This window comes from Dreissena polymorpha, chromosome 15 (assembly GCF_020536995.1).
Source record: "Dreissena polymorpha isolate Duluth1 chromosome 15, UMN_Dpol_1.0, whole genome shotgun sequence".
Taxonomy (NCBI): Eukaryota; Metazoa; Mollusca; class Bivalvia; order Myida; family Dreissenidae; genus Dreissena; species Dreissena polymorpha.
In genome coordinates, this window is record NC_068369.1 from 4,954 (window position 1) to 256,266 (window position 251,313).

The window sequence follows — 251,313 nt, forward strand, 5'->3', positions numbered from 1 at the left end:
ACCTTTCCCATTTGATCATTCTTAGTATTGGTCTTGTAATGCCTGCGACTGCTTCTGCTAACTGCTACTGCTACTACTACTACTACTACTACTACTACTTCTACTACTACTACTACTACGACTACTACGACGACTACTACTACTACTACTACTACTACTTACTACTACTACTACTACTATACGACTACTACTACTTCTACTACTACTACCACTATTACTACTACTACTTCTACTACTACTACTTCGACTAATACTACTTAACTACTACATACTACTACTACTACTAGACTACTACACTACTACTACTAGCTACTTCGACTACTACTACTAGTACTACTACTACTACTTGCTACTACTACTACTACTACTACGACTACTTCGACTACTACTACTACTACTACTTCTACTACTACTACTACTACTACTACTACTACTACTGCTACGTACTACAACTACTATTACGACTACTACTACTACTTACTACTACTCGACTACTACTACTACTACTACGACTACTACGAACTACACTACTACCCACCACCACCACAACCACCACCACCACCACCACCACCATTCACATGATGACAAAAAAAACGTATTCAACACATGGCCTGCTTACTACAACTTATTGCCCATATAGGGGGGTGCATGCCATGTTTTACAAACACCCTTTTTCTATGGGATTTTAACCACAACTGTTCATGTTTATCTCCGACACATATTTTTAGGTCACCTGTCATGAAGTGACACAGTGAGCTTATGTGATCATGTGATGTCTGGCGTCCGTTGTGCGTGCCTGCGTGTGTCCGTGCGTCCGTCCGTCAATAATTTGTTTGTGTAGACAGTCGAGGTCACAGTTTGCATCCAATCTTGATGAAATTTGGTCAAAATGTTTATCTTGATGAAATCTGGTTTGGGATTGTATTTGGGTCATCTGCGGTCAAAAACAAGGTCGCTAGGTCAAATAATAGAACAACCTTCTGTAGACAATATAGGTCACAGTTTTCATCCAATCTTTATGAAATTTGGTCAGAATGTTTATCTTGATAAAATCTGGGTTGGGATTTTATTTTGGTCATCTGGGGTCAAAAACTAGGTCACTAGGTCAAATAATAGAAAAACCTTGTGTAGACATTAGAGATCACAGTTTTCATCCAACCTTTATGAAATATGGTCAAAGTTCTTGATGAAATCTGGGTGGGATTGTATTTGGGTCATCTGGGGTAAAAATCTAGGTCAAATAAATAGAAAAACCTTGTGTTGACAATAGAGGTCACAGTTTTCATCCAATATTTATGAACTGTGGTCAGAATGTTTATCTTGATGAAATCTGGATTGGGATTGTATTTGGGTCATCTAGAGTCAGGAACTAGGTCACTAGGTCAAATCATAGAAAAACATTGTGTAGACAATAGAGGTCATAGTTTTCATCTGATCTTAATGAGTCAGGCGAGCGATTCAGGGCCATCATGACCCTCTTGTTTATGATCTACATTATAATTTACATAGATTTTCTACTGCAAAAATGTGTGTCTTCTGCAAATATTTCAGCAAATATTAATTAGAATCTCAAGACATGGTTTTTATACAACAGCAAAAGCAAAAATAAAAATTAATGTCGAATATGGTGCAGACAAAGTTATCTGCCAGGTATTTTAAGCATGTCAAAAAAATAGGAAACAAATTCAAGTGATCATTTAAAGATATATATTTACATTTCGCAAGTAATCAGACAACATCTGAATGTTTTGTCTGTCAGCAAATTTTTTATTGACTTCTAGAACATGTTGTACAGAAAAATGTAAGTATACAAACAAAATTTAACTTTTTTGTAATATTGACATACTTGAATTTGAAAGCTAACTTCTCCAGTGAGAAAAACAACAGCACTTACAGGGGTTTCGCTGTCGATCGCCATTGGCGCCAAATGACGCTAAATTTTTAAAAGTGGCTCCAATTTTTTTAAAGTGGCGAATAAAAAAAAAATCGGTAAAATCCTATCTGAAAATGTATACTGCGCATCGAAAGCACGCGACCGAGCATTAGCGGCCGGCGTCTGTCATTTGTAAATATTGATTTACGACGATGTAAGCGACCTACAGTGCAGAGTATAGATTAAAATCACTAAAGCGTGTAAGTGTTACAGTGTTTTTACTGCTATTGTCTAGTCTTATGGGGGTTATTATCGGATTAACGTCCCCTTTATGATATTGAGCAATAAATTAAGTAACATGGGGACAAACTGTCACGACGATCAATAATGATTATTAGGGCCGCTATTTCTTTCAGCAAAACCATGGAATGGGGCTGGCAAATTAAAGCATTTAATTTTTCAAAAAAAAACAAAAAAACTTGTTACAACAGGTATTTGAGAGCAATTCTGTTTAATAGTTTCATTATTTTACTGTTCTGGGAAGGATATAATTTGATTAAGATACCAACAATTTCTGAAATAAAAAGTATATCGTTCACTCGATGTACTATATTTCGGATATGTTAACATTCGGACATTTAGAGATAGGGACATGTATACGTTGGTTTGTTGTTGATAGTTTGTAAAAATATTTTTTTATGTTATTTCAGGCAACTAGAATGGGTGGTGGCAATTATCTGGGCCTTTCTCTCAGGAAAAAGGCGTGAAAAACATTCATTTAATTGAACCTGGAAATCATCCACCACTAACAGAAAACGTTTAAACAACAGAAGCAGATGTATATTATGTCCAAAGGACCAAATATAACTGTTTAACAATTTGAAATGAGATGATTTATTTTCTGATGTTTTATTTTTCTTTTTCCCTTTCAAATGATGTATATTGGTGTGATTCTATGTTTAAATAATTAATTTTGAAACATTTATGCAGCATAATGTTTAAAGCATTGATGTAAACATTATTACTCAGTATATTTTATTTTGGTTATCTGTGTTGTTATCAAGTTGAAAAATATTTTTTATATACAAATAAAGCTTATTAAGACTTATGAAGGTATGACTTACGAACGTACTTATTGTTTTTTTATGTAATAACATACTTTTAAAGCGGGTATATACGATTTTTTATATGTGTTTAATTGTAATATATTGATAAAATATGTTACAATAACACAAAAAAGGCAAGAAAAATTATACATTAAAGCTGAATTTCATTAAATGCAGAAAAGACAAATTAGCGCCCCGAGCCGATAGTGACGTACATATTTTCCTACAATAACCGAAGCATTCGTCTTTGTATTATAAACCGTTTAGATGCACATCGTACATGTATGGTATACATGCTGGCGAATTCGGCCCTACAGCCGTTTTCAATTTCAGAATTAAATATCTGGCTTATTTCGCATTTTTCGACACATGTTCTTCTTAACTTTTATTTTAATTTATATTGAAATATATATATAAAAAGTATTTTACACAGTTTATATAAATTCATAAATATTTGACAAAATCGTATGTATCCGCTTTAAAGTGATAACATAGTCAATGACATTAATGTAGTAAGGTTTCTTTAAATGACTGTTCTTATTAATAAGGTTGATGACTGTTCTTATTAATACGGTTGGAATAACCAACAGTTTTCACGCCGCGAAAAAGTGTTGTTATTGTATATTTGTGAGTGCACTGAGGTACAAACAGGCAACTAAATGACAGCAGTTGTAAAAATTTATTCAATCAGCTTATAAATATATTCTATGTTGTTTTCATAATATGTGCAACAGAATCATCATAAATCAAAACACTCAAACTTTAAATGAATTCATAAACATTTTCCAATAATTATTTTTAATTTTTTTGAAAAATGAGCGTTTGACTATGTTGTGGTGAGAACTTACTTGCTGTGATTATGTAATATTAATCCATCTATGCCTAGCGACTAGAAATAAGGCTTTGGCAAACAGCGTAGACCCAGATGAGACGCCACATCATGCGGCGTCTCATCAGGGTCTGGGCTGTTTGCTTAAAGGAATTTCTGTAAGAAATATTCTTAATATTGAAATTAATATACATGCACTAGACATCCCTAATTTTGGAAATAAATTGATCCAATTTAGAAGGATGGGATAGTCCACTTAAGGCTTAAATAAGTCAGAAAAACATGATTGTTTTTATTAATGTTTAAGTTATAATTTAGGTATGCAAATTTCACAATTAATTTTAACCACAAGAGTTATTATTCGGAAAAAAAAAGAACAAGATCGCTGTTACTATTATATTTGTGATGATTGCATGAACTTTTGTGTAGTAAAGTACTTTAACTCTGCTTAACACATTGTGATTCTTCTGGATCTGTTAATTGCATGCTCTTCTTGCATCTCTTCACATAAAAAAACACATATTGTTTGTGTTTATTGCTCTGCATGGTTGGTGAATATGCACTCAAGTTTATAATTGGCTGGAATATCATATGAAGTCCTCTGCATGCATTTCCGGCTTATGTTACCCGTGTGCAGCATAATGTTGGACTTTTACATTTGTTTGCTCTTTTATATGACGCCATTCCACTTACCTGCAAGAACAACAAAGTAATATACATCATAGGATGCTATTTGCAGTCAGTGAGATTTCTGCAATGAAAATAAAGGCTTTAACATGAAACAGAAAGTTTAACAGTTTTCTATTCTGTTGATAATGGACCCGATCTCAAAGCAAAGAGACCCGATCCCAAACTGAAATTGTATTATTTTTCCCATTTGACAAAGAAATTTGGAAAGAAGTGTCAAATGATAATTATATCAAAATTTTATTTCATAAACATCTAACAAAGTATATAACTATAATTGATAAGATTTTATCACAAAATAGTGAGGAAAAGGCCTGATGTGTCAATATTTGTTGATAAAAAATTTGTCATTTGAAAAAAAAGGAACACATTGATAATGGAGTGTTGCGCAAGATTTGGTTGCATTTTTTGTAATATTTCATATTATTAATCATATATCTTTAGATACAGACAGAAATACAAAAGAAGAATGTACATGATATTGAAACATATAAGTCAATGGGACATTCACAAATTATCCATACATATTTGAAATATTTATACACACCTTCTTCGAACTGAGGTGTTTTAGTGGTTTGTTGGAGATTGTTATTTGATCGATTATTTAAAGTTTTGGGAATCATTGGGGTCATCCTGAATTTGTCCATATGGTGGAATAATTCTTATTTAATTAATAAAAAATAGTATTTATTATGGAATTTTTGAAAACACATTAAGAATCTACAATTGACGTACCAATATTATGTCACAGAATATCTTTATTTGAAGGTATTTCTGGGCAAAGTAAAATTCAACTTCACTTAGTTAACTCGATGGCTTTTATGTATCCTTTCTTTTACTTGCCAAAAAGCTTTGCCGCCGTGTTTTTGACAGAAGGATACGGTGCTCTTGTCAGAAGTATAAAATTTTGACGGTGAGTGGAAAAGTTGTGGTAATCGCCCTTTCACCGTGAAATTATTTCATGCTAAACATGCAGTTAACAGGGGTTAGCATAGAAGTAATCCCTTTTCATATCCTTATATACTTTACTAAATAGAAAGTCAATTAAATTACATATCAAAGTAACATTACTACTCAAAATCAACAAACATTTCGTACAATTGTTCATAAAATAAACTTAACCAAATACACATCAGTGTTCCTTGTGGCAATTGCCGAAATTTCAACGCCAGATGTGGTCTGGTAAAATAGATGTTTGTAGATACAAAATGCTAGTTTTTAGTGTGAGCGTTAGCTCACGCTAATGTTACAGACCATATTTTGCAAATCAGTATTCTGTGCTTAGAAGCCTTAACTACGGTATGTTAAGATAGCCACTGCCTGTTGCAGCAGACGACAAATGCCATTCTCCTAGCAGAGTTGTCGTTCTTGCCTCAACATACATGTGAATGTTATGAACCGCAGTGTATTTGCCTTTTTAGTTCACCACTGGCACACTGCTGAGGGTTTATATGACTAATAGTGTTTAACAGCTTGTAAAGACGAGTTTGGCCAGTCTGGTGTTTATCATTGAAATCTGTACATAATGGCTGCTTTCAGGGAAAATGGGGCTTAATGCATGTCAAATAAGATTAGCCTGTGCATACTGATTAGCCTGTGCAATGCGTATTAGCTAATCAAGGACGACATTTTACAACAGCGAACATCTACAGTGCCTTCAGCGATTTGATTATTATTGTTGTGCATATTTTATTCCATTTTAATTTTTTGCAACGATATCTATTCATGTAACGACACATGAACACTAACAGGGTGTTTGTGTGTCGTATGAATAGATATATTCGCGGGAAATTAAAATGGAATTAATTGTGTCACAAATAAATAAAAATGAGCATTTATAGAGGCTTTAATGTAAATGTAATAATTATCAAATGTAGATTTTCTATTTTGAAAAGTGTTTGGCCTACTGACAAGAAATTTGATTCAAATTTAATTGGATGCTTACAAAGGTCAGCTTAGGTGTAAGCATGGGTTAAACAGCCTCACCAAATTACTAAAATAATCATTACTGAAACCACAAGACCCTGAGGCTTTCAAGGTATTTGGTTTACAATATTAGATAGAGGTGTAATGTACAAAGTTTGGTTAAATGATTCCTCTGTAGGGGTCAAACTGGCAATGCCAAAGTGGTCACATGGTTTAAATACTTATTTGAAGTAAATACATTACAAAATCTTGTCCTTTGAAACACCTCAAAGCTCAGAGGTTTAATATTTGGTATGTAATAAGTGGTCCTCTACAAAGATTGATAAAATCATGTTCCTTGGGTCAAAACGGGCTATGCCCAAGGGGTCACATTAATGGAAAAGCAATAAAAATACTGAGCAATACTTAATTCTGTCTATTGACATTACTCATGTTTTATGTGTTGGAGGAAAGAAAACTATCAAGAAACAAGTGAGGCAATTGTAAGAGAGTTTTTTCCCTTTGAGCTTCATCAGCAGGTCCTCATGTCAAATATGCAAATCAGTCGTTTAATAGAAATAGGCAAATTTGATTTTACACTGTAATTAATTTAAATCAAATTCGCTTAGCATTTCTCAAAGTATTTTGATTCACAGATTTCAAAGGCAGTTGGCATTGATGAAATTTTCATATTCACTTAAATCTAAGGGCAGAATAGGTAACAGAAGATTTGTAGTTATGCAAAAAATAAGATGGATATGGTTTCATCTTGTAATGAAATCTCTGCCAACTATTCTGAAACACTTTTTTTGCATTCAAATTGATGTTCTAAAGACTTTAAATGAAGGAGAAGAAAAGATAAAAAGAAACTCTTTATTGTGCTAATTTTATGCTTGGATATGAGGTCGAACTTCCGATTGAATGAAAGGCAGCATATCTTACGGTATGGGCTTCTAAATTATGGATGTTTTTTCCTCAGGTAACTTTATGTAACAGAATATATTATAATGCAACATTTTCATTCGGATTTATTTAATTATGAAATTTTGATACCATAGTTACAAACCTCTACCAATTAAAACACCTACTGGATGTTTACAAGATGCATTGCCACTTACATGTTCAGAAAGATAAAAAAAGATCAGTGAAGTAAAAATGGATCATTTATAGAAATAAACTTTGTTAAATTTATCTCAACTTTTTCTTCATAATGTATGCTGCTTTTTTGAAACAATTGAATGAAGAAGATAGGCAAAATATGTCGGCCAGTAAACGCCACGTTGGATTTGATGAAGATTTGCCTCATTACAAACATGAAATTTATGGTAACCATGGTAACCGTGGAAGTTCGCTTGGCCGTGACCGAAAAATGGTGTCGCAAAGACACTCGGTGCCAATCATAAGGTACCGACAATATTCTGATATGCAAAGGTATGTGTGTTTTGTCATAAGCAGTCTATCTTTCAACTGTGTGTTGTTGATTTGTAATTGTAGTGAGTCAGAGATGTTTTTATCTAGATTCTTGTCTTATTCAAGTAGCAAAATGTTTACAGTAAACACAGTAGAAGAAAAAAAAAGATGAATCAGCACATTTGGGATAAGAATGCTGTTTCAAACATACTAAATGTATAAATAAAATGTGTTAAAATTTCATACAATTATTTGATTGATTGTTTCTTTAATTGATGAGATGGATTTGTTCACAGATGAATATATTTTTATGTGTTCATTAATAAAACATACTGCACTTTAAAACTAGATTAACTTCATTAATACTTAAAAGTGTTTTTTAATGAAACATATTTTGATTGGAAAATGGTGCCAAAATATCAATAATTTATAACGTATAAAGATTTGTTTTCTTATATAACCAATGCCAGATTCTGTTAAGAGATATCTTGTTTGAACAGTCCTAGTTAATTTGATTTAAATTATAATATTTATTTTTTTGGCACACATACTTTCTTCATGTCCACAATATATCATGTCCTCCAATAAAAACATCAATGCCAACCGTACTTTTCACAAAAATAAGGACCAGTAACTCTTCTCAAACTAATTTTTTAATCTGAGTGATTTATTTCCCTTGAACACAGCATTTTACAGAAACCGGCAAATTCATGCACAACTTTTTCATTGGCTTATTATTTTTGGTCTGAAATAAAATAATAGTCATTAAGATATTTAACTGAATTACCTAATTAGAGTAGTCATTAAGATATTTAATTGAATTACCTAATTAAAGTTTAGTGACAACATAATGTATGTTGATGCTTAGTTTTGTTACTGATTAGTCCCTTTTAATGCTTGCAAAGGAATGCTGTTGTATGGCTTGGTACCTTCTTACTTTAATTTGTCAACTTCATATACTTATTGTGATTCAGTGATTTGTTGTTTGTTTTGCATTTGAATCCTGTGATTCAGTGATTTGTTTTTTGTTTTGCATTTGAATCCAGAAATGTAACCATTTAGGACAAATTTAAAATTAATGTTTAGGGATGAATGAGAGTGATTTTTTTTATTTAAAATGTACTACAGTATTTCAATTAATATTCAAAGTATATCAATTTTAAATAATCTGTAATTCTCAGGCTATTTTAAGGGTGTGTTTTTTTTAATTTTTTTTTTAGCACGTTTCCATGCATTTGATGCATAAATCTCAAGACAAAAACTTAATTATCAAACCACTCCATTGATATCTGCCTGTTATAAAAGGGCCTGATACAATGTTTTATACTAGGTCAATGTTTGGATGTAGGTCATTTTACTAGGGATCAACGGTTTAGTCATTATTTTTGGGAAAATAGACTTGGATTCAACAAAACAAACAATTTAATACCAAAATGGAATATATTTCAGACAAATAAAGCAACAAGCTTTTTTTACCAATAGTTATAAGCTCAAGCGCTCACAACATTATAACCAACACTTCAAATGGCATACAACATATTCATTCACGCTAATACGTGGCTGGTACCAAGACAGTTTATCCGGTGACGCTTAGAAAAAGAAATTAGGGCGAGCTTTAGCGAGCCCTATTTTCCTTTTTCGGGCCAAAGCGGATGAACTTTCTCCATCTCTGCAACAGTTATTTATTCGTTTTATCCGGCTTTGATCATTTTAAATTATGCCGTTAACACATTTGATAAAAAAAACAAATGATTAATTGACATAACACAATAAATTCTGGTCGGGCCTCCTACATGTACACAACTTTCTTGACAACCAAATTACTACCTTTTGTGTCACATAGAAAAATTTTCCACACTAAACTGTTCCTTTTAATACTTTCCCAGGGCTCAACATTAACCTAAAAACCAACTTGCCCTGCTGGGCAAGTACTTAGAAAATTTACTTGCCCTGAACGTAAAGCCACTTGCCCAAACATGAAATATCACATTAACTGTAAACCATTAACTGTAAACCTCATATGTTTTAATAAAGATCAAAATGATACACCACAAAACCTTTTTTTTATTTTTGCACATTTAACAAAATTATTACAGTAATTAAAGTCTAATTAAAGTCTAAATGTAGATTTGTGCCACTATTTGATTATTAAACATTGCTCCTAACGATTCATCATATCTCAACCATTCAAACTCACTTTTCCATTATGGTAAAAAGTTGCGCTTTCGTTTCAATTCAAACTTTTTGGCACTTTCAGATGATTTTTCTGTGCATTTTTCATTGGATTTTGCAGACTTAAAGTTACTTGTAAAGCCGAAGCTAAATAAACTAGACATTTCTTGTCTGCTTACAGTACTGTGAACAACATTGAACATGTGAACAGTAACAAAAATGTCAATTGACGTAAAGTAAAAGATTGTTGAAAATGTTTGTCGCAAAATATGAAATATGTATATACCAGAGCTATTTGTTTTTTTTTTATAAAGTTATAATTTTAGTCATTTTCTTCGTGACTGAAAAAACCAACGATGTTATTTGTAACTGAATAGTAATAAAAAAGATAAACACAATAACATTTGAAAGCCGATGTTTGGAATCCCAAGCCATTTACGGTGTTTCTAAAAATAAGTTTGGAAATGCAAGCCCACCATGCTTTAAGTTAGTTCGGACTTCCGCAAACAACAATCGCTGAGGTAAATTCGTGCATTAGGCAAATCGTTTGTGATTATTTGTACTATTAAACCACAGAAACACACGTTTTTCTTTGTTCTTTTTTGCGCTTGCCCGGGCGGACAACTAGATTATAAAATAACTTGACTGGACCCAACTTTTACTTGCCAGAGGCAATCGGACAACCGTTAATGTTGAGCCCTGTTTCCTATTGAAAATATAAAAAGAAATAACAAACGAACCAAGAATGTGATATTTGTTTTGTTCGAAAATGAAAACAAAATGCAAAAGCAACAGAAAACCTCAATTTTATTACCTCAATGACAACGTTAATCCAATGCAAGTATCACAATAAAGTTACAACGTTAACAATATGCACTTCTATTTTCTGTTCTTCCATCCCTTAAACGAGTTCAATTTTCTGTATTTCCATCCCTTTATCGAAACATATTTTAAACCACACTATTTATTTTATAGCGTTTGTAGCAATTGCTTAAACCACTCTGACCCAAAACACAATTTACGAAATCGAAATCGTAATCCTGTTGGAGCGAATTATTTTATTCCTATCCAAGTTAATAATTATGCATCACAAAAACACAATCTGAAATACGTTTTTGATTCGTTCAATGCTTTTAAAATATTACATATTTTACTGCATGGAAAAAAAAACAACAGATTCAAATTGATGTCCCTTAAATTTAGAGTCTTGCTAACAATAGTATGTTTCGTCTCAGAAATGATGAGATACATGATAAATTGCGTAATTATGCCCCCCTTCGAAGAAGAGGGGGTATATTGCTTTGCACATGTCGGTCTGTCGGTCGGTCCGTCCGTCCACCAGGTGGTTCCCGGATGATAACTCAAGAACGCTTGGGCCTAGGATCATGAAACTTCATAGGTACATTGATCATGACTCGCAGATGACCCCTATTGATTATGAGGTCACTAGGTCAAAGGTCAAGGTCACGGTGACCCGAAATAGTAAAATGGTTTCCGGATGATAACTCAAGAATGCTTAGGCCTAGGATCATGAAACTTGATAGGTAGATTGATCATGACTCGCAGATGACCCCTATTGATTTTCAGGTCACTAGGTCAAGGTCACGGTGACTCGAAATAGTAAAATAGTTTTCAGATGATAACTCAAGAACGCTTATGCCTAGGATCATGAAACTTGATAGGTAGATTGATCATGACTTGCAGATGACACCTATTGATTTTCAGGTCACTAGGTCAAAGGTCAAGGTCACGGTGACCCGAAATAGTAAAATGGTTTCCGGATGATAACTCAAGAACGCTTATGCCTAGGATCATGAAACTTCATAGGTACATTGATCATGACTCGCAGATGCCCCTATTGATTTTCAGGTCACTAGGTCAAAGGTCAAGGTCATGGTGACCCGAAATAGTAAAATGGTTTCCGGATGATAACTCAAGAACGCTTATGGCTAGGATCATGAAACTTCATAGGCACATTGATCATGACTGGCAGATGACCCTTATCGATTTTCAGGTCACTAGGTCAAAGGTCAAGGTCACGGTGACCCGAAATAGTAAAATGGTTTCCGGATGATAACTCAAGAACGCTTAGGCGATCATGAAACTTGATAGGTAGATTGATCATGACTCACAGATGACCCCTATTGATTTTCAGGTCACTAGGTCAAAGGTCAAGGTCACTGTGACAAAAAACATATTCACACAATGGCTGTCACTACAACTGAGAGCCGGTATGGGGGGCATGCATGCTTTACAAACAGCCCTTGTTAAGTGAATAAAAATAAAAAATACCAAAAGCTGGTTTTATAATATAATTAAAGAAGAAACAAAATATATACATAAGCATTGTGATTCGTCTAAATAAATTTCAAAGTCAAATATTAAAACATGTTAATCAGCGGATAGGAATGCATACTGACTGTAGATCCAGGTCACTTGACCTACTGCCATAATGAACTAGTTAATTCGGTCACTGCTTTATTTGGTCACTGTTTGCAACAGAGGCAGGATAAAAAAAATATCATAACAATTGTAATCTATGATCAACAGAAATACAGGATACTGTCCTATTTTGTAATAATTCAGATGCAAAACAAATAAAACAACAGCTGGACATGAGCCTTGCCTGTTTTTATTCCAAGCCTCACCTGACATATTACACAATGAAAAGGCAGTAACCTGTCTCTATATATTTTGGTGCCTATAGGAAATTGATTGAATTTTCCACCTGCTTTCATGTATTTCTGTGCATTTCTAACTCTGCTGGAGACATATAAATTATATCAACTCATCTCATGGCACTCCCAAAAGGCGCCTTTGTTTTAAAGCAAGAATGAGTATGATAACGCTCACATATTTTTTTAAAGGCTCATGTTTTATGCGTGCAAAGAGTGCTTCAATGTCATAATTAGGGGCTTATAGTTTGATTTTTTTCCTTAAAAATGCTGAAGGCTTATTAAGATGCTCTCCAGGCTGTTTTCTGGGAAGAACCAGTACTGAAAGTACAAATTAAGTTGGGAAAAAAAGTTCTTTTAAGAAGGAGTGCGGTCTCAGAAGAAGAAGAATTACTTGTGTGGAGATTGATAATGACAAAATTAAAATACATTGTATGTGGCAGTTTTCCCATGATTATGCTAGAAGGGAATCGTCAGGTACTGGTATTTGCACTTCGTAATAGTAAATATATATAAATAACTGTGATTGCATTGCTGGCTCAAGGGCATTCATGACCACAGATTATGTGACAGTAATTATGATGAGTTGTTTTCTCTGTCCCAAATTTTTAGCACATCTGAGCATAAACCTGCTCATGGTGAGCTTTTGTGAGTGCCTTTTGTCCAGTTGTTGATTGTCTGTCATATATCATGCGTCCTCTGATGTCCATTGCTAACCTTTGCCTTGTCAACATGTGACAGGTCACCTTTATTGCTTAAAACTGGTGAAAATTTGGAATTACAAGTGTTCTAATTATTTTTCTTCTGTGAGATATGATTCCTATTCATAGAAAAAAATGGCCACAATAAGGCCTGGGCATTTTGCTCTACCGGTATAATGCTTATCATAAAATCCTTTGAACATTCTAGAAGTCGCATTTTTTATCCATTTATTGTGAATGTTGCTCAGAACATTAAACAATTATGTTGTAATATTATCTAAGCTGATTTATAAAAGTAGATTCCATTTTGGTTCGTTCAAAAACATGGCTACCAGGTGTTATGCAATTAATTAATTACCGTACATTCGCGGCCATAAGTCTGTAACCTCGGCCATAAGTTGAGGGGTATAATGTGGCTAAAAAAACTTGGTTTTTTGCCTTGACTCTGCCATAAGTCGGGGGGTAAATTTCCTCAATATCTCAGACATGTTTAAGTGACGTTTTAGTCATGGTTCTGAGGGCTTTTGCACTGGCAGTTGACATTTTTTGGGATATTAATAATAAGAATATATTTAAAACGAAACATTCAACGTTTCAATTATTTATTATCACGAAAAATATATTTTATTGTTCAAAATCATAATAACATATCATTGATTATTTCGAACTTAATATATATTTCACAAATCAAAATTAGTTTCCCATTTAACGTAATAACTTTCAGCGTTTATTTTATGAGCAGATATTTTTGTATTCAAATGTTAGTGCTATTGATGTGAAAATTCGTTAAAATCTTGAACGCAGAAATTCATTATATGGTCAAAATAATTGTAACTTGCTCTCAAATAATCAAAAACGCTTTCGCCATTATGCATGAAACACGTGAATTTACCAACACTCACATGGCTCGCTATTCGACTGTTATATACATATTCGAAAATCACGAGATACCCGAGGAATATTTTCTGCATTCTGGAAAAACGTCTTATCTAATAATACTAAGCAGCTAATCGAAAGTAATTGTGTATTTAATATGTCCAATTACACTTTTTAATAATCCAGGGTGAATGCGTAATATTATTATAATCAAACAATGAATGAAATCTTCACTCAGATAAGATCTATTTATTTACGAAACGATTATGCATAAATTGTGGGACACTTGTAAATAAATCAACGAAACTACACCTTCATCCAATAAAAAAATATACCATGTGAAGTTGAACAATAGCGATTGGTTAAAGGCGTATCCAACGATAGAGTAATTATTTTTGATTGGTCAGAAGTAGTTTGTAGCAGAACCGTTGCGCATATCATTAACGGATAACTATTTTAGGCGTGACGCAATAAAGACAAATGATCAAAAGGATGCCAACACTACAGTTTACACTTTGATATTAGTCAAAGGCCGAGAAGCGATAATTGGTGGCATAAAGACACCTGCACCTGTTGACAGTTTGTATTTACACGGATTAACTTTAAATGGGTACAAGTGTCAGCAGTCGATTTTCTATTGTTCTTAGCAGACAACGGACGATGTATCAATAGACAAATTGCTATGTATAAATTTCGCCACTTTACCGTACGTCACAAATGTTTAATATTTTCGAAGTTATTTTTACATGTTTTTATTTGGACTTATTACGAAGATTAATGAATTAAAAACCAATGTAAACATGCAGTATTTTGTTATCGGCGGACATTTAAGTAAAAGACGAGTCAGCCTTACCGTAAACAGTCATCATTCCTCCGCTTCGGAGATATATTACTTTAAAAAAAACGGCACAGAAATATGTTTTTTTTTAAATTTTTATTTAGTACCTCATCCATAAGTCGAGTTGACTTTTAAAGTCAATTTTGGGAGCGTTTTTAGGTCGACTTATGGCCGCAAATTTACGGTAGTCTATTGTGAAACTTAGTGAATAGAATCTGATCAGAACATTTTAGAGCGCCTTAGGGTCTCAGGCCCTCTTGATAAATATGGCATAGGACAATTTTAAAAAAACATCGTCATGTAGAAATACTAGATAAATATAACTAATGAGCAAATAAAATAAAATGAGAGGTCAAATTAGGAATGTATAATTTATACTGTTAATGCACAATGTTTGCAGATGCTGAAGTGGGTCATCAGATAATTTTTTAAAATTCTCTGCCAAAAAACAGGTAGGGGATTATTATTCTAGGAATGCCTTTGCTCCATCCATCCTTGCCTCAGTATGTCTGTAATACTTTTGTGTGAGCCACGCATTTCCTATACTATTTGATGGATAATTTCATGAAACTCAAATGACAAGGGCATGGAGAGGATGTGCAGAAGGAATGAGCCATTCTAGCTGGCTTCAGGTAAAGGTCATAGACCAAGGTCAATGTTTGAGCCTCTACCTTCACAGTCTATCTTCTACACCCACTGAAAGATTAACATCAAACTAAATTTTTATGGCTGATCAAAATGATTGCCCTTTGATTCATGAAATTAGCTGCAATTCAAAACGTCTTAGATACATTGTGCCATAGGCATAAGTCAGTCAGGCTTGCTCAAGTTCTAAGTCGCACTTTAAGGTCAATAGTATAGCCTTTATTGTTTTAGTGTCTACTTAAAATTTTCTATACCCTAAAAAGGATTTTTGTGAAATGAGTGATAGAATTCATAAGATAGAAGTCATGAGCCCTTTATTCTGGTCTACTAATAACCAAGTTTAACAGCTCAAGGTCAAACCACTGGTGTTGGGCGCGTGGCCAAGTCACTTTATCACTATCAATTTGTCATAAAATAACATTTTTTATCACTTTGAAAAAAAAAAATTTTTTTTTTTCAAAATAATAATAAATGTTATTTTATGACAAATTGATAGTGTTAAAGTGACTTAGCCACTCACCCAACACCTGTGGGTCATACAAATCTTTGAAGGGGGGGGGATATAGTTGTATTGCAGACTGATTGTAATCAGGTTTAGTCAACTGCACAAGTTCACCCCAATTAGTCTGGTTTTGATAAAGATTTTGATTTATAATATATACTCTATCAACAGATCTTTTATGTTAAATCTTTTTTTTTTAAATTCCGTACAGTAGTATATTTCTCAAAAAGACATGCTTACAATTGGACTGTTGTATATCAGAAATATTCACAGTGAAGCTCTTTCTTTTTCAAAAGTAAAATCTGTTTATTAAAAAAACAAATCTACATGAAATGTGATATTCTCTTCGTGCAGGGAAAAAGAAATTGTAAAATTAACCTTCAAAGTTGCAATTGTTTCCATAGTTAACCTTGAATAAATGTGCCTGCAAGTAGCTAATGGGTAGCTATATGAATGCTGTATGATTCAATGTGTTAGCTTGACACATAAACTACCCATTAAATGTGAGGATTAACTGGCAAGATTGTATGAAGTTAGAGACAGAAGCATTTGTTTACTGATTTTCCTCAGGAAAATACCAAGCATTCAGTAAATTGTATATTTGGTTTCCTAGAGACCACATTTTTAGCTCAATTGAGCACAACATGCTTATGGTGAGCTTTTGGGATCGCCTTTTGTCCGTCATCCGTCAGTCGTGCGTCGTCAACATTTTACCTTGTGAACTCTCAAGAGGCCACATTTCTTATCCGATCTTCATGAAACTTGGTCAGAACATTTGTCCCAATGATACCTGGACTGAGTTCGAAACTGGGTCATGCTGGGTCAAAAACTAGGTCACTAGGTACAAAGATAGAAAAACCTTGTGAACACTGTAGAAGTCACATTTGATGCCCAATCTTCATGTAAATTTTGACAAAATGTTTGTCTTAATGATATGTTGGTTGAGTTCAAAAATTGTTCCGGTCCGTTGAAAAACATTGGCCCCCAGGGGGCGGGGCAGTATTCCTTACATGGCTATATAGAAACCTTGTGAACACTCTAGAAGTCACAATTTTTGCCCAATCATCATGAAACTTGGTCAAAACATTGGGTTTTTTTGATATCTCGGATGAGTTTGAAAATGGTCCAGATCGGTGAAAAAACATGGCCACCAGGGGGCGAGGCAGTTTTCTCTATATGTATATAGTGAAAACATTTGAACTCTCTAGAAGTCACATTTTTGGTCCAATCTTCATGAAATTTGGTCAGAACATTTATGTTTCCTGCATACAACGGTTGAGTTTTAAAATGGTTCAGATCGGTAAAAAAACATGGCTGCCAGGGGGGGGGGTCTTTTTCCTTATATTTAGATAGTAAAAAACTTGTGAACATCTAGAAGTCACATTTTTTGCCTAATCATCATGAAATTTGGTCAAAACATTGGTTATGTGGATACCTCGGACGAGTTTGAAAATAGTCGTGAACATTTGAAAACATGGCCACCAGGGGGTGGGGCAGTTTTCTCTATATGTATATAGTGAAAACATGTGAACAGTCTATAAGACACATTGTTTTCCCAATCTTTATGAAATTGGGTCAGAACATTTGTTTCCTTGCTATGACAGTTGAGTTCAAAAATGGTTCGGATCAGTAAAAAAAACATGGCGGCCAGAGGGGGGGTCTTTTTCCTAATATTTGTATAGTAAAAAAAGTTTGTGAACACTCTAGAAGTCAAATTTTTTATCCAATCATCATGAAACTTGGTCAAAACATTGGTTTTATGGATATCTTGTTATGATATCTAGGCGGAGTTCCATCCTTAATGGTTGCGGTCTGTTGAAAAACATGGCTTTAAATGGCTTTATAGTGTAACCTTGTTTACACTTTACTATGAAATTAACAATGTACATGTTGAATGAAATTTATGCATATTATGATATTCATGATCTCCATGCAGTCATCTGAATATTAATTCTGCTGATAAGATATACAGTTAAATTGCCATTTTTTTTTATATTTATTTTTGTTCCTTTCTGAAGAGGATTATTTATGTTTATGATTGGTTGGGGATGAAGTGCAACAAACATATTTTTGCCATCTGAAAACCCTTTATTAAATATTCTCAAAATTTTAAGTATTTATATTGATTTCACAGAAAATTACTAAGGGGAGAAACAATTGTATATAACTTGAATTCTGTTTGACCTCCAATCATGAATGCATGGCTTGTCAGGAATGCACTCTTATTTCTTCATTGATCCCATTCATCCACCTGCTTATCAGCAACTAATTAATTCTCTATTGACTGTGTCTGCATTGTTAATGTGATGTAACAGGCTTGCAACTTAAAAGCCCTTAGTCCCTAGAAAAGGGCCCCAGCTGGGAACTCACATCAAAGACCTTCAGACTGATAAGAGTGGAACACAAATTGTTATGGCAGTAATGGCACACAGTTTATTGATGTCAGGTCGGTAGTTTTGGTGTGATTATCCAAGATTTGTGTTTTAAATAGGGTTGATTGTTGTTTTAATTGGAAATATCTTTGCAAGGTGAGTCTGAAAATAGTTCCAGTTTGTTTAAAAGCAAGGCCCTGAGGTGGGTGGCAGATTTCTTTTTATTGCTATAGTGAACCATTGTGAACTCTCTTTAAGTCACATTTTAGTTCAATCTTAATGAGACATGTTGAGAACATATGTTCCTATAATATCTTGATTTACTTTGAAAATAGCTCCGGTGCTCTGAAGAGCATGATTTCCAGGGGCGAGCGAATTTCTTCTTGTGAACCTTATGATGATATTTATGTTTCATGAAGTACTTTAATTATTTTGAACTCCACCTTCCTAGAATAGTTTAGTTCCTTTGGGTCTCAGGTGAGCGCCTTAGGGCCCATGGCCCTCTTGTTTTATACTATGAGAGAACATAACTTTCACATTTATATGATGTTGTTTGGATAGATTGGCCATTAATTAATGTGTATGCAGCAATCACAGAGGCATTCATGTTGCATGATTTGGGAATGCTCAACTCAAGATGGTTTGGTGCAATATAAAGGTTTCTTGAACATAATTTATGCTTCTTAAAATAAGTAAATCAAAGTTATTTTATTTAACTAAGATGGAGATATGGTTCCAGTTTTTGTTAAAACTCATCTTAAGAGATATTTAAGTCAGGACAATTTTTGGAAAAAGCATTAATGTTAAGCATCTGAATCTCAATGAATGATGTTAAAAGTCAATCCTCACTTAAGTTTTTCATATCATTTTCAATAAAGTTAAGGTCCTAGAATGACATTGCAGAAAAACTTGAATACAAAACTATCGTTGGACTGATATTTGAACATGAGACTTTTAGAAGCAAAAACTTTAATGCTACCACCAGACAATGTTGGCTTTCTTTATTGGATTCATATATTACTAATTATATGAAACTTTTATGTAAGTTGTGTATTTTTTAAATGATCAAATAAAAGCATTTCAAATGGGGTATTATGTTTTCAATTTCAAATGATGATTATTGTTAATAAAACAATATTTAAAAAACAATCTTATTCCCTGTATTTATTTTTAATATAATGAATACATTATGTTTTAATTCTTGTTTACATCTTTTGTTGTTGTCATTTTTGAGAAACTGTGAACAAGTCCTTTTTCATAAATTATGACTTCACCAACATAAAGCTTATGATTCTCTCTGTCAAAATAGCAAAACTGTTACTGGTGCACATATATCATTTTTCATGTACAAAAGGGGGGTAATTATGACGCAAACACTGCAATGCATTTGCCAGCCAGTATTTGGCACAGTTGTGGTTGACGCACTATGCAGAAAGATAAACAAGCAATGATATAAATATTTATTAAACAAAACATGACATGACTATTGCAGAATCAGTATACATTGTACATGATACATTATGTATGCATTCATACTTTTATTATGAAATTTGATCACACTGTTAAATTATACATTTATTTAATATGATGTATGTGAATTGGTGTGATGGTAATGTTAAGCTATTACCTATGAATTTGTAATATTTTTAGTTTTTTAAATTGTGCTGTAAGATTATTTTGCATTGATTTTATTTTTAACGAAATGCATAAATAATTGTTTGTATTTCTCTGGTGGTGATTTTATGGGTTAAGATTCAACCCTTTAGGCACGCTTTTATTTATCTGCATGTGCCACTCAGGGCCTGTGGGGCAAGTCAAGGTCTCATAACCCACCTGCCCGTCAGTTAAATATGCTTGCCCTGCATTTTTTTACACAATAAAAACATTATATCTGATTAAAAGAAACCAGGACCTTTTATTACATCGTTTGCGTGATTGACAAATGGTGTTTGTAAATCTTGGCTACTCTGTCAATCATGAAAAAATATATCAACTAAGATTGTAACAATCTAATTGCATGATTGATTCAAACATACCCAAATTAAATTTGTCACATAAAGACCTTTTTAACTTTGTTTCACTGCATAAATACTGTATTAAAATCAATTAGAATAAATTAGAAACTAAATTCCACAAACAGAGCAATATTTTGTGCAGCAGAATGTTTTGCCATGTCCATGACGTAATTGAAAGTGTCTAAAAGAAAGTGCCCTTTTTTGTGCATACATGTATTGTTTTGTTCTTTTAAAGTCAACTTTTAACACTTTGGGTTGGTATAGCAGAAGTTTTTTTCATTTGAGTTTTATTTCTTAAACTGAAAAAGCACTGGTCTGGTCAGTTGAGTTAAAAAAAAATAAATTAACAAGCCCTTCAACTCTCCTCTCATTTTTCAGCTGATAATTGGATTGGCTAATGCCTGATATGTATAATGTAATAAGAATTAGTGCTGCACCGAATTCAAAATTTCAATCGGATCCGAATTCGAATCCAACGGCTTGGATATCGAATATCAGTTTGAATTCTTATTTGAAAGTAAAAATACGCAAAATAAATTATATTTATATTGTTATAACCAAAATTAAGTTTTGAAACACCAGAACGTATATATGTATTAAAGTAATTAACTTTTATTAGCCGGATTTTTTTCGAAAAAATCTCGGCTTATAGATTGATGTTGTCGGGCGGGCGGGGGGGGCGGGCGGGCGGGCGGGGTGGCGGCGTGCTCGAAAATGTTAAAGTTCTTATTTCATAGTATAACTTTGGTATGCTTGGACCTAGAGTCTTCAAACTTGACATGAAGGTTGGCCAGGATTAACAGATGACCACTGGTCATTTCAAGGTCATTCATTTGAAGGTCAAGGTCACTGTGACCTTCAATATAAAAAATGTTAAAGTTCTTATAACTTTGGTATGCTTGGACCTAGAGTCTTGAAACTTGATATGAAGGTTGGCCATAACTAGTTAGTAACCACTGGTCATTTCAAGGTCATTCATTTGAAGGTCAAGGTCACTGTGACCTTGAATGTAAAAATGTTAAAGTTCTTATTTCATGGTATAACTTTGGTATGCTTGGACCTAGAGTCTTCAAACTTGACATGAAGGTTGGCCAGGATTAACAGATGACCACTGGTCATTTCAAGGTCATTCATTTGAAGGTGAAGGTCACTGTGACCTTCAATATAAAAATGTTAAAGTTGTTATAACTTTGGTATGCTTGGACCTAGAGTCTTGAAACTTGACATGAAGGTTGGCCAGAACTAGTAAGTAACCACTGGACATTTCAAGGTCATTCATTTGAAGGTCAAGGTCACTGTGACCTTGAATGTAAAAATGTTAAAGTTGTTATAACTTTGGTATGCTTGGACCTAGAGTCTTGAAACTTGACATGAAGGTTGGCCAGAACTAGTAAGTAACCACTGGACATTTCAAGGTCATTCATTTGAAGGTCAAGGTCACTGTGACCTTGAATGTAAAAATGTTAAAGTTCTTATTTCATGTTATAACTTTGGTATGCTTGTACCTAGAGTCTTCAAATTTGAAATAAAGATTGGCCAGTACTAGAAGATGACCACTGGTCATTTCAATGTCATTCATTTGAAGGTCAAGGTCACTGTGACCTTAAATGTTAAAATGTTAAAATTGTTATAACTTTGGTATGCTTGGACATAGAGTCTTCAAACTTGACATGAAGGTTTGCAAGCACACTTAGATGACCACTGGTCATTTCAAGGTCATTCATTCTAAGGTCAAGGTCACTGTGACCTTGAATGTAAAAATGTTAAAGTTCTTATAACTTTGGTAGGTAAAAATGTTAAAGTTCTTATTCCATGTTATAACTTTGGTATGCTTGTACCTAGAGTCTTCAAACTTGACATAAAGGTTGGCCAGTACTAGAAGATCACCACTGCTCATTTCAATGTCATTCATTTGAAGGTCAAGGTCACTGTGACCTTCAATGTTAAAATGTTAAAATTGTTATAACTTTGGTATGCTTGGACCTAGAATCTCAAACTTGACGTAAAGGTTTGCAAGCACACTTAGATGACCACTGGTCATTTCAAGGTCATTCATTTCAATGTTGTTCATGTATATGCATGCATTCAAAACATAACACAAGGTTTGCTCATGCCTTGAAAAGTACTTACATTTCATTTTGACCTTTGAACAATATTTCAGTAATTTAAGTATTGCATTGACAAAAACACGAAAGGTACTTTCCTGTCATTTAAATAAAAAATCCGGCTTCAATGCGGTCATCTCCGACCTCGGAACTCTTGTTATTATTATAAACTTTACAGCTACTAATATTTATACTACTTAAGCAGCATTGGTAGATGCAGCTGCAGCTGCAGCCGCAACAGCAGTAGTGGAAGCAGAAATAACAACATCAAAAACAAAAACAAATACTAAGTAGATGACAAAATTGACTTACGTTGTTAAAAAAAAATAATTATACCCGGGTCCAGATTCCGCAAATTTATCAAAATCGCACATACATGAAAAAGTGTAAGCATTTTAACGACAAACATTAATAATAATATCTCATATTAAACACAATTATGTCAGTCAGATATAATATGAATAATGCTGTATTTTAACAAGCAATAAACGCATCACACGCAATCTGCAATAAGTATCAATAAAATACTTTGTAACGACCACTTATAAGCCAGAATTAGTATGCTGATAAAACCCTAAATGCTTCCACACCGAGGATTTTAATTGTTTATGTGCATTGCAATTTTTCTTCTGCGCCATTTTGCACCATCGAAAACGAAACTGTGTAGTACCATGTTTTTGTCGAAAAAGTAGCGATAATTGTGACAAATTAACTTCATACCAGTCAGCCTTTCAAACAGAAAGATACAATTTAACAAAACATAATAGGGCGAAAGAAACAATTAACGCAAACGAAAGGTTAAACTCAAATAAGATCCGGATTCGAAACCGATTTTAGCAATCATGGTTCGATCCGCAAATCCTCGATTGGATCTGCGAATCTCGGATATTTCGGATATTTGGTGCAGCCCTAATAAGAATAGTGTTTTTCCCAGGAGGGCAAAGGGGCATGGCGCATTACTTTCAAAAATGGCATTTTTGCGCTCAGTTTAGGCAAAAAAGGGCAAAAACATTCCGTGAATACATGAATGAGGAAGAAACATGTAATCGCATCAGAGGCAATTGTGGAACAACATAAACTATAAACAAGCACATTTAATTGTATATAGTAATTGATGTATTTTACTTACTTTGATTTATATTAATATATTTACCTTGCAATGTACATTTAAGTTCTATGCTGTTTCAATACACTGTACAGCACGACAAACATAATAAAGCAATATATGCATATGAATCTGATTATACACAGATCCTGGACTAACATATAAATGAAACCTGATGTTTGTCTTATCCCATTTCTAACGATAATCTTGTCAGATGTTTAATATTGCGAGTAAACTGATCGCTAACAATATGCTAGCACTCGTTTCCATAAAATATCGTGATACACCCACTGAGTAGATTACAAATAAGTATGTTGTTGCTATCTAAAACATTTTTATGCATCGTTGATTATCACAGACATTTCTTTAAATTCCTTCTGCATGTATAATCTCCATTGTTAATTTGATCGTTTACGACGTTATTTTCCATGTTTGCCGAGTCACAATTTAATTCTGTATGTCCGCAATGTTGTCAAAATGTCAAATGATGTAAACGACAGGTGTGCATAGCAACGTAAAATCGTCTTATATCTCTGCCTAATGCACGATTCGCATTTTGTTCAGTTAGTATACATCTCAGTAATTAATTCAATAATTAATTATCTTAAAGACGATATTGATAAATAATTATTTTTTTTGTGTTTTTAAATGTAATTATGGGTAAAAATATATGTTTTGATATAACTGAATTATGTATGAAATGCACAATTGCCACGAGGATAACATAGAGCTTTTCATTAAAAGTCTCCGAAGTAACAGTCCACAATTTTATCGTGGAGGATTACACATTACCGACCGATTAGTGGTATAACATATCGATTGATACTGACATGGGGTTATTCACGCATGACTAATTCACAAATGTTCTGCCTCGAAGGTCATAATCTGATACTAGTCAGCTTAGAAATTTGGTCAAGGGGCAATTAAGATGTTATCAATAAGAGCAGAAAACAGCGGGTGCTCATGAAAGGGCAGGGCGGTGGCCTTTGGAAAGGGCAGCATGGCGCTAAATGGCTTTGAAAGGGGCAGCGTGGCGCTACAAAAAAGGGGCATGGCAATTTGCCACGCTAAAACGGCGTGGAAAAACAACTAAAAATCATTTGCATTCTTTTGTGAATACTTTGAATAAAACCAAAAAAAACAAAAGGAAATGAAGTATCACACTATACTTAACAAAAAGTCTCTAAACGTCATACTATAATACTTTGTTTTATAGTGCAAGCAAAAAATATGTAAATGATGGCTCTTTGGGCTATGATGGCTGGAAATATCAGTCAGTATACTGAGGGACATATTGTTTTTGTCCTGTCTGTTTGTTGGTTTGTTTGTTTGTTGTGTTTGCGTGAAACTTTAACATTGGCCATAACTTTTGCAATATTGAAAATAGCAACTTGATATTTGGCATGCATGTGTATGTCATGGAGCTGCACATTTTGAGTGGTGAAAGGTCAAGGTAAAGCTAGGTCATCCTTCAAGATCAAAGGGCAAATATAGGGGGAGGGGGGCATAGTGGTTCACAAACACATCTTGTTATATCATGTATTTCCACTGTTGGGGGTTATATTGGCAAATTATACGGAAATAAAATAGTCATGACAACAGACTAATGATGCCATTTTACAGTGAAACATCCAATTTTATTTGTGGTCACCCTATGTCAAGCAACAGTTGTTGTTTGTATTCTGTGTCTTGCTTCTGGAACTTTTAGCTTGTTGACACTTTAGAGGCCATATTTTTTATCAAATATTGAATCTGGGTCACATGTGTTTTTAAACTATATAGGCCACCAGTTCAAATCTAAGAAATTTTTTTTTAACACTCTAGACGCAGCATTTATGAATTTACAATAGATGAAAATTGGTCAGAATGTTTTTTGACAATGTCTAGGCCAAATACTGTGGGTTGTGTGGGTTCAAAATCAAAGTCACCAGATGAAGTCTTTGACAATTGATTGATGTCACTAATGAACACAGGTGAGCGCTTAAGGGCCATCATGCTTTATTCCTTGTTGGAAATAGTGAATTGCAATATCTATATCACTTATATTCCATCAAATGAAGTGCATGCATTAATACTGCATTCACCTTTTAATATTCACAAAGTTAATACTTCACAAAGGTATTTCCTTCAGATGTCTTGGGCAATTAACTCAAACACTGAATTAACTTTTTCAAATATGATTGAACTACACAATTTATATACTCATGATTTTACATTTGTTCCAAGTTTTACTAAAATGGTCTGTTACGGATTTCAGCAAGTTTCTATCTGCCCAAATCATCAATATGTCTTTTTATATTCTAACCATAATCTTAACATGGTTTTACTTGTTTTGCAACTGTTAACAACAATGTCAATAATGTCAAGAACAGCGTAATCAACACAAAGGGCATGGATCATAACTGCACAATTAACCATTTATATTAATCCGACAAACTGTTAACATGCACACTTATTAAATTGTATGAATTTGATGTTACAGAGATTTCAATTCTGCCAATTTATCAAATCTTTTGCAGTTATTTTAAACATAACCGGTACAAATTTGTCCTTGTGACAACTTGAAGTTTTGTTGTGGCATGAAATATTTATGGCCATCATAAGGGAGGTCAATTGAATGTGACCTACAACCATAGAAACGTTCATACATAATCAGCTTAGCTGTAACTGCATTCACTTGACACATTATTTATTTATGTAAACAATACTGCTGCTTCATAACTTGATTCATTTTTTGCCATACAATGTCGCAATCAGTGTCTTTTCAACATCTTGGTGCTAACTGCAATGGACATTTACTACTAAGAAGGACAAACACATGGCAACATCCAAAACGAAGGTCAGTCTATTTGAAAAAATATGGAAAAATTAATGTTTTCCTTTAAAGGGCATTGAATAAGAAAACTTTGCACATTAAGTCAAGAAGCTGCCTAATAACTGAGATTACACTTCCTGCATTGATGTGATTGCAAATTATTTGTCAAGGATGTCATGCAGGCTCCAAATAGAGTACACTTTCTCGAACATTAATAGCTTTTCTCTCGAAAACAGGGCTTAATGAATGTGTGTTAATTGTTTTTCCAAATTAAAAATTACTTGTTACTGTTATGCATATGTTTCACATACATGTTTTACAAGGTGATATTATATGAAGTAATTTCATGACAATTCATGACATTTTGCTTTAATAAACTTTTCAGTGTGTACATCATGTTTATTTATGAAAAAATCAGTTTTTGATCATGATTTCCAATGTTACTATTCTTGAATCATGAAATACGAAGTATCATAAAACCTTGTCTAAACTTAAACTATTTAGGTTTTCTTCCTCATTACACTTGCTACTTTATTACCTCAACAGTTTTGTTAACAACACATAATACATGTATAATAGACAATATTCTTAAAGGGTTTTAGAAACAATAGTGAGAATACATATGAGCTGTGCTCTGTGAAAAGGGTGTTTATATATAAATGTGCGTAGTGTTGTTCCAGAATAGCCTGTGCACTCAGGCTAATCAGGGACGACACTTTCCGCCTAAAAATGATTTTTGCTAAGAAGAGACTCGCTAAACGAAAAATATCATAAAACAGAAAGTATTGTCCCTGATTAGCCTGTGCGGAATGCACAGGCTAAATGGGACAACACTTTACATACATTTATTAAACCCCATTTTCACAGCCCATATACATTTGTATGCACATAATATAAGCCCAGTTTACCCAGAGTGAGGCTTGTATGAATATGTAGGACAAAGCTTGGCCCCTGGCACATATAATCCTTGGGATGACTTTCTGGTTCCCAAAGTATGACAATTTATATTGTTTTCCATGACAATCTTAGAGGGCGTCACAGCAATATAATTTTCCTGTGCCTACTTTGTCACTGAATCTGGTTCATTAACGCCCAGGTATCGAATAACAGGATAACTATACATATGTGCAAATGAACTATAGGGTTTCTTGAAAAGAGAAAGGGAGCCGGATACACAAACCCAGCTCTTCAAAGGTCATACACGTGTGTGTTGTTGTTGTCATCTGAAAAATCTCTGCAATACTTGGAAAGTTATAATGGGTGTGAATCAAAAGTGTTTTTTACTAAGGTATTTTTCAATAATGAACCAGGATATGGTAAAATAAAAATAAGTATCGAAAGATGGTTATGCTTAAAAGAATTGTTAAAAATTTATAATCAATTTCTGGTGTTGGTTAGCGCCAACCAATTACTTTATTTTGTAAGCCACTATTTATCCACAAAGTAACATTATAATAATAAGCCAATTTTAATTTCTTCCACCTGACTTGTATCCTGGTAACTGAAAAGCTGACACCTTTTGCGAAAAAGTCAGGTCATGTAGGGCCCATTCATGTTGACAAGGGTCATCATGCACGCAGGTTAATTTAGGCTGGCTATTTCTTTTGTTAATGTGATTTTAATTCAAACCTGTTTATTTAAGCTTGATTGCATGAAGACCAAGGCTTAGTATTAATAGACCCTTGATACTTTTTCCTGGGAATAATCAGTACTTTGTGTCTTAAAAAAATATCTTTAGAACGCTCCATGAATCAAGGGTTTAGTTGAGGTCCAACCTGTTGGAACATGATAAGGACAATGTAAAATGCTGGGAGGATGCTGTATAAGATAAAATAGCATAAAATACCAATGTTCATATTTTTTTACGTATTTTGGGGCAATCAGTAACGGCCCCCTGAGCAATTTTAAAATACTGTGCAAGAGCTTTTGCACCTCTGTCTAGTGTGACCTTTATTATTGTCTTTAAAACATTTTTAACAGTGTATTTACAGTTTTCTCTAGATGCTCAAGTAGTTGCTGCAGTGCGTACAATTGCCATACATATGCTGCCCAGATGGACAGCCTTCGTATAACATCCCAACAGCATTTCCTCGGCGTTCTCACATAGCTCTAGAAGACCCAACAGCGTTGCTACTTTAATATGACATTGGCCTCTGCAGCGTTGTGCACACACTGAATTGCAAAGATGTCATGAGATCATGTTGAACTAGAAATGGCGCGGCAGAGGCCGACGCGTATCCCCACGCCGCATGTTTTACCCAGGGGCGCCCCAGAAATGAAGAAATTATAGTAAAAGGCAATTTTGGGTGGGCGTGGTCTATGTGGGCGGGGCGCCCCAGGGTTTATAATGGGGCCATGCATAGTTGAGACTGACCGTATTGTCATAAGAGATGTTCAGTATCAAATGAAGTAAATCCGTGTAGAAATGAAGAAGTTAATGTAAAATAACCTAAAAAAATAAATGAAAATCTCTGACCTGGCCCCACCCCAACTCCCATAACTTTTGACCCAGGGGTCAGATCATAATTCCAAATAGTGCAGGGTCGCACTTATATGCTTATAGCTACCATGTGTGTAAGTTACAAGGTTTTAGTGCTTATAGTGTAGGAGGAGATAGTGGCCAGGACGAACAGACGGACGGACAGACGGGGAGATAACCACAATATCCCCAAGCTTTTCAAAAAGCGTGTGGATAAAAAAACACTGCAACATGTTGTACTAGGCCATGGCTGATGACCCTATAGCGATGCCATAACGTTTTGCAATTGAACAGCAACCTTGGTGTTCTGCTTATTTTGTAATGCCGTGCAAGTTACTTATTAAACTGATTGCTCACTAAATTGTTTGCTAGACCCTGTAGAGAATCAAGTGAAGACATGGTTAATTCTGTTTTTATCTTTAATTGAGAAAACATTATTGAGATAAACATACAAAGAGATCTGAACAATTTCTCTTGTAAAGGATTTGATATTTCATAATGATCAAAGCAAGCCTTTCAGCTGAAAGAAATACCATACTAATTGCTTTGTGATATAAAAGACTGGATGATGTATTTAGTGCTGAATGTGTCTTCAGCAGAATGGTGGGAGATATGTTACAGGGATAGGTTACACTTCACTCTTCTGTGAGAGTAGATCCAGGGCTGGAAGGCATGAAGGATATGTTGCACTACACTCTATAGGTGAACCCTATGATTCCTTCCTATAATAACTATCTGATGAATGCCATCATCATCATGTACAGTTGAAAGATATGAGATTTAATGGTTTATTATGAGAAAAACAGGTGCAATCTTTTAGAATCATAAAGGTTTGATTTCTTTCTTCAGCAAGGCGTAGTTAATGCATAAAAATAATTTGGGTCAGTAAATTGATATTTCTGTGCCGTTTTCAAACAACATATTTAATTAAGTGGATCTACTGTACAAATTGGTTCAATGCAGTTGTATATAATAATAATTATAATATAACCATCTATTTAAAACATACAGTTTTCTCAAGTATATTGAGAATGTTTCCTCAGATACTTAGTTTCTGATACCATCTTGCTGTTTTTATTCGCATGTTTGGAAGAAAAAACAGCAGTAATATGTACACTTCTTCTGCAGGACAGCAGGTTTGCAAGTGGCAGTACATATTTGTCAGAAGCATTGTTTTTCATCATGGATGGATTTTCAAATAACTTAAGGTCCCTATGTCCAAAGTCACGGTCACACAGCAAGGTCAATAATCAAATAAAATAGGATAATTTTACTTTACACCATTGTCCAAGAATAGCTTTGTCCAACATGGAAAAAAAATTATAACTTGTTTTAACCCTTTCAGTGCGGGAACCGAATTTTAAAGGCCTTTGCAAACAGTTTGGATCCAGATGAGACGCCACAGAATGTGGCGTCTCATCAGGATCCAAACTGTTTGCTATTCTGATAGTGTTCTTTGAAAAAAAATAGAAGAACATGCGAATTTTAGAAATTCTGCAGACGAAATTTTAGCAGACGACAAATTTCTCAGCATGCAAAGGGTTAAGCAATCAGCATGATTATACCAAGTGTCGTGAAAGAACCACGGAACTGGTTCTTTGGAATCAGTTCCCTTGATCCAAGTTCAAGGTCTAAAACAAGGTCAAAGGACAAACTAAAGATAATACTTGGACACTTTGTGTGGAGCATACAAACTTTATCCAGCTTGATTGGATTTTTTAATTACTTGGAAAGGGTTTAATTTAGAAAATTAGACATCCCTAATTTTGAAAATAAATTGATCCAATTTAGAAGGATGTGTCCACTAGGCATAAATGGGTTATGCATACTGAGTTAGATGCTTGCTGACAAAGTATTATGATAGGTTTGTAGGTGCAAGGCATACATGCCAGACGTCCCGATCTCGGCCCTTTGTCCCGGCGTCCCGATATGAGACGATTTGTCCCGACATTCGTAAAAAACGATGTACGGTCTATAGGTTCCCAATAAAATTCGCCATTCAAGCTCTGTTTCGCTAACACTTACCACCGCTAATCCCTTTATTGCCCCCAATTAACAATCCGATTCTACTTCTCATGTGTACCAGTGTTGTTTATGACACCTTATCAGCAATTTATTGGCTAATTATTGATTTTATTAGGCATTCACACCACGGTGGTCTTCAAGATAGTGGTCGCTGATTGATATCGATAGTTGTATTATAATGAAATAAATGTTGAAAATGTGTTTGTTTTTGTCTTTGTTTGAAACGGTTTACAAAACAATTGTTTTGTAAAATTAATTCTACGTCATTAATGAGTCTTTTACATTCAATGTTTAGTTCCAAAATAGCGGGATAATCCGAATGTGCAATATACCAAAATCGCAACAAAAAGTCCAATAAGTGATACCCTTCCTGTCTAGTGTAATCTGGGCCATAGAACGGTTGAGGCCTTGTTGGCAGTTAAAATGAACACAAAGACGGTTTGCTTCCACCAAATACCTACCTCGGAAATCTGTACGGCCGCGCATTCCGTGTCAAGCTAATGTAACTGTTCGGTAGATAGTTTACTGTAACCCGTACTTTCAGTGTACTGGATAGCCTCCCCTGCGTTAATGTTTGCCATTCAAAGTAATATAATGAGTATTGTTGTCGTAATGTTCCAGATTTTGTACTCTAAAAAGATGAATATTATCTTCGTTGTTTACTATTGTCTTATTTAATAAAACTGTTATTGTTATGTTTTAGATTTCATGCTTCATATCAGATGTTTTATGTCTTGAATAAAAGTATCAAGAGTTTTTGTTAGTACTATACTGACTACAGTAAAGGTGGATTTTTTATTGAATGTCTCGCTTTGGACCTAAAAAATTCTGGCATGTATGGTGCAAGGGCAAAATCACAATTTAAATAAGTTCAAAGGTAAAATAAGAGATTTTTTTTACTGACACTGGGAAATCTTTGTGACAATCCCTTTGAGATTTATGACATGAAAACGCTGTTCTGACCATTTATTAAAAGTTCTGACATGGGGTAATGGCAGTCATATTTCAATGGGAACGTGTGACCCTGTTTAATTCAATCCTTACCTAGCGTTAGAGAGAAAATATTGGCTTAACAAAATATGTTCACATTAGAATAAGTAAATATTAGATTTACAAATAATTTACCAATTAATTCTAAAAGCTTTCATCCACCTTTGACAGATCATAGTTTAAGCACGTTTGTAGATATGTGTGGAAATAGTATCACGATTGATCTCATTCTTTTAACAATTATCGTTCGATATTTAACACTATCACACATATGTACTGGTAGATTACATGGTGCAATTGACGTAAAGCCTTGCAATGTGATGTAAAGGCGTGAAACACAAAACAATTGTCAGTGCAGTATTGTGTTATTGTGTCCATGGCACGTGTCTCCACGTTTCAGTCTGGCTGTGATCTAGTAAAAGCCTTAACAGGGCATTGATATCTGTATATCCCCCCCCCCCCATAAGTTTTAAAATGTTCTGTGTTTGAGTATCAGAAAGTAATGAGTAACGGAATTGAGTTTTTGCATTTGACACTCGGACTGCGAATGATGACTTTTTTCATGCAGGGAGAAATCAGTTTCCTAGGGACAAATGAATTATTTAGCAGCTTAAGATTGGACTGTAAAGCGCCTGTGCAGGCTGTTTATTGCAGATTTATTTGTTCCATGTATGAAAAAAATGAACATGTTGAGGAATTAAAGTTCATGATATTCATGAAAGGCTTAATGTGGAAACTACAGTTATAAAGTATTCTGATATTTAAATGGTCTTAAATTACAATAGAGGGAATTGAAAAAACTGTATTATAATTATGACACAGATGACATTAAGAGAAGTAATATGAAATGAAAGCTATATAAGAAGGCTGGCCTTTTTGTTCTAACTTTATATACTGTTCAAAACAGAATTGTATTAGCAAACAAAAATATCAAGAAGAAAATTAATTTTGCAGTATTCATAATTTTACTTTAACTTGATAACATGCTTTTACAAAAAATAGACTCAAATTAAAAATTATCATGTAATGATTGTAATAATTAAAAATGAAATAATGTTGAATTTAAAGAATGTAATCGAGTGTAGTGATTTTATTTAGTTGATTAAATTTTATGATTATGGATGAAATCAAAGTAAAGCAGAATTTTAAAATCTCCTGTGTTGTTTTCTTCTACACACAGGTATTTTGTGTACATTGAAATCCTGTTGTTATATGATCAATATAATTATCTTGGTATTAATGCATCTCTGTGGTAATTTTATGGTATTTAACAGGTCATTAATATCTCAGTACATGTCTGAGTAAACAACTTCAAACATTTTATATTATAAAACAGAGCTTGCTAATTGATGCACAGAAGGCTGATAAAGCATTAATTATCTTCAAACTAAAGCATTCAAGATCCATTATTGTCTCACAGAATAAGCAAATATTGAATCATATGGTGGATATTTATTTTGGAGTTTACCTCAATGTCTTGTAAGAAGATATTGGAAGATGCCAGTAGGGTGGTTAATGTTTATAAAGGTGAGGGGAGAGACAAACAACACACATAAAAAATGTACATAGTGTTTAACGTCAGAGCGAACATATGGTTGGTTTGTATCAGCTGGTCTGTGTCTACTAGTGCAACAAAGTGTTTTCAAAATAGTGAATTAAGTATTCACTTCAGATGTGTGATGTTAATCAGGTTGATGTGAAGAGTTCTTAATATTCAAAAGTAAATAAAAGAGATTGAAGAGCTGAGGAGGTGTTACATATTTCTTGATTTTTGAAGTTTAAATTTAAATAGTATTTTTTTAAATATTAGTATGTGTGACTTAAACAAAAAGACGAATTTGTAAAACTGGTGAGTTGTAATATATTTATGTATGCTTCGATTCAGAGGTGAAATGATGAATCGTTTTCAAGGATTTAAATCTTGGCTTCAACCGCTGAAAATGGATTATGATGATGAGGAAGTATTTGTTGATCAGAACATGTCGTTCTCAAACCAAACCTCAGCCTCGTACCAGTGTAACTCCAGCCAGATTCTGGTCTCCAGGGGAAACAAAGCTGGAGTCGAGGTTGAGGGTCAAATGAAATTGAGTGAAGGTCACTTGCAAGGCTTTCAGGGTCAGATTGAAGGTCATTTTGATGGTGAAGGTCACATACAAGGTGAAGGTCAAGTGGGTAAAACACACAAGGAGTATGATAGCGATACTGTCGGAATAATTCTTAATCGTCAGGCATCAATTAATTTGCATCGTAAGAGGTCAAAGAAAGGAAACAAACGGTTCAGGTATACATTTCTTATTGGTTATAAACTTTAAATGATTTTTTTTGTGTTCTGAGACTTTGGGCAAAAGAGTGTTACAATCTTTGACCATTTGTTTGTTCAGTAAATCATTTCTTCCTACAAGTACTTGAATTAAGCAAGTGGTTTTTTAACCTGTGGTATGCGGTTGAATAACATTCAATTTGGTTTTATATGTAAATAAGCTGTTGTTTGTTAAGTCTGTAAGTCTTGTTTTCAAGATAAAACTGGTTTTTATGTATCATGGATGGAGGTCATGAATATTATTACTGTTTAATGAAGCATTTATGATAAATGTATCAAAACATGTATTTATTCAAATAATAAAGAGAACACACACATCTTCAATTGATGTTTTATGTCTTAATCTTACTTCACAGAATAATTATAATATTTATTATTCTTTTATATTGCTTTATTTATATATTTTATAAAAGGGAAAAAAAGTAGATAATAGAATGATAGGGTAAAATTGTTTATGAAGCAAATACTGAAAATGTGTTTTTGAGAACAATCTATTAAACAATTTATAGGCAAATCTTACCAACTGTTATATCTGCCAATCTCCTTTTTACAAGTTCGTTGAACATCAGATTACCTGTACGTTGCCTCGATGAGAGTTTGCGATAAGTATCATCATTCTGGCAAATGTGTTCTTCACCATTTGATGACTAAAAATTATTAAACCCTCATTCATTAGTCATATGTTCCAAATATACAACTGTTTTTATGAGTATTTTACAGTGTAAGGAACATATCTTTGGGGATGAATTGGGAACATGAAAACAACAGCCAATTATCACTTATTTCACTACAATAAACAGATAATAATCTCAAAAGTGTATTAAATGCTCATTTTATGTACACTTACTAAGCGCCTGTATTGTCACTTGTTTTATCTTTGTTTAATTCAGATTAAATGCGCATTTAATGCACTTGAAAATAAACAAGAAAAAAACAACATGTCAGTGAACAAATATATTGTTTCTGCCTTTTACCTGCATGAATCAACCTTATTGTGTCAGTAACAGTTTTTCGTGCAAAATGGACAATAACTGTTCATGAACATTAAAAGTTCATGAACTCTAGAACATTCATGAACCACAAAGTTCATGAACATTCATAATGCAGTCCTTGAATTATTCATGAATGATTCTTGAACTGAAAATGAAACAATTATAATCTCTTCATTACATGAATTATTCATTTAAACATGAAACGTTAATGAACTTAAGAAAATGAATGAACTATGAAGTTCATGAATAATTCATGAACAGTTCATGAACAAAATTCATGAAAAGTAATCAAATAGTTCTTGAATTATTCATGAATAATTATTGAACTGAAAATGATACTATTCATGATCTTTTCATTACTTGAATTATTCATACACATGGAAAGTTCATGAATCACAAAGTTCATGAACATTTCATGAAAAAAATCATGAAAAGTAATCTTTCAGTTCTTGATTTATTCATGAATGATTCTTGAATGGAAAATGAGACTTAAATTCATGATATTTTCATTACATGAATTATTCATGAACTTAAAAAGTTTATTAACTTAAAAACGTTCAAGAATTGTGTTCATAAATGTTCTTAAGTTCATGAACTTGTCATCATCATAGCAACTTCATATTTGGCATGCATTTTGAGTGGTGAAAGGTTAAGGTCATCCTTCAAGGTCAAAGGTCAAATATATGGGTCAAAATCATCAAACTTTAACATTTGCCATATCTTTTACAATAATGAATAAAGCATATTATTCATGTTTGGCATTCATGTGTATCTCTTGGAGCTGCACATTTTGAGTGGTGAAGGTCAAGCTCATCCTTCAAGGTCAATAGTCAAATATATGGGGGACATAGTGTTCCACAAACACATCTTGTCCTTTTTATGGGGGACATATTGTTTTTGCCCTGTCTGTTTGTTGGTTTGTTTGCATCAAACTTTAACATTGGCCATAACTTTTGCAATATTGAAGATAGCAACTTGATATACTGGCATGCATTTGTCATAATCTTATGGAGCAGCACATTTTGAGTGGTGAAAGGTCAAGGTCATCCTTCAATTCAGTCTTACATGTTTTACTACAGATTGGTAGCCATAGTTGTACATAATACATGTATTGACATGCGCAGAGTCTGTATTAGTCAAGTGTTGAGTAACGTGTATACATGTACATCATATATGGTTGCACCATAGCTGTCAAATCAGTGCAATTTACTTATGCCAAGTATCTAATTTACAAAATAAAACAACACCTTAGAAATAGTTGATAATCTGAATGTATTCTAAGGAGTACAAGATGCAAGATTTTGAATTGATTATTTCATTTTTTAAAGAATAATTAGCAATGTAATAATTAATCAAGTTAATTGCTCAATTAATCACGTTACACACTGTTCTGTACCTAGCTATGAAATCTTAAAAACATAGCACACTTAAGTTGTTTTTACAACAGAAACCACTTAGAAGGGTTGTACATAGTATTTAAAACCATCAGTAAATTCATCATGTCTGTTGATCATATGGAGCATAAACAGGGTTTTAATGTGCAAAAAACGTCATATTAAATGGCATAAATTATGTTTAAATAATGAACAAATATGTCAACTAAATTTATATACCAATATCTACAAGGTTTAAAAAGAAAGTGCAAAGCATTCTGCGCTTTACTTTATTAAATATTTAATTTATCACCATGCTTCAACCATTGACATGGACATTGCTCATGCGCAGTGGACCAATTTCCTTATAAAAGTACAATTGTCCAGTGGCATCTATACCGGATGGCTCAATCCAAGTAGGAAACCTTTCAAACAGTTTGCTCTAGCACCTTAAATCATTCTTTCTAAGTTAACAACATTTTCTTGAAGAAATACTGCCCTTGGATCCAAAGAACTCATCCTGAAGTAACCTTCTTCTTGATGATGTGGAATGGCCTTAGGAAGCTGCTTCCAGTATTTTGACCATTCATGAAATGCAACCTGGTTTGCTTGTTCCCCAATCAGTGGCGGGTTGCTATGGCCATTGGTTGATCAATGTTTCACTGTATATCCTATGTTCTCCATGCTTTCAAGAGATTTTGTCCCCAACCTACTTAAATAATACTGAAGTCAAAAGGTTACTGAAGTTAAAAGGTTAATGTCATTAGTGCATGAATATAATTGTCATGACATTTTTTGTATGCTCCTTCAGATGCATGATTGTGGACAAGAAAGTAACATATCACTATCAATGTTTCATGGATACCAATTCATTTACATTTGGGCCGTGAGTTGTGAAAAGGGGTTTAATGCATGTTGTTTCCATGGAAGGTCCATAACTCCTATGATACTACAAGTTCAGGCAATTGCCAGTCCCAGATTACCCATTAGGCAGATTAGGCAACTGCCTATGGCCCCGTGACTTTTAAGGGCCCCATGTGACAATGAAGAAGGACTTTTTTACTACATTGATTATTTCTTAAATTCTTAATATAATAGTTATAATTTTCTATCGACATTTCGGTATTATAATGACATTTTATACCAATAAATAACATTGTAACATTTTATGTCTTGCCAGCCATGGCAGTGGTAAGGTAATTAAAGCGACTGAAATTGTCCAAAGATCTATTTATGTTAATGATAGATCTTTGAATTGATTGGACAGTCTGGCGTTCTATTAAGAACTAGGGTCTAGGTGTGGGCCTATGGGCATCAACCTTCTTAACAGGCACTGGCTATTTCACTGAAAAAAAAAAGATTTATTTCATGGATAAGAATATGAAATGAAAAAGTAAGCAATTTGTGGCAAGGTCTGCATTAATTGGTGGAAAAGTAGGTTATGTTATTGTTCCACTTTGAATTTTGTGACTAATAAATGTACCAATAAAAAGGGGAAAAATATTGTTTCTTAAAAGCTCCTTGTGAAGGAATGTTTTTTATTTTTACATTTTAGGTCTTCATTTAAGACATATTATTAGTATTGTTTTGTGCGCGATGTATAATTTGAACATTACCTTGGCATACACAAAATACCATCTGTATCAACTCAATTGGTATTTATCTTTGTTGTATATAAATAACCCTATTATGTATCTTGCCTATATATCGTGGTGGTGGAATATAAGTTGCCAAATTATGTATCTGGCCTGTATATCTGGACGTTTTATAACACTGTATTATGTGAATTGGGAATAAGACATCAATTTGGGAATAAATTGTGTTTTATCAAAAGTGCATAATATGCAGTTTTATATGTTGCATTTATCTAGTTTTACAAATTATAATTAAAACATATACTTGCATATATAATAGCATCATTTAAATTGATTTTACTTAAAAACTGGATTTTTTATTAATAAAAAAAAAATCCTCATGAAATGAAACTGTGTCCATGCCGCGCATGTACACGGTTTAAAAATACACTTTAAATGATACAAATTCAATCACTGTTAATGAAAAAGTCATGGAAAATTTCTTATTAGGCTTAAATTAAAGATAATATATTACAAAAATATATGTAGATCATGAAATGAATAGTTTTGTTTGAGAAAATCACCAAAATGATGTCCATTCCCAGTTTGATGTCTTATTCCCAATTCACATAATACAGTGTTTTATTTAATTTACAAAAAAATAAGAAGCTTAAGCAAATACTGGGATCATGATACACACACACACACACACACACACACACATATTTATATTGATAAAACAAGCCTGATTACAATCATGTGTATATCAGTGGTGCAAGGTAGCTGTGTTGGTAAAGAGACTTTGGAAATATGAGAATTGCATGTTGGATTACTGTCCTGGATCATTACAAACCTTATGTAGTTTTTGTTTTGTTTATACAGCCATTCTCTCCCTATACCTGATTTAAGTAGGGCAGTTGTAAGTTACTGGGTCGAATATGTGCAGTTAAGTACTGATAAACCAAACAACTCGGGACAAATATGAAAACTGACAACCGTGACTATATAGGTATGACTGAAATACTGTTGAAAACAGCTCAAAATAAATAAAAAGCAAATGGGCCATTAAAAAAACACCCAATGTGCTACCAGTCCTTGTGGTGAGGTATTTGTATCTGACTTTAAAAGAGGCCCAAGGTTGGAACCTTGCCCCAGGCTGAAAGTTCTTTTTTGTTGAAGCAATGCATAATTATGACACAGCAGCTGGTTAAATGGTCAGGCACAGTTTGTCTTTCTGTAGTATAGTAGTGGGGGACATATTGTTTTTGCCCTGTCTGTTGGTCTGTTGGTCTGTACGTTGGTCTGTTGGTCTGTACGTTGGTCTGTTTGCGCCAACTTTAACATTTTGCAATAACTTTTGCTATATTGAAGATAGCAACTTCATATTTGGCATGCATGTGTATCTCATGATGCTGCACATTTTGAGTGGTGAAAGGTCAAGGTCATCCTTCAAGGTCAGAGGTCAAATATATGTGGCCAAAATCGCTCATTTTATGAATAATTTTGCAATATTGAAGATAGCAACTTGATATTTGGCATGCATGTGTATCTCATGGAGCTGCACATTTTGAGTGGTAAAAGGTCAAGGTCAAGGTCATCCTTCAAGGTCAGCGGTCAAATATATGTGGCCCAAATCGCTTATTTTATAAATACTTTTGCAATATTGAAGATAGCAACTTGATATTTGGCATGCATGTGCATCTCATGGAGCTGCACATTTTGAGTGGTGAAAGGTCAAGGTCATCCTTCAAGGTCAGAGGTCAAATATATGTGGCCCAAACCGCTTATTTTATGAATACTTTTGCAGTATTGAAGATAGCAACTTGATATTTGGCATGCATGTGTTTCTCATGGAGTGGTGAAAGGTCAAGGTCAAGGTCATCCTTCACAAGGTCAAGGTCATCCTACAAGGTCAAACATCATATAGGGGGACATTGTGTTTCACAAACACATCTTGTTTAAAGTTTAATTCGTATTGAAAACTTAGAACCCAAAGTCTTTGTCAAATAGTACAGTGAATTATAAGATAATCATTTTGTAACATTGTGGTAGATTTTTTCATACAAGATATATAAACATATTTTTTTCTGCAATTTATACGAGTAAACATATAGCTTTTTGTTCTGCAATTAATACAAGTAAACTCATACAGCTAACGGCTTTGGGCTAAAAATTACTTACAGTAATATCATCCAAATGTCAGCATTGGAGTCTTGTTTTGTTATACTGTCAGTTTGCAATTTGTTTTTTTAAAGGTTTTCAAACAAATGAATTAAATGCAAAATATTTATTTGAAAATTAAAATCCAGATTTGAAATAAGGCAAAATGCAACAACGACCCTATAACGCTGATGTATTATGTTGATCAGTCAACAAGTTCAAAAATGAGAACGTGTTGAGTTGCTGAATCTATTTTTGATTAATATATGTATAAATGACAAACAATGTGAAACACAACATTTTTTTCCCAAAGCTTGTTGTCACAAATACTAGTTATTTTGGGGTGTTATTATTCTCGGAATATTGTCAACCCTGTTAGTACTGATTTAAATGTATAGGGATCTAATGCTGCTAAGCATTGTTCAGACAAATATCTGTGTCAGAACATTTGGAATTTATTGCAAAATTGATTACAAAAATCAATTAACATCAACATCATTTTATCTTTTTTAAAGATAGATATTTATCTCCACGCTTTTTAAAAAGCGTGGGGATATTGTGGTTATCTCCGGCGTCTGTCCGTCCTGGCCACTATCTTCTCCTACACTATAAGCACTAGAACTTTGAAACGCACACACATGATAGCTATGAACATATGTGCTACCCTGCACTATTTGGAATTTTGATCTGACCCTTGGGTCCAAAGTTATGAGGGGCGGGGCAGTTTTCCATATATGGTTATAGGAGCAGGTTTCCTTATATGGCTATTGTAAAACCTTGTTAACAGTCTAGTTTAGGTTATTTTACAATAACTCATTCATTTCTACACCCATTGACTTCAAATTGATACTGAACATCTCTTATGACAATAAGGTCAATCTCAGCTAGAAATGGCGCGGCAGAGGCCGACGCGTATCCCCAGGCGGCATGTTTGACATAGGGTGTGCCTCAGGGTTGATAATGGGGCCATGCATAGTTGAGATTGACCGTATGTCATGAGATATGTTCAGTATCAATAGAAATGAAGAATTCATAGTATAAGGCAATTTTGGGTCGGCGTGGTCTATGTGGGCGAGGGGCCGCACCAGGGTTGGTAATGGGGCCATTCATAATTGAGATTGACCGTATTGTCATAAGAGATGTTCAGTATCAATTTGAAGTAAATCGGTGTAGAAATGAAGAAGTTATAGTAAAAGGTAATTTTGGGTGGACGTGGTCTATGTGGGCGGGGGCGCCCCAGGGTTGTTAATGGGGCCATTATACATAGTTGAGATTGACCGTATTGTCATAAGAGATGTTCAGTATCAATTTGAAGTAAATCGGTAAAGAAATGAAGAAGTATTAGTAAAAGGCAATTTTGGGTGGGCGTGGTCTATGTTTCCAGGGCGCCCCAGGGTTGGTAATGGAGCCATGCATAGTGGTATTGTCAAAAGAGATGTTCAGTATCAATTTGAAGTAAATAGATGTAGAAATGAAGAAGTTATAGTAAAAGGCAATTTTGGGTGGACGTGGTCTATGTGGGCAGGGGCGCCCCAGGGTTGGTTATGGGGCCATACATTGTTGAGATTGAACGTATTGTCATAAGAGATGTTCAGTATCAATTTTAAGTAAATCAGTGTAGAAATGAAGAAGTTATAGTAAAAGGCAATTTTGGGTGGGCGGGGCGCCCCAGGGTTGGTAATGGGGCCATGCATAGTTGAGATTGACCGTATTGTCATAAGAGATGTTCAGCATACATGCCAGAAATTTTCAGGTCCAAACCGGGACATTCCATTAAAAAGGTCGGTACATTTGATAAAAAAGCAGGACACCTAAAACGATCAATCTTGCCACCTTTACTGTAGTCAGTAATCAGTATATTACTTACGCAATGTCATTATTTCTGCCAAATATTGGCGATAAATGTGTTTACGAATTTCATGAACACAGACGTTCTCCATTTTCCGGAAGTAAACACACACGTGCACTAAGTGGATGAATCCATAAGGTGAAATTTAGGGCATGCCTGTATTTGACTTCAATTTGGGACAGAGACATGCGTAATTGTTCAATGCGAGGTGCGCGCATCCAGCACTGTTTTTATTCAACCAATCATCAATTAACTCTAAATATAGATTGATGCAATTATGGTACAAATTATTTTCTGAAAATAAGTCAAAAACGAAAGTAAATTTATATCAAACTTCAATGTGTATCGGTCAGCGCCCAATTTGTTTGATACACAAAACTGGTGTTTTGACAGATTTTTTAGCTGGTAAACCGGTAATACACAGAATACCGCGTAATAGAATCTTTGGACTTGATTTGGGCCATGAAATACAAATGCAGTCAGCTTTTAATTCACTATGATGCATCTCTCGCTAGCTGTTAGCGACACCTATCATATAAACACCATGGTGTGAATACACGATACAATCAATAATTTGCCGATAGAGCACTGATAAGGTGTCAAAAACAACACTGGATCACTCGACTAGTAGATATGGTTTGTTAACTAGGGGGCAATAAAGGGATAAGCAATGGTAATTTAAGCCAGACAGCGCTTAAATAGCGAATTTTATCGTGACCTTATAGAACATTATGTCGTTTCGTACAAATGTCGGGACAAATTGTGTCACATCGGGACATCGGGACAAACAACCAAAAAACAGGACCGTCCCGCCAAGATCGGGACGTCTGGCATGTATGTGTTCAGTATCAATTTGAAGTAAATGGGTGTAGAAATTAAGAAATTAATGTAAAATAACATAAAAAAATGAGTGAACATCTCTGACCTGGCCCCACCCCAACCCCAATAACTTTTGACTTAGGGATCAGGTCAAAATTCCAAATAGTGCAGGGTCGCACATATGCTCATAGCTACAATGTGTGTAAGTGTCAAGGTTCTAGTGCTTATAGTGTAGGAGGAGATAGTGGCCAGGACGGACAGACAGACGGCAGAGATAACCACAATATCCCCACGCTTTTCAAAAAGCGTGGGGATAACTATGCATGGCCCCATTACCTTAGAACCTTGAAACTTAAACACATGTTAGCTTGCGGCGTAGGTATACGTGTTGGCCTCTGCCGCGTCATTTCTAGTTGAATGTTGTAATTGCAAGCTCACAAAGAATATAACTGATCAGACTGATATTACGCTGGAAACTAAAATTATTTTTTAATTCATTTTGGTATTTGAGTTTCTTTTGAAGAAGAAGTATATTAATAGATTAAAGATAAAGATAATAGAATGAATCTATTAACATTAAGTGGAGATCTATTATAGATGAAATGGTTTAATGTTTTGTATTAGAATGAACTGTTTGAAAAGCATTTATGTGTTTTGAAGGCAATACAAAATGGTGTTTGAAATAAAACTTATTTTAGACTTTAAAGAAGCAGTGTGTGAGACAATTTTAAAGAATGCTGATTGCATGCTTTTTGTTGTGGGCAAGACAGACTTAAGGCACTTCGTGTAGATGTATTAGATAAAAGATAGGAAGGACTTCAAATTGTTATTATACTGTTATTATACTTTCTCGCTATATGTCATTCGGTGTTTCATCTACACATGTACACCATTTTAATTTTATAACGCGTCATCTGGTTGGTTGTTCTCATTGTGTTGGCCAATGATATGGCGTTTTAGAACCGAGCATTCAATCGACAAAATATGACAGCAAAACACAGACATGTAGCGAGAAAGTGGAATTAAATTAAATGTTAAAGTTATTAGCAGAGCAGGAGATCGGTTAGTAGTGTAATCTCGTTGCTTTTACTGTCTTCTAACGAATCCAGTTGCATTTTGTCGGCAACTGCATGGGAACATGTGAGTTTTTGATGAAAAAGGTCACATCCAGTGTTCCACTATCTTTCAGAAATAGGCATATAGTGCGTTTAATACCTTGTGTATATAATACCTATACGAGGGTTATTGGGTTATTTTTTCAAACTATGTATTTTTGTCAATATTCGTTGTTGACAAGTCAATAATTATAATGTCTGGTGTTGGTATTAGTGTGCTACTTACCTGCCACCTAAGCGCACTTGAGATATTTATAGACGCATGTCGAATTATCCAAACCAGTATAAAAAAACATGATCCAGGACTTCATAGATACACACATTTATTACACAACTCATTGTAATGAATGGGAATTAAAAGTGTAATTTCTCCTCAAAGCTATTTCCAGTTTTTTCCATTTTCATGAATAGTTTTCAGATATGATGTTTTGTTATGTTTTCTTCCAGCTAGATAAATAGGATTCAAAAACTACATATATGAAAAAGCAAATTATCTTTTTATGTAAAAAATAGATGGAGAATTATTTGCACTGCTTTAACCAGTGGAACATCATTCAATTTGCAATGCAGTACATCGGAACCATTTCAGGGTTAAATGGGTTTATTGTCTCATCAATTTAACTTAACCTTCTTCTATTCGTCCAATATACCTCCTTTTGGCAATTTTGGTACAACTGAGTGCCTTCATTTTAGGCATCACTGAATATGAACTGTTTTGAGCAAACGAGAGCTAGTTCATGTGCGTAAATTGTCATCCCCAATCAGCCTGTTCAGTCTGTACTATTATAAATTTTGTTGATCAATTTGTGAAAATGTGTATGAATAATTATGATGTATATTTATATTGTTTTTTCCTTCTACTATTTAACCTCACCCAGTATGGTTCTTATCTATGGTGAAACAGAAATCTTTGGAACTTAATGGTAAATATTGTTTTTGCGTTTTTAGCTCACCTGTCACAAAGTGACATGGTGAGCTTATGTGACCATGTGATGTCTGGCATCCGTATTTGTGTGCGTGCGTCCGTCAACAATTTGTTTGTGTAGACAGTAGAGGTCACATTTTTTATCCAATCTTTATGAAATTTGGCCAGAATGTTTATCTTGATGGAATATGGGTTAGGATTGTATTTGGGTCATCTGGGGTCAAAAACTAGGTCACTAGGTCAATAACTAGGTCACATAATAGGTCAAATAATAGAAAACCTTGTGGAGACAATACAGGCAGTTTTCATCCAATCTTTATGAAATTTGGTCAGAATGTTTATCTTGATGAAATCTGGGTTGGGATTGTATTTGGGTCATCTGGGGTCAAAAACTAGGTCACTAGGTCAAAAACTAGATCAAATAATAGAAAAACCTTGTGTAGACAGTAGAGATCACAGTTTTCATCCAATCTTTATGAAATTTGGTCAGAATGTTTATCTTGATAAAATCTGGGTTTGGATTGTATTTGAGTCATCTGGGGTCAAAAACTAGGTCACTAGGTCAAAAACTAGGTCAAATAATAGAAAAACCTTGTGCAGACAGTAGAGGTCACAGTTTTCACTAATCTTTATGAAATTTGGTCAGATTTATTATCTTGATAAAATCTGGGTTGGGATTGTATTTTGGTCATCTGGGGTCAAAAACTAGGTCACTAGGTCAAAAACTAGATCAAATAATAGAAAAACCTTGTGTAGACAATAACGGTCGCAGTTTTCATCAAATCTTTATGAAATTTGGTCAGAATGTTTATCTTGAAAAAAATCTGGGTTGGGATTGTATTTGGGTCATCTGAGGTGAAAAACAAGGTCACTAGGTCAAATAATAGAAAAACCGTCAACAATTTGTTTGTGTAGACAGTAGAGGTCACAGTTTTCATCCAATCTTTATGAAATTTGGTCAGAATGTTTATCTTGATGAAATCTGGGTTGGGATTCTATTTGGGTCATCTGGGGTCAAAAACAAGGTCACTAGGGCAAAAACTAGGTCACTAGGTCAAATAATAGAAAAACTTTATATAGACAATAGAGGTCACAGTTTTCATCCAATCTTTATGAAATTTGGTCTGAATGTTTATCTTGATGAAATCTTGGTTGGGATTGTACTTGGGTCATCTTGGGTCAAAAACTAGGTCACTAGGTCAAATAATAGAAAAATCTTGTGTAGACAATAGAGGTCACAGTTTTCATCCAATTTTTATAAAATTTGATCAGAATGTTTATCTTGATGAAATCTGGGTTGGGATTGTATTTGGGTCACCTGGGGTCGAAAACTAGGTCATTAGGTCAAATAATAGAAAAACCTTGTGTAAACAATAGAGGTCACAGTTGTCAACTTATCTTTATGAAATTTGGTCAGAATGTTTATCAAGATGAAATCTGGGTTGGGATTGTATTTGGTTAGTCAGGTGAGCAATTCAGGGCCATCATGGCCCTCTTGTTTCATGTAATGCCACTATGGTTCAACGCCAGTATCTTTGCTGAAAGTATTTAAATACACTGTAACTCCAATATAACGTGGATGACGGGGTCCAAGCCACGCAACAGCGTTATAAACGGACAGCGTTATAAGTCTTGAACTAATTTATTGCAGGGGGCTATAAAAACAGGTTAAGTATAGCCTTTAATATGTGTATTGCCATGCTGTGTTGTTGTCATGCGATAATATTTGCGTATAAACTGAATCGAACGAGAAGAGTATACATACCGCTTTTCTAATGTGCACATGTATCCGATAATATAATATGATTACAACATCACTTACGAAAAAATGATCGTTAACATTTACGACGAGAAATATGTATATGAATTTCATAAACACATCCATATGCCGACGCCATTTTTCAGAAAGAGTACAGTGCATTATGGGACAGAGCTTTCATTGGACGAGCGAATTTAAATTGAGATTGAATGCAATACGATACATGTACACAGAAATGTTTAATTGCGTCATACGCGTCATGTAAAAAACATGCTTCCTGTGGACTTTCTGATAACGGTCAAAAATTAAAGTGAATCTCTGTTAACAAGTATACTGCGTAAGCATGTAAATAAATCGTCAGGATTATTTAATTTATTATTCGTACACGAACGGAAACAATAAACATACACAAAGATCTTTTTATTTATCAAGCATGTATAGCATATAATGAATGATAACACATCCATAGTTTATACAATGAACCGCTCTGATAGAGAATACATGTAATAAACACTGACTTGCAAGTTTGTCACGCCTTTATTGACATTACACAACAGATTAACCCCAATTAGCTGTTGAGTGTCGTTTAACCTCTAATCAATTAAAATCAGTTAAACCGACCGATAAAGAAATCAAGCTGTGATCGTCGCCATCTTTGAATTTTCTGAAAATACATGAAGTTGCATAACATTGATTTAAATCAGAAATTGAAGGTTGGAGATAAAACGGGATCCAAGCACCCCTGCGTTATATTGGACACAGCGTTATAATGGACCGCACTATATTGGAGTTACAGTGTAGCATGTTGAGGCATAGTACATTTATTTCCTGTATCACAGAACCAGTGCTTAGTGTTTTAAAACACTCCAAGATATGATATAACTCATACTGAGCAATGAAATTATTACTACAACCATTCTTCCACTGCTGCTTATTAAAATATTTCAATTTTTATTAACTTGCATAGGTATGTGCACTATAGACTGGTAATTATACAAATGTAATACTTTACCCTCAGAAGCAAAGCGAAAATATACCAGGCTGTTCAGATTTTATCCTGTTCCTTCTCGTCTGTATATAATTTTAGAGTTGGAAATGAAGCCAATAAAATTTTAATCTATTAAGAAAGGTTTTTAATATCATTTGATTTTTTAATTGAATACATTAAAACGTATCTGTAAAGTGCAAAGAAGGCTATGCTGAAAACCCAGAAAGCTGATGGTGGATGAAAGAGACTTTTTTCGCAGGTTTTGACGTGTATTGAAGTTTGTCACTTAAAATGCTTTAAATTGATAAATGTAAACATCAAAACTGTATTTCACCAGCAAAAAAAAAAGAATAAAATTAAAGAAAGAAAAATAGTAATCGTCAAATGGGCTCAAACCTGACTGACCCTTTGAGTAAAAGTCAACTACATTAACCACTCAGTCATGCATACTCGCATAGTAAGAGGTGTATTTCATATTTATATAAGCAATCCTTAATTGTAATATCACAAAATGACCCCTCATCCAAGCTTTAGTGATGGATGAAGGGGCATTATTGGAAATAAAGCCTGAGGCTGAGCATGTATAATTTAGCATATCGTTCCGACGATATTTCTAATCGATCGCGATTTAAAGCATAAAAACAAATCGAGTATACCTCACTCCAACCGGAAGCGCTCTTCAATGGGAAGTCATAATTTACAGTAAAAAGAATGTTTTGTTGCATTACTTCATAAAGGGTGGGAAATCCATTGATTCCTTTTTAAACAAAATATAAAATGTTCAAATGGGATGGGAATATACATGCTCAGCCTCAGGCTTTATTTCCAATAATGCCCCTTCATCCATCACTAAAGCTTGGATGAGGGGTCATTATTTTCCATAAAGCCTTCTGGCTTTCACATGTATAATTTAGCATCTTTAAAAAGCAACAAAAACATTCTTTCCATAGAATGATATATAATACAACACAAAAAATAAAAAGTGTAACAAATATCAATTCCAAATAAGTATTGTCTTCCACTCTTATATAAATGCACCATATCTGTTATAAAATGTATAACAAATTCAAAAGCATTATGTATCAAACATATTTGATATTTGAACAACACAAAAGACCATGTCCATAAGAAATATTGTGTCTAATCAACATGAGAATTGAAAACAGCTTGGGAGAATGAGACATTTTCATTTGTTAAAGCCTTTCGAAGATAAAATTTTCGAAAGTTTTTATCCGACTTCCAGTCTGCAGTGTCCAATATATTTTTTAAACTACATCCTCTACTAAATGCAGCCGAGGTGGATGCACTTCTATACGAATGTGCCTTAAAGATTTCAGAATTGACACCCGACATAGTCAACACATCTTTCAACCATCTAGCAATGGTGCTAGAGGAAACTGGCTGAAAAGTTTTATATGATATAAAAAACTGTGACGATTTCCTAATCGTTTTTGTAACTCTAAGATAATGTAAAACAGTATGCATAACACATAATTCTTCTTTGTCATAATGATCTATTTTAAGCACAAATGCATCACCCATTTTAGTCGTTTTCAATAGTTTAGGAAATGTAAACACAACTGCCTGTTGTTCCTTATACAAGTTATTAACATTCATAGAAACTAAAGTCTGTGCTCTTGGAGCTGTAGCCAGTGCAATCAGTGCTACCAATTTCAATGTCAATATTTTCAATGTCAGATTATTCAAAGGATAAAGAGACATTAAATATTTTAAAACAACTGATACATCCCACGTGAATCTATAACGCGGTACAGGTGGCTTACTATGAAAACAACCTTTAAGGTATCGTTTCACTAAGAAACAATTCTGACACCAAGAATTTCCGAAAAAAGGTAATGTCTGTAGAAGCATTGATTTGTGTGTGTTAAGAACTGAGTAAGATTTATTATTATACTTTAAATAATAAAGATAATCAACTACTTTAATTTCAGTCGTAATAAGGGGATTAACTTTCCTTCGTAAACACCAAAAATACCATCGTTTCCACGCCAGGTCATATTGCTTCCTAGTTCCAGGTCTCCATGACTGGATGATAGTGTTTGCAGTTTCTGGTAAAAGTCCTTGACTCTCAAGTGATTTCCGGATAAGACTGCTGCGCCCATGATGATCTTCTTTGCTAACGGATGCTCCTGTCCGTTGTGTGGCAGGGTGAGCAAGTCCCTGTGTTTTGGTAGCCTGACAGGAAAATCAGATAGAATAGTCATCATCATAGAAAACCATGTTTGAGACCTCCATATAGGAAAAACTACTATAGCTTTCTCTACCTTATCAGTTTTAATTTTATTGATTACTTTCCCCATAAGATTAAATGGGGGGAAAATATATGGAACTTCAGTTTTCCAACAAATACTAAATGCATTAGTATATGTTGATCCAGGTTCTGGAAACCAAGAGACAAATCTATCTATCTGCTTGTTAATTCTGGATGCAAAAAGATCTATTTTAGGTACAAAAAACTGAGAAGTAATTCTACAAAAAATATCTGCTTTTAACATCCATTCTGTTGCATCAGAAAAATTTCTTGAATAAAAATCAGCTGTATTTAAAACACCTGGGACATGAATAGCAGACAAATATATTTTCCTTTCAATACACCATTGCCAAATATCTTTGGCTAACAAATCCATAGAAATTGATGTCATGCCACCCATGTCATTAATATATTTTATTGCTGATATGTTATCAGATTGTATTTCTATGTGAACATTACAATGATGAACATACAATGATTGTAAAGCATAGAAAATTGCAAGTAATTCTAAATAATTAATTGACAGAGCAGATTCTTCAGGATTCCATCTGCCGTTAGAATATCTTTCAGTGTCTAACTCTTCACAACCCCATCCTTGCTTAGATGCGTCAGTCCGACATCTCGACTGAATCGAAAAAGGACGAATCCGTTTTCCATTTTTTAATCTTATATTTTCTATCCACCACAAAAGTTCCATTTTACTTTCATCAGATAAAATCATCTTTTGATTAAAATCTGTACTAGAATTCAAACCGAGAATTTTGTTTCTTTCCAAAGTCCTATAATGTAGGGGTGCCTCAAAAACTGCATAAAATGCATTAATAATCAATCCTATAAATGACGCCAATTCTCGTACAATAATTGTATTTTTACTATAAATATTTCGAGCGTACAAAATAATCTTTTGTAACTTTTCTTCTGTGAGGAAAACCATGAATTGAACACTGTCAATAATAAATCCAAAAAAGACCATCCTTTGTGTAGGGATCAGAACCGATTTTGAATGGTTAATGGTATAACCTAATTTCTGCAAAGTGTCAATCATTGTTAGTGTGTTAGCCTTACAAACAGCTTGATTCAGGTTCATATTCAACGAATCATCAATGTAGTATGAACAGCGTATGCCTAACTGTCGAAAATAGGAATACACTGGTTTTAAAATTTTTGTAAAAATATATGGGGCAGATGCCAATCCGAACGGAAGACAACTGAACGAGTACAACACTTCGTTCCAATAAAATTTAAGATATTTCTGGCTTTCTTTATGAATTGGTATAGAATAATATGCTTGTTCCATGTCTACTGATGTCATGAAATCATTTTCTTGTAATAAATCCAAAACAACATTAAATGTTTCTTGTTTGAAATGATGGTATGTTACAAACTCATTCAAGGCTTTAAGATTAATTACTGGTCTAAATTTACCACCAGGTTTTGGTACAATGAATATATTTGATATGAACTCATTTGGTTCTGATATGGATACCTTTATGGCACCTATTTCCAATAATTTTTTAATTTCAGTATCTATTATAATTCGCTGTTCATTATTAAATTTAATACTATTTGGAAGTTTTTTCTGAACAGGCTGTTTGTAAAATTCAATGGAATAACCATTGACAACATCTAGTATCCATGTGTCAGTGGTTAGTTTTTCCCAACTTTCAAAACAATTTTTAAGTTTACCGACCGAGGAATCTACTTGTCGTTTGGGTAAGCTGAAGTAGCTCCTACCCGGCCTGCTCTGGCCCTGAAAGGTCTTGAGAAATTTCCTCTCTGTACAGGATATGGCTGGAATCTATAATTCCCAGAATATCCTCTGCGAAATGGTCTGTTGGTTCCACGTCCCCCGCCATGGTTTGTAGGACCCATACTGGGAATCCTTAGCAATATATGCCATCGAGTCACATGATTTAATTTCCTTGGACACATCATCGCCAAACAGATTCTTTGTAATAGGCATTGATATATTACACAGTCCAAAGTATTTCTTTTTCAAATGAGGACGAATGCTGTAGCGCCTCTTTACTGAAATATTGTACTGTACTTGACCAAGCAATGTAAGTGTGTCCGACAAAAGGGTTTTTGTTCCCTGATTTAATGCAGCCGATTTCAGATTTTCAGCTAATTTGATTACCGGTACCATGGCTGTGGCAACAATATTCTGAATTTCAGCCAAACCTCTGTCTTGTGTGTGCACTCTTTTATCTAATATTTTCCAGATTTCAGGATTAACAAGTGGTGGTCCAGCCATATCAACATTTTCAGGAATCTTATATTTCTTTGCAATTTCCTCTATATCGCACTGAGAAGTGCATGCCACATTAATCAATTTTGCTAAAGATTTAGCAATGGGTTTATCCGTTTCTAAAGCCTTCAATTTAGGAGGCTGCCAATTTTCATCCTCAGAAGTAACTGAGCCAAACAGTTCTTCTTCAATATTCTTAGACCTAGAAGGTCCTGGAGTTTCAGTGTCTGAAACATCCTCTGAATTTATTTGCACATGTAAATTTGGCCGATCCACCTCTTGATAAGAATATTCATCAAATGTATCATAATAGTGGGGGTCAACATCTGGAATACCCAGTTTCTGTCTTAATTTTACAATATCTTCCTTTGAGAGCTGATTTATGTCAATAGAAGATAATGGCAACTTTTTTGACTTGTTTGTAGGTGTCTGATTACGACTAACTGGTTTTGAGGCCTTTTTGACAACGGACTTAACTTTCTTTTTTCCCTTAACGGGACTTTTTCCACGTTTCTCTTTAGTAGTCACGGTGGAAACCTCAACCATAGAAGCAACATATGGTGTATCAACGATATCACCAGATTCGAAACCGGAAAACTCAGAGTCTCCGTTCACATCCGATAAGTCGAGAACATCGTTCTCAACAGAGCTCATTTTTACCAATTATGAACAAATATAAGAATACTTGCCTATAAATAAATATTTATAAACAAGGACAGCGTCCTTGTGAGCCCTTTTCTGTATACTAAACACAAAATATTCTAAGTTAAAACACGTGTGTGAAAAAAGCACTAAAAAATCGTGCCTACCTTGTCGATCGCCAAAACAATTATGACTTCCCATTGAAGAGCGCTTCCGGTTGGAGTGAGGTATACTCGATTTGTTTTTATGCTTTAAATCGCGATCGATTAGAAATATCGTCGGAACGATATGCTAAATTATACATGTGAAAGCCAGAAGGCTTTATGGAAAATAATGGAATGATAACAACAGAACTCTCCAAATTTTTCAATTGTTTTGCGTTTGTCATGTTATATAGTTTTCAGGTGTTAAAATTGTCAAAAGATGCATATCATGGATATTTTCGAGCATAGTAAAATTTATGTTCAGTATTACCGTTTCCTTGGAAATATCATAACTACCACATTTCACAAATTTGTTTTCAATTTGTCAATTTAACAAAACGTGAAAAGGTCCCTTTAAATGGCCCAATGTTGTCATATGATTGAAATATCATACAATAAAGTGCAAAGCAGATTCCATTATCATCAGGCAAAAAAGTGTTTGTTTGCACTTACATAAAATACACATTTTAGCGTTAGCCTAACAAATGATGGTTTGTCAGGTAAGATTGGGAACAACTTGATTACACTGTACTCTACTGTGACTGTGGATATAATCAGTGTAGGTTAAAGCATGGTTGGTAAAATAGCAGTAGCTTCCATGAATTATAAACCCAAGATGAATTTGGAACATAATTATGGTAAGTGACATGGCAACTACATGTTCATGCCAGAGGCAGCTTGTGTTCAGCAGTTAATGGCTGTCTCTAATTGCTGTGATTGCTTCTGCAGACTTACCTATATTCTGCTGAAACTCAGCCACTGATTTCTTGTGGCAGAAATTATCAAACAAAATGAAGTGGGCATTTTCAGAAATGTATCTGGTACTTTTAGTTGGATGTCAACATATGTTTTTGGTTGGAGCTATGATTTGAGTGGAACATGCTGTTTGGTTGAATATTTTTGTATTATTGTTTTTGCAACATGCTCATGGTGAGCTTTTGTGATCACCTTTTGTCCGTCGTGCGTTGTGCGGCGTCAACATTTGACTTGTTAACTCTCTAGAGGCCACATTTATTGTCCAATCTTCATGAAATTTGGTCAGAAGATTGGTCTCAATGATTTCTTGGATGAGTTCGAAAATGGTTACGTTTGCTTGAAAAACATGGCTGCCAAGGGGCGAGGCATTTTTCCTAATATGGCTATATATAGCAGGCTTTTTCCGCTCCATTTTGGGAATACGCCACACTGGAATTTTGGGAATTTCGCGTCGTGAAAACCCCCATTTTGGGAAAAAAATTATTCGCAAAATTGGCTCAATTGGGAAAAATTATCGCATGTAAATAGTGTTTCTTATATTTTAAAGAAGCCGTTAACTGGTAAATAACGACTATTTTGATAACTTATTATTAAAATTTTACAAAGTATTATGAACATGTGAGATAAGTGCAGGTTTTTTAATCTGAATTTGGGGAAAAGGCCTGGCCTTTTTTGAGGTGAAAAAAATCGTGCGAAGCGCTGGATTTTGAGGAAAATAAAGAAAGTCTTAAATAATCATTAACATATTTTACAGTTTTTAAAATAAATTCAAGGCAACAAATAATTTAATTATGCAACACTTTCTATTTTCTACACCGGATCAGGTTAACTTATATATTTTAAGGTAAAAAAAATAAAAAAAACAAAATTTTGTTTTTTTTTTAATTGGGAAAAAAAACAACCAGATTTGCATTGGGAATGGGGCCCAATTTCAGACCCGTGGCATAGGGCGGAAAAAGCCTGTATAGCTATAGTAAAATCTTGTTAACACTCTAGAGGCCACATTTATAGTCCAATCTTCATGAAACTCGGTCAGAAGATTCATCCCAATTATATCTTGGACGAGTTCAAAAATGATGCCGGTTGTTTGAAAAACATGGCCACCACAAGGGCGGGGCTATTTTCCTTATATGGCTTTAGAAAAAAACCTTGTTAACACTCTAGAGGTCACATTTATTTTCCGATCATCATGAAACTAAATGGTCAGAAGATTTGTCCCAATGATATCTTGGATGAGTTCAAAAATGGTTTTGGTTGCTTTAAAAAACATGGCCACCAGGGGCGGGGCATTTTTCCTTATATGGCTATATATGGCTAAAGTAAAACCTTTTTAACACTCTAGAGGTCACATTTATTGTCCAATCTTCATGAAATTTGGTCAGAAGATTGGTCTCAATGATATCTTGGATGATTTCGAAAATAATTATGTTTGCTTGAAAAAAAAGGCTTCCAAGGGGCGGGGCATTTTTCAATATATGGCTATAGTAAAATCTTATTAACCCTTTCCTTGACAGGTACGCGTTTCTACGACCCTATCGATTCCCTGTCAAATACGCTTATCTACGCCTGTATCGATTCCCTGTTATCTACGCATTTCTACTACCCAATCTATTACCTGATATATACGCGTTTTTACGCGTCACGATTTAATTTGCTATTTAAATGCTTAAAATGACGTTTTAAGTGTAACAGAAATGCATATACACCTGCGTTCATCATTTTTCTAAACTGTCGAGTAAACATCCGGTAATGTTGCTATTTAAAGTTATGATGCAATTGGCGACCAATCAAGACGAGGGTTTACCATTTGACATGCGTAAATCACGTTCCGGGATGTGCGCGCTTCAGGCATTTCTTTATGTCCTAAAATAACTGCTATTCTCGAACCATATTTAATTTGGACATTTTCCGAAAACGTATTAATAACTCGTTAAAAATGTCGCAAAAATAAACACGTCCCATAGGGATATAATATCATTTGGGTGTAAATCTATTTCATTCTTATTGTTGTTTGATTCCATTATATCGTAAATGTTTGTTTCCGAGATCATATACGACTATTACATCGATATGTTAAATGGCATGTACACTAAAATGTTTTTACAAACGACACGTGCTTATCTAAAGTTTGTGTTTCGTAATACACAGGATATTGGATTATCGGTGCTTGATTGGGCAATAAAACAAAGACGCAGTCGGCGGTCTTCAATATGCCTTTGAACTGACCAATAATAATTAATAGCGCACATGCTAATCTAACATTTAGGGATAAGAAACACGGGTTCTAGACACTTTGAATAAACATGTTTACCGGACGCAGCAGTAGTCTTCAGATGACATTGGCGCGCGTGCCATGTTACCTCGGCGTTTTGTAATTTGGTACACAAATACACGGGTTTGTTGGCGACTTCTGGGTTATAAAGTTATATGTCGGCGATCAGATAAACTGGAGTATTTGATAATAAACTTGGAATTTTGCAAATAAATACACAAATTGAAGACTTATTGAAGACGCCGACATTGCCGGATTTCGATCAGTAATAAAATGCAAAATGCAAATTAATTATATGAATATTCATGGCACATTATGCAACATCCAATTAAATTGTTACCGGTATCTATAAATGTTTATAAATCATTAGGTGAATTAATGTAATATAAAATACCAAGTATCGTACGAATTTTATAAGAAATAATACAATTTATTTTGAAAATGCATGAAGTTGTTTGAGAAACTCTGTGTTTTTCTATAGTTATTTATAAGAATTTACATGAATTTTGAGGCTTGCAGAATGAATTTATAAAATAAAAAAATCTTCAAGAAAGAAGAATTGTAGTTTGGAAAGTAAGAAAAAAAAATTAATATTCCAAAATATAATTATTTGTATTTGATTCAACACACCAACTTCGCAAAGTTTCTATATGAGCTGGAAAGAGATTTGCATTTAAATGCAGTAAAACACACAACGGTCAACTTTGCATGACTATAACTGACCAATAAATTAAGGTATAAACATACAGTTTACACCACAGGAAAGGAAATTTTATTAGCTTAAACTTTCATATTGTGTATTTTTCAATTATATTTCAATTTTTATGAGAATATCAGGTTTAAAAGCAATGAGGGTCATAAAACAGCGTTTTTCCAATAATGCCTGTAAAGATGGGGTATTGATATTGATAAGATGGCTATCAGCCACTGGTCAGCAGGCAGCTAGGTCTTGTGGTAACTGGAGAGGCTTATATTGGCTAAATGGCTGTCAAGGAAAGGGTTAACACTCTTGAGGCCACATTTACTGTCCGATCTTCATGAAACTTGGTCAGAAGATTCATCCCGATAATATATTGGATGAGTTCAAAAATGATGCCAGTTGGTTGAAAAACATGGCTGCCAGGGGGCGGGGCATTTTTCCTTATATGGCTATAGTAAAACCTTGTTAACACTCTAGAGGCCACATTTATTTTCCGATCTTCGTGAAACTTGGTCAGAAGATTTGTCCCAATAATATCTTGTTATCTCAGGTGAGTGACTTTGGGCCTTTCAGGCCCTCTTGTTTATGCAACTTTGGTGACCTTATATCATTGTTTCATATTTGAAACTGTATTGATGTGCTTGGAATTGAAGCAATTGCAACATTTAAGTGCTACTGATGAACTGTTTCGATCAATACAAATTGGTATATCAAAATAAAGGGACTTGATCTCTCTTTGGTTAACAATTTAAATTAAAAAAAAAAGAGTCGTAGAATCAATAACGATATACTGATACAAGCAAAAAACCAGTCCAGACAAACAAAAACATTAACAACTTTTGTTTGAATATTGATATGCATCATTCAAAACCAGAAATATAATAATGAGTTTGTGATGCTTTGATAATTAGTAAAAAGGTGTATCACCAAAGCCTACTGGGTGAAGAATTAGCGCATATCATTTTTGCTTCTCGAAGGTCCAGTATCAAAACTGAGGGCAGACAATTTTTATTGCATTTTATATTTTTCCTTTTTTTAAAATAAAATCAAAAAGTCATGCAAAATATAACTATTTCATTCATTGATACAAAAGAAAAAAAGTTGGGCATTGACATTTAAAATCTGTTGTTGTGAAAAGACATTTTAATTTAATAGTATGTTCAGATTGGATTACATCCCTTGCAAAAAGTTAACCCACTTTCATACCAAAACACACTTAAACCAACATAAAACTGTGTTTTTTCTAAGTTTTTCTGAGGGGAAGTTGGTTTTTGCTAATAAAAGCGAGTTTTATGTGAGCTAAACTGTGCTTAACTGAGTTTAAAGTTGGTTTTTTAAAGTAGATGTGTGTTAAAGCGAGTTTTTTTGCTGTAAGAAGTTGGTTTTTTATGTGTCAAAAGTGAGTCTTTTTATTTATGAGTTGGTTTATGTGTGTTTAAGTGTGTCTTTTTGTTTCATAAGCGAGTCTTTTACAACAGAAGTGGGTCTTTTTATAAACAGAAGTGGGTTAAAGCGAGTTTAAGTTGGTCTTTTTATAAATAATTTGAAAGCCGCAACAAGGCTAAAAGACTCACTTTAACACACTTATCAATAAGTTGGTCTTTTGTTTATTAACATAACTCAACAATAAAACAATAATTCTTCAACTAGGTCTTTGTTTCATGTTTATAGCCATATATTATCAAGGTGAATTGTAAAGGGGCTTTTTTACAGCTTGTTTGCCATTGCACCTTTTGTACATTTATGGGCTCCCCATAATTTTAAGGAAACATTGGATAAAAATTGCTCTTTCAGAACATCACAGGTTCACAGATACTATAAAAATGTTAAAATGTTCAAACTTAGTTTTATACCTGAATATGAAATTGTTTGTCTTTCACTTTGAATCAATACATAAATATTAAATATATTATAAGAACAATCACACATCTATAAAAATGTGAATACTTCCATTTAATTCATGTTCTTTGGAGAATTCAATAGACTTACAGTGTGTTTTTTATTCATTTTTTGAGGGGGAGAGTGACACTGTTTCTATAATAAATAAAACTAGTTTCAGTGTGAAAGTGTTGATTTATATATGGAAACTTATGTGGGCTTGCCAGCATCAATTATATCTCCTCAACATAAAAACAATAACTATTTTAACTTTCTTATACTGATATTTAACCCCAATACAATTAATGCCTACCACATTGACCTTTAACATACAATTTAAAAGGCAATAAAAATAAATAATATTTATACTATTAATATTATTTGCTAACACCATTCAGCATGTTTTTTTTAAATATTCACAATTAAATATAATATGCTAAGGGTGCTGTGTATTATTCAATAAATACATATATGTTGGTGTTGAAATCAGTAGATATTTCTCAGATTTAGTAATTGGCTGACACACATAAGAGATTAGCCCCCCCCCCCCCCCCCCCCAATTAAATCATAAACATTAATTCTTATCACAGTATCAGTGCTCCATCTATAGGCCTAACCAAGGGGTGTTGATAGACCTTTGATTGGCTGAGCCACCATCTATTTGAAAACAAGCGACTTTGATTGGCTGGAGACAGGAAGTTATGTTTTGAAAACAAAGGGGGTTTTCATCAACTGACTTTGAGCTTTAAGGTATAATTGAGTAACATTAAGACTTATAATTCTAGTTTAAAATGTCTTGAATAACTTTCAGCATGAAGTATTGTGTGGTGAAAACAATGTGTATGTACTACAATGTGTAAATCAACAATAAGTTTGTTGCAAAGGAGATTCAAAGTGGATGGTTAAAGTGATATGGTCTCATAATTCATCAACTGCCTGTTATCTTGGAATACTGAAGAACAGTTGTTTTAGGTTTGTATTTTCATTTTTACATCACTTTTTTATTTAGTTTTATATTGAATTAATTATGATCATTATCATATTTATGTATTGTCACTGGGAATGTAAATGGATAAGTATAAATGTAATGCAATTATAAGGAAAAACAACACCATTTGAATAATTATGGCTGTATTTTATGATTATTGTCATCTTAAATGTTATTTATACCTATTTCTGGTCATTAATGAACAGTTTTCTTACCCACATATTCAATGAAAACTTTTATATTTTAAATTTGAAGGTTAAACTCCCAAGGTGAAATTTACATTGATTGGAATATTCTTTGGATAGAATATTCCTGCCAAAAGACAGCAGAAGGGGGACTAACTGATGTATGGATTTTGACACCAGATTTTACCCTGCACGAGCAGCCCAACTTGAGTAGATCAGGAGTGGGAAAACCGAGCCCTGTCCTTGACCAAGGAAAGTTGGATTTGTTGAGAGGTAAAACTATACAGGTTTTAGCATTTGAAAGGCGTCACATTTCCGACCAGTCCACACAGCCAAATGAGACCACATATCTTGGTACATTTTCAAACAGTATTTTCTACCACACGTAATTTCTTTTAATTATTTATGACAAGCGTTAAGTCACATGTGATCACAGGATTTAAATTGCAAAAATAAACAAGCAAACAAACTTGTTTTGATTTAAATTAATAATATTTATAGTAACAAGATATACCATAACAGCAATATTTATCACTTACATTATAAAATATCTTTCAGGACCTGATCTCAAATGAGATCATGCACAAGACGCACCTCGCAAAGGCCATGACAGTATAGTTTTCAGACCTGATCAGCTGGTGACTGCTCTATGAAGTGCTGTTCAACCTCCCCTAAGGGGGAGATTCGAGAGGGTCTCCTGATTGCTGAACACTACGCCATGGTTGGTATGATTCTTTTTTATAGGGAAAAAGGGGATTTAAATATATAGGTGTTCTACTGCCTCCATATTCATTTTGAAACAAACATAATGCAAGTGATTCAAATTTGACTCCAGCACACAATCTGTCTTGCGTTAATTTAATACTACTGCTAAAATTTAAGAGTTACTAAAAATTGTGTTTGTGTATTAAAGTTTTGAGAATTTAACACATAGGCAGACAAAAATAACCTCAGTATAAAGTTAACGATCAAGCTCTAATTTTGAACGATATAAAAAATTCAAGCAACAGTAATTTGCCTCCTTGTTTCAAAAACCTCTTTTGAAATCCTTCTAATGTAGATGATGTTAAAATGGGATATCTGAACTGATGATATTGATGTAAAAGTTTATTCCACCAAAATCAAGTCATTCAGATCAGACTTGATTTGGGTGGAATAAACTTCTACATGTTTTTTTAATACTGTAATGTACAGTAAAATCCTGCATTGATTGTTCATATACATTTCAGTTGTCATCTCCAAAAAGTTTGCCCTGCCCATATCAACAGTGGAAGAGAACATGAGATGGGCCTTGAGGAGGCTTCGTGTCATGTACTGTGGGGAGAATATATAAACTGTTTAGTGCTGAGCAATATGTTCCTTTGTTCATAGGTGTAAATATGTGTAAAGGGCTATTCCAGGAAAAGATAGGATGAAGGATTCCTTAATGTTGTCATTTTATAAATCCGGTACCACCAACACAGTTAAAAACAATTATTATTAATTTTATCCTTTGTATCACCCCTCACTAACTGAAACTGTATATAATCATGGTTCATACCCTTCCTCCCATTTTTACCTGTGGTAGCCCAAAGAGGAGAATGTTATTTATTTTAATTTAATATGTTAAATGTGCTCGCATATTGTGATAATGTATCTTGGGTAGATGTTTTCCTGGTTTTGTTAAAAATGCACTGTAAAAATGTTCACATTATTTTTATTTTTTTTAATATAAACATTGTTTTTTGCAAATTGTGTGTGTCTTTTATTTATAATCACATGGGGCTTGTAATGATCTGTTGTGATTTTATCTCATATAACCTTTTTACCATTAAGGTGTAAATATTTTTTTTACAAAGGTTACAGGTAAAACAAGCAAAATTTTATGATCCCTTAAGCGAACAAAAGACTCACAAAAACCAACTTAAACACACTATTGTAGACAGAAGTGTGTTTAAGTTGGTTTTTTGTGAGTTTTGGTATGTTGGTTTTTTGTGAGTTTTGGTATGTTGGTTTTTTTGTGGGTTTTGGTATGTTGGTTTTTTGTGAGTTTTGGTATGTTGGTTTTTGTGAGTTTTTTCTGTGTTTAACTCAGTTTTAACCAAGTTGGTAAAAAAACCCACTTTAAACACAGAAAAAACCAACATACCAAAACTCACAAAAAACCAACATACCGAAACTCACAAAAAACCAACTTACCAAAACTCACAAAAAACCAACTTACCAAAGCCCACATTTATGTAACAAGTGAGTTTTTTCTGTGTTTAACTCAGTTTTAACCAAGTTGGTATAAAATACCCACTTTAAACACAGAAAAAACCAACTTACCAAAACTCACAAAAACCAACATACCAAAACCCACTAAAAACCAACTGCCAATACCGCTTGGTTTAACACGGATAAAACTCGTGTTTAACTCGAGTTTTACACACTAGTTAAATTGATTGCATGATAGAATTTAAATAATTATCAGATCTTAAGAGACGTTATAAACAGTCATTGATAGCAGTGATTCAAATGAGCAACAAAGAAAGAATATAATAAAAGGTATTCTGTTTCCTCTGATCTTCAGGTTTCTGAAAGATTTTTTCCTGGAATGGTTTCCTCACAAATGGAATATTACTTTGTAAATGTCACAACAGAAGGACAAAAATGCTTTTTTCACATAAATCACTTGTGTCACCATGTACTTTAGGTCTGGTAATTCAATTAGTTCCATGTGACTGAAAAGAACCCAAGATTTTTTCTGGTTTACAACTCTGCATTCTATTTTTTTCCTGGCCTTTATGACATTTGAATTGTATAATTTTCTCAGTAAATGGACCCCCATGGGTTCTACCTTTTGTCATATTAATGTCATGGAGGAAATTTCTTGAACTCATATTAGATGATTTCGATCTTAGAACTTGCAAATTTCTGTCGCAGACATTTGGCTTAAATTGAATATAGCTAGCTATGTATATAATGCGACTAATGAAAAACTTATTAATGATCCAATGAATTATGTGGCATATTTAATACGTTTTGTTTTTAAGTTTCTGTCTAGCCATAAATTATCCTGTTAGTAGAGTGTTTGCCTATTTATTACAGTTCAATTGTATAGAAAAACTTAAGCTCATACTAATTGATATAAAAATAACGTACGTTATTAATACAATAAAAAAGGACTCAATATCTTGGAATTGCAGGATTGTGACAGTAAAATAAGTTTTTCAACCTCTGAAATTTCCTGGCCGTTCATATATATTGGCATGTATTGTTCACAAAATTATGAACTACAGGCTTTCTAAAAATGCTGAGTCACTTGAGACCGATTTCAATGTATTTGTATAAGGTGCAAAATTCTCTGTTGAGTTTTTTGCTGTCATTTTGAATCCTGCATGATGTGCTTTTGTGCATAAAACATCAAGAATCTTGGTAAAAGGCTTTCTGAAGATATTGAGTTAATAGCAATTGATTCCAAATGGAATCCAGAATGTTCTGAATGGTTGAGTGGCTGAAGCCTAAATTAACCATCTCGAGTTGTCAACACTCAGTGTAGATATTTTTTAAATTTTACCACTGGTGGATTAAAGGCTTCATAACAGTTTGTGATTTGCGATTGCGACCAGTCATCAAAGGTTAAATATGGATTGAGAAGAAGTACAATCAGACAAGGGATAGTCCTGTCGCCTTAGACTTTCTGAAACAGCCTGATTTAACAAATTTGGCTTAAGGAGTCTTTTGGAAAATAGTATTATAAAGGTCAAATCCAAATTATTAACTATTAGTGTATAATTGTGGTTTGTCTGTGACCTCAGAGGGTGTAGCCCTGGGGAAACAGGTTCATGAACTTCATGAATTTATTAATGAAATTATTCATGACCATGATATTCATGAAATGCAAAATTTATGTTTCACAACGTTTTAGAATTCATTAACTTATTCATGAAAAAACTCATGAACTATGAAACAAACGTGTTCATGAATTTTGTAAAAATAACTAAATATTCATGAATCAATTCATGAACAAGATATTCATGAAAAGCAAAATTATGGTTCATGAACTTTATGAATTCATTAACAAATTCATGAACTCTGAAACAAAAAGGTTCATTAACTTTATGAATTTGTTCATGAACAGGTTTCACAAAGATAAATATAACACTGTTAAAAGACAAGTTGAGAAATATTTTAACACGACAATGAATGGAAATATGATAACAGAAAAATATACTGACACTTCATCTGCATGTTGGCGAACAGTTAATGAGTATGAAATGATTGGTTATGCTTCTAATTCTGTTGATGACAAAAACATTCATAAAGCAGAGGAAAGAGTGATACAATGTAGCAAAAATTAGGAAACATATATAAGTGAACACAGTGCCAAAGAAGTTGAAATGGAACCAATGGCTGATCAGTTTAGCTGGTAATTTATTAAAGACTTACATTTCCAAATAAAATAAACCATGTGGCTTCATTCAGCTTGCTTACTTTTCAACTTCTTGTGTGCACACAATATTTTTCCTGTGTAAAAACAGCAATATTCTGTTTATGAACCAGTTCATTAAGTGTATTGAGTTCATGAATATGTTTTAAGTTCATGAACTTGGAGGTATTGAATATGTGTGTTATTCATGAATATTTTTTCCATTCTTAAACTGAATTGTTCATGAAGTTTATGACATAAGTTCATTAATAAAGTCATGAAGTTCACGAACCTGTTTCAAGTTCATAAACTTAGAATCCATGAATACTTATGTGTTATTCATGAATATTTTGTCAATTCATTAACTGGTTCATGAAGTTCATGGAGTGAATTCAAGAAGTTCATGGATAAATTTATGAAGTTCATGGACCTGTTTCGCCGGGGAGAAGAAGCCAACTCCTTTTTGTGATTTTTTAATCATAAGAGAAAATTGATTCGATACTGTTTCAATGCTTAAAGGCCTTGCCTCCTCAAACTTATGCCAATTCATTTCATGCATAATGGCTAACTAGGTTTATTTGTCAAATTCAACATTTCTACCAAAATTGTTATTGAATCATTTAAAATTTAATGAGATGGGCCATTCTTCTTTGTGTGAGTGATTAAAAGCTCAAATATGGGAACTTAAACTGAATGTAGCACATTCTGTAAAAGCTGTGTTAAGAATTTTGCAAGAGTTCTATGATTAAAAATTATCAAGATTTACACATGCCCCGATTGACAATCCTGGATTGGCCCCAGTATACAGTCATTCATTAACTCTTTCAGTGCTGGAACCAAATTTTGAAGGCCTTTGCAAAAAGTTTGGATCCTGATGAGACGCCACAAAACGTGGCGTCTCATCAGGATCCAAACAGTTTGCTATTCTGATAGTATTCTTTGAAAAAAAATTGAAGAAAATGCTAGTTTTTGAAATAAAGCAGACGACATTTTAGCAGACGACAAATTTCCCAGCATGCAAAGTGTTAACATCACAGTCAGTAATTTTCTCTTTTTTTAACGAAATGTCCTGCCATTTCACCTTTCACACTATTGAAGATCAACTTGCCACCTGAATTCCCTGTTACACACGACATTATCTCATTGCAGTTTTGACGTTGAGAATGGGGCGGGTGGTGGAAGATCCGGACTGGAGGGCAGCAGTCCGTCTGGCGGCCTCATCCTGCAGAATCTGCCCCAGCGCCGGGAGTCCTTCCTGTACAGGTCTGACAGCGACTATGACATCTCGCCCAAGTCTATGTCTCGGCACTCCTCGGTTCAAAGCGAGCAGCCTCAGTAAGTGGACCATGTCGTTTGTAAATCTGTGTTTTTCTTGCAGTTTGATCACTTCCACTTAAAAAAATCAGCTGATTTTGTTATGGGGAATACTAAAATGTTATCGTATGCATTTCTAAAAAAAAATCCAATGTATTTGTATCTACTGTATTACATAGGAAATAAGGTATAATAGCTTATATACTACTATTTTTGTTCTGTTTTGTAATGTTTGGTTTGTTTATAAGTTGTGTTTGTTTTAACATAAAAATTGTCAACAATGTTATAAAAGGCATTTATCATCAATATTTGTTTAATGCATTCATGAACACATCTGTTTGAGTATTGTTCAGCATGGATTCTATAGCTCTTCAGGCCCAGATTTCGTGGAAATTCTTTTGCCTTTTATTTTACATGTTTTTATTAAACATTTAAGTTGAACCATATACAAAGTAGACATTATTTTGTAAAATTAACATCAACTTTAAAATAGAATTATGAGAAAATGAAATGACTTAAGCCAGTTATTTGTAAACAAGGTTCACTTTTTTTAAAAGAAATTTGGGCCTGGAGGCTTATTATAGCAACATAATGACTTTTTTGTTATATATTTGTTATTTAGTTTTCTTATAAGTTTCACTTGAGTGGACTTTGTATTCCTGGGCTTCAGTTGTATACCATAACTATAGTATCAGACTTCAATTGTACTCCCAATCCCCATATATGATCAGCGTTTTCTCACAAAGTATTTCAGCTATGTTGATGAAATTCAATATGTGGATAGAGGGCCATATATGGTTATAAATGCAGGTTATTTAAGCTTTTATTGTCAAGTATTTTGTTGGTTGCTATGTTAACAGAAATTGGTGAAAATCTTAGAAAAATGTGCTACATGCAACTAATAAAAAATGCTTACCCTTTCATGATGAAACTGAGAATGTAGATTGAGGGCCACATGGGATAAGTATGATTATTATTTAATTCATATTGGTTGAACCATAATTATAGTCGCTATAGTTACAGAAACAAGTGAAAACCACTATCTGGTACCTTAAAAGGGTTATGTGGAGAAGTTATTATATAGTTATGTTTTTTTTTCTCCAGACACAAATTTTGGTTACTATAATTACAATAAGAACATAGGCTGGGTTGATTAAACTATCAATGACACTGTTTTTACTGAAACAGCATTATTAACCTTGTTGGAGACTTCTGTTTTGTATTTGACACACCTTTTGTGTACATGTTAAAGGGACCTGTCACAGAATGATGTTTTAATCACTGATTAACAAATTAATAAGAAAAACACTGGAGTAAATACGTAACAATCTACAGATATAAACATTTACTCAAAAAAGTACCTGTTTTGTCCATTTAGTATTTATTATTTAAATGAAACTCAATTCATGTAAGCACAAAACGATTGTATAATTTAGATCTTGTATTCTGTCTGCATGTGGAGTGCTGATATGAAATAAAAAATACATGATGTATTATAAGATATAGTTATAAAAGTGGAGATGGCTGAGCTAATAAGGCAAGGTTCTTTTAATCCATAGGATTCCAGGTTATTATACTTCAGCTCTTCAATTCTAATGTAAAATCTAATAAATTTAATAGCAAACGTGACAAAATTCAAAAACTCTGTGAAGTCCCTTTAATATTAAAACTCTTTTTATGCATTTGATATCATATCATGTTATGTGCCTCTGATCCAAGCCAATTAAAAATCCTGTAAAAAAAAGAAAAAATGAAAATTAGAGTTACAAGTTAATGAGCCAACCCCAAGAATCTTCGCTGAACCATGAACAGCAGCCAATAGACAGGACAAGGGAAGCAACTCCAGATGACTTAAATAGGTAAGGTGTTTTATGAAGGTTAGAGTTGCCTACCTTAAATATTGTATTTCTGAATTGTATTCCATTAGTAATTTTAATAAGTCTGTTTTACATACAGTTATTTGTCTCTCTCAGTATTTTGACTTGCCTCTTTACCTATTATTTGTTCTTTCAAATTATGGAAGTCTTAACTATGGCTGTTCTAAAACAGCATGATATGCACTATACATTACACTTATGGGTTATAAATGTCAAAACTTGTTAGGAATGAGCATAGCGTGGCATGAAATGGATAAAAAAGATGATATTTAATGGTAGAAGATGTGTATTCTGATTATGTAATCTTTTAGAAAGAATTATAGGGATCTGTTCACAGATTGTTTAATTGATAGAGATGCCAAAACTGAAAGAATATTGTATAAAAATTAGGAAAATAATTGTAGGGACAAAGACATCATAGTTTCATACTTGTAATTGCATAATCATTATACCCCCACAAACGAAGTTTAGGGGGATATATAGGAGTGAGCTTGTCTGTCAATTGGTCTGTCTTTTTAAACATCGAGCATGGTGTCCGCTCTCTAATTCTAGTAGTTTTCATCCGAGCTTCACCAAACTTGGTCAGAAGTTGTATCTTGATGATGTCTAGGCCAAGTTCGAACATGGGTCATGGCAGGTCAAAAACTAGGTCACAGGGTCACTTAGTGCGTTTTAAACATTGAGCATGGTGTCCGCTCTCTAATTCAAGTAGTTTTCATCCCATCTTCATCAAACTTGGTCAGAAGTTGTATCTAGATGATGTCTATATATGGGTCAAGTTTGAATATGGGTCATGCCGGGTTGAAAACTAGGTCACGAGGTCTCTTAGTGCGTTTTAAACATTGAGCATGGTGTCCGCTGTTTTTTGTGAAGACAACATGCAAAATATTCTGTGTCCATGCGGCATGTGGAGGTTACAAATTCGTCACGTATGTGACAAAGCTCTAGTTTGAAATTGATAACATGTAAAAAAACTTTGAGTGTGTAAGGACTAATGCTGGACTGATATGGGATGTTTCAGTTGTTGTTGTCTTTGTAATTGCTGACGACTGATGGCCTATGTCTTTGTGGAAAGCCTCCATGAAGAAAAGTGCCAGTGGCAAAGGTATTAGCAGAAATGTCTGATTGAATGGCATACTTCAAATAAAATATATGCAAAGCTGTGACCATCTCCATATAAGTCTATTGAAAATTTAATAAACTTCAATAACTTCATTGAGCTTTGCATCCTTATTTCCCAACTTTCATTATGTCAACCTGTTATAAAACATTTTAAACATTATCAACATGCAAGACCATGATATCATAATTTTTATGCTCCCCCAAAATTTATTTTTGGGGGAGCATATAGTCGCCCCTTCATCTGTCCGTCAGTGTGTCCGTCCGTGCACAATTTTTGTCCGGGCTATTTCTTAGCAACTAACGACTGGAATTCAATGAAACTTTATGGGAAGCTTCACTACCAAGAGGAGATGTGCATATTATCAGCGGGTTCTGGTCGGATGATTTTTCACAGAGTTATGGTCCTTTGAAATTTTCTATAAAAAAATTATTGTACCCCCAACTACTGTGCCCTCACGAAGTTTCTTTTTATCTGAATATATAGTGCAAATTTTGTGACCAAAAAAACGTTTTCTTGTTTCTTCTGCAAGCAATATACATATATATAAGCCATTCTATTCAAAAGTGTAATTGTGAAGATTTTTTCCAAATAAATCATTGACTTCAAATTGTGTGAAAGGAGCACTTTTTCTTTCAATAAGCTACCCTTCTCGAAAAAGTGCACTAAATGCGCATTTAATGCGCATTAAATGCACATTAAATGCGCATTTAATGCGCATGTTATTGGCACCGTATTTTTTGCTTAACAAGTGCATTTTAATCTGTTAAAAAAAAAACACTTTTTACTAGTGAGTTTATACATTTAAGTGTATTTTTTTTCCACGAAATAATACACTTAAGTGCGTTTATTATGATAATAAGTGCGCTTAAGTTTATTTTTAAGTGTATTTTAAGACATACAAATAATACACTTCATGGTCAAAGTAAATTTTTTAAAGCGCATTAATACACTTGAGTGCATTTCCAGTCATTCAAATAATACACATTACAGAATTAAAAGCAAATTATTTAAGCGCATTAATACACTTGAGTGCATTTCCAGTCATACAAATAATACACTTATCAGTAACTAAAGTAATCTTTCAAGTGCATCAATACACTTGAGTGTATTTTAACTCATACAAATAATACACTTCATGGAGTATTCAAAGTGAATTTTTTAAGCGCATTAATACACTTGAGTGCATTTCCAGACTTACAAATAAAACACTTCATTGAGTATTCAAAGTGAATTTTTGTAAGCGCATTAATACACTTGAGTGCATTTCCACTGATACAAATAATACACCTTACAAAATTGAAAGTGAATTTTTTTAAGCGCATTAATACACTTGAGTGCATTCCCAGTCATACAAATAATACACCTTACAATATTAAAAGTGAATTTTTAAGCGCATTAATACACTTGAGTGCATTTTCAGTCATACAAATGATACACTTTTTGAAGTGTTGGAAGTGAATTTTTTAAGCGCATTATACGCTCAAGTGTACTTTTCATCACTTCAAATTAATATGCTTAAAAATTAACCAAATTTAAAAAAATTCCCAGCATTTTGAAGTCAGCATTCATTCTTTAAATGAAAGGTTAGTGTAAACACATACATAAAAAACAAAAAGTACAATTCAATAGATAAATACACACTTTTATTAGAATGTTAAACCTTAAAAAACAAAAACAAATGTTACATATCTACATAAAAGAGAGGATTCAAACGGGCTATTGCCTATCTGGAATTAACAATTGAAAATATCAAGCTCATACCAGTGATTTTTCTCCCCTGTGATTACCAGTAACTGATTAACAGCCAAATACAGATGGTTTCCACTTCAAAAATATTAAAGTTTTCCCCTCCTTAAGCTGAAATGTTTTCCCACCATTTACTAGATTTTTATATATTACATTAATTCCAAATCCCTTTTTGATATGGACAAAAGCAGCACATTTAATTCAATCATATTATGGATCCTAATATATGATAAATGAACAGTATTCATGAAATTTATATAAATCTATACCTTATTTTTAAGATCTTCATTTTTTTGTTCATTATTGCGCTAAAACATGCCCTTCTGAGAGCCAGTACGTACAGGTGGTTTGAATTTCCAAAGAAAATCACTGCATACATGCTGACAATATTTAGCAGCTTAGCCCCTGTCACTATATTTGTTGTTATACACTGTTCCTTACAAAGAATGCATTCATAAACAACCCTTTATAGAGCACTTCACCAGCTGATCAGGTCTGAATACTACTGTCATGGTCTGTGAGGCACTTCTCGTGCATGATCTCATTTGAGATCAGGTCCTGAAAGATATTTTATAATGTAAGTGTTAAATATTGCTGTTATGGTAATCTTGTTCAACAGTTGCTATAAATATCATAAATTTAAATCAAAACAAGTTTGTTGGCTTGTTGTTTTTGTTTGTTTAATTTTGCAATTTTAATCTCGTGATCACATGTGACTTTACGCTTTTCATAAATAATTTAAAGAAATTACGTTTGATAGAAAATACTGTTAATAAATGTACTAATATATGTGGTCTCCTTTGGCTGTGTGGACTGGTCGGAAGTGTGACGTCTTTGAATTGCAATAACCTTTATTATATAGTTTTACCTCTCAACAAATCCATCTTTTCTTGGTCAAGGACAAGCTACAGGGCACGGTTTCCCACTCCTGTTCCCCTCAAGTTGGCCTGCTCGTGCAGGGTAAAACCTGGTATACATGTCCATACATCAGGTTGTCCCCTTTTTGCTCCCTTTTTTGGCAGGCGATGATGCACATTCTGTCCAATGGATCTTCCGATCAATGTAAATTTCACCTTGGGGTTTAACCTTCAAATATAAAATATTAAAGTTCTGATTAAATATGGGGGAAAGAAATCTGTTCATTAATGACAAGAAATAGGTATAAATAAATTTTAAGATGACAATAACCCTAAAATACAGCCATAATAATTCAAATGGTGTTTTTTTCCTTAAAATTGCATTACATTTACTCATCCAGTTACATTTCCCAGTGACAATACATAAATATGATAATGATCATAATTAATTTAATTAAAAAGAGATGCAGAAATGAAAATACAAACCTGTTACAGCTGTTCCTCAGCATTCCAAAAAAACAAAAACGGCAGTTGTTGATCACTTTAACCACCCACTATGAATCTTCTTTGCAACAAACTTATTGTTGATTTACACATTGTAGTAAATACACATTGTTTTCCTCACACAATAGTTCATGTGCTGAAAGAATTTCAAGACATTTGACACTAGAATTAATGTTGCTGAATTATACCTAAAAATTTAGCTCAATTAAAGTTGCTGAAACCAAATTGTTTACAAAAATAACTTCCTGTCCTCCAAATAACTTGCTGTGCTCCAGCCAATCAAAAGTGGTTTGTTTTCAAATAGATGGTCCCAGAACCAATCAAAATTCTATAAACACCACTTTGTTTTGGCTAGATGGAGCACTGATAGGGATTAGTGTTTATGATGCTAATTGATCTCTTATCTGATCCTGATCTTATCTGATATTTATTGAATAATACACAGCACACTTAGCATATTATATTTAATTGTGAATATTTCAATATAACATACTGAATGGTGTTAGGAAATAAATATAATATTATAAATATTATTTAAATTGTCTTTTATAATGTATGTTAATAGTCAATGTGGTAGACATTAATTGAATTGGAGTTAAATATCAGTGTAAGAAAGTTCAAATACTTGTTTTTTATGTTGTGGAGATATAATTGATTCTGGCAAGCCCACATAATTTTTTTGACACTTTCAATTTTTTTAATTATTTACCCACAGCCTGATTTAGTTGTACTTTTCCCTTTAAAAGCTGCTCTACTGATTCACATATTTTATATTGAGCAGACAAATTGCAATAATAAGACCATAAACATTATGTGAAGATAAAAAAGAATTCAGTACAATCCTCCTATTAAACACTATATCTCTGTCCTTTAACTTCAGTTATTTGCTATAGTGTTGCTCTTTTTTATGAAGATGCTCTAAAACTACACTTGTACAGAAAGAATATTTTTTTTGCAAATCAGAAGATACACTAATATGCACAAAAAAAGCACTTCTTTAAAAAAAATGCACTTATTGCATAAAAAGATGCACTTTGTCTACAGAAGATACACTTAAAGTACAGTAAAATACACTTAAAGATAATGAAAATACAGAAAAAATGCACTTTAGTGCACTTAATTATGAAAAAAATGCAGAAAAAATACACTTTTCAGTAAAAATGCAGAAAAAATACACTTTATAAAGCGTATTTTGTCAAAAAGTGTATTTTATTTTGAGAAGGGTAATATGCAATAATATTCCATACAGTAAATGTAAGATTGGTAATTATTTATTATGTGATAATACAATTAATTTATTTAAAAATAGATTTTTAGACGCAAATACACATTTTGACATAGAATTTCTCATATATATTTCAAGACATAAAGGGAAATAAAGTAATTGCATATTTATGGATATTTCAACAATATAAATAATTTGGTATGGCAACACAGTTTTAAGTAGTAAAATTGAATATAATTGATTGGATATTTAATTGATATGAGTATACCAGTAACTATATGAACTTATTGCTGAAGGCATGGCGATGAAATAATAGGGTTGGGTTCAAATGTAACAATTTTTGGACTACCATGTCGTAAAAAAGATAATGTTCCCGGTAAAAAAAGATAATGTTCAATATTTGTGAAATGTGTCCCTTGAAAGCTATTATAAGGACCAATAAGTCTTCTTTATATATCTGTTGATAACATCTTCTGGTGTCAAAGGATTAATAGTGAGAGTTTAGAGTGATAACCTATTGTTACTTATCTAGCACTTTAACACATATATTGTACTTATGCACTGATTTTAAAACTTCAATTAATTGTTATTTTTTTGGTCGTAATTCCACAATGTCAAATTTCTTCTGGATAAATTTTTTTTTTAATGAAAGAAAAAAATCTCAATTCTCTAGTATTTATAGTTACTTTAATAATGTCAGAGTTAACAACAAATAAATTTAAGCATTTTATTTGCAAAAGAAATAAAATTGTAAAGAGCCTTGAAAGTCAAATCTGCGGTTCAATAAACTCGCAGGAATTACCCATATGCCTCTCTGCAGTATGCAGTGAGTATATAATTATATATATGTATATATTGTTTATGTATTTTATATATTTATTTATGTATGTATTATTTATTTATGTATTTAAGTTAAATCAGTTATGCATCTATGCATGCAATAAGGTAAAAAAACTAAAAACCTCAAAATAAGGTAAACTTGAGGTCTGTATTTGACTATTAACATGTTGATAGCTTCATAATACACGAGTCATGACGTTTAAATTATTACAGTAACCAGCAGTAATATAATAAGATTTTCAGTTTCTGTCAAATGGTATTGTGATTTTTGGAAAGGATATATGAAGCCTTGAATCCACCAGTGATTAAGATTAAGTTAAATGGGACACACATTTTGTGAGTTTATTAATTACTCCTGAAATTAGTGTGAAGGAATGTTTTTTTAGTTCATGGGGCCACGACTTTTTTTTTTATTGGTTTACAAAAATTATTTTGAAAATGGTCCATCGGGCGGTCGAAAAAAAAAAAAAAAAAAAACATCATTGGAAAAATAAGTTAATACTAATAACATCAGAACAAAGACATCATATCTTTTATAACCTTAACACAGAGACGAAAAATCTAATTATGCAATGAAACACACTTATATCTTCAAATGAAATGAGTCACCTAAAAGCACCTTTTGTAACATCAGGCAATTTTAAACACTCCATTAAATGACATGCGTTCTTCTCCCATTAAAACGAAAAACTGCGCTTCATTTCCGTAATTCGATGCGCACCATTACGCAATGCGATGCCCGTTGCATAAATCTTATATAAGATAAACTACTCATACACAAAGTTTGTGTTTGCTCTTATTGGACTTATGACATCGTCCATGAAAAAAAATCGAGGTAGATCGATCCCCGCGTCGTCGCGGTAATGTTTGTTAAAGTTGTTGTTATCCTGAAAACTCGTTGATTTACAACGCAACACGTCTTTTTTAAACTGACGCGAATTAATACAATCATATTTGTCAACTTGGCTTTTGCTTTATTTTGATAATTTAATCCAAAGTTTAATGTTAGCAAGTGTTTTTACTGGAATTGTAAACAAGGAGCTAGTTAAAGTCTTCTGAAAATGTGCAGTCTGTGTGAATTGACAGTTTGACGTCATCAAAGGAAAGCCGCTTGCTGTCTGAAGCAATAAAGCGACAAATTTCGCGCCGACAAAATTGGCTTCCTTTGTCTAGCAATCAACATGCCGAACCAATCGTGCGTTTGTTTCTCAATTGCAATCCTCCAATTTAATAATAGCACGTGCATAGCTCCGCCTTCGAATCTTTTGCAGAGAACGGAGGCGGAGTTTAACGGTTAATTGAGCTAGTATTTTTAATACGCAAGTTGAGTTCCGATTTGCCGAAATTACTCGGCCCTAAGCATTTAAACGACAAATACATTTATCAATGATTTTCCGAGATATACCGATTTGTTCCGATTTCCAAACTTTCTGTACAGTTCCTATAAACTATGGCGGACGTGTTTACAAAATTCCTAAACACATATATCGTAAATAATGGCAGTGTTTTATTGGATTATTTATACTAATTATCAAAGTGCAAGGTAATACTTTTTTATCTACTATAATATCGGGTATGTTTAATATAATAAACATGTTAAACAATATAGTTGCGTCTCAGACTCGGAAATAAATTTTGATGCGGTCGACATTTTACTGACGCTGATTTTCCTATTGTCTGTAATTAAATAAATTTTGAGAAGTGCCCATAAAAGGACTGGTACATACTGTGTCACATTGAAAAATATCCCGATCTCTGTAATATATGTGAACCAATCGTTGATTGTACTTACTTGATTTTATTCGCAACCGTACTCAAACCGGATCGTTTTTTTTTTCTCGTTTCGCTCGTTTTTCAGTGCGGTCGGGAATAAAATATATAAAAAAAAGACGATTTTCCGATTTTATTTTTTTTCCCATTTTCCAAAAATTAGGGTCGGCGGTTTTGTAAACCAAGAAATATAAAAGTCGTGGCCTGGTGAGTTAATGCAGATTGGTTTAAGGCAGCTGAATTGAAATCAAAATTGTAATGTTAACATAGTTCAACTATTGATGAATGGTTCATGAACTGTTTCTAATATACAGTTTAAAATCCAGGAACATTTAAAAAATTAATTCATGAACACTTCATGTGTTATATTAGGTATTCCTGTTTGTCATTATAGAATGCTTCAAGGATCCTTGCACTTTATGACAGTATTATATGCATAATGCATCTTTTCCTAAGTATATAATCTTATTTTATGATGCAATTTTAGATCAATAACGGTTTTCGGTCACTTAAATTAACCCAGATTTGTAGTTGAATGTAAAGTAAGTATGAGCTCTGCACAATTTACATATAAGGTTGAAAAAGAACACCTGGGACAATCAAAACATCTTGTAACTATCATTTCTCTTCAACGTCAGAAGATTACATCTGCCAATGTGCAAGGAAGGAAGATAAATCCTTGTGGTGTTTCAGTTGACAGTATGTTGCCAAAATCAACTATAACCTGATGTATAACTTAAGCAGGTCATCATTAATTTGAAACTTAATACATTTGCTTTTCACACCGTGCAATCGACTAACGCATCGTCTGCGGTTCATCCATCGGCTGCGGAAGTGTATACATGTCAGGTAAAAGCGGAGTGTAAGTATTTCCCTATTCTTTATATTTTACTTATTGAATTGAGCAGATTTGCGTGTGTTCTTTGAGAGCCTAAGTTAGAATGACGTTGTGAACGTAATCCTTACCTTCCTAGCTCAGCTTACTTTTAAAGAAATCCGTAAGAATGTGGTCAAAAATTAAACAAAATTCACCACTCTCTCTGTCAAACTCTACTAACACAGGATTTAGACCAAAGATAAACATGAACAACATTTTATTGAAATATTTAATAATTTCTCTTCGGTTTTTCCAAATTACAGCATCCCACATGAACACACAACATTTTTATCAACATTTAAATTCGAGTGGGGTTGGAAAAACGGCTCAAGACATCGGCCGTGGCTACTTATTATGTGGGATGCTGTAATTTGGAATAACAAAGTAATTCTAACTGAGGCTCTTAAAGAACACACGCAAATCTGCTCACTTCAATGCGTAAAATATAAAGAAAAGGGAAATACTTACACTATGCTTTTACCCGACATGTATACACTTCCGCAGCCGATGGATGAACCGCAGACGATGCGTTAGTCGATTGCACGGTGTGCTTTTGTATAGGGCGGACAATTTAGATTCTAGCATCTGTATATAACATAGTTTCAGATAGATACCCAAGGTATTTTCTTTAACTTGAATGTTGGTCTCTATTTCAGATCCTTATCCTATTATTAAGCTTTAAATTTCCATAAGCAAATTTAATAAAAGCATCTTCTGACAATCCTGCATAATTTTTTGGGATGCCAGAACAATTTTATGTAAAATATTTAAATGAGAAAAATAGGTGAAAATACTCGTGAGAACCAAGATAATTTATAGCAAAAAAAAAGAAGATATAATTTGACATACCAGATGAATAATCAATGTTTGCATTGGAACTTTCCTATAATTTATATTAATAGCTTTTGTATTTATGTGACAAAGTCCGAAACATTTTATTTATCGTTTCACCTCTTATCATTGATTAAATTGCAAAATCTTAACATGAAGTTAATAAGGGCACAAAAGGTATCAGGATAAGAACACTGATAGCTTATAAAGACTTCTACAGTGTATGCACGAAAAGAAATTTACATTAAGCTACAAAGAGGGAATTTTGCTTGTTACGAAATATTTGTTTGAATTTAAGATTCAATCCAGTTGTTCATCAATATTATTTTCCACTAATAAAGAGACCACAACATCAATATTACGTACATTCTTCTTTTGAAAAATTTGGTTTGAATAAGTTGTAGACAAACATCTAAAGATGGAAATGCTTGCCATCCTGCAGACCAGTGTGTGAAAGCTTTTGCAAATTTTTATTTTATAATGTATATAGCATTATGGTTCTTATCCAATAATGCGTTTTTTAAATATATTAGTACACATTTTTTTCACATACGAAAACAATTTTTATAAGAGAATATATTAAATAATAACAGTAATCCACAATTGCTTTTGACCATGAAGTACTTTTATTGGCCCAACTGGGAATAATAAGCGCAAAAAAATAGAGAATTGGGAATTATATTTGTGTTGTGAAATCTTAAAAATGGAAAATGTCGTTATTTTTAATAATGCTTGGGACATAAAATGACTGAGTTTGAGATTTTTAAAGAATTTTCTTGAACAAAGTTTGATCATGATCTTTATAATTGAGCATTTCTATCGAAGCGTTCGATAAACGTTTTCTAACAGTAGAGAAATGTCTTGAATGCTGTCTGAAAATTAAAATCCCCATTTGTTATAAAAGTACCCATCCAAAAGGCAACCTTTCTGTCAAAGTATAAAATTATATGTATATTTTTTTATTTTTAACCCTCATCCCCATAAACAGAACATTGATATAATCTAGGAAAATGCTTGATTAATAGATTGTTTTTATCGGAAAATCAAAGCTGTAAAAAGATATTTCCTGCTTAAATTACAACTTTTGTTTCCATGGCAACCAGATTTGAACTTGTCATCTTGCTTTATCCTCGGTACCATATTTTCATAACAACCGCTAATTGAACTGTTTATGTGAAGAAAGTGCTACTGATTTAGTGTCTTAATTGGAAGAGTTCCAGGTTACTGGTTTGTAAGAAATATTGGCAAAATTATGATCAAATTGCAAATGTGTTATTATTTTGTAGTGTGGATAACAACAAAATTGATGTTAACTAGCCTTATAACTTGGTGATTGAGATAATATTTATTCTAAAAACAGCCTTGGAATTCTGATGCCCACCATTGGATTCTTTTTCTTTCATCACCACATGTACTTTGGCATAAGCAGTTATTTACAAAATACAATGGTTTGGCAACTTCTTGTTTGTGAAGAGAATCATCTGACAGATTTTTTTCTGAAAGCAGGTTCTTTGATATTTGTGTGTTATTGTCAAATAATGCTAGTTAGTATGTTGTATTCATTGTATTTTAATGTTCTAATGTCTCTGATTGTTTTATTACTTACACAGTATTGTGTGGAGTAAGACATCAATTTGGAATTGTTTTATTACTTACACAGTATTGTGTGGAGTAAGACATCAATTTGGTATTAATTGGGGGGTTTTTAACGATGCATTATATGCTGCTATAATACATGTTGTTTGTATAAAGTTTGATATATAATTAAATAAAACAGGCACCTGCCTAAACAATCACATAATTTTATTTTATTTTACTACATGACTGGATAGATAATTGGATATTAAACTACCGTAAAACGTTGTGTATAACGCGCATTTATGTATAACGCGCATCTACTTTTTAAAGCTAAAAAATCGGGAAAAAAAGTTTTTGAAGCAAAAAAATCGGGGGAAAAATTCCGTACCGCAGGCTAACTGAAAATCGTTATATTTACATTGCCGATCTTACTTATTCTTTTATTGCTTCAATTATAAATTATTTTTAAGACGATAACGATACAACTAGTTGGTGTTTTTTTTAAATCATATTATGCGTAAAAATAAATGTTTGGATTTAAATGAATTATGCATGAAATGCACACTTTCCACGAGGATACCATCAAGGTTTTCATCATATGTCTCCGAAGTAACTGTCCACGATTTTATCGTGGAGTACACATAACGGATGGATTAGTTATAACTAAGAAACTGACATTATTGATTGGTATTGTCACCTGGTTATTCATGCATGACTAATTCACAACCGCGCGTTTTATTTACAATGCCGATATCATGCGTTCTTTTCGAGTGTCTAAAATTGACAGGAGACTTTAACGACTCAAACTTCTCAACACCATCACGACATTACCGGCGATAAACAAACAATGGAGGTGTGAAGCCGTTTGCAGGTTCGCATGTTTTGATAATAGCCCAGCTACACAAAACTTGACAGGTGACGCAAATTGCTCAATAATCACATCCTCAATCTTGACAAGACGTATGAAAACGTGTAAACAAACACAGCATCAATTTTATTAACACATTTGAAAAGCAAGAAAAATAATCTTAAATATATCGGGAAATACCTTGCCGACATACTATTGTAAATCGACAAGTGCCCCCAAATAAATTGTGTAACCCTAGTACAGTAGGGTATAATATTGTGGGAAAAGTAAACAATAACATTTAAATAAAAATGGCTTCCTCGTTTTTCATTCTCTTCTTCAAATTTATTTGATTTCAATGCTCTGTACGTACCTGAAAAAGATAGAAAATATATATGTTAACTTTATAATGTTTGTTCATCTTATTCAGATCGTCAATATAACACTATTATTATCATAGTTACAGTTAAAACACCGGAAAACAGAATGATGCGAATTACCGCTACTGGGTAACTGACAGCGAAAAAATGTCTTGGCATGGCTGTTGTTGTGCATAACGCGCATCAAGTTTTTAAAATGAAATTTTGGGGTAAAAAAGTGCGCCTTATACACAACTTTTTACGGTACATAACTTGATAGATAATGGGATATTTAACTACATAACTTGATAGATAATGGGATATTTTGCTACATAACTTGATAGATAATTGGATATTTAACTACATAACTTGATAGATAATGGGATATTTTACTACATAACTTGATAGATAACTGGATATTTTATTACATGACTGGATAGATAACTTGATATTTTACTACATGACTGGATAGATAACTGGATATTTTATTACATGACTGGATAGATAACTGGATATTTTACTTCATGACTGGATAGATAACTGGATATTTTTCTACATGACTGGATAGATAACTGGATATTTTACTACATGACTGGATAGATAACTGGATATTTTACAACATAAATTGATAGATAATTGGATATTTTACAACATAACTGGATGGATAACTGGATATTTCAGTACATAACTTGATGGATAACTGGATATTTTACTACATCATCATACTGGATGTTTAATTATATATTAACAACGTTATTTCAAAGTCGTCGGGATCGTTAAAAAACGTCAGATAAACATAAGACAGAAGACTTCTTTGATTCTGTAAAAATAAAACGTTGTGGAATTCGCTGGGTACTGGGCCCTTCTCCAGATTGCCCGACATTTGGTTGGGAAAAAAGTTATGTGGTTGACTTGTTTGTATCAGACATTTTGTAATGATTTTTAGCTCACCTGATTGCTCATGTGAGCTTTTGTGACCGGTCTTTGTCCGTCGTATGTCCGTATGTCCGTATGTCCATCCATCCGTTAACATTTGCTCGTAAACACTCTAGAGGCCACATTTCTTGTCCCATCTTCATGAAACTTGGTCAGAAGCTTTTTCCCAATAAAATCTCAGCTGAGTTTGAAACTGGGTTATGCAAGGTCAAAAACTAGGTCACTAGGTCAAAAAAAAGAAAAGCCTTGTAAACACTGTAGAAGTCACATTTCATGCCCAATCTTCATGTAACTTAGTCAAAATGTTTGTCTTAATGATATCTTGGTTGAATTTAAATGTGGTTCCGATCCGTTGAAAAACATGGCCGCCAGACGTGGGCGGGGCAGTTTTCCTTATTTGGCTATAGAGAAACCTTGTAAACACTCTAGAAGTCAAAATTTTTTGCCCAATCATCATGAAAGTTGGTCAAAACATTGGTTTAATTGATGTCTCGGACGAGTTTGAAATCGGTGAAAAAACATGGCTGCCAGTGGGCGGGGCATTTTTCTCTGTATGTATATAGTGGCAGTTTTTCCTATTTGGCTATTGAGAAACCTTGTAAACACTATAGAAGACACAATTTTTGGCCAATCATCATGAAAATTGGTCTAAACATTGGTTTTATTGATATCTCGGACGAGTTTGAAAATGGTCTGGATCAGTGAAAAAACATGGCCGCCAGTGGGCGGGGCATTTTTCTCTATATGTATATAGTGAAAACATGTGAACACAGTAGAAGTCACATTTTTGACCAAATTTTCATGAAATTTGCTCAGAACATTTGTTTTCTTGATATGAGAGTTGAGTTCAAAAATGGTTCCGGTCAATTGAATAACATGGCTGCTGGGATTGGGGCAGTTTTCTCATTATGCCCCCCCCCCCCCTTTTCGAAGAAGAGGGGGTATATAATGTTTTGCTCATGTCGGTCCGTCCGTCCACCAGATGGTTCCCGGATGATAACTCAAGAGCGCTTATGCCAAGGATCATAAAACTTAATAGGTACATTGATCATGACTCGCAGATGACCCCCTATTGATTTTCAAGTCAATAGGTCAAAGGTCAAGGTCACAATGACCTGAAATAGTAAAATGGTTTCGGGATGATAACTCAAGAATGCTTATGGGATCATGAAACTTCATAGATACATTGATCATGACTCGCAGATGACACCTATTGATTTTCAGGTCACTAGGTCAAAGGTCAAGGTCACGCTGACCCAAAGAAGTAAAATGGTTTCTGGATGATAACTCAAGAACGCTTATGCCTAGGATCATGAAACTTGATAGATACATTGATTATGACTCGCAGATAACCCCTATTAATTTTCAGGTCACTAGGTCAAAGGTCAAGGTCACAATGACTCGAAATAGTAAAATGGTTTCCGGATGATAACTCAAGAACGCTTAGGCCTAGGATCATGAAACTTCATAGGTACATTGATCATGACTTGTAGATGACCCCCTATTGATTTTCAGGTCACTAGGTCAAAGGTCAAGGTCACGGTGATCCAAAATAGTAAAATGGATTCCAGATGATAACTCAAGAACGCTTATGCCTAGGATCATGAAACTTCATAGGTACATTGATCATGACTAGAAGATGACCCCTATTGATTTTAAGGTCACTAGGTCAAGGTCAAGGTCACGATGACCTGAAATAGTAAAATGGTTTCTGGATGATAACTCAAGAACGCTTATGCCTAGGATCATGAAACTTCATAGGTACAATGATCATGACTTGCAGATGACAACTATTGATTTTCAGGTCAGTAGGTCAAAGGTCAAGGTCACGGTGACATGAAATAGTAAAATTGTTTCTGGATGATTATTCAAGAACGCTTATGCCTAGGCTCATGAAACTTCATAGGTATATTGATCATGACTCGCAGATGACCCCTATTGATTATCAGGTCACTAGGTCAAAGGTCAATGTCACAGTGCCAAAAAACGTATTCACACAATGGCTGTCAAGGTCACCGTGACTCAACTTAGAAAAATGGTTTCTGGATGATAGCTCAAGAATGCTTACGCGATCATGAAACTTCATAGGTACATTCATCATGACTCGCAGATGAAATAATGATGAAACTTGACCAGGATGTTTATCTGGACAATATATAGGTCAAGTTTGACATTTGGTAAAGATCAAATGAACCGACTCCTCTCAGGTGAGCGAACTAGGGCCATCTTGGCCCTCTTGTTGTTAGAAAGGTAGAGTTTATATATGATGCATTTCATTTGACCACATTTACTCAGACCTAACGTGACACATTTGTTTTTTACTAAAGAATACAAAACTACATAAATAGTAATTATCGGCTTTTGACAACATTATAAAATTAACACGCTACGCGCAGACGACCAAGGTGTAATTATTGGCTTTTGACGCGCCACGCGCAGACGACAAAAAGTGTGAAATTACGCTCGGTGTTTTGCAGTTTTGTCTTCGGATTAAAGATTGATAATTATTATAAAGCAAATAATAGTGTTGGGACCGACAGAATCACTTCAAATTAACGATTTCTTTATTTTTAACAAAGTTCGGATTAACAAGGACATTTTACATAAAACAAAGAGGAACCAAAATCGGGACCCGAAAAATACTTTGAAATAACGGTGACTTTAATCGGATTATTGGTGTTCGAAATGACGGTTTTGAAGTGTAGATGTGTGCATGAACAGAGTTTAAAAATACAGTTAAAATGATACATACTCTTAAACAAAATAAAACACAGAAAAGGTCATGGAAAAGTGCTTATTATACTTGAAGTGTAGCACACATATAACATTTAAATATTTAGAATATGTAGTAAATAGTTTTGTTTAAAAAAAACCCATCAAAATGATGCCCAATCCCAGTTTGCAATATCTTAGCTGTATTTTTGTTAAACAATTTAAATGTAGAGATGAATATTTTGAAATATTTTGTCTTCCTTAACCTGATGTTAAAATTACTTGGCACGTCATTGTATTTTTTTCTAACAATGATTAGCGTTGTGTCAATCTTTTTTGTCTTCAATTTCGGGTTTTATGTATGGGTTACAAACAACTACAAAGGTTGCTGTTATTTATTAGATATGCAGCCTGCCTAGTGATCAGCAGGTGTTGGTATCGATCCCCAATCTGAGAATGTTCTCAAGATTGAGAAACTAGGAAATGGTTTTACCCGGGAAGAAGACTTTTCAGCAAGAATATATAAGCCTGAGGTGCTTGATGCAATTAAGCTAAAAGAAAAAGGTTTCAAATAATTAACCTAATGCAGTTGCATACTGTCATGTGTAACTATTGTGTATTTGTACAATGATGGATTAATCAATGCAAAAGGAATCCATTATTCAGTATTGAGTACACACCAGTCAATAATTGCATGGCGTTTAATTACATTTGCCTTAATTTCAGTCCATATTGTCACATTCAGCAGTGCACCACTATTGCCTTTTTATTGCATCTAAAATCCACTCCAAAAATGGTAATTTTCATCTTTATTGGTCATAAGTTACCAGAGTCATAATATTACTGAGATTGAAATTGCCTCATTGTATAATGTACATTTTTTTCTTGCATATTGATCTATTTAATTTTTGATATGGTTCAAATGGTTTAGTGTGAATTTTCCTTACATCTGTGTTAAGATCAAAATAATGTTAAAGTTTCAGATGGGAAATTCCAGTGTTGATGCAAAACAACAATGCAACAACAGGGAGGTATATAATTTAGGAAGGATGGGTTCTGTAAAAAAAATGTGGGTTTTATAATGTTTTGTTTGCTATGGAGACTGGCGGATGCACTGGCGCCAAATAACCAGGTCAAATTCTTGTGTACCCTGAATTGATGTGCTATTTTCTATCCAAATGCAAGATCATTTTTCTGGTAACAAAGAACAAAATAATTAAGAACTAATAATTAAAGTAACTGTGTTGTAAATTGCAGTAACTGATTAAATTGTCAGTCATGTCATTTTTCATCTATATGCAAATACCACAATTTTTTATTCATTTTTTGTCAACTGATTGCTAAAAAACAAGAATTGGCAGTAATTATGTACTTGAAGTACCAAAAGTGTATGCTTCTTTTTTTGTTCATATTTCTTTTGAAAAATGAATATGACCGGTGCTCTGTGAAAAGGGGGTTTAATGCATGTGCTTAAAGTGTACATGTTGTCCCAGAATAGCTAATGTGCAGTCCACACAGGCAAAACAGGGACATTACACTTTCCGCTTTTATTGTAATTTTCAAAGAAAGACCTTGATGAAAATCCAGTTTAGATGTAAAGTGTTGTCCCTGTTTAACCTGTGCAGACTGCACTGTAAGACTTAAATAAGACTTAAAGGCTTATCTGGGACATCAATTAACACACATGCATTAAACCCCCTTTTCACAGAACGCGACTCATCACTTTTCTCAGACAACCATAGTGGCATGCACTGTAATCTAGTTGGAAAATGTTGGGCTTCTGAAGCCATGATTCACAAATGGACAAGAAATCGTTATTTATTGAAGGCTGTTGAGGATAATGATGGTTGCCAAGAATAAATTCTAGAAAAATGGGTCGGAAATTGACTGTTTTTACTTGGAACTTCATGCAAGTCTAGGAACCATTGTGTAAATATTGCAAAATCTCAATGAATTGTTTCATTTGAAAGATAGACACAAATCTTCTGGAGTAAAAGCCTCAAAAACCTCATACTTGATCAAGAACCTCTCACTTTTTCAATTTCTCAATCTCACACTTTGTCAAGAATATCACACTTGATCAAGAACCTCACACTTTGTCAAGAATATCACACTATGTCAAAAGAATATAACAATAATTTCACACTTGATCAAGAACCTCACACTTTGTCAATAGTCTCACACTTGATATCACACTTTGTCAAGAATATCACACTTGATCAAGAACCTCACACTTTGTCAAGAATATAACACTTGATCAAGAACCTCACACTTTGTCAAGAATCTCACACTTTTTCAAGAATCTCACACTTTGTCAAGAATATCACACTTTGTCAAGAATATCACACTTGGTCAAGAACCTCGCACTTGGCCAACAAGCTCACACTCTGCATTAATAATAAAATGATCTTGTGTAAAAAAAACACACTAAACCTACAAGAATTGCAATTCAAATTAAAGAGCAATACAAAAGAATATAAATTCAATTGTGAATTGAATAGAATATAAATTCAATTGTGAATTTACAATTGTTTTAAATTCACCAATGCAACATAACTGCAATTTTTAAGAAACATTAAATTAAAAAGATTTAAGCTTTCAGCTTGTTCATGGCACACGTAAGTTTCATATAAATGGCTTACATTGTAAGTTTATGTAGTACAGAATTATAGTAACGTATATACCAAGACATAAAGAATGAATTACAATGATAAACAAAGACCTTGACAGTTGACACTGTGGCAATCTCATTTTTTAAGAGTAATTTTTATCTCAGGCTGGAAGTATTTTTACCTTTTCAAAATGTACTTTTATTTACATTGGTGTCCCATTTAGACAAGAAACATTAATTAACATCTTATCTTTGAATGAATGCACTAACAGTTGTTTTGTCTGTAATCCATTTGATTAAATTCCAATCTGAATAGAAATGCTTCAATACAGATTTAAACTGGATTATGTTTTAAAAATCATATCAGTTTTATCAAAAATATGAGATTGTCAAATCGAAATGTTACATAAACTTAAACTACTCGGCTATCGGTGCTGACATGGGAGATAATGTATTTTATACTTTATATTATCAATCATTGTAATGTAACAAAATATGACAATAACAACAAAACTTTTCAAAGTATACTATCGTTTGTAACGCTTTATAATTTTCCCTGGTTAAATTTGTCAAAAGATGCATAATAATGGAAATTATACAGAATGTCTTTTGCACACACAAAAAAGTATTGCAAAAAAACTAACTTCAACGAAAATTTGCAAATCTGAAACAATTTCAATTTTGTCAATTCATCAAAATGTGAATTGGTCCCTTTAACCCTAATCCCCCATAAGAAGCAAAGTGAAAATGGCTTTTTCAACCAGCATAAAACCAGAACAGCCTGCGAGTAACTCACAGTACAGCATTCAAGTAACTCGCAGTCAGTTCACGTTTAATGCTGTTTGCTGCTCATCAGTAACTGAGGGTTGAAAATGAAGCCTTTAAAACTTGAATTTAGTAAGAAAGGTATTGAATTAAATGTAACTTTCTAAGGGACTACAAATGCATCAAAATATTATCTAACTGCTTAAAGTGTTAAAAGCTCATAGGATCTGTAGACAGCTAACAGGTTGTATAAGTTGTGGAAGCCAGAAATGATGATCAATTAAGAATGTATGTTGGCTTTTAGTGGATCCTAATCAATCAGCATTTTAATTGTGTATGGATATCACTTTGTCAAACAGGAAAGATGAAGGCAGGACTGGGAGTTACTTAGTATTGTTTTACTTCTTTAATGGAACTGAACATGTAACAGATGGGTGGGTAACATGAGGAAGTAGTGATGTTTATGATGGCTGATTTCTGCCAGAGATTTATTGTTTGGGGAAAAGTGTTAAAAGTCAAGGTTTTCAGTTAATATTTACATAAAAAACCTGTCCAGAAATTCATGCCGGAAAATATAAACAATGTGATGGATAAGTTCCTTAGTTGGCAACAAATGGGTATGTGTTCTAAAGCTGTCAGAAAATCTAGAAATGTTCATAATTTATTGAAATCTTTTGAAAAAATGAAGTAACAGTCATATACATATAGAGATCTGTCTGGCTTGTTTCTGTTGCTATTATATTTGTTTATTGAAGATTTCTTTTCCTCTTGTAAGTAAATTGCTAAACTCAGTGTTTTGAAAAGATATTTTAAATATGTGGCAGGTCATTTGTAAATATGTAGAGGTTATATGGTTTGAAAAATAGATGTATTGTTTGCATGGCATAATGAAAAATATGCTCTAAATAGTAATGTGCAAGTATATTTTATAGAAAGTATAATATTCATTTTAAGCTCGGCTGTTTTCGGAAAGTATTGTCATAGCCAGCTCGTCGTCTGCAGTTCCGCCGTCCACGTTGTGCTAAAACCTTTAATCATTGGCTCAAAAATCAAAGTGCTTCCACCTACAACTTTGAAACTTCATATGAAGCTGCACCTTGACGACTTCTACAAGACACACCCATTTTTGGGTCACTAGGTCAAAGGTCAAGGTCACTGTGACCTCTAATATAATACAAGTTTTCATTTATTCAAAACTGCACCCAAAGCCGAGCGTTGGCACCCGCTATGTGATGCTCTTGTTATTTCTAAATATAAATGTGATCGTTACACATCATGAATGTATCTTTCAATCATCCAATTTATGCATAATACTGCAGTGAAGATGTTATCTTTTGACACAGTTATAAATTATGTCGTCTTGAAATAAATTCTATGAAATTTCACAACTTAACAATTTTAAATTATTGCAAGTAAAGTTAACAAATGTTTATCTCTTTAGTTTGGTAAATATTTAGGATTTACCATAATTCATGATCTAGAAACTGACAGGCTTGTTACACGGACCATTAACGAATCTTTGCATAAAAGGACTGCATTTGCATATAAACATGTTTTAACCATGTTAAGCCATGGCCAAACATGATTCAGAGTTCTATGCTCATATTGGTTCAAACCAAAAAAACTTTGCCTATGGTATTTTGTATTTGGTATGTCAACTTTGTTTCTGATCAACTGAATATCTTAAACTGAACACAATCATTGCATGATCAAACTAAATTGAGACTAATATTATTAAAGAATGAATCAGACTGTCATGTTTATAGAATATCACATCAAAATATAACATAAATTGATTGTGGCATGCCATCAAATGAGATTGATTTAATAATGACTCTTGATTCAACGATATGCAAACTGTATTATTTACGGCTAACATTATGACTGGTTGCTACAGCTATGACACAGTCCAACGAGCAAGAGCAACAGTACATTTCTGCCGTTCAATGATATCTGTGATCTAGTTGCTTGTAACTGTTTGTTCCATTTGTTCGTGGCCTGCAGTCTTCTTCCATAAAAACAAACTGTATAATAATTAACCCACCGGTGTACAATACAATATCCAATAGTTTTGTTGTAAGTTGAAGGGTATAACAAGGCAACTAGTGTGTTAATTACTTATTTTATGGTTAGTGCAATGCCAAACAGATTGACTTGGTGCCAGTGACTGTGTTGTCAGAGGTAGTATTTTGGAACTGCTACCAATGGTTTGCTTGTTAACTGGAATCTATTCAGAATTATAACAATACACTGTGGGTTGGATGTGTAGGTTGAGGAATTAAGCACCTTTTAAAATAGATTTTTGCAATACAGTGGCAAAGAAAAAAAGAGCAGCAAAATTCTGGATTGTACCAAAGGTTTACTTGGTAAGTTGCTTTTTTTTCATGTATGATACTCATGGTAACCAGACCACTTTCACGCTTTAACCATAACTTCCTTGCAAACATTTAAGTTTCAAGTTTTTTTTGTCAGCTGGCATTTTGTTATATACTGACAAAATACACAAAGTTCACAATCAATTTTGTTTTGCTTCCCCCAAACCATGCCTAAAACCATTATAATTATAATGACCACAATGTCTTCAGTGACAAAATGTATTTCATGATAATTATATCAGTAATATGACAAGGTATAAAGCAGAATGTCCTATGCCTATTGATTGCATGATTTATTAAAACGGTTATGATTACATCTGCTTTGATAAAAGCTAATTGAGGACTTGAATGTTATTTTGCAGTTCTGCAGGACTGAAATATTAATTTTGCATTTCAGTAGTTTGTTAACAACATCAAGTGACAGGTTTTTAAAGGGACCTTTTTAAAGATTTTGGCATGTATTGAAGTTTGTCATTGAATGATTTCAATTGATTAATGTTAACATTGGAACTAAATTGCTCCATTCAAAAATAAAAGAATAAATTTAAAGAAACAAAAAAGTAATCCTCAACTGGGCTCAAACCACTGACCCTTGGAGATAAAACCAAGCACTTAAATCCCTCGGCCATCTGTGCTCATGTGAGTGTGGCGTATTTATACTTTATATACCGTATTTTACCATGTATAACGCGCTACCATGTATAACGCGCATGCGATTTTTTAAAGCCAAAATGGAGAAAAAAAAGAATTCAAGACCAAAAACCCGAAAATTTGGCCGAAAATGGCCGCCATTCTTATATTGCGCAATCATTTAATCGGAGTTTTTCGGGCGCTTAATTTTTTGTTTTAAAGTAGGGAGCGTTTTTCAATCAGGAGCATGGGTTGCATAGCACTATATTTTTTGATAATTTTTAAGATTATTCTCTCGTGAACACCGATATGTCCTTATTGCTGCGCACTGCGCGTGTTTTTTCAAGACCCCTGCGCGTTAAATTCGAACCACCATTACCTATTACTCACATTTGAACAGTGTAACATTTTCATTACCTGCCGCTCACAACATCGTATGACATCTTCTGCAGACCCGCAACATCGCAATGTCCAATTTTACGCAAATCGTCCGTGGATCCCATTTTATTTTTCATCGACTTAAATAAAAGTTCCCCATTAAGAGATGCTCCCCATTAAATCCAGTTTGACCCGGTATTTCGCGCCTTCACTGCGTCTAGTTGATATTATAGTGAGACAAACAATACACCCGAACGCTCAATTCCATACAGTTGGCGTTATTGGCGTAAAGCCATTTGACAAATATCATTTGTTTGTCTCTATTGAAAGAAAATAAAACGAGTCTATATCTCTATTGTTGGTTTGTAACCTACGTAGTATACTCGCACAGTAGCATATGTATGCAGAGATCGGAAAATGATTGATAAACGTATTCGTCGTTTCAATGCTTAGGGCCGAGTAATTTCGGCAAATCGGAACTCAACCTACGTAATACACTTGCTCAATTAACCCTTGAACTCCACCTCCGTTCTCTTCAAAAGGTTCGAAGGCGGAGCTTTGCACGTGCTATTATTTAATTGGACGATTGCCATTGAGGAACAAACACACAATTGGTTCGGCATGTTGATTGCTAGACAAAGGAAGCCAATTTTGTCGGCGAGAAACTTGTCGCTTTATTGCTTCAGACAGGAAGTGGCTTTCCTTTGATGACGTCAAACTGTCTATTCACATAGAGTGCAAATTTTCGGAATTGCTAACATTAAACTTTGGATTAAATTATCAAAATAAAGCAAAAGCGAAGTTGAAAAATATGATTGAAATAATTAGCCTCAGTTCAAATAAGACGTTTTGCGTTGTAAATCAACGAGTTTTCATGACAACAAAAACTTTAACAAACAATACCGCGACGCACGGGGATCGATATAGCTCGATTTTTTTTAATGAACAATCAATGAAGAAGTGTGAAAACACCAACAAAGACATTTTTTTCATCTTTTAATTTTTGTCAAAACTGTTACTACCCCGTTCATTCCTAACCTTTCCCGCTATATGTTGTTTCGACAACGGCCCTTTCAGTCTATAACATTATAGGGTGTAGTTTTCTGCAATAACAAAAATGGCGGCAATTGTGAAGATTTACGATTACGAAATGGATTTTTTGCAATTTAGCAACCAGGAAAGCGTTGTGTCAATGTATTACGCGCACTGAATTTTTATTTTGAAATTTGAAGGTAAAAAACCGCGCGCTATGCATGGTAAAATACGGTAAGCAATCCTCGTTATATGTCACAAAATATAATGATAACAACAGAAATCTCCTAATTATTCAATGGTGTCGCTGTTTCCTTGTAAACATAATAACTGCAATTAACATTGCAATTTAGAATCATATTTTTCCATTTTGTCAATTTACTGAAACCTAAAAATTTCACTCAATGGCTTAACCTGAAAGAATTCCATGCTGATTAAGATGTCTTTTTTAACATTGGGTTTTATTGGATTGCAATTAGAAATTATGTATTATCTTTAGGAATACCAATGTATTGTCTTCTTTGTATGATTGTATGAAGATTCTGTACACATGTATTGATACTATTGACTTTTAAAATGTTCATGAACTTTTCATGAACATGTTTTCGATCCATTAACTCATTAATTTCTTTGAGGGATAGACATTTCATCTATTGAAAATGAAAATTTTAATAAAAGACACAATATGAGTCTCGCTCTGTGAAAAAAGGCTTTCATGCATCAGCATGACGTGTCATGGAATGACACTTTTCGCTTCTATGTTTTTAACCAGGTTTTCCGAAGGAAAAAACTGGTTATTAAATTGGCGAATGCTGGCGGGCGGGCGGAACAATCTTGTCCGGGCCATAACTATGTCGTTCATTGTCATATTTTAAAATCATTTGGCACATTTGTTCACCATCATTGGACGGTGTGTCGCGCGAAATAATTACGTCGATATCTCCAAGGTCAAGGTCACACTTTGAGTTCAAAGGTCAAAATTGGCAATAAATGAGCTTGTCTGGGCCATAACTATGTCATTCATTGTGAGATTTTACAATTATTTGGCACATTTGTTCACCATCATGGGACGGTGTGTCGCACGAAAGAATCACGTCAATATCTCCAATGTCAAGGTCACCACAACTTAAAATAGATTTATTTTGAAACAAACTTACAAAGGGGGTTAATTTTGTTTGTTCATTTCAAAAGTTCAGTTTGAGTTGTCTCCCTTAATCAGATTTTTTTTTCACAATGAAAACCTGGTTTTGTGACAATTTTGTCCCTTGTTTTTGTTTAAAGGAAGTCTCTTATTAGCCCAAATCCAATTAAGGCGGAAAGTGTCTTCCCTGATTAGCCTGTGTGGACTGCACTGGCTTATCTAGGAAAGCACTTTATGCACATGAATATCACCCTGTTTTTGCACAGCCTGCCTCACATAGAATGATCAATTTTAAAACTAAATTTCTGAAGAATATATGTTTTGGAGAGTTAGAACTGGAAACATTTGTTTTGAGGAACCCCACTTAATCTAACAAAAGCGTTCCTAATCACAGTTATTAGGGGGGAAAAATCTCCATCTTTAACAATTATTTCCAAAAAGTAGATGTCTTAGATGTATTGCAGAGATCTTGATTCTGGCATTCTATTATCTTTCTGCCACTTCCAGGATCAGACGGTTTGGTTTTGTCTGTATTTTCTTCAGTTAAGGATATCCTCTCTCCACCCAAAAAATGGCAATTTTGTAGACAGGCTTACACTGCTTATTTATCCATGAAGATTTGTCAACATGAAACAGAATTTATTTTCTTTATTTGGCGTTTCCCTGGGCATTGTTTTGGAGAGAGCTGTGTTTAGCAGCGAATGTTTATAACAGGTGTACTTGAGAAGTTTGCTATTGTGCAACTAGGAATGTGTGATGGCATAAGCAATGTGTTTCAGAATGTCAAAATACAAATTCAAAGATTCTGGATTATATAAATGTAATTTGAAAACCATGTTTTCCCTAATTAATGTACCTCCTAGCTGCCAATTATATTTGCACAAAATACTTTTGGCCAGCAATTTAACCCATTTATGCAGAGTGGACTCTCCCATCCTTCTAAATTGGATCAATTTATTTCCAAAATTAGGGATGTATAGTATATTTATTTCTTTATTATGCCCCCCTTCGAAGAAGAGGGGGTATATTGCTTTGCTCATGTCGGTCGGTCGGTCTGTCTGTCCGTCCACCAGATGGTTTCCGGATGATAACTCAAGAACGCTTAGGCCTAGGATCATAAAACTTTGTAGGAATATTGATCATGACTCGCAGATGACCCCTATTGATTTTGAGGTCACTAGGTCAAGGTCACAGTTACTGGAAATAGGAAAATGGTTTCCGGGTGATAACTCTAGAACGCTTACGCCTGGGATCATGAAATTTCATAGGGACATTGGTCATGACCGGCAGATGACCCTATTGATATTCAGGTCACTAGGTCAAAGGTCAAGGTCGCAGTGACCTTAAGCAGTAAAATGGTTGACTGGAAATAGGAAAATGATTTCCAGATGATAACTTTAGAACTCTTACGCCTGGGATCATGAAACTTCATAGGGACATTGGTCATGTGTGGAAGATGACCCCTATTGATTTTGAGGTCACTAGGTCAAAGGTCAAGGTCACAGGTCAAGGTCACAGTGACTGGAAATAGGAAAATGGTTTCCGCATGATAACTCAAGAACGCTAAGGCCTGGGATCACGAAACTTCATAGGGACATTGCTCATGACCGGCAGATGTCCCCTTTTGATTTTCAGGTCAAATGTCAAGGTCACAGTGACTAAAAACATTAAAATGGTTGACCTGAAATAGGAAAATGGTTTCCAGATGATAACTCAAGAACGCTTACGCCTGGGATCATGAAACTTCATAGGGACATTGGTCATGACCGGCAGATGACCCCTACTGATTTTGAGGTCACTAGGTTAAAGGTCAAGGTCACAGTGACTGGAAATAGGAAAATGGTTTTCGGATAATCTCAAGAACGCTAAGGCCTGGGATCACAAAACTTCATAGGGACATTGGTAAAAAAGTTCAGGTCACTAGGTCAAAGGTCAAGGTCACAGTGACCTGAAGCAGTAAAATAGTTGACTGGAAATAGGAAAAAGATTTTGTATGATAACTCAAGAACGCTTACCCCTGGGATCATGAAACTTTACAGGTACATTGGTCATGACCGGCAGATGACCCCTATTGATTTTCAGGTCACAAGGTCAAAGGTCAAGGTCACAGTTACCTGAAGCAGTAAAATGGTTTCTGGTTGATAACTCAAGAAAGCTTAGGCCTGGGATCATGAAACTTCATAGGGACATTGGTCATTACCACCACCACCACCACCACCACCACCACCACCACCACCACCACCACCACCACCACCACCACCACCACCACCAAAAAACGTATAAAACGTATATGGGGGGCATGCATGTTTTGCAAACAGCCCTTGTTTAGAATATATCTTACAGAAATTCCTTTAAGCAAACATCATGCGGCGTCTCGTCTAGGTCTGCGCTGTTTGCCAAGGCCTTTTTTCTAGACACTAGGCATAAATGGGTTAATTGACCCACAGGTAAATTAATCTCTGTTAAAGGGACCTTTTCACATGTATTGAAGTTTATCATTAATGAATGATTATGATGGAAAAACAACACATTAATGTAGTTAATGAAGGGAAAAGCAGCTTAAATCTCTTGAAAAGTAGTAAGGCTTAGACAGAGAAATGTCAGCTGTGTTTTACATGCAATAAACAAGTTGACTCTGACTATTATGTAATGAAGCAACTACCTTGTTAACAGTTTCTAATGAAACACATAGGAAGAAAAATATGCTTTATAACTCTCAGGTATGAATGTGTACTTTATATTTTGACATTCGCTGATCAGTAAAACACGCTAATCAGTTTTGAATTACATATGTAAGATGGTACAACTTGGCGTAGATATGCAAGGATTGCTCACAAATATCAGTTTAAGTTTAGTTTTTGTATACCAATAAACAGAGTCAAGGGGTATCCACGTCCCCTTGATCACTATAAGAAAACATCATAATTTGAATTTAAAGCTTATAATCTTACATAAATATGTTCGCAAAATTTATTGGTATCCATGCATTTACATTGAGTGTTTCAGAAAGTTCTGACATTAATTAGGCATAATAATTAAAACTGGAAGTTTGAAAAATATTTTTTAATTGGGGGGGGGGGGGGAATTTTACTGATAAAGAATCAGATTTCTTTATTAAGTGTGCCTCTTAAGTCACATATAATATTTTTATATAACGTTTGATTTTGCTTCGCAGTCTGTTTTGTATATGACATTTATAAACTTTTCTTAGTATAAAGTCTAGTTTGAATAACCGTGAAGCAAATCTGAATTGAAGATTATTATCATAAATGCCAGACGTCCCGATCTCGGTGGGACAGTCCCGCTTTTGGGCCCTTTGTCCTGGCGTCCCAATGTGAGACTATTTGTCCCGACATTCGTTAAAAACAATGTTAGGTAAATAAGTTCCCAATAAAATTCGCTTTTCAAGCTCTTTCTGGCTAAAACTTACCATCGCTAACCCCTTTATTGCCCCCAATTTACAACCCACTTTTACTACTTGAGTACACCAGTGTTGTTTTTGACACCTTATCAGCGATTTATTGGCAACTTATTGATTTAATCAGCATTCACACCATGGTGTTTTTATGTCCCCCACTATAGAAGTGGGGGACATATTGTTTTTGCCCTGTCTGTTGGTCTGTCTGTTGGTCTGTTGGTCTGTCTGTTTGCGCCAACTTTAACATTTTGCAATAACTTTTGCTATATTGAAGATAGCATCTTCATATTTGGCATGCATGTGTATCTCATGAAGCTGCACATTTTGAGTGGTGAAAGGTCAAGGTCATCCTTCAAGGTCAGAGGTCAAATATATGTGGCCAAAATTGCTCATTTTATGAATACTTTTGCAATATTGAAGATAGCAACTTGATATTTGGCATGCATGTGCATCTCATGGAGCTGCTCATTTTGAGTGGTGAAAGGTCAAGGTCATCCTTCAAGGTCAGAGGTCAAATATATGTGGCCCAAATCGCTTATTTTATTAATACTTTTGCAATATTGAAGATAGCAACTTGATATTTGGCATGCATGTGTATCTCATGGAGCTGCACATTTTGAGTGGTGAAAGGTCAAGGTCAAGGTCATCCTTCACAAGGTCAAGGTCATCCTACAATGTCAAACATCATATAGGGGGACATTGTGTTTCACAAACACATCTTGTTATGATAGGAGTCGCTAATTGCTATCCAAAGATGTATCGTACAGAAATAAACGCCGCCTGCGTTTATATTTCATGGCGCAATCAAGTACAACAATAATATTATCCTGTGTATTATACAACCCAAAGTTATAAAACCTGTCAAAACACCGATTTTGTACATCAAACAAATTGAATGCTGTCCAATACACATTGATGTTTCTCACAAATTACCTTTCCTTTAGTTTGTACATATTGCATCAATCTAAATTTAGAGTTAATTTACGATTGGTTGAATAAGAATAGTGCTCGATGCGCTCACATCGTGTCACACGATTTACATAGGTTTAAGGGGATATCCCTGCACCAATTGGATGTCAAATCGAGGCATGCGTTCACAAAATTCTGAACACACATTTATCATCAATATTGGCAGAAATTAAGAGTTTTTGTAAGTAATATACTGATTACTGACTAAAGAAAAGGTGAAATGAATGATCGTTTTAGGTGTCCCGCTTTTTGGTCAAATGTCCCGACAATTTTTAAGGAAAGTACCGATTTGGACCTGAAAAATTCTGGCATGTATGTTATTACATAAGAGAAAATTGAATACAACTGTGCTTTAGAAAAAATAGTGTGTCACATTAAACTTGTTGAGTTGGAATATGAGATGCTGAAAAGGATATTAAATTTGTGTGTGCTTTTATAGGAATTTATGGCTTGTACAACATGGGAAATCAAATGATTTGAAGTGAACATCTCTAAGAGAAGATGATAATGTTTTCACAGAAGGTTTAATATTTTTATTGACAACGTTTATTATTATGGCTACTTATTATAGTGCAATTTCCTTTTATGTTGCTTTTTCATGTCCATATAATAAAAGATCATGACTATTTTTTAGTGCATGCACAAATCTCAAAGTATAGGGTGAAAGTATTTGATTGTTTCACAGAAGGTTTTTATTGATAACATTTATTATTATCGTTATTTATTATAGAGCAATATCCTTTTATCTGGCCGTTTCATGTCCATATAAAAGATCATGACTTTTTTTAGTGCATGCACTGCCGGGCCACTGTGACTCACAGAGTTTAGGATGAAAATATTATATCTAGATCTGAAAGCACATTTGAAATTTATCAAGATTCAGTCTGCAAAATGAACTCATTGCCTGTCATTGCCAATGCGATGAAATCTCAGCTCTGACGATAGAAAAATTGTCTATTGATTGACTGATTCAGGCGATGGAAAAAAATCTGAAAAGACAGTTAAATAATAAACCAACTAATAATAAACTTGCGCATTTCAATTCACCACAGGAATGTGTATACAATAACTGTACCTATGTTACAGATCCTTACTGTTCTCAACAACTGTAGCCTTGTAGAAACGCGTAAGCAGAAACGCCTTGTTTTTAATTTTGAGAAAAGTTTTCACAGTGATAATAAAGCCCTCTGTTTTTTTTTTTAAACAAAAAGTGGAGATTTATTAGAGTTCTTTGCTTGATGTTTAAATCTGTACAAATAAATTACATGAAATACACAAGAAATGTTATTGTGACTCGAGTTTTTTAAATTTATGTGAACAATCAAACCTTGCTATACTTTTTGGATTACAAATTAAACAATATACTTTTCAAATATTTTTTTTGTTACTAATTTATAACACATGGATATAACACATTATGCACTAAGGTAGGTAAATCATGTGTTTTGAAATGGAACAACTATGCCATTATGCATATACGGTCAAAACTGACCTAGAAGTCAACTGCAGACAACGGTCAGTTTGGATTGCCCCGACAAAAAGCGCTCTATATTACACTTGAGAATAACCCTCTACTGTCCATTATGATAAACGGCCAATCGTGATTAAGAGTGAAAGTCATTTTAACAAATCAGTTGTTTCAAGTTGTGATTAGAAAAAACATGAACGAAACAGGTGCAAGTAACAAGAACAACCTGTATCAGTAGCAATTATCGGCTGCAGTCATAACGACAAAGCATGAGCAACTGGCAAAGTCAATAGATCTTTATCGCTGATAAGGTGTTTAACCCATTTATGCCTAGTGAACCCTCCCATCCTTCTAAATTGGATCAATTTATGTCCGAAATTTCTTAGGGATTTCTAGTATATTTTTTTCTATATTTAGAATATTTCTTACAGAAATTCCCTTAAGCAAACAGCGTAGACCCAGATGAGACGCCGCATCGTTCGGCGTCTCATCAGGGTCTACGCTGTTTGCCAAGGCCTTATTTCTAGACGCTAGGCATAAATGGGTGAAGGAAAATCGGACATTGAATTGCAACTTTTATAAAAAAAACTAAATACATTTTTACAAGATGTTGGCTTCTTTTTTGTTGAATGAGAACAATACAGTAATATACTGTACTTATGACAGAGAATCCACCTTGTATACTTGTTCCGAAGTGATGTCAATGACATGTGACAACCTTTATTAGTCCCCTACCTGTGAAACCAGAGAGGGACTTATGGTTTGCGCTCTGTGTGTCAGTCAGTCTGTCACACTTTTCTGGATCCTGCGATTACTTCAAAAGTTCTTCATATTTTTTCATGAAATTTGAAACGTGGACAGATGGCAATATGAAGATTATGCACGTCATTTCATTTTGTTCCTACGTCAAAAATTCTGGTTGCTATGGCAACAAATAGACTAGAAATATTGCTGAAAATGGTGGATACTGCGACTTTAAAAGTTTTTCATATTTTTTCATGAAATTTGAAACATGGGCAGATGGCAATAGGGAGATAATGCAGGTCATTTCATTTTGTTCGTACATCAATAATTATGGTTGCTATGGCAACAAATAGACTAGAAATATTGCTGAAAATGGTGGATCCTGATTTAACTTTAAAAGTTCTTCATATTTTTTCATGAAACTTGAAACATGAATAGATGGTAATATGGAGATGAATGCAGGTCATTTCATTTTGTTCCTATGTCAAGAATTATGGTTGCTATGGCAACAAATAAATTACAGTTATTGCTGAAACCGGTAGGGGACTTTTATTGCTTGGCAATAGTCTTGTTTTAAAATATCTTGTAATGAATGTAAGGCTTATTGTCAGATTTACTGAATGAGCGAGATGCATGAGTAAACAACAATACTTTCATTGATGAAGTCAACTTGGTTCTAAAGAGAAAAAAATTTGCTCTGCAGCCGGAAAAATAATTTATAACACTGTTTCACAATCTCTACACTTCTACATATATTATTTGCTGATTATCTAATAGACTATATAAGCAAGTTGATAATAAAAACACCCCTGAAGAAGCAATTTGTTACATGTCTTTATTATATATGCTGATTACCCGGTTTGGCATTCAAGGGACATTTTCACAAACAGTTTTTTGTGAGCCTAATTAAAAATTATTTGCCCCATTTTGAATAACAGTAGCCAAACACAAACTGAAATAGATAAATAATTACTGTTAATTATTGAACAATGTGATTGGTAACCTGAAATTGACCTTACAAATGTCAAATAAAAGGTACTCATTTTCAAACAGGAGGGTACAATTTTAAAGTAATTAAGCACAAAGTTATGTTTGTTTACCTATTGTAACATACAGCCAATTGTCATTGAATGTGTCAATTAATATTCATAAGGTATTTCTGTATCTTCTTTCATATGATCAATGACACAAAGATTAATCATGATTAATTATTAATGACATTTTTTTTGCTTGAACAGAACAGGACTTTATTTTTTTCCAAAACAGCACAAACAAATACTATATAGAATCACTACAGGAATTAACTTGTGCTTTAAACATTTCATTAGCATATCATTGGAGTAATTATTCAACATAAAAATATTAAAAGGTGGAAAAGTACATGCATGGTGGAAATCTGAGACAATAATTTAGACATAAGAAATTTAACAAAAAAAACACAAAAATGAGAGATAGCAATAACACCTGGGGGTGGTATTCCAGAAGCATCTTAAGTTAAATTTTATTTTTATTCTTAAATTGGGAATTTTTCTGAAGTGTTTTATTTCATACTGCAATAGTGAGGCATCGAAAATTACATAAAAATAACATCATTATGTCAGTGTTATTTGAGGAAAACCAAAACAACATGCATGTCTTTATTTTGTAAAGAAATACAAAACATTGTAATTTTGAACTTAAGTGAAAATATTTAAGAAATAACTTAAGATGTTTCTGGAATACGACCCAAAAAATAAAAGAATACAAGAGGTCAACAATTACATTAACCTAGAAATATGAATGGCTTGTAAGTACATGAACGCGTTGATTATGCTTGACATTGTCACGGTGAACAATTGTAGGTTAATGTAAATTGCCAGATTAATATCTTTTATAAATGGGTTCAAGCCAGAAATAGGTGGATATTAATATCTGATGTATGCTTAAGAAACCTAAATAATTCGGTCACCTTGAAGCACAATTACTTTTATCTTATAAAAAGGTTCGCATGACATGATGGTACAAAGGTCATATAGCTTAATGAAACATCATTAATGTTTTGTAATTGTTTTATTTTCAATAATTACTACTGCCTTTACACCATAGTACCAATGATCCACCTGATTCTTAAGACCAATTAAGTAATTATAAGGATATTGATACTCAATAAATTGAAACAACAGGATTATTAAATGGTATTAATTAACTTAACAATGTGTAATTACCTTTTTATTACAGAATGTCAATTAAAAGCCTGGTATTATCTGAAATTGAACTAGAATTGGGATATAAAATGATAAAGCAGTCAGGATTATTAGTAACAAGAAATATCTTTAAAAAAGATATACGGCGTAAATAGTTTAATGAATGAGATCAAGTATAGCGAATGTCTTTTTCTGTGCAGTTCTTAGCTGCATCACACGCAGTACAGGATGTTACGGGGAGTTTTCGCGGCTTATTTTACATTATAACATATTGCTGGTCATAAACCTATAGATACAAAACAGAAAACCAAAAGAAGAACCCCTGCGAAGATTATTAGAACTGTTCTATAACATTTCTAGAACTGTACTGGAACTAATGACTAGAAGTGTTCTGGAATCATCCTTAAAATGCTCTAGAACGATTTAGAACAGTTGTTGAACGTTAAATGAGAATAATTTCTAGAACAATTTGTTCTGAAACAGTTCTGAAGGTGTGTTCTAGAACAATTCTTGAACTATTGTTCTAGAACTTTTCCAGAATTTTTCTTGAATGAATTTCCAGAACTGTTATAGAATTGTTCTAGAAATTTTTCTCATTTAACGTTCAACAACTGTTCTAGAACAATTCTTGAACTATCGTTCTAGAACTATTCCAGAATTTTTCTTGACTAAATTTCCAGAACTGTTCTAGAATTGTTCTAGAATTTTTTTCTCATTTAACGTTCAACAACTGTTCCAGAATAATTCTAGAACATTTTCAGTATGATTACAGAACAGTTCTAGCCGGTGTGTTCCAGTACAATTCTAGAAATGTTTAGAACAGTTTCAAAGGGTTGCTTCAAATAAGTCTGGAACAAATGTTCTAAAACAGTTCTGAAAATGTCCGTAAACAGTTCTTTTCAATCTCTTCGGAGGCATCTGATGGGATCAGGCTCTTCTGTGTACAAGCAACTTGTCACGAGGCTCTGTAGGTGTTTGAGCACTTTGCTCTGAAATCATTTAGATAACAAATGTAGTCACATCTTAAACTAAACAAGAAGTCTAAATGATCCAGCTGGACAGTATTACAAATATAGACATAACGTCTTTTTATTTAGTCAATATTGAGTGTACTTATTATAAAAGTATTCAAAGAAATTATTACACATTTGATCACAACATTAGTATTTTCAAATTGAGAATGCTTCAATACAGCAAACCTTGTAAGTAAACTGGTGATGGATAACACAATTTGACATTCAGCACCAACTTAAATACGAACGCAATATATTCAAGACACTGTTGCAGGTTTTTATGATTTAAACGCATTAAATACTGGATTTTATATATTTCTAAGGGATTAAAATAAAAAGTATTAGACAACCAACATACTACTGAGATTTTGCTTTGCAGCATTGTTCGTCAGGTCAATCTCTTCGGAGGCATCTGATGGGATCATGCTCCTCTTTACAGGCAACTTATCACGAGGCTCTGTTGGTGTTTGATCACTGAACTCTAAAATCATTTATGAAATGTGTTGAAAACCAAACTTGAGCATTGTGTCATGCGATCATGAATACTTTGTTTTAGTCCATCAAATTTCACATTTGGAAATTCTGGCTAGTCTGAGTAGTTACTCATACAAACAATTAGCTAATGTTATCGAACGTTTGTTCATCAGATTTTTTTTTCAAAAAAATTCACTCACCCCTGGCTAGTGAGTGAGTGTGAAATTGGATAACTGTGAACAATGTGTTCATGTTTCATTTATAACAGGGAAAAAATCATATATCTATAGGCAGTGTTGACCAACTGATAAAAAAATACTTAAAATAACACTTATTCAATGGAGGAAAATTGAATTTCTTGAGTCTCATTCAAGTGTCCAACTCACATTCATAAATATTAAAGCCTGTAATTTTGGACTGCCTGCCTGTCACTGAACTGTGAACATGCCTTGAAAATAATACCTACCTTGAGTTTTTTTCCTATCTTAAGTTGCCTTGAAAGCATGCTTAGGCGGTCGCTTTGCATGCTTTAAGAGAAACCTCATCATCTGTAATCAACAGTATATACAAATTTTAATATTATTATTATGATAATATATTTATTTACAAGATTATTTTTCGTTATCCGAAAATATGATTGCCCGAACCTGTACTATTTACAACAAATTGTTTAACAATGATCAGGAAGACCCCTTAACTTGAATATTGATTTATTTCAATACTTTGTGTTTTTATCAACACACAGTGTTGTAAACAGTAAGTGAAATATACTTGCTCTACGGCGATTGAAATATGGACATTTTTTAGGGGACATTGTTAACCGAGACACCGCCTCGTCAAATAGGTCCGCGTTGAGCGAACTGAAATATCATTTTGCGGTATTCTCCGGCAGGACTTTATTAACATTAGTGACGAGGCGGGCTTAACGCTTTCAGTCATAAAAAAGTGTTCACCCCATTCAAGAACCTTTTAGATTGGTACCAAAAAGTTTGGCTATCAAACGAATTTACTTACGATGGATTTCACTGATCACCGCATCGTATGTTTGTTTTTGGTAAGTGGCTTTGATGAGATCTCCCTCCTGGTAGTGAGCAACATCTATTTTGGGTGCGACTACATTTTGTGGTTCGATAAAGCTCATAACGCGATTGAACAAGAAAAGAACGTCTGCCATTTAAAAAAAGCGCGCTTATATGCACCCGACTGTTTTTCGTTAATGCTGCTCCGCTGACAGTCTACGTAAATAAAATAAAAAACCAGTCAGCTCTGTTTTGTAAATTTTGGCCAATGAAATTATCCATTACATTTGGGGTTAGGCTGGGTAGATTTTCAGAGACCCGTATGATGCGGTGCTGAAATAAGCTTTGGAATTTAATTTTCCAACTTAAAATTAATCCCTCCTTACTAAATTCATATCTTCATGTTAAGTAAAATGACACATCGAAAGGAAAACCATCTTCATGTATCGGAAAATGGTAAGTACCAGTGCTTGATATGTGATAAAGAATAATCAACCAGACAGAGAGTTCTTACGATGCTGTCCGGTAATCTTGCGCAGTTAAGGGTCAATTGGTTTAAAAACATGTTCTTTTATAAATTGGCAACATAATATCTAAATTTATTATGAAAATTATAAGTTCAAGTGCTTATTAACACAAAAATATCTGATTAATTCAGTGAAGAATTGTCCGATTTGATTTCAAAACAAACATGACTCACCTCATTTTCAAACTATCACAGTGTCCGGTAATCTTGCGCACTTTGTATAATGACCTCTTTTAGGCAAAATTGTAGACATATGGTGTCCAATTATTGATAAAAAAACATTCCAGAAAAATATTTAAAAAATCAGTTTGCAAAACCATTGAAATTAAATGTGGATTTCTAGTGCAGTTTTTGTTCACTACAAATCAAAAAAAATATAATCACTAATAATAGTGGACAATTACAACAATGTAATAAAAAAGTACCGGTATGCGTGAAAAAAAATGCATAACAGGTTTGATACCACGATCATGCTTCCATAGTGTACAGAAAATATCAAAACTAGGCTATTACGCATGCGGAGATCATACCAAATTGGTTTGACAGAATGGCGGGAAATGATGACTATGTCGTCTGATGCGATATATTTTCATGGCAAAAAATACCATAACTGATAGGTTATTGTGCAATGGAATGCTTAATTACACGTTGGATTTATGAATTCTTAATTTAAAGTATGAAAACGCCAAAGACTGCAGGGAATTTGTGATTCATTTTGAATTTTTCGTAAGAAGGCCAGTGTTTACGATGTATAGGGATGGCGCAACCGGTGTATAAATGTAATGATCGAATTTAATTTTGCATGGAATACGTAACTTTTAAATCTGTTAATTCTTTAAAATGTGAAATTCCATCTTTCATCACTTAAAAGAAAACCATTCGTCGTCTGCGAGATTCGCAAATGCGAAGTGCGCAAGATTACCGGACGCGCAAGATTACCGGACTTAACTGTACACATCGAAACACGGGTTAAGTAAGTCAACGTGTATTGTGGGTCGAACACTATTCTTAATACAGCTGTTATAACAATTCATAAATGGTCCATTTGCTGAAGGGCGAGTTTAAGGCAAATGGACGCATTTTTTTTCTGTTTTATAACTGGTTATCATTTTTTTAAACCACATAAACACCAATGCTTATTTTTTTGAAGATTACACTGCAAGTTAGGCAAGTGATTTCAGTATTTAACAATGCTCAATGTTTACATTGAAAGTCTCATTGCACGCAACTTCAGGCTGGGATTATAGACCTGTGATGCTCACTAAAATAACTTCTTGAGGCCCGGGAATAGTTTATTATGAGACTTTAATCTATCGATGACTACAAGAAGACGAGACTTGGCAAAACATTAAATAATCTAAAAATTTGTGAAATTAACATTAATAACATGCAAGAGTAAAATGGCATTGGTCACCTTTACACCCATGTATTCTGGAATGCCTGACTGAATAAGGTAAATTACTGAAATTTTAAGAAAAGCATATTTCTAAAACATCATTACAGAAGAAAACACTTTGTTTACATAAAACGAAAAAACAAGTGTTATTTTGTCCAAATTATGTTGCCTTCCAGAAGTAGTTTCACACTTGGTAGTGTGGCTCACACATGAGGTAGAATGGTCGTGGTAACTACTTGGGATGCAAAACAACTAGGGGAAAGGAAACTACTTGGGAGCAAAACAACCTGATACTGTACAGAATTTAATTTTGTTTGAACATGTTGATTTTTGTAAACCACAATCATTTGCTTGTGAATTAAGTTTCTGTAATTATAAACCTGTTAATGAGTTAAAGAGTTTATATTTGTTTCAAAATATACATTCATATGTCTTTTTTCCAGGTCCACTGAAGCGTGTGAAGAAACTGTATTTTGATGATGAAACACTTCCAGTGCCACATTCTACGCACTATTGGAGACAGACTACACAAATAAACTACACAAATATCTGAATAATGTTATGAAAAAGATGGATGAAATCCACCCATTACAGTTACCAGAAGCTCCTGTAGTTAGTCACCTAATTCCAGTTTAGTTCATTGAGATTCTTGTGATGGTGAATGTTGAGGAACTCTGTGAAGTCCTAGTGTTTTAATTGACACAAGATTACATGCAAATTCAGAAGACACTAAGTATGCAGAATTCCGAACAGATACAGTAATTTTTTTTTTAAATAATGTGTAATTTGTCGACAAATTATAGTCAGTTATATACATGTATATGTATGTGTGTAGCAGAAGATTTTGTAAGGACTTAAAGGAGAAGTACTTTTTGGTATTTCAGGGATAATTTTCTCCAGTTCTCCATAAAAGCTTATGTTTGGATACTCATTAGGAGTGCCTCGTAACATTGTTTCTAGTGAGTACCCACATAATGTTTTAGGATTAGAAATAAGACAAAGTATCCCAGACCTATCAACAAACACTCGATCCTCCTTAACATTAGTCCTCTGTTTGTGTATGATATATATATATCTCATGATATGACAGCAATATCTTGCAGACACCACAGCAAGCAAAGTTTCAATGTGGAAATTGTTTTGAAATATAATTTGAAAGAAGTCAAATTATCATTGTCTGAACTAGTTTATTTTAAATATGTAGAACAATTGTAGGACAATTGTAGACTTTGGTTCTAGACCTGTTCTATATGTGTTCTTATTCCCCATTAGAATGTTTGTAGAACTTACTGGTTCTTAAAGAGTTCTAAATGTGTTCTAGAACTACAGTTTAGAACATTTTTAGAAATTTCTTGAACTTATTTTGTTCTAGAAATGTTCTAAAAATGTTCTTGTGTATTATTGGAACAGTTTCAGAACTAATTAAGCCTTGTTCCACAAATGTCTGGAATTATTCTAGAAAACAGTTCTGGAACAATTCCAGAACATAAGTTCTAGAACGTGAATATGGAACATTCTAGAACTGTTCTTGATGTTCTAGAACAGTTCCAGAACCGTTCCAATTTCTAGAACAAATCTTCGCAGGGGAATGGAAGTGAAATTTAAACATATGAGTCAACCGGCCACACGAGAAGTATCCGTATTTATAGGCGCGTTCTTCGAACAAACCTGTTTTAGTGGTTTGTCGGGCATTGCTATTTGATTCGATTATTAACAGTATCAATTATCATCGTGCTAATGCTTAAAGTAATATTATGGGCATTTTGCACTGTTGAATTGAGCTGAAAAGAATTAACAGGTCAAAATAGTTAGTTAAAATGTGGTTACTGATTAATTATCTGCAACTCACCTTGCTACCAGTTGTTTATAAAAATATATTTTATATTCGATATTCTTACGTGACCCACCCAGTCCTGTAAGCTGAAATGATCCGTATAACAATTTCGTGTCTTTGTGTTGAATGAACAAATCTGCACTAAAACTAAATTTAGGTTCAACTCGTAAACGCATGATCAGTTGTCAAACGAAAGTACGGTTGATATTCAAATGCATTATTTTTCTCTTTCTGGTATATTGTTTTAGTATGATGATGCTGCATTAATTAACATAAGTGTATATGAAGTAGAAACATCAAAAATAATCAACGGTTGCGATAGACACCTATAAACTGTTACATGCTCATTATCACTTTAGTACATTAGGCAATATGGACGAATAATTATTGTTAAATTTATCAACAATAATATTTATCATTGTATTGTTGAAAACACATTAAGAATCTATTATTTACATACCATAATTATATTGCTGAATATCTTCATTTAACATATTTCTGGTCTAAAGAAAATTCCAGGTCACCTAGTTCACGGATAGAGTCTTTATTATATAACGATTATTTTACTAACCGCGAACTCCGGTGATGACCTGTATATAAACTCTGAATGTCCGCGAATTGACCCGATATACCTCGCAGGTTGAAATGCAATGCTTTAAAGTGAGGCCTCGCTTCCATTGCTCTTTATACTTTTACATGTTAACAAGTTGACAGGTATAAGGAAGTAAGTACTAAATATGAGAACATAGCCTTTTAAGTATAAACGCTCTTGCGCTGGTAATACTCTGAAAATAAAAGGTGTACGCACAAACTGTATTGATGTCGAGAATTGAGTGTAAAACTGTTCTATCTATTAAGCCTTTTCATTCGAGATAAAATTGTTTCATACAGTAAAACAGTGTTACAAAGACGCGGATATGTTTCCAATGTTCTGGTGGTATACTCAAATCAGCCAATGGAATAAATGAAGTGTATTCATTCGTACCTAGTCGCGGGAAATTTTATTGGAATTTTATTGGACACTTACAAAGGTCAGGCTAAGGTGAAAAGCTGGCTTATGCAGCTTACGCCGAAAAAAAAAATGACCCTGTAACGTTCATAATCAATAATAACCTTGGGGTGTACGGTGAATAAACATACATAAGTACAGATTTAAGCTTCATTAAGAGAAAGGAATTAAACTTTACACAATTTTGTTTCCCAAAACATCATGGAGTAAATTCATAACAAGTATAGCCCTATAGGCTGTATTTTTGGAATCTGTATACAAGATCAGGTCAACTGCGAAAGATACTATCAATGAATTTGTATAATTGACTGCTGAAAGAAATTTACTGAATTTGACCACCACTATCTTTTACAGTGTGCCGTAGGGTTGGGGTCATTTACAAAAGGTCATGTTTGGTTGACTTTAATTTTTCATGTCAGTGAATTTGTCAGTAAGTTAATTAGAAGGCAAAAATCCAAATAGTCTTCAATTGAGAGCCAACATTTTTTGTGGAGAATGCTCCCATAAAAACCAAGCGATTGCATGACCATAGCTCAAGCTCAGTTGGTAAACCCTAGAAAACAAATCAGAGGATCCCATGTTTGATTCTAGGCACACCAACATAACATGATAATTATCTTTTGGCAGCTGGTAGACTGGTTATTTTACTCTTCTGGCAGCTGTCAGACTGGTTATTTGCAGAAGATCATGGCTCATGCTAGTAAAAGCTCTTTTATTGTCCATGTGTTATTTGAAGCCTTCTTCACAGTGAGAAAAATAACCCTAAAGTTCCTCAATATAATTATTTATATATTTACAATTTTTCCTGTGTTGTGAGAAATACTTTACTAAGCTATATGTGTCCAGCATAGTTTCAGATCAGCGTATGCAGTTATCACATGATGGGTAAAAAATCTGCTTTTTTAACCCATTTATGCCTAGCGTCCTGAAAAAAGGCCTTGGCAAACAGCGTAGACCCAGATAAGACGCCGCATTATGCGGCGTCTCATCAGGGTCTGCGCTGTTTGCTTAAAGGAATTTCTGTAAGACATATTCTAAATATATATATAAATCTTTTAGACTTCCGTAGTTTTGGAAATAAATTGATCCAATTTAGTAGAATGGGACAGTCCACTAGGCATAAATGGGTTAATTCGGTATCCTGAGAAGTGCCCCCCCGGAGAACTGCCCCCCGGAGAACTGCCCCCTTATTTTAAAGGTGGCGGAGAGGTGCCCCCCCATCAAATCGGTAGGGGCGGAGAACTGCCCCCCTGTCAGAATTTAGTAGGCGGATATCTGCCCCCCCATCAAATCTGTAGGGGCGGAGAACTGCCCCCCGGTGTCATATTAGTTATTAGTTACGTAGTGAAAACAATACTTACGGGTAATTTTACGTTATCGCCGTACACATTTTATCCGGTAACAATTTAATTTCAGTACAAGTATATTACCATTTATCGAACTGAATAACACAAATTGTCTAGAGGCATGTGATAATACTGTTTAAGGCCCTTGGTACGCATCTGCACCACTCACTATACATGAATGCCTTGTAAAAGTCGTGTTTTAATAAGAGCGCGAAACATAGTCGAGATCCACACAGGAAACGCGTGCGTGTTAATACTGGCAATGTGTTGCAACTAAATATAGACGTGCAACTCGGTACTTATGGAGGAAAAGTTACATCGGAATTAATTTACATTATAAAGATAGTATTGACCCATGGAAAAAAAGTTAATTGACATATAAAAAAGTAAATTAATAGGCAAGGCAAAGGCAATAATTTAGCTGACTTGAAGAAAAAAGTGAAGTGAAGTTGAATTTATAAGCAATTTATTTATGTTGTTTAGTTAATTCATGTCATCTAGCACCTTATCCATCGGTAGCATCGCCAGACCGTCGAGTCGTCCGCAGTTTGCATTTTGAGCAGATCATGTCGACATGCCAAACAAACAAAATCGGTAACAGTTGCTTTAATTAGCAGCTAATAAGGCAGGCAGAGAACTTGTTACCGTTAACGATAAGTACCGCGATCTTTTAATCTTTTAATTGGTAGACCGGACCGACCTTAATTGTTAAGAACTTGTTAGCTTTGAATAAAGCCGCATACGGGTTTATTATATTGAACCGTCCAAATCCGTAATTGGCGAAAACAAACAAATAAATTATTGTTTTCAGCTGGCATAAGGATGGATTAAATTGCATGCTAATTGTTTGTTTTTATTACGGGGAAAATATAAAATAATTCAGCCGCGAAAACTTTTTATTAGCAAAAAGTTATTTGTTTTTCTTTGTTCACATTGACGAAATTCACGTGATTATAAAGTTGGCGACGTGACGACGTCCATGCCAAGGTAGGTATTTTATGCCGTTTTATAACTTTTATTACTTGTACAACTTTATATTACTTTTGAAATTTCACTCAATTTCCATACATAATAGCAAGAAAGTTACTGGCGTTATTGTCATTATAATACTCGCTTTATATATCACCGCTATTTCTTTAATTAGGGGGCACTTCTCCGGGTCATCAATTCTGACAGGGGGGCAGTTCTCTGCCCCTTATTAATCAGCAGGGGGGCAGTTCTCCGCCCTATACAAAAACAGTGAGGGGGCAGTTCTCCGCCCAGTGAAAAATCTTTGGGGGGGCAGTTCTCCGGGGGGGCACTTCTCCTAGAGCCGGTTAATTCAATTACAAATTTGTGTAATTGGCAACTGAATTTATTAAGGATTATACTAAATGACTGCATATTTTTATATCATCCTTGTTCATCATGCATATACAGCATCTACGTGTTTTTAAAATGCGCTATAGAATTTTTGGTTTATTCTATTATTTATATAATCTAATCATGTTAAAAAGACCTCATGCTAGATTTTCAAATGGAGGTCAAATTCTGTTTTCTAGCAGATTTTTTCCAGTGGTTTTGTTTAATAAGAACTAAAAACTGCTTTTTTGTGAATTATTTCTGTGTGATATACTACAGTTTCATGCAAAACTTTCTTTTATCCTAGCAGTTTAGTGCTAATGGACAGTAATTGCATGGGATAATAATCTGGCATTATTTGATAAAATTATGTCAGTTTATTCCATTATGTTCATCTATCTGGAGTTGTTATAATAATATCTAAAAGACAGTTGTGTTATTGAACTGTCAGATACATTATCAGTAAGAGGAAAGTTGAAGAATCCACGTCTTAATAACTTCAGGCAACTTCTAAAAGGACCTTTTCACATTTTGGTAAATTAACCAAATTTTTAAAAAATGTTTCAGATGTGCAATTTTTCATTGTAGTTATAATACTTGAATGAGAAAACAGTTATGTTGAACATTTACCATGCTCTAAAATATCCATTATAAACATCTTTTGACGATTTAAAAACCTGAAAATTATCAAGTGTTTTAAATTGAGAAGATTGAATTATTTGGAGAGTTCTGTTGTTGTCGTTATATTTTGTGACAGTATGAGGATTGCTTATAATTCTTATTAAAGTATAAAATTCATCATTCATTGTATGATCACGGACGGCCCGATGGTCTAGGCGTTTTACTCCAGGGGCATACATGCCAGACATCCCGATCTTGGCGGGACAGTCCCGCTTTTGTGCCCTTTGTCCCGGCGTCCCGATATGAGACGATTTGTCCCGACATTTGTAAAAAATGATGTAAGGTCTATAGGTTCCCAATAAAATTCGCTATTCAAGCTCTGTTTCACTAACACTTACAACTGCTAATCCCTTTATTGCCCCCAATTAAAAATCTGATTCTTCTTCTCGTGTGTACCAGTGTTGTTTATGACACCTTATCAGCGATTTATCGACTAATTATTGATTTTATCAGGTATTAACACCATGGTGGTTTTTAAGATAGTGGTCGCTTATTGCTATCGATAGTTGTATTATAATGAAATAAATGTTGAAAATGTGTTTGTTTTAGTCTTTGTTTGAAACGGTCAACAAAACAATTGTTTTGTAAAATTAACTCTACGTCATTAATGATTCTTTAACATTCAATGTTTAGTTCCAAAATAGCGGGATAATCTGAATGTGCAATATACCAAAATCGCAACAAACAGTCCAATAAGTGATACCCATCCTGTCTAGTGAAATTGGGTGTAATTGTAATATAAACAATGAGGTGCTATGCATGACAGTTTGACCCTACTCCAATTAAGCTAAAAACAACGAGGTGCTATGCATGACAGTTTGACCCTACTCCAATTAAGCCGCGAGAATTGACAAGTAAAAAACTGCTCATGGATACATGCTTAAAAAAACATTGCATCAAACAGTAAAAGTGGTACCCATCTTGGCTTAGATAGTTTACTGTAACCCCTACTTTCAGTGTACTGGATAGCCTCCCCTGCGTTAATGTTTGCCATTGAAAGTAATATAATGAGTATTGTTGTCGTAATGTTCCAGGTTTTGTACTCTGAAAAGATGAATATTATCTTCGTTGTTTGCTATTGTATTATTTAATAAAACTGTTATTGTTATGTTTTAGATTTCATGCTTCATATCAGATGTTTTATGTCTTGAATAAAAGTGTAAAGAGTTTTTGTTAGTACTATACTGACTACAGTAAAGGTGGAATAATACATCGTTTTAGGTGTCCTGCTTTTTGGTCAAATGTCCCGACAATTTTTTATGGTATGTCCAGATTTGGACCTAAAAAATTCTGGCATGTATGTCCAGGGGTCAGTGGTTTGAGCCTAGTTGAGGGTTCCTTTTTTTCTTTCTTTAATTTTGTTCTTGTTATACTCCCACAAACGAAGTTTAGCGGGTGTATAGGAGTGAGCTTGTCTGTTGGTTGGTCTGGCTGTCTGTCGGTCGGTCCGTATTAAATGTCTGCTCTCTAATTCAAGTTGTTTTAATCTGATCTTCCCCAAACTTGGTCAGATGTTGTAGGTAGATAATGTCTAGGTCAAGTTGGAATATGGGTCATGCCGGGTCAAAAACTAGGTCACGGGGTCACTTAGTGTGTTTAAAACATTGAGCATGGTGTACTTAGACTCTAATATTCAAGTATTTTTCATCAGAGCTTCACCAAACTTGGTCAGAAGTTGTTTGTAGATGATGTCTAGGCCAAGTTCGAACATGGGTCATGGCAGGTCAAAAACTAGGTCACAGGGTCACTTAGTGCATTTAAAAAAAATTTTAAACTTTTTTGTGAAGACAACAATGTAAAATATTCTGTGTCAATGCGGCATGTGGGGGTATTTGTAACGTCTGTGTCAAAGCTCTAGTTTTTTACTGGAGCTTTTTAGATCCAATGTTTACATTTATCGATATAAAGCATTTAATGACAAACTTCAATACATGCCACAATCTGTGAAAAGGTCCCTTTAAAGTGGCCTTGCAAAATTGATCGCCCAATCTTCATGAACCTTGTACAGAAAATAATTAAAATTGTCCCAAAAGTGTTTCCACTCAGTTCAATACTGGAAATTTAAGTGGCAGCTGCACTAAAAGTTGTACCGTTTTCATCAAATCTTCTCTAAACTTTTGTGAAATGTTTGTTTTCTTAAACACAATGTCAACATCAATAACAAGCTAAGTCACACAAGGCACTTCAGTGTTCACACACTAAAATATTATTGCCCTCTATTAAAAAAAAATTGGGAACTTAGTTTCCACTCTCCAACTCCTACATTTTTCATTAAATCTTCACTAAACTTTTTGGATATGTAAGTATATAAAATTAATGATTGACAATCAGCCAAAATTATTTCCCATTATTTCTGCATAATGCAAGTTTACTGTTTCTGCTCTCTAACGTAAACTCAAGGCCTTTATTTTTGTGAAATTCACTGTTTCTGCTCTGTTACCCATAACATTTTTAAGGAATCCCCACCAAAATTTTTGCATAATGTTTTTTTGCATAAGATGAGGGCCAAATTCGATAACCAGCCAAAAAGGACTCTTCTGAGTTATTTCCCTTAGTTTCCAAAAAATACAGAACAAAATCGGCTCCTTCATCTGTCTTTACAACTTCACTTTTCACAGACTGTAATCCAAACATTTTATTCAGTCTCTTTTTATGTCCCCCACCCACTATAGTGGGGGACATATTGTTTTTGCCCTTCCTGTTGGTTGGTTGGTCTGTTGGTTTGCGCCAACTTTAACATTTTGCAATAACTTTTGCTATATTGAAAATAGCAAATTCATATTTGGCATGCATGTGTATCTCATGGAGCTGCACATTTTGAGTAGTAAAAGGTCAAGGTCATCCTTCAAGGTCAAAGGTCAAAAAAACTAAATAAAAGCGGCGCAGAAGGGGACATAGTGTTTCTGACAAACACATTTCTTGTTGATGATTGGCATAGATTCTGTCCATGACCAAAAGTTAAATTATCATGCATGGTAAAACAATCATGCTGGAATTTAAGTTCAAGAAAATCTGGCTTCAGGGTATAAGGTGAATAAAATCTCTTCAGAACCATTTCGCTGTTATTAAATGTCATGTTTGTAATATAATTGTCTTCCACTTCTTTATGATTTTATGCTTTATACACACACAAAAAAAACAACATACACCTTTGTAGAAAGTCATTATCTGAATTGAAACATAACAACAAATGTGTCAATTTCTGCGTCAAAATATTTGTTTACATTGATATAAAAAAAGATTTATTGTTAAAAATGTTTTTGTTTAACCAAACTCTCAATCAATCAGGCATTATTTAGAAACCCCATGGGTATAATTGGATATTATGTATTTAGTATGTATTTAACGTCATGTCATTAGTTGTAAACATAGGAAACATGACTCAAGTACATAGAGCCATGAGTATTGGATGATCTGAGTCTTGAGTAATCTATGGCTGCATTGAGACAGAATGGTATGGCTGCATTGAGACAGAATGGTATGGCTGCATTGAGACAGAATGGTATGGCTGCATTGAGACAGAATGGTATGGCTGCATTGAGACAGAATGGTATGGCTGCATTGAGACAGAATGGTATGGCTGCATTGAGACAGAATGGTAATGGAAGCATTACCATGAAATAATAAGACAAACCATATATGGTCGGATAAACGTAACCACAACAATAAATGCCCCCTTTCCTGTTTAGTTTGTCAATTGACAAAGTTCCGTGTCTTTAATTCTTAATTTTGTTTAAACCCAGAATTCATTTTTATGCTGAATAAATGTTTTGGACTTAGTTGTTAGAATAAGAGAGCAACAATAAACAACATGTATTGGTTATGTTAAGTGGCATACTAATACAATGCCGTTATTGAAAAACTCCTTTTTTATGCCCCCCTGTCCCATCTCGTATCTCCTTTAAGAAAATATAAACCAGTCCACAGGGGCTAGGCAGGAAGAAATCTCTTTACGCATGTATGGCTTTTTTTAAATGAAATCTCTTCCTACCCAAAAACTAGTTAAGGCATAAAGTGTTGCCCTTATGCCTGTGTGGACTGCACAGGCTAATCAACAGGAACAACATTTTACCCAAATGCATTAAATCATGGTTACCTAGAGAAAGGCTCAAATCAATAAGGCTTGAACACCAGTGGAACGCCAATTGATCTCAATGAAATGGAATAGAATGATATATCTATGTAGAGGCTTGAACACCAGTTGAACATCAATTGATCTCAATGAAATGGAATATAATGATATATCTATGTAGAGGCTAATATGTGATGATGAAAATGAGATGTTATCCTGATTCCTTAACCCATTACCACAAGACTTTTATTGCTAAATTTAAGTTTTAAAGGTTTGATTTCCAACCCTTAGATACTGATGAGTAGCAAACAGCATTTAACCTGAACAGACTGCGAGTTACTCACAGGCTGTTATGCTGTTTGCACATAGCCATTTTCACTTTGCTTCTGAGCAGGAAAGGGTTAAACCAAGGGGACAATATTACTTTCAATCTTTTTACAATTGTGTATGAAAAGAATACACAATATTTCACGATGTTTACTTCAGTGTAATTGACATTACCCCTGCGAAATGTTGTTCTGCAGTTCACGAATAATTCGTGAACAATTCATGAACAGTTCATGAACTGAGTTCATGAATTGTTCACGAATAGTTCGTGAACAGAAAATGAGCCACGCTGTGAAAAGTTCTTGAAATTTTAGTTCATGAACTGTTCATGAACACTAATGGCATGAAGTGTTCATGAAATATTCTTGAAACCTAATGGCATGAAGTATTCATGAACTATTATTGAACCCTTATGGCATGAAGTGTTCATGAACTATTCTTGAACCCGTGTGGCATGAAGTGTTCATGAACTATTCTTGAACCATTATGACATGAAATGTTCATGAACTATTCATGAACATCAATGGCATGAAGTGTTCTTGAACAGTTCATGAACAACACAATTCTTGAAAAATTATTCAGGGTTTTGCTGTTCATGAACAGTTCATGAACATTTTCCTTCTATTTTTCAATGGCTCATTTTCTGTTCACGATCCGAACTGTAAGTGAATAGTTCATGAACCATAGTTCTTCAAGAGTTCATGAACTGAGGTGGCATGAAGTGTCCATGAACTATTCATGAACAAGAATTTGTCAATTTATGCAAAGGTTATCATAAGTGTTACTAAAGCTCAACAAACAGGTCAGGGTAAGAAGAAACAAGTCTTGTATTAGCACTTAACATATTGATAGCAACATATAACAATAATTTAAATATAACACTTATAACTAAGATACAAGTGGTTTGATAATACTCTTTAAATTTCATAATACAACTTTGCACTATATGTTCATGAATAATTCATGTATTGAAAAGATTATGAATAGTCTCATTTTCAGTTCAAGAATCATTTACTAATCAATGGTTTCCCTGAAATGGTTACACTTACAGTGCCAAAGAACTTGAAATGGAACCAATGGCTGATCAGTTCAGCCGGTAATTTATTAAAGACTTACATTTTCAAATATAACATAAACCATGTGCCTTCCGTTTCAACTTCCTGTGCACACAATATTCTTTCTTTGTAAAAACAGCAATGCAATGTACATTGAGTTCTTGATATCATCTTAAACTGTTCTTGAAATATGATGTCCTTAAAACGTTCTTAAACGTGTCTTTTAAGTCTTCCAAGAACAATGACAGATCCTTTTAAGAACATATTGGATTCTTAAAAAGTCCATCATACGTTCAAAAACATTGTGTAGACCTGTTTAAGAACATCAGAAGGAAACATGTTGTTCAAAAAAGTTCTTAAAGTGTTCAAGAATAGTTTAAGAATAATTCAAGAACAGGAAAGGTCCTTAAAAAGTTATTGAAGTGTTCCTGAAGGCAGTTCTTGAACAGTTCTTGTACACATGTTCTTAAAATTCTCTAGAACAGGTCAAGAACTCTAACTTACAGTGGTGAAAGTACTATGCATATTCATACTAACTTCACAGGTTTCACAAATCTACAAGATTTGTATGCTAGACATTTCAATATTACTTTCAAAAATATGTATGAAAGATCTAGCACAAAGGAATTCATGAATTATTCATGATGGATCCTTAAAGTCTGTCTCAGAAAAGTCATTAGAAATACTTGTGCATGAAATGTTCATCACTAAGTATTTATGGTTAGATGAAGAACTGTTCATGAACTTTGAAATGTTCAACAATAATTCATAAACAGTTCATGAACATGTCTTAAGAACAGTTCATGTCCAAAAGTTCATGAACCAAGCTCAGGAACTTTTTCAGAACCGTTCATGAACAGTTCTTGATTGGCTTGAAGTGTTCATGAAATCATGAACAACATTTCGCCGGGGTAGTAGATAAACAAAGATTTTTCTTATAACTGTGACCAAATTGTTAAATTTTGGATGTAATTTCTACTGACATTTTCTCAGAAAGTTGTATCACAGACACTCAAAACAGGAACCACAGAAATGTGGTTAATCCAGACAAGAAATTAGGCTAATAAAATATCGGACACATCTGATTTACATTCAGAATGAGTGTGATGTGTGTATAGAATAACGGAAATGAGCAAAAATTAACATATTGCATTTGTATAGAATAACGGAAATTAGCAAAAGTTAACATATTTCGCTAGGGTACTTTAAGCTGTTGACAGCTGCAAGATGCAGCCAGGTCTAATGAATTCGCATATTTAAAGTAAACGTGAAACTGCGTTGTTAGTCAAACTGCTTCAAAGTGGAAGAGTGCTGTTGTATAGGATGCATTGAAATTGGATGACCATAAACCTACAACTTTGGTTTATCAAAACAGTCGGTCATCCTACATATGTTTACCTCTTGGCTTAGGGATATCATTAAACAGCATAGAAGCAATATAATTATTGGGATATTTGTTGTGTTTTTCTCAAAAAGTGTGGTTGGATAATCTTGTAAGGTTGAAGGTTAGAATGTACTATTTTCTGCATTTATTAAGAGGAATGGATTTGAGGTGAAGTTATATGCACGAGATACTGGTCAGCGAGTATTTGTCGGACGAAATTCAGGGTTTTTCGTGGATTACTCCCTTAATAATGCAAAATACGGCATGAAAAGTTTACCGATATATCTTGGGTTCGTCATGTACAAGTGCATGTAAACAAAGTCGGATTTTGATGTGCGCATGCGTATGTACGAGGCCCGCAAATGGGGTCATCAAAGGGAGGTAATTTTACACTATACATGAGTATTTTCCGGACATTTATATAATTTGAGTAAATCGCAACAAATCTGTTTAAAATGGTATTTTTCTGAACTGAAACGATAGAATCAAGTGAATGTATTAATTAAATGGTGCAAAATGTATTCTTCAGTGTGTATTAATAGGGTTACAATTGGAATCCAATATCAGTGCATACAAGAATATCCGTTTTTGATGTCTCTTTGAAAATGTTGCACGGTCATCGCATTAATAAATAAACGTGAGATAATTTCATATTGGTAGAGAAACAATGCTATAAATTATCATTTCATTGGTATTATTTATAATATAATATGATTATTTTAAACCAAAAAGGTGTTTCATTCAATACATAAGGTTTTATAATAATCAATACATCACAAACGTCAAAAGCAGCTTACATGAATCTCGTGCACGAGAAACACAAAGGACACAGCCATTCACTCTTCATAATACAGCCATGGCTTACATGCCTTACAATACCAGCTTTCTCCCTCTTCCATACTCTCTCGCAAGTATTCTTGCTCGCTACGATGAAAACATTCAAAATGGAACCATTTGCCACACACTTTCTCATCACACCCGAACCACACAATGCCCTTGCTCTTATCCAACACTCTCCCTCTCATACAACAGACTCCACACGTAAACTTCTTGTTAGCAAGTTTTCCTCTATCCCTTTTCTCGTCCGCATTTTTCTTCCGTTCCTGTTTCCTGGCCAATCGCTTTTCAACATGTTCCTCTTTTCTCTTAATCTTTTCAATTTCTTCCTGCTCTTTCAACCTTTTCCTCTCGTCGTCTTCCAAAGCTCGCTGCGCAACCCGACGGTCTTTCTCGGCGGAAGTTTTCTCTCGTTCCTATTGGAGGAAAACTATTGTTAAATGCATGTAATACGATTTGATATGACACGAGACAGTAATGACGAAATAAGTGTTAATGTACAGTGGTACATAGAAAATGTGCACTGCTTCTGAATGTTGGATGGTGTTGTATTATGGTAATTAAATACCTACGCCGTACCATTAACTCCCTCAGTATTTCACCACTTATTACTCGTCCCTCGGTAACTATTCTTCTTTTATTTCGTTGAGCTGCAGGTTTTGACGTTGGTGGTACTAAAATGTCAGCAAGTGAATCGGACACTAGACCGGCCTTGACCAGAGGGTTAACCGTGAAACGTCCACATTCTTTACATGTCTGGGCCGAGTTGTCATCTAAAAATAATGCATATGTTCATAATATGAAAAACAAATAATTAATATGAGGATGTGTGCAATGTGTATCTTTTTTTTTTTAAACATACGCTATTTTAGATAATCATCTTGCAGGTAAACTGTACCATGTTTAGCCTTGTTAATTAATTATTCAACGATTTAGGCTTTTGACTAGGATGCTATTGAGTTTGAGATACCTTCACATCCAACGGCATCAAGATGTGCGTGGTATGGCCGGGGAAAGCGATCTGCACAACATCGTTCGCCCTGGCAGCCTCAATAACTGGTAGGGAAATGTGTGCGTCATGATTGTCCATGATCCCAGAAACCCTTTCATGAACCATGTATCATTATGGAACAACTCATGGTCGATATATATCCCGTCGAGCTGCTCCCATAGAGCCATGTGTCTGGCACGCCGTCGGTAAAACGCGTGTGTGGCAATGAACCCTGTATTATTGTTCAAATTTAAACATGTATCACCAAGTACCTTGGGCATGACATAAAATCATGTATATTACGTTCACAACTATGAACTAAAATGCATGGTTGATATTTTATCATATTGTTTCCATTCGAGTTAAAATGAGTCGTGTTCTGAGAAAACTGGGCTTAATACATGTGCGTAAAGTGTCGTCCCAGATTAGCATGTGTCTCACTGGACCTGTGCGTGTCTCGCCAACACGCCCATGTACATGGTCTGACAATGTACTACGTGGAACATTGAATTCCCGTGCATCGACCCTAATTTTCATTTTGTGCTGCATAACAGCAGAGACGGCACGCTGCAGCTGTGTCTTTTCCCTTGATTGCATTTGTTTTCTGCAATCCAATCCATTTTTGCATTACAGTCCAATTGTAAAACAGACACTTAAATATACAATTATCCTTTTTAAGTCGTTTAATTAACGCTAGCATTCCTAAACTAATATTTGTGTATCAAATGTGGGGTTTATTCGTAAAATAACCATGCAAACATTAGCATAGATTAGACTATTCAATATTACGAAACACAGCTATTACACACTCATCAAGGGCAAAAATCCCAGCAGTGAATGTATAGTCATCAATAAGATTTGCTTCCCTTTAATCAAAGAGTTAACTATAAACATTTTGCAAGCACATCCGATATCTGTTTATAAAAAAAGTGTGTCGAGTTTTTAATGGAAGCAAATCAATAATTGAAATAGTGTGATGCTGTTTACTACATCAGTTTCGTGCTAAATATGAGGTTTTAAGAAAAAAACAATGGAGATATGTTGTATTGTAGCAGACGACCAAAAATGTCAAGAACACAGGTCGGGGCTTATTAAGTGAATTATTTTGCGCATGCGCGTACTATTAATATCCCCCGCGCGGAGGTCACATTTCATTGCGACAAAATTTGTAAACATTACAGTTATGTTACTACAATACTTGCCTTTCAACGAATTTCTGTTGTCAACATCGAAAAAACAATCGCGCGTAATTATGTGACGTTGAAAATTGTGCTAAAGGGTTAAAATACACGAAATAAATAGAACGTCCGATAAATACTTCTGTCCGACAAATATTCGCTGACCAGTAAGTTGTCAAATAATGAATGTAAACATAAACCTTGGAGAATTAAGGTTAAAAATATCCTTAAAATTGTAATGTGAAGACTCTTGGCAAAAATAAAAAAGAGAAGCTAGTCTCCCAAGTTGGTTATATAAGATATTATAATGGTTTGATCAAAGCAATTATGTAATGAAGATGATAAAAAACTCTCTAGCAAATAAGTAAAAATAAGCAAATAAATAATAGGAGTGTTGCCATAAACATGATTATAAGCAGATTAGGCATTTCTGATATGGATTAAAAATAATGATGGATTAAGGCAAAATAAATCAGATTCTGAATAGCAATGAAAAACAGAAAAGGGCCCTTATCAAAGATCATTATGACAAATTTAAGGTATTGCTGAATTTAGACTTGGAAATAAATAATTATCATTTATCAGTTTGTTTACATGCCTTACGCAAGAAAGGGGTTTAATGCATGTACATAAAGTGTTGTCCCAGATTAGCCTGTGCAGTCTGCATAGGATAATCAGGGAAGACACTTTCCGCTTTTATGATATTTTTGTTTAAAGAAAGCTTCTTCTTAGCAACAAATCCAGTAGAGGCTGAGTGAGAAAGTGTCGTCCCTGATTAGCCTGTGCAGACTGAACAGACTAATAAAGGACAACTCTTTTATGCGCATGCATTAAACCACTTTCCACAAAGCCAGGCTCAAATAAAATTAATTGGCCTTAGTAAAGGTTGGAATCATAATCACACTTGACATGTAGGGTTTAAATCCCAACAACAACTAGAAATGGTGCGTCCGCAGTCGATGCGTATCCCCTTGCCGCATATTTGATCCAGGGGGAGCCCCAGGGTTTGTAATGGGGCCATTCATTGTTAAGATTGACCGTATTGTCATAAGAAATATTCAGCATAAATTTGAAGTAAATTGGTGTAAGATTATGAAGAAGTAAATGTAAAAAAATAACCTAAAAAAATTAGTGAAAATCTCTGACCCGGCCCCACCCCAACCCCCATAACTTTTGACCCAGGGGTCAGATCAAAATTCCAAATAGTTTACTGTCGCACATATGCTCATAGCTACCATGTGTGTAAGTTAGAAGGTTCTAGTGCTAATAGTGTAGGAGGAGATAGTGGCCAGGACGGACAGACAGACAAATGGCTGAGATAACCACATAATCCCCATGTTTCTCCAAAAAGCGTGGGGATAACTACAGGGATTGTTTAAACTTATACATTTTCGGCAGTATTGACAGAGTCTGTCTATATATCTCCTGTATGTCTCCTGATAATTTCCAATGTAATTAACGCTGGAAAATCAATCAGTGTCGGCAGGTCTGGAACAGTCTGGATTTATACTGAGATTTCATTGGTACATAAGAACAATTCTTCTATCCTTGCAATCATAATTTGTAAGGTTATGATTTCTTGATTGAAACAAATCTGTTTGTGCTTGTTGTATTCTGTTAAGTACCTGCAAGTTTAACCTAATTAAGCAAATAAGCAATTAACATGATGCAATGTGCTTAGATGCACTGACATTGAAAGGTAACGCAATTTTTAAGTTGTGTGTTTGATGGCTTAAAGTGCACCTGTGGTGAGTTACAGCTTTAGTTTAGCCTTTTCATCGTAAAAGATTACTTTGTCACGTACTTTTGATAATTAACTTAAGGTCATCATTAAAGCATGCGGTATATATGCCTCTGACATACATTTTCGGTAGAGTAAAAACAAAGTGGGACACTAAATACAATGAAAGGATAAGAATGCTATTTCATAACCATGTTGCATGCTTTACAAAACATACATATTTATTGTCAGCACTCTAAAACTATCATGTTACATAAACAAGTGTAAATTCTATTCAATGTTACTGCATAAGACTGTAAATATTTAGCTTGAAACTGTTGGATATGCTGTATGATCTGCTAATTATTTGCGGTATGTTTGTTTGTTATGTTGCTTGTTTTTGCCATTTTCAACAGTATTTCAGGCATTTAAGAGCGGTAATTCAACCAATCAGCCTTTTCTGGTTTCATATTCACTAGCCTATTTTTAGACTAAGAATGACAATGATACTTAAAACCAAGAAAACCTACACAAGAGTATATTTACAGGCTAAAAAATGGTGCTTAATTATGTCAATATTTATTGTTAAGTTGTTAAAAAAAGAACATTATTCTTGATTTTAAGACTTAAGTCTCAGGATCAGTTGGTTACTATTGTCCCAGAACTAGCTGGTTTACCATTTAACCCTTTCAGTGCGGGAACCGAATTTTAAAGGCCTTTGCAAACAGTTTGGATCCAGATGAGACGCCACAGAACGTGGCGTCTCATCTGGATCCAAACTGTTTGCTATTCTGATAGTATTCTTTGAAAAAAAATGAAGAAAATGCTTATTTTACAAATTCAGCAGACGACATTTTAGCAGACGACAAATTTCCCAGCATGCAAAGGGTTAATGCATATATTCATACCAGTGAAAATAGTTTCAACCTCAAATTTCATAGTTGCCCCAACGAAGTCTTGGATTAACAATTATCACTGAAATTTGAAGCAAATAATGGGTTTTAATTACTGATTCTGTGACTTCTGTGATAAGAAATGTTGGCACATAAATTGTACTGAAGTGTCCATAATTGGGTACACTTGTTTGACTGAACAATATGTTGAAATGGTATTAAGATCTGTATTTAAAATACATTTCCTTGTTCTTGCTCAAGTTGAAGTCACTTTTGTTTAAAGTAAGGACATTATTTGAAGGTTCAAAGATGCGCATGCATGCAGAATAATGCATTTACAGGGCTTTAGTTATCTCTCAGATATATCTTGTATTAACAGAGTTTGTTTACTCTAGGAATTTGTATTGAAGTGATTGGTTTTGTTTTATTTTCTATCTGGTTTACTTGCAATATGGATATAATGTGGGAGTCACTGCCAGGATTGTTGTGTAAATATTGGTAAATAGTGTATGAGTTCTGTATAATTGTAATTGAGCCACGCTGTGTGAAAAGGGGCTTTACTGCATGTGCGTCTTCCCAGATTAGCCTTGCAGTCCACACATGCTCATCAGGGACAACACTTTCCACCTAAACTGGATTTGTGCCAAGAAATTACTTTCTTTAAAAGAAGAATACCTTAAAAGCAGAAAGTGCAGACTGCAAACGCTAATCTGGGACTACACTTTTCGCACATGCATTAAACTCCCTTTTCACAAAGCACGGCCAAATTATTATGCTCATCTGATTGATCTGATTAATTGTTAATGTACGTGCAGAATATGATTAAGAGCCGTGAATCACTTTTGTGCAGTTTTACAGAATCTATTTAGAATAGAACATTAACAGCTCATTTTCTTATTTAAAATGTGGTGATTCATTTTGGCTTAGATGCCAGATAGCAATAAGTCAGAGTCAGATAGCAATAATTTATCTTTACAAATAAATCATTCAAGCATGCTGGAAACACCAGTTTTATGGCATTCATGATGGGTAAAAATTTCTCCTCCTGTATCTTCTAGTGGTCTTTATATTAAAGTATACAGATTAAGTGTACCATTAAAGTCATCCTGCTGATCAATGATTGTATCTTGTTGTTGGTTGATGTAATTTCTTATTCTGCTCAATATTTGTCTCAGCCTGTTGTTACCTTCTGAAACATAGAGCACCATTGTGGGAGATCTCCCAGCTTTATCCATGTTCATATAGTGTCATCTCAGATTAGCCTGTGCAGTCTGACTAAACCTGATGTTAGCTTATAAAAGTTTTTATGAGATTAAATAATGCACTTAAATACAATTACATGCACTTTAAGACAATAAAGTATTTGCTATATGCCAGGTCATTGATATAGTGTGTTTTTTTTAACTGTATCAGATTTGTGTAGTTAAGCTGTCTTATTGATTCAATGGCTTCGTATTTCATGTCTATTCCTTGGTTGTAATTGAAGGAACTGAAATACATCAAAATGTGGCTATTATACAGGGGTGACACTCTTATAAAAAGACAGGGTGTAAAAGATATGCATTTTCTGACCCACTTTTAGCTCGATCAGCAAATGTTTTTCTTTTCAAAAGATTACTTTAAACCTCATTCTACATCTAATACTTAAATGTAATGCACATTTTGAAAGAACATAGTTTTAATGAAAGTATTGATAAATTGTTTATGTTATTGTTTAGAATTATGATTATGCCCCTGAAGGAGGGCATATATTGATCGGAGCGTCCGTCCGACTGTCCGTCACACTTTGTGTTTAGGTTTCAAAAAATGCTCATAACTTCTATGTCGCTTCAAATAGCAATTTCATATTTGGCATGCATGTGTATATGGACAAGGCCTTTCCATACGCACACAAATTTTGACCCCTGTGACCTTGACCTTGAACTTTGTGTCCGCGTTTAGGTTTCAAAATTTGCACTTAGGTTTCGAAAAAAGCTCATAACTTGTATCAAGCGTTTATAGGGGGCATAAGTCATCCTATGGTGACAGCTTTTGTTGATTATTATGATTGTAAGAAATGCATTCAATTGTATTTATAATAATGTATACTATATGGTTTTAATTATAGAATTCTTAACTGATTAACTGATTAAATTTTGAGGCATTACAATTAGTTAAGGCATGTAAAAAAACCATTCAAATAATGCACCCAAAACTTAAATATGCAATCAATTTAACTTAGCACTTCATTTGCTATGTTCAAACAAAAAAGAATTTGCAATTTGCTTGCAAATGATAAGGTCTCTGCCAAGTTATCGTGAGGTCACGGGTCCGATCCCCACTCGGGGAGCATCCTTTAGATCTTCCCCAAAGTACAGGTAATAGGCACAGGAAATAAGCTTGAGATCGCTTCTATAAGCCTGAGGCTTTCGATGCAATCAAGCTAAGAAAAAATAAATCGGTTACATTTGCTTGAATCAAAAGCATGAGTGTTTATGTTTTCCAAGGGAGTATTACTTGATTAAATGTTGTCATACTTGTCTTGGAGTTATAACTACTTTTTTAGCTCACCTGAGCGATAGCTCGAGGTGAGCTATTGTGATCACTCAGCGTCCGGCGTCCGGCCGTCCGTCCGTCCGTAAACAATTTGTAAACATCTTCTTCTACTAAACCATTGAGCCAATTTCAACTAAATTTCATGTGGAGCATCCCTAGGTCATGGGACAAAAGAATTGTTTAAAAAAATTTGATCGCATAACCAAGATGGCCGCCATGACCATATATGGTAAAAACCTTAAAAAATCTTCTTGTCAGAAACCGCTCATCAGATTTTCAAAAAATTTCACAGGGATGACCTTTGAGGGCTCCCCTGAAAAAGCTGTTCAAAGAAATTTGATTCGTCAAAAAACATGGCCGCAGGAGCTCGTTGAACTTTGCATGTTTATTCGTTTTTGCCTATTTTGTGAAAACTTTCAAAAATCTTCCACATTTTTTGTCCGATCCTTTCCAAATTTGCACAGTGTCTTTATATCAATGAGGACACGAACCCTACAAAAAATGAGCATTATTGGTCCATGAAGTACAGAATTACCTCCCCTTGAATTGAGAAAATGGTGTTTATGCAATAAAGTCCAAATTTTTCATCCAATTCTTTCCAAACTTGTAAGGATTTAGCATGGTTCAAACAAGGGAAACAACTACGGTTTATGCATGTTCTTTTTATTACAGATTTGCCTCCCTTTAATTCATTCAAAATCTCATTTTACAGCAGAGATTCCAAATCTGACCTGTAAATGAGCCCCATATTTACTGCTGGTGCTATGTTACCTTTTCCCATTTGATCATTCTTAAGTATTGGTCTTGTAATGCTGCTACTGCTACTGCTACTGCTACTACTACTACTACTACTACTACTACTACTACTACTACTACTACTACTACTACTACTTCTACTACTACTACTACTACTACTACTACTACTACTACTACTACTACTACTACTACTACTACTACTACTACTACTACTACTACTACTACTACTACTACTACTACTACTACTACTACTACTACTACTACTAGTACTACTACTACTAGTACTACTACCACCACCACCACCACCACCACCACCACCACCACCACCACCACGTCTACTATTACTACTTCTACTACTACTGCCTCTACTACTACTACTTTTACCACTACTACTACTACTACTACTACTACTACTACCACTACTACTACTACTACTACTACTACTACTACTACTACTACTTACTACTACTTCTACTACTACTTCTACTACTACTACTACTACTACTACTTCTACTACTACTACTACTACTACTTCTACTACTACTACTACTACTACTACTACTACTACTACTACTACTACAACTACAACTACTATTACTACTACTACTACTACTACTACTACTACTACTACTACTACTACTACTACTACTACTACTACTACTACTACTACTACTACTACACCACCACCACCACCATTCACAGTGACAAAAAACGTATTCACACAATGGCTGCTACTACAACTTATAGCCCATATAAGGGGGCATGCATGTTTTACAAACAGCCCTTGTTTCTATGGGATTTTAACCACAACTGTTCATGTTTATCTCCGACACATATTTTTAGGTCACCTGTCATGAAGTGACACGGTGAGCTTATGTGATCGTGTGATGTCCGGCGTCCGTTGTGTGTGCCTGCGTGTGTCTGTGCGTCCGTCCGTCAACAATTTGTTTGTGTAGACAGTAGAGGTCACAGTTTGCATCCAATCTTGATGAAATTTGGTCAAAATGTTTATCTTGATGAAATCCGGTTTGGGATTGTATTTGGGTCATCTGGGGTCAAAAACAAGGTCACTAGGTCAAATAATAGAACAACCTTGTGTTGACAATAGAGGTCACAGTTTTCATCCAATATTTATGAACTGTGGTCAGAATGTTTATCTTGATGAAATCTGGATTGGGATTGTATTTGGGTCATCTATAGTCAGGAACTAGGTCACTAGGTCAAATCATAGAAAAACATTGTGTAGACAATAGAGGTCATAGTTTTCATCTGATCTTAATGAGTCAGGTGAGCGATTCAGGGCCATCATGGCCCTCTTGTTTTCTTACAAATCAAGGAAGGTTTTTCTAACCATGCTTCCATGAAGTGATATATAATATAAATGGCCAACATCATAGTATGTAGGTGTTGATGAACATCACAAGCAACCATCTTGTCAGCTACAAGATTCTACTATAAAACTAACATTTATTAGTCCTTGTTTTAACAATGTTTTTTTTTGATGGTCATGTTTGGTTGCCAAGGATATTTACCACGTAGAACGACTCAGTTGTTTAGCATAATTGCCTGTTCAGCTTCATGACTTTCACACGTATCATATTTTTGTTAAATGGTTCCTATATCATTTCTTCTCTCCAAATCATATGTTCATAAGCAAAATGTGTTATCTCTTGCAATTATAAGCTCGACTATTATATATGAAATATATATAGTGGGGCTATCCTACTCATCCCGGCGTCGGCGTGAGCGTCTGCGTTAGCGTTAGCTTCTGCGCTATAAGCGTGCAAATGTTAAAGTTTTCGTTCTACCCCAGATATTTTCTTTGTCCCTTGACATATAGCTTTCATATTTTGCATACTTGTTTACCAACATGACCCCAACCTATAAACAAGAGTGGACAACTCTATCAAGCATTTTGTCATAATTATGGCCCCTTTTTCACTAAGAATATGCAGCAAATGTTTAAGTTTTCGTACTACCCCATTTATTTTCATTGTCCCTTGACATATTGCTTTCATATTTTGCATACTTGTTTACCAACATCACCCCAACCTATAAACAAGAGAAGACAACTCTATCAAGCATTTTGTCATAATTATTGCCCCTTTTATACTTAGAATATGCATATTATTGATAAATCTATGTTAAAGTTTGCGTACTACCCCAAATATTTCCTATATCCTTTGATATATTGCTTTTATATGTTGCATACTTGTTTACCAACATGACCCCAACCTATAAACAAGAGCAGACCACTGTATCAAGCAGTTTTACATAATTATGGCCCCTTTGACACTTAGATAATTTAACATTTTGCTTAAATTGCCATTATTTAACTTCTTTATTTGTGATCACATTTTATTTTTACTTTGACAAAACAACACTTACCTGAATACCACAATTGATTCCACCAAACAATACCCCACACCGCTACCCAGAATCCATCCACATTTAAAACATCATCTTATGAATTACCCCACCCCACATTATACCCCCTCTCACCACCCCCAACCCCCCACCACCACCCCCCCCCAAAAAAAAAATAAAAAATAAAATATTTTTAAACATCATCTAATAAATTACCACACCCCACATAATACCCCCCTCTCTCATCCCCCCTACCCCCCCCCCCAAAAAAAAAAAACAAAAAAAACTTTTTTTTCCTTATTTTATTTTTGAAAGATCGTCTAATAAATGACCACACCCCACATTATACCCCCTCTCACCCCCCCCCCCCCCTCAATTTTTTTTTTTTTTCCTTTTTTATGTTTGAAAGATTGTCTAATAAAAATTTTAATATAAACACTTTCCCCATGATGGCTTAAGTTATAATGTCAAGCACTCGAATAGTTGCGCGCTGTCCTCTTACAGCTTAAATTGTTTTTAAATGGTGTCAGACAATCTTTGGCCTTTAACAGCTTTCCTTATATCAACAATTTTTATCTTAGTAGTGATCAACACAAAATAATTATAATAATATTACTGTAAAGTTGCTCATAACAGGCATTTTACAAACCAATGAATGTACAATTCCAGCATATTTTCATAATTGTTAATAATAACAATCATGGAAATCAACTGGTGTTATGAAGCTTCGAGGAAGTCTGTTAAACCTTGACTTTGTTTATGTTGGCATGATTTGAGAAACAATTCCAAATGAATTTCATCAATTTTTAATTGGTTTGGAGAGCTTTCTGCTTGAACAGTCAATTATAATGTTAAAAAAAGCAGATAAATATCTTCAGGCAAAAAATATTGACTGCAGCCTTCAAAGTGCTCTGAATGTAGAGCTTTTATGATCATCTTTTGCCTGTCGTGCTTTGTGTTCGTCTTCAACATTTGCCTTGTTAACATTCAAGAGGCCGCATTTATTGTCTGATATTCATGATACTTTGTCAGAAGATTTGTCCCAATAATATCTTGGACAAGTTCAAAAAATTGTTCCGTTTGGTTGAAAAACATGACAGGCAGGGGGCAGGGCATTTTTGCTTATATCGCTATAGTAAAACCTTGTTAACCCTCTAGAGCCCACATTTATTTCCATCTTCATGAAACTTGGTCTGAACATTTGTTTTAATGATACATCTTGGATGAGTTTGAAAATAGTTCTGGTCTTTGAAAAACATGGCCGCCAAGGGGCGGGGCATTTTTCCTTATATGGCTATAGTAAAACCTTATTTTGTCAACACTCTATTGAGGCCATATTTATTGTCCTGTCTTCATGAAACTTGGTCAATAGATTTTTTGTAATGATATCTAGGACGAGTGAAAAAATGGTACTGGTCTGTTAAAAGACATGCCAGCCAGGGGGCGGGGAATTTTTCCTAATATGGCTATAATAAAGCCTAAATGTTAACACTCTTGAGGCCACATCTATTTTCAATCACCATGAAACTTGGTCACAACATTTGTTTTATTTATATATTGGATGAGTTCCAAAATGGTTCTGGTCTGTTGAAAAACATGGATGCCAGGGGGCGGGGCATTTTTACTTATATGGCTTTAATAAAACCTTGTTAAACTTGTGAAGCCTTGTTAAAGTCAAAGATAAAGTTCAATCTTCAAGATATTTGGCTTGGCATTTTTTGCTTATATAGCTATAGTAAAAACCTTGTCAGCCTTGTAAAAGTCACAGTTATAGTTCAATCTTCATGAAACTTGATCAGACAGTTTGTTCTTATGATATCTTGGGCTGCAAAGAACTGGTCAGTTCCTTTGTATCTCAGGTGAATGACTTTGGGCCTTTCAGGCCCTCTTTTTTAAAGGCCCTCTTGTTTATAGTCAGGAGGCCAGTAAATTACCTTTGAGTTTTGTTAGGCCACTACTTTTTTTTTTATTGGTTTACAAAAATAATTTTGAAAATGGTCCATCGGGCGGTCGAAAAAAAAAAAAAAAAAAAAAAACATTGGAAAAATAAGTTAATACTAATAACATCAGAACAAAGACATCATATCTTTTATAACCTTAACACAGAGACGAAAAATCTAATTATGCAATGAAACACATCTATATCTTCAAATGAAATGAGTCACCTAAAAGCACCTTTTGTAACATCAGGCAATTTTAAACACTCCATTAAATGACATGCGTTCTTCTCCCATTAAAACGAAAAACTGCGCTTCATTTCCGTAATTCGATGCGCACCATTACGCAATGCGATGCCCGTTGCATAAATCTTATATAAGATAAACTACTCATACACAAAGTATGTGTTTGCTCTTATTGGACTTATGACATCGTCCATGAAAAAAATCGAGGTAGATCGATCCCCGCGTCGTCGCGGTAATGTTTGTTAAAGTTGTTGTTGTCATGAAAACTCGTTGATTTACAACGCAACACGTCTTTATTAAACTGACGCGAATTAATACAATCATATTTGTCAACTTGGCTTTTGCTTTATTTTGATAATTTAATCCAAAGTTTAATGTTAGCAAGTGTTTTTACTGGAATTGTAAACAAGGAGCCAGTTGAAGTCTTCCGAAAATGTGCAGTCTGTGTGAATTGACAGTTTGACGTCATCAAAGGAAAGCCGCTTGCTGTCTGAAGCAATAAAGCGACAAATTTCGCGCCGACAAAATTGGCTTCCTTTGTCTAGCAATCAACATGCCGAACCAATCGTGCGTTTGTTTCTCAATTGCAATCCTCCAATTTAATAATAGCACGTGCATAGCTCCGCCTTCGAATCTTTTGCAGAGAACGGAGGCGGAGTTTAACGGTTAATTGAGCTAGTATTTTTAATACGCAAGTTGAGTTCTGATTTGCCGAAATTACTCGGCCCTAAGCATTAAAACGACAAATACATTTATCAATGATTTTCCGAGATATACCGATTTGTTCCGATTTCCAAACTTTCTGTACAGTTCCTATAAACTATGGCGGACGTGTTTACAAAATTCCTAAACACATATATCGTAAATAATGGCAGTGTTTTATTGGATTATTTATACTAATTATCAAATTGCAAGGTAATACTTTTTATCTACTATAATATCGGGTATGTTTAATATAATAAACATGTTAAACAATATAGTTGCGTCACAGACTCGGAAATAAATTTTGATGCGGTCGACATTTTACTGACGCTGATTTTCCTATTGTCTGTAATTAAATAAATTTTGAGAAGTGCCCATAAAAGGACTGGTACATACTGTGTCACATTGAAAAATATCCCGATCTCTGTAATATATGTGAACCAATCGTTGATTGTACTTACTTGATTTTATTCGCAACCGTACTCAAACCGGATCGGTTTTTTTTCTCGTTTCGCTCGTTTTTCAGTGCGGTCGGGAATAAAATATATAAAAAAAAGACGATTTTCCGATTTTATTTTTTTTCCCATTTTCCAAAAATTAGGGTCGGCGGTTTTGTAAACCAAGAAATATAAAAGTCGTGGCCTTATGGGTACAAAAGATTATCCAAGAGAGAAAACTCTAGTTGTAAAAAATTGTGTAGTCTAATTGAATTGGATCCCTTTGTATAATACTGCATTATCAAATACAAACACTTTGCAGTGGTTACCTCCCTTAAAAATTAACAGTAACCCAAGAAGTCAGATGTACAATGGTCTCTATCAGGCAGTTTTTTTTTTCTTAAAGCATACATATTTTAAATAGTTATATGTAGTTTGCAGTCAAAAATGAATTAAGGAAAAAAAATATTTGATTAAAACCATAAATAATAAAACAAGGCATGACACGATCATCATCACATGGTTTGTTAAGACTGAAGTAATTTGAAAAGAACTATGAACATGCTTCTCATTATATTTGTATTAAAAGGAATAATAATTTCTTTATGTATTTGTTTCAGGTGCAATCTTGGACAACAACAGTCAGACAGACTTCTTTAAAAAATGTGAATTTAACTACACTATTCAATGACGGATGAAATGATATGAACTAAAATTTGTGAACCCATTAAGCCACCTTAATGCCAGCGTCACCTAGTGCTGATATGGCAAGCGGGAAACCCAGTAGAGTACACCGCAACCTCTACTGTAACACGGCGCTGCCGAAACGGTCTGGATCTGTCAGTAGTAACCCCGGCATCTTGTCCCCAGTTTTGAGCCGCATCGACGAAAGTGGGATGGATCCACAGAGTGTTCTCTTTCATCGTACACAGAGCACTTCTGCACTCAGGGTTCCACGACAAAGAAGTTCTTTTCTCTATAGGTATTCTTACTAAAACAGAATCTGAATGTCGCTGAAGCTGGTTTGAGCAAGTTTGTACTTACCCCTTCTCAGTGTAAAGAAGTCAAATTGGCAAGGCAATTAACCCAACTTTTTAAAAAATTTTGGTTGGAATAATTGCTTAAATACTTTACTGAAAATAATATCAGACATGGCGTCTTTTTTTGGAAGAACGAGGCAGTATAAAAATGTTTAAGATTCAAGTTAAAGGTCAGTTGTATTCTCTGATATTGAAAAACAAAAACATTGTGTATGGTCCAGAGACCTTACTATTCCAAAACCTGCATTTACCACTGGACGTGTTTAATGTCAATAATGTAAACAGTTACTGGAAAATATTAATATATATTTTTTATCTCACCTTAGCCCAACATGCTTTTGTTGAGTTTTTGTTACCACTGTTAGTCAAGGTTTGGTTGTCCATTGTTCGTCATCAACATTTAATACTCTAAAAGAAACATTTAATGTTTAATCTTTATGAAACTTAGTCGTAACCTATCGCCTAAGTTCAAAACTGGTTCATGTTTGGTCTTAAACAAGGTGAACTTTAGAATTCATTTGTTTGCCCAATCATGATTAGACTTTTTGAGAACATCTGTTTTAATGACATGACGGCTTAGTTAGAATCTTTGCAGGTCTGTATAGAGGCTAAAAGCTTGCAGGTCTGTATAGAGGCTAAAAGCTTGCAGGTCTGTATAGAGGCTAAAAGCTTGCAGGTCTGTATAGAGGCTAAAAGCTAAGGTTTTTTTTGGTCATATTGCGTCAAAATCTTGTTAGTGTGTCAACAAAAAAAAGCTTGTCTTATGTGACTTAATTGAAACACTGTGAACTAGCGAAAAATAACATTTTTTCATCGCAAAACTTTCTCAGAGCAATTTTCCTCATGATGGTCTCAAAATGGTCTCTTTAAATACCTAACTGTGTGGAAATGATGCAGTTTGACATTATAAAAATAGTGTATACAGTAGACTTGTATTTGATTGTTTCATAAAAATTGTAATGGTCAACTAAAAGCTGTATTTGCTTTATATTTTAATCATGGTCAGAACATTCGTTTTGAACAATGTTTTGGGCCCATTACATATGTGTCATAAGGGGTAAACAGACTAAACCAGATAAGAAGTCACATTTTTTACAAGGATTTTCCAATGTATACATTTTCTGATACTATACACTCATACTATAACTTCCATAATTTTGAAGTCATACTATATAGCATTTATCGCTTACATGGACATTGTCATAATCCAGCACTTTTCCCCACTAAAAGTCCCCTCGACATTTCATCTCTGGAAATTTTATCAAAGCACATAATAAAAAAGATAAGTCATCTGTCAAAGATTTCCATCAGTTAACGCAGTATATGACGTCAGTCAGTCAACATTAATCAGCCAAGAATTGTGGAGAATTGCGAGAATTGAGTGCGATCAATACTAGATATAAATGCAAGCAAAGATCAGGGATTCTAGAACTAGACAGTGCTTTGTTAACCATATATCTCTTCAGCTCTGAGACTTATATTCTTCAGGGAATGCCTGTAGCCAAGCATGCAGTGCAATGTCAATTAATGACCAGTTGTCTGGTGAGCATTCTCATTAGAGAAGTTTAAATGGCTAACAATGTCATAGTCACACTTACAATGTGACAACAACATGTTAGTCTCTTCAAGCCATGAAAAAGTGCAATGACTTTGAATGTACTTTTAATTTGCGCAAAGAACATTCTTTTTAACCAGGTTTTCCGAAGGAAAAAACTGGTTATTAGATTGGCGAATGCGGGCGGGCTGGCTTGCTGGCGGGCGGGCGGAACAAGCTTGTCCGGGCCATAACTATGTCGTTCATTGTCAGATTTTAAAATCATTTGGCACATTTGTTCACCATCATTGGACGGTGTGTCGCGCGAGATAATTACGTCCATATCTCCAAGGTCAAGGTCACACTTTGAGTTCAAAGGTCAAAAATGGCCATAAATGAGCTTGTCCTGGCCATAACTATGTCATTCATTGTGAGATTTTAAAATCATTTGGCACATTTGTTCACCATCATGGGACGGTGTGTTGCACGAAAGAATCATGTCAATATCTCCAATGTCAAGGTCGCCACGACTAAAAATAGATTTTTTTTAAAACAAACTTACAAAGGGGGTTAATTTTGTTTGTTCATTTCAAAAGTTCAGTTTGAGTTTTCTCCCTTTATCAGATTTTTTTTTCACAATGAAAACCTGGTTTTGTGACAATTTTGTCCCTTGTAGAGAGTATTTCGTCACTTATGGCATCTGTCATGCATTTATTTTAAAAAAAAACTTTGGGAATCCATTTAATTTATATTCATGGTAAAAAAGTGATGCATCATTAATAAAACCATTTTGAAGTTGCATTATTCACGTGTTAATCTAGATGACGCTTCATTCAAAATTTAACTTATATTTATATATTCATGCCTGCGATTCAGAGTAGATAAATAGATGACCCTGTTGACAAATTTACACAATTCCCTTGATAAAGATGAAGTCCTTGAAGAGAAACAATTATTAGCTGCAAAAACACTTTTTCAAAAGTACATAATGTGATGGCAGTCTTAAGTCTTTAGATATTCAGGGCAATAGAGGCTAATATATGCAAGAGAAGAATGTCTCAAAACGACATCAGCCAAAGCTATTGTATTGCAGCATTACTGGCTTTAGTTTTGCATGCTCTTTGTACCAGATCTGGGGAAACATCTTTTGTATGGTCATGATTTTTATCAATTTCATACATTTATACAGTATTATACAATGATCTTGCTGTAAATATATGTCATTTGTCTGAAATAAATAATTTCTTTATCATAAACCAGTTTAAAAAACAATTTTAAGTAGAACATAATAATTATTATCTATGACTTTTACAGGCAGCATAGTAGTTAGCACTATTTTTCTCTGATCTCAGATGGCAATCAAAACACATATAATGAAATGATATTGTTTTAATGTTGTATTTACTTGAATATCATCAAATTCTAAATAAAATGTAGAGTTATTTGTTTAAAATGAACACCTGATTTAATTTATTTGCACTGTCATAAAATATTTGTTGTCAAATGTTTATTTATGGAGAATATTCTTTGTTCACTAATTATGTATTCACTATAGCGCTAAGACAATTGCTGTTAAGCAATAAGCAAGGGTGGTAATTGTTATTTCCGTGTTTTGACAGTTATGTCCCCTGAATACGTTAGGGTTAGGGATGTACATGTATGTTGGGGCACAGTTTGTTAACATGTTGGATAGAAAAGCGTAGCTTTACCTTATGTTTATTTATATTTTCTTTTTTAGGGATTTTCTCTTAGCTATGTTTTCTTTTTTCAGAGCAAGAACTTCAGCCATGATGAGGAACTCTTTTCTGTTAGCAATCGTGTTTATTTCTGTAATGTTATATTTCTTGGATCATAGGCACATATTACTAAGTCTTATCCCTTTGCATGCTGGGAAATTTGTCGTCTGCTAAAATGTGGTCTGCTGAATTTCTAAAATTAGCATTTTCTTCATTATTTTTTTTCAAAGAATACTATCAGAATAGCAAACAGTTTGGATCCTGATCAGACGCCACGTTTTGTAGCGTCTGATCAGGATCCAAACTGTATGCAAAGGCCTTTAAAATTCGGTTCCAGCACTGAAAGAGTTATTGTCTCTTGCAGTGTATGTTGTTGAGTTTGTTTCAGTTGTTGTAGTTACAAAGTAAAGGGGGTTATACTGGAATCACTTAGAATGTTTGCAACTTACAGCATTCTAACATTTTAATGTTAAGTTGTGCATGTCCATTTTTTATTGTCCTGTAGTAAAACATTACACAAGCTATATATGCCACTTTTTCATATTAAGATTTAAGTAACATTTTATATTTTGTTTTTAGGTAGGATATAGACTTATTTATATTAGCAAAAGTATACACCTCTGACACTAAAGTGCTCAGACGTTCTTATTTCATAGGTAAAATTGTATATTGGCTCTCGATTTGGTATCATCAATGCCTTGTTCCAAAACTGGCCACACCCAGTGGGCAAAGAGATTATTGCACAATAATTTTAAAAATCATGTACTGTGAAAATATAGGGAAAAATTAAAATATTGGCATTCAACAATATTTTGTGTTGTTCTCTGCAAACTTTGTCGAAATTATGGCCTAGGTGTAAACCTAGCCAGGCCGAAGGGTATAGTTTTTCTTGCTACAACTTGCTATACAGTATATTACTACTGCAATTTTACTAGTTTAGTTTTTGATGTTTTCCATAACTATTTTTGTTAGAATGATGTTAAGGGTTCTGAATATATGATATATTCACAACATTGCGCCATTGTTTAAAAAAACACGTGTGAAAGTCTATTTAATAATGAAGACAATTATGCTGTTTATGTCATAACGAAATTAAACAATATCTACTTGAAATATTTAGCAATATTATTGACAATTTAATAACATTTGTCTATTTTACAGTTAATTTGACTGTGTATATGATGCTTGATATTTTGAATCTTAGTCTGGCCACATAACTTTGGAATTGTCTATGAAATAATGTCTATAGTTATTTGCTCCTGTAACCTCTGCAGTTGTCTCAGTAACTGCTATCACATAAGTAATTTGGACTTAGTGTTAGTTAACCACGTCATATCATCCAATCTTTCTCGCTGAAATTGACTGGCGAAATACAGATAAAAATGGAAAAAATTTAACCAAAAAAAACCCCAACACATTATTGTATGTTTAAAGGTCCTTGATTGAACTGGTGAACAGATTGAGAAAGTGATTTTATGACATTAGTTTACTTATATAAAATTAATTTCTAATCTTAAATGTTCCTATTATAAAACTGCTTCTACAACTTGATTGGACACAGTGATTAGTGACACGCTAATTAGGTCAAAATTTAAGTTGTTTGTTTTTCAGGTATTAAGCATTGGTCAACAAGTATGGCATAGAACTAAAGCTTTATTGAAAGTTTTTAATGCAATTAATGAAAAAGATTATTGAAATAGAGGTCACTTTGACACAGTGAATAGGAGCTTTACGGTATTATGTTTTAAGATTAATTTTTTCTCAATTTCACTGAGTGTATTTTACGTCAAATTTAATGGCTTTATGAGTATTTTACGTCAGTGTTTTATGTCAATATTAATGCCTTTATTAATACTTGAAAATCCAAAAGCATGATACATTTTCTGTTATAACAGCATTTGTTATTGGGTCAAATGTTTTTACTTGCAGAGTTCTGAAGAAAATTATACTGAATTAATCTATACAAAATGAAGATATAGAAATTCATTTTGAATTGTGTTAATTTTCAAATAAGTGTTTTCTGCAGACCTTTCAAGATGTCTCTTTGGAGTGCCTATTAAGGAAAACTATTAAAAAAAACAAAAAAACAATGTAAACAAAACTAGAAATAAACATATGAAATTAATTAATCCGAACATAATGAATACAATTTCTTTAAACTTTTTCTTGCTAAGTAGTGGCAACAAGGCGTTTAATTGAAAGAAAAATCTATGTGCATTGCCTATAGGAGTAGTCACACCGCTATAGAGCTTTATGGATGGCAGGAATATTGATATTGGAGGCTCCATTTTGGAATATAAGCTGAAGACACTGCTTAACAATTGATTGTGTCAAAATCAGTTGAATTTTGTTAATTTGAGAAATTCTGTTGTTGTTCACTAGTAGTTGAATATTTTGAAAAAAGTATGTGAAGAGAAATAATTGTTTGGTTGAAAATAATTGTCACAAAATTAAAAGATGTTTAAGGATTCAATAGTTGGTGACTAGAAATTACATGTGTGAAGGATAGAAGTGTTTGTGGTAAAATTTGTTCACAATGCAGAAGCTAGTGCAATATCTGACACCAAGTTTTAAAAGCAATGGGTGCAATGTTGTGAAGCTCTCGAAACGAGAGCGAAAACAGAGCAGAGACAAGAGTAAGGAAAGACAAAAATCGAGCGGTTCTACGATGCTCAGGGAGGAAAGAAGGGAGGAAAGAAGTGGTGAGAATTACAGTTTTTCGGCTTATTTTCATTCCAGACATGCAGAAGATCTTATTGTGACACCATTTGCTCAAGTTCTTGCCAGTCTTCGAAGTGTTCGTAACAACTACATCAACCTCACCAATGTGACAGCAAAGGAAAGGTCTGTAACACCTTTCCATTTTGTCTTGTGTTGAAATTATATATTAAGTTTTTTGTTTGTTTTAAATTGAATTAATAATACAATACCTGCAAGCATATCATGTGATAATAGTTATGCATGCCGCAACTAAAATAAGTATGGTCATATAAACAAGTACATAGTTAGAGAAAAAAATAAGTATTATTAAACAATTCTATCATTATCATTCTCTTGAAAACCAGAATGCATAGTTCACTTGTGTGCAAAAAACATCTATAGTCAATGACTGCAAAAGTATTTTATCGTATGTGCAAAGGTTTAAATGCCTTTTGTCCACAGTCACAAGCAGCTTTCGATCACATCCATCAAGATCTTATGCGCTAAAATATCCATATATTATGTATTAGACATCCTTATGTTCTACACACTATAAGATTATGTGCTAGACATCCAATAAGATAATGTGCTTACATCCATAGCTTGTGTGCTAGACATGCATATCATATGTGCTAGGCATTCATGGCTTCAGTGATATATATATATAAGACATCCATAGCATATATGCTAGACATCCATGGCTTATGTGCCAGACATCCATAGCTTATGTGCACAGCAAACCAAAGCTTATGCGCTTAGACATCCAAAGTTTATGCCCAAAGTTATCCAATCCTTATATGCACAATCATTTAAAGCTTATTTGCAACGGCATTCATAGCTTATGTGCAAAGATATCTGTAACTTAAAAGCAAAAACATCCGTAGCTTATGTGCAAAGATATCAGTAGCTTATAAGCAAAAACATCTATAGCTTTTGTGAAAAGATATACATAGCTTATAAGCACAAACATCCATAGCTTATGTGCAAAAAAATTGATACCCCTTTCTGGCTTTCAAAGGATGAAAATGGTTGATTTTTGTAACTAAGGTAAATCCATATGTAAAATAGTTTACATACTCAGAAGTTATCCTTTAAACACCATTGCTTGTATTTATTATTGAATGGAACCATTTCATGAATATACTGCATTACTATTTCTTTTACTTTTTTTGCCTTGTCTGTATATAAACCTTATTTGATTATTTTCAAAATTACAGTTGTTGTTTAGGACATAAACTAATAAGTAAATGACCTTTAATGCCATAGTTACACTTGGAATTGTCTGCCCCTAGCAGCTTTGTGTGCAAGGCATATGATGAATATTGTGTCCGTCCGTCTTTCTGTTTGTAACTGGTTAAGTAGATATGTCACTGATTCATATAGTGCCAACACCACTTGCTGCAAATCTCTTAATACTTGCTGAGTAGTTTCTTATGAGCATTCTGTATTGACCCATGGCACCCAACATTAAATTTCCTTTACTTGTACTTGGAAAACATTGCATCAGATGATTTCTTGTCATGAAATGAGCCTTTTCTTGTCATAGAAATGGACCTTGACCCTCTAATAAATGAACCTTGATTTGTTTTGGACAAAGACCATTTCTAGCAACTAACAGCCAGGGATATGACTTGTAGGTTTGTTTTCAGATTCATGTTCCTTTCTCATATCTGTTCAGGTATTCAATGATGCCCTATAAAATGCTTTCATAAAACAGTAATTTTAAATTAATTATACGTTGTTTTTTATTGTCTTTAGTCTTACTAGGTTCATTCCACAAACTGGTGATAATTATGGGCAATGTCACTTGACCCCATGTTATCATAATTATCATATTTGCCGCAATCCAATGTTACCATGTACAACTGCAATATTCGCTGATGAAAACACCCATTCTTTTGTTATCAATATCCGTAGCAATAGAATCAGAATTAATTTCTAATTAATATTCAGGATTTTTCCAATAAAATGATGTTATTTCTGTTTGCTTGTTTCCTGTGTGGTGTTAATGAAAATAATTGGGTTGCTTTCAATGGATATATTGATGAATTGCTAATCTATAAATAGTCGTAAGAATATCCTTGAAAAGAGGTGAATACAAGCATCATCAGATTTGGATTAGACTGGGATTCAAACCAATCGAATCTATATTATTGATTATCTAAAAATAGATAGTGAAAATCAGCAAATTTATCAATCTTAACGCACATTTTCTTCCCGCTTATCTGTCTCCACAGATTAAAGTAGTGCAAAAGACTTCATTATGCGTAATCCGCAGTGTAATGTCAAACAAAATTCCTGGATATTTTCCTAAGAAATGAGATTAGATGGCAGCAAATTTGAGGTAGAAATGGGGTTTTGTGATTTGCTGAAAATTGCTACGAGTTTTACTCTGTAATCCTGGAAATTCTCTCTGAGATGAATTTGAAAATGTCTTTTAAAGAAGCAGCACGAGTGAGTATCCGCTTTGCTGCAATATGTTGTCGTGCAAGTGACATAAAGACTCATCCCCCCCCCCCCCATAAAAACTTTGCACAAGTAATTTCTATCGATCTGACCTGGATGCAAAAAAACGCATTGAATTCAGACAAATAATAACAGCTTATAAATGATCTTACATGTTTCAAAAAGAACAAAAGCTGATGGAAGCTCAAGATTAAATCAAGTAAATACTCAATATTGGTCTTATTAGTCAACATCTATTAAAATTTTGACCTTAACATACAATTTCTGTCATTAGAACTGGTGCAATTGTGCTGTGCTGGTATTTTAAGTTTTGTTGAAAAATATCTTTCTTTAATTATTTTGTCAAAATGAGTTAGTTTAAATTTCAACCATGGATGTGAGTACTTTCAAATGAAACCCTTGCATTTATTTATTAGAAACTCATTTAAGTACAGAGTTCTCATAAAGAGCTTTGGTTATTTAATTTTTAGCTCAGCTATTATATATGAAATATATATAGTGGAGCTATCCTACTCACCCCGGCGTTCCGTTCTGTGCCGTGCCGTTCCTTGCCATGCCATAAGCATGCAAATGTTAATTTTTCATACTTCCCCATTTATTTTCATTGTCCCTTGACAAATTGCTTTCATATTTTGCATACTTGTTTACCAACATTGACCCAACCTATAAACAAGAGCAGACAACTCTATCAAGCATTTTGTCATAATTATTTCCCCTTTTATACTTAGAATATGCATAGTATTGATAAATCTATGTTAAAGTTTGCGTACTACCCCAAATATTACCTATATCCTTTGACATATTGCTTTTATATTTTGCATACTTGTTTACCAACATGACCCTAACCTATAAACAAGAGCAGACCACTGTGTCAAGCATTTTTACATAATTATGGCTCCTTTTACACTTAGATAATTGAACATTTTGCTTAAATTGCCATAACTTCTTTATTTATGATGTCTGTCAGTCCGTCACACTTCGCGTTTAGGTTTCGAAAAATGCTCATAATTTCTATGTCGCTGACAGCTCATGTTTTCTCTCTTTTCTTAAACCACAAAACTTACATTTCATATCTGATTAATGACTATATCTGGTGGTCTGCTACAAAATATTGAGTCATGGATTTAGTGCTAATTTTTTATAATGCCATATTCTTATTTATTAAAATAACCACCAATGAATACATTTGTTGTCACACATATGTTTAACAAATAGAAAATAATTTTTATTTGATTTTATTTAACAGTTTTTTAGCTCACCTGAGTACAATGTGCTCATGGTGAGCTTTTGTAATCGCTTTTTGTCCATTGTGCGGCGTCAACATTTGCCTTGTTAACTCTCTAGAGGCTACATTTATTGTCCAATCTTCATGAAATTTGTTCAGAAGATTGGTTTCAATGATATCTTGGATAAGTTCGAAAATGGTTACGTTTGCTTGAAAAACATGGTATAATAGTAAAATCTAGAAGTCTAAAAAAACACTCTAGAGGTCACATTTATTGTCTGATCTTCATAAAACTTGGTTAGAAGATTCATCCCAATAATATCTTTGACGAATTTGAAAATGATGCCGGTTGGTTGAAAAACATGGCCGCCTTGGGGCGGGGCATTTTTCCTTATATGGCTGTAGTAAAACCTTGTTAACACTCTAGAGGCCACATTTATTTTCCGATCTTCATGAAACTTGGTCAGAAGATTTGTCCCACTGATATCTTGGATTGGTTGAAAAATGGTAATCTTAGCTTGAAAAACATGGCTGCCAAAGGGCAGGGCATTTTTCCTTTAATGGCTATAGTAAAATCGTGTTAACACTCTAGAGGCCACATTTATTGTCCAATCTTCATGAATGGTCAGAAGATTCATCCCAATAATATCTTAGACGAGTTCAAAAATGATGCCGGTTGGTTGAAAAACATGGCCGCCAGGGGGCGGGGCATTTTTCCTTTTATGGCTCTAGTAAAACCTTGTTTACACTCTAGAGGCCACATTTATTGTCCAATCTTGATGAAATCTAGTCAGAAAATTTGTCTTAATGATATCTTGGATGAGTTCGAAAATGGTTAAATTTGCTTGAAAAACATGGCCGCCAAGGGGCGGGACATTTTTATGTCCCCCACTATAGTAGTGGGGGACATATTGTTTTTGCCCTGTCTGTCTGTTGGTCTGTTGGTCTGTTGATCTGTTTGCGCCAACTTTAACATTTTGCAATAACTTTTGCGATATTGAAGATAGCAACTTCATATTTGGCATGCATATGTATCTCATGAAGCTGCACATTTTGAGTGGTGAAAGGTCAAGGTCATCCTTCAAGGTCAGAGGTCAAATATATGTGGCCAAAATCGCTCATTTAATGAATACTTTTGCAATATTGAAGATAGCAACTTGATATTTGGCATGCATGTGTATCTCATGGAGCTGCACATTTTGAGTGGTGAAAGGTCAAGGTCATCCTTCAAGGTCAGAGGTCAAATATATGTGGCCCAAATCGCTTATTTTATAAATACTTTTGCAATATTGAAGATAGCAACTTGATATTTGGCATGCATGTGCATCTCATGGAGCTGCACATTTTGAGTGGTGAAAGGTCAAGGTCATCCTTCAAGGTCAGAGGTCATATATACCGTAGGTTTCCACGTATAGCGCGCTCCCGTGTATAGCGCGCAGGCTGTTTTTTTAATGCAAAAATGGAGAAAAAATATTTAAAGACAATAAAACCAACAAATCGGACCGAAAATGGCCGCCATTTTTCTATTGCACAATCCAATAATCCGGGACATTGGAAAGCTTAATTAAGCATTCAAAATAGGAAGCGTCATTATGATTAGGAGCATGGGATGCATAGCACTATACTTTTTTTACAATTTTGTAATTTTCTAGCAAAAGATTAACAGTCCACGTGCATTTCGTGAAAACGTGAGAAAATAAGAATTAGTGTTCATCGTGTGATTTTTCCTCGGGGAAAGCATGGGCATTACCGGTTAATTTGAATGTGGCATGGGAGACAGGGATACAATTGTTGAGGTACACCACTGTTCAATGTTCAATATTTATACACCCAAAATGCAATGGCATATCTTCACGTTCTCATGCATATCTTCACGATCTCAAGTGTCAATTAGTTTCTCAAATATCAATAAGCGTCTTAACAAGTCGTGGCACATATTACTCAATAACATCTGCCAATTACGAAGTGCAAAATGACCCCCTTTCACACCTAACGTTACCCGCAAAAAAGACCTCGTTCGCACCTACCCTTGCCTGCTCTCCGGAATGTCGACAACAATCCCCATCGGAATTCATCAATAAAGAAGTGTAAAAACACAAACAAAGAAATGTCCGCAAGTTTATTAAAACAAATTTATTTTTGACCAAAACTTCTTCTACCGCATTCATATCTACCAGTAGCGACTTCTTGTTGTTTCGACAATGGCCCCTCAGTCTGTACGATTATAGGGTGGTAGTTTTCTGGAAAAAAACATGGCGGCCATTTTGATTATTAACGATTACCGGTATACAACATATTTTTTACCAATTTAGCAGTCAGGATAGCGTTGTATCAATGTATAGCGCGTACCAGCTTTTTAATTTGAATTTTGGAGGTAAAACACTGCGCGCTATACGTGGAAACCTACGGTATGTGGCCCAAATCGCTTATTTTATGAATTCTTTTGCAATATTGAAGATAGCAACTTGATATTTGGCATGCATGTGTATCTCATGGAGCTGCACATTTTGAGTGGTGAAAGGTCAAGGTCATCCTTCACAAGGTCAAGGTCATCCTTCAAGGTCAAACATCATATAGGGGGACATTGTGTTTCACAAACGCATCTTGTTTCTTATATGTCTATAATTATAAGGCTATAGTCAAATCTTGTTAACACTCTAGAGGCCACATTTATAGTCAGATCTTCTTGAAACTCGGTCAGAAGATTTATCCCAATAATATCTTGAACGAGTTCAAAAATGATGCTGGTTTGTTGAAAAACTTGGCCAGCACGGGGCGGGGCTATTTTCCTAATATGGCTATAGTAAAACCTTGTTAACACTCTTGAGGCCACATTTATTTTCCGATCATCATGAAACTTGGTCAGAAGATTTGTCCCAATGATATTTTGAATGAGTTCGAAAACGGTTTTGGTTGCTTTAAATACATGGCCACCAGGGGCGGGGCATTTTTCCATATGGCTATATATGGCTATAGTAAAACCTTGTTAAAACTTTAAAGGCCACATTTATTGTCCAATCTTCATGAAATTTGGTCAGAAAATCGGTCTCAATGATATCTTGGATGAGATCGAAAATAATTATGTTTGCTTGAAAAAACTGGCTTCCAAGGGGCAGGACACTTTTCCTTATATGGCTATAGTAAAATCTTGTTAACATTCTATGAAAAGAGGCCACATTTACTGTCCGATCTTCATGAAACTTGGTCAGAAGATTCATCCCGATAATATCTTGGACGAGTTCAAAAATGATACCAGTTGGTTGAAAAACATGACTGCCAGGGGGCGGGGCATTTTTCCTTATATGGCTATAGTAAAACCTTGTTAACACTCTAGAGGCCACATCTTTTTTCTGATCTTCGTGAAACTTGGTCAGAAGATTTGTCCCAATAATATCTTGTTATCTCAGGTGAGCGACTTTGGGCCTTTCAGACCCTCTTATTTTAAGGATGTAATGCAAATGTTTCTGCCTATTTGTTATCTGTAATTGAAAGAATGTTTTTACTCTTTCCCCAAAGATTGTCTAGGACAGAAATTTGTTTTTTAAATTGAAGTACTGTGCCTTTGTCAACTTAAAAACATACGTCTTTTCTCTTGAAGCATAGGGCAATAAAAATAGGTAAACTTCTAACTCAATTGATTTTTCTGTTTGAAAGTATGCAACCTTTATCAACAAAACACATTGGTATACTAAAATCCTGTTAGACTATCTTTCTTCAATGTTACTTTAACAATATACTGAAGTTTCCAACCTTGCCCAACAAAACACGTCAGGATAGCAAAATTATTCAATCTTTCTTAAATGTTGCTTAACAGCATGAACGGAATAGAATTCAGGTCTTCGGCTTAAAATCAATACATGTCTTGTACTATTTCTGACAACATAATGTTGTACTAATGGGTCCTCTGATTTGTTGCTTTATACTTAAATGTCAGCCTGAGAAATCTTGTGTTAGCATGACCTGAACGTCTTCTAAATCCATGCAATCGATTGTATATTTTTTGTATCAGTTTTTTTGCAAGAAAGAAATGTGAACTACTGGGTATTTTTGAAAGTTATTCTTTACACAAATAAATAACCCAACATGCCAGTGAGATGTCAATGAAACAGGGTCATTGCATAGAAATTCTGGATCGTGAACTAAAAACAATAACTTGCCTGTTAAGTATGGGACAATAATACAAATTATAGGATATCCAACTAAAATTAATTGCAAGGCAGACTGATATTAGAAGCTTATGAAATACTTCCATCTGGTTTTCCTACTTCTGTCTCAGCCGGCTACATGCAGATCACTGGTTTTGCAGATGATTCGGCTGACGTGGGCTCGGATTCTAACATTGAGGCCGAACATTACTATTTGGCCTCTATTAATCAGGTCTATGAAATTTTGTTCGAGAACCTAGTTGATGACATGATTCCGCCCTTCCCTGTCGGCTACAGGCTCTGCAGTCACCGTCACTGAACAGGTGGCCTGCAAACGTGAGCCCAGCAGGATTAGGAAGGCGACGTCTCGCGTCGACCTCCGCCTTCCAATTGGCTTGACTACAATGTATGTATTCCAGTCCAACTAATAAGCCTGCTCCATCGCCATTGAAAGCTCTTAAGGAACTGACTGAGCCTAAACAGCTTGATGGTGGTAAAAGCTACAAGTCCCCTGTACCCCACCTGACTATCGGTTTGGACCTTTCCAAACTGCTGGGTCTGGATCCTGACATTAGCGAGCTTTCACTTACTATGCCAGTTGCTTCTACCACTATCAGTTCCTTACTCCATGTTGGAGAACAAGGACTGAGAGGGGACGGATCCATAGGTCTGGCTAACCAGCTTGACCGCATGGCGGCCACAGCCTTGTAGATGGCTTGGGAGCTATTGGACTCAGGTCCGAGATGCTCAGGATCTGGAGGGACCTCAGCCTTTCTTCCCTGCCTTAGTTTTGTTGTGGGAACCAGGTGTGAACTTGCTTAGAACTGCTCCTTTCACAGCAGATTCCCTTTTTGGAGGCAGTATACAGGCAGCAATCACGGCTGACCAGGAAGACCAGATCTTCGCACTCAAAAAAACACACTCATTCCCTGTATCTTGAAACCAGGAACTTACTCGTTCTTTGCAAGAGCCTCAACATCACTCTCTTGTCCAAACACATACCAGGCCATATCAACGCCCTTGCGAACGGTTGTCTCGCAAATGCCAGGTCCTTCCATTGGATTGGACACTTCATCAGGAAGTGGCCAACCAGATTTTTCTCACGTTTGGTTATTCATTGGTCTATCTGCGACCAGAGACAACCACAGACTTCCTCTGTAAGTGAGTCCAGTTTACAATCCAGCAGCGTGGACGGTAAACGCTCTTTGTTCGCTTGGGATCAACTGGATGCTTACGCCTATCACTCACCCATTCTAATTCCCCAAATCTTGGAGAATTCAAGGTGAGCTTTTGCCAGATCCTCCTGGTCGCCCCTTGGTGGCCCAGGAGATTCTGGTTCAACGACCTTCTCAGTCTCCTGTGCGACTGTCCCAGGAAACTTCCTCAAAAGTCAGATCTCCTATCTCAGAGAGGCATTCGTCATGCGGATCCAGACATGTTCCACTACACGTCTGGCCTTTATTCGTCTGGCCTTTATCGGGCAATCCCTACAGAAGAAACATTTTTCTGTGCAAGGGTATTAATTTCTGTCTGTGATAGCTCTTCTAGTAGTGGTTTTCAGTTATTCAAGAGACTTAGTTGGACAAAACCTCAGTAAATAAAGTCATGATGCATATCCCCATATTTCAAATTTAAAGGGACTTGTTCCCAGTTTGAAAAAGATGACATTTTTCAGAAAAATGCTCAAAAATACAGCAAAATTTCACTCAAGACTTAGAAAAAGTTAACAATTATTTGTTTTATGCTAAAAAGAATGTAAAATATTCTTGTGTAAACTAGCTGACTCTAGTGGTAATGAGTTACATTTTGATTCTAGAGGTCAAGGTTTGCATCCCAGAGCAGGCAATATTTTTTATTTATTTTTTCTTGCTTTTATAAGCTCACAATCATGAGCCTATAGTGGTTGTAGGGAGCTTTTATTAAACCATCGCACATGCTGCGCACCTCAGTGCGTGTGTGCATTATTATTTTTTTCTAATGACTTTTGATGCCCGCTGCATGGTCAGTTTTAAGCAAAATTATAAGGAATGAACCTTGGGTTGGCAAAAATTCTCTCAAAGTTCTTGAAATTCTAATATTTATTTCACTATAATAAGAGATGCAAATTGACATCAATGTTGAACCCTTCCACTTATATGTTCAAATTTCCAAGATTTGTTTGACTAATAATTGAAGTTGACTCTTGAAACTCCAATCTTTATTTCACTGAACATTTTCTGAAATGGTTTCAGGAGTCATGGGAGTGGTTTGCGGCCTCAACAAAATCACACAAGCTCCTTGGGAGGCATTGCCAAGCAACATGAGAACCCGGGCCATACCATGTCACCTTCTCCCAGGTCTCAATTGGGTAAGAATAATCGTACTTTAAATGCAATTTAAAGTATTTAAATTAGTAAATACTAATTATTTACTAATAATTAGTAAATTATAGTCGATAGTCAAAAACAAAAAAGTTTGTTTCTAGTTATCTGAAGTCTGAAGGCAAATATAAAGAAGTAAAAGAATGTTTCTCGTAACCTGACTTGTCACCTAGCAAACCCAGGCCAGCATGTCAAGAAGATGTCTGATATCCCAAAGTCTGAAATTTGTCACCAACATTCATCTCAGTGGAAGATGGCCACATAATAGGACTAAGCTTACGTTCATGTCATCTATCATATGATAAAGTACCTTACCCAAGGGGAACAACTACTGAGTGTCAAGTTGAAAATTTACATATTATTCTCCCTTGTGTATATAGTTTCTCAAAATCAATTTTGTATGCAAAAAAAATACATTGAGTACCAATAGATTCTAAGACAAGCATTTTCAAATAATAATTTTGGAATTAATTGAGGAAAAAATATTTTACCGTGAGAGAAATGAACCAATAACAGAGCATATAATATTATTTAGTCATTTCTTATTAAAGGTGCCTTTTCACAGATTTTGGAATGTTTAACGCATGTCAGTAAATGCTAACATTAGATCTAAAAAGCTCCAGTAAAAAATAAACAAAAAATATAGACAGAAAACAAATTCCACAAAATAATCAAACCACTGACTCTTGGAGTAAAAGTCAAGTGTTTATAGACCTCCCATCCATCCGTGATGACGAGAAACACTGGTATTTTATACTTCATATAAACAAACCATGCTATGTCACAAAATATAATGATAACAACAAAACTTTCCAAATTATACAATCATTTTGCATTTGTAATGCTTTATAATTTTCTGTTTTGTAATCATCAAAAGTTGCAATATAATGGATATTTTAGAGCATGGTAAATGTTTAGCATTACGGTTTTCTTGCAATAAAACTAAATACAACTTTGCAAATCTGAAACATTTTTTTTTCAATGTTGTCAATTTATCAAAACCTGAATAGGTCCCTTTAAGACAGTCATCATTGCTGGCTGCATATACAAAATGTACATTTCAAATTGATAATTGCACAATTGTTTATCAGTTGATTGTAACCTCTTCACAAGCCAGTGTTTGGTTTACATCATAAATCAACCGGAAAGACCCATTCAGATGCTTTAACAATTAAAGTTGTCCGAGATTTTGACAACTTCCTTTTAAATTTAGACTTACATAGTACAAGCGTTTAATTTATCATAATTAGGTGTATGCAAATTTAACCTAAGCATTGTGAACTAAATTAGTAAATTCTTCAAGCTTGCATGAGTAAAAACAAGTGTCTTTTATATGATGCTCGGCTCCTTATATGGCATATCTATACCCCAAAAATAATTAATGGATGGGCAGTTTTGATATAATTAACCAGCCATAAATGTCAGTGTAAAATGTTTGTATTCTCTTGTTTTGTAATAAAGTGTTTAAAATTCTAGATGTGTTCTTTATTTGGTACATTTACACTAAGTAAAGTCTTCTTTCATAAAGAAGGTGGCAGAAAAATAAACAAGAACACTTTGCATAAAAAACAACAAAATGTGACTGAACACATGACAATGTTTTTGTTGATAAATAGGTCAGTAAACAATGATTTTTGGTTCTGGAATTTGAATAATGAGGGTTATTGTCTCAGTCGTTAAATTGACAAGCTACAAATGAAAACAGAGTTTTTTATTACAAAGAATGATATGTAATTATCTATTATGCAAAACCTGTTTTTAAGTTCTGACAGGTTTTAATCAATATTTAATATTTTGTGCATTCAAACCAGAACTATATTTTACTAAGCTGGTCTAAGGTTCGGAACTCTTTTGAATTTGTAATGGGTCCTTTTAATGGGTCCTTTTAACCCTTTCAGCGATGGAACCGAATTTTGAAGGCCTTTGCAAACAGTTTGAATCCAGAACATGGTGTCTCAAACTGTTTGCTGTTCTGATAATATTCTTTGAAAAAAAAATCGAAGAAAATGCTAATTTCAGCAGACAAAATTTTAGCAGACAACAAATTTCCCAGCATACAAAGGGTTAAAAATGATAACTTTGTTCTCTTTCTATATAATATATAAGTACCATGTTTTAGCAGTTAAAATAACCAACAAAGATTTTAAGGAAAACACAGAGTTTCGATGAAAGCACGAAGTAATAAAACACAAAAAAGGAACAACAAAATAATTATTTTATGTTGCCATTTGTAAAGTAAGACATTTTTGGGTCCATCTTTTAGCAAGAACCAGCATTATGTGTGTATTGTGAAAGATAATTTAAAAGATCACCATAAAGCCATGGAAGACCATATCAATTACACTAACGTGATTTCAATCTTGTTCAACAGAACATACAATTTCATTTTGAAGGCACACATTTGTGGTACACTGCAATATTTTAAAATAAATAAAGGTGTAAAGGTTGTTAAATTAGTCCCCATTTATCCCCATCAGCTTGTGGCTGAAATTTATTCCACAGTTTCATTTTTAAAAAAAACAGACAAAAGAAAATGCTGACATTTCAAGGTTTTCAAATTGATGACAAATGTAATAGAAAGGTTATATGGATCATCATTAATGGCTTTCAAATTCTGTGGCTATCAAACCCTGCCAGCATACATCTTGGCTGTAAAAGTTATGTGACATTTAAGTTTCTAAGTTAGGGAGAGGGTCTTCATGACATTTATTACGTTTTTGGTCACAATAAATTAAGAAATATTGTGTAACTGATGAGGACAAAGCGTACACCATAATTTTTCATGTTACATAACTGTTTCAAGTTTGGCCTGGTCTAGACTAGAATTTTAAAATGCTCACAGTTGGGCCTTATTAAGGACAAAACTATTAATTGCGGCTGTGTTCTTTGTTAGTGTTATACTGACTGGAAGAATGTGAGTTGTTTTTGTTTACAAGTAAACAAGAATATTTTTAACACGATTTCTGTTACATTGCATGCCCTCGTTTAGAGATACTACATACATGTATATAGGTGCATTACATGTTCAAAGGAAGGCAGCTCAACTAGAGGAAGTTTGGCTATTAAACCAATATTAAATGCTAAATGATATGTGCATGTTACATCGAAAGTCCATCAAGCCAAATTCAAAAATCAGAAAATGAATACAACAAAGTGGTGACACTTACTACCACTTAAACTTAAGAAAGTGCAAAATAAAGACAGTGACAATTCAAGAAAGGTCAACAACCTTTATTATTTAAACTAAAATATAAATTATAGATAGACCTAACATTAGAGCTTCAGTTTTAAGCAGGAAATAATATTTCAGAGGTTTCTTAATGATTTTGTTAATTAACCGTTGCCATTGACCCCCCAATTATTTTGAGCTAGCTGAATCACGCGACACAAGTCATAATGTGATGAGCTTGGTTCATGGTTTTCATCACGATGCTTATTTGTCATTATGACAACCCCAACCGTCTTGCTGCTTGTTTGCGTTATCCACATCTTTGTCATCGTGACTCAAATCACTTATTTTGTATGGTTCTGTACACAAAGAGTTGTTTCTTTAGTGTTTATTAAATCACTAGAGCATCATTAATAACATCATGTGAGTAAAAATAAACAAACAAACAATATTTCTTTTCACAAACAAGTACTCAATAAACTTAACTTCATAAACATGCCATTGTTTTTATCTTAAAAAAACAATGAATGCACATCAAAATGCAAAAAAAGCCCTGTTTTCTTGAAACCACTACTTTTTAATATTTTGTAAGATAACATTAAAACAAATGTTTGAGCATATTTATTTGAATTTAAAAAAAACAACATGTTTCAGTTTGTTTTTTATTTTGTAAAAATTCACAAAAATGTAAATAGACACGTGAGAAGTATGCCATGTGCACAATAACCCTCGTGTTGTAACAATAGACTGCATGACTGTCTTTAACTGTTCTTTGTTTCAGAGAAATATTCTCATACATCAAGGAATAACAAGATATTTTATGCAATATTTGCACGCCATCTTTCAGTACTGCAATCATAGAGATTAAGAAGAATATGTTTATCTGAAATTCGAGCCAATTCTGTGTTATATGGAAGAAAATGAGAAACAAAAATCAAGCACAGAATTTATCTTGCTATAGTCAAAAAGCCATGTACATGTTGTCCCAAAAAAGTGGCATATTGTAATCTGCTAATTCTAAGAGACTAAAGACACAATTTACTTAATTCATATTATGCACTAAATAATTTAAAAATAAAAAAAACACTGCAAATAGATAGCCTAAGGTTGTCAAATGCTAACCATATGATTGCCTTCTTGTGTTATAGTATATCTCATGTCTGTCTTGTCCAATAATTTTCTGCAGTGAGATCTTCTTAAATGAAATTGCAAATGTCTTTCCATTTTTCCAAATTTTTTCTATGAGATCCACTTTGAAATCATTGCACTTGTCATTCTGTTTGTCCCAAAATTGTGTGCAATGACATCCTCTTTAATTATAAATGGGAGATTATTCTCAAACATTACAGCTCACACATTTACATTTAAGGTGATGGGAAAGTTGGCAATTTGTCATAGAACAGAAGGCTGTCCCAAAATTGTGTGCAATGACATCCTCTTTAATTAATGGGAGATTATTCTCAAACATTACAGCTCACACATTTACATTGAAGGTGATGGGAAAGTTGGCAATTTGTCATAGAGCAAATTTTTTTTGCAGAATTATGGCCCTTTGAAATCTTCTCCTTCATATTATTTCATAAACTATTGTGGAATTAACTCCTCTACATTACTGAGGGGATTTCAATCCAAATTTTCCAGACCTATGGGCTTGATATGAAGGTTATCTTAAAGGAGAGAATTTGACATGACTGATTTTGTCAGAGCTTTGAACCCTTGTCATTTATTCGAAATACAAACACAATATAAGTATGTTCTATATACTTTATGTAGCTGGGTGGACTCCACTCCGCTTGAAATACTTGGAAGGTTTCACTCAAAATGTCCATGAATATCAACCTTTATTTGTAGATGATCAATATGTGAACATGGCTGTTACCACAGGGGGCATCTGTGAATCCATGACAGTTCTCTAATAGGACAACAATTTCACCTACTCTTGCTACAATTGACCACTGTACTGTTGTTCAACTCTTCTTTATTAATAACATCATAAATCATGCTTTATTTTCTTTTTATTTTAACTTTCTTATAGGTGAATGTACGTGTGGATGCCCAAGTCACAAGTTTGGACATGACCTGGTTGTTTGTTGATAACTACAACCATGTGACCATTCCTGCACATGTCTTCCCCTAAATGTCAGAGGAGACTATTTGATTAAGCAGTCTTAATGAGAATATTAGTTGTTGGCCCATTATTAACACATTAATCATACATTACAGGCATGGGCAGGTATTCATTTGGTTTGTGGGGTTTTATAATGTTCCATTTACACTGACTCTTGAAAGTTTTTATTGTATGTTGTTTTTATTGGAAAAATAAGATTTTATAAAACACATATTTCTGAACTCATCCCTTTCAATTTTAAACATATAAGTGTAGGATATTATTTTGTGTATAGTATGAGTATTAGCTGGAACATGTATTGAAAGTAAGCTGTATCTCTTTAGTTTTTATATACAAATGTATGTCTTTTTTTTATTGATATTTTGTATCCCTGCTAAGGAAGTTTGTGGGGTTGTATAATAGTTTGTGCGGGTAAACTGGAAATTGCGCTGGTGCACATGCATATTTTGTGTCATATTGATCAAGTCATTTGGTTTACTGCCTATCAACATGAAACTTTTTAGATATGTTGTTTTTACTATAAAGAAATGCAAGATGTAACACTACTTGCTGCAGAGTTATATATGCTTATGTAGCAAGCAATCAATTCAATAAATCAACTTAACCCTTTCCAACTTAGAAGTAAAGTGAAAATGCCTATGTGCAAACAGCATAAAACCAGGACAGCCTGCAAGTAACTAGCAGGCTGTTCAGGTTTTATGCTGTCTGCTGCTCATCAGTATCCTAAGGTTTGGAGATGAAAAACTTAAATCTTAAAAACTTGAATCTAGTAAGAAATGTCTTAAATTAAATATAACTTTCTAAGGGACTACAAATGCGTAAAAATATGTGTCTAAGTGCTAAAAGGGTAAGCTTTTTGTATTCTGCTACTGTGATCAATGTGAAGTAAAGCAGGACCAAATGTTGACATTCATTTTCTTTCTACTGAAGTTTTGCACCTGCTTGCAATGAGCCTTGGTGGGAGGGGGGTATTTGTCATCTTCAATCACTGTTCTAGAGTAAGACAGATATTAATGATCAAAAACAAAATGACAAAACACATTCATATTTTATTGATTGCTGACCTTCATATAAGACGAGAGGAAAGGGAGGGGAAAAAGTATGAGTTGAGAATGAAGTTATCAGCCGACAGCGTCTATGGTTATCTAACTGCCACAAATTTGATATCAACTGGGATTGTTTTTATGGTTTTTATCAATGAAACATGTCATAAGCTGATAATCAAATCTTAAATTGAAAATAAGAGATGTACTTATAACAATGAGGGCTTCAAAACTATCAATCAAAATATAGACATTTAATTTATACATATCTGCAGTGTATGAAAGCAAAATAACTTATTTCGAGTTTCCTGAAAATATATGTGTAAGTTTTGTCAGACAGTTTTAGGATGATACTGCAAAGGAAACAATTTGATTACTTTGACTAATTGCTTTGTGTGTCCCTTATTATACCCCCTATTACCATTGGTAATGGGGGCTATATAGGAGTCAATTTGTCGGTCTGACCCGAAAATTTCATCCAATCTTCACCAAACTTGGTCAGAAGTTGTAGCTAGATGATGTCTAGGTCAAGTGAGAATATGGGTCATGCCCGGTCAAAAACTAGGTCACAGGGTCAATTAGTGTGTTTTAAACCAAAAGTTTTTCGGACCATAGCTATGTATTTTATCGTTAGATTTAAAAATGACATGGTACATTAATTTTGTTCACCATCATGGGAAGGTGTGTCATGCAAAAGAAGTATGTCGATATCTAAAAGGTCAAGGTCACAATTGGAGTTGCCCATAAATAAGCTTGTCTAGGCCATAACGTTGTCATTTATTGTGAGATTTTCAAATCATTTGGCACATTCATTCACCATCATTGGTCGGTGTGTCATGCGAAAGAACTACGTCAATATCTCCAAGGTCAAGGTAACACTTTGAGTTCAAAGGTAAAAAATGACCACGAATGAGCTTGTCCAGGCCGTAATTTTGTCATTCAATGTGAGATTTTAAAATCATTTGGCACATTTGTTCACCATCAATTGACCATGTGTCATGGGAAAGAATTACATCAAAATCTCCAAGGTTTAGGTCACACTTTGAGTTCAAAGGTAAAAAACAGCCATAAATGAGCTTGTCGGGGGGCCATAACCATGTCGTTCATTGTGAGATTTTCAAATCATTTAGCACATTTTTTTACAATCATTGGAAAGTGTGTTATTTGAAAGAATGACGTCAATATCTGCAATGTCAAGGTCACACTTTGAGTTCAAAGGACTAAAATGGCCATAAATGACCTCTTGCCATATTATGAAACAGATTTAAATATCAACCAATTAGAAAAAGGCATAATACAGTGTAACTTGTATGCGTAATTTTATTAAACATGAGCTTTTAACACCGACTTTTACCTAACTAGATCTAGTATGCACATCTTTGTCGATTTACTAAGCATATGTTCAAAACAGATATGGTGCAGTTTCTATTCACTCTTCTAAGTTTCAGCAACTTTTTATGCATGTCTTTTTCCCACCTCTGTCTTTGTTGTTTTATGTACTTACATTCTACGTTACATAGGACGGTATACTGTACAATCTGTATCAATACTATTTATGTACGGTATAAAAATAAAAGATGTAATTTATTTCAGAACATTTTAATTGTAACTTTAGAAAAATAAACAATGCTTTAATTTAATTAATACAGAAAAGTATAATAACATTGGTTTGCTATGTAACGCTCTGCACCACAACAGATGAACGTAAACTTATTTTATGCCGTTTATTCTTCCAAGTTTAAACCAGATGCTTTACATCGAGGTCGTGTTATCGATTTATATCTACACAGTGAGCATATCAAGAGATATTGAAAATTTGAATAGTGGTTGGATTTAGATTGCTCAGGCGTGCAAAATTCAATGTGTCATTATATAATTTTTACGGAACATTATCGAGAAATGAATTATTTACACAGGTATGTTAATATTATTGCAATTCCTTGATATTAAGTGTCTGATATTGGGGCTTGAATGTTGCGCACTAAATCCTTGCGCAACAATATAGACAAAAAAGGAAAAATGTCCACCATTTATTGAATGTCTCCCGGGTTGTACGCTCCAGATATTACCAATTAAATAACAAGGGCTGTTTGTAAAACATGCATGCCCCCCATATGGGCTGTCCGTTGTAGTGGCAGCCATTGTGTGAATACAATTTTTGTCACTGTGACCTTGACCTTTGACCCAGTGACCTGAAAATCAATAGGGGTCATCTGCGAGTCTCGATCAATGTACCTATGAAGTGTCATGATCCTAGGCAAAAGCGTTCTTGAGGTATCATCCGAAAATCATTTTACTATTTCGGGTCACCGTGACCTTGACCTTTGACCTTGTGACCTCAAAATCAATAGGGGTCATCTGCGAGTCATGATCAATCTACCTATGAAGTTTCATGATCCTAGGCGTATGCGTTCTTGAGTTATCATCCGAAAACCATTTTACAATTTCGGGTCACCGTGACCTTGACCTTTGACCTAGTGACCTCAAAATCAATAGGGGTCATCTGCCAGTCATGATCAATCTACCCATGAAGTTTCGTGATCCTAGGCGTATGCGTTCTTGAGTTATCATCAGGAAACCATTTTACTATTTCGGGTCACCGTGACCTTGACCTTTGACCTAGTGACCTCAAAATCAATAGGGGTCATCTGCGAGTCATGATCAATCTACCCATGAAGTTTCATGATCCTAGGCGCATGCGTTCTTGAGTTATTATCCGGAAACCATTTTACTATTTCGGGTCACTGTGACCTTGACCTTTGACCTAGTGACCTCAAAATCAATAGGGGTCATCTGCGAGTCATGATCAATCTACCCATGAAGTTTCATGATCCTAGGCGTATGCGTTCTTGAGTTATCATCCGGAAACCATTTTACTATTTCGGTTCACCGTGACCTTGACCTTTGACCTAGTGACCTCAAAATCAATAGGGGTCATCTGCGAGTCATTATCAATGTACCTATGAAGTTTCATGATCCTAGCCCCAAGCGTTCTTGAGTTATCATCCGGAAACCACCTGGTGGACGGACCGACATACCGACCGACATGAGCAAAGCAATATACCCCCTCTTCTTTGAAGTGGGGCATAAAAAGTAGCTTAATATTTTTGAGCGTCAACAAGTTGGACTATGTTCACAGTCATTGAACGGCGTGTCTTGCGGAAGAAATCAAGAGTTCAAAGGTCAAAATGGCCATAAATGATAATAGTATAATAATTCTAAACAAATCGCCATAAATTAGCTTCTTGTTTTGTAAAGACAGCATGCAAAATATTCTGTGTCAATGCAGCATGTGAGGGTATACATTACGTCTTTGACAAAGCTCTTAGTTTAAAGAAGGCGTCATATATCAGTCCAGCGCTGTCGGTCAGTACATCTTTTCAGATGGATGGGTGTGTAAAGTTTCTAGTATAAGCTATAACTTTGCCAAACATTGATGGATTTGTAAATAGCTTAGCACAAATATCTTCAATTGTCAGAAGAAGATATATAGTGTTTAACATCAGTCTCCGTAGCTCAAAGGTCAATCTCACATTTAGGAGGTCAAGTTTCCATAACTTTGCCATTTATTGAATGATTTGAAATAGCAGAGCACAAATGTAAAACATGGTAAGACAATGTGAAGTGTGTAAAAACCATCTCCCTATCTCAAAGGTTCAAGGTCACAAATAGCGGTCAAAGGTCAAACCTGGCTGTACAACAGCTTGAACATTTCTGTCTCTGTAATAACTTCACCATATTGGACTATTTTAAAAACAACTTGGAACAAATGCAATCCATCATAAAATGACAACACATGGTGTTTTAATTTGTCTTGCTACCTCAAAGATCAAAGTCACACTTAGAGTTCAAAGATCATATTTGGCCATAAAATTGCTTGAATGGACAGCAATGTTTTCCTTCATTATGCTAATTTAAAATGATGACCACAATAAGAAGAAGCAATTTTGTGCATAAAAAAATTCTCTGCCTTCCTCTTTAGTCACAGCCACACTCAAAAGTAAATCAAATGGCTAAAACAGCTTGTCCTGGCTGTAGCCTTGTCATTCATCTGCAATTTCTACATAAATGACCACAAATTACTAACACCAAAAGACTGGTGTCCAGTGTATCGCCTGTATCAATAATGCAAAGGTCAAGTGCACTCTTAGAGGTAAAACATTAAAAAAACAATAATCAGCTTGCTTTTGTCATAAGAGGAATTTTGAGACGAAAGTGGCATGAGGGGGCAATTTCTTGCCTCATTGACACATGTCTTGTCTTATAAGTAGATAAAAAAAAAGATGCTGATATAATATAAACATAATACTCCAGAATTTGATTGGTTAGCGTGGTCAGCTGATAGATAGTAGACTTACGAGTTTCTGCGAATATTGCCAATCTCCTGGTGAAATGGGCTATTGACTTCACAATTGAGCTATAAAGGTGTGTTATATAATTTATATGAACCCATTTATGCCTAGTGTCTAGAAAAAAGGCCTTGGCACAGAGCTTAGACCCAGATGAGACGCTACATGATGCGGCGTCTCATCAGGGTCTGCGCTGTTTGCTTAAAGAAAATTTCTGTAAGAAATATTCTAAATATCGAAATAAATATACTAGACATCCCTAATTTTGGAAATAAATTGATCCAATTTAGAAGGATAGAAAGGTCCACTAGGCATAAATGGGTTAACACATTTTCAGGTCCCATCAGTGTTAAATTGTAGTGTCACAATTTATGTCACATAATTATTGAATTTAATTACAGGTTTTTTTTCAGACTGTATAACTAAAGAAATTTTCAGTTTTCTATAAAATATCATCTGGCATTAATGATCATCATTTTTTGATGGCATGTTGCTTGCAACATATATGACAGTGTGGTCTCATGTTAGTGGTACACAGAATGTGCACGGACCAGTTTGTTTTTACCTAGAAAATTCATTGGACAAAGAAAAAAGAACATTGAAGTTAATACTTTTTAAATCTTACTTAAACCTAAATTCAAACTGTTTCTGTTTTCATTCTTATCAAAGCTGACCCAGTTTTGACTTAAACCTCAACAATGCCTTACATCCTTTAAAGCGAACACAATAGTGGAAGTTTGTTGAACTGTGGACTTGAACTTGACCTGTTTATGAACTGTTGGTAATTGCATCGAACCATATCTGTGATAATAAATCTCTGTTCACAATTATTATTAAATTATATATAAAACTTATGATTCAGCATGACAGTTTTCCCTTATCTGGCGTCAAAAGGCCTGTGTATTGCATTAACCCATTTATGCATAGTGGACTCTCCCATCCTTCTAAATTGGATCAATTTATTTTCAAAATTAGGGATGTTTAGTATATTTATTGCTATGTTTAGAATATTTTTTACAGAAATTCTTTAAGGAAACAGCTCAGATGCTGTTTGCCAAGGTCTTTTTTCTAGACACTAGGCATTACTGGGTTAACTGTCTTTAAAAACTATTGACAAAAACTAAATTTACTATTAATTTATTATACCTGCAGATCATGTCATAATTGTTTTTGAGGCTATGGATGCTCTAGCAATCAGTTTGACTAATTGTTGCTACATAATATTTAAATTCAGTAAACTTCTTTATTTTTTTAAGAAAAAGTGATAATACATTGATTGTTTAATGGAACTTTTTCAAAGATTTTGGCAAAACTTGAGAAAGTATGATAATAAATACAAAATTGAAGCATAGTCAAAACTAAATTCAAATAATAATTAATAAAGAAAGGTTCCAACATTGATTTGAGACCAACCAGGTCATTGCAATCACAAAGCTTACACTGAACCATGCCACCATTCCATCATGCAAACGTACAAATATGGCCTTATTTTAACCAATGCAATCTTATCAATGTTATCAATTTTTAAGTTTAAATATAAATGCAATCTATAAAATGCTATTCTGTAAATAACATCAGTGTCATAAACTAGCAGCCTTCTTATGAAGTTGCAAACACATATAAATCTGCAACCAACACATGATGAACCCCCTTGTAAATTTATTTTTTATCGAAACCGTTTAAAGCAATTGGGCAGAAAATGGAAATTGTTGTATGCCATATTGCAAAATGTTTTGACAAAGGTTAAAAATGGGGTTAAACAGAGTACATAATAGAACGGTTAATTTCATATTCCAATTTCCTCATTTTTATGCCCCTGGTAGGGTGCCCCTGCGAAATGTTGTTCTGCAGTTCACGAATAATTCGTGAACAGTTCATGAACTGTTTGTGAACTGAGTTCATGAACTGTTCAAGAATAGTTCGTGAACAGAAAATGAGCCATGTCTGTGAAAAGTTCTTGAAATTTTAGTTCATGAACTGTTCATGAACACTAATGGCATGAAGTGTTCATGAAATATTCTTGAAATCTAATGGCATGAAGTGTTCATGAACTATTCTTGAACCCTATGGCATGAAGTGTTCATGAACTATTCTTGAACCTGTGTGGCATGAAGTGTTCATGAACTATTCTTGAACCATTATGGCATGAAATGTTCATGAACTATTCATGAACATCAATGGCATGAAGTGTTCTTGAACAGTTCATGAACAACACAATTCTTGAAAAATTCTTCAGGGTTTTGCTGTTTACGAACAGTTCATGAACATTTTCCTTCTATTTTTCAATGGCTCATTTTCTGTTCACGAACTGTAAGTGAATAGTTCATGAACCATAGTTCTTCAAGAGTTCATGAACTGAGGTGGCATGAAGTGTTCATGAACTATTCATGAACAAGAATTTGTCAATTTATGCAAAGGTTATCATAAGTGTTAATAAAGCTGAACAAACAGGTCAGGGTAAGAAGAAACAAGTCTTGTATTAGCACTTAACATTTTGATAGCAACATATAACAATAATTTAAATATAACACTAATAACTGAGATACAAGTGGTTTGATAATACTCTTTAAATTTCATAATACAACTTTGCACTATATGTTCATGAATAATTCATGTATTGAAAAGATTATAAATAGTCTCATTTTCAGTTCAAGAATCATTTACTAATCAATGGTTTACCTGAAATGGTTACACTTACAGTGCCAAAGAACTTGAAATGGAACCAATGGCTGATCAGTTCAGCCGGTAATTTATTAAAGACTTACATTTTCAAATATAACATAAACCATGTGCCTTCCGTTTCAACTTCCTGTGCACACAATAGTCTTTCTTTGTAAAAACAGCAATGCAATGTACATTGAGTTATTGATATCATCTTAAACTGTTCTTGAAATAAGATGTCCTTAAAACGTTCTTAAACTTGTCTTTTAAGTCTTCCAAGAACAATGACAGATCCTTTTAAGAACATATTGGATTCTTAAAAAGTCCATCATACATTCAAAAACATTGTGTAGACCTGTTTAAGAACATCAGAAGGAAACATGTTGTTCAAAAAAGTTCTTAAAGTGTTCAAGAATAGTTTAAGAATAATTCAAGAACAGGAAAGGTCCTTAAAAAGTTATTGAAGTGTTCCTGAAGGCAGTTCTTGAACAGTTCTTGTACAAATGTTCTTAAAATTCTTTAGAACAGGTCAAGAACTCTAACTTACAGTGGTGAAAGTACTATGCATATTCATACTAACTTCACAGGTTTCACAAATCTACAAGATTTGTATGCTAGACATTTCAATATTACTTTCAAAAATATGTATGAAATATCTAGCACAAAGGAATTCATGAATTATTCATGATGGATCCTTAAAGTCTGTCTCAGAAAAGTCATTAGAAATACTTGTGCATGAAATGTTCATCACTAAGTATTTATGGTTAGATGAAGAACTGTTCATGAACTTTGAAATGTTCAACAATAATTCATAAACAGTTCATGAACATGTCTTAAGAACAGTTTATGTCCAAAAGTTCATGAACCAAGCTCAGGAACTTTTTCAGAACCGTTCATGAACAGTTCTTGATTGGCTTGAAGTGTTCATGAAATCATGAACAACATTTCGCCGGGGTGGCATATAGCAGTTGAACTGTCCGTCAGTATGACTCAGTCTGTCCGTCCGTCAAAAAAAACACTTTAACGTTGGCCATAACTATTGCAATATTGAAGAAAGCAACTTGATATTTGGCATGCATGTGTATCTCATGATGCTGCACATTTTGAGTAGTGGAAGTTCAATGTCAAGGTCATCCTTCAAGGTCAAAGGTCAAAAAATAATAATTTCAAAGCGCGCAATAGGGGGCATTGTGTTTCTGACAAACACATCTCTTGTTCTTACTATTTTATAGCAGTTTTGAGTATTGATATTGCAGTTTGTTGGAAAAGTACCATTCTTAATTATTATATCATGGGCTGCAATAAATGCAAGTTCGGAGTTTGTTCAGCATGGATGGGTTTTAATGCAATAACTTGCCATTAGTGATCATAGATAATGTCACACTAAAAATTCTTGACACAAGTTCTAAGGTCAAATTTATCAGATTTGTATTAATTTTGAACATTTATCAAAAGCATTACTTGGTCAGAATGGAATGAGTTTCTTATTAGTTGCCAGAAGCAATTAACATGATTGGGAAAGTGTTGCATGCAGCAACCTGTCAATGGTCAAGGTCACTTCAAGATCAATTGTCAAATTTAGGTTTAATTAGGATGGATATTATTTCATTTACCTTGCCAAAAGCGATCACCCTTTTTTAGGCAGTGTCCTAAAGTCCTTATGGTCTTGCTCTCAACTCAATGTCAATGGTAAAAATGTGTACTTCATACTTTGTTCTCAGCATTACTTTGTCCAGAGAATGGATTGTCAAAAAAATAACATGGCCGCAGTAATAGGCATGATGAGACTAATTGTCACTAGCAAATCAAGATAACATGTCAAACCATATAGTCTTTAGCTGAATGATTTTGAAAGAATATATCTTAATTTTAGGTCAAAGGTAATATAAGATAATTAATATAGACTTACTTCAATCTTTTTGCTACTTTTTTTTTACTGTAGGGTGTATCTTTGTGACAATAAAAGTCTTTTTCCAACATATTTTCATTTTTCAATCACTTTCAAGTTTCATGTATGTGCCATCCCACTGCTTTAAGTAATATGGACAATGCTTTGTTTGTGGAATATTCAACAAAAAATTTGAAAACTGTGTCTAATCTGTATATGCCTTAAAAGATTCTCTAAAAGGAATGGCCTGTAAATGGGAATATTCTTTTATCTGTGTTAACATGGCATGAGCAATTTCAATATTGACTGTCCAGATATGGTTCAAACTGACATCTTTGAAACAGACTAAAATGCAAAGAGTAGGTAGTAAAATAGGTTAAATAATGACAATTAGGTGATTATTAATTATAATATTTCTATAGACATGATAGGGGAGATGCCTGACTGTAGTAACTATCGTAAATTATTAAGGTGTGTACCAAAAGATGTCATGAAACTCTGAATTAGAACAAAAACAACAAATTAATTGACATTAACTGAGCAAGTTACAACTAGTTCCACGCTGAGAGCTGTGGAATAGACTGGAAACCAGCAAGTTACAACTGGTTCCGCCCCTGCGAAAATTTGTTCTAGAAATTGGAACGGTTCTGGAACTGTTCTAGAACATCAAGAACTGTTCTAGAATGTTCCGTATTCAAGTTCTAGAACTGATGTTCTGGAATTGTTCCAGAACAGTTTTCTAGAATAATTCCAGAACATTTGTGGAACAAGGCTTAGTTCTAAAACTGTCCAAATAATATACAGGAACATTTTTAGAACATTTCAAGGACAAAATAAGTTCAAGAAAATTCTAAAAATGTTCTCAAATGTAGTTCTAGAACACATTTAGAACTCTTTAAGAACCAGTAAGTTTTACAAAAGTTCTAATGGGGAATAAGAACACATATAGAACAGGTCTAGAACCAAGGTCTACAATTGTTCTACATATTTAAAACAAGGACTGTTTGTAAAACATGCATGCCCCCCCATATGGGCTGTCAGTTGTAGTTACAGCCATTGTGTGAATACGTTTTTTGTCACTGTGACCTTGACCTTTGACCTTATGCCTAGGATCATGAAACTTCATAGGTACATTGATCATGAGTTGCAGGTGACCCCTATTGATTTTCAGGTCACTAGGTCAAAGATCAAGGTCACAGTGACTCGCAACAGTAAAACGGTTTCCGGATAACTCAAGAATGCTTACCCCTAGGATCATGAAACTTCATAGGTACGTACATTTATCATGACTCGCAGATGACCCCTATTGATTTTCAGGTCACTAGGTCAAAGGTTAAGGTCACGGTGACCCAAAATAGTAAAATGGTTTCCGGATGATAACTCAAGAACGCTTATGCCTAGGATCATGAAACTTGATAGGTAGATTAATGATGACTCGCAGTTGACCCCTATTGATTTTCAGGTCACTATATCAAAGGTCAAGGTCACAGTGAACTGAAATAGTAAAATGGTTTCCGGATGATAACTCAAGAACGCTAATGGCTACGATCATGAAACTTCATAGGTACATTGATCATGACTTGCAGATGACCCCTACAGATTTTGAGGTCACTAGGTCAAAGGTCAAGGTCATGGTGACCCGAAATAGTAAAATGGTTTCCGGATGATAACTCAAGAACGCTTATGTCTAGGATCATGAAACTTCATAGGTACATAGATCATGACTCCCAGATGACCCTTATTGATTTTGAGGTCACTAGGTAAAAGGTCAAGTTCACGGTGACCGGAAATAGTTAAATGGTGTACGGATGATAACTGCAGAATGCTTATTCCTAGGATCATGAAACTTGATAGGTAGATTGATCAAGACTCGCAGATGACCCCTATTGATTTTCAGGTAATTAGGTCAAAGGTCAAGGTCACGGTGACCCAAAATAGTAAAATGGTTTCCGGATGATAACTCAAGAACGCTTACGGCTAGGATCATGAAACTTCATAGGTACATTGATCATGACTGGCAGATGACCCCTATTGATTTTCAGGTCACTAGGTCAAAGGTCAAGGTCACAGTGACAAAAAACATTCACACAATGGCTGTCACTACAATGGAGAGCCCATATGGGGGCATGCATGTTTTACAAACAGCCCTTGTTATACTTATTTTGTATATATAATGTTGGTGTGAACAAGAGTATACTTATTTTCTAATTGTGTAATAATTTGAAGTCTATTGTTGTAGTTAAATAAAGTTTATTTATTTTCTTATATAAACTTTATTTAATAATGGAAGTTAAGATCAATCATCCCACCAGTTGGGCAAGGTAGTCAGGTTAATTCTGATGAATAGTTCTCACTTACAAGTTCTGAGGGGAACAATGTCCTAGAACTGTTCTAGAACATTTGTTTCAGACTTACTTGAAACAAACCTTCGGAACTGTTCTAAAACATTTCTAGAATTGTACTGGAACACACCGACTAGAACTGTTCTGTAATCATGCTGAAAATCTTCTGGAATTTTTAAGGAACAGTTGTTGAACGTTAAATGAGAATAATTTCTAGAACAATTGTTCTAAAACAGTTTTGGAAATTTATACAAGAAAAATTCTGGAATAGTTCTAGAACAATGGTTCAATAATTGTTCTAGAACAAACCTTCAGAACTGTTTTAGAATTATTAAAATTATTCTCATTTAACGTTCAACAACTGTTCTTAAATCATACTAGACCATTTTAAGGATGATTCCAGAACACTTCTAGACATTTGTTCCAGTACAATTCTAGTAATTTTATAAAACAGTTCTAAAACGTTTTGCAGGGGCACCGGGCCTACAAAAATTTGTTCTAGAAATTGGAACGGTTCTGGAACTGTTCTAGAACATCAAGAACTGTTCTAGAACATTTCATATTCTCGTTCAAGAACATGTGTTCTAGAATTGTTCCAGAGCAGTTTTCTAGAATAATTTCAGAACATTTGTGGAACATGGCTTAGTTCTGAAACTGTTCCAATAATAGTCAAGAACATTTTTTGAACATTTCAAGGACAAAATAAGTTCAAGAAATTTCTAAAAAATATTCTAAAATGTAGTTCTAGAACACATTTAGAACTCTTTAAGAACCAGTAAGTTCTACAAAAGTTCTTATGGGGAATAAGAACACATAGAACAGGTCTAGAACCTGAAGGTCTACAATTATTCTACATATTACCTCCCTCTAGTTAGTGGAATTTCCTCCCTTTAAAATGTTCTTTCATATATTAATTATACTTATTGTTTATACAAAATATTGATTTCAACAATATTATGCTTTTTTTCTAATTTGAAGTATATTGTTGTAGCTAAATTAAGTTTATATATTTTCTTATATAAACTTTATTTAATAATATTAAGGTAATCAGGTTAATCCTGATGAATAGTACACTTGGAACTATGTTTAGAACAGTTCCGAAGGTTTGCTTCAGATAAGTCTGGAACAAACGTTCAAGAACAGTTCTGAAAATGTCCTTGAACAGTTCTAGGACACCGACTAGAACTGTTCTGTAACCATACTGAAAATGTTCTAGAAATATTAAGGAACAGTTGTTGAACGTTAAATGAGAATAATTTCTATAACAATTATTCTAGAACAGTTCTGGAAATGTATACAAGAACAATTCTGGAATAGTTCTAGAACAATGGTTCAAGAATTGTTCTAGAACAAACCTTCAGAACTGCTTTAGAACTATTTGTTCTACAAATTATTCTCATTTAATGTTCAACAACTGTTCTTGATCATTCTAGACCATTTAAAGGATGATTCCAGAACACTTCTAGTCATTTGTTCCAGTACAAATCTAGAAATTGTATAGAATAGTTCTAAAACGTTTTGCAGGGGCATGCTCAGAAATGCGGAATATACTGGAGTATTTATATAATAACACATAAATTATCAAGCATTTCATTTATAAACAAAACTCTAGCTCTAATGTTCTTAATATTAATTAACACAAACAAAGCCGAATAGGCTTCTAAACGGAAGTTTTCATCATGAAAAAAATAATTTACTCCAGAGTGACAGTTATCGCTTGATAGCGGTTAACACTGACAAGAAATATAAATTAGTATTTGTGGTTTTTGTTATGATGACAGGAAACAATTGTTTTCTTTGCTCAACATGGGCGACAGGCCATAGTGCATAATAATTTGTATTTCATTGATTCATTAAATTGTAATAAATATTCTACCATCTATTAATTTCTACTCGCTATGTAAATTACATGTACAAAATAAATAACTAGTAATGATTTGAGTAATTAAAGTGACATGAATATAGTATTTACAGATCCAATTAATTCATTAAATGAAGGAAAACATTTCAGCGCAATTCTGGAAAAACATGGTCTAATGAATGTGAATAAATTGTTGTCCCAGATTAGCCTGTGCAGTCTGCACTGGCTTATTAGGGAAGACTCTCCAAGACAAAACAGGATTTCTATTAAGAAGAGACTTATTTTAAACGAAAAATACCATGAAAGAAAAAAGTGTCATTTCAGATTCGCCTGTGCTCACTTCAAATCTTAGGAAAAAAGGTATTTCATTTAATAGGCAGAAAGTTTCACTGTTATTAAAAGATAAATCATTTAGTCCATACCATATATGGGCAGAATTACACGATCATTCTGTCATAACTTCAAATGGATAGACATGTCATTTGATTATTTCACTTTATCATTGCATTTGATGAACATATGACAGTTAAAAATTCCTTTATTGAGTTTGATGTATCACTTTGTCATTAAATGTACTTTAATTATTGAAAATAACAATGAAAAGGAATAGGAAAACGCTTCAGATTTTTCAATTTTCCTTTTACATCCGGATTTTTTTTTTTATTAAACAAATTATATAAAATATTCAACCTTCTTAAAAAAAACAACAAGCAATAATTTCACTATGGTATAACAAATCTGTGTTGGTGCCAGTACCACAACCTACATTTATAGTGTCATATTGTTAAAATGTTGTTTTTTAAGTGTATTTATTATATTCATTGTACATGTTCGGTTTAATTATAATGAATTTTATGACATTTTTCTTTTACAAAAAAGAGATCCCTTTTTTTCAAGCAGTTAAATATTTATATACATTTAATACAAAAGTTTTTGGAAGACATAATACAATTTTTTTTGAAAACTAGCAGTAAAATTAAATAAAGCTCTCATGTTGATATTTTTACAATATTACTGAAAGTAAATTACTAAGATTAAAGCCGATATAGCAGCATGTTTACTTGAATTAGTTGAAGAAGCAAAAATGTGACACTCAGCACTGTGCTGTATTAATATATCTACAGAAATAGTGGGGATATCCCATTGGCATAAATCCTTAAAGATAAATTTAAACACAACAAAGATTGTCAGTTTTTTCTAATTATCATTTAACTGTTTTTGAAGAAAAGTTAGAATGTTTGCTTAATTTTATTTTATTGTGTCCTACGCCAAAAATTCTGGTGTTAAATGAAGATATTCAGCAATATAATTATGGTATGTCAATAATAGATTCTTAAATTGTGTTTTCAACAATACCATGATACATATTATTTTTAATTAATTTAACAAGAATAATTCTAAAAATATTGACTAATATATTAAGCATGAGCGCGATGATTCTCGATACTGTTAATAATCGAATCAAATAGCAAAGACGGACAAACCTGACTTAAACAGTTTTGTTCAAAAAACACGCGTATAAATATTAAAAATATGTATGGATATACTTCGCCTGTGGCCGGTTGACTCATATTTTTTTATTTCACTTCCATTCTTCTTTTGGTTTTCTGTTTTGTTTCCATAGGTTTATGAACAGCAATATGTAATAATGTAAAATAAGCCGTGATTACTCCGCGTAACATCCCGTACTGCGTGTGATGCAGCTTAGAACTGCCTAGAAAAAGACATTTGCTATCCTTGATCTCATTCATTGAACTCTTTACCTTTCACAAACTCCAACCAAAATCAATGCCGTATATCTTTTTATGTCCCCCACTATAGTAGTGGGGGACATATTGTTTTTGCCCTGTCTGTTGGCAATGGTTGGTCTGTTGGTTGGTAATGGTTGGTTGGTCTGTTGGTTGGTTTGCGCCAACTTTAACATTTTGCAATAACTTTTGCTATATTGAAGATAGCAACTTCATATTTGGCATGCATGTGTATCTCATGAAGCTGCACATTTTGAGTGGTGAAAGGTCAAGGTCATCCTTCAAGGTCAGAGGTCAAATATATGTGGCCAAAATCGCTCATTTTATGAATTCTTTTGCAATATTGAAGATAGCAATTTCATATTTGGCATGCATGTGTATCTCATGGAGCTGCACATTTTGAGTGGTGAAAGGTCAAGGTCACCCTTCAAGGTCAGAGGTCAAATATATGTGGCCCAAATCGCTTATTTTATCAAATATTGAAGATAGCAGCTTGGCATATTTGGAATGCATGTGTATCTCATGGAGCTGCACATTTTGATTGGTGAAAGGTCAAGGTCATCCTTCAAGGTCAAATATATGGGTCAAAAATTGCTCATGTAATGTCACTTCTGCAATATTGAAGCTAGCAATTTTATATTTGAAATGCGTGTGTATCTCAAGGAGCTGCACATTTTGAGTGGTGAAGGGTCAAGGTCAAGGCCATCCTTCAAGGTCAAACGTCATATAGGGGACATTGTGTTTCACAAACACATCTTGTTTAAAGATATTTCTTGTTAAAATTGAAAACTGAAAACATTAAACTTGAAATCTAAGACCACATACATTTTCCAGCATAAATAAAAGTTTGTTAGATCAATTGTCTTGATAATGTATTTTATATATAAACAAACATGTTATATGTCTGACTGCTCTATCAAATTTGCAGATTCTATTATAGGAACTTATGTAAGCGTAAATGTGTTATTCAGCTAAATCTTAAATTTCAGCCGCGTATTTTTTTCATGAACATAATAAATTGCATGATTGTAAATTTTGTTTATAAATATCAAAATCGTGTCTGTCAAATCCTCCATATATAATTTCAAGAAACTTTGTACTTTTATGAATGACACCTTTTTCAAAGGTTTGTCTTTAACCGTTAAAAAATGTGCGATTTCTTATCCATTTTAATTACGGAAAAAGAAGTTGGTTGTTGTTGAAAGTCTTGCTATTCACTCCTTTGTAACAATTTGCTGTTGTTCCGTTGTTTATATTTGTGCAAGAAACCTATAACAGATGTGGCGAATAAACACTGTGGAGTTTTACAGAGAAACTTTTTATGAATATTTATTAAAATACCGCTAATATTTACGAAGGATTGGATATGGGTAGAAATGTTTTCAAACACAAACTTGATCTATAGGTGTGAAAGTTTTGTTTTTATATATATCAGCCAGCTGTTATGAATGTTCTTGAGAATAACAACTTGTATCATGAAGATTATACTTGTGCTTTTTGCATAAGCTGTAAAATAACAGCATCATTGTTAGCATTTATATTTTCTCTCATGTTTTTTTTGTTTGACTTTAATATCTGTTCAAATCAGTTCCTGTTTTCATGAAGCCCTTAATCAGCATTAGATTTAGAATCACAAATTTTTAACATAACTTATCCTGTTGTTTGAAAGTTTTTATTATCTGGTAATTAAATTGAAATATGTGTCTTGTTCTGAGAAAATTGGGCTTAATGCATGTGCGTAAAGTGTCGTCCCAGATTAGCCTGTGCACCTGTGCAGTCCGCACAGGCTAATCAGGGACGACACTTTCCGCTTTTATGGTATTTTTAGTTTCAAGGAAGTCCCTCCTTGCTGAAAATCAAGTTTAGGCGGAAAGTGTCGTCCCTGATTAGCCTGTGTGGACTGCACAGGCTAATCTGGGACGACACTTTACACACATGCATTATGACCAGCTTTCTCAGAACAAGACACATATAATTGAGCGCGGCTCTGGGAAAGCCAGTATAAATACATGTGCTTAAAGTATTTGTTAAGATTAGGGTATCTAGTCTAACTAGGCCAATCAAGGACGACACTTTCTGACTACACTTGAATTTGGACAAGAAGTCCATAAAAGTGGAAAGGGTCATCCTTGAGTGGCCTGTGTAGATTGCACAGGCTAAACTTTGAAAACACTTAAGGCCAGAAGCTCAGTTGGCAATAACATTACATTAAAAACAAAGGTCATTAGTTTATAGTTTAATAATATCATTAATTGTAACACAGATTTGAAATGGATTTCTATATTCTATCTATTCCAGCATTGCAGAATATTATGATTCAATCTCTTTACCTGTTCAGGTTTGTGCATCTGTACAATGCATGTGAAAATGTGTGTCTTGCTATAAGTTTTTGCAATCGAGCATAGATTAAAACTTTACCACTTAGAAAAGTATTTTGATGTGTTTGCAATCCTTAAGAAAGTTAAATTTAATTAAAGACCATTCTTACTAGATTCAAGATTTAAAGGCTTCATTTCCAACCCTAAGATAAAATTAGCAGCAAACAGCATAAAACCTGAATGATGCGAGTTACTCGCAGGCTCTTCTGGTTTTATGCTGTTCGCACATAGCCTCTGGCCTACACACTTGGTCTCTGAGTGGGAAAGGGTTAAGTCTGCAGACTTAAAGGATAACTGATTTTTAAACAGGGTTTCACTCTATTTATAGATGAGGGATACCAGAAGATGGCCGTGGAGACCCTGGAGGAATTAGACTGGTGCCTTGACCAGTTAGAAACCATCCAGACCCACCGCTCTGTCAGCGACATGGCTTCCAGCAAGGTAGGCTTTCATGGAGCTTCAATATATATGGACATTTAACTCTTTCAGTGCTGGAACTGAATTTTGAAGGCCTTTGCAAACAGTTTGAATCCAGATGAGACGCCACAGAACGTGGCGTCTCATCAGGATCCAAACTGTTTGCTATTCTGATAGTATTCTTTGAAAAAAATGGAAAAAAAATGCTAATTTTACAAATTCAGCAGACGACATTTAAGCAGATGACAAATTTACCAGCATGCAAAGGGTTAAATGTATATAAATATTAGCATTGCTCTGGGCAATGAGATTTAATGTATGTGAGTCGTGATCTGAGAAAACTGGGCATAATGCATGTGCGTAAAGTGTCGTCCCAGATTAGCCTGTGCAATCCCCACAGGCTAATCAGAGACGACACTTTCCCCTTTTATGACATTTTTCGTTAAAATGAAGTCTCTTCTTAGCTTAAATCCAATGTAAGCGGAAAGTGTCGTCCCTGATCAGCCTGTGTGGACTGTACAGGCTAATCTGGGACGACACTATATGCACATGCATTATGTCCAATTTTCTCAGAACGCGACTCATATAAAGTGTTGCCCCAGATTAGCTTATGCAGTCTGCACAGAATAGTCAAGGACCAAACATTCCACCTAAACTGGTTGTTTGCTCAGAAGAGACCTAATTTAAAGAAAACGTACCATAAAAGCAGAAAGTGTGGACCATGCATAACCATGCATGATGAGCCTGTGGTGACTGCCCAGGCTTCTCTGCAGGGATGACACTTTACACACATGGGAGGCTCATATGAATACTTGTATTTTAGTAATCAAGTGTTGTTTATTGAGTTACATGAACTTTAATGTTAAAATTTTAAAGGTAATATCTCCTACATAATGTCTTTAATTATTAGTACAACTTTATACTAATGTTAAAAAAAGTTTTTTTATTTGGTTAACTAACAAAGTAAACATCTTATTGACTCTAAATGCTCCTGTTTCAGTTTAAAAGAATGTTGAATCGAGAGCTGAGTCACTTTGCAGAGTCAAGCAAGTCGGGTAACCAGATTGCGGAGTACATCTGCAGCACGTACTTGGGTGAGTTGCCCCAATATTCTTACATAGTCTGTAGCGTGTGTAACCGGTTTGACTGAGTAGCAAGGTACGCTAGCTCAGAGCTCAGTTGGTTGATTGTGACCTGGTTTGATTGTACAGAAGCCAGGTACGCTAGCTCAGAGCTCAGTTGATACAGCAAGAGTTACCCCAATAATCTTACATAGTTTGTAGCGTATGTGACCATTTTGATTATACAGAAGCCAGGTACGCTAGGTCAGAGCTCAGTTGGTTGAGCGCTGGACAACAGTCCCGTGTTTGCGGGTTTGATTCCACTTCCATCTTCTTGTATAGGTCATGAATTGCTGCTACCAGCTTTCTCCCCCATCTCTCATTCCAATAGGGCAGCGGTCATGTATTGGCATTAGTATGTGCAATTGTTAACCAGCTACCTAGATTAAGTATAACTTGGTTAAGTGACATAGTAATATTATTAAAATACTGTTGAAAACAGAAACAATTTCAAACAAACAAGCATTATACTCCTGCAAACTAAGTTTGAATGTAATAGATTGGAGTCACTCTGTAAGTCAAATGTGTTTCTCAATATCAAAAGTTACTTTTTTGTCAGGCAAACTACTTCCACCTTTCTCAAGAAATTTACATGAATATAAAAAAGTCGTCTTCATAATGTGTGGAGGGACGAGACACTGTGATCATGCCCAATGACGCTCCACACAATTCCTGAGTTATCTGCCCTTGAACATTACTGACAAAGAGCTGATGCATTAACAAAGCTTGGGTCTATATCTTGTTTGCATTAAAGCTTCTGTTATGGAAACCTCCAGTCTTGTGATGTTATTGCTTTCAAAGATGGAAAGATATACACACAAAGTCAGTTTTGCTCTGGGATAACGGTTTTATGTGTGTGTAAAGTGTCAGCCCAGATAAGCCTGTGCAGTCCACACAGGGTATTCAGGGACCACAATTTTTTCCTGAATTATATTTTCACCAATAAAAGACTTCCTTCAAACAAAAAACAAAACACCATTAAGCGGCAAGTGTTGTCCCTGTGCATTCTTGACAGGCTAATCTGCACAACACTTTATGCTAATACATTAACCCTTTCCCACTCGGAAGCAAAGTGAAATGGTAATGTGCAAACAGTATAAAACCAGAACAGCCTGCGAGTAACTCACAGTCTGTTCAGGTTTTATGCTGTTTGCTGCTCATCAGTATCTTAGGCTTGGAAATGAAGCCTTTAAAACTTTAATGTAGTAAAAAAAGGTATTTGTGTAAATTTAATTTTCTAATGGACTTCAAATGCGTATAAAATATGTATGTGTCTTGTTCTGAGAAAACTGGGCTAAATGCATGTACGTAAAGTGTTGTCCCAGATTAGCCTGTGCAGTCCGCACAGGCTAATCAGGGATGACACTTTTCGCTTAAACTAGATTTTCGGTAAAAAGGGACTTCCTTGAAACTGAAAATACCATTTAAGCAGAAAGTGTTGTCCCTGATTAGCCTGTGCGGACTGCACAGGCTTATCTGGGACGACACTTTACGCACATGCAATAAGCCCAGTTTTCTCAGAACGCCGCTCATATCTAAGTTTTCCCAGAGCGAGGCTCAGTTCCTTGTACAACCATTCGTCTATCTGTACTGCGGTGTCAGTAATAGTTAATGACAAGCTGTTGCTTTTGGTACAAAAAGCCAAAATTTATGCATTATTTTATGATCAAGTACCAATGTGTCAACCATCACTCACAATTATTCATGCAATCACTCAATCACATTGTTGGACTAGACGTTTGCCGACCTGCAGTTACCATCAACATAGAACATGACGGTTCAGTTCAAGGTCAAAGTTTATTTCGGCAAAAGAACAAGTGTCCTCCGTCCTTCACGTGGCTTGTAACCATGAGGTTGGGTTGGGAATTGCTCACATTGCCTGACAAACACGTTGGATTTTCTGTCCCTTAAGGTTGTGAGAAATCGATCACTTTTCTGAGTCTGTGGCAATTATATTTTTCAAAAGTACTGATTTCACCAAATCTTATGCATGTCAATAAGCCTCATGATTTTCAACAAAATCAAACAAATAGAATGATATACCTTGTACGAAAACTAGCCTAGAATAATACTTTGCTGTACCGCTGTCTGAAATTGGACTGGATGCTATTGCATATCTAACTATTATTATGAATAAGCTATTTATTACTATTATTGTATGAATTCTGTCACTCTGGCCAAGTTGCACAATAATGTGCCAGATATCCCTGTCTAACAAATGTTTTGCGCATTTAAGGTTGATCTTCATTAATTTTTGTACCTTAACAACATGCAATGAGCTAAGTGTTAAAACCAACTATTTTACCATCTTTAGAATCCTAGAAAGTATATTAAGGTTATCTAGAACCCAAAATTATATTTCGACTGCACAGCTGATAATAACATAGAATTAAGGAAAATGTCAAACTAATTCCATAGAGACACAATGGTTAGTTTCAGCAGTGAAATAAAGTCTTGAAGATTTCGGTTAAATATTGCTATCTTGTCTACAAGCACTTAAGTGGTAATGGCGGCCTTATAGGTCTTTGTCTGTTGATTTCACCTTGAAAAAGCTGCCTGTAACCTTGACTGCTTTCTGTAAAGGAAATCAACAAAACTTGTCTGGTTTCTTTGAATTATAAAGGCTCAATTATTGATTGTTATACATGCTTAATTTACAGAAGTTTAAGTTTTAGACTTGAGGTTTGAGCACTACATGTAGGTGTAACTTGAATGCTGGTGGCAAGGGCTGCATGATCTGTTTTGTTTGTGGAGAAAATTAATATAAAGGGAAATCGATTAACAGAAAAAAATTGTAGTCTTCCTCACTGAGACAAGCAAGCTACAAACAGATGTAAAATAAGAACAGTTAAAGCATTCGTTTAAAAACTTGTAGGCATGCCATTTCCTCAAGAGGAATTAAGGGCTTAATGTTGCTTTTTTTGCCAGTTAAGTAAGCCACAGTGCTTCTTAATGACATCTGAATGCTGGCTTAGATTGGCTGTATGTGCCTACGGTATCATATCGTGAGTCATGTTTGATAGGTTATGATGTATGCTTGATGGCTTACTTATGTCAAAGTAAAAGGAGAAAAGAATCTGATAATGCTAAGAAAATCTCAATCACAAGCCTTTTTTTGGCAAAATGTTATCATTGTTTCCAGATTTATATGTTTGAGGCTTTAAGCATAAATATACTATGTGATAACATTATTTTTACCCTGACTTATTTAGATTTTTCTTCATGAAATAAGCTAAAAGCAATAAAACATGACAATAACAATAACAATAATGGAAATCTGCACAATGTCGTGGAATGCCATGGTTATGGAATAAATCCGATAAAGACCTGCAGTCATAAATGCTAGGTTATGAAAAACAATTGTTAGGGTTCATTACCAAGGGTTAGGGTGCGGTAGAATTTTCAATATAAATATACTTAATACCTAATAAATAGGATAATTTGTATCACTAATTTGTAGGATACTTTGTGAATGTATTACAGTTGATAAAATATTTTATGTTTAAAAGTGTATGTTTTTCATGGGCTTTACCAGAAAGTGAAACATTTTCACAAGTGAGCATAAAAAAAGTGATATATCTGCTTTGTCCATTAATATTTTATTTCATAACAAGTGGCATGAAGTGAATTACACTGATTGACCCTGTTTAGTATTACCTGTGTACAATAGGCATTTCAAGTCCTCAATTATGATGGGATGGTAAATCTTTGATATGAAAACAAAGATAAAGCTTCCGAATATCACCTAATGATAAATATTGCAACCATCTATTAAGGACCAATGTTGTAAAGTAACTGAATCTAGTTATGACAGAAACTTTCCATGCCACAAAGAACGCCTGATGACTGTGTTGTTGTCAATTCTGTTGGTACTCATGACTCAGTGTCAGTGAGTCGTAGATTCTGTTGACTCAGGTCCTCACATCTGATTTCTCGTGTCATTTTGATTACTTTACCTGGCATGTGCTGTAAAAAGATGGTTACTTGGTCACCAGGGTCACCACAATATTGAATAATATTAACATAATGACCTCTGTAAGAAAAGTATATGTATTGATCATAAATGTTTCAATCTTCTTTAAGTATTTTTTCAGAAGAAAAAGCAAAAGCCCTAACCCTAACAACTGTTACTTTCACTACAATAACGTAGGTCCATTAAACAAAGATTTTGCATGAAATTTACAAAATATGTTTGAAATCAGTTACATGTGATCCAAATTATAAAATTCTACATGTGTCATAAAATAGCAGAGCTCCAACTCTAACAAATGTATTTTTTGTTCCCTGTCAGAAAGCGTCTGGTTTGACATTTCAAGAAATTAAAATAAATATATTTTTATGATCAGTAGCATACAATAAAAAATATTTACAGTTATCATATCAGTTATATTTATCTGGTTGAAGCTGTAGTTAAAAATTTAAATCTCATTCTTACAGTGAGCACAATTGGGCTGTTTTCTGAAAAACTAGGCGCAATGCATGTGTGTAAATTGACGTCCCTGAGATTAACCCGTGAAATCTGCACAGGCTTAGCCGGGTCATTACTCTTCTGCCTAGATTTGATTTCTTTAAAAAAAGATATATTTTTATAGACAAAATACATTGAGGTTGTACACACATGTATGAAAGGGACCTTTTCATGTTTTGTGGGGAATCAGTAATTATATACCAAGATCTTAATCCATTATATGCATCTTTTAACAAAAATCGCAAAATTATAAATCATTACAAACGCAACACATTTGAATAATTTGGAGAGTTTTGTTGTTATCGTTATATTTTGTGACATAACGAGGATTGCTTACATATAGTATAACAAATGTGGTACTTTTTGTCAGTATACAGATGTCCAAGTGGTGGAAAATTCAGACTCAGTTGTGGATGACTTTTTGTCTTTCTTTGATTTAATTGTTGTTTATTACTGGAGCTATTTAGATAAAATGTTTACATTAATCAAATAAAGCATCAACTGACAAACTTAGAAACATGCCAAAATCTGTGAAAAGATCCCTTTAAGCCCCATTTTGCTACAACCAGGCTGAATTAATACTACTTACTTGCACTGGTACAATCATGTAATGTCGGTGACAAACGCAGTGCATATTTCAGCCTGAATCATTCGCTGTAGTCACTGTGGTCGATAAGGTCTGTCACCAACTGTGTCACATATTTATTGATAAAATCTGCAGGTACATTCCATCATTCTTACAATTCCTATTGCATTTTGAAAATGTTTCAGAGCCTGTCTTGTATTGCTTTACTTCCTTTAATTACAAGGTGCAAATAGAGTTTTTAGTTTCCTAGAAGGCCTAGGTGTGATTGTATCTTAAAATGTATCATAGTTATCATGAACATTGCATCAACCATTATCAAAATACTGCAAAATGAGTTGAAAACATGTGACAAATATTGGTAATTTTAAGATACAGGTTTAAAGGGACCGTCAATCACGAATGACGAAAATCGAAAAGTTATAAAATATAATCACCCGGTAGGGTGGCAAATAGCAGTTGAACTCTCCGTATGCCAGTCCGTCCGTCCGTCAAAATTTTTAACATTGGCCATTACTTTTGCAATATTGAAGATAGCAACTTGATATTTGGCATACATGTGTATCTCATGGAGCTGCACATTTTGAGTGGTGAAAGGTCAAGGCCATCATTCAAGGTCAAAGGTCAACAAAAAATCCAAGGAAAGTAACAAGCTTTATAGGGAGATAATTTCTTTTTATCATTTGGAAGGTACAGATCATTTTCACAAGGGAAGTAATATTTGTTTAAAGGGATATAAAACAAAAATTAATCGAAGCGGTGCAGTAGGGGGCATTGTGTTTCTGACAAACACATCTCTGTTTTCAACCAAGAAAGAGTGCTTATACATATATGATAAATATTTAGTTTAGACAGTTATATTAAGTATTATAAATTCAGATTTTTTCAAAGCATTTAGAATTGCTGGCCAGTTTTTAAGTGCACATTTTTTTTTAACATTATGGAGTTCAAAAAGTATCAAACAACAAAATCAACATTTAATTATTCGCATGAAAGCATAATAAACATTCCTTTTTGCCAAATGATTTATAAATTTGATATTTACATGTTAACATTGAAAATTGTTTATTGCTAATGACCTTCAATCCTTCTTGATTGAAGTAGGAAAAAGCTAGATGATGATGTGTTATGATATAGGGTCACACAGTTGACAGCGTGCTGCTAGAATGCGAGAAGGGCTGACATGCCAGGCCAGTATGGTGACATTTTTTACTAAAAACTTTATCAAAGAAATTTAAGAATGGACCACTTGCCATATAGGTTTATAAGCATAGTCCAAATTTCATGCTGACCTGTCCAGTGGGGCAAAAGGAACAGGATGTAGAGGCCTGCATTTTTGCTTCTAGGTTTTTATCCAACTAACAGTCAGGAAGCCTGGGTAGATTATGTATGATAATGAGTTTCAATTGAACGAGATTCAGACACTCTATAATATTACATTGGACTATCTGGTCAGATAATTGCGGAACACTAACCCATAAAATACACAATTTAATAACAATGATTTTACATTTACATCAATGCCAGTGGGCTTCATTCCATTTAAGCGCTTTCGATTGCATGCAATGCAGCACTAACCCCCAAAAGCCATTAGTTTTAAGCCTCACAGGAGTAAACCTCATTGAAAATGAATGTGATTTCCACTTGGCACTTAATCCGCAGCCATTATTTCTACCATTGACGTCACTGTCCTTACAGTGGCTTTCCTTAGAGCTTTCCTGGCTGTCATTGCTTTTGTATTCCACAAGCCTGATGTAACCGCAAACTTAAATTAATAACCAATCTGACATTTACTTCAGCACACACAAACTATAACTCTCAACACAGTGCCAACCGGTAGTGTAATCATAGAAAAGTGCATAAGGTAAATAAAATATTATCCTAGAAACAAGAAATATTTTTTCTATCTTATGCAAAAAGATATTCAGTGTTGAATTGATTGGGTTTTGTGTTAAGAATGATAGTCACTGAAACCAATAAGATTTCAAAGAGTTATGACTAACATGCGGATATGTTTTCCTTTACAATTCTTAGCCACAATATGTCTACATACATTTAAATGATGATAAACAAAATGTACGATTTTATTGGATACCATGATAAACAAAATGTACGATTTAATTGGATACCATACTCAGAGAACGTGAACACTGGCAGAAGTCTAGTATTTGTGAAGCCATAATTGTAGTATAACATTTGTTTAAAGTCAAAGCAGAATATTTTCAATTTTTCTAGTGGGAAATGTCTTTATGGTATGTTGATAACAGTAAATTAAGGTGAAAAGCTGGTTTATACAGCTTCTTGGAAAAAATGTATATTCTTTAAATATAACAAGATAATTTTCTAGGCGTTGAATGGTGTTTGGTGTTGAGTGTTGAACAGTTTCAGGTTCTTATTTCTTTATCAAATTATCAAATACATTCTTTTCACACTAACCCTCCCCCCACCCCCCCCCCCCCCCCCCCCCCCCCCTCCAGCTGATATGTGAATGTGATCTTGTAGCTGATGAAACATTTCCAAGAAACCATCAAAAAAATGAGACATTTTTAAAAAAAACATACAATAAATTTATGGATTCTAAGAACAAAATTGCTTGTGATTACTTGATGGAATAAAAATAGTAAGTACCCTAGTTAGTTAGATTTCCCAATAAAGAGATTAGAATAATTTAGTCATTGGAAATTCCAAGAAACAGGTAATATTGAATTACTACATAACACGGAGAACTATTAAAAGAAGTGGGTGGTATTTTTTTCAAAGATCTCAATTTTAACAGATAATAACCACTGTCTTTACATAAAAGCATTTCAATATTTTTGATCAGATTTATTGAATTGCAACACTAAACCCATGTCCAGTAAGCACACAACCAATGGCCAGTAGGCACTCAACCAATCTCCAGTAACCACTCAACCAATGGCCAGTAAGCACTCAACCAATGGCCAGTAGGCACCCAACCAAGTAAGCACTCAACCAAGTAAGCACTCAACCAATGCCCAGTAGGCACTTAACAAATGTCCAGTAAGCATTTAACCAATTTTCAATAAGCACTTAACCAATGTCCCATAATAATTCAACTGATATCCCATAAGCACTCAACCAATGTCCAGTAGGCACTCAGCCAATGGCCAGTAGGTTCTCAACCAATCTCCAGTGAGCACTCAACCAATAGCCAGTAAGCACTCAACCAATGTCCAGAAAGCACTTAACCAATGCCCAGTAAGCACTCAACCAATGTCCCATAAGCACTCAACCAATGTCCAGTAAGCACCCAACCAATGTCGTACCATAAACAGTTAACCAATGTCCAGGTAGCACTTAACCAATGTCCAGTAAGCACTTAACCAATCTCCAGTAAGCACTCAACCATTGGCCAGTAGGCACTCTACCAATGTCCGGTAAGCACTGAACCAATGTCCAGCAAACGCTGAACCAATGTCCCGTAAGCACTAAACCAATGTTCAGCATGCACTTTACCAATGTCCAGTAAGAACTTAACCAAAGTCCAGTAGGCTATCAAGCAATTTCCAGTAAACACTGGACCAATGTCCTGTTAGCACTTTACCAATTTCCAGAAAGCAATTAAACAATTTCCAGTAAGCACTTAACCAATGTCCAGGAAGCACTCAACCAATGTCCAATAAGCACTTAACTAATGTCAAGGAAGCACTTAACATGAAGGTCCAGTTAGCCCTTAGCCAATATCCAGTTTACACTTAATCAATGTCCAGCAAGCACTCAATTAATGTCCAGTAGTCACTCAACCAATTTCCAATAAAAACTCAGCCAATGTCCAAGGAACACTCAGTTGGTGTTCAGGAGGCAGTTAACTGATGTCTGGAAGGCATTTTTCTTATGTCCTAGAAGCACTCAACCAATGTACAATCAACACTCAACCAATGTCCAATCAACACTCAACCAATGTCCAGGAGGCACTTTATCAATTTTTAGGTGGCAATGTCCTTGAGGCACGTAACCAATGCCTTGTCTTTAATTAAGCATTGCCATGTAGGCATTCAACCAATGTCCATGAGGCATGTAACCAATTCATTGTCGTTAATTTATGATTGCCCAGACTAGGCACTCAACCAATGTCCAGCCCTTTTTATTTGTATATTTGATCTTGCACAACTTTGGTAGAATCCCTCTGACACACTTGTTCATGGAGTTCAACTGTCTCAAGCTTTCAATTTATTTTTTGTATTTAAGAACTTTTAAATCATCATACACACCTGGCTCATATTATATTTTCACCAGTATTTTATGATCAAAAAAGTAATTCGATACATTTTCAAAATTAAATAATTCAGGTAAACTAAATGTTACTAGGCCAAATATTTTGTTGATGACATTTACATTTTTTTGCAAACTTGCTTATACAAATATTTCACTTTACATCTAAAAAATAACATTAGTATTCTGTAAAAAATGACTTCTATGAATTTTTAAACTTATTGTGTATGCACAAAATGTTACATCCTATGCTTATATTAACATATGTTGCAAATTATAATTATGATAGTTTAAATTAACAATTGAATGATATTACCGTAATTGCATAAGCTTTTCAAAGAATTAAAAAGATTACAAATGACATTTTGATTATGAAATGCCCCAGACTTTCCAGGTACATGTATATGATTAACCTAGTGGCAGTAATAAATGAGTTCAGGGCAGTAAACTCACTGTCTGGCAGTTACATCACTGTAGCCATAATGTTCAAGACAAAGACAATATTAACATACAAATGAAAAGCCTTAAATGTTAATCATTCACAAGTCTATTGATTGTTATGATTTTAAGATACATCATATGGGTAACAAATGAAAGACTGATGAACATTTGTCCACTAGGCAACAAAATGAAGACTGATGAACATTTGTCCACTAGGCAACAAAAGGAAGACTGATGAACATTTGTCCACTAGGCAACAAAAGGAAGACTGATGAACATTTGTCCACTAGGCAACAAAAGGAAGACTGATGAACATTTGTCCACTAGGCAACAAAAGGAAGACTGATGAACATTTGTCCACTAGGCAACAAAAGGAAGACTGATGAACATTTGTCCACTAGGCAACAAAAGGAAGACTGATAAATATTAAACGTTATGTAACAAATGGAAGATTTATGAATATTTTATGTTATGTGACAAAAAGGAGGAAGATGAACATTTTATGCTGCGTAACAAAACGAACACATTTCAGAGTGTGTTGCATAGAAGCATAATGAAGTTGTCCCTATATGTAATAGATATTCCACTTTGGCAGCAACTTTTTAAGAGTGAACATTCTTTTGTGTTTATGTCACATTGAAATTGCATATTATGAAAGACATTAATAAAGAACTTAAAGTACCTTTTTGAAAGGCATCTATGGGACAACCATACATCTTTCTTTCTGATGGAAACTTATCATAGAATATTGAAGGCTGTCATAGCAAAAATAGGAGCTTTTAAAATATGCTACCAACGCACAAAATATACTAGAAACATGGGGGGGGGGGGGGTTGTTAAGTGCCTGGACTGAAAGTCATCAATTATAAATATACAAACACTAAAAAAATAAGATGTCATTTTATGTGGCGACAAAAAATAAAATTGAATTTATTAAAAACGTATTATTTTGTATTTATAAGTAATTGCCAGTTGAAATTTATTTATTTTTTATATAGAAATTCATTAAGGTTACTAATGTTTAAGATTTGTGGTTTTATATGGGAGTCTACAATTTCAAGAAAAAACCTATTGTTTCCCATTCTATCAACAGGATTAATCACTGATTACTTCATTATAATTTTCTCTAGAAAAAAAGCATCAACATGCAAACCATGGTTATCGACAAATGATTAATGTCCTTTCGAATCAAGAAAACATAGTGCTGGTATGTAATAAATAACATATTAGAAATGTGTTATATACCCTAGTTCACTGACATATTTACAACTGCAATTCCTTCGAGATAATAACCCTGCGTTGCCTACATGTCTAGATAACAGAAAACTCATTTACGTTTTACAACAGACGTCTCGGTGTGCGGGGGTCATTGGCTTACTTAAACATATTGGAATTAGGTCACCATCTGTCAATGGCAGAAGCTTTGTAGATACTGTCACTTAAGGTAGTGCACCTCTAATGGGCACATATCCAAATATAATCTAATTAATTATTTTCTTAATCAGCATCATTTCACTGAACTACATGCAAATTTGTAGGTAGGCTTTCCATGCTTTTTAAAAAAATATACCGATTTTTTCAAAACCACCCCCACGCTCGGCTTTTGTCCAGTTTATTTTCACCCCTGGGGTATATTAAAGTTCCATAATTCATTCAAATTTCCAAATATGGGCATGCAGTTGGTGTGTACAGATGCTGTAAAGGTGTTTAAAGTTTAAACAAGATGAAATAAGTATTCTTTTACAGACATTTATTTTTTACAAATTTTTATTTATGGAAGAGCACCATGAAATGTAAGTGATTTCAGCAAAGTAAAAATTGGGTCGGTTAAAAACAAAGTGTCATAAAATTCAAAATAGTATCATTTAAGTCATATTTTAAACTTAGTTTTTATAGAAACACTATATACAGCAAAAATACCAAGATCTAGACAGATTTACCGTTTACTTTTTGAAATAAAAATAAAAATGCAACATGCATGGTTCGTATTTTTAACAGTAAATCACCCAATTTCGCCATAACGTTGTTTTAATTTTAATAATTGAAAAATGTGCATAAAAATTGCAACATATTTAACAATAAATATAGCTTATATGCCATATTAAATCAAATTACGTTTGAAAATAAATAAAACGCGTCGCAAAAAAGTATACGTCGTCGGCAGGATTCGAACCTGCGCGGGAATATCCCAAAAGATTTCTAGTCTATCGCCTTAACCACTAGGCTACGGCACCTAATAGTAGGCTCTTCAACCTTCGAAGAAATCGCGGGAAATCATTAGAGGTGCACTACCTTAAATAAATAAGCACATTTTAGCTTGAGTCTAAGCATTTGTAATTGTAACGAAGCAGAATTTATAAGGGTACACATATATCTATATTTGTTTTGGTGAATCACAATTACTCATCAGTTAAACAGGGTAAAGTGTAAAAATTTGATTGTAATGCTAACGCCTTCTTACTATTTACACTGGTATTTTTTTGCCCCCGACGGAGGGCATATAGTGATCGTACTGTCCGTCTGTCTGTCCGTTCGTCTGTCCGTCACACTTTTGCGTTTAGGTTTTGAAAAATGCTCATAACTTCTATGTCGCTTCAGATGTAACCTTCATATTTGGTATGCATGTGAATATGGACAAGGCCATACGCACACAAATTTTTACCTCCTTGACCTTGAACTTAGGGTCCGCGTTTAGGTTTCGAAATCTGCGTTTAGGTTTTGAAAAAGCGTTTTTGGGGGCATATGTCTACCAATGGAGACATCTATTGTTTGTATTTATTATATATCCCTTACATTAGATATTAATGTTAAAACATTCAAGAGAAAGGCATGCTTTTATAGTCTGAATACTCACTATGATTCAATCGACTTTGACATTTACCCCCCTCCCCTCCCCCCTCCCTATAATGAACAAGTTTACACAAGTTGGTATTGGAAAGAGCCACCAAGTGATTTTTATATCAGAAGCAGCTTTAACTTTAACAAAAGCAATCACATTACTGAGAACCAAGAAAGGCTATTTTGCAATTTTATGTCAAAGGCTATATTCTGCATTTCCAGTTCATTTATTTGAAATAGTTCTACTATTTAGGACCTTTTTTGCTTTCAGTAAAATAGCTTAGTATACACACCAAAGTTTAATTCTTTTAGATCAAAGGCTGGCATACCAATTATATTTATCTTCAGAATACCAGTGAAGAATCAACAAACTCTAGTGCTAGCTCACAGTAGTTATCCCAGTTAAAATGTTATTTCTTTTATTGTCACACCTTGCCTACCTATGAACTCAATTACCTCGTGAACAGTTCAGCACCTTGCCTACCTATGAACTCAATTACCTTGTGAACAGTTCATTACGTGGACAGCTTTTTGTTTACACCAAGTTCAAAACAATGCAGTTTTGAGATTTTTTTACCATTGGAAAATCTATTTGTTTGGTAATTAACCTCATGAGAACACCCCTGGCAACTGTTATTAATTAGGAGGTAGTAAAATGTGAATACCTTGTGTCTGGATTCTTCCAGTTTCTGTTTTTTCAATTATTCCCCAACCTACCAACCTCAAAAAAAAAGAATTCCTTACCTGTTCATAAATGCTTGTTTACTGATCGTGATCTATCAATTCATGGATTGTTTTAAGTCAAACTTGTAACAATGATTTAGCACTGCTTACCACCCAAACGATCATTTGCATTATTGGAAATGATTGCCATCATTAGGATTGTACTTACTTGACAATTACTATATGGAACTGTACTTCTTCCACCCTGCAACCACCTACTCAACACAACTTACATCAATCTTTGGAATTGATTGAAATGTGTCATTCCTAGTGGGATGAAGGTCAGGTGTTTCTTCAGGCAGATTAGGTAACATTAGAACATTTTTTGTATACAAATGACTGGTGTTCATTTGCTAAGCTTGGATAATCTGTCAATTTCCTAAATGTCAACTGCATTGTGGACCTACCACAAGTGTCAGTAATCAGTAGGTTTCCAGAGTCTTCAGAAATAATGACTCTTTAGCTGTCCTGGCGTGGATAAATGGCTGGATTTACTGGAACATTTTGTTAGACTGGAAATCTACTGGCTATAAATCTAAAGACCTTACGTACTTTTACTAGTACACTCTTCTCTAATGTAAATTTGGCTCTCGCAACATTTTATCAAAATCTTCATGAAATACTCTTATATTTATTGTACAACCTTTGTATAATATAATTATACATTTTGAATTACTGTTGATTGTTCCAGACTTCCTATATATAATGTTTTTATGTATTATCTTGAAATATATAACTGTTTTTTGTTTGTTTTTTATTTACAATATTTACACAGACACTTCAAGATTTTAATTAATCTCAGCATCATAATTTTCATTCATGCAGGAAACATGTGTCCCAAATTTTAACTTAAAGAAATAAAATAGTACATGACATTGTACATGCTTTGAAAAAGTCTTCTCTATGATCTTTGCAAAATTACAATAAAATAATTTTTTAGCGAAATTTCTCATTACCATTAATTAACTATATTCATGATTCGTTCTTGCAGAGTTCATGACCGCAATCGAAAATTCAAGAAAAATGCATGGCTAACTCATCATTGCTAAATGAGAAAATTAATTTTGAATAGTTCTTAAACAAGTATATCATGTTAACTAATTCCAATCATGAACTGTTAAAGAATATTTGTAATAAATATAGCATCTTAAATTTTCCTAATTAGTTCATGAACTAGTTATGCACAATAATTTATAAACAGTTCATGAGCTTTTCGTGAACTATTTGATATTGAATTGTTTATGAACTTTTTGCCATCATAACGTATTGTCTCATTAAGCAATCATAACTTGTGTACAGTATCTTCAAGTGCATGACATGTTCTTGAACTCAGTGTCATTCAATAGTTCAGATTTTATTTTAATTATTTAAATTTAGATTCATTTTGAACAATCAATATCTCAATATAGTTTTAAGGACTGTAAAAATTTTATCTAATAAATATAAGTAATTCATAACTCACTCATTCCATTAAAAGTTTGTATTCTTGATTTAAATTAATTGCTTTGCACGTGACGCTGATGATTATTCAGGAGCATCAGACTTTGTCCTTTTAAATAAAACTTTTTCTTGATAAAATGCTGGTCCAATTTGTGTTGTTGATATGTTTGTGAACAGAAAACATGTACATTTCACATTTACACATGTAAATTACCTTCAGAGCGTTCAATAAGTAGTTCAAACGGCTCTTCAAATGGTTAGAAAATCATGAAATGCACGTCAAAATAGGAAGATGAAGAACAGTGGAATTTTTTTTTAAACGTTCTCCACACATTTATTAAATGTTCACCATTCACTTATGAAGAAACAAATCAGGTATAAATCTTCATGATACAAATTTAATATTATAATTTAAGAGCTGTTCATATTTGATTCTTAAGTGGATTCAATTTTTCTTGAAATAATGTCGAGCTGCATGTCACACTTTTCAGATAAAAGATGATTTCTTAAATGTTGAAGTCATCCTGTAATCGTGTTAATCACACACATTTGAAGAACTGAAGTGTAAACATTTATGTTTTACAAATTCAAGAACAAGTCAAACGCTGTTAATGAGCTTTATTTGAATGGCTTCAATTACTCATCATGGACAGTTTATAAATAAGAAATGTTCCTAATCAATTCATGATTTTTCATCATAAGCATTTGAAGCATTGTTCATGTGTCAAAATTCATAAACCCAAAACGAAATGAAGAGTTGTTCATGAACATGTCCTGGTAGACCTGAAATGCTCATGAAATCATGAACTGTATGTTACACGGGTTAAATAGCGCTGTTCATGAACACTTAAATGCTTGACCTCCATTCATAAAGTGTTAATAAACTTATTTTAAGAACTGTCTACCTATAATAGTTCATGAACCACATTCAACAACAAATGTGCAGATGGGTTTGAAAGATGGAAATGGGTTTGAAAGGTGCAGATGGGTTTAAAATGTGCAGATGGGTTTGAAACTTGCAGAGGGGTTTGAACTATTTTGATGGGTTTGAATGGTGGAGATGGGTTTCAATGGTGCAGATGGGTTTGAAAGGTGCAGATGGGTTTGAAAGGTGCAGATGGGTTTGAAAGGTGCAGATGGGTTTGAAAGGTGCAGATGGGTTTGAAAGGTGCAGATGGGTTTGAAAGGTGCAGATGGGTTTGAAAGGTGCAGATGGGTTTGAAAGGTGCAGATTGGTTTGAAAGGTGCAGATGGGTTTGAAAGGTGCAGATAGGTTTGAAAGGTGCAGACGGGTTTGAAAGGTGCAGATGGGTTTGAAAGGTGCAGATTGGTTTGAAAGATGGAAATGGGTTTGAATGGATTTCTAATTACCCAGATTACAGACTATTGCCAAAATTGTACACCATTAAGTGTCACAAGGAGTGTAGACACCTCTGTGAAGATATTGTCAGTTTATATGACCTTAGATCATTTTATAATCTTCTTTTGCATACCGTAGGCCTGGACACAAACTGTTTTGCAACCTATTGTCAGGGACACAAGCAAAATAAGCTCATTTGCTTCATGTTCTAAGGTGATGAAAGGGCGACAAAATTAGCTGACATGCACTATTGCATGTTCATGATACCTGTAACATCTCTCATTGAATTGTTAATTGAAAGATTTATTGCCTTGACTTTCCCATGGTACTGACTGGACAAGAAGGTTGTCAATCAAAGGCGAAATATTTTTCGCTGCTGATTTATTTGCTGGCCATTTCTTTCGTACATAGCAGTTATTTTATTATTACAGTTCATGTCATTCGCAGTTTGATCAATCAAGCCTGAATTCTTATAGGCCTACTTGAGATATAGTAAATGTATCATGCAGGCCATTGAAGTCGAAAATCTGAGTAAGCCTGGTTGTGAGGACTGCACATGCTAATCCAGGACAACACTTAACTGACATGCACAAGCCTAGTTGTGAGGACTGGGCATGCTAATTCAGGACAACACTTAACTCACATGCACAAGCCTGGTTGTGAGGACTGCACATGCTAATCCAGGACAACACTTAACTCACATGCACAAGCCTAGTTGTGAGGACTGCACATGCTAATTCAGGACAACACTTAACTCACATGCACAAGCCTGGTTGTGAGGACTGCACATGCTAATCCAGGACAACACTTAACTCACATGCACAAGCCTAGTTGTGAGGACTGCGCATGCTAATCCAGGACAACACTTAACTCACATGCACAAGCCTGGTTGTGAGGACTGTGCATGCTAATCCAGGACAACACTTAACTCACATGCACAAGCCTGGTTGTGAGGACTGCACATGCTTATCCAGGACAACACTTAACTCACATGCACAAGCCTAGTTGTGAGGACTGTGCATGCTGATCCAGGACAACACTTAACTCACATGCACAAGCCTGGTTGTGAGGACTGTGCATGCTGATCCAGGACAACACTTAACTCACATGCACAAGCCTGGTTGTGAGGACTGCACATGCTTATCCAGGACAACACTTAACTCACATGCACAAGCCTGGTTGTGAGGACTGTGCATGCCAATTCAGGACAACACTGAACTCACATGCACAAGCCTAGTCTAATCCATGACAACACTTAACTCACATGCACAAGCCTAGTTGTGAGGACTGTGCATGCTAATCCAGGACAACACTTAACTCACATGCACAAGCCTAGTTGTGAGGACTGTGCATGCTAATCCAGGACAACACTGAACTCACATGCACAAGCCTAGTTTTTTCCAGAATGATGCTCATATTAAAGATTATAAAATGGAACCTAAAAGACGTCATCAGCATAGAAAACCATGATTATCCTTTTCAGTTTCACGATTTAGGGTGAGACCATTTGCCAATCATCAACACCTTACAAATATTTCAACAACATTTTATTTTTGTGATGTTAATGTTGTTGATTTATAATTTTTGGCGTAAATAAAATGTTTTCAAAGAATTTTAAAATTGTGGTATACAAAATGTTTGGTTTAACTCCCAAGTATATTGTCACCTTTTCTTTTTTCTAGCTCAACTTTTCATTGTTTCATGCAGGAAAATAAATATTTCGATCTGTAAACACTTGCTTGAATAATGTGAGACTTGATTCAGCTTGTGATCTTTTGTTAGCAGTGGTATTTGCCATCAAGGTTTAGTGGACCAGTCATGTGGGTCCCATGGGTCCCATATTACTCACTGGGTGTATATGTTACCAATGTCACATAGCATAGCTGTAAACAAAATTGCAAAAGTCACATTGGCTTTATTGAAGCCTCCCAATCTCCACGCAGAGTTGTCGTTCTTTGCTCTCACATACAACTTTGCATAAGGCTCAGCACGTCATTTTGTCTACCAAATAGCTAAAACCGAACAAACGCATACAATGTATATTTGTGCGGATATTTAAGATCGCATGCATTTAATTAAGAAATATGACTATTGAATGTACGATAAATCGTGCAAAAACTTGTGAGTTTTAAAGCAACTCTTTGGAACTATTTTATTGCCCATTTACACAGATGTAATAATTCCACGCACTTCACAAATGTAAACAATTGTACATATTTTTTATTGAGTGACGTTAGGCATTGTTTCGACGTATTTATGTATGTTGGTTTCTTAACATAAAAAACATATCAATTTTATAATAATTAATTAAGACTGATATAAGATATCATGGTATGAGATGGTTTTCTTTAATGCAGTTAATGCAATGTAACCGTCGTGCAAGAGATTGTTTAGTATACTGTAACCTCAATGATGAACGCTTGGAATGATCATGACATGAATGAGACGCTTTCATAACAATAGTCCGTTCTGAGCCCAACACAGAGGTGAATGTAATGTGACCGTCGTGCAAGAGATTGGAAGCCTCCCTGTTACCTTGACCTTTCAGTAACAAATCATTAAAATGTAAAAGTAGTAAAACAAGACTTGCAAGGAAATTTGAGAAACTAATTATTCATTAATGAATGAAGCAGTAATGTACAGAAAATTGTTACTTATCACGTAGCCATTGTAAGCTCACCTGAGCACAACTTGCTCATGGTGAGCTTTTGTGATCGCCTTTTGTCCGTTGTCCCTCGTCCGTCGTGCGACGTCAACATTTGCCTTGTTCACTCTCTAGAGGCCACATTTATTGTCCAATCTTCATGAAATTTGCTCAGAAGATAATGTGGTTTCAATGATATCTTGGATGAGTTCGAAAATGGTGACGTTGGCTTGAAAAACATGGCTGCCAAGGGGCGGGGCATTTTTCCTTATATGGCTATATATGGCTATAGCAAAATCTTGTTAACACTCTAGAGGCCACATTTATTGTCCGATCCTCATAAAACTTGGTCAGAAGATTCATCCCAATAATATCTTGTTCTAGTTTGAAAATAATGTTGGTTGGTTGAAAAACATGGCCGCCAGGGGGCGGGGCATTTTTCCTTATATGGCTATTATAAAAGTAAAACCTTGTTAACACTTTAGAGGCCACATTTATTTTCCGATCTTTATGAAACTTGCTCAGAAGATTTGTCCCACTGATATCTTGGATGTGTTCAGAAATGGTAACCTTTGCTTGAAAAACATGGCTGCCAAGGGGCGGGGCATTTTTCCTTATATGGCTATATATGACTATAGTAAAATCTTGTTAACACTCTAGAGGCCACATTTATTGTCCAATTTTCATGAAACTTGGTTAGAAGATTCATCCCAATAATATCTTGGAAGAGTTCGAAAATGGTTACGTTTGCATGAAAAACATCGCCGCCAAGGGGCAGGGCATTTTTCCTTATATGGCAATATAAGGCTATAGTAAAATCTTGTTAACACTCTAGATGCCACATTTATAGTCCGATCTTCATGAAACTCTGTCAGAAGATTCATCCCAATAATATCTTGGAATAGTTAAAAAATAATGCCGGTTGGTTGAAAAACATGGCCACCACAGGGGTGGGGCTATTTTCCTTATATGGCTATAGTAAAACCTTGTTAACACTCTAGAGGTCACATTTATTTTCCAATCATCATGAAACTTGGTCAGAAGATTTGTCCCAATGATATCTTGGATGAGTTCGAAAATGGTTTTGGTTGCTTTAAAAACATGGCCACCAGGGGTGGGGCATTTTTCCTTATATGGCTATAGTAAAACCTATATGGACTGCACAAGCTATCTGGGACGACACTAAAATTACACACATGCATGAAACCCTCTTTTCACTGTCACAACAGAGCCCTGCTCATATACATATTCTATATTCATTACAGAATCAGTATGTGAAAATTAATCCAGAATAGCAGCAGAAAGTCCATTGAACAGTATAATATTTATTGTTGGCTTCAATTGTAACCTGCAAAATTAACAATTCACCCCTTTAATAAACACACTTTGATGGGTTTGATTAGTCCCTTAGAAAGTCTAATTCACTTTAAAATCTTCTTTAATAGAATCAAGTTTTAAAGACTTCATTTCCAACCTTAAGATACTAGTGAGCAGCGAACAGCACAATACAGTTTAATGCTGGTTGCATAAGCCATACAATTGCACTTTGCTTCTTAGATGGGGAAAGGGTTAAGTAATACAATACTTAATTTTGCTTCTAGGGAAAATTGGTTAAGTTTTGTTTCCAAATAAATTGAGTTTTGTTTGCAATTAATAGGTTAACAAATTTAATGTATGTCAAATATGAGCAATACTGTGAAAAGTACCACAATCTGGTGATACCGCCTTACACATCTATTGCAGCATGCTAAAAATGTATATTGTTTTGATGAAAACTAAACAATTGTTCAAATTTTTGAAAGTCTTAAAAGTGATTTAAAAGACATCAAATACATTCTTAATAATTTAAAAATATTATCTGAAATTAATATACAGTAGTTTTGACAGAATGCTTTAGTAATTGTTTTATTGTCCCCTACCGGTTTCATTGGAGGGGACTTATAGTTTTCACTCTGTGTGTCTGTCTGTCTGTGAGTCTGTGTGTCACACTTTTCTGGATCCTGCGATAACTTTAAAAGTTCTTCATATTTTTTCATGAAACTTGAAACATGGATAGATGGCAATATGGACATAATGCATGTCATTTCATTTTGTTCCTTCGTCAAAAATTCTGGTTGCTATGGCAACAAATAATAATATATATAAAAAATTCTGACAATGGTGGAGCCGGTAGGGGCCATATATTGCTTGTCAATAGTTTAGTTTTTCTTATTTTCTTATCCAGTTATGTTTAGAGCATTGTTAACATTGATACAGCAAAAAAGTTTTTTTGAGCAATAATCCAAGCTTCTGTTATGTTTTACAGTAATTTTTCTATCAACAAATTCATTGATTGACATGTTCACCTGTCTGGTGTTACATCACAGCAATAAGACAAAGGTGCAATCAGTGGGTATCTCATGCAGTCAGGTGCATCAAGTAGGTATTTCCAGAACATGGCACGTGTGTGCCTCATGTTTTCTTTACTTCGGTACAATTTCATGATCCTTTGCACGAATTGTAAGGCAATAATATTGGTCTAGCATTATGTAATCCAGTCCAATATAAGAGTTCATAATAATGTTAACCTATGTTAAGTGCTTGCATGCTGGGAAATTTGTTGTCTGCTAAAATGGTGTGTGCTGAATTTCTAAAATAAGCATTTTCTTCGATTTTTTTCCCAAGAATACTATCAGAAAAGCAAACAGTTTGGATCCTGATGAGACGCCACGTTCTGTGGCGTCTCATCTGGATCAAAACTGTTTGCAAAGGCCTTCAAAATTTGGTTCCTGAGCACTGAAAGAGTTATTGAGCGATTACTTGAGCAGAAGCTATTGTGATCACTCTTTCCTCTGATGTCTGTCATCAATGCATCATCCATTGTGCGTCATCATTTTTTGCTTGCTTAACGTAACCCTAGAGGCAGCAATTTTGTGATCCCATCTTTATAAAACTTGATCAGAATGTTTATCTTGACAAAATGGAGACTGACTTTGAATCAGGGTCTTGTGTGTCGAATAAAAGTTGTTTGTTTAATATAAATAAAATGTTTAACAATATTATAAAGTTGCATCACACAATCGGACAATGAATTTGATGGGTTTGCAATTTTACTGAAGGTGATTGTCCAATTGTCTTGTAACTTTGTCCTGACATATATAGTGCACATACACAAAATGACAAATTTTCTAACCATCTTTATACCCCCAATGTATGAGTGGGGTGACATATGACTGAGTTTGTATGGGAAGCATGACTTTTGGAAATGGTGGTAAAGTACTTTTTATTATTGGTATAAAGGAAATGAATAGATAGATATATAAGTATCAAAATGTTTCCAAAAATATTAATTTAACTAAGAGTTAAACAAAGAATGTTTTGCCACAGTTATATAATGTAACTTCATACATTAATTTCATTTCACAAACACAAAAGTTATAGTGGGATCTGTGCCAAAGTCTCAACAAGCAGCCAAATAAATGAAATAGTTCACTGAGGATTTGATTGAAGTGCTCAGGCAGAAGCACAATTTTCTGGCAAAGTAACCCAAAATATCAAGAATATTTCCTCTCAGGAATGCGGGAATTGATAATGCAGAAGGCACGATGGGCTGTTTTATCAATGAAGTTGAAACATGCTCATGGAAATGAACATCGGCGCTGAATGTATGTGCAGTAAGTGTTATCCCAGATTAGCCTGTGCAGCCTGACGTGAATTTGGCTTGGAAGAGCCTGTACAATAATACCAAAACATGGGAAAGTGTCATCACTACTTATCTGGGACAACATTTTATGCACATGCATTAACTCTTTCAGTGCTGGAACCGAATTTTGAAGGCCTTTGCAAACAGTTTTGATCCAGATGAGACGCCACAAAACGTGGCGTCTCATCAGGATCCAAACTGTTTGCTATTCTGATAGTATTCTTTGAAAAAAATGGAAGAGAATGCTAATTTTAGAAATTCTGCAGACAACATTTTAGCAGACAACATATTTCCCAGCATGCAAAGGGTTAAGCCCCATTTCCCTAGAGTGCAGCTCTTTGTACTCATAATTTTTTCACCCTACAGATCAGCATGTGGAGCCAATTCAGGAAGATCTAAATGATTTTCAATGATCAAAATTACCTGCTCTTCCCAAGTTACCTTTAAAATAAATGGAATGTTTCCACGTTTTCTGTTAAAGACAGACTTCATAGGTAATTAAACCTGAAACCTAACAATTTCAAGGGTGCCATCAAGAAACAGTTTTTAGAGTCTTTATAGCTTTTTATAGTATAATTTTTATTATGAATTTTATGTTCTGTTAAAATACTGTGATACATTTTTAAGTCTTATGATCAATAAGATGCAAGGATCTCATAATTATTCTTTAACTTATAGTATGCTACAAAGTGTGTTTATTAACTACCTATGCAGTGTGTAACTTTCTTATGCAACTTCTGTGATAATAATGAACATGTGATTATATTTATTCATTCTTAATCAGTAATATACTTTATTAAACAGTACATATTTGATACATATACATTATTAAAATCTAATACATTACTGTTTCATGGTTACTGCCACCAATAACAAGGACCACAATGGAAATAAGTGAAAATCATTTTTCTCTTTTTTGTGTTATCCTTGGTATTGTGTGTGCATTCCATGGTTTGCTATGTATATTGCTGTGATAATATATTTTATATTGTCTGCATTATGTAGTAACTATGTAATGTTCATATGTTTACCAAATAAAATCAATCAATCAAAGAAGAGTGATATATATATATGTGTTGTTCTTTACAGTTTCAGTAAACAGTTTCACACTGAGAGATTTGGAGGGTTTAGCGTGAAACTGTTGTACCTGCTTCACATTTCTATAGAAGATACAATAGTTTTGGGCTACACCCTTAATTTATATAATGATTCTTAAAAATTATTGGAACTTCTTGTGGGTTTTCTGTTTGAATAATGCAAAGGGTTACTATAGCTCCGTGATATTCTTGCATTGTTGTTATTGTAAAACCACTGACTACACCTAAGAATAAAATTGGGATTTTGCAATTAATGTGACAAAGTAACTTTCATGAACAAATATTTGTGACAGTTTTGAACAATGTGACGAAATTTCTTGTTTTTATCTCCCCTTAGCACAATCTTCTTATAGTGAGCTATTAGGATAAGGTGATGTCATTTTGACTCAATGCATGTGTCTTTAAACTTGTTCATCAACAATATCTCATCCATAAACTATATGGCAGATTTTGATGAAACTTCACAAAAAATGTTCCATGGGTGGTCATTTACTAAAAAAGTGCAAATAATTGACAGGCTTGATAAATTAGGTCACAGTGCCCAAAAAGGGCTTTAACCTAAACACTTTAAAACCATGCTGAAACAACAAGGCCCAGGTGGTTTAAATTTGCTTTGTAGCATTGTATTGTGTTCTGCAAAGTTTGATGTCAAAACTGGTCTCCTCTCAGGGTCGCCATGCAGTTTAACTAAGACATATATAGTCCTGTAAATAAATACTATTTATATTTGCAAACACTTTGAATTGAGTGGAAAATGCTTGCAGGTAATTTGTGCAAATAGTCTGCAAATATATGTGCCAACTCATTACATAGACAGCAAATATCCTTAAGGATTCTTCTGCAAATATTATAATTGCAAAAGAAAAAGCGTGGGTGAGCCCTTAAGGTATTTAATTTGGTTATTTATATGCTGCCTCATTTCATAATTATTGTGTGTTTTGATAAGTGTTAATTTATTAAAGTACACATCTCATCCTGCCTTCTCACACCTAGACCTCACTGTATATTGGTGTATTTTATTGCATAATTGAATATAAACTCACCCCAAGCCATGAGGTTTAACAGTTACTTTCTTCATGAAAGTAATACTAAATCATTGATGCTCCTATCATGTCTCTCTGTGCATGTCTTTCGTGTGGTTAGTATTAATGACCATTGACGTCATACAGGGCTTTCACTGTTACCTATTGGCCATTAGTTAAAGCCATTCATTTACTCAGACCATTATCAGGATAATGACCTATCTTTAAGTTTTTAGTACATCCTTAAGATATATACAATTTATCAAGATAATAGCAGTATAAATTTCCGGATATAAGGGTTTCTTCTTTCTGTATAATTTGTTAATTCAGGTATGCATAGGGCATTCATTTTAAGGGCAATGCTTTATTATTTACATTAACACCAACGCTTATGGTAAAATGTTACTTAATGTCCAGGTGGCCACATTATAATAATGATGGGATATCAAATGACTCAGACTTCATTTTTTTTATTAATTAGAGAGCTTATGGAGTGAGAGGTCAAACTATCCACATGGATTGTTTTGATTGGTCTACGTATGAGCCAGTAAAATTTAAGGGTACAGACTGTGGCTAGCGGATATGATATTTTGGGACTGGTGAGTAATGGTGTCCATCAGTAACCATGTCTCGTAAGTCAAAACTTGCTGACCCTTAAGTCACGCAAGGTCAAACTTACAATATAAACAGCTTCACTTAAATGCGAGCATAATTGATTGATTTTTTTTATATATTTACATATTCATTTTATCTTTATTTTAGATAAATTTGTAATAATAGACTTACAATAAATTAATCTGTATTTTATTGAAGTTGTTACAATATGTATCAAAAATTAATCTTTAGTTTTATTAAATTTGTTTCTGTAGACTTTTCCAATTTGTGACACTTAACAATCCTCGGAAATTAGTGCAATGAATATTGCTGTGTAAATTGAATTAATTAATGCATATGAAAATAATGACATTATAATTTAAGTAAGATGTAATAACTTATTCAAATGATTCTGTAAACATTAAATTAACAGTTTTGCACTGAAAATAAAGGTTAATTCTGACAATGTTCTTGCCTAAATTTTACAAAAAACATTTAAAAAATGGGAATGAATTTTACATCCTAGAAAAATAGAAAATATCTGTTCAAACAAGTTGAATATTCAAAAATGTAACCAAAAAAAATGAATACGAACAATGTCCTCCTGAACTGTCAATAAATGTTTTTGAAATGCCCTCAATTAATAATGCCCCTTAAAAATTCCATTCATAGAGTAAATCATTCTGCTCTTCATGAAAGTAGGTTAACATTTAACATTTTATTTCCTCGTGCAATGGCCATAAAAATGGGAGATGAATTAGCATAACTGTAAAAAGGCCCAGGGCGTTATGAATCGCAGTACAAACAGTTTTTTCTTGAATTTTGGACCACCAGTAAAAGGATTGTGTTGTCAAGGCCTTGCAGACAACTTGTCAACAATGTCAGTCTTGTCTATTGATTTTAATTGTGACACTAGTTTAAAACAAAGTTCATTTTTTATTTGTCCACTGAAAAACAACCACCTAGTAATGAACATTGTTGTTTGTAAGCTTAGCTCAGCATTGCTAAACCGGGGTTGTTATGTGTTCAATTTTTAGTACTTTTAAAGTTTCCTTAATGATTATAGATCGTGCAAAAAATTGGGTGTAAAAACACACACTGTTCACAGAATTGAATCTGGCCGTATTGCATTTTGAAGGAAAATATTATTAATCAGTATTAATGGCATTTTAATGTTATGATTTTTTGCAGAAATTTGCATTTATGTAAATAGTTACGGTTCGCACATTCATCATTGCAATCATTTGATTAGTTTCATGTTGCACATTCATCATTGCAATCATTTGATAAGTTACATTTTGCATATTCATCGTTGCAATCATTTGATTAGTCCAGTAAAATCTTAATGTGTTAGCTAAAAGAAAACAGGGATCAAAAGAAAAACATGTGGAATTAATAGACAAAATAGAAGAAGAAAAAGTTTCAGATTTGCAAAGGTGTGTTGTAGTTATTTTTTTTGCTTGGAATCAATATAATACTTAACATTTACCATGCTTTTAAGTTTCAATGATATGCATTTGTTGAAGATTTAAAAACCTGACGTTTATAAGTGTTCCAAGCGTGAAACAATTTTATAACTTGGACAGTTCTGTTATTCTTATCTTTTATGAGGATTGCTATATAATATGTGAATAAAATACATTCAGTGTTAAGTCAACATGTATTGCCGAAGGGTTTAAGCACTAGACTTGTACTCCAAAGGTCAGTGGTTTGAGCCAAGGTGTGGATTTTTTTTTCGTCAATTTCATTTTTGCTTTCTGATGGAATTCTTTTGTTCTGATGTTTACATTTATCAATTAAAGTATTTACTGACAAACTTCAAAGCATGCCAAAATCTGTGAAAAGGTCACTTTAGTAAGGGCAAAAAAATCTTGTAAGATAATGAATAAAATGATTTTTTAAACCAATAATATTCTCTTTATATACTTTAAAATAATAATATATTTTTAAAAGATGAACAGCATTGCGATCGGTTTGTGTTGGCGAAAGATTACAGTGACATCAATCAGATTAAAGATAATACCCATGGGTCACTTTCTTCTGGGCAGTAATTCTTAGCTCAATCACACTTAGGCCAGATTTTTTTATAAAATGATTTTCGGATTTTTTTCTAAAAGTGTCGGGTAGGAGGACGGGAAAAAAAAGCAAAAAAAAAAAAGAAAAAAAGATGGATGACCAAATATGCACTTATTTAAAAAAAAAATATGGTATGAAGTTCTTTTTACTAAGCAACCACAGTGATTTTTTTTAAAACATGTTGATGTGTAAAATGATCATAATAAGACTGTAGGTCTTATTGTGCAATTTTTAAATTAGTTTGAATTTTAAAAATATCTTAACTGGTTCAAAAGTTATGCATTTTTTTCACTTGTCCATAATAAACTTTTTGGTGATTTTTTTTGCTGAGCAAAAAAAATTGTCATAGTTCCTGTGCATTTTGAGGACTTTGTGCATAGAACAAAATCACTTTTTTTCATTTTGCTATCATTTGAATTTTTTTGTTTGTTTCAATAGTCTCATTTTGTTGAAACTTGCCACCTCTATGGGTTTTTTTCACAAGGACACCATATTTTGCATTAAAAATACTTTCTTTCAACAAACAACAAATAAGCTATTGAGGTTTAAAAGAAACATTTAATAGTTTATCGTCCAGTAAAAATCAATACTGCAGACAAATACAAATAGCATAATAAAACACTTTTCAGAGATTTCACTGGCCAAAAAAAAGTTGTTGCCACTTTATCGCTGTGTGAAAACCGCCGGTAATTCCAACTTTATTAATAAGGACAATCATTAAAGGAACCATACTACATAAATGAATATATAAATGGCATTGACTATATTTTTTATTACTTTGAAAAGTATGTTAGTACATAAATAACAATAAGTACCTTCATAAGTCTTAATAAGCTTTATTTTTTATATAAATAACATTTTTTCCACTTGATAAACCCGATAATCAACATAATATAATAAAGTTAAAATAATGTAACAGTATGCTGCATAAATGTTTTAGAATTATTTATTAAAGGGATCTTTTCATGGTTTGGTAAATTGACAAAATTGAAAAAAGTTGTTTCAGATTCGCAAATTTTCGTTTTAGTTTGGATATTTGTGAGAATACAGTATTACTGAACATTTACCATGGTCTAATATAGCCAATATATGCATCTTTTGACGATTTAAAAACCTAAAAATTATAAAGCGTTGCAACGCGAAACGATTGAATAATTTTGAGAGTTTTGTTGTTGTCGTTTAATTTTGTGAAACTACGAAGATTGCTGATATAATGCATAAAATACTTTAGCCAAGTATGCTTGGCAGAATAGCCGAGCGGGCTAATGCGTTTTTACTCCAGGTTACTCCTGGACCCCGGGGTCACTGGTTCAAGTCCAGCTGCGGCTACTTTTTTTTTCCTATTTTAAATTTTATTCTTGATTTTTTACTGGAGCTTTTACGATCCAATGTTTACATTTATCAATATAAAGCATTAAATGACTTATTTCAAAACATGCCAAAAACTGTGAAATGGCCCCTTTAAAGTCTAGAATCACACAAATAAATGAAAATAAATGAAACAAATGAAAGGAAAAATAAATCAAACATCAGAAAATAAAGCATCTCAATTCAAATTGTTAAACAGTTACATTTGGTCATTTGGACATGATATACATCAACTTCTGTTTATTATCAAATTTCACAAATTCTAAAACACCACCTATTGTTAAAAGGTTTTCTGTTAGCTGTTGTGGTTCAATTAAATGAATATTTTTCACAAATATTTCTTGACAGAAAGGCCCAGCATAATTGCCACCATCCATTCTTGTTGTCTGCAATAACACAAAACATATTTTTACAAACTATATACAACAAATCAAAACATAAATATCACTATCTTTATATGTCCGAATTTTAACATATCCGAAATATAGTGTGTTTTTTTATTTTATTCAATATAATACATACAATGTATATATGTATATGGTCATACAGCATAGTGATTGTACAAAGCAATAAAGTTCAGACATGTTATACAAGATATGCTAATATATATTTTTTTTAAAGAGAAAAGAAAAGAACAACAGAAGAATAGTTATGAAAAATGATGAGTTGTATAAAGTCGGAAGAAAGCATACTGGACTTGTGTGTTTTGTTGTATATTCACAATGATCTTATAAGATTGAAAAAAAAAAAAAAATATTTTAGATAGATAAACTAACATTAGTGTGAAATGTATATTAGTGGACAAACATTATGAGAATTTAATCCGATTCCATTTTTGTTCAAAGATTTGTAATGTGGCATTACTGAGGGCTATTTCTTTCTCAATCTGGATTTTTAGTTTAAGACTATGGACAAAACAATTAAAATTTGGTACTTGTTTTTTGTACTTCATGTTAAAGATAAAATATTTCATCAATATAAGAATAAAATTTACAATATTATTACAGTCTATTGATTTCAATGAGTAAATTCTGAAACTTACATTTAAGGCAGATAGTTTAACATTTAGTTGCTGTTGTTCAAGAAAAGATACTACCGTAATAACTCTATGTTTTCGGACACTTAAAAATAATTAATTATTTTCGTGTCCGAAAACTTAGATACGAAAAATATTCACAAAATACAGGTGTCCGAAAACTTAGAGAAGAAAATTGAAGTGTCCGAAAATAGCGTCAATTGTATCAACGACTACTGGTAATAACACGCGCTGGTAAAATACCATGCCGTATAGTATAAATTACAGTTATATATGTTTGCACTGCATTTTAAATACTTATAAATGTTTAATTTATTTGACAGAAAGTTACTACAAGGTTGTAGTTTGACCAACGAGTTCAAAGATGAGCATGTGATGTACCGATACTCGCTAGTATGAACCTGTAATTAACACAATAAAAAAGCAAACTATGAATTCTTTGTTTGCTCATTTCCCATAGTTATTGTCTAACACCTTCCATTGTTCGTAAAACTTGCAAAATGGTGCATCACACTTTGAAGCGTTTAGTATTTGTCACAGTTATTTTACTGAGAAGGGTAGTACCATTGCGGTACATAATTGAACTGTTCATTGGCACTACCCCTGGTAATTGTCATTATAACGCTTATGCTATCGGGCGAAACCATTGTTTAATACCGGTTTGCAAGGTAATTTACCCAATAACGGAAATGTAATGGTCCGTTGCCCTCAGGCATGCACCTGCCATGTTTTATGATGTTAATCTGGTTGTAAAACTCCATGATTGAAGAGTCATTAGATATCGAAAACAGGACCGAAATTTGGTAAAAAGGCGCTGTAAAATATACTGTCCGAAAACTTAGAGACATTAATTATGGACGAAAACTCGTGTTTCCGAAAATTAAGAGTCACGAAAAATAATTATTTTTCCTAAAAAAAGGGGTGTCCATAAACTTAGTGTCCGAAAACATAGAGTAATTACGGTAATTGATTCCAAATAGCCTGGATGTGTTTGCACTCCCCAAAAAGATGTTCTATAGTTTCGATGTTTTCACCGCAGAAGTCACACAGATTTTAGTTAGATAATTTGCATTTAAAGAGATATTTATTTGTAGCTATAATTCTATGGATGTATTTATATTGAAAATTTCTCAGTGTGCTTTCAATAGTTGCTTTATATGGCCTGGTAAATATGTGTTTCCAATTAAGTTCATGGTCTCCGAAAAGGACTTGCCATTTATTTTGGGTTTTGGAGTTTTTTGTAGGGTTTTTAATTTGTAGTGTGTAAAATATTTCCGAAATATAGTACATTGAGTAAAAGACCTACTTTTGATTTCACAAATAGTTGGTATCTTAATTAAAATATATCGTTCCCAGAACATTATAATAATAGAACTGTTAAACATAAATGCTCACAAATGTCTGTTGAAACAAGACTGACATGTGTTTTTGTCATGGTATTGATTAAGGAAATAGCATCCCTAATAATCGTTATAATTATTGATCTTCGTGACACTCATTGTTTATCCCAGAATAACATAATTGATAGTTCAATATCATACAGGAGCCGTTAATCTGATAATAACCCCTAAACTTGACTATTTTATTTGGACATTCATGGTTTGCAATCGTTTTAAAAACTGTTGATTTTGCGATTTTTTTAATGTTTGGTACGAACCAGTTCAGAACAAAACCGACGTATCGTAACCATTTCGAAAACATTGAAAATAACGAAAAAAAACACGTATTATATGCACAAATTCTCCACTACAACTGCATAATACAACACATAAAATTTTATTCACTAAAATATGACTGTATTTGTGCGTAAAATATGAAAAGGTTTAAAGTGGATGGGTTTCGCATTTTGAGCATCTGTTAACTTAAAATCGTTCTTTTCTTATTGCTTTCATAATAATGTTTAGTCATTTTAATACTATCAATTTCATAAAATTGTAAAGAAATTATAAAATATTTACTTACAAATCGATTCCATTCAGGATTTCAGGTTGCATAATTATTGGGAAATTAGCAGACTTTGCTGATGAAAGCATTGTAGCGTTCTTAAACGAACAATAATGACGTAGCTTTTGGTAAATTCCAGCACATGTACATGATGAAGGATGTTCACGTATTAATGTGGGTAATTAAAACTGGGTTTTTTATGATGATTTATAACTTATTAGAACTTTTTCTAAAACCCGACAAGCGTTTCGTGTTTAAAAGCCACCTTTTGGCAACCGAAAAAAAATCGAGATTTTTTAATATTTTTTTTGGTTTCTTCAAAAAGTCGGCGGGTCCGAAAATCATTTTATTAAAAAATTCTGGCCTTACATCAAAAACTTATGGGTATTGCGCCATTATGGTTACTTATTTCACATCACTAGATATGTTTGATAATAATGATGATAGGGATAGATGAAAAACAGAAATACTGTAGGGAAATGAAATACAAATATTTTAAATGGTTATAGTACCATTCATCTCCTGAGGACACTTTTGCACTTTAGTTCACTATTTATCTTAAATGACATATGTTTAGCTATGCGTGTCAAACATCAATATTTAAAATGATACTGCGTTTGCAAGATTTGATAGATATGCAAACTTTTTATTTGAGTGAGTTTGATTCATACTGGAACAGTACATAAAACATGTGTGATAAATGTGAATATGCAATTTTAAAGCATTTGTGTATATTTAGGTGAATTATAGTCAATATGTTGTTAATGGTTATGTTCTAAACCAATAATTTAATAAAGCTGAATTGAAAATCAGGGGCAAAGGGTATTCACTCTTCATCAAAAATCGTTATTTTTAAAGATTATCAATTATTTTAAGAACTACTACTTAGCATTTCATTCAAGACATACTTTGAGTCTTTGAATTTGTAATTCACTTGTTAATAAGTATAACATATGACTTTATGAGCAGGCTCAGCAAGCATTGGAATGGTTCTATTGAAGACATGATGTTTTTCATCTTGCACAGCCAGAAGGGCATATCAGCCTTCTTTTGCTAGTTTTTTTTCAGCTTTCATGTGTTAAATTGTTGATCCAGAGGTTATCCTTAGCATTTTTATGTCATCTGCTTTTTAGCTCACCTGATTGCTCAGGTGAGCTTTTGTGACCGGTCTTTGTCCGTCTTCCGTCCGTCCGTCCGTCGTCCACATTTGGTTTGTAAACACTCTAGAGGCCACATTTCATGTCGGATCTTCATGAAACTTGGTCAGAAGATTTGTTCCAATGATATCTCGATCAAGTTCGAAACTGGGTCATGCTGGGTCAAAAACTAGGTCACTAGGTCAAAAATAAGAAAAACCTTGTAAACACTGTAGAAGTCACATTTCATGCCCAATCTTCATGTAACCTTGTCGAAATGTTTGCCTTAATGATATGTTGGTCGAGTTGAAAAGTGGTTCCGGTCCGTTGAAAAACATGGCCGCCAGTGGGCGGAGCAGTTTTCCTTATTTGGCTATAGAGAAATGTTGTTAACACTCTAGAAGTCACAATTTTTGCCCAATCATCATGAAAGTTGGTCAAACATTGGTTTTATTGATATCACGGACGAGTTCGAAAATGGTCCAGATCGGTGAAAAACCATGGCCATCAGTGGGCGGGGCATTTTTCTTTATATGTATATAGTGAAAACATGTGAACACTCTCGAAGTAACATTTTTGGCCCAATTTTCATGAAATTTGGTCAGAAGATTTGTTTCCTTGATATGAGAGTTGAGTTCGAAAATGGTTCCGGTCAGTTGAAAATAACATTGCTGCCGGGGGGGGGGGGGGGGCAGTTTTCTTATATTTATATAGTAAAAAAAAGCTTGTGAACACTCTAGAAATCACATTTTTTGCCCAATCATCATGAAACTTGGTACAAAGATTGGTCTTATATATATCACTTAATAATGCCATAATTATTGCCCTTAGATTGTCCAAATTTTCATTATATTATACAAAATCCTTGTAAACACTCTAGAGGTCACAATTTTGTTTCAGATTTTATGAATCTTGGTCATAATATTTAATTTTGTAAGCAAAGTTTGATGTTTGGCAAGGGAGGGTCAACTCAAAATATAGGTCACAAAGTCAAATCTTACAAAAACAAAAACACTCCATATGCCAGAGTTTTGGGTCAATAATGATGAAACTTGACCAGGATGTTTGTCTGGACAATATCTAGGTAAAGTTTGACGTTTGGTAAAGATTGAATGAACCGACTCCTCTCAGGTGAGCGAACTAGGGCCATCTTGGCCCTCTTGTTTAATGTGATACATTGCTCACACATTGGATGGAAACTAGGATCCATTGAAATTCAATATTCCCTTGGTAGCATTTTACATTTTGCAAACCTTAGGTCATTATGTCTAGACTTTAAAAATTTAAAGTCAAGTTATGTGGCAGACTGAGTGATATTATTTCCCGATTATTCTCTGCAACAAAGTACGGATGAGGCTGTGGAAATATATTGACTATTATTATATATACATAATTTAATTAAAAAACATGTTTTCCGATTGCACGTGCATTTCAGACACGATCCAATAATTCAAAATTCTTCATTTTATTTGTTGCCATGGAAACCTTGGGAACTGATCTGGTTTTTTATTCAAACATTTTCTGTTTTGTTCATTTAAATATTTTATTTCTAAGTTGTTTTTATTAGATTGACAAAATTACCGTTTGTTGTTTTACCTCAATTTAATAATTGTTATACAATGTAATCCTGTTGAAAAAATACTTTACCTAAAAGAGTAAGTGATTTGTTTAAGTGTTTAGAAAAAAATATGCAGAGAAATGTACATAATTAATGGAACATGACATAAGTATGGTGTGTTTGTTGTGTCAAGTAGCGATAATTAATGGAACATGACATAAGTATGGTGTGTTTGTGGTGTCAAGTAGCAATAATTAATGGAACATGACATAAGTATGGAGTGTTTGTGGTGTCAAGTAGCGATAATTAATGGAACATGACATAAGAATGGAGTGTTTGTGGTGTCAAGTAGCGATAATTAATGGAACATGACATAAGTATGGTGTGTTTGTGGTGTCAAGTAGCGATAATTAATGGAACATGACATAAGTATGGTGTGTTTGTGGTGTCAAGTAGCGATAATTAATGGAACATGACATAAGTATGGTGTGTTGTGGTGTCAAGTAGCGATAATTAATGGAACATGACATAAGTATGGTGTGTTTTGTGGTGTCAAGTAGCGATAATTCATGGAACATGACATAAGTATGGTGTGTTTGTGGTGTCAAGTAGCGATAATTAATGGAACATGACATAATTATGGTGTGTTTGTGGTGTCAAGTAGCGATAATTAATGGAACATGACATAAGTATGGTGTGTTTGTGGTGTCAAGTAGCGATACTTAATGGAACATGACATAAGTATGGTGTGTTTGTGGTGTCAAGTAGCGATAATTCATGGAACATGACATAAGTATGGTGTGTTTGTGGTGTCAAGTAGCAATAATTAATGGAACATGACATAATTATGGTGTGTTTGTGGTGTCAAGTAGCGATAATTAATGGAACATGACATAAGTATGGTGTGTTTGTGGTGTCAAGTAGCGATAATTAATGGAACATGACATAATTATGGTGTGTTTGTGGTGTCAAGTAGTGATAATTAATGGAACATGACATAAGTATGGTGTGTTTGTGGTGTCAATTAGCGATAATTAATGGAACATGACATAAGTATGGTGTGTCGTGGTGTCAAGTAGCGATAATTAATGGAACATGACATAAGTATGGTGTGTTTGTGGTGTCAAGTAGCGATAATTAATGGAACATGACATAAGTATGGTGTGTTTGTGGTGTCAAGTAGCAATAGTTAATGGAACATGACATAGGTATGGTGTGTTTGTGGTGTCAAGTAGCGATAATTAATGGAACATGACATAATTATGGTGTGTTTGTTTTGTCAAGTAGCGATAAATAATGGAACATGACATAAGTATTGTGTGTTTGTGGTGTCAAGTAGCGATAATTAATGGAACATGACCTAAGTATGGTGTGTTTGTGGTGTCAAGTAGCGATAATTAATGGAACATGACATAAGTATGGTGTGTTTGTGGTGTCAAGTAGCGATAATTAATGGAAAATGACATAAGTATGGTGTGTTTCTGGTGTCAATAAGCGATAATTAATGGAACATGACATAAGTATGGTGTGTTTGTGGTGTCAAGTAGCGATAATTAATGGAACATGACATAAGTATGGTGTGTTTGTGGTGTCAAGTAGCCTCACACTGAAGGCTGTGCCTCTCTCATATTACGACATCAAATCAAATGATGTATATTCTTTGAACATTATAAAATTCTATATTCATTGCATTTATTTGTAATCAAGACTGGGAGAACAAGTATATATTATGACGTAAAAACCAGCACCTACGGTAATAGAGCTGCAAATTGATCTGATAGGGGAAATAACAAGCCAGGGTTAACCCTTTCAGTGCTGGAACCGAATTTTGAAGGCTTTTGCAAACAGTTTGGATCCAGATAAGACGCCACAGAACATGGCGTCTTGTCAGGATCCAAACTATTTGGTATTCTGATAGTATTCTTTGAAAAAAATCAAAGAAAATGCTAATTTTATAAATTCAGCAGACAACATTTTTGCAGACGACAATTTTCCCAGCATGCAAAGGGTTAACCAGTCTACAGATGCCTATTTCAGCTTGTACAGAATTTGTTTAAATAAAAACCTCTCTAGTTATTTTGTTTGTGTCCAACCGGTGCCAACCTCTTTAGTTATTTTGTTTGTGACCAAACCGTGCCAAGTGTCTTTGGAGAACATCTTCAGGACACATTCAGAACAACTGGGATCCAACTCTTGGCATTTCCTGGAGCTTTTGTTCATGGATATTTTAATTCATCTAAAACTATCACAATCATAACTGCTTGCACTTTGATAAATCACAAGGTACAAAAAGGTACACAAATTAGTATAACTTATATTAAAATATTAAGTTGCCTTGATTATAATGCTTGTATTTACTACTTAATGTCAGCAAATGTTAACAAATTAAACTGTCAAATTTTCACTTTCCAAGCGTATGACAATCATGTTTGATACAGGAAACGGACATCAGAGCACAATGTCAAAGTGTGTTTGACAAGAGACAAAGTCATTAATGTGCCTTATGCTATTAATGTTTACAGCGGGAGGGGTACAAAGCCAGCCTGACATCTTTGTGCAGATGCTGCTACATGAAGTTTGTATGCAACTGACAAATTCAGACCTGTTATAGGTGAAAAAATGTAACATTTTTGATGCAGTGCAGTCTGCAGTGTCAAATGTTCTTTACTGGGACCACGCTTAATCAGTTTTAAATGCTGCGCGTAGGTGTTTTGTCAACATGACCCGTGCTAATCATGTACACTGCAAATAATGTTAACCTTTCATGACACTTAATTCCTATAGTCCATTTATTTCTGCTTTAACGAACAGAACATGGTAATTTAGTGTTATTCTATATTTAATTTGACGTGCAATGCAAAACATATTTTTATCAGGTGGAGTTTTCGTAGTTTGACAACTTTTGTTATTGTATTTACATGTATACATGGATTTAAATATATTTTGTTTACTGCATTAAACTTTGCAATTGTTGTTGTGCATATGCATATAACGCAAAACAACATTCTTAAACAAACACTTGCTATAAAAAAGAAATGATAAGTATAAAATGCATTTACAAAAACGTGGAAGTGAAAGTATTAAAATTATGGGAGTGGAGATAGGGCATTATAACTAATGTTTCCTTATTTGTTGCGATTGGTCAGATAATAAAAACCCCAGCTTACAATACCTGCTAAGTAAATATATTAAATGGAATGGCAGTGGTTTATAGTTGTTATACATGTGTAGCTCCCCCCCCCCCCCCCCCCCCCCCCCCCCGTCCCGCCCCTTGTTCCCCAAAGTTTTTTGTTCAGTTTTAAAGGGACTGAAAGTAATTGGGAAGATGATGAATACAAATTAAAATTTCAAAAGGGCCTTTGTCAGTGTTTGTTTGACATCCCAGGTGATTGATTTTTCTAAGGATAACTGGCGCATTTTTGTGCTCATCTAGCAGAAAAACAACCAAAAAACTAAGAGAACAAAATGTAATTTGAAGCAAAAATTGGAAGAGTTTATGCGGTTAAAACACAATATAATAGTGAGTTCATATGAGTAATGCTCTCTGAGGCATTTGGCTGAGTTGCTAGACACATATCATTCAGGCTAACATGTAGACTGCTACGCAAACAGGAAACAGAGATATTCTTTATCTATTGATAAAATTGCTATTAGCTTAACTTGATATATTGAAATGTTTTCTAGTGTAATTTAATTATGACAATATTATTTAGAGGGAGACGCTCAGGTGTGTTTCTAGTGTTCTGTGATATTTGTCACGTAGATTGGTGTGTCATAGCACCGATCTTGAGAAACTAGTTTAAGTAACACGAGCTTTGTTTTCATTCTCTGAAACAAAAATCATATTAACTAGTTCTGAGAATTTAATATAATATACTTCAACATCACGGAAACATGATGATATCACAGTTACTTCATGAAGAAATTAGTGTGAAATTTTACACAATTGTAAAGCATCTTTTACACATAATAGCATTACTTTCATCTGACCTTTAATATGTATGATGAAATAGCTTTTATTATGAAGTAAATTGAAACTTAACACTTTGGGATTGCGTAACTGATAGTGGACGGATGTAACTGATGTCATCATATATACCAAGGAATTTGGTTGGTTACAAATAATAATCACGTCACAATTTGGTTTTGTGCAGTTTTGTTGTAGCAATGAAATTGAGATTGTGACATAAACCTGAATATCTATTACAGTAAGGCATTGTAATTACATGACCTTGAAAGTGTGTCATTTTCCATTTGATAACATTAGCCCTACACATTTTTCAGTATAAGGTTGGGAAGGGACAAAAGGGACATAACCTTATTATGTTTAAATGCATGCAGATGTTATTATATTGTGTAAATTATTTTTTTGCAAAAGTAAGTATAACTTTAATTAAACATAACTAATGATGACAATTGGGTCAACATTTGCCCCAACATGGAGGTAACTTGTTTAAATAAAATTATATCTCTACAGAGTTTGAAAATGGTTGCAGTGTGTTTAAAAACAATTGTGGCCACCAAAGGGTGCTTGTATGGCTATAATGAAACAATGTGAATAATTGAGAAGTAACATTTTTGCACCAATCTTTATTAAACTTACTCAGAACATTTAATTTCTGTTCTAATAATATCTCAGCAAAATTTGAAACATTTTAAGGAAACATTCTTACCAAATGCTGCTCAGAACACTTCATATCCCAATATAATGCCACCGCCTCCATAACATGCAAAAAAGCTCTAGAAATATTCATTAAACGTGTGTACATGAGCAATTGTATCTGAATATTTCATGCCCAGGGTAATCAATTGACAAGGCAACCTGAGCAGTTATGTCATTCAAGTGTCATCATTTTGTCGCTACATGTATTTGACCTAGAACTGTCGTTTAGGACCAAAAAAAACGTCCTGAGTGACCATAATTAGCTCAAGCTGTAATATGGCTGCTCAAGGCCATCCTGATTATAGATTGCAAGGTACTAATAATGTTTTATTTTGCTGTTTCCTAGAAATGGCTACAATATGTAATGAAATATTTAGCAATTGTCTTAAGAACTACTTCACATTGTGCATTACTGTACATGAAATCTGCAATCATCTTAATTGATGTTTCATTAACTAGTACACATAATTTACACTATTATAGAAAAACTTCTTATAAATTTATAACATAATTGATTGAAACAAAACGAGAAAACTGCCATTCTAAGAAAATTATTAAAAACCGCAAATTTACATGTCATTCAATTTCTCAACTTTCAATCTCTTAAGAATCCCTTGCCAAATTTGTATTGGGTTATTGAATATTCAATATCTTTAACATTTTACTTTACACTCAATTGAACTAATCATGTCTTCAGCAAATGACTCCTTAGAAGTTAGCATTCATTTCTCTAAAAATTCATGTTTTTAACAGAATTTCCCTTTTCAATATTGTTCAATTGTGTCTGGTGACTTTATGTCACGAACATTTTATTAATTTACATAAGCATGTCACGACCATCATAATTTTTACCAGATATTTATTGTGAATATTATAAAGCAACCACTGTGTAGTGGTAAAAACAAATGTGCAACGTACATGATTTTGAGATAATTATGATTTTGATCACGGACCAAGTTTCATAAACCATTACCGGCGATTCAGCAGAATTATGCCCCTTTTTGTACTTCAGGAGACTGTTTTCGTTCAAGGACTCCTTATGTGTGCATGAACCCATTTATGCCTAGTGGACTCTCCCATCCTTCTAAATTGGATTAATTTATTTCCAAAATTAAGGGATGTCTTGTATATTTATTTTTGTCCCCTACCGGTGAAACCGGAGGGGACTAATGGTTTGCGCTTTGTGTGTCCGTCAGTCAGTCTGTCACACTTTTCTGGATCCTGTGATAACTTTAAAAGTTCTTCATATTTTTTCATGAAACTTGAAACATGGATAGATGGCAATATGGAGATTATGCACGTCATTTCATTTTGTTCCTACGTCAAAAATTCTGGTCACAATGGCAACAAATAAAAAAAATAAAAAAATCTGACAATGGTGGAGTTTCACCGGTATTGGACCATATTGCTTGACAATAGTCTTGTTATATTTAGAATATTTCTTACAGAAATTCCTTTAAGCAAACAGCGCAGACCCTGATGAGACGCGGCGTCTCATCTGGGTCTACGCTGTTTGCCAAGGCCTTTTTCTAGACACTAGGCATAAATGGGTTAATAACAGATATTGAAATAAAACATTACACATTTGTTAAGGGTCTTTATATTTAAAGTCACTGGCCAAGACCATAACTTTGAAAAGCCTTTGGTACATAGAAAGTTTTGTCTTATTTTAAAATGTGCATGCAACCAGTACATATCTCTGTAGCTACTGCAGATAATCAATTAACTAGTTCAGTGCTGGAACCGAATTTTGAAGTCCTTTGCAAACAGTTTGTATCCAGATGAGACGCCATAGAAAGTGGCGTCTCATTAGGATCCAAACTGTTTGCTATTCTGATAGTATTCTTTGAAAAAAAGAAAATGCTTATTTTAAAAATTCAGCAAACGACCTTTTAGCAGACGAAAAATTTCCCAGCATGCAAAGTCTATGGAATCATCATATGTTCACTCACCAAGGCCCATAAATCTGAGGTGCTATGTAGGAGAATTATGCCCCCTTTGTATTTGTTAAAATTTGGAATTTCAGTTAAGTGTGTGTCCTGGGCAAGAACTATCTCTAGCTGACATGCAGATCTAGCATGCAGGTGCATTTAGGGCCAGTAGGGTCAAGGTGTTCAAGGCCGCTGTTTCTAAAAATGTATGAAAGGTTCGCACTCAATAACTTCAGTAGGGTTGGCAAAATTGTGCTGAAATTGTTTGTGTAGGTATAAGGTAGGCATGTGCGTAAAGTGTCATCCCAGATTAACCTGTGGGGACTGCAGGGACAACACTTTCCGCTTTTATGATATTTTTTGTTTCAAGAAGGTCTTTTCTTATGCCACGTAATCGTTTATCATTCATGGTTGACACACAGTTACTAATAACGTTCATTTCTCTTAAATACCTAGTATGTAGCCTATCATGCGATTTATCGTCATGCGCATATTGTCATGATGACGGGATTTGCATTAACTACCATTTTGCTGTATCGCGCATGGGACAAGTCCTTCCCTTTCTATAAATGTTAATTTCCATGCATAATGTTGGATGAAATAGTTAACAACACCATATATCAGTTTCTAGTCAAATTTAATGTCTAACATTCTTAATACTTTCAGTTATACAAATGCAGTCTGATAGCTACATGATCGATCTTTCTCGATCCGTACGCCTCCAAGTCTAAACGCTGTCTAACCGTCGTTTCCACACCAAACATCTCGTTCTATCGAACTACACATAAACATAAAATAATAAAATTATAACGTATTTGATTGGTCGATTCTATGCGCGCTTATTGCTGATTGGTTGAATTGAATCATGGGACTGGATAGATCAAATTGTTCAATTTTTTAAATGCAGTGTGTTTCCCGGTGCACGCTACGTATGATCAATGCAACTTCGTGTGCCCAAGGCAAACACACACCACCGCTCAAATCCCTATGTCAACAGCGTCGACCCCCTTTTGTTGTTTAACATACACCATATCTAAATATTTAATCTCTCAATTTGTGACTGTCGTGTATACTTGCCATTGATAAAATTTTCAATATTTCTTATATAAAGTAAACCCAAATATTTTACCTAATTTCCTATCATTATGTTACACTTAGCAAAAATCAAGTTTAGGCAGAAAGTGTAGTCCTTGATTGGCCTGTGCAGACTGCACAGGCTAATAAGAGATGCCACTTTACGCACATGCATTAAACACTTTTTGTGTGAAGGTAGGTTTCTGGCTGATCTACTGAGGGATTGCATTTGGGGCCAATAGGGGCATGTTCACTGTAAGCTCAATTTAGATGGAGCAAATATGCTTTAATTGTGTAAGTAGGTAGCATACATGCAAACCTAGAGTTGATTGCGTTTGGGGCCAGTGGGAGCCAGTGTGGTCAAACTCATTGTAACTTTCTTGTAATTTGTACATTTTAAACTTTACATATGAAAAAACAATGTAACTACTACAGATATTGAACTTCAAATATGTGCTTGGGTCATAATACTGAAAGAAAATGTACATGATACCGTCAAAGCGGAATAAAAGTTGAGCTCTCACTGTCGTGGGACAGCTCTTCTTTACTTCATAGCCAGTGGAATTACAAAAAAAATAATCTTAAATTATTTCTGTTCCTTATCAAAATTCTTTCAATTTTGCATACAAATGTTAAATAATTTCCATATGTGGGTAAGCAGGACATGATTTTAAAACGGCTGAGTAACAGTACCACAGAAGTGGGACAGGTGTATGGCTGGTGTGATATAACAGTTTGGCGATGACAGTGACTGTCAAATTTTTTCAAGCTTGCTAAAGCCAAAAACAAATAGTTGATTTCATTATTTTAATTCTGCATATCATCATAATTGGCTTAAGTATTTCAACACATAACTGCTGACGTATGATTGGGAATCAATTAACTTTGTTCATTTATGATTAAACAAAAGGACAAGACAAGTATGTCTATCAGAAATCTTAATAAATCTGATGTAGGTGATTTTCATACTTCATGTATTTTATGTTCCAAAATGCTTTTTATGAGATGTAAAAACAATTAATGCAATAATCGGTAATTAAACAAAATGTGTTACACAATATTCTATACTTTGTTTTTGTAAAATTTACTTGTCTTTTATTCAGGTTAATATGTCAGGAAACAGGTAATTATAAAAGAAGGAAGTAAAAGGCAGATAATACTGCCAAACTGAAAAATGGATAATGAACTTGCGTGTAATTAGAAGCAATAAATTAACAACTAAAATGAGCTGTCCAAAGATGGATCTATACTGACCATTTGACATTTGCGTCTGATTTAAGTTATTTGCAACTCGGGCAATTTAAAATTGTGACAGGGCTGTTAATTACCTTTTAAGAAAACATTTTTACGCCCCCCTTCCAAGAAGAAGGGGTATATTGCTTTGCACATGTCGGTTGGTCGGTCTGTCGGTCTGTTGGTCCGTCCACCAGGTGGTTTCCGGATGATAACTCAAGAATGCTTGGGCCTAGGATCATGAAACTTCATAGGTACATTGATCGTGACTCGCAGATGACCCCTATTGATTTTCAGGTCACTAGGTCAAAGGTCAAGGTCACAGTGACCCGAAATAGTAAAATGGTTTCCGGGTGATAACTCAAGAACGCTTATGCCTAGGATCATGAAACTTTGTAGGTAGATTGATAATGGCTGGCAGATGACCCCTATTGATTTTCAGGTCACTAGGTCAAAGGTCAAGGTCATGGCGACCCGAAATAGTAAAATGGTTTCCGGATGATAACTCAAGAACCCTTATGCCTAGGATCATGAAACTTCATAGGTACATTGATCATTACTTGCAGATGACCCCTATTGATTTTCAGGTCACTAGGTCAAAGGTCAAGGTCACAGTGATCCGAAATAGTTAAATGGTTTCCGGATGATAACTCAAGAACGCTTATGCCTAGGATCATGAAACTTGATAGGTAGATTGATCATGACTCGCAGTTGACCCCTATTGATTTTCAGGTCTCTAGGTCAAAGGTCAAGGTCACGGTGACCTGAAATAGTAAAATGGTTTCCGGATAACTCAAGAACGCTAATGGCTACGATCATGAAACTTCATAGGTACATTAATCATGACTCGCAGATGACCCCTATTGATTTTGAGGTCACTAGGTCAAAGGTCAAGGTCATGGTGACCCGAAATAGTAAAATGGTTTCCGGATGATAACTCAAGAACGCTTATGCCTAGGATCATTTAACTTCATAGGTACATTGATCATGACTCGCAGATGACCCCTATCGATTTTGAGGTCACTAGGTCAAAGGTCAAGTTCATGGTGACCCGAAATAGTAAAATGGTTTCCGGATGATAACTGAAGAAGGCTTATTCCTATGATCATGAAACTTGATAGGTACATTGATAATGACTCGCAGATGACCCCTATTGATTTTCAGGTCACTAGGTCAAAGGTCAAGGTCACGGTGACCCGAAATAGTAAAATGGTTTCCGGATGATTACTCAAGAACGGTTATGGCTAGGATCATGAATCTTCATACGTACATTGATCATGACTGGCAGATGACCCCTATTGATTTTCAGGTCACTAGGTCAAAGGTCAAGGTCACAGTGGCAAAAAACATATTCACACAATGGCTGTCACTACAACGGAGAGCCCATATGGGGGGCATGCATGTTTTACAAACAGCCCTTGTTGTTAGTTAGTTCAGCTCAGTACAGAATTATATACATTTATTAGGGGGTATTATGAGTTGAGAGACATAACAAAATAATATGAGCCAGGAGCCAAACTTAGGAAGGGTAGGTCTTATAATATATGTGTGCAAAGTGTGGTCTCATATAAACCTGTTCAAAGCATAATCAGGGACGACACTTTCTGCTTTTCTGCCTGGACTGGATATTTGTTAATTTGAAGAGATTTCCTATAAAGAAAAAATAGACCATAAAAGCAGAGAATGTCCTTGATTAGCCTGTGTGACTGCACAGGCTATTCTGGTATGATACTTCACGCTCATGCATTAAGCCCCATTTTCCTAGAGCACAGCTTATATTATGCCCCCCTTCGAAGAAGAGGGGGTATATTGTTTTGCTCATGTCAGTCTGTGTGTCCGTATGAATGTCCGTATGTCCGTCCACCAGATGGTTTCCGCATGATAACTCAAGAACGCTAAGGCCTAGGATCATGAAACTTCATAGGTACATTGATCATGACTCGCAGATGACCCCTATTGTTTTTGAGGTCACTAGGTCAAAGGTCAAGGTCACGGTGACCCGAAATAGAAAAATGGTTTCCGGATGATAACTCAAGAACGCTTATGCCTAGGATCATGAAACTTTATAGGCACATTGATCATGACTCGCAGATGACCCCTATTAATTTTGAGGTTTCTAGGTCAAAGGTCAAGGTCACATTGACCCGAAATAGTAAAATGGTTTCCGGATGATAACTCAAGAAAGCTTATGCCTAGGATCATGAAACTTCATAGGTACATTGATCATGACTCACAGATGACCCCTATTGATTTTCAGGTCACTAGGTCAAAGGTCAAGGTCACAGTGCCAAAAAACGTATTCACACAATGGCTGCTATACAACTGACAGCCCATATTTTTACCCTGGTTTAAATTTTTGCTGACCTCACATCTCCATTGCCATATATAATGTGACGAAATGCCCCCCCCCCCCCCCCAATTGGACTTCGCTGTTACAAGGTGACATGAATAATACAGCAGACCAAGAAATGGAGAAAAGTTGTATCCTTGGATCTTTGTCTTGTCACATTTTGCGGGGCTATTTGCATAATGATATTTTTATAAGCTTCATGTGCAGAATTCAAATGTATGGCAAGTGAGGGCACCCATTGTGCAGTTGAAAACTTGACCCCCAATATATTTTTGAAACTGATTGATGTTAATAGTGATATTTCTCATGCAATTTGATTTTCCATAGTTATGTTGGTCTTGTTTATGTTTATGTCAAGCAACAAGACTGTAGTTAGACTGGAAAGACGTGCCTCACAAATATATATGTGCATATCAATAGCAAGTGATCTCTATTTGGAATGTAGAGAGAGCTGACTAGAAATTGATGAGGTCTGCATATTGTGCGTCCTTTTATGGGATCTTTTTTATTCACACTGGTTAATAGGACTTGTTGAAAGATTTTCATATATTTAAAAAATGACATTATATGAGTTTACTAACAGAACTGTAATATGTTTGATATTTATGCCCCCCTTCGAAGAAGAGGGGGTATATTGTTTTGCTCTTGTCGGCCCCTATGTCTGTCCACCAGATGGTTTCCAGATGATAACTCAAAAACGCTTACGCCTAGGATCATGAAACTTCATAGGTACATTGATCATGACTCGCAGATGACCCCTATTGATTTTGGGGTCACTAGGTCAAAGGTCAAGGTCACAGTGACCCGAAATAGTAAATGGTTTCCGGATGATAACTCAAGAACGCTTATGCCTAGGATCATGAAACTTCATAGGTACATTGATCATGACTCGCAGATGACCTGTATTGATTTTCACGTCACTAGGTCAAAGGTCAAGGTCTAGGTGATCCGAAATAGTAAAATGGTTTCCGGATGATAACTCAAGAACGCTTTTTCCTAGGATCATGAAACTTCATAGATACCTTGATCATGACTTACAGATGATGCCTATTGATTTTCAGGTCACTAGGTCAAAGGTCAAGGTCACAGTGACATGAAATAGTAAAATGGTTTCCGGATGATAACACAAGAACGCTTATTCCTAGGATCATGAATCTTCATAGGTACATTGATCATGACTCGCAGATGATCCTTAATGATTTTCAGGTCACTATGTCAAAGGTCAAGGTCATGGTGACTCAACTTAGAAAAATGGTTTCCGGATGATAACTCAAGAACGCTTACGCCTAGGATCATGAAACTTCATAGGTACATTGATCATGACTCGCAGATGACCCCTATTGACTTTCAGATCACTAGGTGAAAGGTCACGGTGACTTGACACAGTAAAATGGTTTCCGGATGATAACACAAGAAAGCTTACGCTAAGGATCATGAAACTTCATAGGTACATTGATCATGACTCGCAGATGACCTGTATTGATTTTCAGGTCACTAGGTCAAATGTTAAGGTCACAGTGCCAAAAAACGTATTCACACAATGGCTGCCACTACAACTGACAGTCCATATGGGGGGCATGCATGTTTTACAAACAGCCCTTGTTTACTTATATTTTCTATTGAATGAAAAGGTTGAGCAGCAAAAGCTCAGTGACTTTCCTTACTTCATCAGATGTCGTAATGATCGAAGTGAAATGCCTGAGAGCTTACTCAATGCAATAAGGTTTGTTCATGTAATATGATAATTTCCACTCTTCTGTATGCATAAATAATCAACTCTTAGTTTGAATATCACCCTGCAGCAAATTATTCACTTGGTATCTAACACACATAACTTTCATTTTTCAACATTCATTTATTGGTTTCAAAATTTTAGAAAAGTCACAAAAAACAAGCAAAAGACACTAAACAGTTTTTCTAATTGCCTTAATGATTTATGAAACCCAACCAACAGACCAGAGTGGTCACCTAGGCAAAATTGTCATGCCTGGCAACATTTAAAAATAAATTATTCCTAAGTATTAGTCTCTCTAGCAACTAAAATGTCTGCTTTTAAATTGACTATAGCTTATTTAGTTCCTTCTATAGGTCAAAATTGTTTGTTTTTAACACAGCCACGTTGTTAACGAATAAGCGACGATTGGTGAAAGCTAACGACCTAATTTATCTCCTGCACAGTGTCCCTACGTATTTTCTACGTCATGGTGATGTGTCAAACATACACGTATTAAGTGACAGGAGATTTGTTAAAAATATACTGGTGTGTATATTGAATATGAAATTTAAGAATGATCTTAACTTAAATTGACTTATTGATTCAGCCGGACCAATGCAATTTTTTCAAAGTTCGATCATTGTTTTTAATAATTATAGAGCCAACACCAATTGGAACTTCATTGTATTTATAAATATTTGTTTTATTATTGTGACATAAAATGAACAATAAATGTATGAGTAATAGTTGTAAAAATAAAATATGTAGTACTTGTATTACTTATTTTTTTCCGACAAATCTTGTCTTTGGAATAATAGTCCAGAACAATAAGTCAAATTATTACATAAAAAAAAATATATAAAAAAATAAGAATAGACCAATACATTGCTTCGCAACATGATTGGTTATGTAAAAAATGAACCAGATCAGTTGCTGTACTTTAATTCATTGGGGCGTTCTAGACACTCACATGTACAGTATTGCAGGTGACCATTTTTCAAAGCCATTTAAGCTTCAACTACAGTACACCAAAGCACTGAAAATTGTCCTCATAGCACACAATGAAACAGTTACCTTATTTATCATATTTATCATATACATTGGATTATTTGAATGAAATGTTCTGAAAACTTGGTTTGAATGAGTGAAGTTTATTAAGTAAGATACTGATAAACCGCCTTTAAAGTAACAATTTATTCACACATTAATCTGCTTCCTTCACGGAAATCTATCATGAACATTGGATAATTTGACCCAAAATGTTCTCATGGGATATCCTGTTGAAAGTTTCAGCATAGTACTATATGTTTATGCGTGATTTATGTTGAGATCTTATTTAGGTTGTACAGTGAAATCTGATGTCAACCCAACTTCTGTGTTAAACAAACAGAAGCGTTCGATTTTCCATCAATATTTTTGTACATCATCATCATCATCATCAGGTAGCAGCAGCAGCAGTATTATAACTACTATGATCATCATTGACAACAACAACATATTCATATCCTTCTTAAAACATTTTCCTTGTCTTCATAGCAACATTATTGTCATAATTACAGTTAATTTACCCCCTCCTAATCAGAACAGCAAACAATTAAATCTTCACTCATCCAACTTTGATCCATGTACTAAATGTCACGTTGTCTACAATGAATATTAAAGAATGATTTTGGTTATGTTGTTGTTGTTTGTACATTGTAATAATATGGGTGTGATTATTGTGATGCTGGGAAAGAGGAAGATAAAGAGAAAGAGGAGGATCCAGGTGTTTTACCACTGAAAACCACTTCTATTTTGTAATTGCTGAAACCAAATATCAAATGCACAGCACGCATTAAATAAATAATGCGTTCAAAGCCTGGTTGACACCAAAGTGTGCTGTTAAGTTTCAACCCCATTTACACCACAGTACGTTTACCTAATTAGTGACTACAATTCTTGTCTAAGTTTAATGTGTTCAAATCTTTTCTAAATTATTTTGTTAGGTATTATGTTTAGAATGTTTACGTGATATTGATACAATAATGTTTAGAAAACCCCATTCCTATCATCTTCTTATCATCATGTTTGATATACTTTCATACAAATTGGGTTTGTTGGTTATCTTTGGACTATTAGTCTTAGTTATCTCTAGAACATCCACATGATGCTCATGATTCAGCAAAAAGTGCACACACATACGTATATTCCCGACATTTGCCTTGAGACTTACTTTCATTAAACTCAAATGTGTTTTGTTTACTTGGAACTTAAAATAAATTATTTAATTTTAAACAGCGAGTCTTGTCCAATCTTATTGAAAAGAAAATTATGTTGCCTGAAGCGCTGTGATTCTTTGTTGTCAGTATCTATGCTAATTGTTAAATTTTACAACCAATTAAGTCTCAGCTGTGACTGTCCAATAATGAAATCTTTTTCACCATTTTCATGTCTTCAAACTGTATAAACATATGCAGCTTGTCTTTGTCTTACAAGGAAATGAATATAAAATTAAGGACACAATTAATAGCAGTTCATCTTGCATGCTTCATAAATCACCCTTCCCTCATGGGTTTTTCACACATGGCAGCTTACCTTAACTTAAGTATGGTAGGTAGTTAGTATAATGAGGTATACGTCCCTTCAGCTGAACAATTTACATTGATAAAAGGCAGTGCTGACGGCAAGCTGCATTCTGATTGGACAAGAAGTCGTTGAGCAAGACGGTGTATAATGCTGGTGTAATATAACATCTGTACGCTTGTCGAAGGAGAATATCTATACACTGGCTATCAGAGAGTGAGGATATATTGTGAGCTGAACTGAGATCTATTCATTTGCTGAACGCACATAGTTATATTTTAATATTAACTCTTAGAAGTGAATGAGACACAGGGTTGTGAACAAAAAACTAATTAAACTAAATTAAGCATTTCTGTTTCATAACTAAACTTGTGACAGTTGCATATAAAGTATTTGATATTATTGATAAAAATATTAATAGTGATTTGAACTGTTAAGAGTGGAGTGGAGAAAGTGGAAAAAAGTATTTTGAACCTGTGGACATCAAGGCTTCTAATGTACATTCCCGACGTGAAAAGGTTGTATTGCCGTGGACATTTATTATCTAAAGACTCATGCATACATAGATTTGTGGATACTATGGTACCAAACCAAGAAGAATTTATATCCAAAAGCACCATGGGGGTGTACTCTGCGCCAGATAACCGTAACGTGTTGTGTCCAATTTATTTCAACTTCACATGTAAGTAACTGTAAAAGACTGAATTTCATAAACTCCAACCAATAGCAAGCATTGTGAATTCTGGTAGTTGGTGATTATAATTCCATGGCCTCTTATTAATAATTATAATAATTAATTGAACAAATTTAGTCCGAGTTTTATTTTCACTTATGAAATCATTAAACAAAAAATGGTCATAAATGTGTAAATATTTGTGTTTTAGTTTAGTTGGATGACCCAAATTTCAAGCCAACATATTTGTTATGCAATTACAATAACAATTACGATTGATTTCACACCTTTACACATTTTCGGATGTCTTTATCAGTCAATGAGCTGCACACGATTTGGAAGAACTGTGAGCCAATCATAAGGCTTGGGGGTTATTAATAATAAGTGATGGGTTCTTAATAGGACATTATAATTGGGTGCCAATTGTAATTGTCCAGTATTTGTCAGTTATAAGATGGATTAATGTTAAATGATGCAGGGGAACTATTGAACATTGCTTTAATCTCTTTGCACTTGTTATTTACATATTAAATAACAGCTTTGCAATTGATATCCGATCTAAGTATTAAGTTTACTGGCTAACTAAAACTTGGTTAATATCAATTTTCATGTACCAATCATAAATATTGCCTGAATTAAACTTCATATATACTTTAGTTTGTTTAAGATATTTTAAACAATGGAGCAAAAAGCTACATTCCTTTTAGTCATAATTTTTATAACACTATTTGTTAGCTATTAACCTAAAGTAGACCATTGTTCAAGAACAGTGCAAGGCCAGTTCATTTAAACATGATATACAATGGTATTGAAGTGGAACCTTTGAAAGTGTCATGACAACACTTAAGTAAGTGGGTCAACTGAGGAGGATTAGCTTTGCATGCTCTTGACCCTGGACTGTCATAAGCACTCTAGGCCTATTGATAACTCTATCTCATAAAAAACCTTTAAAATAATGTCGTAAAAAAAACAACACTCATTTCTTTCATCAGCACTTATAATCCATCGATAACTAGCTAATGAAAACTGAAAAAGCACTGCAGTTATTCAACTAGCATTCAAGGACAATGTTTTGTCAGAGACTGTATTTAAATTAATCATTGGGAAAACACAACAATGGCAGATATTACTCTTTAAGCGCTATATTATGAATGTAATGCATAAAAACTGCTGAATTTTACAATTTTCTTAGAAAATAAAACTGTGGTTCAGTATACAATTCTATTAATTATAATATTTTTTTTAATTTTTTGTGGCAATTTATCTTCTTAAATATTAAGTACTTCATTGTAATTTGCTATATGGATTACTAAGTATAATGCACAGTCTGTACAGTTTGCTAAAAGAAAGGTGTTAAACAGAGTATATTGTTTTTTGGTAAGATTGTTTCCTTTATATATTTATTGCATGTAATTTATCATTATTATAGGCTGGCAGAAATATATATATATCAGGCGTTTTAATGTCTGCATGCTAGTTCAATGGAGCTGGTAGATCTATTTTAGTTCACCACGTTGTTTATCAAAAAAATAAGTGTCATTATTCAGTCAAGTGGTTGAAATTTTAGGACCTAGAGAAAAGCTTTTATCTTTAGCAAACATTAACTGGAACAAAATATTGCCCAGGCAAGGGAACTATCAATGTAATGCATAGAAGAAGAAACTTGAGTAAAAAGGTTTGGGTATAGAACTGTGACAGTCATTAGCAAAGGCAATATATCTAGATTTATAATGCATGTTATCTGCTTCTATTGGACTCCGGAGACACTTATTCCTGTGGCAGCTCATGATCACGTTCTCGCATAATTCTTTTTATCAGGAAACCTTGAATGCGTTCTAATGACGGAGGAAGACCTAGAAATGTCTAATACTGTGTCTTTAAAAAGAGTGACCTTTACAGAAAATTATAAATGAGATAATTTGGAGAGGCTGTAAAATGTTTTTAAGATGCAATAATAATTGTGACATTTGCAAATACAAATTAGGCAAATAATGATGTCAGCTTGGTTCTGAAAGAAGTAAAATACAAACAGAATTGTAATTGAGTTTTTATAATTGAGGTAATGTGAACAACTTTGTACTTTATAAAGACTCTTTGATAGTGTTTTTTGAAAGTGACAGCTTTGCCCCCTCCCCATGATTACCCTCAAATTTGACAGGAGAAGCTTTGTCAACATACCTGATGCAATTGGACTCCAATCAGAACATTATGCCTTCTATATCAGCAATGTGTATCCACAGGGGACCTTCCAATACTTTCACACTTCATTGGAAGCCATTATTCCCTTTCTCTACCTTTCCAATACTTCCATAATCATCTCATTGATGGTAAAATAGTCATTGGAAAAGCACTGCTTATAGTCAGATTACCTATAAGGTACAAGTGTAGGTGGGAGTTGGCATCATTTTCGCAGTGGACATAGAAGTTATACATCTAAGACTGTTGGTTTAAATGCTGCCTGTGGAAAATATCTAGTTAATGAGGCATACAGGACTTGTAGAATAAATAAAAGCTTATGTAAAGCATAAGCAAAATATTATTAATAGGATGATCGAACGTCGAAACAGTAATGGAAGTGTTGGAATATTCATTTTTCAAGGGAATAAAGCCATTTGGCATAAAGGTTTGCTATTTACAAACATCTTTTTTTCAATTTTATTTCCCTTACTGCTCGTTTAAGATTGTTATTTGTGTGTGTTTAACCCTTTCAGCGCTGGAACCGGATTTTGAAGGCCTTTGCAAACAGTTTGGATCCAGATGAGACGCCACAGAATGTAGCGTCTCATCAGGATCCAAACTGTTTGCTAGTCTGATAGTATTCTTTGAAAAAAATCGAAGAAATGCTAACTTTAGAAATTCAGCAGACAACATTTTAGCAGACGACAAATTTCCCAGCCTGCAATTGGTTAAATTGAATGAATTGTTGCTTTTTTGGGGTAAATTTCAGTAACAATCTGCTGTTTCCTGAACTTTTCCAGTTTTGATTGCTGTCTTTTTATTGTTTAATTAAATTGTCAAAAAATGGATCAGATGTCAGGGTTTTTTTGGCACGATTTTATAGCCGAAATTCGGCTATGTTCCCAATCCCAAAAAGTATACTTTTTTCCCAAAATGTGGCAAAAAATTCCCAATTTAAAAAAAAAAAAAAAAAAAAAAAATTATTATTATTTTTTTTTTGGAGAAGTCTAATGTGTATTTTATCTCAATTTTAATTCAATTACATATAAAAAAGTATTATATGATTTTGTTCTTTTAATTTGAATGATTATAAAGGGTTATATCAAATTTAGTATTTGCCTAATCAGTGGACTTTTCGTGTGGAAAATAAGGCTAATGAATTTATTTTCCCAATTTCATGAAAATGCCGATAAAATTCCCAATTCCAAAGCCATGGGCTATCTTCCCAAAAAGTGGAAAAAAAAACCTGGATGTTTGAATTTTTTACCCGACACACTTGATTGACATGTACTTTTTCTGATGTTTGTTCTCTCTCAACTTGCATTTAAACTAACAAAGTCTGTGGCAGTGGGGCACTTCAATTCAGAGTTTTAAAAGCTGGCAATGACGCAAATACTTAATACTGAAGTGATATCATTTGTATACATTACAAAGCCAGTGGTCGGGTCAGTCCTTGGTCACACACTGGGTGACATGCTCATTCTCTCCGTGGTTTGTAACCGCGTTTTCATTGAGCCTTTATCATCTCATGTGACTTGTTCAAATAGACAAATACCAAACCATTCAGTATAACAATCTTAAACCAAGTTTCAACTTGCAGTTGACACTCTAACCTAATTCAAAACCTCAATTTATCATGTTATATATGGTAATTTATCAGACAAAGATTTCAAACAAAATGGCTTTCATTGAAAATTGAGGACACATTAATGTATCTTACTCTTCCATTTAACTTAAATAGTTGTGTGTATGTATCAAGGCAAGTTCCTTAAACATGAAAAATGGTTAATAAATTAATTTGCATTTAGCATATTTATATAGCTTTTCATAACATCATAACTCTTAGCAATTACAAAACAGGTGCTGTTTAAAATGTATTTCAAATGTTGTAGAGGATCTTGATAAAAATATATCAACTAGTGACACTGACTGAAGACAAAGGTCACATTTAAAGACCATTGTAAGCTTTCACCTGTTTGCAATAAAGTCCCATTAATATTATTGTATTGTTGCTTATATAATAGATTAAAAAGACCCATACATATTGTATTGTTACTTATATAATGGATTAAATAAGTCCCATTTATATAATGGTTTTTAACTTATATAAAAGAGTAAACCTGTTTAACACCTTGTATAAGAGATAATTGGGTCACAAAAAAAACACACTTCTTTGCAGATAATGGTGTTACAGATCAATAGAATCCACAAGCACATGTGCCCAATTTCAGGGTATATAAATATACACTGATGATGTTGCATACTGTAAACCAATAATCCTGCATTCATGAACTTTATGTACACATGTTTTTTGTTGAAAAGGACAAGACAGAGGCTAGGTACTGGTTGACTATATAGGGGAAGAAAACTAATGGACATTAAGACATTTTTATATTTTGTCACCAGTTAAACATTCTGAAATCTGTCCCATTGCAGACAAACAACAAGAGCTTGATATTCCATCCTTCAAGATAGAAGAGAATGAGCCAAACATTAAAGAAAAGGAGAAACAGAAGGACACAGGGAAACGACGTCCTATGACCCAGATAACCGGGGTTCGTAAACTCAAACACACTAATAGCTTCACTGGGCAAGTTCCAAAGTACGGCGTCGAAACACCTCATAAAGAAGAGCTTGGAAAGGTACTTGCATGTGTTGAGATTGAGACAGATCTCAATGGAAATTGCATCATTGAGACAGATCTCAATGGAAATTGCATCATTGAGACAGATCTCAATGGAAATTGCATCAATTAGACAGATCTCAATGGAAATTGCATCATTGAGACAGATCTCAATGGAAATTGCATCATTGAGACAGATCTCAATGGAAATTGCATCATTGAGACAGATCTCAATGGAAATTGCATCATCGAGACAGATCTCAATGGAAATTGCATCATTGGATGGATTGTCAAACTATGATACATTATTTAAAAGATTTAAAGTTTATGTATAAACCAAGGGACCTTTATGTGTGATGAATTTGTGATTGTTAACTGGAGTTGAAATGTACTCATATTTGGTTTGAAATAAAAACACTTGAACAATATAGATATAAATGAGAGCTTTATGTAACATTAAGTATAACGTTCCAGATTGCAGACATTCAGACCTAGAATATATAACTTCCTCGCTGAAGTTTTATCGTGATCTGCATGTTGATTAGCAATGATGATGCGCTTCCAGAGTGTTTATCATGATCTAGAAATGTTAGTGCATTTAACATTTATAGCTGATGTAAGGCTCTAACAAAAGGTTAATAAAAAATATCCCTGACGAGTCCTGAAAGTGTGTCAGCTTATGATTTTGCGATATTGATTCGAGGAAGTTTTTTAGTTTCATCTTTGTGACAGAAAATGTTTTATTCTCTTACAGCTGCTGAATGATATAGACAAATGGGGCGTGGATATGTTCAAAATTGCAGAATACTCCAACAAAAGACCTCTTACATGTGTTACCTATAAAATATTCCAGGTAACTTGGATTTTATGTTCTCAGTTCTTATCTGATACCAACATTCCATGGTAATGTATCTGGGTTAAGTTTAAGTGGGATATTTACATATATCTTCCGGTTGTGTCATGCATATTGTCATTATAAATTCGTATTGAACTGTTCAAGAACCAGTAAAGCAATTACTTCAATTATTAATGAAGCTGAGAAATATTATTGATTAATAATTTGCTAATATTTAACTTTAATATTTTTATGCTGTTTTCATAATTTAACCCTTTCCCACTCAGAGGCAAAGTGAAAATGGCTATGTGCAAACAGCATAAAACAACAACAGACTGCGAGTAACTCGCAATCTGGTAAGGTTTTATGCTGTTTGCTGCTAATCAGTATCTAAGGGTTGGAAATGAAGACTTATAAACTTGAATCTAGTAAGAGAGGTCTTAAATTTCATTTAACTTTCTGAGGGAATAAAAACACGTCAAAATACGTATCGAAGTGGTAAAGGGATAAATTTCTGCAACGTTTTCAATATCCTATTTAGCTAAATAGCTAATACCACATGTATTTTTCTTCTCATTTTCAGGATAGAAACTTATGCAACATTTTCAATATCCCCTCTACCACACTGATCACGTATCTCATGCATCTCGAGGATCACTATCACGCCGACGTTCCATATCACAACTGCATCCACGCAGCAGACGTCACGCAGTCTACACATGTTCTCCTCTCTGCTCAAGCTCTTGAGGTAAATATAAGTTGCATTTTCATTAGTCTAAATTAATAAAAAAACGAAAAGCTTTTATTTCTTTTGTCAAACATTGGTATACCCCGCTTTTTCATAGACTGAAAAATAATTGTAATTTTTACGAAGCTTCACTTACATTGGGTGAAATTTACAGCCATAAGAAATGGTCTGCACATTTTTTTAAACATACCCCTCCTATAAGTTCTTTGTTTGATTAACAGCTTTTTCTGGTTATTTTGTAATACGAAGAGAAATTCTGCTTGCCCTAGCAGTCGAATAGCTTCTGTAGAAATCAAGCTGTGTCTGGCCTAGTATAATTCCTTAAGTAAGGTGTTATTTTAAGTACCTGCAAATTGTAGATCAACAATTCAACAGTCATTGACTTTGTTCAGGAATGTTTTTAAACTCTAAAAATGTTTAACCACTTTACACGCAATAGTCGGGCCAACACACTTTGTCTTTGTTTTTGAAATCTCTGATATTTTTTTATCACTTCATATTTATATAATTATTGTTAGAGTGTTTAGTGATCAATGTGTCATATGACCCCGATAACTGTTGGTTAATCTGGGGGCAATGATCTATTAGGAAGCCTGGGGCTTGGAGAATTGAGAGAAATATCAGAGATAAGCCTCATAGGAGGCCATGTAAATTGGTGAGAAACTTGTAAGGTTCAAGTCATTGACACTGGAACAACGTCTGCTTAGACTGTTGATTCCTTTCGTACATAGTGTTTGTGTCTTTTCAAACGCTTTTGTTTGTCAGTTTGTTAAAGTATATGATGTTATTCACAGATAGTATGACGCAATGATGGGAATAGCTTACTGACAAAGATATCATTTGTTGACAGATATAAGAGACCATGGCAGCGTTAACTGTTACTATTTCTAACAAACAGAAGTTAGCATATTAGCATGTGTTAACAGAATAATTATTGTAGCAAACATGTTGTTGTTTATTTTCAGAATGTCTTCACCGACTTAGAGATTTTGGCTGCCATTTTTGCTAGTGCCATTCATGACGTAGATCACCCAGGCGTCACAAACCAGTTCCTTATCAATACAAGTATGTAGCCGTTCAATGTTGTTTACTTTCAACAAATAAAATACTGTATTGTTGCCTTCTGCTGATAATCAATGGACTACTGATGATAATAATCTGACTCTATATTTTGCTTCAGTTCAGTACAAACAGTGTTATTTCAGATAATCAAATTATTGGTTTAGTTAGGTACATATTTCGGTCAACTTGTTCGGGTCATTGACAGAGGACAGTTTGCTCACTAACTATTGAATTCTTATGCCTGATGGTATTGTGCACATGTTTGTGTAGTAAAATAGTTTACATTAACCTCATTCTTCTTGTACTTGATTGACAATAGTGTTTTTATGGGGGATCTTTTATACGTCTGCCCGAGTTTGTTGTACAGATCTCTGATAAAACCTTCCTGAAACTTGGCATCGGTTCCATGCATTATCCATTGTGCCTCACACTATAGCCATGTCTGCACATACGCATTCCTTGGGCTTTTCGGCTTTGTATTGAATTCCCACACTGTTTAAGCTATTCTACATTAACCTCAGTATTTTTGCCAATAATATTGATCAACCTAAATGTATGAAGTATTGTTTTAAAAAACAATGGGCTGAAGAGTATGTCCTTGCCTTTTGTCATATTTACATCTTGCCATATAAACACACCCTATTGCACAGCCAACAAAATGTCGTGATATTCTATAGTCCATACTTATTTGATCTTGCCTAAGTATTGTGTAGGTTAGACAACAGTAAATTGTTGGCAGCACCTATAGAACTTTGGTCATCAGATGCCATCAATAAGACATTTGAGACAATATTTGTAACTACTGAATGTTGAACATTTTGCCATTTTCTCGCTGTTATGAATTGTTTTTGGTTTGTATACCCCATATGACGTAGGTTTAACAAATACTAGTTTTGGGGCCTCTTTTTCTAACTCTCAAAAATTATTGCAAATATTTTTCATTTGAAAGGTAACATTAGACTTCACGTACTTGTGTTTCTGTTTAAAACAAAGAGTAATCATGTTTATTTGAATATTTAATTGCCATTTAGTGGCAATTGTAAGGACTGGGAGAGGTCTGTTCACCTAACAAACTTTGTCTTAACTAATCCTTATCTTACAAATGACCTTGCTAACAATTCTGCCCTCGTGTTCAGGTTCAGAGTTGGCGCTGATGTACAACGACGAGTCTGTACTGGAGAACCACCATCTGGCTGTGGCATTCAAGCTGCTCCAGGAGGAGAACTGTGACATCTTCGTGAACCTGAGCAAGAAGCAACGGCAGACGCTGCGCAAGATGTGCATTGACATGGTACTGGCGACCGACATGTCCAAGCACATGACACTTCTTGCTGACCTGAAGACAATGGTTGAGACTAAGAAGGTCGCAGGGTCGGGCGTGTTGCTGCTAGACAACTATCAAGATCGAATTCAGGTAATTACTCTTTAAAATGTTTTTTTCTTTGTTTGTAGTGTGTTTTCCATTAAAGTAAATATTTAAGAATAGGTTATTTAATGAATTTAAAAATGTAATGTGATCTAAAAGGGGTATTAACAAAAGATGTCTTCAAACTATTTATTTTATGAATGCATTTTTGTCTCTCTTTCTCTCTTCTTAATTAGTGCTTTATTCTTTTTGCACAATCTATTAACATTTATTTAAGGGGAAAAGAGCAATATAGGACCTTAAATGTGTACAGTTGAGCCTCTTATTAGATATGTCAGACACGATTTTCCCAATACCTATAAACATTCACACATTTTTCATGACTGAACCGTGATCCAACAACCACGCAAACAAACTCGTTATCAGTCATTTAGTAGTTCATAGCCATTTACTGAAGCATGATGATCACATTTTCTTGTTCTTATCAGGTCCTCCAAAACATGGTGCACTGTGCAGACCTGAGCAACCCCACAAAGCCGCTGGGAATCTACCAGAAGTGGCTTGAACGCCTCATGATGGAGTTTTTCAGACAGGGGGACATGGAGCGTGAAAAAGGACTGGACTTGAGTCCAATGTGTGACAAACTAACAGCCACAGTGGAAAAATCACAGGTAATTGGAGTTGCATGAAAATAACCCCCATTGCAAAATGTTTTGAACAAAAAACAGTAAACATTAGTCCTAGAAAATCAAAGCACATATTTAGTTTTAATATATTTAGACATCACAATATGAAATTTTGAAGTTGATTTGAATGAAAGTCATATACAAGTAAATGTGGAAGCAGTATTTAAACGTGTATAATATCTCCATAATAACTATTAAACTGATGCCGGTAATACCCAGTAGTTGAGTTTTTACACACACTTTTTCCATCTTACCTAAAGCTTGTTTTCTGGATAAATGATACATGAATAATACTTAAAAATTCATTAAAAAATATCCTCTCTAAATGTATCTCTACCTACATATATATCCATTAGAAAATACAATACCAAATGTACCCTCTCTAAATGTACGTCTGTTTTTCTTCCAGGTGGGTTTTATTGACTACATCCTCCACCCATTGTGGGAGACCTGGGCGGACCTGGTATACCCAGATGCACAGGAAATACTCGATCAGGTCGAGGAAAACCGTGACTTCTACCAAAGTATGATCCCCATAAGCCCGTCAACAAGCTTCTCCAACACGAAACCAGCAGAGGATCGAACCCCAGAAAGCAAATTTCAGTTTGACATTGAAGAGGAGAAATCGAATTCAGGGGATCTGAAAGATTCAGAACATTTTGTGAAACATTCAGAGAACGCCACTAACTCATTGACTGGACAAAATAGCGGAAACCACTAGCGCTCTGTCTTGCGTATATTTCCCTAACATTCTAGTAGTTTTGGCTTCTGGATATTGCAGTGGTGCAAATTGTGATATTAGGTGAACCGTACATATTCCAGTGACAGGCTGAGTAGTGGAGGGTTTAGGCGATGTTCGCATCTCCAGGAAATGGGACTCTGTAGCAGAATCCGCGCCATGTTCGGCGCAGGGAAACTAGCTGTGATCTACAAACTCTGGCCTATAGTGGCTCAATTCCAAGAAGCCCGACAGTGGTAGAAGTAATTCCGTTGGACTAGAAAGGAATCACTGAAGACATTCTTCTCAGGGAGATTGGTTCCTTACTATATTGTTATCACATTATGTTGTGATTGGTTTCAGACTATATGTGACTGATTTCACACTATTTTGTGATTGATTTTATTTGCATGGCAACTGTGGCGCAGTTTCACTGTGAAGTGCTTTCCAAACATAGGTTGTCAGTTGAAATGAACTGGGACTTCCATCTGTTGTTGACAGACTTTGCAAGATTGTATACTGAAATAGGGTCAATTTGTTCAATTCATTATCTTGTATGTCATGCAAAAGGCAATGCATTGAGGAAAATCTGAACACCACTACTTTAGCATAGTACTTTTAATGTAAAAAATCATCAGATTATTGTTGTTTGTTTGTTACTTGTGAATAATGTTCACTATTATACCATTTTGCTGAATTAAGCCAACCTTTACCTTTTGTACAGAATAAACAAGAAGAAGTGGTTAGTAAACACTTTAATGCCAGTTTACCTAAAAAACTTTGCCCCTATAATTAGCGGTCATTTAATTGCAACTTGAGCCCTTTGCAGGCTAGTACTATTTTGTATTTAAATAAACTCTAATGCAGAAATAAATTAATTAAAATATATGATTACTGAAAAACACAATATTCTAGTTGATTTTAGCTTTCTAGTTGTTAGTGACTTTTTGCCTCTTGGCAAGCTGTTTTCTTGTTTTGTGCATTGTTGTTTTAATCAACATTTTATCATCATATATACATAGTTGTCATTTTTAAATTATTAGTTAATTATATATTTTTAATTGTACAGCATATGTTGTTTATAACATCAAGTACGAGCAGTTTCAAAACTGGTGTAACAGAAACATGTTTGGACTCAATTTCACTATTATTATAATAACTGCTGTTGTGAAGTATGGTCTTATTGTAATGAAAGAAAGAAATGAGATTTACAGTTGTGCCATTAATTAGTAAAGAAACAAATCTGTATCTGTTTAGAACTTAAATAATGTGTAGTAGCAGTATAAGATGTTTGTTACAACATTTGTTTGAAAAATTATTTCATGTGAACAAAATAGTGAATAATATAGTTTTCATTCGAAGTAGATGAATAGGGGTATTTATGTATTTAGTCAAACATTTGTATTCATGCCATCTGTTTTATACCGGAAAGTTGAAACTTTTGTTTTTTTCTTTGTGATTTTTTTTCACAATAAGTTTGGTACAGAAGTGTTTAAGCTGCTTTATTCATTCACGGCAACTTTATTTCTGTTCTGACAGTTCAATGCTTGTTATATGTACCTGTCTGAAATCGAAGAAACAAGTCCTTGACAATCACAATACGGTTGCTTTGCATCTATTTTAGACTGTTTGGGTGAAATTTCTGACAGTTTGTTAATACCGTTGTGACATTCAGAATTGAAAATAAAATTCAGTCCAATTCAAAGCTAATCGCCCTGAAATCCATCTGCAAGTTTCTCTGTGATACACAGACAAGTACTAGAAAAGTCACAATTCATTCCCCCTTATCAGCCACTTTGAAATAAAGTTAAAGCCAGAACCAAGTATCTGTAGTAAAATTTTCTGTAGCCAGATACCTGGCTTTGGGCTCTAACACATTTAAACATGTTTGTGGTATAAGATGATTTTGTTACATTGTACCCATGCCATCTTATGCTCTTGTTAATGTGAAAGTACAACAGTTTTTGGTAACTATGCCTAGTTAAGAATAAAAGTGGAAAATTTAAACTTGCTTTGTGTTGTGTTTCGTTTAGTTATAAACAAAATAATTCTGCAAGTACCTGATTGACCAGTTTATTGCCAGAACATATGAGCCATAGCATGCAAAAATGGGTCTTATGCCATATGCAGCCAGCATAGCTTCAGACCAGCCTGCGCAGTATCACAGTTCAGTCATGGTTTTGTATCCTTAACTCTTTCAGTGCTGGAACCGAATTTTGAAGGCCTTTGCAAACAGTTTAGATACAGATGAGACGCCACAGAACGTGGCATCTCATCAGGATCCAAACTGTTTGCTATTCTGATAGTATTCTTTGAAAAAAAATCCAAGAAAATGCTAATTTTAGACATTCAGCAGACAACATATTAGCAGACGACAAATTTCCCAGCATGCAAAGCGTTAATAGCAGATAGAGTGGCTCCAAACTAGACAGCGTGGATGCGCACACTGGTCTGGAGCTACACTGGCTGCTTATGGCAAAGGACCTGTTTTTGCACGATGTGACTTCTATGCTGGTAAACCTGCAGTCGAAGCGAGAGGATCACATTTTGCAGACTTTAATGAAAGATGTCATATCATAAGCGGAGTGTCTGAAAAAATTCATTATTAATGCTACATTAATGTTATAATTAACAAAGATTGTGCAAGGATAATGGTTAACAAAATGTTTCTCTTTTCATCAAATACAATTTTATTTTTCTGCATATTATAATGATATAATTTTTAAAATGATTTCACATATAGCGCCATGGATGACAAGAAAAAAACATCTATTAGGACTGGGGTCAGATGAAAATGTGATAACTACCAAATTAGGCATTGACATATTATATATTTAACCTAACAATAACCATCAAATTTCATAATATCATAGTTTTGCAAAGCTTATCTTTTGTTTTTGAGATTCTATGCATGTATGTACTTACACACTGCACAACATGATAAGAAAACAAATTAGAACTTCTTAATCTTCAAATTCTTATTCAAGACATTATTTCATCTGGTCAGTCTTATGTCACTTCTGCCCCCATTTATGTTAAGTATTCATTTAAAGTAGAACTCCTTGAACACAAGACATTAACACTTAGCATTAAGGATCTGATCGATAGTATTCATTTAAAGTGTAACTTCTCGAACACAAATAAGGGTATTCATTTGTTGCAATACTCCTTACAACCAATTACACATAGCATTTAGGAATTAAGTATTCATTTAAGGTAAAATTAGGTGAGCACAAATACCTTCACTAATTGAGGTTTTGATTAAAAGAACAACTGGAACACAAATATATTCACCCATAGCCAAAAGATCTGTAATTATTCACTTAAAGTAAAACCACTTACATGTAGGGTCTGGATTTTCATTAAAAGTATACAAAGACATACACCAATTTTGGAGTTTATTTAAAGACATTCACACATAACTGAAGGATATGTAAATATTCATGAAATGTACAACCTCTTGAACACAAAGACAATCACACAAAGCCTTAAGGATCCGAGCTGTCCTTGATTGAAAATCTGACCAGCAAATGTACATTGTATCTCAATCATGATGAAAAGGTACTGCACGTGTGTTATCGGGCTATCAAATCATCAATTAGCCAGAGTTAAAAATGCAAATTGAAAACAGCTTAGAAATCATAGTACTTGTTTATTTTTCCCTTGTTGCTGTAGCACACAATTCGTAACTACACAATCGTTGAGGTATTTTGAGTATCATGACAAGAATGCGCAAATTTGCAGCACATGAAAAAGTAAAAAATATTTATGATAATTTGGATCGAAGTATATTACCAGTAACTGTTACATTATCATGAATAAATAAAAATAAAATCACTTTGTAGAATTCCAAATATTGTGTTGGTTTCATATAGTACATTTATTTCGTGATTGTAGAGTTCTTTGAAACCTGGCAGTGAACAATTAGCAGATTTCAGATTTCTAGCAGGTTAAGGGAGACAACAACAACTCTGATCCATTTAAATCGTAATCTGCATAGATATACCATATGCCTTAGCTGATTGTTACCTCAGAGTTTAATGTTTTCTCACATTAGCTATATTTGCTTGTGTTGTACAAGCGTCAGCATTGATTAACATAAAGGATTATGCCTAATAATTATTATGGCCATACAACATAAAACAATACAATTGTAAGTAAATGAATGTTGGAAGGACTTAACTATCAAAGGGAGAAAACTCTTGTTTGGTTAAAACGCAATACACTACTAGTATTAGTTACCATTAATTTACCAGAACATCACACATTTTCAAGTTGTTATGCATATTGTTTGTCTGGGTCACTAAATAACTTAATGGTCACTGTTGATAAACTGTTACATGTGCCCTTATAGATACTGTTTATGATAATCTTGCAAATTCATCAGTTTGTTTAAATGTTATTTTCAATAAATAATGTTTTTGTATAGTGCATTTCTTTTGAAAATTAATAAAATTCTTGTGCAATTTTTTGTTTAAATGAAATCTCTAACAAAGATCCAGTCTACTAGGCTGGATGTGTTGTTGCTGTATAGCCTGTGAGGACTTCACAGGTTAATTTGGGACATGTTGTGCACAAGCCATATGCCCTGTTCAGTCACTCACCTGATTTTGGGTAAGTTTCACGTAAAAAGAGCAACTTTTAAGGGCTTTACTACAGCCAAATAAGACAAGCAGACCTGTCTGATGGCCATGGTTTTCAACGTACTGACACCATTTTCTAAATCAGCCAAGATATCATTAGAATAAATGTGTCATTAAGATTGGACGAAAAATGTTACTAATGGCGTCTTCACTAGGATTCACTATGAACATGGAAAACTGCCTTATTCCTACAATGGAGGCCATTATTCAACAGACCTGCACCTTTCTCAAACTTGGTTGAGAAATCATTACAACAAATGTTTTGACCATGTTTAATGCACATCTGACTTCTATAGTGTACAGAAGCTTTTTCTTTAATTTGACCAGGTTAAATACTTTTTGACCTCACATGAACCCCATCAATCTCGGCAAAGATATGATTGACGTTCATGCATCATGAAAATTCTTCAAATGGTATAGGAAATATAAAAGGAGAAGAAATAGAAGCTCAAACCTTTGATCTTGAAGTAAGAGATAATAAACCTTGAGCCAGCATGACTGATTCATGACTTCTGCACATCACTTCAGTGTTCATATCATTTTAGCCAACTTTAATGAAATTCTGTCAAATTGTACGAGATATGAGGGGTAACGAGATAGAGTTATGACAGACTGGCTGACAGACCAAGGGCATTCCTATAATCAACCACCCACTTAGCAGCGGGGGTTTAAAAAGGGGCATAATTATGCTTAATTGCAGGTAACAGTAAAGGAACTTTGACAGTGACTCGCGCTAAGTCCCATTGAAACGTGAAATTTCAATTGAATACCTGTAGTAGACAGGTATATGGAAATGAAACCAAATTTCTGAGTACCAAAACAGGAATAATATCTTCAAGGTAAGAGTTATGGAATCTGGACAGTTACCGCACAGAATGACCCCAAACACATTTGTGGAAAATCAATTGAATTGGAAACCTTTCTATAAAGATGTTGCAAGTGACCATAACCAAATAATTTGTACCAAGAAGGTATAATTCTGCTAAATTTAAGGTCCCAGTCATGGAATACGGTCAGTGACCTCAAACCTGTGACACGTGTGAAGTCTCAATTCAATACCAGTAGTTGAAACAGGGACACAGAAATATTGCATTTTTACCTGCCAACAGCATTACACAGAAGTCAATATTTGGTTGCATAATGCAGCTCTGGACTATCCAATATACACAGTACATGTATGTACAGTCCAGCTAAAAATGTACTCAAATCCTTTGCCAAATGTTGGTTATTTGAACTAGCAATTATCCATTGTATTCAATAAAGTTGCCAAAGAAAAATGTATTTTCACAAAAGTCAATAACCATGCAAATTCTATAACTTTTATTTACAATAAAAATAACTTAATTATGTACAAGCAAAAGACATCAAGGTATGAATGAAATGACATCACACATATTTCAAATGGAGCATTTCTAAGCAATTTATAACGGCAGATGTTTAACATGGCAGGTCTGTTACTAATACATGTAGATTCATTATACAGATGACAATTTCTGTGAAACTTGTTCAACAAACTAATATGTAGCTAGAATGTAGGCCAAAATTGAAGTGTTCATATCATGTGTTCTCTTCCAATATTGCAATTCGACTATGCATCTTATAGTTCCTAAAAATAAGCCATACTTTAAAGTTTAAGGCATAAAAATAAATTTGTTGAATATTTCTGCTACCTGAAGTTAAATAGTTTTATAATGATATAAGCTTATCCATGCTATTGATAGGAAAATGCAATCAATTATATATACTATATATGGAAGTGCTTTAAAATAACAATTTTAATTTGAAAGTTGCCACAATTCAATCTGAGTTGTATTACAATATTTGCCTACAATTAATGCAACCTGTGTATGTGATTTGTTTGCTGATAAATTTACATCTTTCCTGTCCATAACGTGTTTGTTATACTAATTAATGATGCAATTAAATTGGCACATTCAACAAGGTTACATATGCGATTCAAATCGGGAAAGTATTGTACATAGTGTGTAGATGAGCAGCTTATTCGTTAATAAACGTTTTTTTTCCAATAAATGGGGTACAATGTAGTTGCCATTTCTTACAAGGGAGAACACTATCTAATTGTTCAACACAGTGAATGCCTGATAGCCTCCCTTAGTTTTATAAACAAAAACTTAACAGAATCCTGGTTCACTTCATATCACAAACTACAAATCCTTGTCATCACACTTGAAGCAAATTAACAAAATTGTGATAAGTAGAAACAATTAATCACAATACAAGGAAAACAACAACATATTAATTTATAAATGCATAAAAGAACATGTAACTACGCTAAGCCAAAGGTAATTTCAAAAGGTAATAAATACTATGTAGTATGCTGAAGTCAATAAATCTTTCAGAGAACAAAAGACAGGGTGCTGCACCAAGCATTTTTTAAATGAATTGTAATACTTACTGCACCTCTGTACAGTACTTGTCACACAAAAAAGGTGTAAATCTTGAAGATTAATATTTTTGCAAAAAATTAAGGGCACATGAAATTACTTTGGTAAAAGGTCTAAATGTGTACAAGAAACTAATTTGCCACTCAGAAGCAAAGTGAAAATGGCTATCAGCAAACAGCATAAAACCAGAACAGCCTGCAAGTAACTCGTAGTCTGTTTAGGTTTTATGCTGTTTGCTGCTCATCAGTATCTTAGGATTGGAAATGAAGCCTTTAAAACTTGAATCTAGTAAGAAGGTCTTGAATTACATTTAACTTTCATAGGGACTACAAATGCATAAAAATACACATCTAAGGAGGTAAAGGTTACGAGGATCATCAGACGATGACACCTGACTTGTATGGCTAACCACAAGGCCACTTTATGGCAGCACCCTATGTCTTTTGTTATCCAAAATCCTTCCCTAGCCAAACAAAATTTCTTCAACTTGTTTAATAAAAGAGGGATTTATCATGGCTCAGCACTTACATGTAGACCCTTCATAACAGATTAAACTGACCCTTAATATTTGGCTGTAAAGCAGTCATAATTAAAGTTAAAATGTAACAAGCATTCACATTAGTCAATATTTTCAGATGACACAATGTTTTAGATGGAGCATGAGAATGTCTTGTAACCAAGAACTTAAGTCGTTTAGTTCATGTGGTTTATTTTTTTATGCTGTTGATTTGTCATGAAATTACCGAAGTATAATAAATAAATTTATAGCATTGACTTTAAGCAACAAGAGATGTGTGTTGTCAGAAACACAATGCCCCCATACTGCACCGCTTTGAAGCCCATTATATTTGACATTTTACCTTGAAGGATGACCTTTGACCATGAGGATGACCTTGACCTTTTACCACTCAAATGTGTACTCCATGAGATACACATGCATGCCAAATATCAAGTTGCTATCTTCAATAATGCAAAAGTTAAAACAAGGTTAAAGTTTTGGGACACATACAATGAATGAATGACTGACTAACTTACTGACAGAAAGACAGGCCAAAAACAATATAACCCCGATCTTTCGATCCGGGGGGGCATCAAAAGTTGACGCATACATAATTCTCATTTTTTATAACAAATTTAACATTCCCAATCAATATTCTGCCCAAAAAGTAAGTCATGATTTATTAGTTGAACATTTACAAATATTACTTACAACAGAAAGTTTCTTAAACTAACTACAAGAATTTATGTGATCTGAAGTCTTTAGACAAGCACATAATTCTATGTTTTAGCAAGGCTGCACAATGTCCATTTTATTGTATTGGTTTTACAAATTGGTTTACAAATGTTGCATACAATTGGGTCCAGAAGCAATTGTATTGGCTTACAAAAATGTGTTGGAAGCATTGCTAAAAATGTGCATAACAAGGCGAGGAATATCAAATCTTTAAGTGTAGGAGGACAAATTAAATTCCAATTTATATCTGCTTTCTGATTGAAATATAGTACAACAATCTTACACGTAGCAAATAAGTCACATTATGCAATTGAGTTTTTTAATATTAAAGGGTATTCACATAGTTTTCCAAAGTGAAGATGTATGTAAGCTGTGAGTCATTTGCCCCACCTTATTAAAAACACAGAGTAATGAATATTTGAAATAAAAAAAGAAAAAAACCTGATTTGTTTCACAAAAATCTGTTGGTGCATATCAAAATGAAATTAATAAATCCCATACAAAAGAAAGGATTATACAGTTTTTTTCAGTATTCACACATAATTATCAATGTCACTTAGTTAAACTTTGTAAGACATGATCAATGGCTATGACAAACTAAACAGACAATGCTGCCACACTTTTTGACATGGAAAATAAACAACACTTTATACTCGAAAAAAGCTCTACACCGATTGTATTAACTCAAAAATATTTTTTTCAACAGTGGATTTCGAAGACATGTCCTCTCTCTGCCTGGAGTCAGTATTTCCGCAACCAAAGTTGTCACGATTGAGAAACGCAGCAAATGAATTTTCAAACGATCCTTTCTCATCTGGGACAGCACTAACTGGAGTTGTTATAGCACTAGCGGATGGATTTCCTAGATCAAGTTCTGAAAAGAATCGCTCTTTTGAATTTCTACGACCCCTTTGACCTTGAGGGTTTTTCTTTGTTTGTTCAATACTCTTGTTTACATTATCATGCATATGGCACACAAAGTAGAGTTCTGATTATTGTTAAGTTTTTCCTGAACAAATAATGTACGCTTTTCGTCAGCACTGCGCTTGCGAAGTCTGCTATCTCGAGATCGTCTCTTGGGCGACTGAGAACTGCGCGCCATGTTGTTAAGGGAAACTAAGCTATGCCAAATATCGTTTGAACTCTTCCACGAATTGTCATCATTCTGGCCTTCCTCTTCTATGACATCAAGGTCCCTTTTCAAGGACTCCCTCTGAGATTTGATTTGCTGCTTAAAGAGATCATTCGAAATTATTGGTATTACCAGCACACTGTCATCTGCTGGTATCAACACAGATTTTTCAACATTGCTGTCGAAAGCATGCGCAAACGATTGGACTAGAGATTCACACTTTAGGTCAGCTTCAATATTCACCTCCCGTCCTTTGTTCGAGTCTATCAGAAGATCAATAAGGAATTCCAAATTGTCAAGATTTTTGAAAAAGTTACTTTTGAAGTCTATACTGGGTAACAACACCTTTATTAACTTGATGGTTTTATCATGTAAGTAAAGCTGAAGGCAGTGCCTAGGATTGCTGCACAATGCCACATGGGCAGCATTGAGATCTATAGTTATGTTCACTATGGGAATGGATGCCAATTCTGCACAATTCTCTCCACACAAAATCTGGCTCCCACTTGAAGCAGGGTTTACAAATGGGATGTCTGATACCTGATGGTTGTGTGTTTTGATCAGGGGTAGTCACCAAGAAATTATTAATTGGTTCAACAAGAACACTGGAAGAATCCTTGTATTATATGATTCATGAGAGAGATTTTGACTTGCAGATGTAGCCTGAAGCAGTAACTGCGATGTAGCGACTTGCCCAGAATTGGAAGTTACAGAACACGAGTGTGAAACAGTGCATGATTGACTATCTTTGCTAGGGCTAGGTATGCCAACACTATCATCATTACTTGCAAGCGTGTTGTTTTCAAACTTTAAGCGCGTACTTGACGGAGCTGTCATGTATGGCACATAGCTTTTGTCACTGCACAGATAAAAAGGCGAAGATTTACTACTCACAGGAGTTCTACACAGTTTGTCATCACTAGCAACAGAGTCAATTTCACTCGTTCTAGTGACAGAATTGGGGCTCGTAAATGACATTCCAATATTATTAATCCGACAAGTTTCATCCTGTAAATACTTTGGCCTTGAGTCACTTGCCATCCTGTGGTATTCAGGATCACTATCATAATCGTCCAATCCACCTAAGACTTCGTCCATAAGCGAGTCAAATTCTGCTGTCCCTACCTTACAACTGCTTATCATTTCAGCACAGTCTGGGAACAATGCCAAAAACAGGCGGTGCAATTTCTTCTGGACGTCTAACAACCGCACTGTACATTTTATGAATTGTCTGTAATCCCTTGGCAGTTTGTACGAATTCTTATCATGCTCGCTCATGTGATCGCAGTCATTTTTGCAACAAGAACAGCAACTCAGTTTATTTCCCTTTGTTCTCTGATTTCTAGAAGAAATGGAATCGTTATCGCTCTGATCATTCCCAGAACTTTCATTATGATCTGAGTCTGAAGAGATGTCATATTTCTTAGATTTTGAGCAAGTGCGAGTAGATAATGTGCGCTTTTTGCGTGGTGGAAGTGTTTCAAATTCATCCTCAGAATCATGTAAACAGAAATCTGGGTCAGACTTTTCAGACTTATTCCACAACATTTCCTCATCTGAGGAACTCTCACTATATGTAAAGTCCAATTCAACCTTCTTTTTTATTTGTCTCCCTGGTTTGAATTTTCCGATAGTTCGCTTTGCAGTTTGTCGCTTTCGTAGATGAGACGATACATTTTCTTTACGAGGCACTTGTGGTTCTATTACAAACTCCTTTGGCTGTAGGGTAGAAAGTTTATCAGATTTAAACACATCGTCCATATCCAACAAATTATCATCGTCATCATTGCTTACGTCCATTTTCTCATTAATTGCAGCCAAATCCAGACTCAAACTAGCCATAACATCATGGGCGCCTTCATTTGCATTCCTTTTGCATGCCGCATCATCTTGCTTACTGCCAGAGAAGATGTTCAACCATGAAAAACTGTCAGGTGTTCCCTCTACTTTTGTTTTTTTGATCATGAACCTTTAAAACAGCATTACTACTAAGATCATGGGTATCTGCTTTTGCTATTTCTTCATTTATTTTGTTTTAGACCTCAACTCTTCTGTTATTTCTGTTTCATTATTATCAGCAAGACATTTTTCTTGTTTATTTTCAATTGAAGTACACTTTTTCTGAGTACCAGGGTTTAGGCGTTCCTTTTTGATCTCTGTTATATTGCTTGACAAGAATGACAAGAACTGCTGTTGGAAGGGATTCAGTGACGTATTGGAAACGTCTGGTTTCTGAGTGTCTTTTAATTGCACAATTGCTTTGGTTTTCTTTGATTCTTTTTCACACATTAAATTTATTATGTTTTCATCCCAATGTTGCAAGCTATCTTCATCATGTTCAACATCAACTGCTTTCAACTGGATAAGTTCTTTCTGGTCTTCAGGTTGTCATGACATTTATTACCACTATTTATTGATTTATCTTTTTCTGAATCATCAACATCAACACATTTCAAAACAATCTCAGCAGATTTTTCTTTCAAAGCATCTACAGAAATTTGCTTCTTGAACAAGGGTTTCTTGTTAATTGGCTGTTCTTTGCAATTTTCAACAGATTGTTTCTTCTTAACAAAGGCTTTTTGCTCTTAGAATCACCATTAATAACCTCTTTATCATTAATAATAACCTGAGAAATATGTTCCATGGGCATTTCTTTCTTTTCAACAGAACTGTCTTCAGGTTCAACGTTTTGACTTTTTCTCTTAAATAAAGGTCTTTTCCGTGACAGTTTGTTAATAGGACCAACATTTTCTATTTCACTTGTCCTATCGCCTTTACATTCCTTGTCAATTTTGACATCATCCAAAACTATTGGACTGTTTTGTGACCCAAGCTCTACCTTTCTCCGACTTGATTTTTGGTTTTTATGCTCGACACCTGTAGAATTGCTTTTAGGGCTAGTTTTAGTATCAGCAACAGATTGGTTTTGTTTGCCCTTTGAACTTTTATCAGATCTTAGTTTCAGTCTAAGCCTGCCTTTGAATTCTGAATTTACGCGATTACGATTTTTCCCATTGATGTCCATGACAATTATGTCACTGTCATTATCATCATTAGTCTCATTAACACTATTGTCAACCAATTCTGTTGCAGTGTCATAACTAGCTCCACTTTTCTCATTTTCTTTGATGTCACAGTTCAATGACACAGAGCTGTTCGGATTATCTGACATAACAGGTGCTGCTGTTATGTCTTGCACTTTGTTCATATCTGAAACCTTAACTGGAGAAACAGGAGAGTCTGAAATGGGGAATTGGGATTTGAAAAGCTGCACTTGCATTTCCTGGGTGATCGAGTATTATTGTTTGTTTCTAAAACATTTCCCCCACACCTTGAACAAATGTTGTGCTCAGCTTTGTTGAAATTCTCCATGTATGGAGAATCAGGAGATAGATAACAGTGAATCCCCATCAGTGTTAAAGTATGTCGGGGAATTGTCTTCTAACGCCACTGATCGCACTGAATTTCCGTTACTTCTATTGCAGGACGAACTGCTTAGCACTTCAGTTTCAATCCCTGAATCATTGACGTTACTCACAGAATCCAGTTCCTTTGAATACGTAGGTAACAAGTCAAGCAATCCCCCATCAGAAGGCTGTTCAATATTAGACTTTGTAGCAATACCCAGGTATTTTGTGCAATGTGCCTGAACATCCTCCAGACTGCTGTCTATAACACGTATTGGTTTTTGCGGGGACAACTTCAGTTTAAGAACTTCACTGCCACCGTCTGGTCGAGGACTTTGCATAACTTTCCAGATACCGACATCTTTCAAGCTATCAAACACATTTTCTCCGTGTTTTCTTTTGTACGGACTGGGTGCTAACTGCTCCGCACACAGTTTACCCTTTTTGTCTTTCACAATTATTATTCCGTTTCTGATTTTACTTGGGCTATCACTGTTTTCATCGCTGTCTGTTTTACCTGTAATCTGCCCAGATGAAAAATTGTTTGTGTTCATATAATCGGTATCTTTGACACTGTTTTCTGGAATATTTGTTTTTATCCTTAATTTCAATTCCCCACTTTGACTCTGTACTTTAAAGCTGGGTGCTGGAACACAATCATATTCTGTTGTACCTTTTGATTTTTCAAACTTGCTGGGTGTCAATTCTTGGGGTATAGACACCATTCCTTTTTTGATGGACAAAATAATACTTCCGGAATTTTTTGGCTTGAAGCTTTTCTTTCTTTCCTTTTAAGTTTAACTTTCGTTCGCTTACTGGATTCATGATCTGAGAGTATAGTTAAGCTTTTTCCAGCAGATATTTTCAGCAAGACCTTTCCAACTCTCAAGTCATGCTGATTTTGGCTCTTAGATTTAATCCTGGCTGCCTGGTGAGATTTCCTGATGTGGTGTGACAGTGACAACAAGCTGGTGAAATTCTGCTGTGCACTCTGGACACCTGTGCTTAGGTGGCTGACCAAATCGACAACGATGGCACTCGCGGTGAGATCGACTTAGGAACCAGTTGTGGCAGTAACGGCATGTGTAAATGCGGCGGTCAACATGGGTACGTCTATGAGCCTGCAGCTGGGCCATGGTGGCGAATGTCTGAAAGCACAGTTAGTCAGTCTGATAGCTTCAATAAGGTCTGTATTAATACTCTAGCTTAAGATCAGAAGCCTCAGACGCAAAGTGGCACTGATATGGTGTAAACTCATGGACTTGCATAAAAGGTTGCCAAGGCGTTTTCATAATGCTTGATAGTTAAAATTTAAAACAAATGAATAATATTTCACTTACAAGAGCTGTCACCATAGGATGACATATGCCCCCACAAAATGCTTTTTCGAAACCTAAACGCGGACCCCAAGTTGAAGGTCAAGGTGAAAGGGGAAAAAATGTGTGTGCCTATGGAAAGGCCTTGTCCATTTACACATGCATACCAAATAATAAGGTTACATCTGAAGCGACATAGAAGTTATGAGCATTTTTCGAAACCTAAACTCGGACCCTAAGTTTAGGTAAAGGGGAAACATGTGTGTTCCTATGGAAAGGCCTTGTCCATATACACATGCATACCAAATATGAAGGTTACATCTAAAGCGAAATAGAATTTGTTAGGAGCATTTTTTAAGTGTGACGGACAGACAGACAGACGGACAGTCCGATTACTAAAGCACACCTTCGGTGTCATAAAAATACTGTTAACCAACAAATAATTTTGACCATTTTTTTAAATTCTTAATCAAAGGATATAAATTTG

At 34.2% G+C, this 251,313-nt stretch overlaps 1 protein-coding gene and 2 long non-coding RNA genes across 8 annotated transcripts; 2 read left to right on the plus strand and 1 right to left on the minus strand.

Annotated features, from left to right (window-relative positions):
* The first annotated feature begins 26,524 nt into the window (after positions 1-26,524).
* Positions 26,525-238,696, plus strand: LOC127860825 (cAMP-specific 3',5'-cyclic phosphodiesterase 4C-like). 2 transcript variants are annotated; one of them, XM_052399117.1, is made up of 13 exons: positions 26,525-26,655; positions 65,683-65,868; positions 140,769-140,873; positions 150,797-150,912; positions 174,821-174,933; positions 175,910-176,003; positions 231,088-231,293; positions 232,029-232,127; positions 232,693-232,857; positions 233,823-233,922; positions 235,056-235,333; positions 235,774-235,956; positions 236,381-238,696. In XM_052399117.1, exons 1-13 carry the CDS (start codon positions 26,561-26,563, stop codon positions 236,690-236,692), a joined length of 2,052 nt encoding a protein of 683 aa, XP_052255077.1. In that variant the 5' UTR covers positions 26,525-26,560; the 3' UTR covers positions 236,693-238,696. The 2 variants fall into 2 exon arrangements, with proteins under 2 accessions (XP_052255077.1, XP_052255078.1); XM_052399118.1 differs by lacking the exons at positions 26,525-26,655; positions 65,683-65,868 and adding exons at positions 125,114-125,237; positions 134,340-134,701.
* LOC127860842 (uncharacterized) lies at positions 59,598-61,646 on the plus strand. 3 transcript variants are annotated; one of them, XR_008039939.1, is made up of 4 exons: positions 59,598-59,942; positions 60,214-60,416; positions 60,702-60,868; positions 61,373-61,646. It is a non-coding gene; the product is annotated as an uncharacterized LOC127860842 (long non-coding RNA). The 3 variants fall into 3 exon arrangements; XR_008039940.1 differs by having other exon boundaries at positions 59,599-59,942; positions 60,702-60,864; XR_008039941.1 differs by having other exon boundaries at positions 59,600-59,942; positions 60,264-60,416.
* Positions 100,188-104,331, minus strand: LOC127860844 (uncharacterized). Of its 3 annotated transcripts, none has more exons than XR_008039943.1 (4): positions 104,145-104,331; positions 103,597-103,678; positions 103,015-103,137; positions 100,188-102,632 (listed from the first exon to the last, which is right to left on the minus strand). It is a non-coding gene; the product is annotated as an uncharacterized LOC127860844 (long non-coding RNA). The 3 variants fall into 3 exon arrangements; XR_008039945.1 differs by lacking the exon at positions 104,145-104,331 and adding an exon at positions 103,929-104,074; XR_008039944.1 differs by lacking the exon at positions 104,145-104,331 and adding an exon at positions 103,902-104,073.
* Positions 238,697-251,313: the final 12,617 nt, after the last annotated feature.

What these genes read in the sequence shown, in the direction of transcription:
- LOC127860825 (XM_052399117.1), top strand. Translation starts at nt 26,561, where the DNA reads ATGTCGCAATCAGTGTCTTTTCAACATCTTGGTGCTAACTGCAATGGA. An exon ending in AATGTGACAGCAAAGGAAAG is followed by an intron (nt 140,874 to 150,796) that starts GTCTGTAACACC and finishes AAATGGTTTCAG; the next exon opens with GAGTCATGGGAGTGGTTTGC. An exon ending in ACTATCAAGATCGAATTCAG is followed by an intron (nt 235,334 to 235,773) that starts GTAATTACTCTT and finishes TGTTCTTATCAG; the next exon opens with GTCCTCCAAAACATGGTGCA.